This window comes from Sus scrofa, chromosome 15, assembly GCF_054392235.1.
Source record: "Sus scrofa isolate SSC_HxYL_T2T_F1_AM1 chromosome 15, Sscrofa_HxYL_maternal_Yorkshire_Landrace_v2.0, whole genome shotgun sequence".
Taxonomy (NCBI): domain Eukaryota; kingdom Metazoa; phylum Chordata; class Mammalia; order Artiodactyla; family Suidae; genus Sus; species Sus scrofa.
The window spans coordinates 120335196-120559342 of NC_139397.1; the positions used below are offsets into that span (position 1 = coordinate 120335196).

The window sequence follows — 224147 nt, forward strand, 5'->3', positions numbered from 1 at the left end:
AGTTTACCTGGGTTCCAGCTACAAGCCTAGTCTCACCTTTTCCTGTGATCACAGACAAGAAGGGATTCTGCAGTGATAGTTCCGGGGCTTAGCGTTTTAACATTTGGGTTAAAATTCACTCCAGTTTCAGGTTTCCGTCTCTTTCTGCAAGGATAGCAGCCTGACTTGTGTCCTGTTTCATCCCTATTTTATTCCTTGTACCTGAGTTCCTATTTTAACTGGTAATTTTGAGATTTGGTACCTTTGAGATTGATGCAAAGAACTAGTCTAAAGTCGAGCCGAAGTATCTCTGAAAATGTTGCTAGTTATGAATAATTAGCTATGGCCATGAGCTATGGGTTCTGTTATTCTGGTTACCTAGCTCTTTTGGTGTAAGGATTTTTTGAGCCCTAGCAGTGACAACACTGGATCCTTAACCAGCTGTGGCACAAGGGAACTTCTGGTATAAGGGATTCTTAACAATAAAAGGCCTTCTCTCTTGCTGAGCTAGACAGCCTCTCAATTGATATCTTTTTTTTTTTTTTTTTTTCCGTTGTTGTTGTTGTTGTTGTTGTTGCTATTTCTTGGGCCGCTCCCACGGCATATGGAGGTTCCCAGGCTAGGGGTTGAATCGGAGCTGTAGCCACCGGCCTACGGCAGAGCCACAGCAACGCGGGATCCGAGCCGCATCTGCAACCTACACTACAGCTCACGGCAACGCCTGATCGTTAACCCACTGAGCAAGGGCAGGGACCAAACCCGCAACGTCATGGTTCCTAGTCGGATTTGTTAACCACTGCGCCATGACGGGAACTCCCCTCAACTGATATCTTGATCCACTCACTCGAAACCCATCTCGTCTAGCATCTGAATTTTTTGTTCAAAATGCATCTGAGGGAGTTCCCGTTGTGGCGCAGCAGAAAAGAATCCCACTAGGAACTATAAAGTTGTGGGTTCGATCCCTGGCTTTGCTCAGTGGGTTAAGGATCCAGCCTTGCCATGAGCTGTGGTATAGGTTGCAGATGCAGCTCAGATCTGATGTGGCTGTGGTGTAGGCCGGCAGCTCCGATTCGATCCCTAGCCTGGGAACCTCCATATGCCACAGGTTGGGCCCTAAAAAAACAAACAAAAAAGCATCTGAATAATGTTTCAAAATGCAAAATTATTTGAACATGCCACACCTCTGCTCAAAACCCTTCAATGGCTCCCCAGAGCTGTTAGGATAAAGACCAAATACTTAACGCAGTCCACCACCTATCTTTTTTGCCAGTGTCCTCTAAGCTCTCAAGAACTGGTCACACAGGTTTTTTAGATCTTCAAAAAACAAAAACAAAAAACAGTTTCTACTCATCTTTGCTCACATTTACTGTCTCAACAAATCTTATCATATTTTATACTATTACGTAATTGACCTCTTACCCCAGATTCAATTACTCAATTACTCTTGTCTTCCTTTTCTTTTTCCACAGTACTTGGCACCTTTTGCATACTACATACTTTATTTTTGATGTCTTTTATTTACTGTCTGACTCCCTCTGCTAGAATGAAGCGTCAAGAGGACAGAGATCTTTATGTTTTATTCACTGATGGGCACATAATAGGTGCTTAATAAATATAGTTAAATAAACGTGTAGAGAACGCTTTCAGTACAGATTTGAAACTAACAGATTGTAATTTCGACAATCAAGAGTTGATTAATAGGAGTTCCCATTGTGGCATAGCAGAAACGAATCCGACTAGTATCCATGAGAGTGCAGGTTTGACCCCTGGCTTCATTCAGTGGGTCAGGGATCCCGCATTGCTGTGGCTGTGGCTGTGGCATAGGCCAGCAGCTGTAAGCTCCTATTCAACCCCTAGACTGGTAACCTCCATATGCCTCAGTGCGGCCCTAAAAAGCAAACAAACAAACAAACAAAAAAGAGTTAATAATAAAGTTGAATAAAAAGAGATAACAAGAGTAAGCGTATACACCCTTTAGAGTTCCCATTGTGGCTCAGTAGTAACAAACCGAATTAGTATATCCATGAGGATGGGGTTCGATCCCTGGCTCTGCTCACTGGGTTAAGGACCTGGCATTGCCATGAGCTGTGGTGTAGGCCGACAGCTGCAGCTCTGATTCGACCCCTAGCCTGGGAACTTCCATATGCTGCATGTGCTGGCTTTAAAAAAAAAAAAAGAGTACAAACTCTGGACTGAATTGGGAGATGTGGGTTCAGTGTTTGACTCTGCTCCTCTTTTGGTATATATACTTTAGTAATTGCGTTTTTGGAACTGTGTGTGTGTTTCATTTTTCAAAATAAAATAGGGATCCTCTATAATGCCTTAGCCACAGATCTGGCATAGTACTGTCTGACTGAGGTATATGTTGTATGGTGAGTAAAAATTAATAAGACAAGGGCATTCTTGGTAGATACAAGGTAAGTATAAAGGCACAAAGGTTTGTGTGTTTAAGGAACTGTAAATTGCTTGATAAGCTTAGAGCTTGTAAGAGAGCAGAGGCTTTGACTCTTTTCCTCATTGTATCTAAAATTATGGTAGTATAGAGCCTGGAACACGTGACAATAAATACTTGCTGAACAAAGGAATGAATGAGAGGAGCTTGGACTTAATCTTTTATTTTTTTCCCCCACATCATACGAAAGTTCCTGGGCCAGGGATTGAACCTGCACCACGGCACTAACCAGAGAGCCACAGCAGTGACAGTGCTGGATCCTCAACCTGCTAAGCCACCCAAGAAACTCCTTACTCTTGTTCCTGCCATTGGCTGAACCTAACTGGAAGCCAGTGGCAAGGGAGTCTTGGAAATTTAATTTGTAGGAGTTAGTCTCTGAACAAAGAAGAAAAGGGAAGGGAGGAGTTCCCTCATAGCACAGCGGGTTAAGGATCTGTCATCATTACTGCAGTGGTTTGGGAGGGGAATGGAACTGCGAACAAATAGGCAAATTATCTACATCTTTAATATGGCCTATTAGCCTTATATGATGTGTAACATGCCTGTCTCTCTAACTTCATCTCCTATGGTACAACAAACTGGCCTCCTTTTCGTTCCTCAGACATATCAAGATCATCCTAACTAGTTCAGGTCTTTTGCTTGTTTCCTAAATGGAAAAGGCTCTTCTACCAGATCTCTGCTTAGCAGAGATCATTCTCATCTTTCGAATCTCAGGTCTAGGAGTTCCTGTTGTGGCAAAGCAGGTTAAGAACCCGACATAATGTCTGTGAGGATGTGGGTTCAATCCCTGGCCTCGATCAGTGGGTTAAGGATCTGGTGTTGCCACAGGCTATGATTGTAGGTTGCAGCTGCAGCTCCGATTTGACCCCTAACCGGAACTTCCATATGCTACAGGTGTGGCCCTAAAATGGAAAAAAAAAAAAAGCACGCCTGTGATACTTCCTCAGACATGCCATCCTTGATCAGTCCCTTTAAGGTAGGAGAGTTTTCCCTCTCATATTTTTTTCTCTTCGCTAAAATGTAGTGTGATGAGCATAACCTAAAGTGACCCTGAATCATCTACATCCTTGGAAAATCCCTTCCCTTTGGGTGAGGGGAACCTGTGACTTGGTTCTAACTAACAGAATATGGCCAAGGTGATGGGATGCCATGATCAGGTTTTGTTATATAAGACTCGGTCTTAGCCTGGAGAAAGAGACTCTCCCTGTTGGCTTTGAACAAATAAGCTCCTATATTGTGGGAATGCCTATGGAGGAGGCCATGTAGCAAGGAACTGTAGGGGCCCCTAGGAGCTGACAGCAGCCCTTGACAGTCAACATCTGAATAAGATTAAAAGGAGATTCTGGAAGTTGCCATTGTGGCACAGTGGTATCCATGAGGTTGTGGGTTCAGCCCTGGTCTCGCTTTTGAGACCCTGAACAGAGGACCCAGCTAAACTGTACCTGGACTCTTTATTTTTTTTTAATTTTTTTTATTACTCAAATGGGTTTATCACATCTGTAGTTGTATAATGATCATAACAATCCAATTTCACAGGATTTCCATCCCACACCCCAAGCACATCCTCCCACCCCCCAAACTGTCTCCTTTGGAGACCATAAGTTTTTCAATGTCTGTGAGTCAGCATTTGTTCAGCAAAGAAGTTCAGTCTGTCCTTTTTTCAGATTCCATCTGTCAGTGAACGCATTTGATGTTAGTGTCTCATTGTATGGCTGACTTCACTTAGCATGATAATTTCTAGGTCCATCCATGTTGCTAAAAATGCCGGTATTTCATTCCTTTTAATGGCTGAGTAATATTCCATTGTGTATATGTACCACTTCTTCTTGATCCACTCCTCTGTCAATGGACGTTTAGGTTGTTCCATGTCTTGGCTATTGTAAATAGTGCCGCAATGAACATTGGAGTACATGTGTCTTTGCGAGTTGTGGTTTTCTCTGGGTAGATGCCCAGGAGAGGGATTGCTGGATCAAATGGTAGTTCTATGTTTAGTTTTCTGAGGAATCTCCATACTGCTTTCCACAGTGGTAGCACCAATGTACAATCCCACCAACAGTGTACTAGTGTTCCTTTTTTTCCACACCCTCTCTAGCACTTATTGTTTGTAGACTTTTTGATGGTGGCCATTCTGGCTGGTGTGAGGGGGTACCTCATAGTGGTTTTGATTTGCGTTTCTCTGATAATGAGTGATGTTGAACATCTTTTCATGTGTTTTTTGGTCATCTGTATGTCTTCTTTGGAGGACTGTCTGTTTAGATCTTCTGCCCATTTTTTGATGGGGTTGTTTGTTTTTTTGGTATGGAGCTGCAGAAGGTGTTTATAAATTTTGGAGATTAATCCCTTGTCAGTTGATTCACTTACAAAGATTTTCTCCCATTCTGTGGGTTGTCTTTTCGTTTTGTTTAGGGTTTCCTTTGCTGTGCAGAAACCTTGAAGTTTGATTAGGTCCCATTTGTTTATTTTTGTTTTTACGGACATTACTCTAAGAGGTGGATCTGAGAAGACGTTGCTGTGGTTTATGTCAGAGAGTGTTTGGCCTATGTTTTGCTCTAGGAGTTTGATAGTGTCTGGTCTTATATCTAGGTCTTTAATCCATTTTGAGTTTATTTTTGTGTATGGTGTGCCTGGACTCTTGACTCAAGGAAACTGTGAGATAATAAATATGAGTGGTTTTGAGCGGCTAAGTTTGCGGTAATTTTTAAAACAATAGAAAATAAACGCAGGTGAGTGCCATGAGAGGATCACAGGAAGGAACTTGCCACCTTGTTCCTTTCTGTATCATTATACCTAGAATAGTGACTGGGACATAGTTCAATAAACAACAAATATTTGTTGATTATATAAATGAGTTAAAGGAAGGCTGGGTGGATAAATGGATGAATTTCACCTGGATGTGGGGAGAGGACAAGATTGGATCCTAGAAACAAGGCTGGTGGTGGCTATAGGCCAAGGAATACTACTTTCAAGGGGTGAGGGGGACCCACTGGACAGGTATAGCTGTGGTTTAAGGACTTCAGGGAGCTGTGATATCTGATATCCTGTTTTAAGTTTTCCTTTACTATGTTAAACTTCTTTTTTTTTTTTTTTTTTAATTCTAAGCCTTGGAGTTCCCATAGTGGCTCAGTGGAAACACATCTGACTAGTATCTGTGAGGACACAGGTTCAATCCCTAGCTTCGCTCAGTGCGTTAAGGATCTGGCATTTCTGTGAACCATGCTGTAGATCACGACGCAGCTCAGATCTGGTGTTGCTGTGGCTGTGGTGTAGGCTGGCGCGGCTGCAGATTCAACCCCTAGCCTGGGAACCTCCATATGCCTTGGGTGCGGCCCTTAAAAAAACCAGTTCTAAGCCTTAGTAAAAATTTTAACCATATTTTAGAGTAGCTTAGAGAATAAATGAAGAGTCCTGTTGCTACTCTTTGGAGAAAAGCAGGTGTGAGTAGAGAAGTCCAGAGCAAATCAGGTAAACCTGTGGAAGTCCATTTCGGAATCTTTCAAATTCTTAGGGAGAGGCTGCGTTCTGCTGTGAGTTACTCAGGATGGGAGATTTGGATGATTTTGTTCTTAAAGGGAAACATTATTGCAGAAGCTACTAAAATTTCAAAAGTTACGCAAAAAGAGAAGGAATGAAATGGGACAAGAGATCTAGGTTCCAAAAACAATATTTTTTGTTTTTAACCTTTTGCTTGTTTCAGAAAGAAAGACTTAAGACTGCTTTTAGTCCAGAGGATATAAAGCTGGGGAGGGGGGTGTCAGTCTTCAATTTCATTTTGCTTGTACTTCACATCTGGGTTTTCTGGGTTTTCCCCTCTCCCCACAACAACTTTTTTTTTTTTTTTTTTTTTTTTTGGCTGCACTCATGGCATGAGAAGTTCCTGCGCCAGAGATTACAATTTCTACCTATATCAGGAGGGATCCTTAACCCACTGTGCTGCATGGAAACTTCCTACAACTTAGTCTTCCAAAAGGAGTCAATGCGATGTCTCATTCCTCAGTTTAATCCTAAAGATGATGAATTCCTGCTGTGGCTCAGCAGGTTAAGACCCAGAATAGCATCCATGAGAGTGCAGGTTGGATCCCTGGCCTCCCTCAGTGGGTGAAGGATCCAGTGTTGATCTAGTGTTGCTGTGGCTGTGGAGTAGGCTGGTGGCTGAGGCTCCAATTTGACCCCTAGCTTGGGAACTTCCGAATGCCAAAGGTGCAATTTAGAAAAAAAAAATCCTAAAGATTAAATCTTAAAGTTTCTTTTCTTTCTTTATTTCTCTTCTTTCATTCTTTTTTTTTTTTTTTTTTTTTTTTTTTGTCTTTTTGCTGTTTCTTTGGGCCACTCCCGCAGCATATGGAGGTTCCCAGGCTAGGGGTGGAATCGGAGCTGGAGCTGCCGGCCTATGCCAGAGCCACAGCAACGCTGGATCCGAGCCGCGTCTGCAACCTACACCACAGCTCACGGCAACGTCGGATCGTTAACCCACTGAGCAAGGGCAGGGACCGAACCCGAAACCTCTTGGTTCCTGGTTGGATTAGTTAACCACTGCGCCACGACGGGAACTCCCTTTCATTTTCTTTCTTTCTTTCCTTCTTTCTAGGGCCACACCTATGGCATATGGAGTTCCTAGGCTAGGGGTCAAAACAGAGCTGCAGCCACAGATAGGTAACTTCTATGCCAGCCTATACCACAAATAGGTAACTTCTGTTTGTCCTTATTCATGTAATAGGGATTCTGCCTTGGTCCTTATTCCAATCTTTGTTCTAATAATCTGTTTAATCTTCTCATTCCTTCCTAAAACCAGGGCTTTGCTTTGCTTTTGCAAGTCTCCCACCTCAAAGGAAAGATATAATCCATGAGGAGCCATACCACATAGTAAAGATCCATCGCTCTGGCAGATGCTATTGGTCTGCCCACCTGGATTTGTGCTGCGCCCCTCATTTCCCAGTTTTTTATCCCAGAGTTTTTCCTCTGTGTTAGAGACCCCTCTTACACTACTTGTTGGGCTTTTGGTGATTGAAGTACTGGGGATTAACTTCCTCTTGGACACCATGGTAGTTATTAGGGTTGTTCACAAACTTTCATATTCTCCTCCTCCTAGTAAGATGGGATAGAACTACATTTCCCTTTTCTCTTGAGGTTAGGTTTCACCATGTGACTTCTTTGGCCAATAAATGTGAGTGGAAGTGAAGCATATTGCTCCTGGGTGGAGGCATTTTAATGGCTAGAGCAAGACCCTGCAGCACTAGCAATTAAATTTTATGATCTCTAAATCATAAAATTTGTGGCAATCATGGACGCATGTACCCAGTGAAGCCTCCATCATTCTGGGGACCTCGGTGACTACAATGAGCAGAGTCCACACAGTGGATATGGTACTGATTTCTCCGGATCCACCCTGTAGGACTGAAACACAACCTCTCCCAACTGCTGGATTTTGTTTTGTTTTGTTTTGTTTACGGCTGCACCCGTGGCACATAGAGGTTCCCAGGTTAGGGGTCCAATCGGAGCTATAGCCACTGGGCTTCACCACAGCCACAGCAACGCGGGATCTGAGCCGTGTCTTTTACTTACACCACAGCTCATGGCAACGCTAGATCCTTAACCCTCTGAGCAAGGCCAGGGACTGAACCTGAAACTTCACGGTTCCTAGTTGGGTTCATTGCTACTGCACCACCATGGGAACTCCTGTTTAGTTTTTTCTTTTATCTTTTTTTTTCCAACTGCTGGAAATATAAGCGGCTGATAGCTTTCAGCTGGGTCCCTCTCTCGGCTAAAGAGTGTCCTCTTACCCAAGGGGTACCCCCCTTCCCTGGGTGCAGCCCATGTCTAATGACCAGTTAATGTGAGTGTATAAAGACTTAGCACCCTGCCTCAATTTGGACAATGTTGCAGGGTCATCCTGACTCCAGAACTCCCTGCAGAATTGGCTGAAGCCTCTATTGCAACTGCGCTACAAGCCATTCAAATTCTCCTTCTGCTGGATTTTATGACCCACAGTCTCTAGAGATTATTCTTTTTTTTTTGTCTTTTAGGTCCGAAGCTGCAGCATAAGGAGGTTCCCAGGCTAGGGGTCCAATCAGAACTGTAGCCACTGACCTATGCCAGAGCCACAGCAACGCAGGATTGGAGCCGCATCTGTGACCCACAGCCCACAGCTCATAGCAATGCAGGATCCTTAACCTGGTGAGCAAGGCCAGGGATGAAATCTGAGTCTTCATGGATTCTAGTTGGGTTCGTTAACTGCTGAGCCACGACAGCAACTCCTCTAGAGATTATTCTTGAGAACACTATCTAATAACCTTCTACATGCAAATCTGAGCATCAGAATCTATTTTCCACTGAGTCACATTTGCTATGGGTTTCCTAAGGACTTGTATCAAACTTGTTGCAATAAGCTGTTCGATGTTTGTAACAACTAGTTTATCCTCACTAGCTCAGATAACAAACTTTGCTTGTATGGCCAGTCCTTTATTCTCCCCAGAGTTTGACTTGTACTGTCTGTCTTGTCTTATTGGACAGATTCATTGCCTAGTTCTCTGATGTTCTTGTAGTGAGTGAACAGCCATGTCTCAACTGAGATATTACAAGGAACAACAGAAAAGGGAGGAGAGTTGTCTATCTGGTTATCTACTAATTATTCTAACCAAGTTGGTAGCGTAATTTTTTTCATGTGAAATTCCTAGGAGCCTGTTTTCTTTTCTTTTCTTTTTTTGGTCTTTTTAGGGCCGCACCTGCCCTCTGTGGTGGTTCCCAGGCTAGGGGTTGAACAGAAGCTACAGCTGCCAGCCTAGACCACAGCCACAGCAAAGCCAGATCCGAGCCACGTCTGAGACCTACACCACAGTTTATGGCAACACTGGATCCTTAATCCACTGATGGAGGCCAAGATTGAACACTTGTCCTCATGGATATATATAGTTGGGTTTGTTACCATGGAGCCACGATGGGAACTCCCTGTCTTCTTTTCTATATAATTTATCATATATTTATAATACATATAAGGGTTCTTACTATTTCTTAGGAAAATTTTTATGCAAATAAAAATAAAGTATTTAACCTAAAATTGAGGAGAAAAAACTAGTATGCTACCAATTAATATGCTGCAGTTGCGACCTGCATCACAGCTGCAGCAAGCTGGATCTTTAACCCAGCTTCACCACAATACGAGTTTATTTTAGGCCTCTTGGGTTAAAAAAAAAAAAAGTATATATAATATATATGATACACACTCATAGTAATAAAACTAGTGAATCAAAGCATATGCTCCTTTTAAGTTTTTTTTTTTTTTGCTTTTTAGGTCCACACCTGTGGCATATGGAGGTTCCCAGGTTAGGGGTCCAATCCGAGCTGCAGCCACTGGCCTTCACCACAGCCACAGCAACGCCAGATCCGAGTTGCGTCTGCAACCTATAGCACAGTTCAAGGCAAGGCCAGGATCCTTAACCCATTGAGCAAGGCCAGGGATCGAACCCGCAACCTCGTGGTTCCTAGTCCAATTCATTAACCACTGAGCCACCACGGGAACTCCTGTTTTTTCTTTTTAAGATATTTTACAATATGGAAAATTTTCTCTTTGCCTGAAGGGTAAACAGTACAAAAACATTTCCACTAAAAAAAGTCTGAGAATTCTGAGCTGGTGTTACCACAACCCCCTAATTATAGAAGATATTTAGTATGATAACAGCAACTAGTGTAAGGAATGTGAAGATTTATTTACATCAAGTTCAGATAAAAGGGGACTTGAATAAGCAAGCAAAGAGTATGACTTCAGGAGTGTATCTTTGAACGTTATCTTTGGAATGGCTCTTAGCCACAATGAAAGACCAGCAAAACCGGCCTTCAGAATAACCCTTCTGCTTAGTAAAAGGGAAGGCTAGACTTCACCTCTAAGATCGCCCTCCCACGCAGATTTTCCACCTCGCAGCTAAGAATTAAACCCAGACTTCCGATCATGGCGCCACGCACGTCACCCTCTCCCTCTTGCCCCAGCAAAATCCCACCCAAGTCGACCAAGATCCCCCAGGAGTACGAGCTGCAGGGCGGGGGAGGAATCTTGGTTGCTTGGGCTTTTGCAATTCAAAAAACCTCCGCAAGAGATCCTCTCCAGTTGAAAGAGCAGCAATACCTGCCCTTTTCCTCGAAGCGTAGACCCGACCCCACTCTTTACCTTGAGGCGGCACCCCACACCGCGATTTTCCTTTCAAATGCCCTAAAAAACCCCCTAAGGCCCCCAGCTTTTGTGAATAAAAGCCCACCCTCGAAGTGGAAACTCCACTGCAAAGACAGATATGCAGACAGCAGGATAGCGAATAGAATTTTAAAAGAAGGAGTTCTTTCTGGCTTCGCAGCCTTTCAAACATTCCATATTCCTGTTAGCTAGGGAAGGTTAAGGTAATGGGTGCTTGAGGGTTGCAGGGCACCAATTAGAGCAAAAACATCAATTTAGGGGTGGTCTTTCCACCCCTAAATTCTGGGCTTTTGTTTTGAGTCGGTGAGGGGAACCGAGGAGGCCGAGGTCTCCGGTTCGGGTAAAGGCGGGTCCATCCAGATTCTTTGGGCTACGGAGAGGCAGGCTCCGGCCCCAAGAAACAAAGGGGGGTATATTTGCCCCTCAAGGCTTTACTCCAAGAGTCCCAGAGGAGTCAGAGGCTAAACCACCGAGCTCGAAGAGTTTGGCAAACGCTGGACTACAGATGCGGCCGCCTTCTCTTAAGCACACAAATCCCAAGCGTGCCCGTATGGAAGGTGCGTGCGTGTGTGTGAATGTGTGTGTTTGAAGGAGAAAGGCCACCGTTTTGTGTGTGTGTGAATGAGTGTGTATGAAGGAGAAAGGCCACCGTTGTGTGCGTGTGCGCGTATGTGCGTGAAGGAGAAAGGCCACCGTTGCCCATTGTGGGACGCCGGCCCCGCCCTGCCCTCGGTGGCTCGGGGGAGACACGCAGCATTAGGGCCTCGGAGTCCGCCTCTGCTAGCCCGGGAGCGAGGGGCGGGGCCGGGCGGGGTCGCGGGCGCGCAGGCGCAGTGCGGGCCTCGTCTCGCCGCCGCCGCAGCCGCCGCCGCTGCTGCCGCCGCCGCCCGCGCTGCACCACAGGCCCGAGACAGACAGGGCCGGGAAGAGCCGGAGACTGAGGAGGAGGCGGAGGCGGAGGAGGCGGAGGCGGGGCGACTCCGGTGACCGGGAGCGCCGCAGACTGGCAGCTGCGGCGACTCCCCCCTTTGTGTCTGGTCTGCTCGGAGCCACTGGAAGTGCTTCCCGGAGGGGCGCGGGGTGTCTCGCCGCCTTGCTGCCCACCCCCCTTTCCAGCCACCTACATCCGCCCTCCCGCCGCCCCCCGCCCTCGGCCCGCGACGCCTGAGCTCCGCCCGGAGCCTAGAGCTGCGGGAAAACGAGGCGGCGGCGGCGGCGGCGGCGGCGGCTTCCTCCGGAGGGTTGTGATTCGCTCACGGGAGCCATAGAAGACGAGGCTTTCACGGCAGAATTTACCCCAGGCAAGATGGAGCGGCAGCAGTAAAAAAGAGAGGAAGAAGTACACCGGAGAGGGCTAGAAAGGGCAGCCTCCCCGCACCTCCCCTCCGCCCGCTGTCTTGGGGAGCTCGGGGCCCGGCCTGCAGACCCCTCCCCTCCCCCGCTTCCCACCGCCCCTCAGCCCTCCGGCTGGGACCTGCCAGACCCTCGCAGGATTGTTCCGCGAAGACGTGAAGGCGGTGGGTTTGTCCATGGAGGCAGGCACCTTTTTCGATCCAGTCGAGGAAGAGGATTTGCTGTGCTCGAAATCGGAGTAAAGGAAGCACCGAAGCGAAACTTAAAAGGAATCTTGCCCTCCCGGAGCCACGGGCGATGCGCCTCCGGCTATCGGGCGCCGCCGCCCGCCCGGCTTTGCCCTTCCCGGCAGTCGGGAACTTGTTCTGATCCTTGGCGTCCCCATCGAATCCCGGCTCCCCACCCCTCGCCACTCTGGATATGTTTTCTCCCAGACCTGGATATTTTTTTGATATCGTGAAACTACGAGGGAAATAACTGCGGGGCTTTCTTCTTGTCTCCCTGCTTCTCCCCACGGACATGCCTTCAGTTTGGGGGGCCGAGGCACCCCCTCCTAGGCGAGCGAACTCCCCGAGCCGCGAGGGAGAGAAATGAAGGGAATTTCTGCTGCGGAATGAAAGCTCTGCAGCTCGGTCCTCTCATCTGCCATTTGTCCTTTCAAACTGCATTGTTTTTCGGGCTGGATAAGTCCGACGAGAGCGAGGACTAGCTTCTCGGCCGTCTTTCTCCGCCCGTGTTCACTTTCCATATTTATTTTCTCTGCTCTTCTGCTTCTCGACTGGCCCAGGGATGACTTCGTCGCTGCGGTGGCCCCGGCGGGTGCCCTCGCTGCTGTGGACCGTCCTGCTGGTCAGCGCTGCGGCCGGTGAGTAGCCCCGGGTGGCACGACCCGGCCACTTCCCCTGCGGGTGGCGAGGGAGGGAGCCTGCAGAGGCCGAGGCCTGCACCGGCCCTTCGCCACGCTTCCCCCGATCGCCTGGTACCTGCGCGCCTTTCCAGTCCTTCCAGGGAACTACCCTTCCATGTTGTCGTGTAGTTTCGAATCCCCACTCCTCGTATTCCCCACCCCCACACCTCCCACCCGCGGGGGGGAAAAAAGACACATTGGGTGTGGTATCTTGACATTTTTAGCTGTGAGGTAATGCCAGGATTAAAAATAATATTTTAATCACCAGTGGACAGTGTCTATTATGAGATCTTTGGAAACAGAACTGTAGGGTTTTTTTTTTTTTAATATAAAGAAGAGGATTTGGCTTACAGTAAAAACATTAAACTATGGAGCATACACTTGAACCTTATTTTTAGATTTAGATCGCTCTCTGGGAATCCATGTTACTTTCATTATTCCAAAACGTTCCCGAATAAATTGAATAAATGTTGAGGAACCCAGAACTGTGAAATTCTTAATACATTGTACAGTACTGTTAGTTGTTATTATCATTGGTATTATTTTATTTTGAAGGGTATAAGTAATTATGTTTTCATCTTTTCAATCTTGGACTCTTGTATTTTATCTGCTTTTAGAATTACTGTTGGGTTTAGAAGTATTTTCAGTAACTTTTCTTTTAGTCATCTGGCATCTGTTGGTTTTCCTGTCATTGACCTCACGTCAGACTTCTAGGAGATCTGAGTCCTGAAAGAAAGTTCTTTTGACATTTTGCTGAAGCTTAAAGGGAAATGGTAGTCATCCTTTCCTTAGGATATTTTGTCTTTAATTCTCAAACGCCTTAGTGCAAATCTCATGTTACGTTTGCAGTTAATTTTTCAAGCAGTCTTTTGGTGATTTGCTTTCAGAAATTTTGGGGAGTGATACATATAATTTTTAAATTTGGTTTAGTATGGCCAAATAGATTATATATTTTAAAATGAATGAAGAAAAAAATGGATGAGGGACAACATAACACCTTTCCAATTACTTTTTCTTAAGTGTAATTTTCACATTAATTTCTCACTGCTATGTTAGATGTGGAGATTGCTTGCTTATTTCCATTTAAAAAGTCTGCATTGGGAAAACACTGAAAGATAAATTGAACACTCCTTTTGTGTTTTTAATATTGTTGATTAGTGGCTATTATGTTTGTTATAGTTGTGTTAAAATAATTAGAACTTCTGAATTGAATGTATTTTGATGCTGATGTTTTAATATTTTTAACTGCCACAATTCCTTTTGGGGTAAAAAAGAATGATTTTTCTCTAGATTATTTTGCGTTAGTTATTTAAATTCTCTAGTTGTAAGCCATGTGGTTCCTGTGAAATATGAAGAGAGTAAAAGGCCTTAAGCTTAAGCAGTCATTCTAAGACCAGAAGTCTCAGAGCATAGATTTTTTAGTGTTCTTTGTTATTAACCTTTGTAGAACATAGATTCTTATTTTTAGTTGACAAGCTTATCTGAACTGATAAAAGTGGGAGAAAGTACAATCGACTTAAAAATAAACTTCATTTTATTTGGTAAATTAAGTATTAGAATGATGGCCCCTAAAAGGGATGGATTAAAGTAATCACTGCTTAAAAGTGATTTTAGTTGTCTTCTTTCTTTAGTAGCACCAAATGCCAAAATTTGTGAAGCTGGATTTCAGAGCTATAACAACAATAATAGTAGTAATAATAGTATTTGTTTAACGTTTGCTATGGGCCAGCAACTGTTCTAACAGGCTTACGTGTGTTTTCTCATTTGATCCTCATGACGATTCTTTAGGTTCAGTTATGCTACTTTTATAGAGAGATCAAAGTACAGAAAATTTAAATAACTCAGCACTCTGTCAGTAAACTGTGGAGCCAGAATTGCAGTCTGCACCCTTTCCTAGGACGTTAATGATGGCAACAACTTCTTACTCTAACTGGGAACATGAAGTAAGAGTTAGATAAGCCTTTGAAAAGAAGCATAAACATTTAACTGGATCTTGGTACAGCACTGGTTATGCAGATATCGTGGTTCTAAAACATGCAAAACTTTGCCTAATGTTGAAGTGTTTAGTACGTTTTCATTAAGTGTAAGGTGGCTAGAGAGGGCCTGTGTGGATTTGGGATATATAGATGCAGTGATATAACTAGACAGGTGCAAATGGTGCAGCTGAACAGGAAAATAATACTAGAAGACTGACTGTTATTAAATCTCTTTATAGGGTCATGGTTAAATCCTCTATTTCTTTTGAGTCACTTTCCCCCACTTACTCATTCTAGTTCTTAGATTCCTTAATTCTAAGAACAGTTGGTATGCAAAAATTAGAATTTATATAAAAAATACATGCTTCTTTGATTTATAAGTGAATTCTTAATTTTACTAAAAGTGTACAATACAATGTAATACTTATTTCAAGGTCAGCTTCTGTTTAAACATTTTTTTTAAAAAAAGTTGCCAAGCTTTTTATTTAGGTTGTAGTGGTTACAGATAAAATAGCTAACCCTATATCCTGCCCCACCATGTGCAGCCCACTGAGCAGACTCAGCTACTCTTTTCCTCCTCTTAAGTTCTTGTTTTCATCCTTCTTGTCCTTCTTGCATCCTTGGTGGCCTGTGAGGTTAGGGAGCCTATGGAATTTCTTTCGTTCTTTTTTAAAATTAAAGTATAGTTGATTTACAGTATTGTGTCTCATTATTGGTATTTCAAATGGCCTCATTATTGGGATCTATTACTGGAAAGTTCTCTAGGATACTGAAGGAATTCAGGGTCTTAACATCGTATCATTGTCATTTCTCCTTGGCTGTTGGAACTGGCACTGATGTCAGCTGATTCTGCCTAGTCAGTATCGGCTGATTCTTTCTACATTTGACTAGATTTCAGTTTTACATACATCTGTTCAGGAACACATAAATTATCTAAGGCAAGATTTACCTAGTTAGTGTTCTTGAGCAGTTGAATATTGTTGAAGAACTAGAAATTTAGGATTTTTTTTTTTAAAGTGTATCTGAAGATGTGGGCACTGTGGGATCACCTATCGTTCTTTTTTAAAAAATTGATTCTTTTTAATTTATTTTTATCTTTTTTGGCCGCCCCTCGGCATATGGAGTTCCCAGGGCAGGGATCAAATCCAAGTAGCAGTTGCAACCTAAGCCCCAACTGTGGCAATGCAGGATGGGATCCTTAACCCACTGTGCCTGACTGGGGATTGAACCTGCATCCACGTGCTCCCAAGATGCTGCTGATCCTGTTTCACTATAGGGGGAACTCCTATGGTTCTTGATTAAATGCATACTGCTGGCCCAACAGTCTGCATGTACTGAATGGATTTCTTTGGGACCTATCTATATATTTTTTTAAAAAACTTGAAACCCAAAAGATTCTCACTCAAGTTTGAGAACACCTGCTTTGTATAATCAGTCTCGGTTGTTTGGATTTTTTTTTTTTTCCTTTTTAGGGCCACACCTGTGGCATATGAAGGTTCCCAGACTAAGGGTTGAATTGGAGCTACCACCGCTGCAACACAGGATCCAAGCTGTGTCTGCGAGGTACACCACAGCTTGTGGAAACCCCTGATCTTTAACCCACTGAGTGAGGTCATGGATCAAACCCTCAACCTCATGGTTACTAGTCGGATTTGTTTCTGCTGAGCTACAATGGATTCCTTTTATCTTTTTTTTTTTTTTTTTAATTTTATTGAAGTGTAATTTTTTTTTTTTTTGCTTTTTTTTTTTTTTTTTTTTTTTTTAAATGGCCACAACCATGGCATGTGGAAATTCCCAGGCTAGGGGTCTAATTGGAAAATTGGAGCTGCAGCTGGCAGCCTATGCTGAAGTCACAGCAAAACTGGATCCTTTAATCCACTGAGTGAGCCAAGGGATTGAACCCATATCCTCATGGATATGTCAGGTTCTTAACCCACTGAACCATGATGGGAACTCCTGGATTTTTAAAATATTGTGATTCAGTCAGTTTTTGCTGCATAACTGTCAACTACAAGAGTCATAGTGGCATACAGCAGTAAGCATTTATTCTGCTTTACTTGTCTTATTTGGGTGCCCAGTCTGGAGGGAAGGTTAACATCTCTTGGGGGGAAGTTTATCTCATGGCATTGGCAAAAGTTCAAGAGGACAAGCCCAGTCCCACCAATTTCCAGACTCTGCTCATTTATCTGACATCCCGTTGGCCTAACCTAAAGATAAGGGGTAGCAAAGTATACTTTGCTTGTATTGAAGCTTTAGTTAATATATGGATGTATAATACTATTATCAGGGAATGTATTAGGACCTTCAATCTACCACATATGATCAGGAAGATATAGTCTAGGAGAGAAGCTTCCCTCTCCTTTTGAACAAGAGCAAACTCTTAATTAGTCCTTTGCCTAACAATTATACCAACTTAAGTCTCCACAAAAGCTATCCTAGCATGTGGGTTGCTGTGATGGTGATATTGATCTTCGTGTGTGTGTGTGTGTGTGTGTGTGTGTGTGTGTGTGTGTGTGAAATGGGGGGGGATGTTTATTCCAGCTTTCCTTCATTAAAGGCCAACTTTTTTTTTTTTTTTGGCCTTTTTGTCTTTTTAGGGCTGTACCCACAGCATATGGAGGTTTCCAGTCTAGGGGTCAGATTGGAGCTATAGCTGCCACCCTACACCATAGCCACAGCAATCTGGGATCTAAGCCTTGTCTGCGACCTATACCACAGCTCATGGCAACGCTGGATCCTTAACCCACTGAGCGGGGCAGGGATTGAACTTGCATATGAGTCGGATTTGTTAACCACTGAGCCACTGACAGGGACTCCAAAGGCCAACTTTTTTTAACAGTGAAAGAATAAATTGAATATTTATCTGTGATGGATAAATTCTAAATATAAAAGGTACAGAGGAGAGTTCCCGTCATGGCTCAGTGGTAACGAACCCAACTAGTATCTATGAGGATGAAAGTTCTATCCCTGGCTTCAATCAGTGGGTTAAGGATCTGGCGTTGTGGAGAGCGATGGTGTAGGTTGCAGATGCAGCTGGGATCTCAAGTTGTTGTGGCTGTGGTATGGGTTGGCTGTTGTAGGTCAGCAGCTGAAGCTCTGATTCAGCCCCAACCCCTAGCCTGGGAACTTCCATATGCCTTGGGTGCAACCCTAAAAAGACAAAAAAAAAAAAAAAGGTACAGAGTGAAGTCAGTCTAAATCAGTTAATTTCTTAACTGGCTATACTTTTTTTTTTTTTTTTCCTTTTTGCTGTTTCTTGGGCCACTCCTGTGGCATATGGATGTTCCCAGGCTAGGGGTCTAATTGGAGCTGTGGCCACCGGCCTTCACCACAGCCACAGCAACTCGGGATTCGAGCTGTCTTCGACCTACACCACAGCTCACAGCAACACCAGATCCTTAACCCGCTGAGCTAGGCCAGGGATCAAACCCGAAACCTCATGGTTCCTAGTTGGATTCATTAACCACTGAGCCACGATGGGAACTCGTATACCATTTTTTTTTAAACTGAAGTATAGTTGATTTACAATGCTGTTTTAGTTTTTGGTATTCTTTTTCATATTGTTTTTCATTATGGTTTATTACAAAATATTGTATATAGTTTCCTGTGCTATACAGTAGAAGCTTGTTGTTTATTTTACATACAGTAGTAAATATTTGCTGATTCCTAATTTATCCCTCTCCCACCTCCTTTCCCCTTTGGTCTCTGAGTCTGTTTCTGTTCTGTAAATAAGTTCATTTGTTTTCTAATTTTTTTTACCCCTGGCCATGTTGTGTTGAAATTCCCAAGCCAAGTATTGAACTTGTGCCACAGCAGTGACCAAGCCAGATCCTTAACCTGTTGATCCACATGGAAACTCCTGTATTCTATTTTAAATTCTGCATACAAGTGATATCATGTGATATTTGTCTTTCTCTGACTTATTTCACTTAGTATGATAATCTCTGGGTCCATTCACATTGCTCAGATGGCATTATTTCATTCTTTTTTATGCCTGAGTAATATTCCATTGTATATATACTACATTTTCTTTATCCATACATCTTTTGATGGACATTTAGGTTGCTTCTTATCTTAGCTACTGTAAATAGTGTTGCTGTGAACATTGGGGTATATGTATCTTTTTGAATTAGAGTTTTCTCCATGTATATGTCCAGGAGTAGGATTGCTGGGTCATATGGCAACTCTCTTCTTAGTTTTTTTAATGAATCTCCATGCTGTTTTCTATAGTGGTTGTACCAATTTACATTCCCACCAAAAGGAGGGTTCCCTTTTCTCCACACCTTCTCCAGCATTTATTATTTCTAGACTTTTAAAAATTGTTTAATTTTTTAATTTTTTGCTTTTTTTTAGGGTCACACCCATGGCATATGGAGATTCCCAGGCTAGGGGTCCAATCAGAGCTATAGCTGCTAGCCAGTGCACAGCCACAGCAACACCAGATCCGAGCCGTGTCTGCGACCTACACCCACAGCTCATGGTAACGCCAGATCCTTAACCCACTGAGTGAGGCCAGGGATTGAACCTGAAACCTCATGTTCCTAGTTGGATTCGTTTCTGCTGCGCCACGACAAGAACTCCAATTTGTATATATATATTTTTTAAGCTTAAATTTTGTATACATTTATTCAATATAATAATTTAATATATGAGAACTAATAATAAATAGATTGAATGATGCGATGGAGTTTATGATGTACAGGAACAGAATTTGTCTCCCTAAAATATGTCTCTCTGGCTTATTGTTTTAAGTTTGCTGTTGTTTCTTCTCTTCTCTTCTGAGAAACAGCAGACCAGGGAATGACTCCATTTCTAAGAGTGTCTCTCTTTTGGTATGTGGATGAGGAAGATGACAAAATCTCTAGAAACACTCATCAGTGGAGAAGGCAAAGCCTTAAATCTGTATCACAATCATCTTCAGTTACTGTGGTTTTCTTGGTAACCCCCCATAACTGATTCTCCACATCCTCAACATCCTCTTTTGTCTTTAGCTGAGGATGGTATTTAATGTGAGGGCTTTGGCCATTTTAGATAGTTACTCATTTTTTTGGGGGGGGGGTCTCATGATTATGTGTTATCAAACTTTTGTTTGATTTTCTTTTTTTTTTCTTTTTTTTTTTTTTTTGTCTTTTTGCCATTTCTTGGGCCGCTCCAGCGGCATATGGAGGTTCCCAGGCTAGAGGTCCAATCGGAGCTGTAGCCGCCAGCCTACACCACAGCCACAGCAACTCGGGATCTGAGCCGCCGATCCCGAATCTGCGACCTACACCACAGCTCACGGCAATGCTGGATCGTTAACCCACTGAGCAAGGGCAGGGATCGAACCCGCAACCTCATGGTTCCCAGTTGGATTCATTAACCACTGCGCCACAACGGGAACTCCTGATTTTCTCCTGTTAACCTGCCTCATGTCAATTTAATTCTTAAACCAGCCGGAAGAACCAAGAAGGTTAGGGGAAAATTTTTTCCTCCCTGTGATAAACAGTTCATTCAAGATGGCTGTCAATTTGGAGACTTTTTTTTGGTCTTTTTGCCTTTTCTAGGGCTGAACTCATGGCATATGGAGTTCCCAGGCTAGGGGTCTAATTGGAGATAAAGCTGCCAAGCCTACCCCAGAGCCACAGCAATGCCATATCCCGAGCCCTGTCTGCAACCTACACCACAGCTCACGGCAATGCTGGATCCTTAACCCACTGAGCAAGGCCAGGGATCAAACCCGCAACCTCATGGTTCCCAGTTGGATTCATTAACCACCTGAGCCACAACGGGAACTCCAATTTGTAGACTTTTTGATGATGGCCATTTTGACTGGTATGAGGTGATACTTCATTGTGGTTTTGATTTACATTTCTTTAATGATTTTTCTTTAGCAAAATTGATTCATCTTTTCATGTGCCAATTGGCCATCTTTGGAGAAATGTCTGTTTAGGTCTTCTGTCCATTTTTTAGTAGTTTTTTTTGTTACTGAGTTGTGTGAGCTGTTTTATGTATATCTGGTTTTTTTTTTCCCATGCCCTTGGCATGAAGAGGTTCCCATGCCAGAGATCAGACTTGCACCGCAGCAGTAACAATGCTGAATCCTTAACCCACTGAATCACCAGAGAATTTATGTGTGCACATACACATGAATATGAATTCATATATATATGAATATATATTACATATATATGTATATTATTTATTTATTTTGCTTTTTTTTGGGGGGGGCACACACATGGCATATGGAAGTTCCCAGGTTAGGAGTCGAATCCGAGCTGCAGCTGCTGGCCTACACCAAAGCCACAGCAACACCAGATCTGAGCTGAGTCTGCAATCTACACGACAGCTCATGGCAATGCCTAATCCTTAACCCACTGAGCAAGGCCAGGAAGTGCACCTGCATCCTTGAGGATCCTAGTCAGGTTCTTTACCACTGAGCCATGACAGGCACTCTTATATATTTAAAATTTTTTTTTATTGAATATAGTTGATTTACAATGTTGTGTTCGTTTCTACTGTGCAGCAAAGTGACTCGGTTATACACATATGTACATTCTTTTTTATATTCTTTTCCATTATGGTGTATCCTATGATATTGACTATAGTTGACTATGTTGTACAGTAGGACTTCATTGCTTATTTATGCTGTGCAGTAGAAAGTGAACAGAACACTGTAAACCAGCTATAATGGAAAAAAATAAAAATCATTAAAAAAAGTAAAGAGCACAGAAAAAAAAAAGTGAAAAAAAAGTTCTATATGTGATAGTTTGCATCTACTAACCCGAAACTCCCCTCCATCCCTCCTGTATCCTCCTCCCTTGCAGCAACCACAAGTTTGTTATCTATGTCTGTGAGTCTGTTTCTTTTTCATAGATAGATTCATTTGTGCCATATTTTACATTCCACTTATAAGTGATATATGGTATTTGTCTTTTTCTTTCTGATTTACTTCACTTAGTATCATAATCTCTAGTTGCATCCATGTTGCTGCATATGGCATTATTTCATTCTGTTTAATAGCTGAGTAGTATTCCATTGTATCTACAAACCACATCTTTATCTGTTCATTTGTTGATAGACATTGAAGTTGTTTCCATGTCTTGCTATTGCAAATAGTGCTGCTGTGAACATGGGGGTACATGCATCTTTTTGAGTTATAGTTTTGTCTGGATATATTCCCAGGAGTGGGATTGTTTGTATAATTTGGAAATTAAGCCCTTATCTGTTACATCATTTGCAAATGTTTTTTCCATTCTGTCAGTTGTCTCTTTGTTTTGTATATGGTTTCTTTTGCTGCTCAAAAGCTTGTTAAGTTTGATTAGGTTCCATTTGTTTATTTTTAAATTTTATTTTATTTTATTTTTTTTTGCCTTTTCTAGGGCCACTCCTGTGGCATATGGAGGTTCCCAGGCTAGGGGTCTAATTGGAGCTGTAGCCACTGGCCTACACCACAGCCACAGCAATGCGGGATCCGAGCTGCATCTGCAGCCTACACCACAGCTCACAGTAACACCAGATCCTTAATCCACTGAGCAAGACCAGGGATCAAACCCACAACCTCATCGTTCCTAGTCGGATTCATTAACCACTGAGCCACAACGGGAACTCCCCATTTGCTTATTTTTGCTTGTATTTGTATTGCCTTGGGAGACTGACCTAAGAAAATATTGGTGCAATTTATGTCAGAGAATGTTTTGCTTGTGTTCTCTTTTAGGAGTTTTATAGTGTCATGTCTTATTATATAAGGCATTTTGGGTTTTGTTTTTTTTTTTTTTTTTTTTGTACCTTGTGAGAGAGTGTATGGTGCAGTCCAGCTTTCCCAATACCACTTGGTGAAGAGACTGTCTTTTCTCCATAATATATTCTTGGCTCCTTTGTCGAAGATTAATTGATAGTATGTGTGTGGGGTTTTTTTCCTGGGCTCTCTCTTCTGTTCCCTTGATTCATATGTCTGTTTTTGTGCCAATACCATGCTGTTTTGATTACTGTAGCTTTGTAGTATTATCTGAGGTCTGAGACGGTTATTCCTCCAGCTTTGTTCTCTTTCCTCAGGATGCTTTGGCAGTTCTGGGTCTTTTATGGTTTCATATAAATTTTAGAATAATTTGTTCTAGTTCTATGAAAAATTTCACAGGTAATTTGATAGGGATTGCATTTTGGTTGTGCCCATAGCACTTATTTTGGCACTTACTAATATATTGCCTTGCCATTGGTTATCACTTTTGTGTATTTGCCTTGTCTTCCTAACTGGTAATTGCTTCTAGAGGACAAGGTTTATATCTTAATTTTTTTTTTTTTTTTTTTTTTTTTCGCTTTTTAGGACCATACCTGGGGCATATGGAGGTTCCCAGGCTAGGGGTCAAATCACAGCTACAGCTGCTGGCCTACACCACAGCCAGAATCCAGGCCGAGTCTGCAGCCTACACCATGGCTCATGGCAACACTAGATCCTTAACTCAGTGAGGCCAGGGATTGAACCTGCAACCTCATGGTTACTAGTCGGATTCGTTTCCGCTGTGCCACAGTGGGAACTCCTATCTTAAATTGTTTTGTAATCTACCATATTGCTATGCATATAGAAGAGTTTAAGAGTTACGAAATGAATGAATAAGGAAAAGGAATTGGAGCTGGGAAATATTCTAAGATTACTCAATACATCAAATAATGAATTAGTAATTTATGCTTTCTTTGTCCCAGTTCTTTCAACTGTAAAGTTGTTTAAGTGGTGTAGTGGGAAGACTGCTAGAGTTAATGAGACCTGTGAGATTCTGGGCAGATAGATTAATTTAGCATAGTTTTCTCAGTTGTAGTATGTAGATTATGTTTGGAATGCAGATTCCTGGACACCACCCCAGACTCACTTAATGTGAATAGCTGGACATTGAGTTTGGAAACCTGAATTTTAAACAAATATTTCCTCAGGTAAATTTTACGTACCTTAAAGTTTGAGAACTGCTGGATCTAAGATTCCTTCTAATTCTCAGATTTTATTCTATTTAAAAAATTTTTTTTAAACATTTTGTGCCAATTATAATCTATTCTGGATTTTCTGTTCAGTCAACATTGATACCATCTTACGCTACTTATTTTATGCTGTAAGTAACTACCCAAAACCTTTTTCTTAAACTTTGCATCATTTTTTTCCCTTGCCTATTCTTGGCTTTAATGATAATAGGTTATTTAATGACAAGGGTTTTGCTCACCCTGTATTGTTTATTTAGCTTGTAGTTTTATTTTGGCCACTGTATTTTCCTTCTCCTTCTGCCAAAAAGAAAAATTACTTGTTCACAGAAAGAAGTGGCTTTCTTTTAGTAAATTTGAATGAGAACTGTTGATAAAGTATAGGGAAAAGAGTTACTGCTAAACTAAATTAGACTATATAACATTGATTTGGTTCAGTTACAAATTAATATTCCACGGAGACTTCCAGATGGATTAATTGCATTTAATTGCATTTCTTTCTACCCAAGAAGAATTGTGTTTTTTTTTTTAGAACCACACCTGTGGTATATGGAAGTTCCCAGGCAAGGGGTTGAATAGGAGCTGTAGCTGGGGCCTAAACCATAGCCATGGCAGCACTTGGATCCACGCTGCACTGTGACCTCTGTCACAGTTTACAGCAGTGCCGTATCTGTAACCCACTGAACAAGGCCAGGGATTGAACCTGTGTCCTTATAGAGACACTGTTGGGTCCTTAATCTGCTGGAAAAAAATTAAATATGAGTGCTATGATATCTAGGAATCCGTGAATATTGACCAACTTGCATAGCACTCACACATGTTTGAGAGACTTTTATATTACCAAACTACTTCCCCCTTCTAGTTAAATGATCTAGTCTTTGAATTCTTTCCAGAAACATTGAAGATAATTTTGGTAGAATTTTGAATGCAGTAGATTTAATTTGTTATTGTGATTTTAAACTTTTTTTTTTTTTGGGTCTGTGAGATGGATATGACAGCTCAGATTACAATAATACATATATATATTTATGTATAGTCTATGTGAGGTTAGAAATAAGCCTGTAAATAAATGACATGAACATTTTGGAATACATTGCCTTATCAGAAATATTAAACATATTATTGCTTGCTCTTAATTACACTTAAAACAATAATTGTTTGACTGGAAGTGTTTTGTTTTAGATCCAGTTTCTATTGCAATATGCACCCAGGGGAGCTGCTAGATGGGTATAAAGGCATTAACAGGACAGATAACTTATGTCCTGTTAACAAACATTTATTAGTGTGCTTCCTTTGTGCAAGGTTCTTTTCTAAATGTTGGTGGATTTGCAGAAAAATAAGAAAGGCTGCCTCTCCTCCCGCAACAGTCTCATGTCTTGTGATATCTTAGCCTATATCACTTTATGAAAGGGAATTACATCTCGTGCAGTTTAAAGCAAAGGTAAGTATTTTGCAAACCCTTAGTAATGTTTTAGTTCTTCTCTCTGCTTGTCTTTGAGGATGAGAAATTCCTGTAGGTATTTTACAGCACAGGAAAAGATCCTTTCTTCCTGTGTATCTTCCACCTGATCTCCACACTCCTTTTATATGTATCTTCTCTGCCAGCCTTCTTGAGAGAGTAGTGAATACTTCTTGATTTCCATATCCTTTTTTTTTTTTTTTTTTTTTTTTTTAATTTTGTCTTTTTGTTGTTGTTGCTATTTCTTGGGCCGCTCCCGCGGCATATGGAGGTTCCCAGGCTAGGGGTTGAATCGGAGCTGTAGCCACCGGCCTACGCCAGAGCCACAGCAACGCGGGATCCGAGCCGCGTCTGCAACCTACACCACAGCTCATGGCAACGCCAGATCATTAACCCACTGAGCAAGGGCAGGGACCGAACCCGCAACCTCATGGTTCCTAGTCGGATTCGTTAACCACTGCGCCATGACAGGAACTCCTCCATATCTTCTTAATTGACCCCTTCTCCCACAGTGCATGTTAGGTTAGCAGTGACTTACTAGTTGTCACATCCAGTTACTTTTCAATCTTGTTCTCTTTTCTACTGAAAATGGCAGTTTTGATTACTCTTTGCTTACACCTCTCCTTGTCTGACTTTAGTGACTTTGCATTTCCTTGGTCTGTATCTTCCTTATCTTCACTTTTCTGAATGTGTGTGTTGTTTTTAAACTCCCTTAGATTTTCTTGAGTACACTTTTTTCCGTCTTATTACTACTATTCCTTTCTCTTATGGATTATTTTTCTCTTATTACTACTCTTCTTCTAGGCTTTAATTATCCCTGAAAGCAGAATTGGAAACTGGAAAGATTTGAATTCCTTCTTAGTGGTACTGTTGACCATTTACTTTGGGCATATTACTTCTTTTGCTCTCAGTGGGATTACTTGTAAAGAAGTTCCTTGTGCTATACAGCAGGATCTCATTGCTTAATATAGCCCAAATGTAATAGTTTGCATCTACTAACCCTAAAGAATAAACTTTAAATAATAGGTTTAAGTAAGAAGGTTAGACTTCTCTACAATCTTGTCTTTCATTTTAATTTTAAAATAATGCCAAGGTCAGCTTCAGCTGGGCTTTCAACCCAGTTATCATACATGCTAAATCAGTGATAGCTAGTTAATGCCATTTTAACTTTAGGTAAGTAAATTGTTTTGTTTTGTGTTTTGGCTGTGCCCTTGGCATGCGGACGTTCCCAGGCCAGGGATTGGACCCTTGCCACAGTAGTGACATTGCCAGATCCTAACCTTCTGAGCCACCAGGAAACTCCAGTAAATTGTTTTTAATAGCTTTATTGGATATAATTCCCCATACCGTACAGTTCACCCCCTTTTTTTCTCTTTTTTTGGTCTTTTTAGGGCTGCACCCTTGACATATGGAAATTCCCAGGCTAGGGCTCAAATTGGAGCTGGGTTCCATAGGAACCCAGGATCCGAGCCTCATCTGTGACCTATACCACAGCTCACAGCAATGCTGGATCTTTAACCAGCCCTGAGGGAGGTCAGGGATTGAACCCGAGTCCTCATGGATACTAGTTCGGTTTGTTACTGCTGAGCCACGATGGGAACTCCAGTTCACCCATTTAAAGTGTACAGTTCAGGGAGTTCCTGTCATGTTGCAGCGGAAACGAATCCAACTAGGGACCATGAGGTTGCAGGTTCGATTCCCGGCCTCGCTCAGTGGGTTAAGGATCTGACGTTGCTGTGAGCTGTAGGGTAGGTCACAGATGTGGCTCAGATCTGATGTGGCTATGGCTCACGCTGGCAGCTGTAGGTAGTTCCAATTGGACTCCAGCCTGGGAACCTCCATATGCTGCCAGTGCAGCCCTAAAAAGCAAAAAAGAAAAGATATTGTGGTAAAACATACATAGTAAAGTTTGACACTTCTTCCATTTTCAGGAGTACAATTTAGTGGTAGTAATTACATTCACAGTGTGGTACAACCATCACTAAAATATTTTTATTACCCCAAACAGAAACTCTGTAACCATTGGGCAGTAACTCCCAATTCACTCCTCCCAGCCCCTGATAAGTAACCTCTCGAATCTACCTTCTGTCTCTGTGATTTTTGCCTACTCTGGATATTTCACATAAGTGGAATCATACAGTATTTGTCCTTTTGTTACTGGCTCATTTTGCTTAGCATAATGTTTTCATGGTTTATGCATGTTTTTGCATGCGTCAGAATTTCATTGCTTTTTAAGACTGAGTAATATTCCATTGAATCTGAGCCTTAGCTGTTGCAATGCCAGATCCTTTAAGCCACTGTGCCAGGCTGGGGATTGATCCTACACCTCACAGTGACCTGAACCACTACAGTTGGATTCTTTTTTTTTTTTTTTTTTTTGTCTTTTTGCTATTTCTTGGGCCATTCCCACGGCATATGGAGGTTCCCAGGCTAGGGGTCGAATCGGAGCTGTAGCCACCGGCCTACGCCAGAGCCACAGCAACGCGGGATCCGAGCCGCGTCTGCAACCTACACCACAGCTCACGGCAGCAAGGCCGGATCGTTAACCCACTGAGCAAGGGCAGGGACCGAACCTGCAACCTCATGGTTCCTAGTCGGATTCGTTAACCACTGTGCCACAACGGGAACTCCTACAGTTGGATTCTTAACCCACTGAGCCACAGCAGGAACTCCCCTTAGTCCTTTTTTAAAGAAAAAACTTATTTTTATTGAGGTTTAGTTGATATATGATATTGTGTAAGCTTAAGGTGTACAACATGTTGATTTGATACATTTATATATTGCAGTGTGATTACCACTGTAGCATTAGCTAACATCTCTTATAACATCACATAATTATCTTTTTGTGTGTATGGTAGGAACAATTAAGACCTAGTCTCTTATCAACTTTGAAGTTTGTGATGCAGTATTGTCTAAAATCACTATGCTGGGCAAAAAGACAAAAAATAAAATAAAATAAAATCACTATGCTGTGCATTGTATTTCTAGGACTTCTTTGTTTACTTGTTGCAAGTTTGTACCCTTAAATATTAACTCCCTATCAGATAAGTGACTTCTAAGTGCTGTGGACTGAATGTGTCCCCCTCAAATTCACATGTTGTAATCAACCCCCAAGGTGATAGTATTAAATGATGGGGCCTTTGGAAGGTCATTAGGTCATGAGAATAGACAAATCATGAATGGGTTTAGCATCCTTATATAAGAGAACCCAGAGGGAAACTTCCCTCCTTATGCCATGTGAGGTTACCATAGAAAGATGGCCATATAGGAAGTGGGTTCACACCAGTTATTGGATCTGCCACCACCATGATCTTGGACTTCTCAGCCTCCAGAACTGTGAGAAATAAATGTTTGTTATTTGTAACCTACCCAGTGTCTTATATTTTATTATAGTAGCCTGAAGGGACTAAGACACCAGATGTTTTTTTTCTTTTTTTTTGTCTTTTTAGGGCTGCACCCCGGGCATACATAGGTTCCCAGGCTAGGGATCTAATCGGAGCTGTAGCTGCTGGCCTACGCCAGAGCCACAGCAATGCCAGATCCAAGCTGTGTCTGCGACCTATACCACAGCTCATGGCAACGCAGGATTCTTAACTCACTGAGCGAGGCCATGGATTGAACGCGAAACCTCAGGGTTCCTAGTCACATTCATTTTTCCCCTGTGCCAAGACAGGAACTCCCAAATGTTTTCTCTTATTCCCTAGATTGGGTTTTTTTTTCCATTCTGTTCTTTGATGTGTAAAATTTTTTAATTTTGATGAAATCTAGTTTATGCATTTATTGTTGTGCATGCTTTTGGTGTCATCTAAGAATCCACTGCTAATGTAAGAGTTTTATGGTTTCAGATCTTATACTTAGATCATGGATCCATTTTGAGTTAAATTTTTTTTTTTGGCTGTGCCTGTGGCATGTGGATGTTCCTGGGCCCGGGATGGGACCCACGCCATAGCAGCAACCCAGGCTGATGCAGTGGCAATGCTGGGTCCTTAATCCGTTATGCCACAGTAGAACTCTCTGTTAATTTTTATATGTAATATGAGGTACGGATCCAACTTCATTCTTCTGTATGTGGAAATCTGCTTGTGGCAACTCCATTGCCCCACTAAATGGACTTGATACTGTTGTCAGAAATCATTTGGTATATCTGAAACCTAATATACAGCACAAATGACCCTTTCCACAGAAATGAAAATCATGGACTTGGAGAATAGACTTGTGGTTGCCGAGGGGGACGGGGAGGGAGTGGGATGTATTGGGAACTTGGGGTTAATAGATGCAGACTATTGCCTTTGGAATGGATAGGCAGTGAGATCCTGCTGTATAGCACTGGGAACTATGTCTAGTCACTTGTGATGGAGCATGATAATATGAGAAAAAAGAATCTATGCATGTATGTATAACCGGGTCACCATGCTGTACAGTAGAAAATTGACAGAATACTTTAAATCAGCTATAATGAAAAAAATAAAAATCATTAAACAACAACAACAAAAAAAATACAATTTTCTGAAAAAAAAATCATTTGGCCACAAATATATAGATCTGTTTTTGGACTCTCAGTTCTGTTCCATTCTATATGTTTGTCTTTATGCCAATATCATGCTGTTTTGATTACTGTAACTTTGTAGTGGTTTTAGAATTGGGAAGTGTGGGTTGTCCAACCTTATTCTTTTTTTTTTGCTATTTCTTGGGCTGCTCCCACAGCATATGGAAGTTCCCAGGCTAGGGGTCGAATCGGAGCTGTAACCACTGGCCTACGCCAGAGCCACAGCAACGTGGGATCCGAGCTGCGTCTGCAACCTACACCACAGCTCACGGCAATGCCGGATCGTTAACCCACTGAGCAAGGGCAGGGATCAAACCCCAACCTCATGGTTCCTAGTTGGATTCGTTAACCACTGTGCCATGACGGGAACTCCCTTATTCTTTTTTAAAACCAAAATTGTTTTGGCTATTTAGGGCCCTTTGCAGTTCCACATGAATTTAAGAATTTGATTTTCCATTTCTGCCAAAAAAAAAAAAGCTATCAAGTTCTCTTGTGCAGCAGGTTAAGAATCCAGCATTGTCACTGTAGTGGCTTGGTTCTCGCTGTGGCACAGGTTTGATCCCTGGCCCAGGAACTTCCACATGCCTTGGGTGTGGCCAAAAATTAAAAAAAAAAATAGAAAAAGACTTGGAATTTTGATAGTGATTATTTGAATCTACACATTGCTTTGGATAGTATTGACATCTTAATATTAAATTTTTCTATCTATGAACAAAGTCTTTTTAAAAAATTTAGGTCCTCATGAATTTCTTTCGGCAGTGTTTTGTAATTTTTAGTGTACAGGTGTTTCACTTCCTTGGTCAGATTTGTTCCCAGATATATTATTCTCTGGCTGGTACAGTATTTTTCATAATATAGTAGACTCTGTTCTTTGTGTTTATTGTTAAGGAAAATGATGGGACAACTTCCTTTTTTTTTCTTTTTTTTTTGTCTTTTTAGGGCTGCACCTGAGGTATATGAAGGTTCCCAGACTAAGGGTGGAGCTTCAATTGCTGGCCTACAACACAGCCACAGCCAGATCCGAGCTGCATATCACAGCTCACAGCAATGCTGGCTCCTTAACTCACTGAGCAAGGCCAGGGATTGAATCTGTGTCCTCATGGATACTAGTCAGATTCATTTCTGCTGAGCCACAGTGGGAACTGCATATAGTGCTACTTTTTAAGCCCCATGCCCCCCCCCCCCATTTCTTCCTTCATTCCTTTCAAGGTATCTGCATAAGTGAGTTTTCTGATTTATTTTCTGTATCTGTTTTGCCATAGCACTTTTCTGCAGTAGTAAGCATTTTCTTTGGTTATGATACGATAAGGATTGTCTTTGACACAATCTTCCACATTTTTTTACCATCATACATTTTAGTTATAGTTAATTATATTTTATAGTTAATTATATTTTTATATTTAGTTATTTAGTTATATCTGGGATGTTGGATATTTGGTAAATGGGAAGGGTAATAGCCATGAAAAATGAGTGGAATATTTCTTTTTCTTTCAGTTAACTTAGGATTGTATGTGAAAACATAGCAAATGAAAGCTATGGATATGTACAAAAAAGATACAGTAGATATAGAAAATACAGCAAGTGAAAGATATAGTAACTTGATATACTTTTATATTTTTATAGCTGGTCAAGCAAGGAAAAGTCCTGTGCATTTAAAAATGTTTGTTGCAAAGAGGTAAATGATAGCAAAAGAAGCTTTATTAATATTTATTTATTTGGCTACCCTGTGGCATATGGAGTTCCAGGTCAGGCCAGGGACCAGATCCAAGTCGCAGTGGCCACCTAAGCTGCAGCTGTGGCCAGATCCTTAACTCACTGAGCAAGGCCAGGGATTGAATCTGTGTCCTCATGGATACTAGTCAGATTCATTTCTGCTGAGCCACAGTGGGAACTGCATATAGTGCTACTTTTTAAGCCCCATGGATACTAGTCAGATTCATTTCTGACTAGTGCTGGGGCCGGGGATCAAACCCGTGCTGGGCCGGGGATCAAACCCGTGTCCCAGCACTTCCAAGGCGCCAAAGATCCCGTTGTATTTAAATCTGTTTTAGGAAATTTTTTAGCTTAGGTACCTCAAATAGGTTACAACCCTTTTTTACATTCTTGATTGAATTTTCCTTTCAAAATATGGTTCTTTCATTGAATTTTGGGGAATTTTAAGGCCGTACTGTTCATTTAGTACTTGATATATCCCTGGAAGTGTAGTCTTTCTTAATCTAGTCATTTTATTTCTCCAGTCATATGTATAAACTTTTTCAAGGAGGGTAGTTTTTATATACCCTCTTCTAAGCAGAGATCAAGGTGGTGGGCCATATTATAGTCGTTCTCAAACTTTAAGATGCTTTAGAAATTATCTGAAGGATTTTTTGAAACAGATTGCTGGGCCCTACTCCATGAATTAGGTCTAGAGTGAAGCTTAAAAATTTGCATTTGTAACAAGTTCCAGGAATTGCTAATAGTGCTGGTTTGAATTCCACCGTTTGAGACCACAGCTGAAATAAGTATCTGTTGAATGATGGCGGTGAGCCAACAAATCCTGGTTATAGATGTTCTTGGAAACATCTCCCATAACGCTGAGAATTTCACAAAGGTCTTTGAAAAGTACTGCTTTGTTTACACCTGAAACTAACACAACATTGTAAATTAACTATACTTCAATTAAAACAAATCAGAAAACTTAAAAAAGTACTGTTTTCTTTTTCTCTTGGCCAGCAGTTCACAAAGGGTGGTACCTGAATTTGCAGCATCAGAATCACTGTGGAGTTTGTTAGAAATGCACATTTTTTTGGGGGATTCCAACTTTTTAGTTTTTCTCCTTTTACACAAAACAAAGTAGAAGAAATAATATAGGATTAAAACTACAAAATAGTTAACTGGTTAGAACCCCCCTCACACAAATCCATATAGGAAGACAAGCTTATTTAAGTGAGGAAACACATGCAAATTAATTAAGATGGTTTGTAGTTTTCATATGAAAAACACTAAAAGAGAAAAGTCAAACATGCTATATGCTACATACTCAGACCTTTGAATTGAAACCTCTGGGAGTGGGACCCAGCAATGTGTTTTAACAAATCCGCCAAGTGATTCTGATGTACCCTAAAGTTTGAGAACCACTGATTGATACAGTTAATTTAGAGCCTCCATTTGTAAACAGAGGTTTGTATCAGAATCAGCTGGGGAGCCTTTTTCAACATAGATGTACCTGGCTCCCAGCCCAAAGTAATTGAAATGATTCATTAGGTCGAATCAGAACTGCAACTGCCAGCCTAGACCACTGCCATAGTAACTCCGGATTCCAGCTGCATCTGTGACCTATACCATAGCTCGTGGCAACACCAGATCCTTAGCCCACTGAGCGAGGCCAGGGATTGAGATTGAACCTGTGTCCTCATGGATACTCGTCAGATTCATTTCTGCTGAGCCATGATGGGAAACCCCATGCACAGATTTTAAAATGATACTATATTCTGTAGATACACACACTTATATACATGTATATGTGTGTAATTTGAAACCTACCTTTTTTCTAAAACCTGTTGAATATATTCTTATTGATTCTTTCTATGTATTTTTCTCAGGATGTATTCAAAGGTAAATTTTATACAAGGGGCAATCCTATCTCCTTCAAATTAGGGGACCAATATCCTTTTTCTTGGGACTACTATGCCATCTACCCAAAATTCTTTCTTTTTTTTTTTTTTTTTGTCTTTTTGTCCTTTGTTGTTGTTGTTGTTGTTGTTGTTGCTATTTCTTGGGCCGCTCCCGCGGCATATGGAGGTTCCCAGGCTAGGGGTTGAATCGGAGCTGTAGCCACCGGCCTACACCAGAGCCACAGCAACGCGGGATCCGAGCCGCGTCTGCAACCTACACCACAGCGCACGGCAACGCCGGATCGTTAACCCACTGAGCAAGGGCAGGGACTGAACCCGCAACCTCATGGTTCCTAGTCGGATTCGTTAACTACTGCGCCACGACGGGAACTCCCCAAAATTCTTTTTAATCAAACTATGTGTAAGGAATTTTCTACTATGGCATGCCTTTAAGAGTCTATATAATATGTCAAGTTACATAGCAGTAAGATGTAAGGGGAATTATTACCAAAAGAACTAATGTACACATTTATATACATATGCCTAGAGTCCCAGTGTCCAACAGTATCCATTAACCTTGCCTTGGGCATATTAAGTAACACTTAACCTGCATTACACAAATTTTACCAAGCTATAATAACAGAATTTGGAGAATGATTCTCACCTTAAATGTATTGACTGTGGACTTCGTGGAAGAATTATGAAACGTAATAAAGTATTGTGCCAGAGGTATTGGCCTTAATAGTTATAGTTGACTTGGATGTTTGGAGGAATAGAACGGTCATATACACATATCTATTTCTGGCAATTCCTTATTTATATCTGGAAGATTAGTTGCAGATGGAGGTTGAGAAACTTCCTTTTGTTAAAGCCAGAAGATCTTTATCTTTCAAGAAAGTAGTTTTCCCTTAAAAATCTCAGTGTCAGACATATACTTAATAGGAGTTTCCATTGTGGCTCAGTGGTTTAAGGACCCAGCCTTGCTCAGTGGGTTAAAGGTCCCACATTGCCACAAGCTGTGCTATAGGCTTCAGCTGCAGCTGCAGCTCTGATTTAACCCCTAGCCTGGGAGCTTCCGTATGCTGCAGGTATCGCCCTAAAAAAGAAACACACACACACACACACACACACACACACACAACTTGATAATGTACATTCTTTCCCAGCAATTTAAGTGTAAAATAGAATGATTTAGAGCAAAATGTGACCTAATGATACAGTGTGTCATTTAAATATGCTTATATGTATTCAATAATGCAAACTTTTTCGTTTTCTTTCAGTTAAATGAGGAGATAGTTGACTTTTCCCATCATTATTGATCTGTCTTCTGTCTTTGCTTTTGTAGACAAGAATAGTCTAATGAACCAACCTATATAATTGTAATAGACACTCTAGGCCAATGTTTTAGGGAAAGCTTTGTTTTTATATTTTTGTTTTTCTTTGAAAAAGGTTAAGACTAATATCCTCATAATTCCAGCACAATGTTTTTGTTTTTTTTTTCGTCTTTTTTTGCTATTTCTTTGGGCTGCTCCCACAGCATATGGAGGTTTCCAGGCTAGGGGTCGAATCGGATCTGTAGCCTCCGGCCTACACCAGAGCCACAGCAATGCCGGATCGTTAACCCACTGAGCAAGGGCAGGGATGAAACCCGCAACCTCATGTTTCCTAGTCGGATTCGTTAACCACTGCGCCACGATGGGAACTCCCAGCACAATGTTTTATTTTGGCATCTTCCTTCCTTCCTTCCTTTCTTCCTTTCTTTATTCCTTCCTTCCTTTCTTCCCTTTCTTCCTTTCTTCCTTCCTTCCTTCCTTTCTTTCTTCCTTCCTTCCTTCCTTTCTCCCTTCCTTCCTTCCTTTCTTTCTTTCCTTCCTTTCTTTTCTTTCTTTCTTTCTTTCTTTCTTTCTTTCTTTCTTTCTTTCTTTCTTTCTTTCTTCCTTTCTTCCTTTCTTTCTTTCTTCCTTTTTTTCTTCCTCTCTTTCTTTCTTTCTTTCTTCCTTCCTTCCTTCCTTTCTTTCTTTCTTCTTTTGAGGGCTGCACCCATAGCATGAGGAGATTCCCAGGCTAGGGTCAATTTGGAGCTGCAGCTGCCTGCCTGCACCACAGCCATAGCAACACCAGATCCGAGCCGTGTCTCCAAACTACACCACAGCTCACGGCAAGGCCGGACGGATCCTTAACCTACTGAATGAGGCCAGGGATTGAACCTGAGTCCTCATGGATGCTGGTCAGATTTGCTTCCGCCAGGCTGCAACGGGAACTCCTACTTCTGATTTTTAAATTAAGGTGTATATATTTTTGTGTGGATGTTAACTATATGATTTCAGACTTTTAAACATGGAATGATGCATCACAAGTAGTAGCTATATAACATTCTATTGAATATATTTGTTATTATTTACTTAATTTCTGTTAGGTGATGTTCAACTTGTCTTGATTTTCATCTCTTCTTAAAGAGTACTGTATAGGAGTTCCTGTCGTGGCTCAGTGGAAACGAATCTGACTCCTAACCATGAGGACGAAGGTTCTATCCCTGGCCTCACTCAGTGGGTTAAGGATCGGTGTTGCTGTGAGCTGTGGCATAGGTCACAGACGAGGCTTAGATCCCGTGTTACTGTGGCTGTGTTGTAGGCCAGCAGCTACAGCTCTGATTCAACCTCTAGCCTGGGAACTTCCATATGCCGTGGGTGCAGCCCTAAAAAAAAAAGACAAAAAAGCAAAACAAAACAAAAAACCCATTCCTTAATAAATAAAGAGTACTGTATCGAATACTTTTGCGCATATGTCCTTCCTGTGCTTTGGTTTATTTCTGCATCCTTATCTTGACTTATCAGTAGTATGACTTAATTTGATCATATTTTTTTCCTCTTTGAAACACTTTCTTCATTTGTGTTCTAAGATACCATGCTCTTGGTTTTCCTCTTACCTATTTCCATTGATAGTTCTTCACCTATAAATGGTATGTTGCCCCAGGGTCCTTTTCTCTGTCTGTTTATTTCATTGGTGATCTTATACAGTTTTATGGCTTTAAAAATAGCATCTAGAGGTTGAAAATTTTCAAGTTTATTTCCATCTCAAACTTCTTTTCTTGAAATACAGTTGTATGTAGCCAACTGAGTATTCAGCATCTCTACCTAGATGTCTGATAGTCATTGCAAACTTAACATGTCCAAAACTCTACTCTTGAGCTTCTTCTATTGACCTGCTCCTCCCATAGTGTTACCCAACTTTGCAAATAGCAGTTCTCTTATTCTAGTTGTGCAGGCCAAAAACTGAAGATATCCTGTATTTTCTCTTCACACTGACATCCAGTTGGATACGAAAAACTCTTGGCTCTACCGTCACAATACATCTAATTTGACTACTTCTTACTGCCTCCACTGCTACCATGTTAATCTGAAAGCTACCATCTTCTTTCGTAGTTTTTCAGTAGCTTTTGTTTTTTCTAATACCTTTGCTTCATTACGTTCACTTTTCAATATAGTATCCTCAGTCACCCTTTTCGAATTTGTCAGATCATGATTTTTTCTGCTTAAAACTCTGATGCCTCCCCATTTCACTCAGAATTAAAGTCGTAATCATTTAACATATTCTATACAATATGACCCCTATTACTAATGATTGTATCTGCTGACCTCTGTCTTGTTTAATTAAAAAAATATATATTTTTAGATTTATGGGATTTCCCTTTGTGGTTCAGTGGTTAACGAACCTGACGTATCCATGAAGATGTGGGTTCAATCCCTGGCCTCGCTCAGTGGGTTAAGGATCTGGCATTGCCGTGAGCTGTAGTGTAGGTTGCAGACGTGGCTCAAATCCCGCATTGCTATGGCTGTGATGTAGGCCAATTCGACCCCTAACCTGGGAACTTACGTGTGCCATGGATGTGGCCCTAAAAAGCAAAAAATAAATAAATAAATTTTATTTATTTTTATGGCCACACCGATGGCATTTGGAAGTTTCTGCACTAGGGATGAGCTGCAGCTGTGGCAATGCTGGATCCTTTAACCCATTGCCCTGGGCTGGGGATTAAACATTAACCTCTGCAGCAATCCTAGCCGGTGTAGCTGGATTCTTAACCCACTGTGCCACAGCGGGAACTCCTGCCTTGTTCAATTATTGTGCTTTTAACTTTACAAAGAAGTAAAAATTCAGAAAATAATTTTTTTTTTTTTTTTTTTTTTTGGTCTGAGCCTATGGCATGTGGATGTTCCCAGACCTGGTATCAAACTCACCATAGCAGTGGCCTGGGCTGCTGCAGTGACAATATCAGATGCTTAACTTGATGTGCCACAAGGGAATTCTGAAAATCAAATGTGTTAAAAGAGGTTAGATTTAAGCTACTTGATATAAATTAACAGTGGCTGCATTTAGTGAATAAATCTTTATATTTGGGGAGTAACAAAGGAGATACATGAATATTTCTTGAACCTTTAATATAATCACTAAGTTCCTTACATATTTACTATGTTATCTCATTATCTTCTAAATAGACTGATCACTATTTTTATTTTTCCTTACTTTACAGATGAGTAAACAAAGTCCTTTTTAACTCCAAAACAAGGCATTAATATATTATATAATTCAGTGTTAGCCTGAATATATAAATTACATGAAGTATTTTACACATCTGAAAATCTTATTGGCATTTTAATCATTCATGAATAATTGCCCAGACTGAACTATTTCTTAGTTATGATCTCTTATTTTGCTGTAAGTGACTGCAGATATTTTAGGTTTTGGTTTTGTGTGTAGCATTCAAGCCTTGGTGGATAATAAAAATTTTCATTTCAGAGCTGAAATTTTGGAAAGTACACCAGTTAGATCAGAGGAGTGATGATGACATATTTAGTTGAGGATAAGTTTTCAATATTTTCATCTGGTGTTAGTGATTAGAACCCCTAGGGGCTAGTCTAGTGTGAAGAGTAACTTTTTATGTTTAGTTACTATACAAAGGACCATATTGTGGTGACAAGAAAGACAAGATTGAGAACAGTCAAATGATGTCAAGAAATGAACTTATTCATTTTACTTATCAAAACAAAGTTTTGGTTTTTTTGTGGGAGATAACTTTCCTGGGATATTTAATTTTTTTTTTTTTTTTTGGCAAAACCAGTGTGTTAGCTTGATGAAATGTTATCAAGAATGTTAAGCTTAAAAAAAAAGTTAAACTATAAATCCACTGTAGTCTTTAGCACCAATTTTTTCCATTTATTCAGCACTTCTCTAGGAATCATAGTTTTGTCCATTTGCTTAGGTTTATGAAAAATTCAGTTTTACTGATTTTTATATTTATTTTGCCCGTGCCACAGCATGTCAAATTTCCTAGGCCAGGGATTGACCCAGGCCCCTACAGTGACAATGCCAGATTCTTAATCGTCACAAGAGCACTCCTGGTTTTACTGATTCTTGCTAAGTCCTTTTAAGAGCAAGGTAGTACTCTTAGGTTTGTACAAAGTTGGCTTTGATTTGTACGCTTTGCAGCTCACAGGCTTTATATTTCATGTCATCCTGTTCCAGGGTCATGGATTGAACCTGAGCTGTTGTAGAGACAATGTGGTATAGTTATGTTGTAGGCCACAAGGGAAGTCCTTGATATCATCCTGTTAATGAAAATTGATAAAATTTAGTAACTTAAAAAGATTAAATTCTACTTGTAGAAGTTTATCAGTTGGATAAGCTAGGTTATTCTGATACAGCAATGGTAGAGTTCTCACTGTCGTGCAGTGGGATTGGCAGCATCCCTGGAGCACTGGGATGCAGGTTTCATCCCTGACCTGGCACAACAGGTTAAGGATCCCGTGTTGCTGCATCTGTGGTGTGGGTCATAACTGCGGCTTGAATCTTCTCCCTGGCCAAGGAACTCTGTATGCCGTGTGGTGGCCAAATATGAGAAAAATAAAATAAAACAGCCATAGTTTATTTCTTGCTCATACTGTATATCTATCCATTGAAGACCTGCAGGGATACTCTGCTCATCATTCAGGGATCTGGGTTGAGAGAGTGCCATCATCCTGAAAGTTGCTGGTTGCCAGAGGTATAAGAAAATATAAGAAGGTACTTTTGGCATTTATATGTTCTGCCTAGAAGAGATTCACATCATTTTCTATTTACAACTCACTGTTTAGTCTCGTGGTCTCTCCCAACCTCTAGGAAATGTGATCTTTCTAAGTATCTACAAAAGGAATTTGGGAAATAGCATCAATAGTGGTTGTAGGAAGTAGTAAGATAAACTTGTGTTGACTTGGCTTTGTATTTTAAGACATGTTTTTACTTCTTTGATTTTATTTATTTAAAAAAATCTTTGTTTTTTGGAATCCTAAAGTTGTAATATGAGATCATTAAAATTTTGGGGGGAGGAGTTCCTGCTATGATGCAGTAGGTTAAGAATCTGACTGCAGTGGATCACCGTGGAGGCATAGGTTCAATCCCCACCCCTGGGCAGTGGGTTAAAGGATCTGCTCTTGTTGCAGCTGCTGCTTGGATTCAGTCCCTGGCTTGGAAACTTCCATATGCTGTGGGTGCAACCTTTAAAAAAAATTTTTTTTTTTTGGTGATAATAAAGTATATATATAAAAAAGACCCATTTCCTCTTTACTTTTTCTCTGATTGCATTCCCTAGATGTAACCATGTTAATATTTATAGTTTGGCATATAACCTTTCATACTTTTTTTTGGTATGCACTATAAATAAACATCTGTGTATAATTAGAGTTTATTTTTAAACAGAGGTAGAATCATGTATTATAGTACGCAGATTTTTGTGACTATTCATGCAGGGTAGTTTAGAAGTAAATTATTTGTTTAAAGTTTTCACATTTAAAATTTTGTTATGAACTTTCATATTTATCTCCAAAAAATTATACCACCAGTATCAGAATTTCTGTTTTCTTATGCTTTTCCAAATACTGTATAATACCAGTGTTTTCCTTTTTTTGCCAGAGCAAAGCATTGTATTTTGTTTCAGTTTGCAGTGCTTTAATCATTAGTGAAGCCAAGTTTCTTTTTGTATGCTTACTGGCCAGTTGTATTTCTCTGAATTACTTGTTCAAATATCAGATTAATTTTTCTAATGACCTTCCTTCCTTCCTTTCTTCCTTCTTTGCTTACTTGCTTTCTTTTTCTTTCTTTTTTTACGGGCGCACTTGTCACACATAGAAGTTCCCAGGCTAGGGGTCAAATTGGAGCTGCAACTGCAGCTGCACCTCACTGCAGCTCATAGCAACACTGGATCCTTAACCTACATCTTCATGGATACTAGTCGGTTCATTACCACTGAGCCAGGACAGGAACTCCCAAAACAGTAGCTTTGATATTGGAATGTTTTGGAGCTATTACTTAAAGGAAAGAATTATATTTGAAATGACAGTTTCAGAAGGACGCTAATACAGTCAGAACTACTAAAATTACTGTGGGTTGCATTTATCATTCTGTTACTTAGGTGAGCTGATTCCTGAAATCTTTCCAGCCCATTTTACTTATTTAGGTCACTAATTATAGAATTTGTTGTTTAGAAGCTAGCATCTAGTTAAGGTGTTTGGAGAGAGATTTCTGTGAGATTCAACTGAGTCATGTCCTCAGTAGTTATTTTGAGAATTATGTGGAGAAGCCGTGAATTTCTGCAGCTAATGAATATTTCATTGTTGCTTAAAGGAACCTGTTGTATAAAAGATTTACCAAATAAATGATAATAAAGTAATACTTGGGAATTCCTGTGTGCCTCAGCAGGTTAGCTGTCTGACATTGTCACTGCAGTGGCTCAGGTTGCTGCTGTGACATGGGTTTGATTCAGGCTTTGGGAACTTCTGCATGCTGTAAGTACAGCCAAAAAAATAAAATAAATATTTGGATACAAAGAATTATATTAGATGCTACTAGGAGTAACAAAGTTTGGAGTTCCCATTGTGGCTCAGCAGAAATTAATCCAACTAGGAACGTGAGGTTGCAGGTTCAATCCCTGGCCTCACTCAGTGGGTTAAGGACCCAGCGTTGCTGTGAGCTGTGGTGTAGGTTGCAGACGATGCTCGGATCCTGCATTGCTGTGGCTGTGGTGTAGGCCAGCAGCTGAAGCTCCAGTTCGACCCCTAGCCTGGGAACCTCCATATGCTGGAGGTGAGGCCCTAAAAAGCAAAAAACAAAAACAAAAACAAAAACCCCAAAAAACAAAAAAACCAACCATATACTTTTCTGTAACCAAAACAGCTGAAAGGTAGATATTTTTCCTATTTTAGGATTAGGGAAACAGTGTAACAGAGATTAAGTACTTTGTTTAATGGTATGTATTTCTTTTTTTTTTTTTTTTTTTTTTTTTGTCTTTTTGCCATTTCTTGGGCCGCTCCCGCGGCATATGGAGGTACCCAGGCTAGGGGTCTAATTGGAGCTGTAGCTGCCAGCCTACGCCAGAGCCATAGCAACGCAGGATCCGAGCCGCATCTGCAACCTACACCACAGCTCACGGCAATGCCGGGTCGTTAACCCGCTGAGCAAGGGCAGGGATCGAACCCACAACTTCATGGTTCCTAGTCGGATTCGTTAATCACTGCGCCAGGATGGGAACTCCCTAATGGTATATATTTCTAATAATACTAATTACTTTATTTATTGACTACATCCTTGTGACAGGCATTATGCCAAGTTTTAAACTTTATTTCATAGAATCCTTATTATCAACTTTACTGAAATAGATATTATTTTTTTCATAGATATGGAACCGAGTTGCAGAAAGATTAAACATATCACCAAAGCCATATGATTAGAAAGTGGCAAAACTGGAATTCAAGCCAAGGTTTTTGTGATTTTTGAAAGTCTCTGCTCTTAAATATATTTCCTTTTAAGACTTTTTCTTAAAAATTTTAAGGTATAGTTGATTTACAGTATTATGCCAATTTCTGCAGTATGCAAAGTGACTTAGTCATATATACATACACATTCCTTTTTTTTTTTTTTTTTGTCTTTTGTCTTTTTAGGGCTGTACATCACAGCATGTGAAAGCTCCCAGGCTAGGAGTTGAATCAGAGCTACAGCTGCTGGCCTATGCCACAGTCACAGCATTGTGGGATCTGAGCCATGTCTGTGATCTACACTACAGCTCATGGCAGTGCTAGATCCTTAACCCACTAATCGCGGCCAAGGATTGAACCTGCATTCTGATGGTCAGTAGTTGATTTGTTACTGTTAAGCCATAATGGGAACTCCTAATTTTTTAAAAATTCTTTTTTGGCCACCTCTTGGCATATAGAATTTCCAGGCCAGGGATCAAATCCAAGCCATACCTGCAGCCTGTGCAGAGGCTGCCACAATGCTACTGTGCCAGGCTGGGGATCGAACCTGTGTCCCAATGTTCCTAAGATACTGCCAATCCCATTGTGCCACAAGGGAATCTCTACTAAAAGTATTAATTTAAATTAAAGTAAAAATTCTTCATATTGCATTAGAGATTTTCTTTTCTTGTTTTTTTTTGGGGGGGGGGGCTGTGCTTGTGGCATATGGAAGTTTTCTGGTCAGGGATCGAATCCAAGTTGCAGTTGTGATCTACCCCACAGCTCCAGCAATGCTGGAGTCCTTTTAACCCACTGCACCAGACCAGGGATTGAACCCTCATCCTAGCAATCCTAGCAGTAGCATCTGGAGCCACTGCAGAGGCAGTTCTGGATCCTTAACCCACTGTGCCACAGTAGGAACTCCTAGAGATTTTCTTTTGCAGTTTTTTTTGGAGAAATGTTTCATTCAGCTCTTTTCTAATTACATGTGAAAAAATTGACTACTAAAATAAAAGGGCTGTATGTGAAGCAAATTATATACTGTAATGTACCTAATGTTGCCAAGTACACTTAGTGAATGAGGTGGAGGGAGCCATTTAGCCATCCAGAGAAGCAGCTCAGCCTAGTGCTTTTTTTTATGGGGAAACTGTTAAAAATAAGAAAAAGTTTGGGAGTTCCTGTCATGACGCAGTGGAAATGAATCCATCTAGGCACCATGAGGTTTCAAGTTCAATCCCTGGCCTTGCTCAGTGGGTTAAGGACCCGGCATTGCTTTGAGCTGTGGTGTAGGTCACAAACGCGGCTCGGATCCTGTGTTGCTGTGGCTGTGGTATAGGCCCGCAGCTGCAGTTCAGATTCAGCCCCTAGCCTGGGAACTTCCATATGCTGTAGGTTCGGCCTTAAAAAAAAAGACATAAAAAAACAGAAAGACAAACAAACAAACAAAAAGAGTAAGTTTGAAGACACCAACAGTTTAAAGAGAAGGCAAGTTTGTAACACTCTTGAGCTGTGGTGTAGGTGGCAGATGAGGCTCAGATCTGGTGTTGCTGTGACTCTGGCATAGGCCGGAGGCTACAGCTCCAATTAGACCCCTAGCCTGGGAACCTCCATATGCCACGAGTGCAGCCCTAAAAAGACCAAAAAAAAAAAAAAAAAAAAAAAAGAGATATTGAGCAAAATATATAGGAGAACTTACATTCTGTAATCTTGCTTTTACATGTTTGTGTTTATGAAGATTATATTAAGAGAACTTTGTTTTGTGCAGGTTTGCTTAAAATCTTTTCTCTATAAATTAGCTCCTTAGGTTTTCTGTTTGGGTAATAAGCGCATTGCACTTCCTTCTTGTCAAAATAATCCTACAAAGATGGTGTTCACTGGTCTATCTCAGCACTAGTGGGAGATAGCAAACAGCTTTTCAGGTCATCTGTCTGCTTTGATTTAGCACATTCGTTTAGCACAGTGTTTGTTGGAATATTGTTGACCAGAAAACATGTATGTCACAACTCTAGGAAGAAAAACCATAGTATTTCAATTTCTAATGTGTACTTTATTTTTTGTTTTGTTTTTATTTTTCAAGCAGAAATAAGACTCTATACTTGGCCGTTCTGGTTTTAAAGGATTAGCTTATATTGGCTGTATGTTTTTCTATACTGACACAGTGCCGATTAAACATTTTGTACCATGAATAAAAAAACAAGAGAGAATCTTATAGTATCTTGTAACCATGATCAAGGCATCTGGATATCTGCCTAAATGGCACTTACTTGTTGAGAAGACAGTTCATGAATAAGTAGTAAATACATAAATGTTCAAGATATTATGATAAATGTCACAGAGCTATTTTAGAGGTGGTCAATGAAGCCTTCCTTACAAAGTGACATCTGAAGAATTAAAATGAGCCAGGTTGGGAGTTCCCATTGTGGCTTAGTGGTAACGAACCTGACTGGGATCCATGAGGATGTGGGTTCAATCCCTGGCCTTGCCCAGTGGGTTAAGGATCCACCGTTGTCGTGACCTGTGGTGTGGGCCGCAGACTCGGCTCAGAGCTGGTGTTGCTATATTTGTATTGGTATTATCTCTACTTTTCATTTAAAAAATGTAAACATGGAAAGTATTTTGCCTCAAGTATTAATTCAAAGAGTAGGGGTAGAGTCCATCTCCCTGGATTCCCTTTATGAATTAGAGAATACATACTAATAGCCCTTTGTAGATCAGGACTTTCCTGTTTGTCCTGTTCTTAAAACACATATTGTTGCAGTGTTTGAAGACTTGTGTCATGTCTCATTTGTATTCTCATTTTAAGCACATGTAATCTCTCTTCCCATGTAGACACACATTCAGAGTGTCACATTGAGATTTTTGTTGTTTTTGATGACATTTTTCCCCATTATCAATAGGAAGTGCTCATTCATATATCGCTAGTAGTTTTCTTGGCCATGGTAACCTTTTCTCATTCTTGGTTACTTCTAAATAATGTTAGAGGCTGCCAGTTTTCATATTTGATTCTAGAATAAAGTCGGCATTATTGCAGTCTCAAATGTCTCATCAAAAATTTTTTCTAACTAGACTTTAACAGAGTTTGACCAGTGATGGTCTTTTTTTTGGTCTTTTCAGGGCCGCGCCTGCGGCAAATGGAGGTTCCCAGGCTAGGGGTCTAGGGTTCCTAGTAGGATTCGTTTCCGCTGTGCCACAACAGGAACTCCGATCAGTGATGGTCTTTTATAGTGGAGTGAAAGCTCCATAATGCAACAGAATAACTGGGGGCAGAATTAGGATAGATTTATTTTTGCCTTTTCTAGGACCCATCCCGCAGCATATGGAGATTTCCAGGCTAGGGGTCGAATCAGAGCCGTAGCCACCGGCCTACACCAGAGCTACAGCAACTTGGGATCTGAGCCGCAGCTGTAACCTACACCACAACTCATGGCAATGCCAGATCCATAACCCACTGAGCAAGGCCAGGGATCGAACCCGCAACCTCATGGTTTCTAGTCAGAATCGTTAACCACTGCGCCAGGACTGGAACTCCTAGGATAGATTTAAATGGAGTGAAGATTTACAGCTAACTGCCAGAAGACTTGACACAGCTGGCAGTGTTGATTTTCCTAATCTGATACCTCAGCAGCAGAAGTTTACAGTTAACTGTTTTCATTTGTAGACATCTAAAAATTCACCAGAGATGTAGCTTCAGTTGCTTTGCCTTTTATTATTTGAAAGCTGGTAGATATACAGAGTATAATTTTTTTTTTTTTTTGGTCTTTTTAGGGAAGCACTTGGGGCAAATGGAGGTTCCCAGACTAGGGGTAAAATCTGAGTTGTAGCTGCTGGCCTACATCACCGCCATAGCAGCACTAGATCTGAGCTGCGTCTTTGAACTACACCACAGCTTACGGCAACACCGAATCCTTAACCCACTGAGTGAGGCCAGGGATTGAACCTGCCTCCTCATGGATACTAGTCAGATTAGTTTCTGCTGAGCCACAACGGCAATTCCATAGAGAGTATGAATTTAAAGAAAGATTTTCAATCAGGGTTTTTTGTTTGTTTTTTAATGTCCTCAGAAGTAGCTTTTCTAGCCTACAGTATCCCAATATATTAAATTTTTTTTTCTCTACAGGAAATTTTCATATTCCTTTAAAAACTATCTTGGATTAAGAGACTTGTCAATGAATTAGTACCTTTTTCAGGGGAGGGAAGCACCATTACTATCATTTCTCAGGCCTTTGATTTTGAAAAATAAGAGTTATTTTACATATTAAGGATTATAGAGTCATAAAGAAAAGGAAGACCAACAAATTGCAGATTAGCTTTTAAGAGCCAAATTCTGTCCATACTTGATTTTTTTAAGGTACATGCATAGATTCTAAATGCATAGCATGATGAAGTTTCAGAAATAAATTTTCACTGATTAAAAATATGCATATAACCAGTACCCTGTATATTAACAGAATTCCAAAAGCCCTATTGTGCCTTTTTTGTCACCATCCTGACTTGTGATCCTGTAAATTAGTGTTTAATGTAGGCTGAATGGTAATTCTTAAGCTTGATATTCATTACACTGAATTTACTGATACTACTGTTTAGGTTTTCTACTAATTTTGTCTAATATTAAAATTCTACATGAATTTGTCTTTTTTTTTTTTTTTTTTTTTGTCTTTCCTAGGGCCGCTCCTGTGGCATATGGAGGTTCCCAGGCTAGGGGTCTAATCAGAGCTGTAACCACTGACCTATGCCAGAGCCGCAGCAATGCCAGATCCGAGCTGTGTCTGCGACCTATACCACACACAGCTCACGGCAATGCCAGATCCTTAACCCACTGAGCGAGGCCAAGGATCGAACCCCAACCTCATGGTTCCTGGTCGGATTCGTTAACCACTGCGCCACGACGGGAACTCCCTGATAACTTTTCTAAATAATTTTCTAAATGAAACAGTAATCACTTCTGGAGTTAGGCTGTTAGCATTACAATAATTTTAAAAAGTATTCAGAAAAAAGTACTTCGAAGAAAAACTATTTAAAAGTTTTTTTAAAGTATATTTGATTTACAGTGTTTCTAATTTCTGCTCTTTAGCACAGTGACCCAGTCATAATGTATACATTCTTTCTCTCATATTATCTTTGATCATGGTCTATCTCAGGAGACTCAAGATAGTTCCCTGTGCTGTAAAGTAGGACCTCGTTATTTATCCATATTAATGTAGTAGTTTGTATCTACTAACCCTAAACTCCCCATCCATCCTACTCCCTTATGTATCCCCTTTGATAGAGCCACGAGTCTGTTCTTTATGTCTGTGAGTCCGAAAACCTATTTCTTTCTTTCTTTTTTTTGTCTTTTTGTCTTTTTAGGGCTGCATTCGAGGCATAGGGAGGTTCCCAGGTTAGGGGTCCAATCAGAGCTGTAGCCACCAGTCTATTCCAGAGCCATAGCAACCCAGGATCCGAGCCACATCTGCATCCTACACCACAGCTCATGGCGATGCCAGATCCTTAACCCACTGAGTGAGGCCAGGGATCAAACCTACAACCTTATGGTTCCTAGTCAGATTTGTTTCCACTGCTCCAGGCCAGGAACTCCCGAATACCTATTTCTTGATTTGATTATTTCTGACAGGTGTGAAATTATAAATTATTGAGTTAAATAACTTCTTTCAATGGCTAGAATAGCTGTACCTAAGAGTTACCACGTAAGGACAAACATTGGTGTAGAAGGGAAAGAATTCAATTAAGGTAGCAGCTATGTTGCTTTCTTTTGTAAGTAAAGTTTTTATTAAATATGCTTTATTGTATGGTTTTTGAAGTATAATATAAACATGAAAAAGCACACAAATCCTAAAAATAGAGGTTAATGAATTTCCATAAACACATCAGTTAATCATGATTTTCAAAATAATCTTTAGAAAGGATTTAAGTGGTTTTTTTCCCCCCAATTGATTCATTCATTGCTTTTAAAAAAAATTTAGATATAATTCACTATTATTCAGTTCTTTTTATTGTGGTAAAATACACATAACCAAACTTACCATCTTAATCATTTTTAAGTGTACAGTTCAGATGCATTAAATATATGCAGAATGTTGTGCAACCATCACCACCATCCATCTCCATAACTCTTTTTATCTGGTAAAACTGAAACCAACTGAAACTGCACTCTATACCCATTAAACAGTAACTCCCCATTCCCTAGTCCCTGGAAACCACCATTTTACTTTCTGTCTTTAATTTTGACTACTCTGAATATCTCATGTAAGTGTAATTACACAATATTTGTCTTTTTGTGACCGGATTATTTCACTTACTATAATATCCTCCAGGTTCATTCATGTTTTAGCATATATCAGAATTTCCTTTCTTTTTAATGTGCTAAGTAATTTTTTTTGATCCTGAAAATAATGTATTTGCCATCTGCCTTCTGTATATTCCAGAAGAGTAGTAATTTTTGTCTTCTTTCAGATGAGCACAAAAGCTGCATTTAGAAATTTGACCTGATGACATAAAAGTGCTTATCTATTTAGTTCAATACTTGCTAGTGAAGAGATAACCCCCACAGATTGGTAAGTTTGGCTTTTGATTTAACATCAAGTTTGACGAGGATATCTTACACCGTGCTCAGTATCCAGATGAAGAGAGCTACTACTAATAAGTCCAATAGAAGATACCATACTCCTTCCAAGTTCTGAACAAAAAGGATTTCAGCCATAATCACTTGCCATATCCTTGCTATTTTGAGCTCTTTTTTGCAACTTGCTGTTTTTCCAGCTAACCTTTTGTGTTCAGTGAAAGTTATTGCATTTTCATTTGCCACCAAACCAGTCCTTTTTATTTTACTCATAGTTCTTTATAATCCATAACTACTGCAATTTGAAATGTTGCCTGAAAGTATCCATAAGTATCTTGCTCTTTAACAGTCATACTCTCTCATGTGCCTTTATTCTTTTTACCCTCCTATGAACTGGTTCTTTGGATACTTTGCTGACATAGAGTATTTTTGGACTAAAGAGCCTCACTGCACTGGCGGAAGGGATTGCTCTTTTAGGTCTAGCTGTTAGTGATGTTGTTAGCAATGTTTTTTTTTTTTTGGCAGGTGTTTTGGGAATTATTTTTATTTATTTTTTGTTAAAGTATAGTTGATTTACAAAGTTGCATTAATTTCTGCTGTACAGCAGAGTGATCCAGTCATATACATATATACATTCTCCTCCTTATACTATCCATCATGTTCTATCCCTAGAGATTGGATATAGTTCTCCATGATATACAGTAGGACCTCATTGCTTATCCATTTTATTTTATTTTTTATTATTTTTTATTTTATTTTATTTTTTTTGTCTTTTTTGCCATTTCTTGGGCCGCTCCCGCGGCATATGGAGGTTCCCAGGCCAGGGGTCTAATCGGAGTTGTAGCCACCAGCCTACACCAGCGCCACAGCAACGCAGGATCCCAGCCGCATCTGCGACCTACACCACAGCTCACGGCAACGCCGGAACGTTAACCCACTGAGCAAGGGCAGGGACCGAACCCGCAACCTCATGGTTCCTAGTCGGATTCGTTAACCACTGCGCCACGATGGGAACTCCTGCTTATCCATTTTAAATGTAATATTTTGCATCTACTAATCCCAAATTCCCAGTCCATCCCACTCCCTCTCCCCTCCCCCTTGGCAGCCACAAGTCTGTTTTCTGTATTTGTGAGTCTGTTTTGTAGATAGGTTCATTTGTGCCATATTTTAGATTACACATATCAGTGATATCATATAGTATTTGGCTTTCCCTTTCTCACTTCACTTAGTCTGATCATCTCTAGTTGCATCCATGGTGCCGTAGATGGCATTATTTTGTTCTTTTTTTAAAACCGAATAATATTCCATTGTCTATGTACCATGTCTTTTTAATGCATTCATCTGTCGATGGATATTTAGGTTGTTTCCATGTCTTGGCTGGCTATTGTGAATAGTGCTGCTGTGAACATGTGGGTGCATTCATCCTTTTTGAATTACACTTTTGTCCAGATATATACCTAGGAGTGTGATAGTTCTATATTAATTTTCTGAGGAACCTCCATACTGTTTTCCATAGTGGCCATACCCAATGGCTGGGAAAATTTACATTCCCACCAACAGTGTAGGAGGGTTCCCTTTTCTCCACACCCTCTCAGCATTTGTTAGTTGTTGACATTCTAATGCCGTTGTGACTGGTATGAGGTGGTACCTCATTGTAGTTTTGATTTATGTTTCTCTAGCAAGCATCTTTTTATGTGCCTACGGTCATCCATATGTCTCCTTGGAGAAATGTTTATTCAGACCTTCTGCCTAATTTTTTTTTTTTTTGTCTTTTTTTTAGGGCCACACTTGTGGCACATGGAGGTTCCCAGGCTAGGGGTCTGATTGGAGCTGTAGCTGCCGGCCTAGCCAGAGCCACAGCAACTCCAGATCCAAGCCACATCTGCAACCCATACCACAGCTCACAGCAATGCCGGATCCTTAACCCACTGAGTGAGGCCAGGGATCAAACCCACAACCTTATGGTTCCTTGTCGGATTCGTTTCTGCTGCGCCACAGTGGGAATTCCTCTTCTGCTTATTTTTCGATTGGGTTTTGTTGTTGTTGTTGAGTTTTATGGGTTATGTGTATATTTTGGAGATTAAGCTTTTGTTGGTTGCATTGTTTGCAACTGTTTTCTCCTCTTCCATAGGTTGTCTTTTCATTTTTGTTAAGGTTTCTTTTGCTGTGCTAAAACTTAAAGTTAGGTCCCATTTGTTAATTTTTGGTTTTATTTCTATTGCCTTGGGAGGCTGACCTAATAAAACATTTGTATGGTTTATGTCAGAGAATGGGTAATGACAATTTTTTAAAGCTTTTTATTTTGAAATTATTTTAGACTTAAAAAACAATTATGGGAATAACACAAAAAATTTCTCTATGTATGGGGAAGAATTCCTAGCTTCCCCAAATGTTAATATTTTACTACATTTGTTTTATAATTTTCTCTATTTATATTTTATTTTTCTGAAATATTTGAGAGTAAATTATAGACAGCTTGCTCATTTACTCCAAAGTATGTCAGTGTATTTCCAAAAAAAGACATTTTCTTATATAACCACAATGCAATTATCAAAATCAGGAAATTAATATTGGTATAATACCACTTTCTGGAGTTCCCGTTGTGGCGCAGTGGTTAACAAATCCGACTAGGAACCATGAGGTTGCGGGTTCAGTTCCTGCCCTTGCTCAGTGGGTTGACGATCCAGCATTGCCATGAGCTGTGGTGTAGGTTGCAGACGTGGCTCGGATCCCGCGTTGCTGTGGCTCTGGCGGAGGCCAGTGGCTACAGCTCCGATTCAACCCCTAGCCTGGGAACCTCCATATGCCGAGGGAGTGGCCCAAAGAAATAGCAAAAAAAAAAAAAAGGCAAAAAGGCAAAAAAAAAAAAAACACTTTCTAATCTAGAGAACTTCAAATATCATTAATTGTTCTAAGAGGAGTTCCCATCATGGCTCAGTGGAAGCAAGCCTGACTACTATCCATGAGGACACAGGTTTGAACTGTAGTTTGCAGCCACGGCTCAGAGCTGGCATGGCTGTGACCGTGGTGTAGGCTGGCAGCTACAGTTTGGATTCGACTCCTAGCCTGGGAACCTCCATATGCCACAGATGCAGCCCTGAAAAGACAAAAAAAAAATTTGTTATGAGAGTCAAATCCAGGATCATGCATTACATTTAGTTTTGTCTATTTATACTCCTTTAATCTGTGTTAGTTCCTTCAGTCTTTCTTTGTCTTTTATGATCTGACATTTTTGAAGAGTAAAGGTCTGTTATTTTGTAAAATGTCTCTCATTTTGAATTTATCTTGTGGGGAGTTCCCCTTGTGGCTCAGTTGTAACAAACCTGACTAGTATCCATGAGGATGCAGATTCAATCCCTGGCCTTGCTCAGGGGGGTTAAGGATCTGGTGTTGCCATGAGCTGAGGTGTAGGTTGAAGTTGTGGCTCAGGTCTAGAGTTGCTGTGGTTGTGGTATGGGTCAGCAACTGCAGCTCTCATTTGACCCCTAGCCTGGGAACTTCTGTATGCTGCAGGTGTGGCTCTAAAAAAAAAAAAAAAAAAAAAAAGAAAGAAAAAAGAATTTATCTTGTTTTTTCTGATTATCAGAGCCAGATAATGCATTTTGGCAGAAATGCCACAGAAGTAATACTGGGTTCTGCTGTCCTGTCCCATTCTATCAGGGGCACATAATGTCAAATTGCCTCTTTACTGTTGATGTTTTTTTTTTTTTTTTTTTTTTTTTTTGTCTTTTGTCTTTTTTTGTTGTTGTTGTTTTGTTGTTGTTGTTGCTATTTCTTGGGCCGATCCCGCGGCATATGGAGGTTCCCAGGCTAGGGGTTGAATCGGAGCTGTAGCCACCGGCCTACGCCAGAGGCACAGCAACGCGGGATCCGAGCCGCGTCTGCAACCTACACCACAGCTCACGGCAACGCCGGATCGTTAACCCACTGAGCAAGGGCAGGGATCGAACCCGCAACCTCATGGTTCCTAGTCGGATTCGTTAACCACTGCGCCACGACGGGAACTCCTGATGTTAACTTTTATCACTTCATTAAGGTAATGTCTGTCAAATAAAGTTACTATTTTCCCCTTTGTAATTTAAAAGCAACTTGCGGAGTTCCCATCCTGGCGCAGTGGTTAACAAACCCGACTAGTATCCATGAGGACACGGGTTTGATCCCTGGCCTTGTGCTCAGTGGGTTAAGGATCCTGGTGTTGCTGTGAACTGTGTGGTGTAGGTTGCAGATGTGGCTGGGATCTCATGTTGCTGTGGCTGTGGCTATGGCTATAGCCGGTGGCTACAGCTCCAATTTGACCCTTAGCCTGGGAACCTCCATATGCTGTGGGTGTGGCTCTAAAATGACAAAAGGCAAAATAAAATAAAAGCAACTTGTGAAGAGACTTTTGAGACTCTGAATATTCTTTTTTCAATAGACTAGTTTCAGCATTCATTGATCATTCTTGACAAATAGTGATTTTTTTTCTTAAACCTAGAAATAAAATACCTTCTTGCACATTTATTGTTATTCTACTATAAGGAAGAACTTTCTTTTCTCTTTATTTAGTTTATTCCTTTGTTTATGTCAGTGGATAGGTGGGTTTTTATTTTATTCAGTGAATTCAGTTACACATTTTTTTTTTCTTTTTTTTAGGGCCTCACCTGTGGCACATGGAGGTTCCCAGGCTAGGGGTTGATTTGGAGCTGTAGCCTGCTTTTTATTTTATTTATTTATTTTTGGTCTTTTTACCATTTCTAGGGCCGCTCCCACAGCATATGGAGGTTCCCAGGCTACTGGTCTAATCGGAGCTGTAGCCGCCGGCCTATACCACAGCCACAGCAATGCAGGATCCGAGCCGCGTCTGCAACCTACACCACATCTCACAGCAGTGCTGGATCCTTAACCCACTGAACGAGGCCAGGGATGGAACCCACAACTTTATGGTTCCTAGTTGGATTCATTAACCACTGAGCTACGACAGGAACTTCCAGACCTGCTTTTTAGGTTCTTATTAAATGTGTGTGATGTTTGCTTAACTCTGTTAAGCTTCAGTACCTAAGGTATTATGTATAATTCATTTCAATTAAAGATGTGAAAATGCTAGCCAAATGTTAGTTCTTACAGGTTTGCAATCTCTTAGGCAATTTTGAAATTTAAAACTGAGTATCAAAACTGTTTTGTTAGAGTTCCCACTGTGGTGCAAAACAAAAACCAAACAAAAAATCCCAAACTATTTCGTGAGCTTGCAGCATACTCGTTTGATGGTTGAACAAATTTGAATAGCTATAAAGATATTTACAGTTTTTACATAAGTGTGAATATTTATGCTTTTTGTTGAAGAAATACTGATAGATTTAATTACTGGGAGCTTCCCAAATATGCTGAGAATGTTGTGCAAAACATGGCATATGCACACTATGCTTTCTAAAATCTGGAAAAATTGGGTATTCAAAACACATTTGGTTATAAAGGTTTCATATAATGGCTTGGGGATCTACTAAAGTACTATAGAAGTTCTATTTATTTGGGAATACTTCAAAATTACCAACTAATCTAGGTGCAAAAAATGATGCTAATAGTTACAGTGTAAGTAAACATGACTATCACACAATTAAGTTAGTTCTGTTGGAGTTCCTGTCGTGACTCAGTAGTTAACGAACCCAACTAGTATCCTTGAGGATGTGAGTTCAGTCCCTGGCCCTGCTCAGTGGGTTAAGGAATAGGTGTTGCTGTGAGCTGTGGTACAGGTCGCAGGTGTGGCTCTGATCTGGCGTTGCTGTTGTGTAGGCCTCAGCTGCAGCTCTGATTTGACCCCTAGCCTGGGAACTTCCATATGCTGCAGACACAACTGTGGGATAAAAAAAAAAAAAGACTTACATGAAATGGGGTGCACCCATATGCTGGAATAGTACACAGGTTATCAACAGAAATGAACTAAATTTACCCATAGTGCAGTTCCTGTCGTGGCACAGCGGAAACGAATCCGACTAGGAACCATGAGGTTGCTGGTTTGATCCCTGGCCTTTCTCAGTGGGTTAGGGATCTGGTGTTGCCGTGAGCTGTTGTGTAGATTGCGGATGTGGCTCACATCTGGCATTGCTGTGGCTCTGGCTTAGGTGGGCAGCAACAGCTGTGATTGGAGCCCTAGCCTGGGAGCCTCCATATGCGGCGGGTGCAGCCCTAAAAGGACAAAAGACAAATAAATAAATCAATAAATAAATTTATCCATGGCACCACTGATACATCTTTAAAACAGTGATGGGTGAAAAAAAAAATACAGTTATGGAGATCAAATTCCCTTGTGGTTTTTTCACTCTTAATGCTAAGCTTGCTGCTCTTCCTGATGTATTCCTAATGATTTTTCTATTCTGCCTACTTAGGCAGGTTGAAAGGATGCTTAAATGAAGGTATAGAATATAAAATATCCTGCTGGAGTTCCCTCGTGGCTCAGTGGGTTAAGGAGCCAGTGTTGTCACTGCTGTGGCTTGGGTTACACCTGTGGCTGGAGTTTGACGCTTGTCCAGGGAACTTCCACATGCCGCAGGTGTGCCCAAAGTATATATATCCTGCCATTTCTCAGCTGCCTGGTGGCTCTAGTTAACATTTAATGCGGTATCTTTCACTGCAGAATTAATTTCATGTTAAATTATATAAAGATAGCTTTAAGCTACAGCTTGACTGAAAAGTAAGTTCTTTTTAGAGTGCTAACAGGAAATGGTCTTACATTTTTGTAGGATATAATAATAGCATACTTCACTGTCTTTCCATGGTTAAAGAGTATAATGGTTGTACTATAAAAGTGATACTTAATGGAGTTCCTGTTGTGACTCAGTGGGTTATGAACCTGACTGGTATTTAGGAGGATGTGGGTTCGATCCCTGGCCTTGCTTAGTGGGTTGAGGATCTGGAGTTGCCGTGAGCTGTGATGCAGCTCAGATCCCTTGTTGCTGTGACTGTGGGCTGGCAACTGCAGCTCTGATTCAACCTCTAGCTTGGGAACCTCCATATGCCCTGGTACACCCTAGAAAGCAAAAAAAGCAAAGAAAAAAAAAATGATACTTAGGATCAGGTCTCAAGATAAATTAGCTGAATAGTATAGTTTTAAAATCTTAAGCTTTATCACTAGAAATTCTCTCAATTTTTAATTTAGTTACTAATTGTGAAAATTTTTTGATTAGTGTTTTGTTCTTTTATTTATGTAAATTCAGAATTTTTCTTACTTAAATTAGTTAATTCTACTTCTACAATCTCTAATTCTTTTTTTTACAATCTCTAATTCTAATACTGAATTTTGAATCCTCCTAAATTATGCTTGATTTCAATTAAGTAGTTTTAAACTAGTATCTTAAAAAGATACAAGTAGTTCAAAATAATACATGCCACAATCAAAAACTTTGAAATTTTTTGAAAGGGCATACAATGAAATGAACATTTTATAACATTCTTATTGTCTAAGCCAAGCAAGGGTTGGCAGCTTTCTTTCAGTTAGATGTCACACAACCTGTTGAGTATGCAAATGTCTTTTGTTTGCTTGTCACCCATCACAGTGGAGGGGAACTGGTGAAGATTGCCAGTAGTACCTCATATCTCATCTTTCCCGTTACATAAGCATAAAATTGGATGGCATCTGGTTGCAATACCTGAAAGGAATATGATTCTAAAAGTGAATTAGAGAGTTTTGTTTTTATCAGCTATAGTTTTTTTTTTAAACGATAAGAGGGTACAAATTTTTCTGGTACCTGATAAAGTTACAGTTTACTAAGAATTTTGAAGAAGCCTTTTAAGGGAAAGGTATTGTGAAATGAGAGTAGTTAGAAATGATTTTGTTTTGTTAATGGATTTTGGAGCTATCTTTCAGTAAGGCCACATTGATTTCAAGTTTCACATGCCAGTGAAAATGGCTTTGTCTTCTGTATAGGTTGCTAATCATTAAAATATATTGTATATATTAAGTATATATGTATTTTCTCAGTGTTCTCATTGGTATAAGTCAATAGTATATCTTCATTACATAACATTTTAAGTTAATATAAATGGGTAGTGTCTTTTGAGTTTTATTTTTAAAGCAAAAAGGTGAACCAAATGTTAATCTTTAATATGTATAGTATTCAAAAATTTTTTGAAGTGCCAGAATAAGGGATCATGTAGCAGCAACCAAGAAGTCTCAACATAGTAATTAACCCAGCTTCTTAAATTAATTTTCGTTGCTGAATGCTTTCAAGACTATCTACATTTTCCTTTTAGGATTGCTCTGTAATTAAATGCAGCAAAATGTTGGAAATAGAGAGGTTGCTTAAAATGAACATGCAGCCAAAGGATTTAAGAGTACTTTTTTAGTAAAGAGCTCTATTGTTAACACAATTTTGCCTGTGGTTCCTCTCTTTTAGGAATAAGGCTGTAATGCCTAAAAGTTGCCAGGACTTGATTAAGCTAATGTTGGACCATAGCCAGACTATAATGTAGTTGGTTGAGACTCCAGTCCTCTCTGATGCTCAAGAGGAGCAGGTGGGGAAGTGTGGGAGGTGGAAGAGACTTTTTTTACACAGTAACTTATGTATTTATTATGTCACATGGGTTTCACAGACTTTTAAAATTAATTTAAGTCTTTAAAGCCTTAAATAAGGACCCTGGGAGAGTCCCTAAGACAACCCTTGTAAAAGATCTTTGAGGTCAAACACATTTTTTTTTTTTTTTGCTATTTCTTCGGCCGCTCCCACGGCATATGGAGGTTCCCAGGCTAGGGGTCGAATCAGAGCTGTAGCCACTGGCCTACGCCAGAGCCACAGCAATGCGGGATCCGAGCCGCGTCTGCAACCTACACCACAGCTCACGGCAACGCCGGATTGTTAACCCACTGAGCAAGGGCAGGGACCGAACCCGCGACCTCATGGTTCCTAGTCAGATTCGCTAACCACTGCGCCACGACGGGAACTCCCAAACACATTTTCATCATAGCTCTAGGATGTTGTTTTGCTTTTTTTTGTTTGTTTTTGTTATTTTGATATTTGCATTGATTGTGCAAAAGCAGTAGTGCGTAAAACTGCTTATTCTTTAGCACAAATCAAGGTGGTGGCACCAAACTGTACTAGTTTCATTGTGATCACTAAGAATAAGCAATTAAAAAAAAAACCCCAAACAAAAAAGCCACCAAGTTTACCCTAAAAATATCTCTGAAACAACAAAAATTAATTTTATTAAATCTAGTCCTGTGAATAGTTGACTTTTTAATATTGTATGTGGCAAAATGGGAAGTACAGGTATTTCTGCTGCATACCAAAGTATGATGCTGTATATGTCCTGGGATCTGGTTCTTTGCAGTGATCTTAGCTCGTCATTTATTGATGATGGGAATCCTGGAACATTATAAACGTTAAATCTAAAGATCTTTCACTTAGGCTGGTGATTCTCTCCTTTTCAATAACAGTCATGTATTCCTGTAAGAATCTGATGAAATCTGTGTATCCTCTCTCAACACAACATGATCCACATGCGTCTACTCACAGGGTGACATAAACACACGATCACTCAAAGTTGTAAACGAGTCGAGTTCATGATTGGTCTCCTGGAGCATATTCATAGATCTCTAGTTAAAACTCTGTTGTGGGTTAAATTCTGTCCCACAGAAATTTATATGGTGAGGTCCTAACCCCTTTTTACCTAAGAATATGACCTTATTTTGAAATAGGTTTAATGCAGGTGTAATTTTAGATGAGGTCATACTAGAGTAAGGTGAACCTAATCCATTATGACTGGTGTCCTTATAAAAAGGGGAAATTTGGACATAGACATGCACATAGGGGAGAACCATGTGAAGGTCTATAAGCCAAGGAACACTAAAGATTGTCAGGAAAGTATCAGAAGCCAGGAGAGTGTGGAACAGATTTTTCTTCATAATCCTCAGGAGGAACCAACCCTGCTGACACCTTCATCTCAGATTGCTAGCTTCCAGAATTGAGAGTCAGTTTTTGTTGTTTAAGCCACCCAGTTTATGGTAGTTTTGTTTCAGTAACCCAAGCAAACCAATACGGACTTCCTGTTGTAGATTGTAGTCTCACACCACCTTTTGAACACTCGCCAGAGTAGTTTCCATAGGCAACTATGCTCAAGCTTTTGGATATCTTATATTGCACTTTGTTGATACTTTTTTGATTTCAGAAAATTGAGAACTTCTTTCTGGAGTTTCCATTGTGGCTCAGCAGCTTAAGAACCTGACATAGTGTCTTTTAGGATGTGGTTCAATCCCTGGCCTCACTCAGCAGGTTAAGGATCCGGTGTTGCCACAAGCTGCGGTGTAGGTTGCAGATGTAGTTCAGATCCAGTGTTGGTGTGGCTGTGCCATAGACTGGCAGCTGCACCTCCAGTTTGTCCCCTAGCCTGGGAACTTCCATGTGCTACAGGTGTGGCCATAAAAACCAACAAACCCAAAAAACTTCTTTCTGCTTATGGAGAATTAACAGTGGAGTATAAAATAGTGGTTTAATTTGTTTTAGCAAACTGTTTTCAATTAATTTACCTTGGTATATTGGGCAGAAAAGGATGTTGGAACCAAAAGGTTTAGATTTACATTCTTACTATGTGAACTTGGTGAGTCATTCAACTTTTCTAGACTTTGTTTTATTCTTTATTCTTTTTTTTTTTTTTTTTTTCTTTTTAGAGCTACACTTGCAGCATATGGAGGTTCCCAGGCTAGGGGGTCTAATCTGAGCTGTGGCTGCTGGCCTATGCCACAGCCACAGCAACTCGGAATCTGAGCCTCATCTGCAACCTACACCACAGCTCACGGGAATGCCAGATCCTTAACCCACTGAGTGAGGTCAGGGATTGAACCTGCAACCTCATGGTTCCTAGTCAGATTTGTTTCCACTGGGCCACGACGGGAACTCCAAGACCTTGTTTTATTCTTTTAAAATGAGAAGTTGATGATGTTCTCTTGTGACACAGTGGGTTAAGGATCTGGCATTGTCACTATAGTTGCTTGGTTGGCTTCTGTGGTGCAGGTTCGATTCCTGGTCTGGGAACTTCCACATGACACTGATGTAGCCAGAAATGAAATAAAATGAGAAGCTGAACTTGAAGGGATCCTTTCTAACTCCAAAAGATAGACCCTTGGATTTCCCCTCGTGGCTCAGCGGGTTATGAACCCAACTAGTAGCCATGAGGATGCGTGTTCGATCCCTGGCCTCACTCAGTAGGTTAAGGATCCAGCATTGCTGTGAGCTGTGTTGTAGATCACAGATGCAGACCTGATCCCAAGTTGCTGTGGCTGTGATATAGGCCGGTAGCTGCAGCTCTGGTTCAACCACTAGCCTGGGAACTTCTGCATGCTGCAAGTGTGGCTCTAAAATGCAAAAATTAAAAAAAAAAAACAAAGAAGGTAGACTCCTATCTGACTTGATAAATTATTTGAATAGTAATTTAGGAATTTACCTAATGTGTTTTCATGGTTTATGTTATTATACAGTTAGATATATATTTCATAGAGTTGCTTGTAGGAATATATTTCATAGAACTTGACTTTTGATCAAAATGTTTACTGTAGATAGTACTAACAGAATAGAAAAAGACTGTTATGGTACCAGCTGTGTCAAAGGCTGTCGCCTTCCTCCTTTGCTGCTTTTTATCATGTCAGGCTATGTCTGGATACCTACTGAATTCCATTTAGAGCATTGGTTCCCAGCTTTTTTCTTGTTATACTATGAATTGGACAGTAATGAAGTTCTGTGTTCCTGAAGCCTGAAGAGAAGATCAGTTACAGTAGTTAGTACTATTTAACTATTCTGTCATTTCCTCTGCTATCATGTTTTTATTCATTCATTGGAAGTCCACACATGAGGGAGTTCCTGGTGGCTCAGCAGGTTAAGGATCCAGCCATGGTCATTGCCATGGCCCTGGGTCAGTGCTTGGCACAGGTTCTATCCCTGGCCTGGGAACTTTTGCATGCTGTGGGTGTGGCTAAGAAAAAAAGAAGTCCAGACATGGAAAGGTTGAATGTTGGCAGGGCACTACATTATTTCTGGGACCTAGGGCAAAATGAAAATGTGGCCTCCCCCCTGTTTTTGTCTTTTGGCTTTTTAGGGCCACGCCTGAGACCTATGGAGGTTCTCAGGCTAGGGGTCTAATCAGAGCTACAGCTGCTAGCCTACCCCACAGCCACAGCAACGTGGGATCTGAGCCGAGGCTGAAACTTACACCACAGCTCACAGTAACGCCAGACCCTTAACCCACTGAGCGAGGCCAGGAATCAAACCCGCAACCTCATGGTTCCTAGTCAGATTTGTTTCCGCTGTGCCAAGACGGGAACTCCTAGGGCCCCCCTTCTTTTAAAAAGCAGGAAAAAAGTGCTGTTGAAGGTAGCAAAATATTACAGCAGAACTTATCACAACATTGTATGTCAACTATACTTCAATAAACTTTAAAAAATGAAAAAAGATAGCAAAATATATAGCTTTTTCTTCTCTTCCATAATTCTCCTTTGACTTGCCTTAGGGTTTTTTTAATCATTTAATGTCACTTTAAGTAAATAAAAATTAACAATTTAAATCATTATCATGAATTTTACCATTCATTTTTTTTTCCTCTGAAAATTGTTTTATTTTTCTCCACAATCTTTGGCAGCAAGATTTTTTTTTTTTTTTTTTTTTCCCACTGTACAGCAAGGGGGTCAGGTTATCCTTACATGTATACATTACAATTACATTTTTCCCCCAGCCTTTCTTCTGTTGCAACATGAGTATCTAGACAAAGTTCTCAATGCTATTCAGCAGGATCTCCTTGTAAATCTATTCTAGGTTGTGTCTGATAAGCCCAAGCTCCCGATCCCTCCCACTCCCTCCCCCTCCCATCAGGCAGCCACAAGTCTCTTCTCCAAGTCCATGATTTTCTTTTCTGAGGAGATGTTCATTTGTGCTGGATATTAGATTCCAGTTATAAGTGATATCATATGGTATTTGTCTTTGTCTTTCTGGCTCATTTCACTCAGTATGAGATTCTCTAGCTCCATCCATGTTGCTGCAAATGGCATTATGTCATTCCTTTTTATGGCTGAGTAGTATTCCATTGTGTATATATACCACCTCTTCCGAATCCAATCATCTGTTGATGGACATTTGGGTTGTTTCCATGTCCTGGCTATTGTGAATAGTGCTGCAATGAACATGCGGGTGCATGTGTCTTTTTTAAGTAGAGTTTTGTCCGGATAGATGCCCAAGAGTGGGATTGCGGGGTCATATGGAAGTTCTATGTATAGATTTCTAAGGTATCTCCAAACTGTTCTCCATAGTGGCTGTACCAGTTTCCATTCCCACCAACAGTGCAGGAGGGTTCCCTTTTCTCCACAACCCCTCCAGCACTTGTTATTTGTGGACTTATTAATGATGGCCATTCTGACTGGTGTGAGGTGATATCTCATGGTTGTTTTGATTTGCATTTCTCTTATAACCAGCGATATTGAGCATTTTTTCATGTGTTTGTTGGCCATCTGTATATCTTCTTTGGAGAAATGTCTATTCAGGTCTTTTGCCCATTTTTCCATTGATTGATTGGCTTTTTTGCTGTCCATTCATTTTTAATACTGTGTGATACCCATTTAAAATGCAAACATGAGAATATTTAACTCAGAGTTCCCAGTGGGGCACAGTGGGTTAAGAATCTGACTGCAGTGGGTTAGGAATCCAGTTGCAGCAGCTCAGGTCACTGTAGAGGTGCAAATTTGATCCCTGGAGGTTAAAGGATCTGGCATTGCCACAGCTGTGGTGTGGGTCACAGCTGTGTCTCAGATTCAGTCCCTGGCCCAGGAACTTCCATATGCCACAGGTATGGCCATTAAAAAAGAAGAAAAAAAGAGGAGTTCCCATTGTGGCACAGCAGAAACGAATCTGACTAGGAACCATGAGGTTGCTGGTTTGATCCCTGGCCTCGCTTAGTGGGTTAAGGATCTGGTGTTGCTGTGAGCTGTGGTGTAGGTGGCAAATACAACTCAGATCTTGCGTGGCTGGCGCTCTCTCTCTCTCTCTCTCTCTCTCTCTTTCGTCTTTTTAGGGCTGCACCCAGGGCATATGGAAGTTCCCAGGCTGAGGGTTGGATTGGAGATGTAGCTGCCAGCCTATGGCCACAGCCACAGCAACACCAGATTCTTAACTGCCTAAGCTAGGCCAGGGGAACCCATGTCCTCATGGATACTAGTCGGATTCATTACCACTGAGCCACAGTGGGAGCTCTTACAGCAAGTACTTTTAAAATAAATACAAATTTAGATTCTTATAAGCATTAGTATTAATTAATGTTAGGAATTTGCAGGCACTCTAATCAGTCTTGTATCTTTGAGATTTGAAAGAAGCAGGAAATAGGGCGTAGGACTTACAAGGAAACGGGAAGTCTACTCATGTTTTTATTTCACATTCCAGTTGAACTATCTTGGAAACCCAGGGTAAAGCAACAAACAATGGTTGTATATGAGTTTTCTTCTTTTTATCTATCTCTTTATCTACTTTGTATAATGGTTTTATTTTAGGATATTTGGGATGGAGTGTCTTGTGTCTAGACATGTCTGGAATGTCTTGAATTGATTCATTACTATCAGGGACATTGTGTTTCTCTGTCAAGGAGATAATGAGCTTTCTTTCCATTCTTATTTGTTAGTCAAAGAAACAGTACTCTTTAAAGGTTCATTAAAACGGGTATGTGATTCAAAAAATAAATAAATTATTCAGGAAGTTCCCCTTGTGGTGCAGCGGAAATGATTCCGACTAGTATACAGGAGAATTCGGGCTGATCTCTGGCCTTGCCCAGTGGGTCAGGGATCCGGCATTGCCATGAGCTGTGGTGTGGGTCGAAGATGTGGCTCAGATCCCGCATTGCTATGGCTGTGGCATAGGCTGGCAGCTGTAGCTCTGACCCGACCCCTAGTCTGGGAACCTCCATATGCCATGAATGCAGCCCTAAAAAAGAAAAAAAAAAAAAAAAAACAACAAAAAAAACCTTTTAGATCAAACAGATTGTGGAAAGAACTAAAAAAGATCTCCACATAATAACCTAACTATGTAATAAATGAATAATATATAATTAACACTGAGGGGAGTGGAAAGGAAAAGAACTAGCCTAAGTTACTTTGAAAAACCATAAAGCTAGAGACAAAAAATATTATACACAAATATTGTACTCTGGTTAATAAGTTTCTTTCTCACAGCGGTAACGCCATATCTTTTAACCCACTATGCCAGTTTGAGAATTGACTCGCACCTCCATAGTGACTGGTGCCGTTGCAATTGGATTCTTTTTTTTTAGGGCCGAATCCGAGGTATGGGTTAGGGTTAGGGTTATGGATCAAATCAGGGCTACAGCTGCCAGCCTGTGCCACAGCCATAGCAACCCGGGATCCAAGCTGCGTATGCAGCCTACACCACAGCTCACTTCAACGTCGGATCCCCAACCCACTGAGCCAGGCCAGGGATCGAACCTGCATCCTCATGGATACCAGCCGAATTTGTTTCTGCCACAACAGGAACTCCCTGCAATCGGATTCTTAACCTCCTGTGTCACAGCAGGAACTTTTGGAACATTTAATGGTACTAGAAAGTAAGACTGTCCTCAAAAAATGATGAGTATGTTGGAAGGATACAGCTAGTTTGAAGTCACTTCCATCGACAAAAGCTGGGAGAAAATACATAATGATAGTACTGGGTTACAATTCATAGACTAAAATGTCTATGAGTCTAGTAACATAAGCAGTAGAGAAGGGACAGCTTTTTTTTTTTTTTTTTTTAATTAATAAACTTTGTGAGTTCTTTTGTGGTATAGCAGCTTAAGGATCCGTCATTGTCACTGCAGCGGCTTGATTGCTGCTGTGGAATGGGTTTGATCCCTGACTCAGGAACCACATGCAGCAGACAAAGCCGAAAAAAAGAAAAGAAAAAATATATGTTTTAGGAGTTCCCATTGTGGTTCAGTGGTAACAAACTTGACTAGTATCCATAGGACACAAGTTTGATCCCTGGCCTTGCTTAGTGGGTTAAGGATACGGCATTGCCATGAGCTGTGGTGTAGATTGCAGACGTGCTTGGATCTTTCCTTTCTGTGGCCGTGGCCTAGGCTGGCAGCTACACCTTCGATTCAATTCCTAGCCTGGCAACTTCTACATGCCGAGTGGGTGTGCCCCCCCCCCCCCAAAAAAAACAAACCCTGAAAAAAATATGTTCTAAATAAAATGTTGAAAAGGCAGATAAGTGTTTTATATTTCTAAAAATACGGTGGTAAAGAAAAAAAAATACGGTGGTAGAAGTTCCTGAAGTAATAAAATGATGAAGTCACCAAAATTTATGACTAAATTTCCATTAATCCTTTTTTTTTCTTTGTCTTTTTTAGGCCTACGCCCATGGCCTATGGAAGTTTCCAGGGTAGGGGTCATATTGGAGCTGTAGCTGCTGACCTATACCGTAGTCATGGCAACTCCAGATCCAAGCCGCATCCATGACCTACTGTGCAGCTTGCCACAGTGAGCAAGGCCAGGGATTGAACTCACACCTTCATGGATACTAGTCGGGTTTCTTAACCCACTGAGCCACAACAGGAACTCACTCAGTTAGTTCTTTAGGCAGATTCATTTATCCTTGGCAGTTTTTACTTTAAAATTGTCATGAAATGGCTTCCCTGGTGGCCTAGCGGTTAAGGATTCAGCTTTGTCACTGCTCTGGTACAGGACCCTGTGTTGCTGTGGCTGTGGTACAGGCTGGTAGCTGCAGCTCTGATTTGACCCCTAGCCTGGGAATTTCCATAATCCCCAGGTGCGGCCCTAAAAAGACAAAAATAAATAAATGAATAAATAAATATAGACTGGGTATCAGGATATTTAAAGTCTTTCCAGGTGTTTCTAATGGGCAGCTAAGGCTGAGCTTTATAGCAAGATTTCTGTTTGTTTTTTTAGATATATATGTATTTTAAATTAAAGTATAATTGATTTACAGTATTGTGCCAATTTCTTCTGTACAGCATAAGTAACCCAGTCATACATATACGTAAATTTTGTTTCTAATGCTAACCTCCATCATGTTCTATCCCAAGAGATTGGATATAGTTCCATGTGCTATACCGTAGGATCTCATTGCTTACCCATTTTTTAAATTAATTAATTAATTAATTTATTTATTTATTTATTTATGCCATTTCTTGGGCTGCTCCCGTGGCATATGGAGGTTCCCAGGCTAGGGGTTGAATCGGAGCTGTAGCCACCGGCCTACGCCAGAGCCACAGCAACGCGGGATCCGAGCCGCGTCTGCAACCTACACCACAGCTCACGGCAACACCGGATCGTTAACCCACTGAGCAAGGGCAGGGATCGAACCTGCAACCTCACGGTTCCTAGTCAGATTCGCTAACCACTGAGCCACGATGGGAACTCCTGCTTACCCATTTTAAATACAACAGTTTGCATCTATTAATCCCAAACTACCAGTCCCTGCCACTCCCACCCTCCTCCCCTTTTGCACCCGCAAGTATGTTCTATATGTCTGTGGGTCTGTTTCTATTTTGTAGATAAGTTTATTTGTGCCATATTTTAGATTCCACATATAAGTGATATCATAGGGTATTTGGCTCTCTCTTTCTGACCTTCTTCATTTAGTATGATAATCCCTAGTTGCATCTGTGTTGCCACAGATGGCATTATTTCATTCTTTTTTTATGGCCAAATGGTATTCCTGTGCTGCAGCTCATGACAGCCCAGATCCTTAACCCAGTGAGAGAGACCAGAGATCAAACCCACATCCTTATGGATACTAGTTGGGTGCTTAATCCACTGAGCCATGACAAGAACTCTGTACCACATCTTCTTAATGCATTCATCTGCCAGTGGACATTTAGGGTTTTTTCCTTGTCTTGGATGTTTTGAATAGTGCTGCCATGAACAAGTGGGTGCATGTATGTTTTTGAATTACAGTTTTGTTCAGATACATGCCCAGGAGTGGGATTGCTGGATCATATGTTAGTTCTATATTTAGTTTTCTGAGTTACTTTCATATTTTTTTCCATAGTGGTTGTACCAATCTACATTCCCACCAACAGTGTAGGACAGTTTCCTTTTCTCCACACCCTCTCCAGCATTTGTTATTTGTAGACTTACTAATGATGGCCATTCTGACTGGTGTAAGGTGGTACCTCACTGTAGTTTTGATTTGCATTTCTCTGATAATTAGTGATGTTGAGCATTTTCTCATGTGGTTGTTGGCCATCCATGTGTCTTCTTTGGAGAAGAATGAGAGAAAATAGTTTCAAATGATGCAACCCACAAGGGCCTTATCTCCAAAATATACAGACAGCTCATACAACTCAACAGAAAACAAACAAAAAAAAAACCCAAAGCCAATTGAAAAATGGGCAGAAGACCTGAATAGACATTTTTCCAAAGAAGACATGGATGGCCAACAGCCACATGAAAAAATGCTCAATATCACTAATTATCAGAGAAATGCAAATCAGAACTACAATGAGGTACCACCTCATACCAGTCAGAATGGCCATCCATCATTACTAAGTCTACAAATAACAAGTGCTGGAGAGGGTGTGGAGAAAAGGGAACCCTCCTACACTGTTGGTGGGAATGTAAATTGGTACATTTGTGGTTGTCTTTTTGTTTGTTTGTTTGTTTTTTAATTTCCTTTACTGTGCAAAAGCTTTCAAGTTTGATTAGGTCCCATTGGTTTATTTCCATTTTTATTTCTGTTACTCTGGGAGACTGATCTAAGAAAATATTTGTACAGTTGATGTCAGAGAATGTTTTGCCTATGTTCTCTTCTGGGAGTTTTATGGTATCTTGTCTTATGTTTAAGTCTTTAAGCCATTTTGAGTTTATTTTTGTGCATCATGTGAGGGTGTGTTCTAGTTTCATTGACTTACATGCAGCTGTCCAGTTTTCCCAGTACCACTTGCTGAAGAGACTTTTTCCCATTTTATATTCTTGCCTCCTTTTTTGGAGATTAATTGACCATAGGTATCTGGGTTTATATCTGAGTTCTCTAGTCTGTTCCATTGGTCTGTATGTCTGTTTTGGTACCAGTACCACAGTCTTGATTACTGTAGCATTGTAATATTGTTTGAAGCCTGAGAGTCATACCTCCTTCTTGGTTTTGTTCCTCAGGATTGCTGTGGCAGTTCTGGGTCTTTTATGGCCCCATGTAAGTTTTTGGATTGTTTGTTCTAGTACAGTGTCTTTCTTTTTTTTTTTTTTTTTAACATGTGCCAAGAACTGTAGTAACTTCCTATTTGTAGTTTACAGTGTAGAGTATAATATTCTACCTTACTAACCGTACCCTTTTCTGTAACTCCTTCCTTAAAACACACACACACACACACACACACAGAGTCTCCTGCTCTCTCTCTCTCTCTCTCATACATACACTTGCTCTCTGTAGTTCATAGTTCATCAGAACTTAATGTTTCATAGTTCCTATTTCCGTGGTTCTGTTCATATTATTCTTGAATGCATTGTACCTCTTGATACCATTGCAAATCTTTCATCTTTCTTCATGTCTCTAGCTTGATGTTTTTACATTCACGCATAGGATTGTTTACTTCTGTCATGGCACTTTTCCTTTTCCAAAACTGTTCTTCATTTACTTCCTGGCTAAGTTATTGACACCACTATTTACCCTATTGTCTAGCCACAAATACAGGAGTTATCTTTGGTTCATGATTATTCTCACATTTTCCATGACTCTTTCCACCAGAGCATCCAACTAGACACCAAGGTAATCCTATCATTTCTAGAAAATTAGGATTTTCTATTTTCTAGGAAATTAACATCATCTAGAAACAACTAATAGCATCTACACCATGCAGAAATTATTTTCTTAACTTTTAAAATAACCTTTGAGGGGTTTTTCTTATTTCCATGGTACAGGTGAGGGAACTAAGTTCAAAGTGGCTTAAGGTTAAATATTAAAATTTTGTGTGACTTCAAGGCCTATGTTAGTTTTGTTTGGCCTTATAAATATTTCTCCAGTCCATTTCCTTCTCTTTATTTCTCTCTGTTCCTGCCTTTATCATTTTTTCTCTCTGGATTATTGCAACAGCTTTCTAACTTACAATGCCGCTCTTCTCTCCCTCCCCCAATCTCTTTTTCATACTCTGCCAGAGTGCTTCTCTGAAATACAAATCTACTCATTTCATTCCCCTGCTTAAAATTCTTCAGTGGTTCCCCATGGCCTACAGAATGAAGTTCAAACTCCTTATCATGGCACATCCATCATCTGGTTCCTGCTTACATTTTCAGCATCATTTTCTATTACTCTCTCCCTTCCCTACTCTGAATTCCGGCAAAACTATTTATGGTTACTGGAACTTAACATGTTCTTGTCAAGCTTTTGCTTTTGGAATTTTCCCCTTGCTTGGAATTTCCTTCTCTCCTGGTCTGCATTGTGAATCCTTACTTTTCTATCTCAGTTCACTTCAAGCTACAGTTCTGTGATGTGCACATTTAAAAATATTTCTTGGCTTTCCCTTAGGGGTGAGGCAGTGTTAGGCTAGTCTGCTTCCTTTTTTTTTTTTTTCCTTCTTCCAGTAGAACATTTACCACATTGTACTTTGTTTCTCTTACTGTTACATGGTAGCATCCTTGAGAGCAGAACTTTTTTTTTTTTTTTTTAATTGAAGATGATTATCTTTTTTAACACTAATCCCTAGTATAGAGTCTGGCACTGTAGATATTAATCTAATCTGCTTGGGCTGCCATAATAATACTATAGATTGGGTGGTTTAAACAACAGAAATTAATTTTCCTGTATTTCTAGAGGATAGAAGTCAGGGTGCTGGCATGGTTGGAGTCAGGGTTCTCTCCCTGACTTACAGATGGCAACCTCTCCCTGTGTGTCCCCCTGGCCTTTCCTTGGTATGTGTGTGTCTGGGTAAAGGGAAAACTTTTTCTCTAGGAACTCACACTTACAACCTCATTAATTATCTCCTAAACACCCTATTTTCAAATAGAGTCATATTGGGGGTGACACTGAATTTGGAGGATGCATTGAATTTGGGGGGATACACTAAATCTATAGCAATATTCAATATTTGGTGAAAGAATTCTTAAGCTATTTTATCATTTGCTGTTTATATAATTGTCTTTGCCATTAGATTATACATTTCTTGAGAGTTGGGGTGTTTTCTGTTTTTGAATTTCTTGGACTGTGAGTGTGTGGATTTTCAAAAATTGTTGAATGAACTAATTTGATTGTATTATAGAATGAGATTGTTGATGATGTGTTTAAGTCAGTTGCCTATGTAGGGCTTTTGGACTACTAATTTTGACTGACTTTCTGCTCCAGATCTCTTATTCTTTATCTTCATTTTTCAAGGCAACAATTATTACTAGTTTCTTAAATCCTTTCAGAAGTATTCTATTTGTACCTACTTATTATATATATTTATTACTACAGTGTTTTATTTGTTTTGTTTTGTTTTTTTGTCTTTTTGCTATTTCTTGGGCTGCTCCCGCTGCATATGGAGGTTCCCAGGCTAGGGGTCAAATCGGAGCTGTAGCCGCTGGCCTACACCAGAGCCACAGCAACGAGGGATCCGAGCCGCGTCTGCAACCTACACCACAGCTCACGGCAACGCCGGATTGTTAACCCACTGAGCAAGGGCAGGGACCGAACCCACAACCTCGTGGTTCCTAGTCGGATTCATTAACCACTGCGCCACGACGGGAACTCCTACAGTGTATTTTTAATTAGAGGTAATGAAATAAAACCAGCATAATGTAATAAATACAGTACTTTTTAAACCACAGATGTTTGTTTCCTTCCCTTGTCTTTCAGGAAGGGACGGCTTCTAAAGAGCTCATGCAGTCAGAAAATTCCCTTAGGATTTGTTTTGTTTTATAGTTTAATTATCAGACCACAAAGGTTCCTCATGTTCATTTAGAAGTAGAAAAGTAATATCTGGAGTTCCTGTCATGGCACATTGGAAACAAATCCGACTAGGAACCATGAGGTTGTGGGTTCGATCCCTGGCCTTGCTCAGTGGGTTAAGGATCTCTCGCTGCCATGAGCTGTGGTGTAGGTCACAGACAAGGCTCAGATCTGGTGTTGCTGTGGCTGTGGCGTAGGCCAACAGCTACAGCTCCACTTGGACCCCTTGCCTGGGAATCTCCATATGCTGCGGGTGTGGCCCTAGAAAGACAAAAAGACCAAAAAAAAAAAGTAATATCAGGTAATGAATTATTTCTTACTTGTTATTTGAGGTTATTCTGTGTCCTGATGTTTCATTCCATTAGCACAGTGGTACTAAACCAGAGGGGATTCTGCATCCAGGATATTTGGTAATGTCTAGAGACATTTTTGGTTGTAATGACTAGGGGATGCTACTAGCATTTACTAGATAGAGGCCAGGGATGCTGCCAAATAGCCTATTGCACAGGCAGCTCCCATAACAGTCATATGGGCCAAAATACCAGGAGTGTTGAGATTGAAAACCTCTGTACTGACATAAAGAATAATAATGAATTGAGTATAGCCTCTCTCATTCTTTCTGTAATTTTAGACTATGTTGACTGTTCTTTTAATGATTTTATAATTTTAAACCTAACGTTATCCCAGATTAGGAGTTCTCCTATGGCACAGTAGGTTAAAGGTCTGCTGTTTTCACTGCAGCAGCTTGGGTGGCTGCCGTGGCTTGGGTTTAATGCCTGGCTCAGGAACTTATGCATTGCACAGTTTGGCCAAAAAATTAATAATAATTAAAATCATTTTTAAAAATAAAGTGATCCTAGATTAGATGTTATCTAACATGCAACGAATGTGTACATTTGTTTCTCATTCTTTTTTTAATAATTTATTTATTTATTTATTTTTTTGTCTTTTGTTGTTGTTGCTATTTCTTGGGCCGCTCCCGCGGCATATGGAGGTTCCCAGGCTAGGGGTCCAATCGGAGCTGTAGCCACCGGCCTACGCTAGAGCCACAGCAACTTGGGATCCGAGCCGCGTCTGCAACCTACACCACAGCTCACGGCAACGCCGGATCGTTAACCCACTGAGCAAGGGCAGGGACCGAACCCGCAACCTCATGGTTCCTAGTCGGATTCGTTAACCACTGCGCCACGACGGGAACTCCCTGTTTCTCAGATTCTGATCTTAAAGTATTTAAACTCATTTTTTTATATAGTTGTTGACATTTGTGTTTACACGTTTTCACTTTAATTAAAAACATACCAAGGTGTTCATGTGTGGCTCAACGGGTTAAGAACCTGACACTCTATGAGGCTGGGGTTTTGATCCCTGGCCTCACTCAGTGGGTTAAGGATCTGTCACTGCCATAAGCTGTGATGTAGGTCACAGATACGGCTGGGATCCCATGTTGCTGTGGCTGTGACATAGGCCTTAGCTGCAGCACTAATTCGACTGCTACCCTGAGAATGTCCATATACTGTAGGCACAGCCACAAAAAGGAAAAAAAAAAAAAAAGAAAGAAATACGTATATCAAAGGCAGGACATCTGTTTTTCTTAAAACTAAGATGATAAAGTGGTTCTTAACTGTTCAGCGTACTTTGCTGCCCCCTCCCCCATTTTAAAATAAATTTTATTTGAGTATAGGTAACTTACCATGTTGTGTTAGTTTTAGGTGTACAGCCAAGTGAATCAGCCATACATACACATATATATTCATTTTTTTTTTTTTTTTCAGATTCTTTCCCCATATAGGCTATCACAGAATGTGTGTGTTTAGGGCTGCACCCACAGTATATGCAGTTTCCCAGGCTAGGGGTCAAATCGGAGCTGCAGCTGCTGGCCTATGCCACAGCCACAGCAAGGTGAGATCTGAACAGAATCTGCGACCTACACTACAGCTCATAGCAATGCGGGATCCTTAATGTGTGTACTTGGTCATGACTCAGAAAAAGCATTTTTTACAGTTTTAATTATGAAATGGCACATCGGAGTTCCCGTCGTGGCTCAGTGGTTAATGAATCCGACTAGGAACCATGAGGTTGTGGGTTCAATCCCTGGCCTTGCTCAGTGGGTTAAGGATCCAGCAATTTGCAATAGTGCATGGTCTGTCTTTTGAATTAGCAAATTCTGAAGACATCTATGTTACATAGATGAGATGTTACATGTAGGATGAAATCCTGCCTTTTTATTGAAGATTTGATTTCTTTGCTTCTTTTCAAGTACTATTTTATAATTCTAACTTATTTATGGTCCTATTCCTAGAAAATGATGTATTCTTTTTGTACAGTTTTTCCAGTTGTACTGAAAATAACGTCAGTCCAAATTGGTTTTGTCAAACTTGGCAGTTTTGCAAGAAACATGACTATAGAATTCTTTACTAAGTCTTTGCACAGTATTTTGTCTTGCAGTAGGAATTATATTTTACTCAGCTTGCTTTTTCTTATTTTTGCGCTTTATGTATTATACAAATGGAATGTTCTTTTTAGTAAATTAGTATCTCTTTGTGACCATCCCTCAAAAACCTTAAATTTATCTTTCTCTGGAATTTCAACTGATTGTTTATATCTTTGCTTCTTCTATTTTCAGTTGTTGCAAATAAACTTTAATTTGTTGTATACCATTTTGTGGAAATGGTTTTTATTCACATGTCTGTATGTCTATCTTTATGTCAGTACCACACTGTCTTGATTACTGTCACTTTGTAGTGAGTTTCGAAGTCAGGAAGTGTGACCCTTCCAATTCCATTCTTCTTTTTCAAGATTGTTTTGGCTATTCTGAGTCTTTTTTGCATTTCCATATGAATTTTTTTTTTTTTCTTTTTCTTGGGCCGTTCCTGTGACTATGGAGGTTCCCAGGCCAGGGGTCTAATTGGATCTGTAGCTGCCAGCCTACGCCAGAGCCACAGCAACGCGGGATCCGAGCCACATCTGCGACCTACACCACAGCTCACGGCAATGCCAGATCATCAACCCACTGAGCAAGGGCAGGGACCGAACCCGCAACCTCATGGTTCCTAGTCAGATTCGTTAACCACTGCACCACGACGGGAGCTCCCTCCATATGAATATTAGTAATAGCTTGTAAATTCTGCAAAAAGGAACCTGGTATTTGATAGGGAATGCATTCAGTATGTAGATCAATTTGGAGAATTTTGCCATTTTAAAAATATTAAGCCTTATTACCCATGCACATGGGATGTGCTTCTTTTATTCAGTCTTCTTCAGTGTCTTTCAGTGACTTTTTACTTTTCAGTGTACAGACCATGCATTCTTTTTTTTTTTTTTTTGGCTGCCCCACAGCACATGGAATTACCAGGCCAAGGATCAGACCCAAGGTGCAGATGCGACCTACTTATCCCACTGTGCTGGGCCAGGGATTGAACCTGCAACCTCACGGCTTGGATCTGGCGTTGCTGTTGCTTGGCGTAGGCCGGCAGCTGCAGCTCTGATTCCACCCCTAGCCTGGGAACCTCCATATGCTGTGGGTGTGGCCCTAAAAAGACAAAAAAAATTACAAAATATACTGAAAGTAGGGTAATGGAAATGTTTTCTTGAGGAAGTCACATAACTTACCTGGATTAGCAGGAGGTTACTTTAACATTATTATCCTCTTCAAATTTCAATGATTCTGTGATTTTGTTTTTTCAGCTCAGAGGTATTGTATTGTCCCCCTCAACCTGAAACCCTGTACCCTCTTGCACTTAATCTCTCTTACCTTCTATACACACTTACCTACCCCAGCCATTGGCAACTTTCTTTTTTTTTTTTCTTTCTTTTTGGTCTTTTTTTTTGCCTTTTCTAGGGCTGCACCCACAGCACATGGAAGTTCCCAGGCTAGGGGGTCTAATCGGAGCTGTAGCCACCAGCCCACAGCAACACCGGATCCTTATCCCACTGAGTGAGGTGAAGGATTGAACCTGCAACCTCATGGTTCCTAGTCGGATTCGTTAACCACTGAGCCACGACGGGAACTTCCATAGGCAACTTTCAGTTTACTTTCTATCTTCATTTCATCTGGATATTTTATGTAAATGGAATTGTATAATTTGTGTTGTTTTTTTTTTTTTATGGTTGACTTCGTGGTTCATTCTTCCTACATTATGTATCAATATCTTCTTTCCTTCTCTTTCTTCCTTCCCTCCATCTCTTCCTTCGTTACATTTTCTTTATTGGCAAAAATCATAACATAAAATTCACCCTTCCAACAATTTGCAAGTGTGCAACTAAACGCACATTGTTTTGTAGCACATCTCTAGATACTTCTATCCTGCATGACTGAAACCCTAAACTCGCTCCTCTCCCTCCCTCCTTCTAGCCCTTTCAACCACTATTCTGCTTTCCATTTCTATGAGTTTGACTGTTTTAGATACCTCATTTGTGGAGTTCCCACTCTGGTAAAGTGGGTTAATAATCGGGCTTGTCTCTGTCGAGGCCCTGATCCCCAGTCTATTGCAGTGGGTTAAGGATTCAATGTTGCTCCAGCTGTGGTGTAGGTTACAGCTGTGGCTTAGATTCAGTCCCTGACCTGGGAACTTCCATATGCTGCAAGTGCGGCCCAAAAAGAAAAAACAAAAATAGAAAACTAAATACCTCATTTGAGTGCAATCATACAGTATTTGTCTTTTAGTGTCAGCTCTATTTCTCTAAGTATAATGTCCTCAAGTCTTATCCATGTCTTAGTATATGACAGTATTTTCTCCTTTTTTAAAGAATGAATAATATGCCATTGTATATATATACCACATTTTCCTTATCCATTCATCAGTCAACATTTAGGTTGCTTCTGCCTCTTGACAGTTATGATTAAGGCTACAATGAATATCATGTTACAGACTGAATTATGTGGTCCCCTCCCAAATTCATATATTGGAGCTGTAACTCTGAATGTGACTGTATTTAGAAATAGGGCTGAAAACTGTGAGAAATAAGTTTCTGTTGTTTAGTTACCCACTCTGTAGTATTGTTATAGCAGCTATAGCTGATTAATATCATGGGTGTGCAAATACCTTTTTGAGATTCTGTTTTCAATTCTTTTGGATATATATCCAGAAGTGGAATTGGTGGATCATATTTGGTAATTCTATTTTTAATATTTTGAGGAACCTTCATACTGGTTTCCATAGTGGCGGCACCATTTTACATTCCCATTAGTGGTACCGAAGAGTTCCAGTTTTCCCAAATACTTAGTAGCGATGATTATTCTCTGCTTTTTTGATCATGGCCATTCTAATGGGTGTGAGGTGATACCTTGTGGTTTTGATTTCCGTGATGATTAGTGATGTTGAGCATCTTTTCAGGTGCTTCTAACCATTTATATATCTTCTCTGGAGAAATAATTCAGATTTTCTAGTTTTCAGATTGGGCTCTTGGTTTGTGGTCATTGAGTTGTAGAAGTTCTTCATGTATTCTGGAAAATAATCTCCTATCAGATATATGATTTGCAAGTATTTTCTCCTATTCCATAGGTTGCCTTTTCACTCTTGATGGTTTCCTCTGCTGGGCAGTTTTAAAGTTGGACGGGGAGTTCCCGTCGTGGCGCAGTGGTTAACGAATCCGACTAGGAACCATGAGGTTGCGGGTTCGGTCCCTGCCCTTGCTCAGTGGGTTAACGATCCGGCGTTGCCGTGAGCTGTGGTGTAGGTTGCAGACGCCGCTCGGATCCCGCGTTGCTGTGGCTCTGGCGTAGGCTGGCGGCTACAGCTCCGATTATACCCCTAGCCTGGGAACCTCCATATGCCGCGGGAGCGGCCCAAGAAATAGCAAAAAGACAAAAAAAAAAAAAAAGTTGGACGGAGTCCCATTAGTCTCTATTTGCTTTTGTTGCCTATTCTTTTGTGTCATATCCATTTGTCTCTATTTGCTTTTTTTCTTTTTGCTTTTCAGGGCCTCGCCTGCCCCACATGGAGGTTCTCAGGCTAGGGGTCCAATTAGAGCTACAGCTACTGGCCTACGCCACAACCATGCCAGATCCGAGCCGTGTCTGTGACCGACACCACAGCCCACAGCAACACCAGATCCTTTACCTACTGAGTGAGGCCAGGGATCAAACCTGCAACCTCATGGTTCCTAGTTGGATTCATTTCTGCTGTGCCACGATGGGAACTCCTCAGTTTTCTTTTGTTGCCTATTGTTTTTGTGTCATATCCATAAAATCATTGACAAATCAAATGTCCTAAAATTTTTCTCCTATATTGTCTACTAGGGGTTTTATAGTTTCAGGTATTATGGTTAGGACAGTGAACCAATGGCTTTTTTTCCTTATGGCTAATGAAGCTATGAATATTTGCGTACATGTATTTATGTGGATATATGTTTTCAGTTCTCTCAGGTGCATATCTTGGAGAGCAGTTCCTCCATCATATGGCAACTCTTTTGAGCTTCTATTGAAGCTCTACCAGACTGTTTCTTAAAATGGCTGCAATATTTTATATTCCCATCAGCAATATATGAGTATTCCAACTTATCTGTATCCTTGTCAGCACTTATTATGTTTGTTATTTTCATTGTAGCCATCCTAGTGGGTGCTGTTATGATTTCCTGGATGTATCACATAACAAATTTTAAGACTAGTGCAAGAAAGAATATGCCTCTGTGTTTACTTGTATTTCCAAATAAGGGGTAATTTTACTGTTGATATCTCTGCCCACTATCTCAGAAGATGTTTTGCATTGTAATACCCTCAGAGGAAGGTGTTTTTACCTTGGCACTAATGACATCATGTGCTAAATGTTTTTTTTGTGCGTGTGTAGGGAAATATATGTGCATTCTAAAATTTTTTAGCAGCACTTCTGTCCTCTCCTGCAGAAGCCAGTGGTACCATCATCTGCAGTTGTGAGGGATAAAATTACCCCTGGTTGAGGACTTTATTGCCCTAGAGAAAGAAATAAAATATTATTCTTTTGTTTATATCCTTTTTTTGGTCAGCTAGATTTTGATGTTTTTGTCATTCACAATAGTCTTTAACTTTGCTCAACAGAATTTTCCACAGTTTTTATCTTTCAAATAGGAAAAATGGATTATTGCCTGAAAGCTTGCTAAATAATTCTCAGGGGCGTTTTTCTCTGGTGAGTTTTGATTTCGATTCAGAAGTTAGAGATAAAGTGTCTTCATTTTTTTTTTTTCCTTAGAAAGTTTATTTTTGAAATAAAGATTTTGGGCACATATGCTTGTGAAGAAACTTTTAGAATTATATACTAGATACTGAGCTAGATGAGACCTTAAAGAAGGTTTAATTTTTATTTATTTATTTAGTCTTTTGTCTTTTTAGGGCTGCACCCATGGCATATGGAGGTTCCTAGACTAGGGGTCGAATCAGGGCTGTAGCTGATGGCCTATGGCCACAGCCACAGCAACTAGGAGATCTCAGCCATGTCTGCAACCTACACCACAGCTTGTGGCAATGCCAGATCCTTAACCCACTGAGTGAGGCCAGGGATTGCACCTGTGTCTTCGTGGATACTAGTCAGATTGGTTTCCACTGAGCCATGTAGGGAACTCCTAATTTACTGTTTTTAGATTTTTTAGAATGCAACCTAGAGAAATTATGTAATTAGTTTCAAATAACATTGTAACCTCATTGGTGATGGTAAGAAGACCAAAAGATCTAGGGTGTTGATTTAGGACTGGTGTGTGTGTGTGTGTGTGTGTGTGTGAGAGAGAGTGTGAGTGTGAAGAATTGCTTCTTTGTTTTTTTGTTTGTTTGTTTTGCTTTGTAGGGCCACACCCAAGGCATATAGAGGCTCCCAGGCTAGGGGTTGAATCAGAGCTACAGCTGCCAGCCTACATCACAGCCACAGCAATGCCAGATCTGAGCCGTGTCTGTGACCTACACCACAGCTCATGGTAACACCAGATCCTTAACCTACTGAGCGAGGCCAGGGATTGAACCCACATCTTCATGGTTTGTAGTCAGTTTCATTTCTGCTGCACGACAATGGGAACTCTATTTGTTTATTTTTGGTTTTTTGGATTTTTTGTTTGTTTTCTGCTTTTGTAGTGGTGAAGGTAAGTTTATTTAATATATGGGCAAGAAAAAATTAGTTCAGGAGTTCCCGTCGTGGCGAGTGGTTAACAAATCCGACTAGGAACCATTAGGCTGTGGATTCGATCCCTGCCCTTGTTCAGTGGGTTAATGATCCGGCATTGCCATGAGCTGTGGTGTAGGTCGCAGATGTGGCTCGGATCCTGCGTTGCTATGGTTCTGGCGTAGGCTGGCAGCTACCCCTCCGATTGGACCCCTAGCCTGGGAATCTCCATATGCCACAGGAGCGGCCCAAGAAATTGCAAAAAGACCAAAAAAAAGAAAGAAAGAAAAAATTAGATCGCTTTTTAGTAAAAGTTAATTTGTAGCCTCACTTCATATCATACATACAAATAGTGACAGGTGGATTATAGTGATAAATAGTACAAAAATAATTTTTTAAAAAAGCTAGGCAATGGGAAAATAGAAGTCAACATTTTAGGGCAGTGAGTGGAACACTCTGTATGATACTCTAATGATGAATTCATGTCATCATACATCTGTCCAAACCTATGGAATGTGCAACTCCAAGATTGAACCCTGAGTTTCTGCTGTGGCAGAGTAGATTAATGATCTGGCTTGTCTCTGTGGAGGTGCTGGTTGGTTCCCTGTCTTGGCACAGTGGGTTAAGTATCTGCCTTTGCTGCAGCTGTGATGTAGGTTGTAGCTCTGTCTCAGATTTGATCCTTGGCCTAAGAACTTCCATGTGCTGAATATGTGGCCAAAAAGGAAAAAGAAAAAAAAGAGTGAATCCTAAGGTAACTGTAGGCTTTGGGTGATTTATAATATGTCATTGTAGGTTGATCAGTTGTTAAAAAAAAAAAAATGCACCACTTGAGGATGTTGGTAATAGGGGAGGCTATTCAGCTATGAGGGCAGAGGGCATATAGGAAATCTCAATATCTTCCTCTCAATTTTGCTGGCCCTCTAAACCTGCTCTAAAAAATTGTCTTTATTTAAAAAAAGGAACCAATAAATTTTTTTAAAAAATAGAAGTTGAACACTTATCAACTCTCTGGAGGAAAAAAGATTTTCTTTATTTAGTGTGATGGCAAAATAAACTAAAAAGAAAATGTTGATAAATTGACAATGTAAGAGTTGGACTATTTGCTTTTTTTGGTTGTTGTTGGCCACACCAGTGACATATGCAAGTTCCCAGGCCACAGACTGAATCTGAGCTGGAGCTGCAAACTACCCCACGGCTGCAGTGCACAGTTTGCAACACTGGATCCCTAACCTACTGTATTGGGCTGGAGATGGAACTGGCACTTCCACAGAGACTAGCCGGATCATTAACCCACTGTGCTACAGTGGGAGCTCTGTTGCTTTTTGACAAAACAAAACTCCTGTGTTCCATTGTTTCATTAGGAAGATGTGTTCTTTTGATTCCCACTTCATTGCTTTCTCTGTAGCACCATGTTTTATTGAGATAATAAGCTCTCTCCACCCAATTTAATTTTTTTTTGGAATAGATCATATTATGAAAAATATAGTTCTATAAATAAGTGGTTAGCTAGGAATTTATATATGAATGAAAAGCTGGTTATAATAAAAGCTTAGGGCTTACTTATTTTTTTATGGCTGCATGTGAGGCATATGGAAGTTCATGGGCCAGGTATTGAATCTGAGCCTCAGCTGCAACCTACACTGCAGCTGCAACAACACTGGATATTTTAACCCACTGCACAGAGGCTGGGAATCAACCTGCCCTGTGTCCTCAGAGTGACCTGAGCCACTGCAGTTGGATTCCTAGCCCACTGTACCATAATGGGAACTCCACAAACATAATTTTTATAGATAATTTTAAACTTGAAAATTAATATACTGGTGAGAAAATTTCTTTATAATTAAATATGTACAATAATTTTTAGTTTCTGGAATTTTACATCTGCTTATGGTTTTTTTTTTGTTTTTTTTTTGTCTTTTTGTCTTTTGTTGTTGTTGCTATTTCTTGGGCCGCTCCTGCGGCATATGGAGGTTCCCAGGCTAGGGGTTGAATCGGAGCTGTAGCCACCAGCCTACGCCAGAGCCACAGCAACACGGGATCCGAGCCGTGTCTGCAACCTACATCACAGCTCATGGCAACACCGGATCGTTAACCCACTGAGCAAGGGCAGGGACCGAACCCGCAACCTCATGGTTCCTAGTCGGATTCGTTAACCACTGCGCCACGACGGGAACTCCTGCTTATGGTTTTGTTAGTTGATTTCCTCTCTATAAATCATCATAATGGGCCTTTTAGACCTTCAGTTTTGATATCCTGTTAGTTTAATGTAATAAAGAATATGTTAACGATACCAGTCATAATACCACCAGATTTTGGAATATCCTTTGAGACCTTTTATATATTCTCTCTTTCTCCCTCTCTCTCCCCTTCTCCCCCTCCACACAAATTTACAAAAATGGAATTATGTTATGTCAATGTTTAATATGGTCTTTCTCATTTAAAAATGAATCAGTCCCCCCCATCAGCAAATCAAATCTGAATGATTTTTTATGGCTACATAGTATTTTATTTTTAAATATGCAATGATTTTGATAACCTAAATATTTATCAGTAGAGAGCTGATTGTTTCCGGTTTTTACTGTTATAAACATTCCTCCAGTAAGTTCGTTGATGCATATTTATGTGTTGGCTCTTTATTTCTTTAGCATAAAAATGTGAAATTTGGGGTCTTAAGAGCATCCATATTTACAATTTTTATGTAAAATACCAAGTTGCTCTTGAGGAAAGCTGTGGTGAATTATGTAGATAGAGAATATTTTTAGGATATTCTAAAATTTAGTCTTGAAAGAGTCACTACTGAGAATGACTATGGATTACAACATGGGAGGAAAAGCTGGGTCATTCAGAGCCTCCTAGGAGATTTATATATATTTATTTGTTTACCATTTTGTGACTTTTTAAATTTTCATCATTAGAGTATAAGTATGTGGAGAGTGGAGTCAGTGTCTACTAGGCCGCAGGATATATAGGTCTCTTGGAGGCTTGGGCCTGGTTTGTATGCTTTTCTATGGTTTACTTTTCCTGTGAATTAGGGGCGAGTAACACCTCATTGCTGTTTGAGAGTTCAGATTACTGGAGGCATTTTTCTCAGTCTAGGATTATTGTTGTTATAGAGTATGTGGGGACGTGGGGGCATTTTATGTCCCCCCCCCCCTTCCCCTCAGTCAGTTGGATACCCTTTGTGGATGGAGAAACTACTTGGTTTTTGTTTTTGTTTTTCTCCTTTGGCCACTACTGCTGCTACAGCATTGAAACATCAATAAGTAATTGTGATAAAACTGGTAATCATTACAGTACTGATAAAGCTGTGATTTATTTGCATGCTTTTTGATTTTGATAGAGACAGAAAATCTGAGATATTATATGATTTACCTTTAAAGTTACATAGTATATCGCCTCAGTCATGTTTAACCAAGAAATCATTTCAACTAGTGATCTGGTGCCTCAGGCTCAAGTCCAGTCAGATAGCTGGTGGACCTGGCAGCACAGTGCCCAAGGCCCATGTCCATTCAGAGAGCTGATCAGCCTGGCAACCAGTACTCAAAGTGTGTGGGTTTTTGTGGGGTTTTTTTGTCTTTTTAGGGCCACACACATGGCATATGGAAGTTACCAGGTTAGGGGTCGAATTGGAGCTGTAGCTGCTGGCCTACATGACAGTTCATGGCAACACCGGATCCTTAACCCACTGAGTGAGGCCAGGGATTGAACCCACATCCTCATGGACACTAGTTGGGTTCATTAACCGCTGAGCCACGATGAGAACTCCAGAGTGTGTGTGTTTTAATCAGCCTTCAATTTCCTTTCTCTTTAAGTATCTATGCAGATAAAGAGTTAACATAGCAGACTTGCTGTCCTTAGAAAGATCTGCTTACAAGATTGGTCCTTGCCAGCATCTGAGAAAAATTGCATTCTGGGAATGTTCCCACCATTTCTCAACTGATAAAGTGGTTTACTATGCTTAATCTATTTGTACAAACAATACGGTTTATGTTGTGCACCTCCTTTTCTGATAGGAGTATGAAATTTTGGTGTGTGCTAGGCAGAGGGTTCTTCTGTGACCTTAGAAACAACTTCGGACACTGAGTCTCTAATGAGTTTCCTTGGGTAGGCATTTAATCTGTGTTGTCACAATTCAGTACTGGAGGAATTTAGTGCATTCTTTCTGACTCCATGAGGAGAAGACTCTTGGAAGCATGTATCTGGTTTCCTCTGGACATCACCTCACAATAGCTTTTCCCTTTGTTGGTTTTGGTTCTATATTATTTTGCTGTAGTAAATTATAGCCGTAAGTATGATGATGTGCTGAGTCTTGTGAGTCCTCCCAGTGAATCACAGAACTGCAGGGTAGTTTCAGGGATTCCCAACATGGTATTAAATTCAGTAACATTGTAAGGAGGCACCTTATGAAGATTGTTGTCTTCCAACTCTTCTCTCTCTTTGACATTTTGGGAATGCTCAGCAGGATGACAGTTTAATCTGTTGTAATTTGGATATGTAAATATGTAAATTAAGAAGTAATTATTTAATTCTTAAAAGGATTGGAAAAATAAGTAACTTTCTTACTTGATTTTGGGGGGGCGGGGTGTAGGCATGAAGAAGTTCCCAGGCCAGAAATCAGACCTGAGCCACAGTAGTGACATCACTGAATCCTTAACCACTAGGCCAACAGAGAAGTCTCAGTTACTTGAGTTATTATAATTGAATTTAGAAATTTGAGTTTACACCAGATTTTATAGGAACATTTCTGTTAGGTAGGTTAAGATACTCTCTTTTTGCAGTAGTACCCTGAAATCCAGTTATGTTTGTCCTGAGAAATTTGTGTTCTAGGAATGGGATACTGTTGCTTCAGTTTTTCAGTTTTTTGCCCCATTACTGCAAGGTTCCTGTGTTGTTTATTTTAGATAGTTCATTTTGACACTTAGATAAACAGAAGCCAAACACACAAGCATACCCAGAACTAGTCCCTGAACTTTGTTCCAGGGTAAAGATAAGGCATTTAGACTTTTCCAGTATAGATAAATATATTACAGCTACTGAAAAATGGATGTTATGTGACTTGGATTGTTTAGATAGGCAGTGTAGGTCTTAAAAAAATTCCTGCTAACAGAGCTGAGGAAAAATTTATATTCATTCATAGAACCAGCTTGTAAGAGGATTATAAATTAGGCATAAGATTCTGTGACTCGGGAAAACATTTGTATGTATCATTTCACAACATGTATGAACAATTCCTCTGAACTGTGTTGTCCTGTTTCTGTTCAGTTTTATACTGTATTCCTGCCTTTTTGAAAATGTACTTAGTTGCGGTATAAATTGCAGGTGCTTGCCTAAACTGTGTAACTTAATGAATTTTTATAATTGTATATGCTGTGAAACTCCTCCACCACAATGAGTATACAAAACATTTTCATCATTCACCATAGATTCCTTATGCTCCTTTTTTGTTTGTTTTTTTGTTTTCTTTGTCTTTTTAGGACCTCACCCTCGGCATGTGGAGGTTCCCACGTTGGGGGTCTAATTGGACCTGTAGCCACCAGCCTACGCCACAGCCACAGCAACGCTGGATCCTTTACCCACTGAGCAATGCCAGGGATGAAATCTGCAACCTCATGGTTCCTAGTCAGATTCGTTTCTGTTGCGCCATGACAGGAACTCCCCTTGTGCTCCTTTGTAGTCTGGTTTTCCCTCTGTCCCTAGCACCAGGCAATCACTGATTTACTTTAGATTACTTTTATTTTCTAGGATTTCACATAAATGGAATCATATGATATGTTCTCATGTGTAGTGTCTGTCACTCAACACAGTAATATTGAGATTTAACCGTATTATTGCATGTGTCAGTAGTTTATTCCTTTTACTGCTCAGTAATGTTTATATGGATATATTACATTTTGTTGATCTGCCTACAAATTTATGGACACTTGGATAGTTTCCATTTGGGGGGCATTTGTAAATAAAGCTGCTCTAATTTCTGCATGGACATACAGTTTCATTTTGCTGGAGCACCCCACTTTTTTCATTTTTGTAATATTTTTTCTTCTTGGCAAAAAATAAGGGAACATCATGTAATCAGTAAACATATTGAATGCTAGATATAATGCCATGCTGAAGACACAGTGGTGAACAAGAACTCAACCTCTGCTCTTATTTAGAGCTTACAATTTGATGAATAAGGCACATATAGCTAATAATAAGTTGTGGAGATTATGTGAAGTTTAGAATGCTTTGGAGTATGATAGGGGTTCCCTTTCTCCCTGGTCTGGGGGTGATTAGGGAGAGTTTCTTTGAAGAAGAAATGTTAAGGAGCTCCCATCTTGGCTCAGCAGTTAACCAACCTGACTAGCATCCATGAGGATTCGGGTTTGATCCCTGGCCTCGTTCAGTGGGATTAAGGATTCAGCGTTGCCGTGAGCTGTGGTGTAGGTCGCAGATGTGGCTTGGATCCCATGTTGCTCTGGCTCTGGTGTGGGCCAGCAGCTACAGCTCTGATTCAACCCCCAGCCTGGGAACCTCCATGTGCTGTGGGTGCGGCCCTAAAAAGACCCCCCCCAAAAAAAAAAGAAATGTTAAGATGAACAGAGGTTAAGTAAATGAGGCATTCCATGTAAAGGGAATAGAATGCATGAGTGCTCTCAGGTGAAGAGAATGATACTGTATGGTTGCTGTCTGGATGAAGCTGGAAGGATTTGTATTTCTAGATCATACAGGTCCTTATACATGATCTTAAAGATTTTGGAAAATGATATGGGTCAGAATGTGGATCTCAGTGCGTTTTATACTATAGTCAGGTTTTTTGAATAAGTGCATTAATAGTCTCCTCATTTTCAGAAATTCTGCTTGCCATCTTTAATTCTATTGATTACTTTTAACCATAAGTTTTAGTAAGGGATGAAAATCGAAAGGTGAGCAGAATTTTGGAGTAAGACTGAGCTGACTACTCATTTAATTTTCTTATTTATTTCTGAATAAGTTAAATTTATCAAGATACTGCTGGAATACTAATGTTGAAAACTTTTATTTATGTAAGAAAAGTTTATTTGTAGGAAATCAGTTTGGCAGGAGGTCTGATATGTAATACTGATGACCTTTTGTAACCCAGTAGCTTGCTTGGAGGCTAGGAAAGGAAAGTCACTTTTGGAGGAGCAGGGTTGTTATTAAGTTTACAGTCGTGTTTTAGAGAATAAAACAAGAAAGTGAGCGTAATCTCAACTATTTTTGTTTAGACATAGTGTCTCTTACACAAAGTACTTAAGCTGCCATATAAAATACCATAGATTGAATAGCTTATATTACAGGAATTTTTTCTCACAGTTCTGAAGGCTACAAAGTCGGAGTTCAAGGTCTTGGCTCATTCCTTTCCCCAGTAAGGGCTCTCTTCTGGTTTGCAGACAGCCACCTTCTGGTTGTGTCCTATATGGCAGAGATGGGGGTGGTGAGTGGGGGAAGAGAGGAAACAAACTCTCTGGTTTCTTTTCTTATAAAGGCACTAATCCTATCATCAGGTATCCCACCCTCATGACCTCATGACCTCATGACCTCATGACCCCAGCCAAACCAGATTACTTCCCAAAGTCCCCCTTTGTACACACAACTTTGTGGGTTAGGGCTTCAGCATATGAATTTTGAGGGGACACAATTCAAGTCCATAGCAGTGCCTATTTATTTATTTATTTTTTATTTTGTCTTTTTTTTTTTTTTGCTATTTCTTTGGCCGCTCCTATGGCATATAGAGGTTCCCAGGCTAGGGGTCGAATCAGAGCTGTAGCCACTGGCCTACGCCAGAGCCACAGCAATGCGGGATCTGAGCCATGTCTGCAACCTACACCACAGTTCATGGCAACGCCGGATCCTTAACCCACTGAGCAAGGATAGGGACTGAACCCACAACCTCATGGTTCCTAGTCAGATTCGTTAACCACTGCGCCACAACAGGAACTCCAGCAGTGCCTATTTAAATTTAAATGGGAGCTCCCTTCTTGTGGGTAGTGGGTTAGGGATCCAGTGTTGTCACTGCAGTGGCTTGGGTCGCTACTGTGGTGTGGGTTTGATCCCTGCCCAGGAGTTTTTGCATTCTGCAAGTGCAGCCAAAAAAATTTACATTTAAATGAATTAAAATAAAATAAAAAAATACTCTGTCATATTAGCCATATTTTAAGTACTTAATAGTTGTGTATAGGTAGTGGCTGCTGTGTTGGACAGTATAGATTATAAAATATTTCAGAAAATTATATTGGATAGTACAGATATAAAGAGTGTTTAGAGGCCTTTCAAGGCCTTAATGGATCACATGATAGAGATTAGTCTTATTTTGATTAAGAAGCAAGGCTGTGATTGTTTCTCATTTGGAGTCAGCTTTCTTCTGTAAAAATCCATTTTAATGAATTCTTAAGAAGTGGTGAGTTTGGAGTTCCTGTCATGGTACAGCGGAAATGAATCAGACTCGTAACCTTAAGGTTGCAGGTTCGATCCCTAGCCTTGCTCAGTGGGTTAAGACCTGGGGTGTGGGTCGAAGACTCGGCTTTGATCCCGAGTTGCTGTGGCTGTGGCTTAAGCCAGCTGCTGTGGCTCTGGTTTGAGCCCTAGCCTGAGAACCTCCATATGCTTAGGAGAGGCCCTAAAAAAAAAAAAAAAAAGAGTTTTTGTTGGATGCAGTGGTTAGTTTCATTTTAAAATTGATTTAACCACTACTTGCTATATTATTGTCATGGTGTGTTCTTCCGTATAATTTTTACTTTAAAATAGTATTGCTAATTATTTGTTTCAGATCTTATCAGAAAGGTCATTTCTATATGTATAATACCTTTCAAAGCCCTTTCATATATCTCTCCAAACTGCTGTGAACCCGAGTTTGGAGCTTGCATGTAACCATATGATATATGTAACTTCCCATGTGGGTGTTTCTTAGAAGATTCAGAGTAGTATAAACTACCCTTTATAATAGCAATAAATGTATACATTGACCTGTATTCTTCCCTCCCTCCATTCCTACTTTCTTCTCTCCCCTCCTCTCCTCTCACCTCCCCATCCCTTCTCTTCTTTTTTTACCAGTTTGAATTTTTAGAGGGGTGAATATACCATTCCAATACCCTTTACGCCAGTGTCTTTCAGATTGCTTTTGTTTTTGAAATAGATTTATCATCTGTCTGTATATGGACACTAATATTATTACCATCTTATCCAAAATAATGAATGTAGTTAAACTTTATGTTGTGGGATTTTGAACTAGAATAATACTCTTAATATGTTTAATCTGTTTGGCTTTTGTATATCATGATAGACACATCCTTTTTCAGTTATTTATTATTTCATATGATGTTTTTTGTTCATTGTTTGAAATGTTCATATCTGACACATTTTTGTGACAAAAGAGGTGCTTTATAATTATTTGTTAAACAAACTTTCAGGTTATGACAGTTGCCTTATAAATACTTTAAAATCTCATATGGTAATTAGGCTAGTACTGTGTACATATTGGACCCTCCAGTCAGTACTTGTTTATTAATGTGTGTTCCCTATATGTACTATGCTAAGTACATATTTAAAAATTTTTTTAATTTAATTATTTTGCCTTTTTAGGGCTGCACCCTAAAAAGCATATGGAAGTTCCCAGCCACAGCAACTCAGGATCCAAGCCACGTCTTCAACCTATACCACAGCTCAGGGCTATGCAGGATCCTTAACCACTGAGTGAAGCCAGGGATCAAATCCGCATCCTCAAGGATACTAGTCAGGTTTGTTATCCATGCACCACCAAGGGAACTCCAAATCATCCATTTCAAGATGTGTCATAAGGGAAACCTGATTTTATAATAACAGAGAATATGTGAAAATTTTGAACTATTTTTAAAATATAAAGCTGCCAATAAAGTTCTATAATAAAATACCACTTAATAGATCTTGATATTAGCCCTATTACTGAATCTGTATTAGCGTAACTCATTTACATGGATATGAGATAATAGTTTCTCAAGACAGTCATGTTTCTGGTGATTTATTCAGCAATATATATCTTTAATGTTTTTTAGAATAAAAGAAAATAATGCAAATAAAAAGATAGACTTATTTTTAGCGGCTTCGGTCTTATATTTTTAAGTATTTTAGATAAGCCATTGAGATATTTGCAAACGTGCATTCTATGTCAAATTTTCTTTTTAAACTTTTTCTTTCTCGTATTAAACAGTAGAATGATGGGATATTTCAAATCCAAGGACAAACATAGATTATAAAATTTCACTTTTTTCCCCACTTTTTTGAAGGTGTCCAAGTAAGCAATTAGACACCTTCTGCTTAAGTGGTATGATAACGCATGTCCATTTCTGTGTAATGGTACTTTTTGCAGGAAGCATTCCTTTACCACAACTATAAAATTGATTTTTTTAAAAAATCTGGATGCTTAATACACTTGTTTCCTGTCTTTGTTAATGCTGTTAGAATTTGACCTCTGCTCTATTCTTTCAAACTTTTCTCTTTATTTTCTATATCTCTGAGTTTAACAGATAGTCACAGTTGATGCTGTCCAAGTGGCAAACATTTCTTTTGTGTCAAATTTTCCTTCATCTTATTTTAGAAAGTTGCTTTTCTTTTTATTTGATATGTGAATTTTTTACATTCTTTAAACTGATTTTATTTATTTTGTTCTTCAATATGTATCTGCCTTTAAGTAAACTGTTATTTATAACTATAATTTTCATGTCTGTCAAATCTCCTCAGGGATTTATATTGGTTATCACAGGTTCTAAAGAGCTATTGTGGAGTTAATTTGAAAAAACTGTTCTCTGTGTTGGTGTGCAGTTTCTAGAATTTTACATTTATAGACCTAGTTTGTATGCTTTATCTTAAAGATAGAAAAGTGTAGGCTGTTCCCAAAATGTTAGACTGAGAAAGTAAGATGTCCTGCTGCCAAATATATTGTTGTTTTCATGTCTCTGCTAGAATCTTTGCCTTTTTTCTTTAAGCATTCTCCTTTGTTTTTTTGCCATTTCTTGGGCTGCTCCCTCGGTACATGGAGTTTTCCAGGCTAGGGGTCCAACCGGAGCTGTAGCTGCCAGCCTACGCCAGAGCCACAGCAACCCGGGATCCGAGCCGCGTCTGCAACCTACACCACAGCTCACGGCAACGCCGGATCGTCAACCCACCGAGCAAGGGCAGGGATGGTACCCGCAACCTCATGGTTCCCAGTCGGATTCGTTAACCACTGCGCCACGACGGAAACTCCCATTCCCCTTTGTTGAAGTGAACTCTCTTCCTTTGCTTTCCTAAGGTTCTAGTTTTTTGGATACTTATTTATCAAGCGTTTGTCAGTTCCCACCTGGCTACTCACTTCCAGAATCCTCATACTCCTTCTTTTACCTACTTTTAGTTATTGGGAATACCTGATTTATCAGTAGAGCTCTACTTGGTTCTGTTGAGTAAAATAATAAAAATTCATACTATGGAAAGTAGAACATTATTTAGAATTCTTAGAGGTTGGTTCTGTATCTGAAAATTAGATGGAGAGTTCCCGTCGTGGCACAGCAGAAACAAATCCAACTAGGAACCATGAGGTTGTGGTTTCGATCCCTGGCCTTGCTCAGTGGGTTAAGGATCTGGTGTTGCTGTGAGCTGTGTGTGGTATATAGGTCTCAGATGAGGCTTGGATCCTTTGTTTCTGTGAATGTGGCACAGGCTGGCAGCTGTAGCTCCAATTGGACCCCTAGCCTGGGAACCTCCATATGCTGCAGTAGTGGCCCTAAAAAGCAAAAAAAAAAAAAAAAAAAAAAAAAAAAAGGTGGAATTAAACAAACAAAACAATAGTGTTAAATTGTTCAGCATTTGGCATTAGAATAACTATGTTATTAAGAAAAAGAAAACCATAAGAGTACTTTAAATCAAGGAGGAAGAACATCTGCTTATATCCTGAGGGATATAACTAAAAATTCAATAAATTTTGATGAATCTCAAAATCTAATGATTTAAGTTTTAAAAAGCATGTTTTGGGGTTCTATGTACTGCCTTCTTTACAAATTTAAAAACACCCTCAAACACTGACAGATATTGTTTATGTATCCACATATACATATATTAGTAAAAATACAAAAAGATTAAGGGTTAAACACAAATTTCATGAGTGTGGTTACTTCTCAGAAAATAAGATCAGGAAAGGGCCCAGGTAAGTTTCCAAGTGGAGATGAAACATTTAGAATAGATTCAAAGCTAGTATGGGAAAACATTAACATTTGTTAAATATGAATGGTTGGTACAGTGGTTGGTATTATACTTTTCTGTGGTTTGAAATTTTTTTCAAATAAAACAATTCAATAGGAAAAATAAAATTAGTATTAAAGAAAGTAAAGAATAGGAGTTCCCGTTGTGGCTCAGTGGAAACAAATCCGACTAGGAACCATGAGGTTGTGGGTTTGATCCCTGGTCTTGCTTAGTGGGTTAAAGATCCAGCAATGCCGTGAGCTGTGGTGTAGGTCGCAAACGTGGCTTGGATCTGGTGTTGCTGTGGCTCTAGTGTAGGCCGGCAGCTGTAGTTCCGATTAGACGCCTAGCCTGAACCTCCATATGCTGCAGGTGCAGCCCTAAAAGGACAAAAAAAAAAAGAAAGAAAGTAACGAACAGATATGGTATTATAAAACTGAGTAAGAGGCCTGGAAAGATATCTTAAGAAACTCTCACAAAAACATGAAGAGATGAAAATGGTGAAATAGAATGTAGTGATTTTGAAGACCATGGATTCATAATATAATTGTCATTTTCAAAATAAGAGAAAAGAATACCCAAACATAATTGGTATTATTTTCTGACCTACAAAAAGACCACACTTCTTAAGTGTATATATATATGTGTATAACTGAATCACTTTGCTGTACAGCAGAAATTAGCACGACATTGTAAATCAGCGATACTTGAATTAAAAAAATAATTACTGACAAAAAAGACCAAACTTTTTATGTTGAAAGGATTATCTAAGTATCAATAAATGTATAATAAGAGTATGGCACTTGAGAAATGCTAATACATTTACTGAATTAAAAAGAAAAAAGTGAAGTTCCTGTTGTGGCTCAGTGGGGTAAGAACTCACCATAGTGTTTGTGAGGATGTGGGTTCTATCCCTGGCCTAGTTCAGTGGGTTAAGGATATGGTGTTGCTGTGGTGGGGGGTGGGGGGTGGGGGGGTGGTTGGAGGACAGCAGCTACAGGTCAGATGCAACCCTTAGGCCAGGAACTTCTAAGTGCCGAAGGTGTGTCCTTAAAAAGAGAAAAGAAAAAGCACTTATAGTTTATCCACCAACTTCCCAAGCTGGTGAAACGGAACTAAAATCAAGCTTCACCTGTGAAAATCTAATGTTCATGATGAGCTGCGCTAACTTTGACATAAAAGTGGTAATTCCAGGGTACAGTGGAAGCAAGAAAATTCGAGAGTTTTAAATCAGAAGCAACAGTTCATTTGAGAATAAGAATTGACTGCAATTGACTCCCTAATTGTAATGGAAAAAACCAGACTCCTTTTACATCCTTTCAGTTATTTGGCAAACATATTCATATAATTTGGATTAATTAGGTGTATTATATATTTTTAATATATTTTCTTACCACATTTTAATGATTTTTAAAAAACTCTTAATACTTAAAAATATTTATGTATTTAATATTTAACTAGAATTTATTTACAATGTCATTTTAGTTTCAGGTGTACAACTTCAAATTTTTTTCCATTATAGTTTATTATAAGATACTGATATAATTCCGTAAGCTATATGGTGAATCCTTGTTGTTTATCTATTAATCTCATACTCCTAACTTATCCCTTCCATTCTCTTGACTCTTTGGTAACATAAGTTTGCTTTCCAAGTCTGTGAGTTGTTTCTGTCCTGTAAATAAGTTAATTTGTATTAGTTTTTTAGATTCAACATGTAAGTGTTATCATATAAAATTTGTCTCACTTCACTTAGTATGATAATTTTTAGGTCCATCCATGTTGCTGAAAATGGCATTGTTTCATTATTTTCTATGGCTGAGTAATACTACATTATAGATATACAGCTCATCTTTTTTTTAATATTTTAAAAATTAAGGTATAATTGACTTACAGTATTGTATCTATTACTGCTGATTAGCAATGAGATCCTGCTTTGTAGCACTGGGAGCTATGTCTAGTTTTTACGGTGGATCGTGATAATGTGAGAAAAAAGAATGTATATATAGATGTGTGTGTGTGTGTAACTGGGTCACTATGCTGTACTGTAGAAAAAAAAATAATGTATTGGGGAAATAAAAAAAAGAAAATTGGCAGAACCAACTATAATGGAAAAAATAGAAATCAGTAAGAAAAAAAATTACTACTGTATGGGCAGTTACCTAGTCATACATATATATACACATTTTTTTCTCTTATAATCATCCATCATGTTCTATCCCAAGAGATTGAATATAGTTCCCTGTGCTATACACTAGGAGCTCATTGCTTATCCATTCTTTTTTTTTTTAAATGATTTTTATTTTTTCCATTATGGTTGGTTTACAGTGTTCTGTCAGTTTTTCTACTGTATAGCAAAGTATTATATTTTTATCTTCCTAAAGGTCAGGAATCATACCATAAATTTCTTTTGTGCCTTCCTAGTATGGGGTGTGGTAGCAGTTTAGAAGGGATAGGTTTTTTTAATCTGCAAAGCTGTTTTTCATATTGCAGAATATTTAGCACCCCTGGCCACTAGAGTTAAAGACACTGAAAAACCCTCAGTCATTTTGATATCCAAACCAAAACAAACAAAAAAACAACCTCTTTTATGCATTTCTTGATTGCTGCCCACTCACTACAGGTCGATCTGCCTGAATTAGGAACTGTTGTTCATCTATTGATTTGTATTTGGAGTGTTAACTAACATCTACCACTTAAAATAGTTTAGTGGATCTCCAAATCTTTTTTTTTTTTTTTTTTGTCTTTTTGTCTTTGTTGTTGTTGTTGTTGTTGTTGCTATTTCTTGGGCCGCTCCCGCGGCATATGGAGGTTCCCAGGCTAGGGGTTGAATCGGAGCTGTAGCCACCGGCCTACGCCAGAGCCACAGCAACACGGGATCCGAGCCGCATCTGCAACCTACACCACAGCTCACGGCAACGCCGGATCGTTAACCCACTGAGCAAGGGCAGGGACCGAACCCGCAACCTCATGGTTCCTAGTCGGATTCGTTAACCACTGCGCCACGACGGGAACTCCCCAAATCTTTTTTTTAAAAAAGTAATTATTACAGTAATTCTATCTTTACCCAGGTTTTCAAAATGCCAGTCCATCCCTTTACCAGTACTTTTTTTTTTTTTTAAAGAGATTTTGCTTTTTAGAGTACTTTTAGGTTTGCAGCCAAATTGCCTGAAAGTAGTTTCCATATAGTCTCAACCTAGACTCCTCCACTGTTAAAATAAGGAAGTTTGCCTGTGTTTCTAGTTTATATCATGAATAGTTGTTGATTTTGTCAAGCACATTTCCTTCATCTATTGATTTCTTTAGTCTATGCAATAGATTATATTAATTTATATTAACTCTAATTATTATTATTATTAAATTAATTTATTTATATTAATTATATTAATTTTTTGGAATTTTAAGCCAGGCTTGCACACCTGGGATACATGCCCCCATTCCATTAAAAAATGTTTTTCGCCAGTGATCAACTATAGACAGGGCTTGTGATTTTTTTTTTTTAGTCTTTGCCATTCTGTGTTCAATACTCCTTCAAGGTATTCTATTTTTGTGAATAGTTTTAGCTTATCCTGATTTCTTCATTTATAAATGAAGAGATTGAACTAACACTGAAGTTTTTCTCAGTGTTCTAGTTCTCCGAATTATGTATAGAATATTTAAGCTGTCATTGCCAAAAAGCCCAGCATTTAAATAAAAAAAAATTTATTGTGAAATATTTCAAACACTCATAGATACCCAGAGACCATGATTTAACATGTTACATTTTGTTGTATTTGCACTATATTTGTATTAAAAAATGTGTGCAGGCATAGATCAGATTGTTAAAACTCCACCCTCTAATTTCATTCCCTTTCCTCCTCCCCCAAACTAATACTTCCTGGGTTATATTGAATCCTTTTTTAATATACCTATAGTTTTAGTTTATAGTGTGTGCATCCATAACAACCAAGAGTATTACTTTGGGTTATTTAACTTTATATATAGGCATACCTTGGAGGTACTGTGAGTTTGATTCCAGACCACTGCAATAAACCAAATATCACCAAAAAAGTGAGCCATGAATTTTTTTGGTTTCCCAGGCATGTAAAAAGTTATGTCTAAAAAATAAGGTACATACCTTAATTTAAAAATACTTGGGGACTTCCCATTATGGCGCAGCAGAAACGTATCTGACTAGGAACCATGAGGTTGTGGTTTCAATCCCTGGCCTCTATCAGTGGGTTAAGGGTCTGGCATTGCTGTGACCTGTGGTGTAGGTTGCAGCTATAGCTCTGATCAGTCGCCTAGCCTGGGAACCTCCATATGCTGTGGGTGTGGCCCTAAAAAGACAAAAGACCAAAAAAAAAAGCTTGGAGTTCCCGCTGTGGCGGGACTAGGAACCATAAGGTTGCTGGTTCAACCCCTGACCCCGATGAGTGCCTTAAGGCGTTGCTGTGAGCTGTGGTGTAGGTCACAGACTCTGCTTGTGTGCTGCGTTGTTGTGGCTGTGGTGTAGGCCAGCAGCTGTAGCTCCAATTCAACCCCTAGCCTGGGAACTTCCATTTGCCACGAGTTAAACCCTACAAAGCAATAAATAAATAAATAAACAAAAAAACCCTTTATTTTGTTGGACCTCCCAGGTGGCTAGTGGTTAAGGACTTGGTATTGTCACATGGGGGCTTGGGTTATTGCTATGGCTCGGGTTTGATCCCTGGCCTAGGAATTTTTGCATGCTTTGGGCATGGTCTCCCCAAAAAAACTTTATTGCTAAAAATGCTAACCATAATCTGAGCTTTTAGCAAGTCATAATCTTTTTGCTATTACAGTTTTTCCTTCTTGTTGATGGCTGCTGATTGATTTGGATGGTGGGTGCTGAAGTCATGTCTGTGGTAATTTCTATAAGATAACAGTGAACAATTGATTTGCCGATCATTCTCTATAGCATATGGTGCTTTTTGATAGCATTTTACCGCAATAGAACTTATTTCAGGAGTTTCTGTTGTTGTGCTGTGGAAACAAATCTGTCTAATATCCATGTGGATGCGGGTTCAATCCCTGGCCTTGCTCAGTGGGTCAGGGGTCCAGCGTTGCTGGGAGCTGTGGTGTAGGTCGCAAACATGGATTGGATCCCTAGTTGCTGTGGCTGTGGCGTAGACCTGCATCTGCAGCTTCAGTTTGACCCCTAGTTTAGGAAGTTACATATGCCGCAGGTGTTGCCCGTTAAAAAAAAAAAGAACTTCTTTCAAATATGGATCCAGTCCTCTGAAACCCTGATACTGGTTTATCGACTAAGTTTATGTAATATTCTAAATCCTTTATTCCAAACTCCTACTAATGTTGATATTTTTATCTCTTTCCATGAATCACAGATGTTCTTAATGGCATCCACCATGGTGCATCTTTTCCAGAAGGTTTTCAATTGATTTTGCCCAGATCCATCAGAAGAATCAGTATATATTATATGGCAGCTATAGCCTTACAAAATATATTTCTTAAAAAAAGACTTGGAAGTCGTAATGACTCTTTGATCTTTGGGCTTCAGCCTGGATGTTGAGTTAGCAGGCATGAAAATATTAATCTCTTCATACATCCCCACCAGAGCTTCTGGGTGACCAGGTGCACTGTCGCTGAGCAGTAATATTTTGAAAGGAATCTTTTTTTCTGCTCGGTAGGCTTAAGATATTTAGTAAACCATGTTGTAAACAGATGTACTGTGATCCAAGCTTTGTTGCTCTGTTTATAGAGTAGATTTAGCATAAATCTTAAGAGCTCTAAGATTTTTGGAATTGTAAGTGAACACTAGCCTCAACTTCAAGTCATCAGCTGCATTAGTCCCGAACAAGAGAGTCAGCCTGTCCTTTGAAGCTAGGCATTGACTTCTCTCTAGCTCTGAATGTCCTAGATGGCATCTTGTTTCAACACAAGACTGTTGCATCTACACTGAAAATCTCTTGTTTAGTATAGCCACTTTCATTAATTATTTTAGCTAGATCTGGATAACTTGCTGCAGCTTCTACATCAGCACTTGCTGCTTCACTTTGCACTCTTGTTATGGAGACTGCTTCTTTCCTTAAACCGCATGCACCAGCCTCTGCTAGTTTCAACCTCTCCCTCACTTCTCTCAGCTTTCAAAATATTGAAAAGGGCCTTGCCCTGGATTAGGCTTTGGTTTAAAGAATTGTTGTGGCTGGTTTGATCTATCCAGACCACTCAAACTTTCTCCATATTGGCAATTAGACTATTTCACTTTTTTTTTTTTTTTATCATTTGTGGGCTCACAGGAGTAGCACTTTTCATTTCCTTGGAGAACCTTTCCTTTGCATTTAGAACTTGGCTAAACCATTTGGCGTAACAGGCCTAGCTTTTCAGCTTCTCTCAGCTTTCAACAGGCCTTCCTTACTAAGCTTGATTGTTTCTAGCTGTTGATTTAAAGTGGAAGACATGAGACTCTTCCTTACAGTTAAAACACTTATCAGCTGTTGTGGGCTTATTAATTGGGCTTGCTTTCTTTCTCTCTCTCTCTTTCTTTCTTTCTTTCTCTCTCTCTCTCTCTCTCTCTCTCTCCCCCCCTCTCTTTCTCTCTCTCTCCCCCCCTCTCTTTCTTTCTTTCTTTCTTTCTTTCTCTCTCTCTCTCTCTCCCTCCCTCCCTCCCTCTCTCTCTCTCTCTCTCTCTCTCTCTCTCTCTCTCTCTCTTTCTTTCTTTCCTTCTTTCTCTCTTTCTTCTGTTTAGGGCTGTACCCATGGCATATAGAAGTTCCCAGGTTAGGGGTCACATCGGAGCTGCAGCTCCTGGTCTACACCACAGCCACAGCGACGCCAGATCCAAGCCACATCTGTGATCTACACCACAGTTCACGGCAACGCTGAATTCTTTTTTTTTTTTTTTTTTTTTTTTTTGTCTTTTTACTATTTCTTGAATTCTTAACCCACTGAGCGCGGCCACGCCTGAATGGGCATCTTCATGGAACTTTCTAGTCAGGTTTGTTACCGCTGAGCCACAACAGGAACTCCCTAATTGACTTAATTTTAATATTGTCGAGTCTCAGGAATTATAGAAACTGGAGAGGGAGAAAGATGGGGAACAGCTGTTCAGTGGAGCGGTCAACACACACATTTTTGGATTGAGTTTGTGGTTTTATATGGGTGTGGTTCATGGTGCCAGAAAACAGTTACAGTAGCAACAGCAAAGATCACTGATTACAGATCACCATAACAAATATAATAATGAAAAAATTTGAAATATAATGATAATTAATGAAATGTGACACAGACACAAGTGAGCAGATGCTCTTGGAAAAATGATGCTAATAGAGTTGCTTGACAAAGGGTTGCCTCTGACCATCAATTTGTGAAAAAAACGCAATATGTGCAAAATGCAATGAGTATATTGTAAATGATACTATGTTGCATAGTATTTTTGAAAACTGTTTTTAAAAAGTATTAAGTGGAGAGTAAGATTAATAATTATTCTCCTGTTTTGAGCTAATCAAATTGAATTAAATGTCACCTCATTTAATTATCCCAACCATTCATCAAGATAGGAATTTTAATTTTTTTTTCTTGTACAAATTAAGAAACTGAAGCAAGTAGGAAACTTGGGATTTGAATTATGGTTCACCCAACTCTGAAGCCCATGATTTATTATATACCAGGCTGCTTGCATTATTTTTCTTTTATAGTGCCAGAATTGAATGACTACATGCAGCCTCTTAAAAATGTATTTGTCCTAACTTGGTGGGGGAGGGTTCAAAGCAATAAATATTAATAGTCTCCTTTTTAGCATGAGAAAATTTTGTAAAATCCACCTTTCAGAATCTATTGATTTAGAAAATATGTAATGATAAACTTTGGAAGGATACCTAAGTAACTTAATTAAGAACAGTGATTTCCTGGAGTGAGAAGAGGGGACTATTTGAATAGGCGGATTGAAACAAGAGTATGAGTAAGGTTTTCACTGTATATCTTCTTATTTCTGTTTTTTAAAACATGTAAACATTACCTAACCAAAAAAATACAGGACAAAAAATAAATATGTAATTGCTGAATTTAACACTACGTTAAAGAGGCATTTAATATTCACAGTGGCATCTATATTTGCAAAGCAGTAGTAGATTTATCTTTGGATAGCATATTCAGTCAGTTTATAGATGGTGCTTGTAAAAGCAGGTTCACCTGTAGATACCTTGCAACAACGTATGTTTGAAGTCTACCAGATTGGGAACTGTAATTCTAGGCCTGTCTAGAGTCAAATGTATTTTGTGATTCTTACAACTCATTAAAGATTACTTTTCATGATTTGATCATAGGCAATTTATAGAAAAGTGAGTTATTCGTGGTTGTCATTTTATCAAAATAAAAAAATGAACACCAATTTTTCTAGTTATAATTTTATAGTGCCAGTCATTTTTTTTTTTTTTTTGGGTCTTTTGTCTTTTGTTGTTGTTGTTGCTATTTCCTGGGCCGCTCCCGTGGCATATGGAGGTTCCCAGGCTAGGGGTTGAATCGGAGCTGTAGCCACCGGCCTACGCCAGAGCCACAGCAACGCGGGATCCGAGCCGCGTCTGCAACCTACACCACAGCTCACGGCAACGCCGGATCGTTAACCCACTGAGCAAGGGCAGGGATCGAACCCGCAACCTCATGGTTCCTAGTCGGATTCGTTAACCACTGCGCCACGACGGGAACTCCAAGTGCCAGTCATTTTTGCAAACTTGTGTGTGTATTTAGGCATTTTACCTTTTTTATCCTTACAGATTTTGCTAGAATTGTAAACTGATACTTGAAAATATTTTTTAACCAAATATCTATGAAAACATTGCTGTTGGAGTTTCTGCCCTGGTGCAGTGGGATCAGGGGCATCTCTGCAGTGCCAGGATGCAGGTTTGATCCTTGGCCTGACACAGTGTTGCATAAGGATTGAGCGTCGCCACAGCTGCAGTGTAAGTCACAGCTGCAGCTCTGATTTGATCCCTGGCCCTGGAACTTCCATATGCTACTGTTGTGGCCAAAAAACCCCAAAAAACTGCTATGAAGTAGAATATGGTAATTAAAATTTAAGAAGGGAAAGTGCCTTTTAAAAATTTTAGATCCGTTTACGTTTTGATTAAATTGGTGTAAAAATTGTTATTGTAGAAATAATCCATTCTTCAAAAAGAATTCAGAGGACAGCAAAAGAAAAAAGAATATTCAGTCTTGTCCACCCAGAAATGATCATTGTTTATACATTGGTTTTTTGTTTTTTTGCCATTGTAACAATTTCAAATATAAAAAGCTGATTGAAAATAATTAGAAATTCAGAAGAAAAAGTTAAAATTTTCTGTTAAATTGACCAGATGCCTAATTGATAGGCATTCTGGAATCAGGCAAACATGGCTTTGAATTTTTACCCTGATCCTTAGTAGCTGGATGATTTGGGATAACTTCCTTATCCCTCTGTATAACTTAATATCCTTCTTTGTAAAATTAAAAAGATAAGGCCCATGTCATAGATTTTGGGGGAGGATCACCAATATAATAGCAATTTCCAATTAATAGTTAAATGTATATAATTTTCTTTTTCTCAAGATAACACATATTTGGGGCAAGATAAATTAGAAGTTTGAGATTAACATATACACACTGCTATGTATAAAATAGATAAACAACAAAGACCTACTATATAGCAGAGAACTATTCTTGATATCTTGGGTTTTTTTATGTTTGTTTTTTGTCTTTTTTAGGGCCACACCTGCAGCAAATGGAGGTTCCCAGGCTAGGGGTCGAATCAGAACTATAGCTGCCAGTCTGGGCCACAGCCACAGCAACATTGGATCCGAGCCGAGTCTGCAACCTACACTACAGCTCACCACAACACCAAATCCTTAACCCATTGAGAAAGGCCAGGGATCAAACCCACATTCTGGTGGATACTAATCAGATTAACTGCTGAGCCACAAAGGGAACTCCTATTCTTGATATCTTGTTATCAAGATATGCAGACGGGAGTTCCCGTCGTGGCTCAGTGGAAGTGAATCCCACTAGGAGCTATGAGGTTGTATGTTTGATCCCAGGCCTCACTCAGTGGGTTGAGGATCCAGCATCACTGTGAGCTGTGGTGTAGATTGCAGATGCGGCTCAGATCTAGCGTTATTGTGGCTGTGGTGAAAGCCAGCAGGCATAGCACCAATTGGAACCCTAGCCTGGGAGCCTCCATATGCCTTGAGTGAGGCCTGAGAAAGCAAAAACAAAAAAAAAGATATGCAGATGTTTCTGGACCAGGAATTGAACCCACACCATAGCATTTACCTGAGCCACAGAAGTGACAATGCCTTATCCTTAACCCACCAGGGAACTCCAAGAAGGATCAGTTTTTTTTCTTTTTTTGGACATACTCCTGTGGCATATGGAAATTCCTGGGATGGGGACTAATTGTGGCTGCAGCCGGGCCCTTTGCCACAGCCACCACAACACTTGATCCAAGATACATCTGTGACCTGCACAGCAGCAGTTTATGGCTAAGTGAGGCCAGGGAATGAACCTGAATCCTCAGGTTGACAGTGTTGGGTCCTTAACCCACTGAGCCACAATGGGATGGAACTTCAGTATCAAATTTTTTACCTAAGTTGCAAGTGGATTTCTACTTACCAAGTTATGTATTTTTAAATGCAGCAATAGAAGTACTCTTAATTTAGAATTGATTTCGACATTCTAGGATTGTCATTGGGTAGATTTTTGTCTTTTTGCCAATTCTTGGGCTGCTCCCACCGCGTATGGAGGTTTCCAGGATAGGGGTCCAATTGGAGCCATAGCCGCCGGCGTACGCCAGAGCCACAGCAACGTGGGATCTGAGCCGCACCTGCAACCCACACCACAGCTCATGGCAACGCCAGATCCTTAACCCACTGAGCAAGGCCAGGGATCGAACCCATAACCTCATGGTTCCTAGTCGGATTCCTTAACCACTGTGCCACTATGGGAACTCCATTGCTGGGTAGATTTTTTAAAAAAAGCATTACCTTGGAGTTCCCGTCGTGGCTCAGTGCTTAAGGAATCTGAGTAGGAACCATGAGGTTGTAGGTTCGATCCCTGGCCTCTCTCAGCAGGTTAAGGATCCGGTGTTGCCATGAGCTATGGTGTAGGTTGCAGACGTGGCTTGGATCCCGAGTGGCTGTGGTGTAGGCCAGCAGCTACATCTCTGATTAGACCCCTAGCCTGGGAACCTCCATATGCTGTGGGCACGGCCTTAGAAAAGATTAAAAAAAAAAAAAAAAAAAAAAAGGCGTTACCTTGCCAATTTTGAGGCAGCAGTTGAAGGTGGTGGTCATGTCTTCAGTATTTCATTATAACTATTCCTTTTGATCTTGGCTAGAGAGGCAAATGTGGGAAAATGGTAGTTCTTCTGATATTGGAAATAAACAGTTGTACATTTTCATGTCTAATGAGAGCAGAATTGGTTGACCATAAGCTAAAAACTGGCATTCTTGGTTTTCTGGTTCTTAACTTCTGATACATTCATAGAAATTTTCAGGATGGAGAATAATGCTTAATATGACTTGGACTTCAATTATAGCTACTCTCTCAGAAATATGTTTGGTATTACTGTCTTAGAAGTATTGGATATGAACCAGCTATATTGACTTGAAGGGAACACACAAAAAGAGTTCTCCTCAATTTGATATAAATAAAAAGTTTATATAAAGATAATCACAAAGTGTTATCAAGTAAGGACTCATGTGCCTATGGTGCAAAAAGCCAAACACTGACAGCAGATATTTTTGGCAAAGTAAAGGTTCATTTTGCAGGGTGCTAAGCAAGAGAGTGGGAGACAAGTCTCAAGTCCACTCCAACCTGAGTTGGCCTTTTTAAAGAGGAAGAAATAAGAAGCTGGGATTAATCATTTTGTGAAATTTCTGAGACTTTTTTTTTTTCATTTTGGCTCTCCTAGGCATTTGTAATTAGCATGTTTGTTGATTCTTTTACGTTATTTTCTATGCTTCCATGTGATATAGCAGTTGTATAATAGCTGAAGGCAACATGTTTTCAGCTTTTTGGTTTTTTTTTTTTTTTTTTTTGGCCACCCTCCAACATAGGAGTTCCCAGGCCAGGGATCGATCAGATCTGAACCACTGCTGTGGCAACATCAAATCCTTAACCCACTTTGTGATGCAGAGATGACGCCCACACTTTTGCTCCACAGCAGGAACTCCTCTGTGACATTTCTTAATTGTGGTTTCAAGGCGTCAAGATATCTCTGGTTTTTGATCCTTTGGCCAGATGATCCATGACTCAGGGCCCTATTAACTCATTTTACCCAAGAGAAACAACCTGCGTTTGTATGTTAATGGTATCCACAACAGCAATTTTAGTACATCAGTGGTGTAAAGATAATAGCAATTTTAGTCCTTAACAGTGTTATCAAGAACAGCAGTTTTGATCATCTTACCTAGGTGATTAGTGTCCATTTAGTACAGGATTGCAGTCAGAGTGGATAAGAAAGAGAATAAAGTTTTTTTTGGTTTTGTTTTGTTTTTTTTTTGCTTTTTAGGGCCATACCCGCGGCATATGGAGGTTCCCAGGGTGAGTAGTGGTGGAATCAGAGCTACAGCTGCTGGCCTACACCACCGCTCACAGCAACGCCAGATCCTTAACCCACTGAGCGAAGCCATGGATTGAACCCACAACCTCATGGTTCCTAGTCAGATTAGTTCTGCTGTGCCACAGTGGAAACTCCAGAAAGAGAATAAAATTTTGAATAGAGAGATTAATCATAAACTCGGTATGGGACTTAGTTTTAGGGGAACTCAGTTTCAGAAGTGCCTAAACAGAATCAGGTGTTCTGTCTGTTAGATTTACTTTTTGAATGTGACTTCTGAAGAGTGAATCTGGTTTATGTTAAGAAGAAGAGTGTTTTATAGGGGATTTTTTTCATATATGCTTCAGGTTTTAATTTTGTGATGGGCCTTGTATAGTGGAATTAAGTATTTGTATGGCTGCGTCTCTTTGAGGAAATTGGCATGCTGAATATTTGTGGTTTGATATGAAGAACAGATAAAGGAGATAAATGGGGTACAAGAAGGATAAAGTATATGTTGGATGTTTTGGTATCTTATCTACCACTAATCACCATATAGTTCAAGATGTTCTAAAATGCGTGTAATTTTGAAGCCAATGGATGAAACAAGCACTCAGTTTTGATGGTGTTTGTTCTTTTCTTATTCATAAATTATGGGAGAACTTAAAGATTATCCAAAGTATAGAGTCTTTTTTTGTTGTTGTTGTTGTTGTCTTTTTGCCATTTCTTGGGCTGCTCCCGCGGCATATGGGATGTTCCCAGGCTAGGGGTCTAATTGGAGCTGTAGCTGCCAGCCTACGCCAGAGCCACAGCAACGTGGGATCCAAGCCGCGTCTGTGACCTACACCACAGCTCACGGCAACGCCGGATCGTTAACCTGCTGAGCAAGGGCAGGGATTGAACCCGCAACCTCATGGTTCCCAGTCGGATTCGTTAACCACTGCGCCACGACGAGAACTCCTAGATATGATTTAAATGATGTGGCCACAAGAACTCTCACTCTCCTTCCTTGTTCTTGAAAATCATCCCTCCAGTTACTTTGTACTGAATTTTCTTCACCAGAGATTTTTTTGTTTGTTTGTTTGTTTTGGTCTTTTTAGGGCCATACTAGCAGCATATGGAGGTTCCTAGGCTAGGAGTCGAATTGGAGCTGTAGCCGCCGGCCTACACCACAGCCAGATTCAAGCAGAGTCTTCGACCTAACACCACAGCTCACAGCAACCCCAGATCCTTAACCCACTGAGTGAGGCCAGGGATTGAACCTGTAACCTCATGTTTCTTAGTCGGATTTGTTTCTGCTGCACCACAATAGGAACTCCCAGAGATTTTTTTTGAAATAAAGAATTGTTTTCTCAGAAGTCCTCTTTTTAGAACATTCATAAACTTATTCTGTAGAGCAGTCTGCCCCCCACTGTTATCATCCTGCTCCACCTTGGTTCATTTATTAGAACTGATAAACTTATATCAACTACTCATCAGTCACCTGAAGTCCACAGTTTGTTGTTTATTTATGGTGTTGTAAATTGTATGGACAAATGTATAAATGACTTGTAACCACCATCATAGTATCATATAAAATAGTTTCACTCCCAAAATCCTTTGGAAAGGATTTTTCAAAGTCCATTGAAATTTGAAGGGCTCTGCCCATTCAGTCCCTCCACCCCTGCAAACACTGATCTTTTTACTGTTACCATAGTTTTGCTTTTCCAGAATGTCATATAGTTAGAATCATATAATGTGTATGTGGCCTTTTCATATTGACTTCTTTCACTTATTAATATACACTCAAGTTTCTTCTATGTCTTCTCATGGCCTGGTAGCTCATTTCTTTTAGGCACTAATGTTCTAAACAGAGACAGTTTTATGCCTTCCGTCTCAATCCATATACTTTTTATTTCACCTTTTTTTCCTTATTGTATTAGCTAGAACTTCCAGGGGATTACATTACTTCAGTTTCCAGTTTTGAACTAGAGGAGATCCCATCATGGTGCAGTGGAAACAATCCAACTAGGAACTATGAGGTTTCAGGTTTGATCCCTGGCCTCACTCAGTGTGTTAAGGATCCCACGATGCCATGAGCTGTGGTGTAGGTCACAGACGTGGCTTGCATCCCATGTTGCTGTGGTTGTGGTGTAGGCTGGCTGCTGTAAATCCGTTTAGACCCCTAGCCTGGGAACCTCCATATGCTGTGGGGGGGACCTTTAAAAATTATATATGTGTATATTAATATATATATTCCATATATATATGAAGTTGATATATTAATCCATTAATATGTATTCAGAAATTATGCCTAATTATTTTTAAGTTTTAGTTTTAAATTTACATAAGTGAAATTTTTTCTTTTTGTAATATGGTTCTATGAGATTTGACAATACATCGTCATGTATTCCTCCCACCTCCCACCATTAAGATACTGAACATTTCCAACCCTCAGATATTCTTTCTGGATACTACTTTATAATCAACTACTCCTTCCTACTCAAGTCTATGGCAACTAGTGATCTATTCTCCATTCCTGTAGTTTTACCTTTGCAGAATATACTGAATCATACAGTATATAGTTTTTTTTGTTTGTTTCTTTTTTGTTTGGTTTTGTGGCTGCGCCTGCAGCATACAGATGTTTCCTGGGCCAAGGATAAAATCTGTACCACAGTAGGGACCCAAGCCACTTTAGTGACAATGCTGGATCTTTAACCTGCTGTGCCACCAGGGAACTCCAGTATATAGCTTTTTAAGTCTGGCTTCGTTCATTTAGCTTAATGTAATTGAGATTCATTCATGTTGTTTCTATGTTAATAGTTCATTCATTTTTATTGCTGAATAACATTTGTTTACTCATTGCTCATTTGAAGGACCTTGGGTTATAAATGGTTTTGTGCATCTACAAATAAAGCCACTGTGCAGTCACATAAAAGGTTTTGTGTGAAACACAGGTTTTCATTACATTTAGGTCAATACCTGTATTAGGAAATGAGATTACTTAAAATGGTAAATATATGTTTAACTTAAAAGAAACCACTAGGAGTTCCCGTCGTGGCGCAGTGGTTAACGAATCCGACTAGGAACCATGAGGTTGCGGGTTTGGTCCCTGCCCTTGCTCAGTGGGTTAAGGATCCGGCGTTGCCGTGAGCTGTGGTGTAGGTTGCAGACGCGGCTCGGATCCCGCGTTGCTGTGGCTCTGGCGTAGGCCAGTGGCTACAGCTCCGATTCAACCCCTAGCCTGGGAACCTCCATATGCCGAGGGAGCGGCCCAAGAACCAAGAGATAGCAACAATAACAACAACAAAAAAAAGACAAAAAGACAAAAAAAAAAAAAAAGAAAAAAAAAAGAAACTACTACATTTCTCACAGTAGGTTTACCATTTTGCATTTTCTTTTTATTTTTTTGTCTTTTTGCCATTTTCTTGGGCCGATCCCTTGGCATATGGAGGTTCCCAGGCTAGGGGTCGATTTGGAGCTGTAGCCGGCCTACGCCAGAGCCACAGCAACTCGGGATCCAAGCCGCGTCTGCAACCTACACCACAGCTCACAGCAACTCGGATCGTAACCCACTGAGCAAGGCCAGTAATCGAACCCGCAACCTCATGGTTCCTAGTCGGATTCGTTAACCACTGAGCCGCAAGGGGAACTCCACTGTTTTGCATTTTCATCAGCAATTTTATTCCCTTCTGTGTCAGCATCCTCATCTCTACTTGATATTGCCAAGAGTTTTTGTTTTGTTTTTAAATTTTATTCATTGGGTGGAGTAGTATTTTTGTATTCATTGCTTTTAAAAATTGAATTATAATTGACATGCAATATCATATTAGTTTCAGGTATACAACATAGTGATTCAGTATTTTTATACATTATGAAATGATCAACATGATGTCGTTACCATCTGTCACCATACAAAGTTACTACAGCATTATTAGTTATAATCCCTATACTGTATATGATAGCCTTATGGCTTCTTTATTTTAAAATTGGAAGTTTGAACCTCTTAATTGCCTTTAGCTATTTTGCCCATCCCCTAACTCTCCTTCTTTCTGGAAACCAATAATCCGTTTCTGTTTTGTTCATTTGTTAATCTTTTTTGCTGTTTGGATTGTAAATGTGAAAAGTAGAGTCACTGTCTTTTTCTGTTTGACTTATCTCAGCCTATTACACTCTAAATCCATCCATGTTGTTGCAAACAGATTTCTTTTTTTTTTTTTAATGTCCGAGTAATATTCCATGCTCCAGTTTGTGTGTTTGTACATGCTATTTATCCATTTATCTGTTGATAGACACTTGAGTAGCTTTCTTAGCTATTGTAAATAATGCCACGGTGAACATAGGGGTACATATATCTCTTCAAATTAGTGTTTTTGTTTCCTTCGGATAAATAGAAGTGGAATTGCTGGATCATATAGTAGCGAAACCCAGAAGGACCCAGTGGGGCTCCTAGGCACAAGCCTTTTTGTGTCCTAATTTTTTGCCTATAGAAAATGGGCTCATTTAGCCTCTGTGAACTTTACTTAGTTTCAAAGGACAAGTTCAAGTGGTGGCTAATCAGGAAAGGGAAGGGATTCAGAGATAAGAGAGGAGCTTTCAAGAAACAATAGTGTAGCCTTGGGGCAGGATCCCGGTTTCTTATCAAGGAATATACATATCTTTGAGTTCTTCTGCAAAATAAAACCCCCAACAAATGAAAGAGGTTCTGAAGCATTTTCATTCTAGAAAGAAGGAGGACCACCAGAGCCAGTTTCCAGGACACTAAACACCGATTTTGAAGAAGAATGAAAGCTTGCATTTACCCTCATCTTTATCTGTGGCCCAATTTTCCACTCACAAAACCATAAGACCACCACCTAATCTCTCTAAAAGGACAGTCTTTAGGATATTAGCCTGCTGTGACCTCCTTTGCCTGGCAACACAATAAAGCTATATTTTTCTCCTTTGCCCAAAACTCTGTCTCCATGCTTCTCTTTGGCTCTGGTGGATGATAGCTGAGTTTTGGCAATGGTAGTCTTATTTTTTTAAAGTTTTTTTTTTTTTTTTTTTTTTTTTTCCTTCCGGAGTTCCCGTTGTGGCGAAGTGGTTAACGAATCCGACTAGGAACCATGAGGTTGCGGGTTCGATTACTGGCCTTGCTCAGTGGATTAACGATCCGGAGTTGCTGTGAGCTGTGGTATAGGTCGAAGATGTGGCTTGGATCCCGCGTTGCTGTGGCTCTGGTGTAGGCTGGCGGCTACAGCTCCAATTGGACCCCAAACCTGGGAATCTCCATACGCCAAGGGAGCGGCCCTAGAAAAGGCAAAAAGTACAAACTCTCCCCCCCCCCCCCCCCCCCCCCCCGCCCCACCTGTGGCATATGGAAGTTCCTGGGCTTGGGGTTGACTTGGCGCTGCAGCTAAGGCATACACCACAGCCAAGGCAATACTGGATCCAAGCCGCATCCCTGACCTATGCTGCAGCTTGTGGCAGTACAGGATCTTCAACCCACTGAGCAAGACTAGTTATCAAACCCATATCATCACAGAGACAAGGTCAGGTACTTAACCCAATGAGCCACAATGGGAACGCCTATTTTTAATTTTTTGCAGAACCTCCATAATGTTTTCTATAGTGGCTGCACCAATTCGTAGTCCCAACGTTAAGTGTGCAAAGTTTCCCTTTTCTCCACATCTTCAGCCTCACTTGTTTGTAGTTTTTCTTAGAATAGCCATTCTGGTAGTTGTGAGGTGGTATCTCATTATGGTTTTTTTTTTTTTTTTTGTCTTTTTTGCTATTTCTTTGGCATATGGAGGTTCCCAGGCTAGGGGTCGAATCGGAGCTGTAGCAGCCGGCCTATGCCAGAGCCACAGCAACGCGGGATCCGAGCCACGTCTGCAACCTACACCACAGCTCACGGCAACGCCGGATCCTTAACCCACTGAGCAAGGGCAGGGAACGAACCCACAACCTCATGGTTCCTAGTCGGATTCGTTAACCACTGCGCCACGACGGGAACTCCTCATTATGGTTTTGATTTTCCTGTTGATTAGTGATGTTGAGCCTCTTTTCGTGTGCCTATTTGCCATCTGTATGTCTTTGAAAAAATATCTATTCAGTTCTACTGTCCATTATTTGATTAGGCTTTTTGGTTTTTTTTTGATAATGAGTTGTATGAGTTCACTGTATATATATTGGACATCAACTCTTTAATGGTGTTGCTGATATCTTCTCCCATTAAGTAGGTTGGTTTTGCATTTTGTTGATGATTTCCTTTGCTGTGCAAAAGCTTTTTAGTTTGATACTATCTCATTTGATCATTTCTTTGTTTCCCTTGCCTGAGGAGACATATCCAAAAAAGTATTGTTAAAATTAATGTCAAAGACCTTACTGGCTATGATTTTTTCTGGGATTTTATGCTTTCATTCTTTTTTTTTTTTTTTTTTGGTCTTTTTGCCATTTCTTGGCCCGCTCCCTTGCCATATGGAAGTTCCCAGGCTAGGGGTCTAATCGGAGCTGAAGCCACTGGCCTACACCAGGGCCACAGCAACGGTGGATCCGAGCTGCGTCTGCAACCTACACCACAACTCACGGCCACTGAGCAAGGGTAGGGATCGAACCCACAACCCCATGGTTCCTAGTCTGATTCATTAACCACTGCGCCACGATGGGAACTCCTGTGCTTTCATTCTTACATTTAAGGCCTGTAATCCATTTTGAGTTTATTTTTTTAATTTTTAAAAAAATTTTTTTTAGAATAGTCTTTTTTTTTTTTTTTTTTTTTTTTGGGTCTTTTTGCTATTTCTTGGGCCGCTCCCGTGGCATATGGAGGTTCCCAGGCTAGGGGTCTAATCTTAGCCGTAGCCACCAGCCTACACCAGAGCCACAGCAATGCGGGATCCGAGCCGCGTCTGCAACCTATACTGCAGCTCACGGCAACGCCGGATCGTTAACCCACTGAGCAAGGGCAGGGACCGAACCCGCAACCTCATGGTTCCTAGTCGGATTTGTTAACCACTGCGCCATGACGGGAACTCCTATTTTTTTTAATTTTTTTGTCTTTTTGCCTTTTCTAGGGCCACTTCCCACGGCATATGGAGGTTCCCAGGCTAGGGGTCTAATCTGAGCTGTAGCTGCTGGCCTACACCACAGCCATAGCAACGCGGGATTCAAGCCACGTCTTCGACCTGCACCACAGTTCACAGCAACGCCGGATCCTTAACCCATTGAGCAAGGGCAGGGATTGAACCCGCAACCTCATGGTTCCTAGTTGGATTCGTTAACCACTGAGCCACCCTGGGAACTCCTGTAATGAGCTTTTAATGAACAAATGTGTATGATGGGACACAGTGTATTTTTTGGTGGTGCACATGGTCTTAGTAACAAGTTGCTTTTTGCTGATGTACTTATTTTTCTAGGATAGTATTCTTATTTTACTTTGAGTAAAAACAAAATTCTTTTCTTTCTTTCTTTCTTCTTCTTTTTTTTTTTTTTTTTTTGGCTTTTTAGGGCCACACCTGCAGCAGATGGAAGTTTTTAGGCTAGGGATCTAATCAGTGGTACAGCTGCTGGCCTACGCCACAGCCACAGCCATATCAGACCCGTGCTCTGTATGCAACCTACACCACAGCTCACAGCAACTCCAGATCCTTAACCCAGCGAGCAAGGCCAGGGATCGAACCCAAAACCTCATGGTTCCTAGTTGGATTTGTTTCATGACGGGCACTCCAAAAACGAAATTCTTAATAAAATTGAACATAGAGGAGTTTCCATTGTGGCTCAGTGGAGGGAACCTGATTAGTATCCTTGAGGATGTGGTTTTGATGCCTGGCCTCTCTCAGTGGGTTAATGATCCCGTGTAGGTTGCAGGTGCAGCTCAGATCTTGCATTGCTGCGGCTTTGGCATAGGTTGGCAGCCAAAGGTCCAATTTGACCTCTAGCCTGTGAATTTCCGTATACCGCAGGTGCGGTCCTAAAAAGGAAAAAAAAAATTGAACATATAAACAGTTGTTTATAGTAGTTTTATTTATGATAACCAAAAATTGAAAACTACACACATGAGCTTCATAAAGTGAAAAGTTAAACATATTGTGTATTTCATCCACACCATGGAACACTCTAATAGAAGTAATGAAATATTGATAGAAACAACAAATTGGGTGGGTGAACCTCAAGGTTTAGTGAAAATTTTTGTTCAGTGAAAAAAGTCATTCTCTAAAGGATATGTACTGCATGGTTCCATTCATATAGTAGTCATGAAATATCATGATTACTGAGTTGGGGAACAGATTAGTGGTTGCTATTGTTTAGAAATGGGGACAAAGGGATTGTAATTATAAAGGGTTAACATGAGGGTGTCTGGTGATAGTATAGTTGAATATTTTGATTGTGATAGTCTGTGACAGAATTGGGTGATTTATACTCACAGATGAGTGCACGTATAACTGGCAAAATCTGATTAAGGTCTGTGGATTGTGCTGTGTCGATTTCTTGGTTTTGATACTGTGCAGTGGTTATGTGGGATGTTTGCATTGAGGAGAGAGGTACTGGATTTCCCTCTATATTTCTTTCCAACTACCAATGAGTCTATAATCATTTCAAAATAAAAAAATGAATGTGAAGATAATTCATGTATTAAAAACTCTTGCTTTTGAAATATATAATACATTAATGTATTTATATGCAAATTAAAATAATGTAATAGGTATTTGGTAAACAGAAAAGGGCAAATAGTGAATATTTTCAGTGTAATCATATTTTTCCTTTCTTTCCTCATTTCATAAAAGAAATAGGTAGTATTTTTCATTGTATGCATAATGATGCTGATTTATGGACGTAATGACAGTTAACTGATGCAGACATGATAAAACTATGCCGTATCTTTATACCCTACGTTCCTGATAGTGTTATAGCATGGTGTGGGAAAAGTAAGACAGCTGAGTATTCCAGACATGCTGCATCTGTTCCTGGGAATTAAATGCTGCATGTGATTAGCAAATGCTGATCCAGAAAGCATATGTGAACAGAAAATGATTGCTTTATTCTCAGTAGGTTGGCTGTATATATGGGGGAATATCATGTAATTTTTGCCTCTGCACATACTATTTTTACAGCTTCATTTATTATAGAGCTGTCAAAGGATTAGATGATTATTGACTAGATTTTGTAACCTTTAAAAGTGAATATGATGTCTTTCTCTTTCTGACTGACTTCACTTAGTATGATGTTAAGTACATGTAGATATGAAAACTGTCTGCCCATAACACTGTTGTGGATTTGTGCTATACAGTGTTAAGTTATACAAACCTAGTCTTCCTCTAGGAACAAGTGAAGTGAGCCTCTCGCATGGTCAGGGAGATAGGCATATGAGCAAATAAAATACAGTGCTATATAATGCTGAAATAGATAATGAGTTAAGAGATTTGGGAGTGCAGAACATCATTTAACCATCTCCAGAGTTAACTGAAGAGCATGAAAAATGGCATTTTGGATATTGGGTACATCATGTTTAAAGTTCAGGAAAGGCCTTCACATATTAGTGTGGTGGAAACTAGAGAATGGAGAAGTGGGATGAATGGTAAGAGGTCCTTTGGGTCCCAGGGCTGAATTACCCATTGGGCACAGTAGGCACAGAGCCCAGGGCCCAAAGTACTTCTAGAGGCCCATGAATATGTTTTAATTTGTTATAAAATCAGAAGTAGAAAAATAAACTTTGAAGTTGAAGAAAGTGTTTTAACATCTAGTATTAATGTATTATTATTATCCCCATGGTGTTATAAAGTATAATTTTTAGTATTTTTTTAATGGAGGAAGGGGCCCATGAAAACAGAAGTTCCTAGGGCTGACAAAAGGGATCATGGCCCTGTTGGGTCTTGATTATGAAGGATCTTGTATGCTAACTGAAGAGTTTGAATTTAATTCTAGGAACATGAGAGAACTAACAAATTTTAAGCGTTATCAGCTCTGTCTTTTATGAAGATGCCTCTGTCAGCAGTTTGGGTGAGACTATTTGCAGTTCAACGTAGTTATGTTAATCAGAATTGTTTTAGTGCTTATTATAACAAAATATCATGTGTTTAAAATGATGAGAGCTAACTTTAATCCCTTAAAAGAGCTAATTGACCATACTTGACTGATCAAAATTCTTATATCTGTTGACAAATATAGAAAACTATGTAAATGATCAGGTCTCTATATGTGACAGTATAATGCTATGCTGTACCGTTTGTCATGGTACTCTGTTTCACCCCTACTTTTCCTACATTGTTTTTGAAGAATCCAAAACTTTACACAGAGATTTTGCTGAGACATTCCAACAAATAGCATTTAAAAAACTACAAGCACTGTTTTAAGAAATGGCATTTTTTTTTTATTTGACCCAAGGGCAGGTTAGTTACAAATCTTGCAAGAACACCTTTACATTGTAAAGGAATTTGCTGCATCTTAATTTGAAAGAGTTACGTTTAAAATAGCTAAGTATAATAGCTTATCTTGATGACACTGTCACAAAATAATTCCTAAAAAGTAGGCTGAACTTTTTTTTTCTTTTCTTTTTTTTTTTTTTTTTCTTTTTAGGGCCACACCCATAGCATATGGAAGTTCCCCGGCTAGGAGTCGAATCTGAGCTACAGCTGCTGGCCTACACCACAGCCACAGCAATGTCAGATCCCCAGCCCACTGAGCAAGGCCAGGGATCAAACCTTCATCCTCACGGATACTAGTCAGATTTGTTTCCCCTGTGCCACAATGGAAACTCCTGAACTAATTTTTTTTTTTTTTTTTTTGTATTTTCGTCTTTGCTAGGGCCACATCCGCAGCATATGGAGGTTCCCAGGCCAGGGGTTGAATCGGAATTGTAGCCGCCTGCCCGCGCCACAGCCACAGCAATGTGGGATTCGAGCCACATCTGCTATCTACACCACAGCTCACAGCAACGCCAGACCTTTAACCCCCTGAGCAAGTCCAGGGCTCGAACCGGAACGTCACGGTTCCTAGTCGGATTCATTAACCACTTAGTCATGACGGGAACTCCAATTTTAATCTTTATAATGATTTGGTGAAGTTTGCAAATTAAGATCCGAGGAAATACTAGTATTAAATGTGCAAGATAATACAAACAAGTTTGTTATTAAAGGAATTTGAATATGTGACTACCTGTGGTAAAATGTGATGGAATCATCATTAGGCTGAATTAGATTTGTTTTTATAAATACTATATTTTCTGGCTGTTTAGCTAATATTAGTAAACATCTTCTAGAAGACTGCCTGAAATAGTTTAAATTTTGGAAATGTGAAAGTTCCATTTGTCTTTTTAATAATTACTGTTTGTATCCAAACAGACTATAAGATGCTTGAGGAGTAGAACTTTGTATTAACTCCTTGTGAATCCCCTATTTACTTATCTCAATACTTTGAAGATGCTTTCTATTATAATAAATACGGCAGTTCTGTGTGTCTAAACAGATTTGGACACACAGTTTTTGGCTCTTCCATTTCTTCTCTGGAGTTTGGTCCTTAGTTTTGTAGGTTCAGAAACATTATTTTAATAAATCATCTCGTGCTAAGGTGCTAATGAATTGAAGCCATGAATAAGAGATACTAAAATGAAGAAATAAATCAAAAGCCCATGAGGAAAATACTGGCAAAGTATAGATTGCTTTTCTGCCTAGTCAAATGCATCAGGAAAGTACTAAAGAAACTACTTGAAGAAACCAAATAAAGATCAGCTTTTGCTTTTGGTAACCATTCACTGCTTTGGTATTCTCAGCAGTGTTGGTTAATATTTGTAAACTGATAAATTATGTGACAAATGTTCTAACTGAGATTAATTGAGTCAGACTATGTATATAGAGAAAGATTGACTGGCGTTGAAAATATATTGGGTTGACCTTCAGTATAAGGGATTGTTGAACATTTCTTCTTCCGGCTATTGATACTTTTAATAATGGAAAGTCATTTTCTTTTTGACTATTAATTACCTTAGTTTTAAAAAAAGATTTATTAAGGTATAATTTATATAGCATGAAATTCACTCCTTTTAAGTGAAGAGTTATTTTTTTGGTAAATTTACAAAGCTGTGCAACCATTACCACAATCTAATTTTAGAATATTTCCATCTCCATAGATAAAATCCATGTACTTATTTGTAGTCACTGTCCTCATCCTTAGATTAACATTCCTAATGGTATATGTTTATGGTAGAAGTGAACACTGTAGCATTTCCAAAAATTATTTAGCACTGTAGGTTGGTTAATTTGCTTTCTTGAAATTTTAATAATTTAGAGAATGGATGTTTTTCTGATGATTTTTTTTTTATTCAGACACCAAAATTGTAATAGGAGAAAGAGTGTTGAGAATAATTTGTGTAAGAGAGTATTGCTTTTGAGAAATGATTTTTCAAGTTTGCTTTTTGTTTGGAAGTTAAAAATTAATTAATGAACAAATAGAAGTTATTGAATAAATACAAAATTGCACACTTGTTCAAGCCTTGTTAGGGATTTAGTAGGGAAATTTACAAAGCCTTTCAAAAAGAATAAGATCTTATAACATTTTGCAAAGATTATCAGAAAATGAATTTGTCATTCTTTTATTTCCTGTGTTTTAGCTTCTCAGAATCAAGAACGTCTGTGTGCATTTAAAGATCCATATCAGCAAGACCTTGGAATAGGTGAGAGTCGAATCTCTCATGAAAATGGAACAATATTATGCTCAAAAGGTAGCACCTGCTATGGCCTTTGGGAGAAATCAAAAGGGGACATAAATCTGGTAAAACAAGGCAAGTAATACCTTTTTCATCTGAAATAAATGTTTTTCATACAATTGAAGTTTTTGTTTGTTTGTTTTTGGTCTCTTTTAGGGCCACACTGCAGCATACAGAATTTCCCAGGCTAGGGGTCAAATCCAAGCTGTAGCCCCCGGCCAACACCACAGCCACAGCAACGCAGGATCCGACCTGTGTCTGCAACCTATACCACAGCTCACGGCAACATTGGATCCTTAACCTACTGAGCGAGGCCTGGGATTGAACCTGTGTTTTCATAGATACTAGTCAGTTTGTTATCACTGTGCCTCCAGGGGAATTCCCATACAATTAAAGTTTATCTCAGTAGGGGGGCATGGAGGTAGATTAAAGCCCTATCCAGGAGGAGAGTAAATTAAAAAGTATGTGTTCATGTATGTATTCACAAACCAGCTCCAAATTTGTAAAGCGTAACTGGTCTTTTAGTTTATTTTTATAACATCTTATTAAAATGTTAGCAGCATAAAGTCATTGTATGAAGTTTAGAAAATATAGAAAACTCATGCCTACATTTCCATACTTTTTTTTTTTTTTTTTTTTTTGAGTATTTTAGTAGAGTCCCTTCAGGTGTGTTTTCTTTGTACTTCTATGTTTATATGTGCGTGCTTTTTTACCCTCAAATTATGATAATACTGTATAAACAATTTCATACACAATTTTTTCTATTTTATATTATAAATATTTTCTCCTGTCTTTAAATATTCCTTGAAAACATATTCAACTTCTCTACAGTAGTTCATTGTATACCTGTATCTTAGTTTACAGACACGTTACTCTGTTACTGGACACTATGTTGTTTTCTGGTGTTCATTGTAATACGTAATAGGTCAGTGAAAATCTTTGAACATAATTCTTTAGTTGTATCTGGTAATTTTCTTGGAATAGATTTCTCAAAGTAGAATTTTTAGATAATAAAACACGAATATTATAAAGGTTCACCATAAAAATTGCCATATGACTTTCTAAAAAAGTTGTGTACATTTATATTCCCTCCATCACTGTACAAGAGTGTTCTTGAATCTTTGTTATTATTATATATAAATTTTTTTGATCTTTTTTTGGGGGGGTGCCTTACCTGTAGCATATCGAGGTTCCCAGGCTAGGGATTGAATTGGAGCTGTAGCCGTTGGCCTGTGCCACAGCCACAGCAAGGCCGATCTGAGTCTTGTCTGCAACCTACACCACAGCTCACGGCAATGCTGGATCCTTAACCCACTGAGCAGGGCCAGGGATCGAACCTGCAACCTCGTGGTTACTAGTTGGATTTTTTTTCTGCTGTGCCACAATGGGAACTCCTCCAGATTGGATTGATTTTTTAGTTTGTTATTTTGCTTTTAGTTCTTTTTAATTGTATTGACTCCTAACTTATTTACATTAATATCCAATTTGTAGGATGTTGGTCTCACATTGGAGATCCCCAGGAGTGTCACTATGAAGAATGTGTAGTAACTACCACCCCACCCTCCATTCAGAATGGAACATATCGTTTCTGCTGCTGTAGCACAGATTTGTGTAATGTCAACTTTACTGAGAATTTTCCACCTCCAGACACAACACCACTCAGTAAGTACTAAAAGTGACTTACTTTTCCTTATAATATCTTTCTCCAAAGTTCTTCAACATAAAAATGTACTAAAAATATTCAGGTTTGGCAAAAGTGAGAGGGGGAGTTCCAGCATCCTAAGACTACCTCTAGTAAATAGCTAAAATCCAAAAGAGGTATATCAAGATTTCCAGGGTACTGCTATATTATCAAATAAGTTTGAATCAAAAAATAGTACTTTCCAACCCCACGAAGGGGCATTTGGCACTTTTAAGAAAAGTACACATACTCTTATTCTTTCACCCAGCACTCCCATTGGTAGGAATTTATCTTTGAAGGCACACCTCCAATGGAAGGTATATTATACATATATATATAAAATTACACCTCCAATAGTAAGTGTAAAAATATGTATGTATAACATTATCCATTAAGGTATTATTTTGTAACTACATGATTGGAAACTACCTAAATGCCTAAGAATAGGAGATTGATTGAAATGCATTATGGTATGCAAGTGTAATGGAGTACTAATTAGACAGATATAAGAAAAAAAATGAGTGAGATCTCTATGAAGTGGTTTGGTGTTATATCTAGAGATAATGTTTGGTGAATAAAAAGCATTACCATTGTGGCTCAGCGGTAATGAACCCGACTAGTATCCATGAGGACATGGGTTCAGTCCCTGGCCTTACTCAGTGGGTTAAGGATCCGGTGTTGCTGTGAGCTGTGGTGTAGTTGCAGATGTGGCTTGGATTTGGCTTGCTGTGGCTGTACTATAGGCTGGCAGCTATGGCTCTGATTCATCCCCTAGTCTGGAACTTCCATATGCCACAGGTGTGGCCGTTAAAAGGAAAAAAAGAGAAAGGATAAACCAGAAAATAATGACGTTATCTACTTACAAGGGCTGGAGGTAATGGAATTGAAAGGATATATATATAGGAAAGAATGATAATCCTCTGAATATGCTTTTTGGAAGTAGTTTTGGCTTTGGGAATCATGTTACTGTCTTGTGTGTGTAAAAAATAAAATTAAATCATTAAGGATGGAAAGGAAGAGGGGACAAATTCCAAACTGAAAGCATACTAAAGCAAATGAGCCCAGTTGTATTTCACATAAATATCACACTTAAGGGAAATAGAACTAAACTAAGCATTTTGTAAAAATAGTATTTGGCTATATATACACTTTTTGCAATTTGTGATATAAGAAATGGGGGAGGATTGCAAACAAATCCTGAATTTTTTTTAGAAGGTTGCTTTTTAGTTGTGTGGACAAAACAATTCTGAAACAACTGCAGATGTATTTGTATTATAGAATTAATAAAATAAGTATAAGTGTTGATATTTTTTGAGAGCCACTGTTCTCACTGAAGGAGTAGGGGCACAGTATACATGAGGGAAGATAAGAGAATCTTATGTGAATAGATTGCAGTTGAATGTATTATTATGGGCTTGTGACTAAAAGAAAATTCATATGTGTGTGTGTTACAGGCAGATGTAGTAGCCATGTATATGTCTGTGCATGTGTATATGTTTATATGTGTGTGTGTATAAACACACATACCTACATAGATTTCTTAGCTCTGTTTGTTGAAAAGAATCAGAGACAAAAGCACTCCCGTAGCAATGAGTGTACATAATGTCCAGATTTAGTTTCTACTACTGCTCTCCAGTCAGTGGAATTTGGGCTTCTTGGAAAAATGACTTATTCTAGGACTGAGCAGGATAGGTGGAAAATAATCCTGAAAATTTTTGCTAACACTAGAAATTAAGGAAAGAAGTACCCTCAAATAGGATTGATACTTGTCACATTAGCCACTTGTAGGAACCTCCCACTGTCTACATTTGGGATAATTTTAGTACTAAAAAATACAGTAATAAATTATAAGCCATTGGAGAGAAAATGAATTGACTTTATGCTGAGAGCAGAAAAGGGACAAGGGAGGGCAGTTGTTTATAACAGAATGCCAAGCGCCAGCTGGTGAATGAAGGAGGTCTGGATTTGGAAAATTATCATTCTGCAGGTATCATGGCAAGGATTGGATCAGGTAAGAATCATCAAAACTCCTAAGTCTAGAGTCAGGTTCAATGAGGACTGAGAATATGGCCATCATTTTAGAGTTTTTCCAACATATTACAAGGGAGAAATTAGTAATTATAAAGTGAGGAAATTGGACAATGCCATAACCAGGTAATTTTATTAATAACATCATTAATAAAGGATAGATGGACATCCATGATATCCTGAGGACGCAGTATCACTAATATAGTACTGTATTTCAACCAGGAGTACATAACCTCAATCTAATCACAAATGAACATCAGACAATTCTTAAATTAAGAATGTTCTGTGACAAAAAGGGAATTTGTTTTCTTCAGAAATGTCATTGTAATATGAGAAGAATTGAGACTGTGAGAAGGATCTAGATTAAAGGAGGCTAAAAAACTTGACAGCTAGGTATCCAACTCTTCTATAGTGGATGTGAAAAATGTGATAAAAGATGGTTGTTAGGCCATTTGACAAAATAGATCACTGAAGAATTTTTTCGACATTAGATTTACCGACGCCGATAACAGTAGTGTGGTTATTTAAGAGAATATCCATATTCTTAGGAAATATTCTAAGAAGTGTTTAAAAATAAAGGACATCCATATACATATAGTCTTCCTTGTATGATGAAGCAAATGGGGTAAAATGGTAACAAAAGTGAATTTAGATAAAAGTGTAAAAATGGTAACAAAAGTGAATTTAGACAAAAGTATTTAGATAAAATATGAAAGTTTATTCTTTATACTATTCTTATTCTTGAAATTGTTAATGTGTCTTAAATTATGTCCAAATAAAAAGTTCAAAATTTTTTAAAATATTTTTTAATTGAAATGTAGGATTTCTCAAGAATTCTTTCTCTGTCAGCAGATTTTATCAACCTTTACTCCACAATCTTCAGATTTGGATTATTTCCTTTGATTTTTTTTTTTTTTTTTTAATGGCCACAACCATAGCATATAGAAGTTTCTGGGCCAGGGATTGAATCCAAGCCACAGCTGTGACCTGCGCCACAGTTGAGGCAACACCAGATTCTTTAACCCAGTGTACTAGCCCTGGGATTGAATTTACACCTCTGGGGTTACCCAAGCCGATGCAGTCAGAGTCTTAATCCACTGAGGCACAGGGGGAACTCCTTTAAGTGTTGAAATTTAAAGGGATTAATTAAAATATAAGATTAAGAAGCAGAACTTTTTTTTTTTTTGGTCTTTTTGCCATTTCTTGGGCCACTCCTGCAGCATATGGAGGTTCCCATGCTAGGGATTGAATCGGAGCTGTAGCTGCTGGCCCACGCCAGAGCCAGAGCAACACGGGATCCGAGCCGCATCTATGACCTACACCACAGCTCACGGCAACGCCAGATCCCCAACCCACAGAGCGAGGCCAGGGATCGAACCTGCAACCTCATGGTTCTTAGTCGAATTCGTTACCCACTGAGCCACGGTGGGAACTCCACCAGAACTTTTTTTTAATGGTCGGATAATACATAACTCGAAAGTATGGTTAGTCATTTTGCCTCGTTTATAATTCTCATTATAAAATACCATTTATTCAATATAAATACAAACATTTGTCAAATAAAAACATTTACGTACGTTTAAAAATTACTAGATATATGGTGCAAATTCATCAAGGAGAAGGGAGAACAGTGTGTGGTGACTCTTTATGGGAGGTTACATGTTATACTTTTGTATTTTTGAATCTTTAACATAAGAATGTATTTATATGTTACTTATGTAAGAAAATGTTAAAGGCACACCTGCTTCTTAATTCAGAAAAATAGAAAAAATGATGGAGTTCTCTTTGTGGCTCATTGGTCACAAACCCAACTGGTATCCAGGAGGATGTGGGTTCAATCCCTGGCCCCACTCAGTGGGTTAAGGATCCAGAGTTGCCATGAACTGTGGTATAGGTTGCAGATGCTCTGGCGTTACTGTGGTTGTGTAGGCTGGCAGCTACAGTTCTGATTTGACCCCTAACCTGGGAACTTCAGTATGCTATGGGTGTGGCCCTAAAAAGAAAAGAAAAAGAAAAACAGAAAAATGAGATAGGAGGTCCCATCGTGGATCAGTGGTAATGAACCTCACTAGCGTCCTTGAGGACACATGTTCCATCCCTGGTCTTGCTGAGTGGGTTAAAGATCCAGCGTTGTCATGAACTGTTGTGTAGGTGGCAGACAAAGCTTGATCTGGTGTTGCTGTGGCTGTGGTGTAGGCTGGCAGCTGCAGCTCTGATTTGATCCCTCATGTGGGAACCTCCATATGCCTTGGGTGTGGCCCCAAAAAGACAGGGAAAAAAAAAGAAAAATGTAATAAATGGACAGGAAAAAAAATAATCTTTAATAATCTCTATACCTATAAACAACCATTGTTAATATTTTGAATGTTTCAGATATTTTCTCTTTACTTTCTGTATAGATGTATTAGTGATATAAAGGCATTTTAGAGCCTGCTTTAAGAAGTAATATAATAAGTATTTTCCATATTATTGTATATGCTTCATAATAATTAATTTTTAATAGTTGTAGAATATTTTATGAACTAGATATTTTTCTTATCTGTTCCCCTGGTTGTGGACATTTATGCTATTTCTAGTTTTTTACTATAGTGCACTCTTTGTATATAAAGCATTATATTAAATTACAATTGTTAGAGTTATAATTTCTCTATCTGTTATTAGCAATATTTAAGTTCCTTGTCAAATCGCTTTTCCAGTAGTTGAAACAGTTCCTTTTCCTATCAGTGATATATGAGAGTGCTCATAGCTCATCCTGTGTTATTCAACATTAATAAAATTTTGCTGAGGTCATTTTGAAAAATGTTTTCAATTCACTTTATCAGGATTATAGAAGTTCATAGAGCAGTCTCTTCAGTAAACATCTAAAGGGACTTCAGACATTTAGTATACAGGGACATTGAAACTAGCTAGCATTTTTGAGTAGTCAGTATGTGCCAAACACTGTTCCAAGTCACGTAGCTAATAAACGGTAGAGCCAAGATTCAAACCTAGGCATTTTGGCTCCAGAGTATGTGTTATTAACCATTACTTTCTGTTAGTTTTAAACATTACTATCTATACTCAATTGTCATTAACCATTACTCTCTACACTCAAAAAGGGGGATTGTTAATATTTGTTTGTTAATTCATTTGGGAGAAGGATTGAGCAGATTTTTTTGAAAATGCTTATCACATTTTCTAAAGTTAAAGAACTGCTTCTGTTTTTCTTCACATCATCTTATTTAAGAAAAAAAAAAGAAACCCGCTTATATATAGTTTAAAGGGACATTTCCCATCACTGCTATAAATGAAAAACCAGTATAGTAAGTGGACGGTAGCGTTAAAAATTCTTTCTTTCTTTCTTTCTTTCTTTTGCTTTTTAGGGCTGTACTTGTGGCATATGGAAAGTCCCAGGCTAGGGGTTAAATCAGAGTTATAGCTGCTGGCCTATGCCACAGCCAAAGAAATGTGGGATCTGAGACATGTCTGCCACCTGCACCACAGCTCCTGGCAGTGCCAGATCCCCGAGCCAGTTAGTGAGGCCATGGATTGAACCCACATCATGGATATTATTAGGATTTGTTTCCACTGAGCCAGTGGGAACTGTTACAAATGATTTGTTTCAAAATAAGGTGAAGGCAAAATCCTGTTATTAATTATCTAGATGTTGTTGTTTATCAAATGGTCTGGATTTTTAAGCTTGCTTTCTCTGTGTTTAAAGAGGATAATAGCAAGTGTTTGTGTAGTAATACAATCAGTCACTGTCACCAAGCTGAGATTTTATTCTTTAGTAATCAGACGAGAAAAAAAATAAAATGATACATTGTTTTTATGAATTCACGGTATCATTAACATATAACGTTGTATTTAGTTTTAGATATTCAACATAATCTGGGTAATAATGTCAACTATTCGCTGAATCTATGACCTCAGTTGTTTTTGTATTCTACATAGTGAGATTGTAAGGTATTTGTCTTTCTCTGATTTATTTTACTTAACATAATGCCCATGGCTGCAGCTACATTGTAATAGGGAGAAAGATTTTCTTCTTTTTTTTATGGCTGAATGGTATTCCCATGCTTGTGCGCATGTGTATATATGCATACACACACATATTTTCTTGATGCATTTGTTCATCATTATACACTTAGGTTGTTTGTACACTTTGACTTTTGTAAATATTGGTGCAGTGAACATGGGGTGCATATATCTTTTTGAGTTGATATCTTCATTTCTTCATGTAGGTACCCAGACATCAATTTGCTGAATCATTTGTTAGTTCTGTTTTTAATTTTTTGAAGAAATTCCACACTGTTTTCCACAGTGGCTGTACCAGTTTTCATTCCCACCAGTGGTGCACGAGGCTTTTTTTTCTCCACATCTTCACCAACACTTATTTCTTGTCTTTTTGATAAATCATGTTTAATAGCAGTTGAGCAGATACATCTTTGGGAATATAGTGATGATATCAAAATATTGTAATAAGCGCTCAAAGTGTCTCTTTTTTCCCCACTTTTAAAGTTTTATTGAAGTATTGTTGACTTACAGTGTTGTGATATTTTCTGCTGTACCACAAAGTGATTCTGTTATGCATGTATACACATCCATTATTTTTCAGATTCTCTTTCCATATAGATTATCACAGAATATTGGGTTGAGTTTATAGCTATATATAGCAGGTCTCCATTGGCCAGTCATTCCCTCTACCATAGTGTGCATAATATGCCAATTCCAAACCCCCAGTCCATCCCTTTACCCACAAAGTATCTTTAAAAAAAAAAAAGTAAATTTTATTCAAGCCACATAGGAAATTAGCCTAAACAACTGCTTAAAAAAAAAAAAAGGATCATATGAGAGAGGGAAGTACTAGATTTCAAAAATATTCCCTTGATTGTTTGGGAGGTTATATAGGATAATGATTTAAGAAAGAGTATTGGAGGCCCCACTGTGGGTCAGCAGGTTGGGAACCCAACTACTATCCATGAGGATCCCTGGCCTTCCTCAATGGATTAAGGATATAGCATCACTGCAAGCTGCAGCCTAGTTCACTGATGTGGCTTGGATCTGGGGTTGCTGTTGCTGTGGCTAAGCCTCAGATTCTACCTCTAGCCTGGGAACCTCCATATGCCATGGGTGTGGCCCTAAAAAGACAAAAAATGGGGGGGGGGTTCCCTTTGTGGCTGAGCGGTAACAAACCTGACTGGTATTCATGAGGAGATGGGTTCAGGCCCTGGTCTTGCTCAGTGGGTTAAGGATCTGGCATTGCTCTGGCTGTGGTGTGTTCCATTTCAACCCCTAGCTTGGAAACTTGCAGATGTCTCATGTGCAGCCCCATAAAAACAGTTTTGACTCTCAATCTCAGTGTCTGAGTTAAACCTTGCTTTTTTGCTTGCTAAAAATAGCTTTATGCAGGTTACTTAGCCTCTCCATGTGTCAATTACCTCATAGACAATATATTAGTATCTAATTTATATGGTTATCTTATAGTTTAAACAAGATAATGCCTGTAAAGTGCTTACCATGTAGTAAACATTCAATAAATAATGGCTGTGTTTGGGAGGGAACTGTCTTTATATCCTTTAGAAACCAGCTATTACAAGCATATACAAGCATACTCCTTTATATATAATCTTTTTTTTTTTTTTTTTTTTTTTTTTTACTTAGGGCACTTTTTTGCTAATTTTTATTTATTCTATGAGGCTTATATTCTGGTGTCTTTATTTATTTGAGAGAAGAATTATTATTGAATTTCCCTTGAAATATATTCAGGTTCCTGTGTCCTTCTAGGTGAAAAATAGAAGGTCATATTTCTTGTATTTTTCATCTTCCCCCCAAAGCAAAAGAACTATAAGAAGTCATTCCTAAACCAGTGGATATTCTGCTTAATTTTCCCCAAGTATATACCTCTCAAGGTTTTAAATAATGAATAAAATGCAATTGATCTTCATTGTTCCAGGATTCCGTATTTGTGACCCCTTACTTGCTAAAATGAATTTGTACCCCCCAAATCAGTACTCATGTTGCTTTCTCAGTCATTCAAAGACATGAGCTGAATAATAAAAATTTGCATTACCTCATGTGCATGTTTACAGCTAAGGTCAGTCAAGGCGATGCTTTGCCTTTCTTCTTTAAGCTGTCATACTATAAAGATGTGTCCTTTTTGTTGTCTATTTTGTGCCATGGTTTTTGCCTTTTTTTTTTTTTTTTTTTTTTTTTGTGATTTTTCAGTTTAAAATGACCCTCAGTTACAGTGCTGAAGTGTTGCCTAGTATTCCTAATAAGAGTGCGGAAAGTCTGTGATGTTCCTTACAGAGACAACATGTGTGTTAGGTGTGCTTCTTTCAGACATGAGTGGTGCTATTGTTGGCCATGAGTTCATTTCTAATGAGTCAACAATACACTGTATATTAAATCAGATAACTTTAAACAGAAACATATATAAAAGAAGGTTATGTATTGATGGCATGACAAAGAGGTTTTGCCTAGAGGCTCACAGGAACCTGACCCTGTATTTCCAGTAAGAACAGTGGTCAGTATTTGCTAATTAAGTGTTTACAATAACTTTATAGAACATGACTACCACAGTTAATGAGAATCAGATGTACAGATCTTCCTCAGCATATGGTGGGGTTATGTCCTGATAAATCCACTGTAACTTGAATATATTTTAAGTAGAAAATGTATATATTTCTAACCTACAAACCATCATAACTTAGCCTAGTCTACCATATACATTCTCAAAACACACTAGCCCACAGTTGGGGAAATCATCTAACACAAAGCCTACTTTATAATAAAATATTTAATAACTCATATAATATATTGAATACTAAAAGTTAAAAACAGTGGTTATTTATGGGTACAGAATGGTTGTAAGTGTATCTGTTAAACTCTTGTGATCGTGTGGCTTACTAGAAGTTGCAGCTCACTGCTGCTGCCAAGCTTCACAAGAGAGTATCATACCTCATCTTGCTAGCCCAGAAAGACCTCAAAATTCAAAATTTGAAGTACGGTTTCTATTGAATGCTTATCATATCCGTACTGTCATAAAGATAAAAAAAATCCTAAATCAAATCATCATATAGCAGGGACCATCTGTATGTAAACTCTGATAGGCAGCTTCTGACATGGCTCTCTGTCTCCTAGTATTTGCACCTCTGGCTAATCTGGCTCTCTGAATGTGGGCAGGACCTGGTGGCTTGATTCTAACAAATAGAATATGGCAAAAATGATAGGATATGACTTTTAAAATTGTTTTAAAAAGACTGTTAGTTCTGTCTTGCTGGTATATTCTCTCTGGCTCTTCTGTGCTTGCTCTAATGAAGAGGGCTGCCTGACAAAAATGAGATTATCCTCCTGCCAATAGCCAGCAACGAATTGCCAATAGCCAGCAAGGAATTGCCAACAGCTCACAAAGAACTGAATCCTACAAACAACCACTGTGTGAGCTTAGAAGCAGTTAACTCCCCCATTTAAACCTTGAGATAACTATGGCACAAGTCTAAACCTTAATTGCATGCAGTCTTGTGAAAGATACTAAGCTATGTTTAAGGAGTGCCTGGATTTTTAAACTGAAAAAATAAGTGTGTATTATTTTAAGTCATTAAGTTTTAGGGTAATTTGTTATGTAACAGTAGATAATTAGTACATATATAGTTAAATATTTATTTATTTATTTAATGCCTTTTAGGGACGTACCTTCAGCATATGGAAGTTCTCAGGCTAGGGGTTGAAGTGGAGCTGTAGCCCCCGGCCTACACCATAGCCACAGCAACTCAAGATCCAAGGCACATCTGCAACCTACACCATAGTTCATGACAATGCCAGATCCTTAACCCACTGAACAAGGCCAGGGATCGAACCCATGTCCTCTTGTATTCATTTCTGCTGAGCCACAGTGGGAACTCCTGAAATGATTTCTAGAGAGTTAGGCCAGTTGTCCCAACATGCAGGGTTTGTTAAATTATTTTCATATTGTTATTTTTAATCATTTGACGTTTCTAAATTGGAGGTTAGTTCTAGAAGGTTTACATTTTGGCGTGAATACTTTATGGGTGATGTTGTATATTTCTTACTGTATCATATCAAGCATGGTATCATTTAAGGTGGTGACTCTATTGGAAAGGTACGTTTTTGCTTTTGCAGTTAGTAATGTGTCAGTAGTTATTTTGGCACTATGCAAATAATTTTGTTATTCAACAACCTTTTCATTTAGTGGTTTTATCATGCATTGATAATCCTTTCCCAGACCAATTATTGTGTTAGGAATTATAAAATGGTGATTTTAGGGAGTTTCCTGGTGGCTCAGTGGGTTAAGGATCTGGCATTGTCACTGCTGTGCTGCAGGTTTGATCCCTGGCCTGGGAACTTCCACATGCTGTGGGTACAGCCAAAAAGTTAAATTAAATGGTGATTTTCTGAATCTGTCATTTCTTCTAATTTAATGATAGCTCTCATTCTTGTGCTGAAAAAGAAGTTAAGAAAAAAAAGTTGTTTTTGTTTTGTTTTGTTTTGCTTTTTAGGGCCACACTTGCAGCATACGGAGGTTCCTAGGCTAGGGGTCCAATCAGAGCTACAGCTTCCAGCCTACATCACAACCACAGCAACGTCAGACCCGATCCATGTCTGTGACCTACACCACAGCTCATAGCAACCCTGGAGATCCTTAACCCACTTAGCAAGGCTAGGGGTCAAACCCGCAACCTCATGGTTCCTAGACAAATTTGTTTCTGCTGCACCACGATGGGAACTCCCTTGTTTTTGTTTTGCGACTGTGCCCATGGCATGTAGAAGTTCCTGGGCCAGGGGTGGAGCTCTTGCCACAGCAATGACCCAAGCTACCTCAGTGACAATGCCAGATCCTTAACCCACTGAGCTACCCAGGAATTTCTGTTTTTAAGTATTAGTATGGACTTGTAGATTTTTCTTTTAATGCTAAATAAAGTAATTCTGAGTTTGGCTACACGAGCCCTTTTAAGCTGGTTCTCTGTCTTTTTTTAAAAAAAACAGCTTTATTGAGATATAGTTCACATGTCATAATATTCTTCCTTTTAATGTTTTATTATTGTTATTATTTTGCTTTTTAGGCCCACACGTGCAGAATATGGAAGTTCCCAGGCTAAGAGTTGAATTGGAATTGCAGCTGCAATTCCACCACAGCCACAGCAATGCAGGATTTGAGCTACATCTGCAGTCCATACCACAGCTAATGGCAACACCTGATCCTTAATTCACTCAGAGGAGCCAGGGATCTAACCCTCATCTGAAATGTATACTAGTCGGGTTTGTTACCTCTGAGCCACAACAGGAATGTGCAAAATATGTTTTATTTAAAGTGCAAAAAAAATCATTGTTAATATAATCTCAGTATCATGCAGCCACCACCGTCTAATTCCGGAACATTTTCATTACCTCAAAGCCCATTGGTGGTCACACTCTCTTACCCCCGCCGCCCCCAGGACCTAGCAAACACTAACCACTGAGCCACGATGGGAACTCCTATAAATGGTATAATATTTTTGTTTCTCTGACTTCACTTAGTATGATAATGTCTAGGTCCATCCATGTTGCTGGAAATGGCAGTAAGAAATGGTGTTTTTTTTTTTTTTCTTGTTTGTTTTTGTTTTTTTTCTGGTTGCACCCCCAGGATGTGGAAGTTCCTGGGTCAGGGATCGAACCCATGCCACAGTTATGTCCTGCACCACAGCTGTGGCAATGCAGGATCCTTTACCCACTGGGCCACAGAGTAATGTCCAGAAAAGGCACTCTTTCGTTTTATTTTCTATTAATATTGGCACAGAGAGTAAAAGTGTGCTAAAGATCAAACTTCACAATTCAGGCTTTCTGTTTTAGAATTTATGAGTATTTTTTTCTGCCTTTGATGGTTTTTGTTTTTGCTACCATGAAAAAGAATTTTCCCTACTCATTTTTTAATATGTTATTTAAGAAGAGGTTTTTATAGATTTTTTCAATAGAAATTTATACGTATATTTAAAACACCTAGTTTGCAATTATTTCACTACAAAAACTTCCTTTTCTGTATCTGTCATGTGTTTCTCCATGCCATTTTGGATTAGATTTTGTCTACCACAGTGTGTTTTATCTAGTAAAAGATTTCTACTCTTCCCTTTAAAAAAAAATCAGGAATTTAATCTACAGCGCAAACAAACTTTTCCACAGAAAAGAAAATCATGGACTTGGAGAAGAGACTTGTGGTTGCCAAGGGGAAGGGGGATGGAGTGGGATGGATGGGGTGCTTGGGGTTAATAGATGCAAACTATTGCCTTTGGAATGGATTAGCAATGAGATCCTATTGTGTAGCACTGGGAACTATGTCTGGTCACTTATGATGGAGCATAATGATGTGAGAAAAAAGAACATAAACATGTATGTGTAACTGGGTCACCATGCTATACAGTAGAAAATTGACAGAATATTGTAAACCAGCTATAACTGAAAAATAAAAATCATTCTATCTAAAAAAAAAAAAAAAAAATCAGGAGTTCCCATGATGGTGCAGCAGAATCCATCTAGGAACCATGAGGTTGTGGATTTGATCTCTGGCCTTGCTTAGTGGGTTAAGGATCCAGCGTTGCCATGAGCTGTGGTGTAGGTCTAAGACTTGGCTTGGATCTGGCATTGCTGTAGCTCTGGTGTAGACCAGCAGCTGTAGTTCCAATTAGATCTCTAGCCTGGGAACCTCCATATGCAGCGGGTGAGGCCCTAAAAAGCAAAAAAAAAAAAAATCAGCCAGACGTAACTCAGTGCCAGACCACCTACCATGTCACATGGTATTTCTAGCTGCCAGAGCTGCTGACCAGAGGTCCATGGTTTGAAGCAAAGGAAAAGGAAATTGACATTTTTCTTTTCTTTATCATAGACTAAAAATACATAGAAATATGAGCTAATAGTATTTAAAAAGCATTTCATAAACACTTGAAATTATGGTAACTGGTTTATATATATGTGTATATCCTTGATATTTTAAAAATAAAGAGTTATCTTCTGTAAAGGTAAGAACCATTCTCTGAGACGTTTTATAGTTTATACAGGGTTATAGGCATTACTTTTAGACACTTTTGTTTGGATGTTAATTTATCTACAATTACAATTGTGAAAAAAAACATGGATAGAACTAGAGAAAAATGTACTCTAAACTGTTCTAAAATGTCTAGTTTTTAGATAACTGAAAGCTGTATATATTTGCACACATCTCTCTAAGATGGTATGTGAGCAGTAAGAGGCATGTTCATGTGTTTCTCAGCTGTTGCCAATAATCAGTAAACCAATTCTAAGTTCAGTGGCTTTAACAACAAGCTTTTATTCTTATGACCGCTGGTCTTGTAGATCAGCTGCAGTTTGCCTCATGCAGGCTGTACTCAGCTCCAGGCTGCAAGGTCAGTTCGGGTCTTCTCTGGGGCTCAGGATAAAGGGGTAGCATCTACTCGGAATAATTTTTCTAATAGTGGATTAGTTGATCACAAGGAGTGCAAAGTTTATTTTATACTTGCCAACTTTGTGTTGGCCTGTGTTAGTCACATGGCCAGATCCAAAGTCAAGGGGTAGGAAAGTAAACTCCATCTACCGTGAGACTATAGCAAGAATGTGGATATATTACTATTAGAGGAAAGTAAGAATTTTAGGAAGCAAAAAGATCTTTTAGCACCTCTTTATTTAGTACCAACTCCTTTTTGTATGTTATAAATTCCTCACTCCTTTTAAAATAAAATCTGTTGTATACAAGGATGGATATCAAAATGTACACACAAATGATATAAATCAAAATTATTTTCCCTTTGTTAACTTTTTTGTGTGTGTGTCTTCACCTGTGGCATGTGGAAATTCCTGGGATGGGGATTTAGCTCGCACCATGGATAGACCTCAGCTACTGCATTGGCTTTTAGTACAGATATTTTAATTAAGTAATTTTCTACCTCCTTTAAAATAATGTGCCAGTTATTGTAAAGATCAATATTTTTTCTTTTTATTAGTTTTTTTTTAAAAGGATACACATAGAAATTTAATGAAAGATAAAAATCAGCATTTCACATCACCAAAAAATATGTATAGTGAGTTCTGTAGTAGAAAATACATGTTCCTAAAAAACTATTTTGGTGTTTTTATTTGATGAATTTAGAACTGTTGGCTCTATCAAAGTATTGAAGCTACTGAAGTTCTTGCTGTGGCACAGTGGGTTGAGAACCTAACGGCAGTGGCTCAGGTCACTGAGGAGGCATGGGTTTGATATCTGGCCCGGCACAGTAGGTTAAAGGATCCTGCATTACTGCAGCTGCAGTGTAAATCTCTCCTGTGGCTTGGATTCAATCCCTGGTCTAGGAACGTCCATAAGCCACAGTGTAGCCATTAAAAAAAAAAAAAAAAAGTATTGAAACTACTAAACAATCACTCATTAAAGAAGATTAATGTGGTTTGTTTTGCAGTTTGACATAATACTAAGATTTTTTTTAAAACAATATTTCTATCTCACAGAGATTATATAGTTAATTTTTGTTTTTGTTTTTGTTTAAAAACTATACAGGAATTGGACTAAAAATAGAACTTCTAACATTGTCCATAATGTCATCAGTGCTTTTAAGTGGTACATGTGGGTACCTCGAAGACAAGATTGTAGGCCAAAATATGTACTGGGAGAAAGAAAGGAACATAAAAGAGAAGGAGGGGTAAAAAGAGAGGAAGTGGCAAAAAGAAGAGCTGAGGAGATGGGGAAAAAGAAGTATCTGTGTTGGAGCACCAGAAAAAGTTATTATAAACTCATATTGGTGCCATCAGTGCCCTAGGTATTATGTCACTTTACCACCCTACCCTCAGTATCTGAGTAGTGGGGTTTGTAGGAACTGAGCAAATATTTATGAACAGTTTGAGTGAAAGTAATAAATAGATCCTATGATCTTTTCATGGAAGGCCAGATGTGTATGTTTGGAAGGTCCTTTTAATGAATTGTCAGATACTGCATGGCTGTACTTCGAGGGTAGGATATAAGGAAATAATCTGGGAGCTATGAATAGTTAAATTGAGTCAGTGGTTTTAGGTTGTGTGTTAAGGTTGGTTTTCTGAACATTGCCAGTTACATAAAGCCATGTCTAGTAAGGCATATTTCCCTCTTTTCTATATCTCTCAATCTCCAAGCTTTTCTTTCTGCTCTGTTCTGCTCTAGTGCATAGTTTATTAACTCTGGCCTTCTTGGTTGCTACTACTACCTCTGCTGCCAAAACATTAGAAACAGTCAGAGAATGTGCAGCCTTTTCATTTTTCTGCTTTAATAAATTTTTCTCTTGCCATCAAATTGGATACTTTAAAAGTACTAATTATAGCTGGAAAACCAAATGTATATATTTCTGTAATTCTTTTCTATAATGCTTAATAGGGATTACCTACAGTGATCTTGTAATTATAAGTCCCAGACTCATTACTGGGAAAAATAACTTGTTATATAGAAAGCAACCTGAATGAATTTTATCTTCACTTATAGTTGCAGGCTTAAATCTTGAAAACGTACAAATGCAAAGCACAGAAATTCTATTTATATAAGATTCAGAAATGGGTAAAACTAAGCAGGTAGAAAATATTATACTATTAAGACAAACAAGGAAGTAATTAAACAAAAGTTAGGATGGTGGCCTTTTTAGGGAGAAGAAAGGCTATTATGACCCAGAAGAAGCAGGTAGGGTTTTGGGAAACATTAACATTCTCTTTCTTGGCCCAGGTGGTGGCCACATGAGTATTTACTTCATAATAATTTACCAAGCAGTACATTTGTATTATAAATGCATTTGTGTATGTAGGTTATGCTTTGTAATGAAAAATGGTTCAAAAAGAGAAAGACAATGGAAAAACCAGGAGACAGATGAAAGTAAATTTAGTAAAAAAGTTAAATTATTTTTCTCTACATCTCTATCTTGCTGTCCTTATAAGAGTGAGCCCACCATCAGATGATTACTGTCAAAAATGAAAAGAACATCAGAGGAGGCAGGAGTTACCTATACAATGCAATTTATATTTTGTTGTCTAGTCCTCAAATGACTGGAAAATATAACTAACTTCTACTTTTATAACCATATTGTTTCATTGTCATTTTCTGAGGGTCTTTAGTATAAATTCTGGATTTAGAAGTATCATTTATATACCAGTGAGGAAAATTTACCAGGGATCTCTGAGTGATTTGACTTTTTGGTTTGATTCTGTATTGTGAGAATTTTTGTTTTGTTTTACGTAAGGAATATGCAGTGATTAGATTTCCATTTTCCTAATGTTAATTCAGGGTCAGATTGACTTTTATTTAGTTAGGTTATAAGAAGTATGAAATAATTATTTTCAAAGGTGTTTGTATGGAGTTAACAACACTTTTGTTTTATCATTTATGTTCATAAAATATGAACAGAATAGAGACATTTAAGGCCTGGTAGAATTATACCAAAAATATTTTGAGGACATATCTAATGATTTTTTTTTCTTTGTACTTCAATGTTTTTTTAAAGGCAGCATAGTCTATAGTTTAATCTTTAATTTTCTTATATTTACTAAAGTTCTTAAGCTATTAAATGTTATTTTATGCTTATTTAATCCCTTTACTTCAATGAAATATAATTAACTGTTTTAATTCATTCTTTAATAAAAGAAACAAAATGCTGAAATACAGTCTTTAGAAATCACAAAGCAGCTAGTTTAAAGACATTAAAATTATAAATTCAACGTGATGATCATTGTACAGCTATGAATGTAATACATTGAGCAATATAAAAAATAATAAAAGGTAAAAAACAAAAAATTTTTAAAAATTATAAATTCATAGTTAGAAGTTAAGACTGATAGGTAAGCTTTCCTTTCTGGAGGGGAGGGGGTTTAAGATAGATTGTTTCTCTTTCTCCCTTTAGTTTCCTGCTGTTGCTTTTATAATACAATCATAAAATTCCCGGACTTAGAAGAATATGAAATTTTTTGCGTATTGTTATTTGTTGTGTTTGTTTCTTATAAACTAGATCTGGTTATAGTAATTAACAAGGCAAGTTACATTTAAAATAATCTTAAATATTCAGTATTTAATACTATCTTGAAGAAGCCCCACGAACTCTGCCTCTTCTCAGTTTGTTTTAGGACATTAAACATAAACATTAATCTGATTATGGTCATTGTATAGTTGCCATTACAAACTTAATAATTAAAATAAGTCAAGATTGTTTATTCCTTATAAAAATATTTGTTCAAAACACTGAGCTGCACAATATATCATCGTTACTGAAACGCTATTTAACAATCTGAATTATTTTGCTAAGGAATTCATTTAACTCCGATCTTTATTTTGATTTTAAATGTTTTTCTCTGCTTTTATGAAAAGCACATGCTTTAAAATTTTTTCTTTTAAAACTTAATCCCTAATTTGCCTTTCCACACAGAGTTGTAAAAGATTAAGGAGCCAGCATAACCACTGTGTGTTATATTTAAGATTTCCTTTGTTGCTTGCTGCACATGCAACAGTGTTGTTCTTTCTTTGACACCGACCCCAGACAAAGGCTGAGTGTAGCAAGGAAGCAGACAGCACGCCTCCAGTAGTGGCCCCTGCCTGGCTCCAGGATTTGTAAACAGAAACATCCCAGGCTCCAGTGAGGCAGACAGCAGTTCCCTGTCTGCTCTGCATTCAGGAAGCACTTGCTTGTACAAGCCCAGCCATTACACACAGGCATACATAGCAGTGTTTACATTTGACTGAATATTTAACTGAGAAAGCTAATAGAGAGGAAGAAGAGGGTTTATTAGAGCTAAGGGAATACAACAATTTCAGGGGTAGCATAAGTATATGTTTTTTAGAAAGGATTTTTTAAAAAATAAAAGACAAAAGGTTGGAGTTTTTTGGTTAAAGACCTCTTTTATTGCATATACCCATATTGAAATATTTTTCCTGGCAGTTTTTCAGGGATCTCATATTTTTAGACCATGTGAAATATCCTAGAAAGTTTTTCATTTAAAATATTTAACCATTAGCATGATTTTTAACATGTTTAAAAACAAGTTTGGGAGTTCCCATCATGGAGCAGTGGTTCACGAATCCGACTAGGAACCATGAGGTTGCGGGTTCAATCCCTGGCCTTGCCCATTGGGTTAAGGATCCAGCGTTGCTGAGGGCTGTGGTGTAGGTCGCAGATGTGGCTCAGATCCCGTGTGGCTGTGGCTGTGGCGCAGGCCAGTGGCTACAGCTCCGATTAGACCCCTAGCCTGGGAACCTCCATATGCTGTGGGAGCAGACCTAGAAAAGGCAAAAGTCCAAAAAAAAGAAAAAAAAAAAAAAGTATGAGCACTTTTTTCCTCCCTATTATATGACTTGATAATTTCTATTTCAGATTTTGGGTTAATGTATATTAGTATGCAAAAGTTATGTGGCATTTTCTTTTCTGAGTTTGAGAATAAAAGTAAAGAGAATGCTGAGACTTCAAGAAACACTAGGGAACTTACACAGATTTTTGGAATTAATAGAAACTTTAAATTAAACTTTAAAAGTAATCTAATATAACCACTTTTTAAAAATAGTTTAATTAAATTATTTATTTACTTATTGTCTTTTGTCTTTTTAGGGCTGCACCCGCAGCATATGGAGGTTCCCAGGCTAGGGGTCCAATCGGAGCTACAGCTGCCGGCCTATGCCAGAGCCACAGCAATGTCAGATCTGAGCCGCATCTGCCACTACACCACAGCTCACGGCAATGCCGGATCGTTAACCCACTGAGCAAGGCCACAGATCAGACCTGCAACCTCATGGTTCCTAATCGGATTTATTTCCACTGCGCATACGAAGGGAACTCCTAATAGTTTAATTTTAGTAGCGCACTTACAGTAACAGCACAGAAAACAGACAGACAACATTAGAAACATGTTCTTGCATGTAGGAAAACTCCACAAAATACAATGAATGGGTAAGATCTACTGTATGACAAAAATTGTACATACATCACTTAGTTCCTGTCAATAAAAATTTACTTGTTTTTAAAAAGTCCAAATACTCATATTGTCCAGAAACATTTAACAGGATTATTCACAGTTGTAATGAAATTGAACTTCTGAAAGTTGTTCACTGAAACATTTTAACTTGCATTTATGCTTTCTGTCTGCTCATTAAAAATTGACATATTGGAGTTCCCTGGTGGCCTAGCAGATTGGGGATCTGGCATTGTCACTGCTGTGACACAGATTCAGTCCCTCACCAGGGAACTTCTTCATGCCATGGGCATGGCCAAAAAAAATTACTTATAAATGAAAATGGAAAAACTGCCAATACCTGATTTCTGTCACCTATCTTTACACTCAAACTTGAATACTTTGGTATATACCTTTTGACCACATGGAGAAGAAATTGTCTGACATTCAGAACTATCAATGACAGAAAGGAGAGATAAAAATTATTTTTTGAGAATGAAATGTTTTCCTTATAGTAGATTCTTATGCACGTTCTTCACACATGTACCATGCTAGTTGAGTGTCTTTTGGCATACTTGTTGTTTTTTTTTAAGTTTATTAATATTTTCTTGTGCAATCCAATCTACCTTTAATTGTGTCCAGTATATTTTTCACACCATGCATTGTAGGTTTCATCTTTAGATCTTCATTTAGGGTCTTTCAAATATATAGACAGATTAGATAGATAGATACCCAGATGACAGTTAGATGATGCATATATACATACGGATAGAGATATATTCCGAATCTCTACTTAACCTTTTATACATATGGAAAACAGGTATAAAAACTGCTTAGTGCATTATCTGGTCATTGTAACATCTCTGTCAATTCTGAATCAGTTTTGATTAATTGACTTATGTTCTTACTATGGGTCATATTTTTCTACTTTTTTGCATGCCTGGTAGTTTTATTATTGGTTGGCATTCACTGTTAGTTTTACTTGACTTTTGGCCTACTTGTTACACGTTTTCATGGACCGCATACAGGTTGGTATCTTCAAAAAAGGCAAACCAGAAAGGCTTAATTTGCCTCCTTTACTAACAAGTACAGATTTGTTTTGACATCCTGAGCAATATCTCACACCAAATGCTGAAAGGGAAGTTTCGGAATCAGAATTTCATTGGACTCCTAATAATGTCTAATTTCATGGACCACTGCAGTACAGGCCTGTAATGATAAGGTTTCTGCATTAGAAGCAACCAAGGTGGATACTACAACATTTTTCTAATAAAACACACAAATTTTTGGAAAAGTCCCTTAGTGTTTTTTCTTTAATTCTCTTTTCTTACAGTTTACTAAATTTATATCAAGTTGGGCTATTTGTTTTTTAAGGAACTCCTGGGCTGCCAGTTTTAAAAAGCCAAACTAGATTATAAAAACCTTAACACGGGAATTCCCTATTGGCTCAGCAGGTTAAGGAGGCCATGTTGTCACTGCTTTGGCATGGGTTTGGTCCCTGACCCAGCAACCTCCTCAAGCTGTGGGCATGGCCAAAAAAAAAACCCATGGCACATTGACATCAAAAAGAGATAGCAAATGATGAGATGGAAAAATGGAAATCAGTTGCAATAATGTAGAAAAACTCAATGGTCCTTGAGAGTATCATCATAGACTAATTGAGATCTAAAACTATGGCACCAGTCATGTAGAAATTCACTCCAATATATTTAGTTTAAGAAGTCTGAAAAAACATACATCGTGGAGCTACTGCTTTGGCACAACAAGATCGGCAGCATCAGTGCACTGTGACACAGGTCCTACCCCTAGCCCAGCACAGCAGGTTAAAGGTCCAGTGTTGCTGCAGCTGTGGCTTAGGTCGAGACTGTGGCTCAGACCTGATCCCTGGCAGGGGAGCTCCATATTCTCTGGAGCAGCCAAAATTGAAAAAAGAAAATGTATGTGTATATATATATGTGTGTGTGTCATGCACACACATTGTATTTTTAAGAGCATTTTATACAAAACTGTTTAAAAGAAAACCTTTAATTGTAGATACTTACTGGCTTCTTTTCCAACTTTTTTTGATTACACATGATAATCATTTGTCAGTAGCACTGATAGGCAAGGGAAATTGCCTTTCTTTTGGAATAGGTGGAAATAAGAAGCTTGGTTTTGAGTTGTTTACATATCTGTTAAATATTTATTTGGGAATATAAAATATATTTGTCAAAAGAAGCTACATGTACGTGAATTGATTAATGGAGTATCTAATCTACATATTTCAGAATTCAACTGCTGTATCTCCGAATCAAAGAAATTTTCCTGGTACACATGATTCTTCCTACAACGCTAAACAATTATATCTGGTCAAGGGCAGGGATCGCTTTCCCTATGTTCCGTCTTAAAGGTTATTCAAAGCTTCTATGTTTTATTTTATTTTTATTTTTTCATCTTTTTAGGGTCACACCTGTGGCATATGGAGGTTCTCAGACTAGGGGTTGAATTGGAGCTATAGCCACTGGCCTGGCCTACGCCACAGCCACAGCAACGCCAGATCCAAGTTGAGTCTGCAGCCTACCCTGCAGCTCGTGGCAACGCTGGTAACCCACTGAGTAAGGGCAGGGATTGAACCTGCATCGTCATGGATACTAGTTGGGTTTGTTACTGCTGAGCCACAATGAGAACCCCAAAGCCTCTAAGTTTTATATCCTCAACACTGGTTTAGAGAATCTAAATTTGTTTCTGCCTGCCACAGATTCCATATTTAAGAATGTCTTCATTTAGACCAAATATAAAACATAGTACCTCACATTTCTATCCCTGCAGTTTTTCTCATGGATTTTCTACATCTGAAATGTACAGGAGAAGATATCACTTGTCTTTTATTCCAGGTAAAACCAAGACCTATCTTCTTATGAGGCACATTTGAATCACATCCCTTACAGCTACTGTCGATGGCTTAGTTACCGTTTTTCAGACTAGGCATAGCTCTTCTCATTTCAGCTCTTTTAAGTTTTCTTTTGATAGTAAAAGAGCATATAATAACTACAAAATCTATTGAATTCCACTGCAGAATAAGATGACCGTTGTGATTTTATGGATGCCCTCTATAAAAGATTTTGATCCCATTATTTAAAGATAGTAACATGTTTATTAATTTTGCTGAATAAAATAGAGATCTTTTGCAGAAAAAAAATCTACCTGATTGTATATTTCTGATGCTAGTCATTGCTTTGTAATCTGTAAATGTCATTAACAAAACTATCTACATATTAGATAATGCTGAACAGGCCATTGTTTGAACAGATACACACATGTGAGAACCATTCTTTGATTTACAACTGTGTTTATTCCTTACAGAATCTAATTTTTGCAGTATTTATGATCACTGCCAAACTTCTCATAAGTATCATCCCAGAAGTTTTGGTTTCATATCAAGCTGATTTATCTGCCTCACTGATTTTTCAGCAGCTCACAGCTATGTTGAACAGTTTAACTGTACTTAAGAACATCTTTTTTATGGTTTTGTCTCCTTCCCCTTATTCTCTAGTTCATTCTAAAAAAATCCTTTGATTATTTTTTGTTGAGGATTCTTCTAAGATGTAGAACATTCCTGTACATATGTCTTTGCACACTTTTGCATGTTTCTACAAAGTCTACAACTAGGAGTAGAATTACTTAGTCATAGGAGTAGAATTACAACTAGGAGTTGAATTACTTAGTCACTGGAGTAGAATTTACTACGCATGTTTCTACAGAGTCTACAGCTACGAGTAGAATTACTTAGTCATAGGAGTAGAATTAGTAAGTAATATCAATTTTAGTAGATAGAGCTAAACTATTTCCAAAGAAATTGTACCAGTTTGGATTATAAGCCAAAAAAGTATATGAGCATTCTCATTGTAGTGCTTTACTCATAATAATTATTCATGGAGTTTTTTTTAAAGGAGATTAAAATATGGTATCAATAATTAATAATTGAGAGAGTGTGGTAATAAAGGTCTTCGCTGCTTAGAAAGCTAGTGGGCATGGTCAAATAGTCTAAAATAAGGTAATAGATAAGAATACAAAGGTGTTGCTAATTATTTTAAATGTAAATGGACTAAGTATTCCAGTTAAAAGACAAAGATAGTTTGAATTGAATTAAAAGTTCATTGTTTTGTCTTTTTGCCATTTCTAGGGCTGCTAGAGGTTCCCAGTCTAGGGATGCAATCAGGGCTGTAGCCGCTGGCCTACACCAGAGCCACAGCAATGCGGGATCCAAGCTGCTTCTGCGACCTACACCACAGCTCATGGCAACGCTGGATCCCCAACCCACTAAGCAAGGCCAGAGATAGAACCCACAACCTCATGGTTCCTAGTCGGATTTGTTAACCACTGAGCCACGACGAGAACGCCTTGAATTAAAATTTTAAAACAGGAGTTCCCGTCATGGCGCAGTGGTTAACGAATCCGACTAGGAACCATAAGGTTGCGGGTTTGGTCCCTGCCCTTGCTCAGTGGCTTAATGATCCGGCGTTGCCATGAGCTGTGGTGTAGGTCGCAGATGCGGTTTGGATCCCATGTTGCTCTGGCTCTGGTGTAGGCCGGTGGCTACAGCTCCGATTGGACCCCTAGCCTGGGAATCTCCATATGCCACAGGAGCGGCCCAAGAAATAGCAAAAAGACAAAAAAAAAAAAAAAAAAAAAAAATTAAAACACAGTAGCATCAACATGCAAAAGAATGAAGTTGACCCCTACCTGTCACCATACACAAAATATTAATTCAGAATTGTTCTGCCACCTTAACATAAAAGCTAAAACCGTAGAACTTTTAGGGGAAGACATAGGGTTACATCCTCATGACTTTGACCTTAGAAATGTTCTTACACATGACAACAAAGCGTAGACAACAAAGGAAAAAAATAGATAAATTAGACTTCCTCAAAATTAAAAATATTTCTGCTCTAATAGACATATCAAGAAAAAGATAACCTATATGCTACAGCATGAATGAACTTTGAAAACATTATTCTGAATGAAATAAGCCAGACATAAAGGAACAAACTTTGCAGAGTTCCTGTCATGGCCCAGTGGTTAACGAATCTGACTAGAAACCATGAGGTTGCGGGTTCAATCCCTGGCCTTGCTCAGTGGGTTGAGGATCCGGCGTTGCTGTGCGCTGTGGTGTAGGTCGCAGACACGGCTCAGATCCCGAGTTGCTGTAGCTGTGGTGTAGGCCGGCGGCTACAGCTCCGATTAGACCCCTAGCCTAGGAAACAGTGGCTTCTCACTGTTTCCTACCATGGCAGAAAGAGAAAGTAATAAGCTCTCTCTTGTCTCATAAGGACACTAATCCCATTGCAAGCTCACTCTTATGGCCTCATTTAAACCTAATTATCTCCAAAAGGACCCATAAGTCATCACATTGTCAGTTAAAGACTTCAACATATGAGTTTTTTTCAGCATATGAGTTTTAAGGGATTGCAGTTCAGTCCATAGTACACACTACTGGAACCTATTAATAGCAGGAGAAACAGTGTGCTGGGGGTTGGTATATGAGAACTTTCAGAACTTTGCGTAGTTTTTCCATAAAACCTAAACAGCTCGAAATAAAGTCTATTTAAAATACTAAGAACAAGGCTGAGGACTGCACATTTAAACTTCAGAATGATTTTAAAATGGGTGACATATTCTTTGATATTCACTGCAATAGAATGCTAAAATTTTACAGGAACAGCCATGTCAAATCAGCATTCACCATGGAACACCTTTTGGTCTTTCTTCTGCCTTCTTTGAAATTCTCTTCTTTACGTGTCTCTGTTTTCCACTATATAGCTTTGTTTTTCCTTCTGCCCTCCGCTTTTCATTTGCTACCATTTCTCTTTTTGACCTTAACAGATCATAAGAATAAAATGTGAGCGTCCATATTAATGAGTCTATAATCTGATTGTCTTATACCATAATTTAAAGCTTCAGAGTTACCTTAAAAAAAAATACAAAGTATCTGTCAGTCAGTGATAATTCGTAGTCAATAAAGGTAAGATCAATAAGCACATAAATATTTGTGTTTATCTCACTATAGTAAAGAATCTATCAGAGTCCCCATTGTGGTGCAGTGATAACAAACCCAACTAGTATCTATAAGGATTTGGGTTTGATCCCTGTCCTCACTCAGTGGGTTAAAGATGTGGCATTGCCATGAGCTGTGGTGTAGGTCGCAGACACGGTTTGGATTTGGCATTGCTGTGGCTGTGGTGTAGGCCAGCAGCTGCAGCTCTGATTCCACCCCTAGCCTGGGAGCTTTCATATGCTGTGATTGAGGCCCTAAAAACCAACCAAACAAAGAATCTATCAATTACTATTTAGTTTGTGTGTGTATATATCTGTGTTTTCCGTGTGTTGAAAATACAGTTTTTCTTTTGAGTAGTCAAATAACTAAAATCGGTTATTTTTTCAAAGGTAAAACTCATATGACATAGAAATAACCGTGTTAAAGTGTGCCATTCGGTATATCCACAGTGTGGTGCAACAACCATCACCTCTATCTAGTTCCAGAATATTGTCATCAATACAAAAAGAAATTCTGTACCTGTTAAGCAGTCACTACAGATTTCCCGTACACCCTAACCCCTGGAAACTGCTAATCTGCTTCCTGTCTCTGTGGATTTCCTTGTTCTGGGTATTTCATCTAAATGGAATCATAGAATATGTGACCTTTTGTATATCCACTGTATGGATAACCAGCTTTTGTTTATTCATCAATTGATGAACATTTTTGTTGTTCCCACTTTTGGCTGTTGTGGTTAGTGATACCATGTACATTTCTGTAGAAATTTTTGCTGGAACACTTGTTTTCAGTTCTTTTCTGGTATATGACTAGGAGTGGAATTGCTGGGTCTTATAATGCTGACTTTAACCTTTTGAGGAACTTCCAAAATGTTTTCTACAGTACCCGCACCATTTACATTTCAACAATAATATACAAGTGTTCTAATTTGTCTTCACATTCTTGCCAACACTTTTTTCTCTTTTTAGATTGTAGTCATTGTAGAATGTGTATGAAATGTCTCACATTAAAATGAGGTTTTTTATATAGTTTCCTTATAATTTATTCTGTATGTTAAAATAGTAATATACAATTATTAATATGTTAAAGTCTATTAAAATCCAGTTAATGTCCAGCAGATTAAAAGAATATTATAGTGAGTCAACAGATCCTTCTATAAAAATAGTTTCACATTTTAATATTTAATTGTGCTTAATTTGACTGAAAAATACATTCATTTAGAACAGGAACGCCCATCAGAGAAACTCTTTGCCATGCTTGCTTTTGCCTTTGCCAAAGAAGCTTCTAGTTTGATACAAAATAATGTCCCAAGTGAGAAAGATTTAAAATACCATGTGCTTGATTTTGATAGAGTACAAATAATGATTCAGTAAAGATATTAGCAATCATCAGGCCTAGGTTGTGGTCATTATCAAGTATTGCATGAATACCTCCAGTTAAATGAATATGAACAGCTATTTCCTAGGATAATTCATTCCATTTTAGACAGCTGTTTATATTTATTTATTTATTTTTTTTGTCTTTTTGCTATTTCTTTGGACCGCTCCCATGGCATATGGAGGTTCCCAGGCTAGGGGTCGAATCGGAGCTGTAGCCACCGGCCTACGCCAGAGGCACAGCAACACGGGATCCGAGCCGCGTCTGCAACCTACACCACAGCTCACGGCAATGCCAGATCGTTAACCCACTGAGCAAGGGCAGGGACCGAACCCGCAACCTCATGGTTCCTAGTCGGATTTGTTAACCACTGCGCCACGACGGGAACTCCTAGACAGCTGTTTATAAACCATGAGTTTGTCTTCACGAAGAACAACTAATAACTGCTGTCCTTGAACACACACTGACTGCATCTTGTTATTATTTCTAGCCACAGGTGCATATTTTGTCATGAAGACAGTTATCATATCCCCTCAAGTTTTCTCTTTTTCCATGTTGGACTCTTAACTGTTCTTTCTACCCATCACATTTCACAGTTCTTAAACCTTCACTATTCTACTTGCTCTCTTCTAGATGTGCTTCAGTTTGTAGACAACCATTCTAAAGGGTGTTTCTCTAGATATGATCCAATCCACAGAATGTAACTAACACATAAAATGTTCTAACCGGCCTGTGATTTAGACATGTGCATTCTCTTTCTGCAAGTGAATAAGCTTAGGCTTAGACAAAGAAATATTCTGAAGGTCATAGACTGTGTGGAGGAACTGAATTTTAAATCCAGTTGAGGTTTAACTGTCTGCAAAGCTATATACTCTTTTCATTAGTAATCATAGTATCAATATGGATAAACAACTGTCGTTTATTTCATAGGTGGACTCCTGCCTACGCCCTAACAGAAGACTTGTGAGATAGAGAGTACTGTTTTTCAAATGAGAGAATTGAATATCAGAAAAGTCAGTTATCTAAAGGCTACTGAGAGAGTAGTAATAGAGTGAAGATTTAAAACCAAACGTGAGGAGTTCCCATCATGGCCCAGTGGTAACGAACCCAGCTAGTATCCATGAGGATGTGGGTTTGATCCTTGGCCTCTCTCAGTGGGTTAAGGATCCAGCATTGCCGTGAGCTGTGGTGTAGATTGCAGACGCAGCTCGAATCTGGCGTTGCTGTGGCTGTGGTATAGGCTGGCAGCTGCAGCTCTGATTGGACCCCTAGCCTGGGAACTTCCATATGCCGTGGGTATACTCTCCCCACCCCACCCCCATCCAAAATGTGATTCCGAGGACTGTTCTCTTAAATATTATACTGTTCTGTTTGTGCTGGTCCATGATGTAGTAGATTTCAGTAATTAGGAACACAACTACCAGGAGTTTCAGTGTTCTAGGTCTATACAAAATAATCCGTATGATTAAATATATATATATATATAAATTGCAACTATTACAAATTTATTAATTTTTTCATTTCCTTTGATGTAAAAACATTGTTGATTTGACTGCATATGGAATCATTCTGTCGGTATTTAACAAAATAATCCACAAATGAGGGATGATTTTATTTAAAATTTGTTCTCTTTTAGGTCCACCTCATTCATTTAACCAAGATGAGACAATAATCATTGCTCTGGCATCAGTTTCTGTATTAGCTGTTTTGATAGTTGCCTTATGCTTTGGATACAGGATGCTGACAGGTAAAAATATAACTTTTTGTTATTTATTAAACATGGCATTTAATCAGAGTTCATTTTCTTAAAAAAAAAAAAAAAATTGTTGTGCTAAAAGACATCTCTGTGCTGTTGTAGCCCCAGAGCCATCCTTCTCTCTTAACAAACTTTCTTCCCCTTAGTTTCTGTGAAAGATTTCAAACATATGCCAAAATACCTCTCACTCAGCTTCCATGATGATCACATCTGTGTATCATCATTATTCCCATTCAGTACACCCTTCCATGCCACTGGATTATTTTGAAATAAGTCACAGGTATCACTTACTTGTAAATATTTTAGTATCATCTCTGAAATATAAGGACTTAAAATAACCACAATACCATTTTCACATCTAAAAGTAATTCCTCAGTATCATCTGAAGTCCAATTGGTTCTAATAATCCTTAGGTTTGATGAGCTTTTTAGAAAATTAGCACCTATTCATTCATTTGAATGACTTTAATAAAAACTTTTTTAATGTTTCTGTAGTATTTCTTAGGGTTTTATATTGGGTCTGCTGCTGGAACCATCATCTGAAATTCAGCTTTCATCTTAATTTATGGATGATTCCAATTTATATATATATATATATATATATTTTTTTTTTTTTTGTCTTTTCTAGGGTCATACCCGTGGCATATGGAGGTTCCCAGGCTAGGGGTCCAATCGGAGATATATCTGCCAGCCTACGCCAGAGCCACAGCAACGCAGGATCTGAGCCTCATCTGCAACCTATACCACAGCTCACGGCAATGCCGGATCCTTAACCCACTGAGTGAGGCCAGGGATCGTATCTGCATCCTCATGGTTCCAAGTCGGATTTGTTAACCACTGAGCCACAGTGGGAACTCCAGTTTATGGATGATTCCTAGTTTAGTAAATAGTTTTATTCCCATTCACATTAGGCATAAGCCTTGCTGTCTGTCCTTCTGTAGATCTTCTTTTTAACTCTAATAGATTGTAATAAAGATTTTCATTTTAAGGAGCCACACTTTAGCAGCTTCTTTTTGCAATTCCGATAGGAGATCGTAAACAAGGTCTTCACAGTATGAACATGATGGAGGCAGCGGCATCAGAGCCCTCTCTCGACCTGGATAATCTGAAACTGTTGGAGGTAAGATTGTTCTTAGATTATGGGCTGCTTTTTCTTCTCTCATAGTATATATGACACAGTGATTTCCTTAGTTCACTAAATCATTCCTTTATTCAATGAACATTTATTATCAATTTTAGGCCAAGGCCTATTCTAGGCACTGAGAATACTGGTGAACAATACAGATGTCCCTCAGGAGGCTTATATTCTAGTGGGAGAGAGTCTACAAGTGGGTAAATAAATGAAAGTACAGTTGACCCTTGAACAACATGGGTTTGAACTGTATGGGTCCACTCATACATGGATCTTTTCAATAGCAGATACTATAGTACTATACTACCCACTGTTGCTTGAATCTAAGGATGCAGAACTGTGGTATGATACATAGGATTCACATATATATGGAGTTTCAACTCTAAGTTATATATGGATTTGGGGCTGTATGGAGGGTGGGTTCAAAGGTCAAATGTACATTATTTCAAGTAGTAGTAAGTGCTGTGGAGCAAAATAAAACAAATGAGATTTTTAAAAGTTAGGGAAAAGGGTTTATTAAAATATATTAGAGGAGTTCCCATCGTGGCTCAGTGGAAATGAATCTGACTAGCATCCCTGAGGACGCAGATTTGATCCCTGGCCTTGCTCAGTGGATTAAGGATCCAGCTTTGCCATTAGCTGTGGTGTAGGTCACAGACACAGCTCGGATCCCACCTTGCTGTGGCTGTGGCATTGGCTGTCAGCTTCAGGTCCTATTTGACCCCTAACCTGGGAACCTCTGTATGCTGCAGGTGTGGCCCTAAAAAAAGAAAAAAAAGGAAAAAGAAGAAAAAAAGGTCTTACTGTGATATATGTTTTTATGGTCTTTATTAGGATCAATGAACTATATGGTCCACAAACAGAAACTATTAAATAATAGAATGATATAATAGACTATCTAAAATGTTTTAAATTTAAGAATCTTCTGTTTAGAAGAAAAGCTTAATAAAAGTTAAAAAAATTCAGTGAAGGTATTTCAATACACAAAAAAATTGATAAACAGCTGTTATAAATCAACATGAAATAGTCCATTAAAAATAGACACGAGATGAACTGTCAATTCACAGAAATGAGTATGCCTAATAAATGTATAATAAGATGTCTAATTTACTAAATCAGAAAAAATAGTAATTAAAACTATTAGATTTCATCCTGGACAGAGTAAAAGAAATATTCCCAAACATTGCTGATTTAACTTATATTGATACAACCTTTCTAAAGGGCAATCTATCTGTTAAATTTTAAACTAGAAATAGTGAATGAAATATAACAAATATCTTTAAATCAACTATTGTAAATTCCCTAGACCATTTTCAATAAAACTTTAGACAAATTCTAGAAGCCAAAAATGAAGAGAACAGTTGCATCTTGTTGGGGTTTTTGGGGTAACTTTTTATTGTATTGTATTTTACTAGATATTGTGAATGTTTATATTGTGGAGACCCTGTGTTCTGTTAGGTTCTTCTAAAGTATGTTCATTTTATTGTTTTATTAGGCGATTAACTTGATTGGACATGTTCCAAATCATCTCTCTTTTTTTTTTTTTTTTTTTGCTTTTTAGGGCCGCTTCTGAGGCATATGGATGTTCCCAGGCTGGGGGTCTCAGATTGGAGCTATAGCCACTGGCCTACACCACAGCAACGCTAGATCCAAGCCAAGTCTGACTTACACCAAACTCATGGTAACACCGGATCCTTAACCCACTGAGCGAGGCCAGGGATCGAGCCCACAATCTCATGGTTCCTAGTCGGATTCATTTCCGCTGTGCCACAGCGGGAACTCTGTAAATTCATCTCTTGAGTGGAAGTTTATTTGCTTTGTCTTTAGCTGAAGTCTATCCCATGCATTCTTTGGGGTCCCACTCTCTTGATTCTCCTTTCTGGGTTCTCCCTTCATTTTTCAGCAGCTATGGTTGCCCAGATTCTGTACCGTGGTTCCTTGGGCCAGAAAGAGTATAGATTTTCCATTGTAGTTTTAGTAAATTTGTTTGTTCATTTGTGGTATGGAATAATATCTTTCTTCAAAACAAATTTACAGCTGATTTGCCGGGGTCAATGTAAAAGTTCTTTAGGTGAATGACCAATGTAGGTTTCAGCCTGCCCATAGGATAAAAGCAGTAAAAATGGATAGCTCATCTTATGCCATTCCTTTCTTCTAAGTGTTGACTCCTCTCAGCATCTACCTACTTTTTTTCATTCTCTAGCATTTTTAGTTTTCTTTTTAAAATTTTGTTCTGTGTTTATAGTTGTCGTCCATGGGAGGGCTAGGTCTGGTCGGAGTTCCTGAGGCATGTCATGTAAGATGCTGACTTTATTAGTTTCTTGATAATACAGTAATTTAAACCAAGCAATATAGAGGTGGTGTATACCTATGGATTTATACATTATAATGTAATATATTTGATTGTTCAGTTGTGATATGAAATAATACATTGCTTTCTTCAAAACAAATTTACAGCTGATTGGCCGTGGTCGATATGGATCTGTATATAAAGGTTCCTTAGATGAACGTCCAGTTGCTGTAAAGGTGTTTTCCTTTGCAAACCGCCAGAATTTTATCAATGAGAAGAGTATTTACAGAGTGCCTTTGATGGAACATGACAACATTGCTCGCTTTATAGTTGGAGATGAGAGAGTTACTGCTGATGGACGCATGGAGTATTTGCTTGTGATGGAGTATTATCCCAATGTAAGTTTTTCACAAATGCTAAATGACATTTATATGTAGTCAGATTTGCAGGAGGACCCCTGTTATAAAGAATATTGCTAGTTTGCAAAGTGATTATTAATGGTCTACAGTGAGATAAGGATCTTAGACCAGAATGTGATGGAAACTGTTTAATTCCTCCCTCTCTTTTTTTGTCTCTCTCTTAGTAAGACTTTCTTAATGAAGGAAGCAATACTTTGGAAGGCAGCTATGCTAACCACTATGCCATCAACACCTCAAGGAAGCAATACTTTGATTGACATTGATTCTTATGCACATTCCTTATCCCAGACTGGCAAAAATAGTTTGTGGAGTAGCATTGACACATATATATTTTTATAGGCCTTTTGTTTTCTATTTGTAAAACAAAATAGTGTAATTTGTATTTGTACTGGTAAGAAATACAGCATAAAGTGTAGGGAAGACTTTTTTTTTATCCTCTATTAGTTGATAAATCAAAAAAGTATTTATTTATTTATTTATTGGTCATGCCTGTGGCATATGGATGTTCCGTAGCAAGGGATCAAACCCACCCCCTAGCTGCTGCAATGAGAACACCAGATCCTCAACCCACAAGAGTGTGCCATAAGAGAACTCCTAAAAGAAGCCTTTAAAATTAAGTAACTTTGTAATTTTTAATATTGGAGAAATAAGAATCAATAATATTTAAGTTTTCCTTTCCATCCTCTCTTTCTCTCTCTACCCACAGAAATATATTTCTTTAAGATTCTGAAATGTCATAATTCATTAGATCTCCATGAAATCCTAACATATGCAGATCCTTTTTATACAGCTGCTAATTTGTCTCATGTTCTAGTTAATTAATTCCCACCCCCCTTTTTTTGTACAGGGATCTCTATGCAAGTATTTAAGCCTCCATACAAGTGACTGGGTAAGCTCTTGCCGCCTGGCTCATTCTGTGACTAGAGGACTGGCTTATCTTCATACAGAATTACCTCGAGGAGGTAAGACACTGAATAGAGGATCATGACAACCATGTGGGGCCAAAATTCATATTTTCATATCTTCAAGTAAAGGTGTTTTTTATATCCTAACAGATTTATTATCAGCCAGTTGTTCAAAAGATCTAGTATGAGAAAACATTTGAAATTTAATAAGGAAAATAAGAAAAAGAACTTAAGCACTCCAGATGGGGTCATAGATTCCACTGCGATTTTAATTAAAACTCTGAACATTTTCCTTCCTATAAAGATACATGTATGGGGTTATTTTTCAAAATGTTCTTTTGGTGTTCTTGCTGCACAGAAGTGAGTTAAGAATCTGACTTCAGCATCTTGGGTCGCCCAGTGCAGTGGGTTTAAGGATCTAGTGGCAAAGGTTACAGTTGTGGCTCAGATTCAGTCCCTGGCTGGGAAAATTCCATATGCCGTGGGTGCAGCCATTAAAAAAAAATGTTCTTTTGATTGTAAGAGTTCTCAGACCCTTTGAAGTCCATCTGTGGACCTAGGTTACAAACCTCTTAGGGTGTATTCTATTTTTCTTGCATTTATTTTGCTCATTTAAATAAACTACAATGGATTATCAGTTCTTTAGTTTTACATTACATGAATTCCATTGATCTTTAGAATAAAACCAAAAATTTTTCTTTTTTTCGTTTTTGGTGTGCTTATAGCATGCGGAATTTCCTAGGCCGGGCATCCGTAACTGGAGCCACAGGAACCTCAAGCAGTAACAATGCCAGATCCTTAACTGCTGGGCCACCAGGGAACTCCCAGGTGTATCTTTGAATAAATCAGTGCTTCTCTTACTTATATTAGGTTTGTCTGAATCTTATGATGGGGGTAGAAAGTAACAAGTTTCAATGAGAATGAAATCTTTTTTTTTTTTTCAAGTAAGAATGTAGGGAGAGGTAGTAAGAATCTAGAGAGAGTTAGTCTCTTTATATATAGTTTATGTTTTTAAGGTCCCCTTATTGTCTGTCAAGCTATATTCGATCCTCAGAGAAAAGGAAAAGGAAGAAATTGCCCCCTTTTGCCTCCAGCAGTTCCACTCCTGTGCTTATGTTTTGTTTCCCAGAACATAGTCCATGCTTTCCTACCATTTTTAACTGTAAGGAATGCTTGAATATAATTTGTTTTTGATTTTTTAGTGGGGTGCATCACTGCCTCATAACACTAAGTTCTATAACTAAATAGGAAGAAGAGAATGAAGGTATGGTGAGGGTCAGTATTTGCCAGTGTGTCAGAACTGTGTGATTGTGTTCTTTGCCATAACTACAGTTTTATTCAGCCTTTATGCACATTTTTACTAGTATTTCGAAGGGTATTTTTGTATATTTGCCTTTTCACATTGTTTCAAAATATACCTCACATTGCGGGCACCTCTAAATTAGCTTTGCTGTGTTTGTGCTTTCATCCTTACAGCATTTTCTTGTCATCCATTTTTTTTTTCAGTTTCTCTATGTAATGAGAATTTTCAGTGTATCACTTTTTTAAGATCTTTGTTCCATTTTATAATAGCATGGATCGTCTTTTCTTTTCTAGCTGCTGCTTCATATATAAATAACTTTTCCTGAATAATTTATCAGTTCATTTATCTTGAGATCTTACTTTTGCTGAATACAGAATTGACCAATATTATTGCCTATGCCAGCAACTTAATGCACTTACTTTAGTGCTTTGGCACTAAATTTAGATTGTGTTTTCTTACACTTAAATATTATAACTTCTTTAAAGAGCTGGCATAGCACAGAACTTAAAATACCATCCTAATCCCCCTTTTCAAGGCTTGCATGATTCAGCAAGGTTTCCAGTCAAATATTGGCTGAAAAGAATGATTGTCATCAAATATGAGTTTTATTTATGCACTGGTATTATTCTAAAACATGACTTGATATTAATCACTAAATAAGTTAACCTTTTTAAAAATCAACTATTTGTATGCTATTTATAAAACAATAGTATAATAACTATATGGATTTTTGGTTTTACCTAATTATTAAAAAGTATTCCATCTGCACTGTCCTATTTCAAAACATTTAAAGTATTCCCCCTTTTTTCAGAGAACTCTGTTCTTCCTGGTATCTTCAGATAGAACTTTGTGTTTTAGCATAGAAATTTTTTAGTAAGGAGTAATATTATTATTACTTATTCAGCTATTTTTTACATCAGGAAAAAGAGCAGTTGAAGCTGTTTGTTTGGTTCTCCCTATGAACGTTTTTCCTAATGATAATGTCAGTATAACATTATCATGAAAAAAATCTAGGAAAGAAAGAAGATAGGTAGATTACTCAAGTCTTACCAGAAATTACTATTAACTACCTTAGGTACATCTTTTCAGGTCTTCCGCTCTACATGTATGTCTGTGTGTATAAATATTCACAGAGAGACTATTTTTTGTTCAGGTTTTATTTTTTAACATAATATTGTGTCCCACTTTCCTGTGGGTAATTGCCAATTGCTAAATGTAGCACTATTGCCCAGGGCAAAATTATTACATGTTCTGCCCCTTTTCCTGAAAACCATAACCCCCTCCCTCAATTAAAAAAATTAAAATGAATATTGAGGGGAACTTTGAGGTGAAAAGAAGTCTCAAAAGGACAGTATATAGTTCTCCCCTTTGCAGTGGTGATGAATCCTATCTTGTCTCTTCTTTTCTCTTCTTTTTCCTTAATTCCTCTCTCACTACTTCCACCTTTGCTTCCTCCCTGTCCTCTTTTCATTTTTTTTCTTTTTCTTTTTTATTATTTTATTTGTCTTTTTAGGGTTGTACTCGTGATACATGGAGGTTTCCAGGCTAGGGGTTGAATCAGATCTGTAGCCGCCCACCTATGCCATAGCCACAGCAATGCCAGATCCGAGCTGTGTCTGCCACCTACACCACAGCTCACAGCAGTGCCAGAGCCTTAATCCACCGAGTGAGGCTGGGGACCGAACCTCTGTCCTTACAGATACTAGTCAGATTCATTTTCGCTGAGTCACAATGGGAACTCCTCTTTTTCTTTTTTTAAAGTAGCAGAAAGTATTACCCTGTTTTCCCTCTAGCCAGCTGTCTCGCTAACTCATTACACATTCTTTGCCTTATTAACCTGGTTTTCCTAATCTGTGAAATAGTTTAAGTATGATTTGGTGTTACTATACAAACATTTTCCAACGTCTCTGTAAATTTTCTTATATAAATATCAGCTTGAGATTATACCACATATGCTTATGTTGTGATTTTATCCAGAGTAAGAAATGCAGCTCTTTTAGGGGTTGAATGAGCCATGTTAGTACAGTCTTTGGATGGCTGAACCAGGAAGTGGGAAGAGGAGAAAATAAGAAAGAAATCAACTCTTAGAAGACAAAACTTGATAACTGCTTTTTTTCCTTCCAACTGTGGTATTGCTCTTTTTTTTCTCCGCATTTCAAATGAATCATTATCGTCTATCTTTGGTTTCATTTTTGGCGAAATTGCCGTCCTATACATGTTAATGACAGAAATAAATACAATCTTTTTTTGTGCCTTAATATAAATTCTCAGTGAACTTATCATTGACTTTGTTCTAATACCCCTAGTCCTTTCTATACCCAGGGAGTTATTTTAAATGTCAGGAATTGTACTATAGAATTTTCTTTCATTTTAAGAGTTTTGGTTTTGGAGTTCCCTGGTGGCTCAGCAGGTTGAGGATCCAGTGTTGTCACTGCTGTGGTGTAGGTTTGCTTCCTGGCCCCAAAAGTTCTGAATGCCACCAGTACAGCCTCCAAAATAAAAAGAGCTATGGTTTTATTTCAATGTAAGATTTATATAAGGTTTTCTTATAAAGATAAAGAAGTTATGGTTTTGGTTAGGGGCTTAGATTAGATTTATTCTTCCAGCCAATAATCATTTACTGTGTTCCAAGCATTTTGAATTCAGGTAAAATGTGTTCTCTCTCTGCCTTCATGGACATATGGTCTACTGATAAACAAGTAATAGAATGAGTGTAATACTGTTTAGCTTCTCTGTAAAATCAGGAAACAGTTCCTTCATGTATCTCCTAGTCCATTGCAAAATTATTTCTAGTTTGATTTTAAGAACTGTGGTGGGCTTTAGGGATGCCCTAATCATCAGGGCAAAACTTGAATGTTCTCTCATAGGTTTGATCTGTTAAGCTCTAGAAGAATAGTATAAGATACATATACCAATTTTGGAGCCAAGTCAGTTTTTTTTAGTAATAGTTGTTTTAGACAAGTTGTCTTTTTGTTGTTGTCTATAACAAATATTCCTTTCTCTGTTGCCTCCTTTTGCTATCCTAAAAATGAAGGGGGGGGGAGTAGATGTTAAAATTAGAAACAACAGCATGTTGGCTGTCAATTGCAGATGAATGTTTAAAGCTTAATTAATTATAAATGCAGTAGAACTTAGATTGTGAAATATAGTAAAAATAGTGAGAATTGTAATTCGAAATTTTGATTTGTTATGTCCTTTTTTGTTATTAGAAAATTGATGGGCAGAAAAATAATACTATCTTCTGTATTTATATAGCCCTTATTACCTGTATGCTCATTTCATGTCTAATTGTTCTATTTAAGCGTTAATAAATACTTGAAAATTATCCAAACAGATCACTATAAACCTGCAATTTCCCATCGCGATTTAAATAGCAGAAATGTTCTGGTGAAAAATGATGGGACCTGTGTTATTAGTGACTTTGGGCTGTCCATGAGACTGACTGGAAATAGATTGGTGCGCCCAGGGGAGGAAGATAATGCAGCCATAAGTGAGGTGAGTGTATACAGAAGTATCACAATGACATACTTTGAGAACATAATGAATTGCATTTATAAATTCAGGACAATTATCCTGTATACTACCAATTATAGCATATTAGGAGTTACAAAATAAAGAAGGCATAACATGAAGATTATCAGTTCATTGTAGAAATCATTGCCATTCCAACTCATTTTTTTTTTTTTTTTTCTGGCCACGGATCCAGCACTCAAAGTTCCTGCGTAAGCGATTGAACTCATGCCATAGCAGTGACCTGAGCTGCTGTAGTGACACTACCAGATCGTCAGCCCACTGTGCCACAGTGGAAATCCTCAACTCATTTTTCACGTGCATTTGGAGGAAGTTTGTAGGAACTGATTTTTTTTTTTTTTTTTTTTTTGGTCTTTTTAGCAGCTGTGGCATATGGAGGTTCCCAAGCTAGGGATCTAATTGGAGCTGTAGCTGCTGGTCTACGCCACAGCTACAGCAACACAGGATCCGAGCCACATCTGTGACCTACACCACAGCTCATGGCAACACCGGATTCTTAACCCACTGAGTGAGGCCAGGGATCAAACCCATGTCCTCATGGATGCTAGTGAAATTTGTTTCCACTGAGCCATGATGGGAACTTCAGAACTGATTTCTGATACGTTAAATGACCAGGTTTGAGATATGACAGTCACCTTCTGGATAATCACTGTTACAATGTGGAATATATCCTTCCTAACTTTTTTCTAATTACATACATGTCTATACATACATATATATTTTTTGTTGTGAATTTTTAAAAATATTAAATGGTGTACATATTGTTTTACAGCTTTAAAAGGTTTTTTAAAGAAAAAATTGCTTAGATGAATTTATTAAAATTAAAAACTTCTGTTTTGTGAAAGATACTGTTAAGAGAATAAAGAAATAAGCCACAGACGGAGGCAAATATTTGGAAAACATATACCTGATAAAGAACTTTTATCCAAAAATATAAAAGAACTCTTAAAACTCAACAGTAAGAAGACAAGCCAATTAAAAAATAGATAAAATGTCTAAACAGACAGCTCATTAAAGACGATATAGATGGCAAATAAACGTAAAAGTTACTCAACATCATCATTAGAGAACAAGATACCTTCATATACCTATTTGCATAGTGAAAAATTTGTTGGAATTCCCGTCGTGGCGCAGTGGTTAATGACTCCCACTAGGAACCATGAGGTTGTGGGTTCGATCCCTGCCCTTGCTCAGTGGGTTAACGATCCGGCGTTGCCGTGAGCTGTGGTGTAGGTCACAGACGTGGCTCGGATCCTGTGTTGCTGTGGCTCTGGCATAGGCTGGCAGCTACGGCTCCGATTCGACCCCTAGCCTGGGAACCTCCATATGCTGCAGGAGTGGCCCAAGAAACGGCAAAAAGACAAAAAAATTAAAAAATTTTTTTTTTAAATGAAAAATTTGTTACATGATAACAAATGCTGTTGAAGATGTGAAGCAACAGCAACTCATTCATTTTTGGTGGGAATGCAAAATGAAATAGCAAACTTTGGATGACAGTTTGATAGTTTCTCAAAAAGCTTAACATAGTCTTACCATTAGATTCAACAATTTACTGAATTGTTGGCATCCTATATCCAGACAAAAACCTGCACCTAAATGTTTGTAACAGCTTTGTTCATATGCCAAATACTGGAAGCAACTAAGATGTCCTAAAAAGTATATTTTATAGATTTTTTAAAAAATCAGCTATAGAAAGGTTCAATGACATGCTTAGGTTTGGATAACATATTGACATATTGTTCACTTGAAATTTATGTATAATTTCTGGTCTAATCCATGCCTTTCAGAATATGCTACATTGTTTTCCTGAAAAATATCACTCTAATTTATTAGGTTGGCACAATCAGATACATGGCACCAGAAGTTCTAGAAGGAGCTGTGAACCTGAGGGACTGTGAATCAGCTTTGAAACAAGTAGACATGTATGCACTTGGACTAATCTATTGGGAGATATTTATGAGATGTACAGATCTCTTCCCAGGTAAAGGAACTGCTGTCGAAAATTGAAATATGTTTTGAAGTGAAGCAGTTATCTTTTTTTTTCTACCTATATAAAATAAGTCAACTTTAATCATTTTACTTTCATTTAAACCTTTTGTTCATTGCCATCTAGTGTTCAGAAATATTACTACCAGAAGGACGTGAACCAGGAAAAGTTTTTAGAAAGGACTCCATAGTTGCATCTGTAATTAATTGCTCATAATCGCTTGTCTGTCTTCAGTTTGGTCTCTGATTGTTTTAGCAGTCATTGTTTTCCTTATGCACCTTTTCAGCATTTGAGAAGCTGCACTTAACAGTGTTTTCTGAATTGACGCAATAAGAAATTAGAAGCAGTAAGTTATCTATCGGAATACTTTATCTTCCTTTCTTTTTGTTTCATTCTCCTCTCTTCCTTTTTTTTTTCCCCTAATTCTCCCTTTCTGTCTTTCTCCCTGCCTACCTGCCATTCATGAAGGAATACTCATTTAATGTGAATGATTCTTTGAGGCTTACTTGAAATAGCCAGACAAGTATATGCTTTTCCTCCTTTTGTTAATATTATATCACTGCCATTATTGTCATATAAAACCTTAATAATAACAACCAATATGTTGTTGCATTATATTCTTCTAGGTGGTGTACAAAACGGTTTGACATGTATGGTCTGTATCTTATAGGAATAACACCATTAAAAGCATAGGAAAAGGAAAAACAATCAGCTGAACCAGCTTTGGACTAATTTATGAAATGGAACTACTAAAAACAGATTAGTAGTGGGGTTGAATTTTTTTGCTTTAAAAAGAGTAAGGATTTAATAGTAGTTCATAATTTTAAAACATAATGAAATAAATTAATAATTATTTAGATTGCCTACAAGTCAGTCATTCGTTGTTTAGAATATTTCTCAGTTTGGAATTCCCGTCATGGCTTAGTGGAAACGAATCTGACTAGCATCCTTGAGGATGTAAGTTCGATCTCCAGCCTCGCTCAGTGGGTTAAGGATCCAGTGTTGCTGTGAGCTGTGGTGTAGCTTGCAGATGCAGCTCAGATCTCACATTGCTGTGGCTGTGGTGTAGGCGGGCAACTGCAGCTCTGATCCGACCCCTAGTCTGGGAACCTCCATATGCCGTGGGTGCAGTTCTTAAAAAAGACAAAAAAAAAAAAAAAAAAGAAGAAGAAGAAGAAGTGTATTTCCCAGTTAATTGGAGGTGCAGAGTACTTATAAAGTTTTTTTCTGAAAATAGCAGTGGTCGAAGTACTATCATATATTATCGGAGCTTTTGAACTTTGGGGAACTTTTAATTTCTGTTATTAGAACTTTGACCACAGATTTTTAAAAAATTCTAATCCTGAATTTTTTGGTTTTTAGAAGAATTTCTGACTAAAAGGATTCTTATGTCAGCATTAGTCAGGACATTGTTATCAGCAACTTTTTTTTTTTTTTTTTTTGAAGATTTTCCATATCTGTAGCATCTGGAAGTTCCCAGGCTAAGAGTCGAATTGGAGCTGCAACTGCCTGCCTATGCCACAGCCATAGTAACACTGGATCCTTAACCCACTGAGTGAGGCCAGGGATCAAACCTGCATCCTCACGGACACCATGTCAAGTCCTTAACCTGCTGAGCCACAATGGGAACTCCTCTGAAACATCTTTTGAACAACTGTTGCATTCAAAGTATAAGTATTGCTTTTGGTCTGATAAATAATAAAGAGCAGTATTAGATGTTTGAAATGGAAAAGGCAATTAAATCTTATTTGCAGCAGATTGTTTTAGAAGATATGTGGGATGGATTGAAATAGTACTAGAAAGAGTTTTAAAAAAGGAAAAAGAAATTGAGGATTTTTAATGGATACAGTTTGAATTTGGAAAGATGGAAAAAGTTCTGGAGATGGTCATGATGGATGCACAACATTGTGAAATGCACTTAGTGTCACAGAACTGTACACAAAAATGGTTAAAATGGTGATGTTTATATTTAACCACAATTTAAAATAAAAATAAAAAAAGAGCTGCATTAAGATACCTTATAATCTTGGGTATGGAAATGAGGAAGAAGAGGCATATGTGAGAGAAAGTAGAAGGAACGAATCTGGTTCTGTTTAGCTATTGAAAGAAAGTCTACAGGGAGTTCCCGTCGTGGCGCAGTGGTTAACGAATCCGACTAGGAACCATGAGGTTGCGGGTTCGGTCCCTGCCCTTGCTCAGTGGGTTAACGATCCGGCGTTGCCGTGAGCTGTGGTGTAGGTTGCAGACGTGGCTCAGATCCCGCGTTGCTGTGGCTCTGGCGTAGGCCGGTGGCTACAGCTCCGATTGGACGCCTAGCCTGGGAACCTCCATATGCCGCGGGAGCGGCCCAAGAAATAGCAAAAAGACAAAAAAAAAAAAAAAAAAAAAAGAAAGAAAGAAAGAAAGAAAGTCTACAGAATTGAGAAATATTCAGAGGTCTGAGTAACAGTGAGGGTGACAGCTAGCTTAGGAAAAAAATACTGATTTACATGGTAAAGATGAGAACTTTGGATGGGGTATTGATGGACAGCTGAAAGAAATGGTTTTTTTGAGAATTTAATTGATCTGAGCCGCTTCTGTGACCTATAACACAGCTCACGGCAATGTTGGATCCTAACCCACTGAGCACGGCCAGGGATTGAACCTGCATCCTTATGGATACTAGTCAGATTCGTTTCCCCTGAGCCACGGTGGGAACTCCAACGAATAAAGATTTTTAACTAAGATCAACATGATTATTTGGGAATAGTCTACACAGAAGTGGTCACTGAGAATTTCTGAGTGGATGTACTTCTCTAGGAGAACAAATGAAGTGTGAGAAACATTGGTAAAGACTATTAGGGGTCCCTTCCCCCCCACTATAGATTAATGAAGAAGACAAAAGAACAGAAAAAAAGTGAGAAAGCTGAGAAATAATGGAAGTCAGTGTTAGAAACTATTAAGAACCAAAATTGATAGCATTAGAGTTAATTGAAAGGTCAAAGGAAGTAGAACAGAGGAATGATATTGAAATTTGAATAGGAGGATGTCATTGGTATTCTTAGAGTAGTTTGTAAGGAATGGAGAAGATAGAAATATTACAGAGTGTAGGAGGAAAATAGTGTTAAGAAAACACAGGCCTAGGACACAGAGTACTCTTAAAATTTTTAACAGTGTAACGAGGTATATGAAGTAAAAAGGGTTCCGTAAAATATTAATAAGCCTAAAGAATAACATATAATGATAATAATAAATTTTTATAAAATATTTTAAATCTATAACTCACATGCAGCACATGCTTTATTATTAAATGGAAACAGTTTATAATGAAGGCTCTTTCTGTAAATTTTTTTTTTTTTTTTTTTTTTTTGTCTTTTTGCTATTTCTTGGGCCGCTCCTGAGGCATATGGAGGTTCCCAGGCTAGGGGTTGAATCGGAGCTGTAGCCACCGACCTACGCCAGGGCCACAGCAACGCGGGATCCGAGCCGCGTCTGCAACCTACACCACAGCTCACGGCAACGCCGGATCGTTAACCCACTGAGCAAGGGCAGGGACCGAACCCGCAACCTCATGGTTCCTAGTCGGATTCGTTAACCACTGCGCCACGAAGGGAACTACATCTTTCTGTAAAATATTAATGATATAAATTAATTAGGTTCTATATTTCCAAGGAAGAGAAGGAAGAAAGAAAAAAAAAAGGCAAGAGAAAGAAAAAAAAAGAAAGAGAACAAGTGTAATTTTAAAAAGGGACTATATATATATACAATTCCTGACTGTTTAAGACATAATTAACAAGTAACAAATAAAATGAGAAACAGGTAATAATATCTGGTATTCCTTTATATTTCATCTGTTGTGGACAGTTTGAAAGAAAATGGGATTGTAAAACTTCTTTGAGCAATCCAGTGAGCGTAAAGTTTTAAGGAAATCCAACAGGACCAACATCTTCCGTCATGATGATGTCATTAACGTTCATCTCTGTGTCCCCAGTGCCTTATACTGTTAGCTCTAAACAAGTATTCCCTGAACAGTTAGATTTAGAACCATGAAGATCGAGTAGAAATTTGATAATTCTTAATGTCATTCCATTTGCAAAAAAAAGATCGTGCATCAGATTTATTTTAGCAGGTTTTCTAATTATAATTTAGACCTGATTAAAACAATTAAGATTATAATATTTAATTATTCTATTGAACCAGCATTTGAAGGGAAAGTAGTACTAGGAAGGTGTGTATGTGTGTTATGTGTATGTGTTAGATAGAAAAGATAATAGTATCTTAAAGTTCACAGGTAACATGGGTTAAGGCTTTAGCATATGAGTTTCATGAAAGAAAGTGATACACCACTAATTGTCAGGATTAAATACTTTAGTTTTGTCTTTCAAGTTCAATGTCGATGGTTATTGATCTGAAATAAGTATCTGCTTAAATATTCTTTGAGGATGTGAACATATCATTTGTATTTATACATAGTGCAATATTCCAAACAATTTGGTCTGTGCCACATAAATTACAGAATTAATCTTTGTAAACCTTTTTTAATATTGGTAGAGGGCAAGTATATAGTTTTTTTAAATTCAAATTGAAATATAAAAGTTCAATTACATACTTTCTTATCTCGGTCATTTTAACTTTTGTATTATCTCCATGTGAGTGAGGTAAAGAAGCCAGACATTGCCATTTTGCTGACGGGAAAACTGAAACACAGAATAGTTAAATAACTTTTCCAAGGTGGAGATGAAGCCAAGATTAAAACCTAAAATGTCTTTCCTCCATCCTGGTATTCTCTCTGATTTATCCTTTCATTTTAATAGAGTAGGGAAAGGGCAAGGAGACAGGAAGAGTGTTTCCCTTGTGTTCTTTGCCAAGATTTTGATTAAACTATTGGTTTTCTTTCTTTTTTTTTTTGCGTTTTAGGGCTGCACCAGTGGCAAATGGAGGTTCCCAGGCTAGAGGGCTAATCGTAGCTACAGCTGCTGGCCTACACCACAGCCACAGCAACGCCAGATCCCGAGCCTCGTCTTCAACCTATACCACAGCTTACAGCAACGCTGGTTCCTTAACCCACTGAGCAAGGCCAGGGATCGAACCTGCAATCTCATGGTTCCTAGCTGGATTTATTTCCACTGTGCCACGACGGGAATTCCTGATTAAATTATTGGTTTTCTAAATGTTGGTCCCAGAGGTATTCTGTGTGGTTCAATATGTTTATTAAGTTTAATTTGTTCACATTTTATAAAAATCATAAAGCTCTTATTACAGGCAGCTGATGGTGCATATTGGTAATGAATAGGATTTTTAAACAGAGGTAGAGTAGTTAATGATATTTAAAGATCCTTGATCTAAATAATGCTTATTAAGAGAAATTTTGAAAAAAAAATCAGTATATTGATTTTTCTGTCAAATGGTCAGAAAAATTTTTGTGATATTTGACAAATCTGGCTAGACTGTTATAGATTCAATGATGTAATGAGACACAGCTGTACCAACCATCCACTTATATTAAGTTCTATAGAAATGTTTGTTTTGGTCTATGTTAGACTTTCTCTATGGGATATGAATTCAAACATATTTTTTAGTGTTTACATCATGCATGTAATAATGTCCCCTCAATTCAGTAATTCAGGAACCATTTAAAAATTACTGTCCTTCATTGAAACTGTTTTTTAATGTATCGAAGACTATTCTACGTAAGGCTTTTATTAATTATGCATTAAATCCCACAAGTTCTTTTTATGATAATTAGAAATTTTACTCTATCCTTTTACAAAAAATTCACAGGTGAATCTGTACCAGAATACCAGATGGCTTTTCAGACAGAGGTTGGAAATCATCCCACTTTTGAAGATATGCAGGTTCTGGTGTCTAGAGAAAAACAGAGACCCAAGTTCCCAGAAGCTTGGAAAGAAAATAGCCTGGTAAGGAAAACTAAATTATTCAACAAAAGTCTTGTGACTGAATATTTTTAAATGTTGTTTGAAGCAAAACTAGACTTAATAATGATAGTTTTTAAAGTTGTCTAATGCTAGAAATCCAGCTTATTTTGACTTGCATTGATGTTACATATTTTCAAATTCTGTAGGGTTCAGTTTATTTTCTTCAAGTATGAAGTACTGTTTAAAGAGACTAACTGGGAGTTCCTGTCATGGCGCAGTGGTTAACGAATCCGACTAGGAACCATGAGGTTTCGGGTTCGGTCCCTGCCCTTGCTCAGTGGGTTAACGATCCGGTGTTGCCGTGAGCTGTGGTGTAGGTTGCAGACGCGGCTCGGATCCCGCGTTGCTGTGGCTCTGGCGTGGGCCGGTGGCTACAGCTCCGATTCAACCCCTAGCCTGGGAACCTCCATATGCCGCGGGAGCGGCCCAAGAAATAGCAACAACAACAACAACAAAAGACAAAAAGACAAAAGACAAAAGACAAAAAAAAAAAGAGAGAGACTGTTGTAGCTGAAGTTTGCCATATTGAGTAATAGCTGGAATAATTAACATGATAGTATTTTAAACATTATTGAAATTCCGTTTTATTTGCTTGAGAGCAGCACCAAAAATGTTAATTAGTGCAGACGTAACATATTCAGTGGCTAATAGAAATTTAAGCCACACCAAAAAGAAACCAAGCTGTAGCCTATAAGTTCTGCTTATTAAAAATGCAGTTCACAATGCTGAAATATTTTCAGAGGGTCCTACCATTTCAGTAAATTGTTACTACAACACTAAAAACATCTTTCAAACATTTCCATGTAACACACATATCCATACAGTCTCGTATTTTTTCTTTAACATAATTAGGATCATCTCATTATCCATCATCATTTCTGAGGCTTATTTTTTTTTTTACTTAGTTTTTCATGCAGTACCTATAGATGTACCTCTTTGTTGCCATTTGGTCAGTATCCATTATATATCATAATTTTTGAATTATCCCTTATTGATGACAGTACTCTGTATTTCCAATTTTTTTTTTTAGGGCTCTCCCGAGGCATATGGAAGTTCCCAGGCTAGGGGTCAAATTGGAGCTGTAGCTGCTGGCCTACACCACAACCACAGCAACTTGGGATCTGAGCTGCATCTGTGACCTATACTCCAGCTCATGCCAATGACAGATCCTTAACCCAATGGAGGAGGCCAGGGGTCGAACTTGCGTCCTCATGGATGCTAGTCAAATTTGTTAACCGCTGATCCGCAATGGGAACTCCTTTATTTCTGATTTTAAACAACTTATTTCTTTTTAAAAAAAAAAAAAACTACTGCCCATGGCATGCAGAAGTTCCTGGGCCAGGGATTGAACCTGAGCCTCAGCAGTGACAATGCCAGATCTTTAACCGCTAGGCCACTAAGAAACTCTAAACAACTTTCTTTTGGGGGGGGGGCCACATACCTGGTATATGGAAGTTCCCAGGCTAGGGGTCAAATTGGAATTATAGCTGCTGGCCCACACCTCAGCCACAGCAGGATCCAAGCCACATCTGCAACCTGTACTACAGCTCATGGCAACACCAAATCCGTAACCCACTGAGTGAGGCCAGGGATCAAAGCCACATTCTCATGGATACTAGTCGGGTTCATTACTGCTGCACCACAATGGGAACTCCCAAACAACTTTTAAAAGAATTAATTATGCTTGTGTATGGTAAACAAAATCAAATCAAATGAAACGGCTAAAAAAGGAAATGGGAAGGGAAAAGACTACCTACTCCTTTCACCCCTGTTCAAAAGTATTCCTGTTGGATTTCTCTTGTGTAGTGGGTTAATGATCTGGTATTGTCATGGCAGTGGCCTGGGTTAATTCTGTGGCTCAGGCTCAGTCCCTGGTCTGGGAATGTCTGCATGCCACAGGTGCGGCCAAATTACTGTTAACAATGTTCTGAGGTTTTTGTTTCTGTTTCTAAGTTTTCTCTTCTGGAAGTTACCGTTATAACTTTAAATACTATGTTTATTCCTTTTTTCTTTTTAGGGCTGCACTTGTGGTAAATGGAAGTTCCCAGGCTAGGGATGGAATTGGAACCACAGCTGCCGGCCTACGCCACAACTACAGCAATGCTGGAACTGAGTAGTGCCTGCGACCTACACCACATACAGAATGATCGAAAATTTTTAATGAAGTAAAAATAAGAGTTTTGCAGAATTATAATCATGTAAATATCTACTGCACAATATATATTGTGCTTTGTACTCATAGAGAAGGGAGTAAGAATCTTGTGTTAGATACTGTAAGCCCCTGCTGCTTGAAGAATAATGTTTCAAAAGTCACCACCCATAGGTTTCTCTTTGATTATTTTTGTCATCTCCCTCCATCCCTCCCTCTCTTCTCTTCCTGATTCCCTGTCTTCCTCCATTCCTTTTTTCCTTCCTTCCTCACTCCTTTCCTTTCCTTCCTTCCTGTTTACAGGCTCTACTAAGAAAGCAACATTTTTTTTTTAATTCAAGTATAGTTCACTTACAATATTATATTAGTTTCAAGTGTACAGTGTAGTGATTTCAGTATTTTTAAAGATTATACTCCTTTGAACTTTAGAGTTCCTGTTGTGGCTCAGAGGTAATGAACCTGACTAGTTAGTAATCATGAGGATGAGGCTTCGATCCCTGACCTGGCTCAGTGGGTTAAGGATCCAGCGTTGCCATGAGCTGTGATGTAGGTCACAGACGCTGCTCTGATCTGGTGTTGCTATGGCTGTGGTGTAGGCCAGCAGCAGCAGCTCTGATTAGACCCCTGGCCTGGGAACCTCCATATGCCACGAGTGTGGCCCTAAAAGGACGAAAGACAAAAAGGAAAGAAAGAAAATAGTTTGAGGAAAATACAGTTGCCTATATATTGATGTGTACTTTATTACAGGCAGTGAGGTCACTCAAGGAGACAATCGAAGACTGTTGGGACCAGGATGCAGAGGCTCGGCTTACTGCACAGTGTGCTGAGGAGAGGATGGCTGAACTTATGATGATATGGGAAAGAAACAAATCTGTGAGCCCAACAGTCAATCCCATGTCTACTGCTATGCAGAATGAGCGGTAAGACCCTGAAGGTTTGGAATCCCTCTGTCAGTGTTTAAAACAGGGACCAAGCAGAGAGCACCATCTAATAGTGCAGTGATTAACGCATACAGTCTAATGACATGATTTCTTTCGTATTCCTGTTCTGATTTTTGTTTGGTATAAGTGCAAGATGGAATCTGTAGTTTTTAATATCTTAAGATATAGTAAAGATAAAAAAGATAAAGGTCTTAATGCTCCAAGTTCCCTACAATAATAAAGGTAAAGCATTTTCGTAGGTCCAGAAGTGTCTAAGCACTTCTGTAGACTATATTGTCTTGATTATCCTTTGTTGTTGATACTTCTCCATCCCTTGTTTGTTTGTTCATTTATTTGTTTTAAAGGAAATAAAACTATGGACTTGCCTAATGTATCTAATCATTGCTTCACTGGAAACTAAGATTTCCAGGCTTTCTATCCAGTGCTCTTTTTTTTATAGTATAACCACTACTACTTTTAAATGAAAGTAATTCATAAGTTTTTTTTTTTTTTTTTAATCCCATCACGAGCATTATTTTGTGAGACATTTCTTTATTAGAACTATGATTTTTGGTTCTAAATAAAGGGGCTTTTAAGAAAACATTCCTAAAACATGGAACATTCAAACTGTGTAATCTGTGTTTCTGTGTTCCATGTTTAGGGGATAAAGTCTTCCCATAACTAAAACATGTTAAAAGCTTTCAGGAAGGCATCCAAGAAAGGAGTAACCAGAAAAAATTAAGATTAAAAGAAACAAAAAAACAGGAGTTCCCCGGTGGCCTAGAGGTTAAGAATCTGGTGTCGTCACTGCCATGGCACACGTTCAGTCCCTGGCCCAGGAACTTCCACATACCACTGGCAAGGCCAAAAAGAAAAATACATTAATTAAATAAGAGGTACCATTTATTTTGTAAAAAAAGAAAAACAAAAACTTGATTCTTGAATCATTTTCCTTACTATCTTCTATTGTTTTAATTTCTAAGAGCAATTTGTATTATGAACTATAGGCCCAAAATTGGGTTTACACTGATGTTTAGATTAAATTACATTTAGCATGTAAACCTTTATTCCTATCAAATCAGCAAGGCAAGGAAGGTAGAGATTAGCAATTCTAAGTATAAATTTTCTCACCTTACACATACTGAGATAGTCTTCCGTTTCCATCTCCCCTTATCTCTGTTTTTTTCTATATCCTCTCATATCCTGTTTGTACCTCTCTTCAGAGTCAGCTGCTTTTACTTTTAAGTGATTTTGAACTTTTCTCAACTGGTAAAGAAGAAACTTACTCCCCCTTGCTTTGGCCATTTTGCTTCCTGTGTCATTCAGCTCTACCCCTTACATGCTTCTTTTCACGTCCAATCACTTCTAAGTAGTTTCTCCTAAATCATGGTTCATCCCATACTTGTTCAACTCTAGCTTTCATACTATTTAATCATACCCTCCACCTCTCCTTAACTTCCTTTTCTTGTATAATACAGACTTTTTCTTCTTTCTCTTCCTGTCATTCCCCTCCTAACCTCATCAGATGCTGCTTCTCCTACAACGCTCATATCTATTAATGTTCCCAATGTTTATACTTAGGTTTTAGTTAAAACCATCCCTCACTTTTATTTTTTCTTCCAGTTATTGAGATATTTGTCATACAGCACTGTGTAAGTTAAATGTGTACAGCAAAATGATTTGACTTACATACATCATGAAATGATTATCATAGGAAGTTTAGTGAATATTCATTATCTCATATATCTACAAAATTTAGGTAATAGGAAAAAGTAATTTTTTCACTTGTGATGAGAACTCCTAGGATTTACTCTGTTAACTTTCATATATAACATACAGCAGTGTTAATTAAATTTGTCATGTACATTACATCCCTAGTACTCATTTATTTTGTAACTGGAGGTTTGTACCTTTTGACTGCATTCATCCAGTTCTCCTTATCCCCACTCTCTGCTGCTAGTAACCTTATCCCCACTGTCTGCTGCTAGTAACCACAAATCTGATCTCTTTTTCTATGAGTTTGTTTGTTTGGTTTTGAAGTACAGTTGACCTGTAACTCTGTGTTAGTTCCTGTTACACAACATAGTGATTTGGTATTTCTATACATTTCAAAAATTATCACCAGTATGAGTCTAGTTACGGTATATCATCCTACAAAGATATTACATAGTTATTTACTCTGTTCCTTAGAGTGTGTATGTCATCATGACTCATGTATTCTGCAACTGGAATTTTATACCTCTTAACATTTCTCACTTATTTCCTCCCTTCCCTGACCCCCTCTTCTCTGGCAAATACCTGTTTGTTCTCTGTATCTGTAATTCTGTTTGTTTAGTTTTATTTGGTTTGGTTTTCAGATTCCACATACAAGTGAAATCATATGGTATTTGTCTTTCTCTGTCTGACTTATTTCACTTAGCATAATACATTCTAGATCCATCCATGTCACAGATGGAAAGATTTCATTCTTTTTTATGGCTGATATTCTGTTGGGCATATACCACATTTTTGTCTATTTATCTATCAGTGGGTACTTGGGTTTTTTCCATATCTTGGCCTGGCTTTTTTTTTTTAAAGCAAATATGTTATAGTGTGATGTTTAAGAACCACCATTCTCAAGATGTGACAATAACAGGGAAGAACCTTTGATAACTGGAGAGCAGTTCTATATCTTTGATTTATTTATTTATTTATTTTTTTATTTTGAGTGTCACATTCTGCCTTATACCCTAAGGCTCTAAGACTTTCATTGATAATGGTTCGGTCTACCTTAGGAAGATAAGTTCCTTTGCTAGACTATGCGTCTTAATGTAGCACTTTGAAACAACCTAAAAGATTATGTTCTTTTTACTATTTGGAACTTAGTTGGTAACATATTTGTTGAGTAGCAGTTGTATATTTAGAATTATGGAAATGTAAAAGACACACGCCTTGTTTCCTTCTCTCATGGAACTTTTTTTTTTTTTTTTTTTGCCTCTTCAGGGCCGCAACCTACGGCATATGGAGGTTCCCAGGCTAGGGGCCTAATGGGAGCTGTAGCTGCCAGCCACAGCCATAGCCACAACAACGCAGGATCTGAGCCGCATCTGCGATCTGCACCACAGCTCACAGCAACGCCGGGTCCTTAACCCACTGAGCGAGGCCAGGGATCGAACCCGCAACCTCATGGTTCCTAGTTGAATTCGTCAACCATTGAACCACAATGGGAACTCCTCTCATGGAACTTTTATGTCTGTTGTGCAAGTATTCAATTCATAAAGGTATATTTGCTAATGTTACAAAACTATAGGGGAGTTTTTTTAAATAACTTTTATAAGCCTAAAGAATAAGTATATATATAAATCATGTCTAGATCCATATAGGCTTTTTGGTAGGCTTAAATCATACAAAACTAGCCTTTAGCAAGGTATTAAATGACATTTGATTGTTTGATTAGAATTATTAAATAACCTTTAGAATAATGTGGGTTAGGAATAAAATTAAAAGCAAATTATTCTTTAAAATCAGAGGTGTTAAACTCTGAGAGTCAGTTTGTCATAAATGTACATTCTCAACATGGCACTTTTTTCTTTCTTTAAGCAACCTATCCCACAACAGGCGTGTGCCAAAGATTGGCCCTTATCCAGATTATTCTTCTTCCTCATACATTGAAGACTCGATCCATCACACTGACAGCATTGTGAAGAATATCTCCTCTGAGCATTCAATGTCCAGCACACCTTTGACTTTAGGGGAAAAGAACCGAAATTCAATTAACTATGAACGGCAGCAAGCACAAGCTCGAATCCCCAGCCCTGAAACAAGTGTCACCAGCTTGTCTACCAACACTACAACCACAAACACCACTGGCCTCACTCCAAGCACCGGCATGACCACTATATCTGAGATGCCATACTCAGATGAAGCAAATCTGCATGCCACAAATGTCTCACAGCCAATCGGGCCAACCCCCGTCTGCTTACAACTGACAGAAGAAGACTTGGAGACCAACAAGCTGGACCCAAAAGAAGTTGATAAAAACCTCAAAGAAAGTTCTGATGAGAATCTCATGGAACATTCTCTTAAACAGTTTAGTGGGCCAGATCCCCTGAGCAGTACCAGTTCTAGCTTGCTTTACCCACTCATAAAGCTTGCAGTAGAAGTGACAGGACAGCAGGACTTCGCACAGGCTGCAAATGGCCAAGCATGTTTAATTCCTGATGTCCCACCCGCTCAGATCTATCCTCTCCCCAAGCAACAGAACCTTCCTAAGAGACCTACTAGTTTGCCTTTGAACACCAAAAATTCAACAAAGGAGCCCCGGCTGAAATTTGGCAGCAAGCACAAATCAAACTTGAAACAAGTAGAAACTGGAGTTGCCAAGATGAATACAATCAATGCTGCAGAACCTCATGTGGTGACGGTCACCATGAATGGTGTGGCAGGTAGAAACCACAGCATTAACTCTCATGCTGCCACTACCCAGTATGTCAATGGGGTAGTTCCGTCTGGCCAGACAGCCAACACAGTGGCACATAGAACCCAAGAAATGCTGCAGAATCAATTCATTGGTGAGGACACCCGGCTGAATATTAATTCCAGTCCTGATGAGCATGAACCATTACTGAGACGAGAGCAACAGGCTGGCCATGATGAAGGTGTTCTGGATCGTCTGGTGGACAGGAGGGAACGACCACTGGAAGGCGGCCGAACTAATTCCAATAACAACAACAGCAATCCATGTTCAGAGCAAGAAGGTCTTACACAGGGTGTTCCAAGCACAGTAGCAGACCCTGCACCGTCAAAGCCCAGAAGAGCACAGAGGCCTAATTCTCTGGATCTTTCAGCCACAAATGTCCTTGATGGCAGCAGTTTGCAGTGTAAGTGGAGGGATTGTGTAATCTTTTGGGACCATTTAAGTAACTACTTAGTTAGAAACAGATTATGTTTCAACTAGCAATTATTTTATATTACTTTTCAAAATAAAATAAGCCATTTGGGAGTTCTCATTGTGGCCCAGCAGGTTTCAATCCTGACTAGTATGCAGGGATGCAGGTTTGATCCTTGGCCTTGCTCAGTGGGTTATGGATCCGGCCTTGCCATGAGCTATAGTGTAGGTTGCCGGTATGGCTCAGATCTGGTGTTGCTGTGGCTGCGGCATAGGCCAGTAGCTGCAGCTCTGATTTGACTCTTAGCCTAGGAACTTCCATATACTGCAGTGCAGCCCTGAAAGAAGCAAAAAATAAAATAAGCCATTTGGTTGGACTTCAGAAGTAATTAAAATGTTGTATAAAACAAATAATTTTGTTGTTTATAATTTAAAAGATAATGTCACAATAATTGGAATAGTTAGCAATTTGTCTTATGTAACTGCTGGTTTGTAATGCAACTCACATACTTACTATGAATAGTTGAGATAAAGTACTGACCAGTTTAAACAATCCAAGTAAGATGATGCCAGTATCACTTTTGAAACTTTGTTGAGCATATTAGTATTTATTAAAAAGTCCATAGAAAATTCAGAAAAGTCAATATAAAGAAACCATAGGAGTTCCAGTTTGTGGCACAGCAGAAATGAATCTGACTAGTATCCTATGAGGACACAGGTTTGATCCCTGACCTGGCTCAGTGGGTTAAGGATCTGGCGTTGTCCTGAGCTGTGGTGTAGGTCTCAGATGCAGCTCAGATTCTGCGTTGGTGTGGCTATGGTATAGGCCAGCAGCAGTAGCTCCAATTGGACCCCTGGCCTGGGGACTCCATATGCCTTAGGTGCAGCTCTAAAAAAAAATAAATAAAACAAGAAACTATAAAGTTCTTCATGGTTTTTAATGTCATTTTTTTTTTTTAGGAGTTATATGCTGAGTCTCCCATGTGCCTATAGCATTGTGCTGTGGGGCCTCTAGCAACTTGATACTTGGTTTATGGCCCTAGAAGGATTATAATGCAATATAGAAGAGCTCACCAAAATCTTTAACAGTCATCATTATACAAAATGACTTCTCCGAGTTCCCGTCGTGGCTCAGTGGAAACAAACCCGACTACTATCCATGAGGATATGGGTTCAATCCCTGGCCTTACTCGGTGGGTTAAAGGATCTGGAGTTGCTGTGAGCTGTGGTATAGGCTGGCAGCTGCAGCTCCAATTCAGCCCCTAGTCTGGGAACTTCCATATTTTGTGAGTGCGGCCCTAAAAAAAAAAAAGATTGTTTAGACTGATAGCACTTATAAAAAAAAAAAAAAGAAAGAAAAAACAAAGACTACGAAATGGGCTGAAGGGATTCGGCTGTCATAAATCAGTAGCCCCTTGCTTGAATGGCTTGTATTATAGAAATGTTGACATACCTTATGGCAAGGTTCCATATTAGTAAAAATGTCTTGTGACACATGGGAAGGGTAAGTTACTAGAAAATTTGTACCCCATTGTTTATGTCATTATTCTGAAAAATATTAATGCCTTGAGCCTTTAAAATATGATCCACTTTGAGCATGGAATAGAACGATTAAATGCATTTTGTAGCATTGCTGCTCATAACCAAAGGATTTTTGAGAATACAGTTGAGAACTTGGAATTTTCTCTTCTGTTTTTAACCTTTTGTGGCTTTTCAATATTTTCTTCCTTGCCCTATAGAATAATTCAACAAGTTATAAAAACATTGGGTTTAAAAGAGTCTCAAAAGTAAGTTGGTGGAGTTCCCATCATGACGCAGCAGAAATGAATCTGACTAGGAACCATGAGGTTGCAGGTTCTATCCCTGGCCTCATTCAGTGGGTTAAGGATCTGGTGTTGCCTTGATCCGTGGTGTAGGTCACAGCTAGGATCCTGAGTTGCTGTGGCTGTGGTGTAGGCTGGCAGCTGTAGCTCTGATTTGACCCCTAGCCTGGAAACCTCCATATGCCACGGGTGCAGCCCTAACATGCAAAAAGAAAAGAAAAAGGTTGGTTAAGTTTGGCCCAGAAAAATACTGCCTGGCATCATGAATTTGAAGAAATGTCCATTGGCTCCTCCTTCAGTCATTAGTTTGATCTCTTTCCCAGTTACAACCCTTTTAACTTTTTAATAGTTTATTTACATATGGTTCATTTTTCTGCACTTTTATTTTCAGTAGGTGAATCAACACAAGATGGCAAATCAGGGTCGGGTGAAAAGATCAAGAAACGTGTGAAAACTCCCTATTCTCTTAAGCGGTGGCGCCCGTCCACCTGGGTCATCTCCACTGAACCAATGGACTGTGAGGTCAACAACAATGGCAAAGACAGGGCAGTTCATTCCAAATCCAGCACTGCGGTTTACCTTGCAGAAGGAGGCACTGCCACAACAATGGTGTCTAAAGATATAGGAATGAACTGTCTGTGAAATGTTTTCAAACCTATGGAGTGAAATTATTTTTTGCATCATTTAAATGTGCAGAAGACATTTAAGAAACAAAACAAAACAAAAACTGCTTTATCCTCCTGTCACTACCCCCTCCTACCCCTGCACCAAGGACTTGCTTTAAATAGATTTCAGCTATGCAGAAAAATTTAGCTTATGCTTCCATATTTTTTAATTTTGTTTTTTTTTAAGTTTTGCACTTTTGTTTAGTCTCGCTAAAGTTGTATTTGTCTGTTTATGACCACAGAATTATATGTGTGTGTATCAAAAGTGGTCTCAAAATATTTTTTTAAGAAAAAAAGCAAAAACAATGTATTGCTGATAATCAGTTTGGACCAGTTTCTAAAGGTCATTAAATCAGAAGCAAATTAAGACAGGTTTGATTGCAGTGGTGTCTGGTATCCATGTTTTATTTCTGGGCACAAGCTAGTTTATATGTTGATATGTTCCTGAACACATTGTCTGTTGGACATTCTTTTCTCTTGTGTTTTGTTTGAATGTGCAATAGTCTATAGGCCACAAATAAAAGCTTTCTTGTAAGCTCTCTGCCATTAACAGAGCACACATTCTTCCATGATATGAGCATTTTCCTCCCTCATTCTCCATACTTTTGGCAGGTTAGTTTTATGACAGTGAGTTTTTGCACAAGAGAAAGCAGCTACCTGATTTCTTGCTTTCACCCTCCTTATGGAGAATGCAGAAACATTGTCGCAAAGGGCTCTAGCGAGGGAACTACCAAAACCTAATTTGAAATGCCATTTCTTTTGTCCTTCCAAATCCTGAATTTTTCCTTCCAGGCATTTTAATAAACATATTTGGTTCTGGTTTTGCAAGTTCATAAGAGCATAGAACAAAGAGCAAGTCAAATACTGTTTTCCATTTTATTTTTTATATATACGTTCATGTTCCATATTCATTTATTTAAGAAGCACATTTTTATCAGAAAGCTTATAGAGCTATACTTTATGGAATTTTTGAGTAGGTAGATGGTTAAGACAATATAGTATTATAGCCTTCATTCTCTTGAATAGGCCATGTTTGACTCAAAATTATTTAAGTTTAAAATAACTTCAGACGTAATTCATAGCTCTGAAGCTATAGTATCTTTTTTATTCTTTTCCCAAACAAAGCCTGGTAACTTTATCTGAAAACAATTCTTTTTCCCATGACCTAAAACATTGTGGAAAAAATCATTCAACTGGCATGCCAAATCCCTGTAGTTGGAAGGATTGCTGCCAAACCTATCATTTTAAGCAGACTGAGACTTACCTTTCTCTTTTCAAAACTGTGTTTTGTCATTAATCCCATTTTCATAATTTTTCTTTTTGCCACTTTTCCACATCATCTTTGATATGTGAGCAGCATTTATTATTTACATTATATTAGAATGTACCTTTTAGTGATAACATGCTATGTATATTCAAATCATGTTTTTTTAAAGCTTCTTTTGCTTCGTTCATTACTGATAATCATCTCTAAAACAACCTCTGCATGTTTTTTAAATAAAGCACTTTATGTCAAATAAGGGACTTTCTTTTATAAGCACAAATTATTTTCTATCAATTTTCAAACAGTGATCTCTTTTTTTTTTTTTTCGGATTCTCAGAATACTTATTAGATGTTATCAAATTATGTTCTCTAGGAGATAAAAAGCTAAGAAGAAAACACAGATCCTTAAATGCCTGATTTAGGTTTTTATCTCCTGAACAATATGTTTTCACTCATGTTCCTCTCTCTGCATCGTTTAGCTAAGAAGAGCCTAAATTCCCAATTTGCTATCCCAAATACTTATGACTTACTTGTATATAAGCCTTTTGTTTGTCATCTACTGTGGTCTTATGAAGTGGTTAAGAATTTATTCAGTTGGTTTGCTAAACAGTTTTTTTTTCTTAGTCCTTTTAGTGCTTGCATCCATGGCATATGGAGGTTCCCAGGCTAGGGTTGAATTGGAGCTGTAGCTGCTGGCCTATGCCACAGCCACAGCAACACCAGATCTGAGCCATGTCTGCGACCTACACCACAGCACATGGCAATGCCAGATCCTTAACCCACTGATTGAGGCCAGAGATCAAACCTGCGTCCTCATGGATGCTAGTCAGGTTTATTTCCACTGAGCCACAACGGGAACTCCAAAACACAGTTTTGAATTCTTTGAATTAAGATTATGTTGCTAGTGCTCAGGATGCTACCTTTTATATTTTATCGGCCATTCTCTTGATTTAGACCCTTAACATATTTTTTAGTCATCTGGCATAAAGTTTTTTCATTTTGTTATTTTAAAAATCTAGGTAATGAATTATTTGTATTTTTCCATTAAATTTTTACTTGGTTCTCTTGCTTTTAAATGCCTTTCAACTGCATTTTAGGATATTTTTGAATATTTATTGAGCATCTTTGAGTCAAAATAAATTATATTCCTTCTCCAGTTGGAAGCTTTGAGGATAAATGACCGTTTGAGGTCTAACTGATCTTTTCATGACAGAAGAGTTGTCTTGCATTCTACTACACACTATTTGGGCCAGTTAATTGTAAGTTTTCCAGCATTTTTTGATGTATAATAATAAAAATGCTTTCAAAAATTAATATACCAAATTTAAAACACTTATAGTTTTATGCAAGCCTATTTAAAAATAACTTATTCTCCAGTTTTTTATTAGTAGACTCTTGAAAAAGGAGAGATAGAGTGTAGATCATTTTAATAAATTTAAACTAGATTGTACAACAGACTGCTTTAGAATCTGTTTTCTAATATACAAGCAAGTAAAATTACTTAAAATGCTCATTACTTAAATGCGAACTTTATTCATCTAATAATAAATGTATCTTAAACCTAATATTTAATTGCTATCACAAAATTTTGCATGTTGAAAAGCATTTGGGCCCCTATGAATAAAAGGCCATTCATTTAATGAAAATATATTGAAATTCAACATTAACAGTATTATAACCTTAAAAGCATCATAATAGCTAATCAGAGCCGAATATTTCTTTTAACTATCCTAATTATATACAAGAACTAAGGCACTGAAAGAACTTAATATGAATTGAGTTTAGAAGAAATGATTTAATTATAATTCCTATAAATGTTCCCTCTTTTTAAATGCACAATTGGAAAAAAAAATCTGTGTAAAAACGTAATGGAAGGCAAAGGAGTGGATACTAATAAAACTTGACTGTTTATTATATACTGAATACTGGAATATACATAGTCTTTTTTATCCTCAAAGCAACCATATGAGGACTATAATTAGTATTTGTGTTTTACAGATGCAAAGCTAAGTAATTTGCCTGAGGTCCATATGTAGTAAGTGACAAAACTGGGATTTTAACCTAGGTTTGCTGTCTTTCCATCTCTTTCAACTACACCATACCACCTACACACTGCATGATAGGATGTGTAATGTACTGAAATTTGGTAAGGGATCCAGTCATACTCCAGCACAATTGGGTTTGTATATAAACCAAACCAGATACCTTATGACTTCAGAAGTTAAACATACATAAGGAGACATACAGACATGTCTGTACTAATTGTTGCTCGAGAAATAATTACTAATTCAAGACAAAATTTAATCCCACATCTGCTATCATGAGTCTTAAAATCATTTCGCTTCTCTTTACTCCTGACATTCTTGTATTGCAGAACTAAAGGTAAAGTAAATTTTAAGGGAAAAGTGAAGGTGGCTTGTGGGAAGAGATCATTTCTTAAATTGATTCCATACTTGATTTAGTGGAATTAACATGGACTTTCAGTCTTCATCAATTCTTTCACTTCATTTTGAAAATTTCTGCTTTTATTGGCTTTAGAAGATTTTACTAATCAGAGAACTAACTGAGGAGGATGTAGGAAGAATAGAAGGACAGTGTCCTTTTTGTAAAGCATTTTGTGTAGCTTCCTTACATGTATCCACTTGCTCTTGAAAATGTATATTGGTTCTGAATGTGAAAATAAAGGGAGGGACATTCGAGTAAGTATATTTTTCAGTGGGGATTATCACAAGATTTGGTGAGTACTTTTAAAATATTTTCTAATTTGGCTTCTAAAGCCAAATGAAATACCTGGTAGTCTGTAGCTATTTACTGAATTTTCCATTCTCTATAAACTTCTCTCTTCAAAGTTATTTAAAATGGGAACAAATTTCAAAACAAACTCTTTCTTTTTTTCCTTATTTATAGAAATGAATGTTTCATTGGCGTCAGCTCCTAGAAGTGAGATATATTACTCCATCTTCTAAGCTAACATCTTAGAATCTGTACCCACATGTTAGTAGATTATCTAGACCAGTTATCCTAGAAATTGTATAACACTCCCACAGACACCCCAGAAGTATTTGTAGACGAGGATGTTTCAAAATATCTTTTACTGTCAGTTTGCTCTTCAGATAAAAGTACATTTTAACTTTTAGATTTTAAACTATGCAGACTTTAGCCAAAAACTCGTTTGTGTGATCCAGTCCTAAATATACTGTTTGATTAAGTACATCTGGCAACTCACTCACTGAACTTTACGCAAATGTTATTATCAAAAAAAGATTTTCCTATAGGTTCCCAGATTAAACTAGCATATAAGAAAAGAGGAAATCCCAGGAGCCTCTGAGGGACCTACTCATCATTACTTTCCTTCATTCACCTCTTAGTTTCTGTCTTACTCAGTCCCTTGGTTATCTGACTTGCAATCTTCTGTGTCAGGAAAGTTTTCTTCATACACACCTATTCTGCTTCCCTCCTGTTTTGTTTTATATCCATTTGTCTTATCCACTAATAAAGAGAGCAGTTGGTCATCCTCTCCAACATTGTTATTCTTCAATATGTATCAGGCCTCTCAGCAGCTAAGTCTCAGTTCTTTCAGCAAAATTGCTTTGTTTCCTTTTTAGTGTTTTCTCTCCTCAGTCCTGTTTTTAATAACTTAATATTTAAGAACACCTAAAATTGTATTTTGTTATATCCAAATTCATTACTCCAGTTAAGTAATAGTTCAGTAGGATAGAATTAAGAATTAAGGTGTTACCATTTGACAGTGGATTCAACCATCAGATTGTCAACAAGTCACTTAATTTAAGCTTATATTAGCTACCATTTTCTATTAAATTGAGTTTTATGATTTTATATTCGTTAGTTATAACTAAAAAGCCATGCATACAGAATTATGTACAATTTTGCTATTAATTTTTTAACCTATATTGCAGCAAGCTTTAGCATTATGATTGAGCCACAACATTTAACATATTTCTTTGTATCAAATATTAAACACAAAATGCAAGATTAACTTTCAAAGGCAAACCCAACAATAATCAGGTATTATCTGTGAACATTTTTGCAGACCACTTTTGAAATACTCATCATTGTTTTGCAACATAGACTGGACTATAACAACTTTCATTTAAGTTTTAAGTAGTTAAAATTGAGTGTGCATATAAGGAAAAATTTAGGGTTTTATCTCATGGCTGATAACATTTGAAAAGTAAATACTTCAGATGAATTTATGCTATGTATTTAAATTATGCCTCAAATCTATCTTATCGTGAAAATTCTAATTCCGTTATTACTGTGATGTTCATAGTGTTACTATTAAATGTTGTAACATTCATTTTTTTAAAACTTAATTTGAAACTCAGATTAGTGGATAAGAGAAAAGGAATCTTTAGAAAAAAAATCACATCATTAGGGCATCCAGTTTATGATTGGATCTTTAAGCAAATTACTGTGGCAACACGTGGGGTTTTTCCATTTTTTTGCAATTTAAATTTCAGAAACATCTTCATGATTTAGACTCACTTTATAGACATAATACTTAAAAACTCAGGGCCCCTTTTAGCTCTTTGCACATTGAAAAACTTCAATTGGTAGCAAAAAAGCAATTAGATACAGTTGAATACTTACAGTGTTTGTTGCACACACAGTTCATTTATTGTTTCATCTTCTGATTTGATTTCATTTATGTAGATATAATATCATTTCATTAATCATAAAGACTTTCCCAGTTCTATAATTATTGACTAGAGGGAAATGACTCAACAAATTGGCTACATGTTGCAGCATATTTAGGCCTAGAGTTGAAGCACAGTCTTCAAACCATTTCTGTTCTTTGGTTAAATGGTTATACAGGATGGGACAAATCATTTCATTTTGTTTTGCTTTTAATAGGAGAACTTGGTAAAGTAGTTCCTCTGAGTTAAAATGTTCTCAACATAATTTATCATTTTTAAACTGTCTTCTCAAAGTGAACTAGTGAGTTTATAGCTTTAGTAATAGTTTGGATGGTTTTGAGAAGGTAACCTATGGTAATCTATTTAGCACACTGTCAGATCCAAATAGAATTTTTCCTTCAGACAATTTCAAGCTCCAAATTGGTAAACTGTATACTTAAAATCCTTGCAGTGAAGTCATTTGTAACCAGTCTCTCGTCTCGGGCTCTCTGTCTTATTACCAGTCCTTTTAAGTTTGATAGGGAAACATTAAGTAAAAAACTTAATTACTAAAAAATAAAATTCAAAGTTTAACATTGAATTGCTTAGCTTCTGTGGCTTTTCCTTTTCTGGTCACACTTATTTATTTAAACAGTTTTTGTATGCTTTGTCATGTTTCCATGGAGATTATATTGTGTAAGTGTTTGTATAAGCTGGAATCATCCTTAATTTTCTGTTGATAATTTTTCAAATGACGATAAGTGGATAATTGTAAAATACACTAACTCTTAGGGTGTTGTAGTAGCTGAAACATGGAAATGTGTAGCTGCCATGCTTTTTCTGAATGGACAGGAGAAACATAAGCTACATACGGAGTATTCATTTCTGAGGATGCTTTTCTATAATACGAAAGGCTGAAAAATATTGGCAATTCCTCAGAACCCTCTTTCTTGTTAACGGGTATCTTTTGTTGGTGTGTTTTGCTCTTACATTACCAATAGAATATCATATATGAATTTATGAATAATTACTTTCAGTTATTTTGCTTTTGTATAAGCTGTCTGAGACCTTGCTATGCTGTACAAGTTGTGTTTGATGGATCGGTGTGAGTATGAAATAAAGCAGCTCACTTTTCTTTTGTATTATCTATGGATGCCACTATGAAAGCTGACATTAAGCCACTAAAGAGTTTTCTATGAATAATTGTAAGTAAATGCTTTGATATATATAAACTTAAAAAAAGATTGTATTGATACAGAGACATTGGAGAAGGAGATTTTAAGACAGTTCTTTAGGTTTAAAAAAGGCTTGCTGTAAAATGGTGCATTATTCCATTTATTAAAGATCATATTAATGACAACAGTGATTGTATCTTTTGATTTTATGAGGTCACCAAAAATTGTGGTGGTTAGTGTGGTATTTTAGTTTCCTTTGCACCAGAATAGTAAATGTTCCATATAATATGACTAATTACTCACTGTTGTACATCATAAAAAGTCAACTAACATTAGAACAATAGTTGCACACTCGCTATATGCCAGGCACTGTGTTAGTTATTTTACATATTTTGATAGCTCTGATAGCACATGCATATTATTATTTCTATTTTGTAAATTAAAAACTAGGCTCAGAGAGGTTAAAACTTTGCCAAAATCCACAGAACTGCAAAGATGAGATTCTAATTATTTTCTATTTTGCTTTGAACTACAGTTTTCAATTTCTGATTATAGGAAGAGAAATTCAAAAATAAAAATGGAAATGATCCAGCAGCTAAATAAAATAGCCAGAAATATATGCGAAGTAATTTGAGATTACTGAAAAGATAGCAGGTACCAAAACAACTATCTCTCTTGACCTGATACTGCATTTATGCTTCACATTGTCAAATGATTATTTCAATTAGACATTTGTATTTTTAGAAGGCCTTATTAAAATGGAATATGAGTTTGTGAAGGCAACACATTGTTTTTCATTCTAGATCACACAATATATTTGTTGTGTCCTAGAGCAGAATCCACAGGACAACCGTGTTTTAAGAGTGCTGAATCACTCTTATCTAGAATCCAAGAGAATTTTTGTTTGAGGAAAAGCATGGTCTACTCCTATAAACTCTGTTTTCACCTTAAATAATGTTGTAGGGGTAATAGATTTGGGGTACCTTTTCATTTGACTCACATGCCCATTCTTTCAATATAATGTTACACGTACATTATATTGTAGGAACCCATTGGCTAATAATATTCAAGAGGATAAATAAATGTCTTTAGAGAAAATAAAGTGACCTGGAAGGAATATGTAATAATGACCTGCTAAACCTTTCAACAACAACTTACTACAAGTAAAATTACTCTCATTTACACCAATGCCTATCTGATCTGTCTTCCTTCTTCGTTTTGTTTTTGGTGTCTTTTTGTTTGTTTTTGTTTTTTAGGGCTCCACCCACGGCATATGAAGTTCCCAGGCCAGGGGTAGGATCAGAGCAACAGCTCCCAGCCTATACCACAGCCATAGCAACACCAGATCCTAGCTGCGTCTGCGACCTACACCACAGCTCACAGCAACACTGGATCCTTAACCCCTAAGCAAGGCTAGAGATCAAACACGCATCCTCATGGATACTCGTCAGATTCATTTCTGCTGGGATGGGAAGAAATGGGAACTCCCTATCTTCCTGGTTTATATACTTCCCTGCAAAGGACAAGCTTAGCTAGTAACTAATCTCCCTCTTTATTTGCTAGTGTTTCTCAAATTACAAGCCAAATTCTAGATTTGGGCAGCTTTCATTTTATTGATATAATGTATTATTACTCACTTTTTTGAAATTGAATCATTATGCTGTGCTGAGAAATACCAAAGATTCCTTCCTCCAGGAACTTAAGCCATCTTGGAAGGAGAGACGGCCCACCCAGGATGTAACCCAGGTTACATCCAAACGAGATGATATGTGAGTGCCCAAATAAGTGGTAAATGGTATGTTTTGAAGAGCCAAGGAAGACTTAAATGAGGAAGTGATTACTGAGCAGGGTCTTGAAGGGCCAGGTGGGATTTCAGTAGGAAAAATGAAGGCAGAATATATCAAGTTACTAGAAATATAGAAGAATAGGGACTTGAAATACAGCAGAACTTGAAATAAAGCAGAACATGTAGAACCAAACAGATTTTGAAAGCCAGACCCACCCAGCTTCTAGACTAGCTGTAATGGGCAATAGGGAGGCCAAAGTTTCTTGGGAAGGAAAGACCTTGATTAGAAGTAATTTGAAGAAGTTTGGGCTGAACAGATACGCAGGACGGTTTAGAAAGCAGTGATTGGATGGGGGACCTGAGAGCAACCGCAAGCAAAAAACAATTGCAGTTGTGATCAGTAAATTCCTTTTTTAAAGGGGCATCAAAAAAATTTTCTTTTTTTTTTTTTTCCTTTTTAGGGCTGCACCTGCCACATATAGAAGTTCCAGGGCTTGGGGTCAAATCGGAGCTACAGCTACTGGCCTATGCCACGGCCACAGCACTGCTGGATCCAAGCCACGTCTGTGACCTACACCACAGTTCACAGTAACGCCAGATCCTTAACCCAGTGAGCGAGGCCAGGGATCCAACCCACATCCTCATGGATACCAGTCGTATTTATTTCGGCTGCACCACAACGGGAACTCCTCAGAAAACTTTTCTGAACACCTATTCTGTAGCAAGCACTTTAATAGGAGATAAAACATACAGGCCCTCCTCAAGTTGCTCACAGTAGATTTGGAGAAAATTATAGAACAGATTATAAATTTTGTGACATTGAAAACCAGGTGTATTATAGATGCAGATGGCAAGGATACCTAATCCAGTCTCAATGAGTCAGAGGCAATTTCTCCTTTTGAGATAACTTTCCTGACTGTCTTAAAATATAAGTAGGAATTAGGAGGTGAACAATGGACTGCTAAGCAGAAATTGCAGCACCCACAAAGCCCTGGAATCTGGACAAGGTAGAGCTTTTTCTAGGGGGTAGGAGGATGTTATTTGGGAGTAGAGTTTGGAATGCTAAGTGAACGTATGGAGAGAGAAGACCCGGAGGAACCCAGGGGACCCAGACAGGACTCTTATCACAGAAGGGCTAGCATACTAGGCTGGGAGTTTGGAAGTCACGGAAGGATTCAAGCAGGGAGGTCTCAAATTAGATAACTCAGCTGGTAGTGTAAAGAATGAGTTGAGAGGAATGGAGACTGGTATGGCACTGGTGAGAGATAATGAGAGGCTGAACCAAGGTTGAGTCAGTGATAGTAAGAAAGAGGAAGCAGACTGGGAGCAGACTGGGTCAGGGTTAAAGAGGAACCTCAAGGAAATGTGCAGCTAACAGAGGGAACTGCTTTTATAGGTTTTAATATAGAACAGTTTTGATACCGTGTGTTCAAGTTTTGGTTCCAAAAATACATGCAGACACCTTTCACCTACTGTCTGGAGAAATGCTTCAAGAACAGAACCTTCCTAGGTAAGTTACACACAAGTTAAATTTGATCTTTCTGACTGAGTGTGTTCTTAGACCAGCTTGTTGCACATAGTATTGTACTGGGATATTTTGGGGGTTACCCTGACCCTGCCTTTTAAAAATGAGTGTCAAAAGCAGCCTTAAGAAGATATCCTGGGGAGCTCTCTTTTTGCTCAGCAGGTTAAGGAGCTGGTGTTGTCTCTGCAGCAGCTCGAGTTACTGACGTGGCACAGGTTTGATCCCTGGCCCAGGAACTTCTGCTTGCCTCGGGTGCAGCCAAAAACAGACAAACAAACGAAAAGATATCCTAAAGTGGTGAATGGTGGAAAGAGAGTGAGGAGGTTGTACTGATTGTAGATAAATGATCTTCCAAGAAATGCCACCCTTCTCTAGCCTGGTATTTCCCTCTCATCAAGTCCTTAACCAGCTTAACTTCCCAACACTGGAGCTCTTCCCTTCTCCTCTACTTAATTAGAAAGGAAGGTAGAAAAACCCAGAAAATATTTCCTATTCAAGGAAACAACATCCCAAGTGTGTGTTTAATCTTTTTGGTAATTGTAATAGATGGGACGGATAAGAAGTAAGTTTTCCTTTGCTTAGCAAATTTTTCACAGATTGAACCAATCAATTTATTGAAGATACCAGGGAAAATATGACATTTAAGGAAATATAAGAAAACAGCTTTTTTTTTCTTTAGATGTCATACAGAACTTCAGAATAACCTAGGTTTTTTTACGGCAAAAAATTTTTAATTTCTTTTTTTTGTCTTTTCTAGGCCCACTCCCGAGGCATATGGAGGTTCCCAGGCAGGGGTCTAATCGGAGCTGAGGCTGCTGGCCTACACCAGAGCCACAGCAACTCAGGATCCGAGCCGCATCTGCGACCTACACCTCATGGCAACGCCAGATCCTTAACCTACTGAACGAGTCCAGGGATCTAACCTGAAACTTCATGGTTCCTAGTCGGGTTCATTAACCACTGAGCCACAATGGGAACTCACTTTAATTTTTATAAAATTCACTTTCCATGACACCAGTGATGCCTTCTGGAAGTCACATCTTGTCACATTTAGAAAAGTAAAACTATAACTCAGTAAAATTTTGAAGTAAAACCTCTTATATCTATCTCCTTCTCCTACTGCATCTTCTTAGCTGAGTTTTTCAAAACCTTTCTGTGAGCAGTTTCCCTAGGCGTCTAGCCTGTCTAGCCTTTTTTTCGCTTTCTCCCCCCTCCAATCAGTTTTATACTCTGCTGCCAATCATCTTGTCAATACACTTCCTTGGCTTGCGAAGGAAGAGTATTGACCTTCTACTCTCTCTCACCCCAGCCCTGCCGCCCCACATGTGGAAGTTCCTGGGCCAGAGAGTGAACCCTCACACAGCAGCGATCTGAGCTGCTACAATGAAAGTGCCAGATCCTTAAACTCGCTGCAGGGAGCTCCCGTCTTGTCAGTACTCTCATCAGGTTGCCAATGGTTCATGCTCCTCGACCTAGAATTACAAGTTGTCTACCATATGTCAGCTACTTAACCTTTCCAGCCTTGCCTTCCACCACTTGACTCTGTAGTTTGTAGCTACTTGTTACATGTCTCCTTAATAGATTGTCAGCCTTTTGTTTCAGGGAGTCTTATCAATTTTTTTCTGTCTCTGAAGTTCTAATTTTGATTGATATGTTGATACCAAAATAGTCTTTAAAATAAATTGTGGTGCAATTGGTTAGGGATCTGGTGTTGTCACTGCAGTGCCTTGGGTCGCTGCTGTGGCACCGGTTTCATCCTTGGCTGTGGAACTTCCACATGCCGGGGGATGGCCAAAAAAAAAGTTTTTAAAGTATATTCTCAGAATTCCCTTTGTGGCGAAGCAGAAACGAGTCTGACTAGGAACCATGAGATTGCGGGTTTGAGCCCTGGCCTCGCTCAGTGGGTTAAGTATCTGGCATTGCCCTGAACTGTAGTGTAGGTTGAAGACTCTGCTGGGATCTGGCGTTGCCGTGGCTTTGGCGTAGGCCGGCAGCGACAGCTCCGATTAGACCCCTGGCCTGGGAACCTCCATGTCCCGCAGGTGCAGCCCTGAAAAGACAAAAAGACAAAAAGACAAAAAAAAAAAAGTTTATTCTCACCTAATTTCTATTAACCAGGCTTCTTAATTCATCTGACTTCTCTACATACATGAAAGTAATTTAACTGCAGGTCATTAAGTTTTTTTGTGAAATTTGTGGCACATCTTTAGGGTTAAAACTGAACAAAATGATAAGCTTAAAGAATGTGTGGATGGGGTTCCCATCATGGCACAGCAGAAACGAATCCGACTAGTATCCATGAGGATGCAGGTTCAGTCCCTGGCTTTGCTCAGTGGGTGGGGGGATCCAGCGTTGTCAGTGAGCTGTGAGGTAGGTCCCAGCCACGCCACTTGGATCCCATATTGCTGTGGCTGTGGCATAGGCCGGCAGCTGTAGCTCCAGTTCGACCCCCTGGCCTGGGAACTTTCAAATGCCACAGGTGTGGCCCTAAAAAGCAAAAACAACAACAACAACAACAAAAAAACTGTAGATGTGTATATACATATATAAACACATATATATAGACAGAGAGTTTTAAATAAATGAGTATGGGTATTACCTATAAGCTACACTCATTGGGCATAGTTTTTTAAAAAGTGAGTTATAATAAGTAGGTTAGGAACAGGTCAATGCTTTTATCTTTTTCTTTTTTTTTTTTTTTTTTTTTGTCTTTTGTTTTTTGTTGTTGTTGTTGTTGTTGCTATTTCTTGGGCCGCTCCCGGGGCATATGGAGGTTCCCAGGCTAGGGGTTGAATCGGAGCTGTAGCCACCGGCCTACGCCAGAGCCACAGCAACGCAGGATCCGAGCTGCGTCTGCAACCTACACCACAGCTCACGGCAACACCGGACCGTTAACCCACTGAGCAAGGGCAGGGACTGAACCCGCAACCTCATGGTTCCTAGTCGGATTCGTTAACCACTGCGCCACGACGGGAACTCCGCTTTTATCTTTTTCTTTTTTAATTTTCTTTTTTTATTTATTTAGCTTTTTAGGGCTGCACCCATGGCATATGGAAGTTCCCAGGCTAGGTAGGGGTGGAATTGGAGCTACAGCTGCCAGCCTACACCACAGCAACAGGCGATCCGAGCCACCTCTGCAACCTACACCACAGCTCATGGCAACGCCAGATCTCTGACCCACTGAGCAAAGCCAGGAATGGAACCCCCATCCTCATGGATACCTAGTCGGATTTGTTTCTGCTGCGCCACAATGGCAACTCCCTCTTTTTCTTTTTACTTTTTCATTCATGTTAATAAAAGTAAAATCACTGTTCCTTGAGTACCCAGCAGCCAGTCTATGCACAACTTTGACCACCAGGCGTCTCTCTTATCTCATGTTCTAAGAACTGGAGGCCTCTCCATTCTTTTCAATGTCCAGATGTCTCAAATGTGGTTCATATAGTGTTTTCATATTGATTGTGAATAACAAGCAGAACAGGCTCAGTGAACACTATTTACATGGGAAGAGTCGAGTGCTCTTTGTTGACAGAAGGTTTAGGCTACTACGCAGAAAGTTTACAGGTTATCCTTTATCTCCAGAAGAAACACAAATACCAAAGCCAGGACTTAACAACATGACCTTCATATGACTTTCTTCTAGTCCTTCAATGATTCACCACTTACCATTCCTGAGACATCGGAACTGAGCCACAACGGGAACTGCAGGTTTTAGATTTTTTAAAACCATTTTTACTTTGGCTTTCTTGATATTTAATCTTTTGAGGAAATAATTTCTGAGTATATTCCCTCCTTATATCTTCCTTCTCTTGTTATATTCTACCTGAAAATTTTATACTTATCATTATTCAGAATTGTCGAGCAGCCTTCAGTATTACTCTGTATGTTACCATAAGAAGGGAACAAATTTTTTTTCTATTATTATAAAGTGTTTGTGTCTTAAGTTTCCATCAAGATGCCTTCAGATGTATAAACTGACAGGAAGTTCCCCAATTATATGTACTAATTTGGAACCTTTAGGTGATAAATGAAGTTAGTGATGTCTCCTTTACTAAAGGTGGAAACGAAATAGGGAAGAATGAGGCATCAGTACCTCTGCCCTAATAAACCAAAATATAACAAATGATCAGGGGAGTGTTGAGTTAGAATAGACCGTATCTGACTCAAATGTGACTTTAGGTTTCCTATTTCAGAAATGTTGGATAATTTTGAATATTATTTTGTCTTTTACCTAAATTTGAGTCACTATTTTCTCATGTTCTCAAAAGAGAAATGACTTCCCCCATCTTCCAGATCTTTTTGGATTTGAGGGCTACTTCTACAGTAACGCATTTCAAGACTTGTGTGTTTTCGAATATGACCAGTTTTCAACATGAAAATTCTCATCAATATCAAGAATGATATCCTCGTACTTCCTGCTGTGGCACAACGGGATGGGCAGTGTCTCTGCAGTGCCAGCCTGCAGGTTCGATCCCCTGCCTGGCACAGTGGGTTAAAAGATCTGGTGTTGCCACAAGCAGCTGTATCGGTCACAGCTGTGGCTCAGATCTGATTCTTGGCCCAGGAACTCCATGTGCCATGGGGTAGACCAAAAAAAAAAAAAAAAAAAAAAAAAAAGATGTCCTCACCTAGAATGTGTGAGCAAGAACCAAAAAGGTCAGTATTTGACTTTTGAACTATTGCTGGGGTGGAGGGAAGCTCCACTCTTCCAAAGAGACTTACACAAAAATGTTTTATATTGTCCAGCCCAAAGCTGATTTGAAGAATTAAAATAAGAAACCAGAACCAGGATTGCTTTCAATGCACAAAGTGACTAAAATTCTGGAAATAACCTCTCATAAGTTATGCAGAAGTTCAGTAAAGAATGTGTTGTCTAGAACTTCCTCTTCTTTAATTTTTATTTTTTAAAGAATATTTGATATACAATGTTGTGCCAACTTCTGATGTACAGAAAAATAACTCAGTCATACATATATACACATTCCCTTTTTAAATGTTATTTTCCACCATGGTCTATCCCAGGAGATTAGATATAGTTCCCTGTGCTATATAGCAGAGAACGTCCTCTTAATTAGTTTTGATTTTCTCTATCATTTCCATATCTGACATGCAGGAGGAAAATACTTTAGTCCCCATTCTACAGGAAAGGAGTAAAAACAGGATGAGCCAAGAACTGAACTCAGCCATCCAGCTGTGTTTGTTTGGCCTGCATAACATTTAAAATGTGTTCTCAGAAGTTACCGTCTTGGCACAGCAGAAACGAATCAGACTAGGAACCATGAGGTTGCGGGTTTGATCTCTAGCCTCGCTCAGTGGGTTAAGGATCTGGCTTTGCCTTGAGCTGTGGTGTAGGTCGCAGACGCAGCTTGGATCTGGTGTTGCTGTGGCTGTGGCGTAGGTCGGCAGCCTAGCTCCAATTTGACCCCTAGCCTGGGAATCTCCATAAGCTGTGGGTGCAGTCCTAAAAAGCAAAAAAAAAAAAAAAAAAGCAATAAAATGTGTTTTAATTTAAATGCCTTTTAAGTGGGACCTGGACTCTCCCCAAATCCAGCAATTCCTAATTGTTTTCTTTTTCTTTCTTTCTTTCTTTTTTTTTTTTTTTTTTTTTTGTCTTTTTTTGCCATTTCTTGGGCCATTCCTTGGGCATATGGAAGTTCCCAGGCTAGGGGTCTCATCGGAGCTGTAGCCACCGGCCTATGCCAGAGCCACAGCAACGCGGGATCCGAGCCTTCTGACCTACACCACAGCTCAGAGGCAACGCCAGATCCTTAACCCACTGAGCGAGGCCAGTGATGGAACCCGCAACCTCATGGTTCCTAGTCGGATTCGTTAACCACTGAGCCACAACGGGAACTCCCCTAATTGTCTTCTAACCAAGATTTACCCATTTATTTTCTCTTCCTAATCTTTGTTAGCTTGGTTTGTGCTTCCTCTTCCAGGAATTTCCATTCCAGCATAACACAGAAATAATTGCCTAGAGGAAATGCTTAGCATATTGGAATAACCCTGGGAGGAGAGACAGCCCCGCTAAAACTGTGAAGCAAGGCGATTTGTGTGCTCTTCCACTGGTTAACCCTCTTCTTCCAGAGGAAGTCCACTGTTATCTTTTTTCTCCATTCTTCCTTCATCTCCCATTGAAACCCGAACATGAATAAGGGTTCCATTCTCATTCATGGGATAGAGGACTACTTAAAAAAGATGTTCTTGGAGTTCCCGCTGTGGTGCAGAGGTTAAGGATCCAGCATTGCTGCAGCTGAGGCTCTGATTTGATCCCCGGCCCAGAACTTCCATGAGCTATGGTGAAAAAAATTTTTTTTTAATTAAAAAAAATTAAAAATATATTCTTGGAGTTCCCATCGTGGCTCAGTGGTTAACGAATCTGACTAGGAACTGTGAGGTTGTGGGTTTCATCCCTGGGCTCGCTCAGTGGGTTAAGGATCTGGCGTTGCCGTGAGCTGTGGTGTAGGTCACAGATGGGGCTTGGGTCTGGCATTGCTGTGGCTGTGGCACAGGCCAGTGGCTACAGCTCCAATTAGACCCCTAGCCTGGGAACCTCCATATGCTGCAGGTGCGGCCCTAGGGGGGGGAAAGAAAAAAAATATATATATATGTATATTCTTTAAAGCTGTGTTATCCTGTCCCAATATAACATCTTTTAAACCCAAAACAAACTTTCATCAGCAAGCGAAATGGGGTAATCTGAAATCACCCCATATTTGAACCCTACTTGGTTGTTTTTATAAAGGTTACTCTTTCTTAATGACTTATTGTTTTTTTTAAATCTTAGTAGGAGACATGACCAGGAAAAGTAGAAAAGGAAGACCACTTTTGAGAAAGGGAAGGTGAGACAAAAGTTTCACTTCTGCCTTTTAAAATGGGAGAACCAGAGAGAAAAGGAGTTCAGAAATCATTTTCTCCAAGTCAAGCCCCTGGTACACAGCCAGCTGAACCAGAGGAGTGTGGAGTGGGACCTATAGACCTCAGAAATTTACCTCTGAGTCCTTCACCTTCGTAGTCAAGACCTATTGGTACTGTTTCTTACCTAAATTCTTCTGGTTCTAACTCTAGGATATTTATTCTTTTAGTAGCTCATGTCAAAGAAAACAATTGGTGGAGTTCCCGTCGTGGCGCAGTGGTTAACGAATCCGACTAGGAACCATGAGGTTGCGGGTTCGGTCCCTGCCCTTGCTCAATGGGTTAACGATCCGGCGTTGCCGTGAGCTGTGGTGTAGGTTGCAGACACAGCTTGGATCCCGCCTTGCTGTGGCTCTGGCGTAGGCCGGTGGCTACAGCTCCGATTCAACCCCTAGCCTGGGAACCTCCATATGCCGCGGGAGCAGCCCAAGAAATAGCAACAACAACAACAAAAGACAAAAAGACACAAAAAAAAAAAAAAAAAAACCAATTGGTGATGTGCTTTTAAACAAAGTTCAAAGTTAACATAAAAAGTTTGTTCTCTCAAAACTCTAAAATCCCTTTCCACTTTCCTGTAGCCTCGTTCTCCTGTGTCTTATTTTGAAATGCTCTCCTTATTTATTGGTAACCTTACTCTGATTTGTTTTCACCAAAATTGTGGAGCCCAAATCAGACCTCTAATACCTTCAACTTTAATATCCAGTGGATAACTTAAAACTTCCCCTTGGGGAATTGATGCTACCAGTCCTCCTAAACCAGGTTTCCTAGGCCAAAACGTGAGTGAAATTTAGGCTAGGATTCAAAAGGCATATGTTTTATTATACAGCATACATGTGTACCTCTCTTTAAAAGCAAATCTGCAACTTGAAAACCTGGCTTTATAGAATAGAAAGTGATTCTTCAATTAAAAGTATTCAAGATTCACCAATACCTTTTTTTTTTTTTTACCACTCTACCTAATGGTACATGGAAGTTCCCAGGCCAGGGGTCCAACTGGAGCTGCATCTGTGACCTATGCTGAAGCATGCATCAATGCAAGATCCTTAACCCACCAAGCAAAAACTAGCATCCTCACAGAGGCAATGTTGTGTCCTTAACCTGCTAAGTTATCGTGAGAACTATTTAGCAATACTTTGCTTAAAATAGGCTTTCCTCATAAGTGACTAGATATGATAATGTGAGAAAAACTAATGTATACATGTATGTGTAACTGGGTCACCTTGCTGTACAGTAGAAAACAGACAGAACACTGTAAACCAGCTATAATGGAAAAAATAAAAATCATTATAAAAAAATAGGCTTTCCTTGGAATTCCCTGGTGGCTCAGCAGGTTCGGAATCTGACATTGTCAATGGTATGTCTTTTTTTTTTTATTACTTAATGAATTTTATTACATTTATAGGTGTACAACAATCATCACAAACTTTAAGGCATTTCCATCCCAAACCCTCACTACATCCCCCACCCCATAAGCTGTCTCATTTGGAAACCATAAGTTTTTCAAAATCTGTGAGTCAGTATCTGTTCTGCAAAGAAGTTCATTGTGTCCTTTTTTAAGATTCCATATGTAACTGATAGCATTTGATGTTGCTATCTCATTGTCTGACTTCACTTACCATGATAATTTCTAGGTCCATTCATGTTACTAAAAATGCTCGTATTTCGTTCCTTTTAATGGCTGAGTAATATTCCATTGTGTATATGTAGCAGTTCTTCTTTATCCACTCCTCTGTCGATGGACATTTAGGTTGTTTCTATGTCTTAGCTATTGCATATAGCGCTGCAGTGAACACTGGAGTATATGTGTCTTTTCAAGTCATGGTTTTTCTGGCTAGATGCCCAGGAGTGGGATTGCTGGATCAATTCAATTGAATTGAATCTGTAGATTGCCTTGGGTAGCATATTCATTTTGATAATATTGACTCTTCTAATCCAAGAGTATGGTATGTCTTTCCATCTATTTGTGTCATCTTTGATTTCTTTCATCAGTGGCTTATAGTTTTCAGAGTACAGGTCTTTTGTCTCTTTAGGTAGGTTTACTCCTAGGTATTTTATTCTTTCGGATGTGATGGTAAACGGGATTGTTTCCCTAATTTCTCTTTCTGCTCTTTCATTGTTAGTGTATAGAAATGCTGTTGATTTCTGTGTATTAATTTTGTATCCTTCGACTTTGCCAAATTCGTGGATGAGCTCTAACAGTTTTCTGGTAGAGTCTTTAGGATTCTCTAGGTATAGTATCATGTCGTCTGCAAATAGGGATAGTTTTACTTCGTCCTTTCCAATTTGGATTCTTTTTATCTCTTTTAAAAGTCCAATTTGGATTCTTTTTATCTCTTTTAAAAGCCGTGGCTAGGACTTCCAAAACTATGTTGAAGAGTAGTGGCAAGAGTGGACATCATTGTCTTGTTCCTGGTCTCAGTGGGAATTCTTTCAGCTCTTCACCATTGAGAATGATGATAGCACTGGGTTTGTCATATGTGGCCTTTATCATGTTGAGGTAGTTTCCCTTTATGCCCACTTTCTGAAGGGTTTTTATCAGAAATGGGTGTTGAATTTTGTCAAAGGCTTTTTCTGTGTCTGTTGAGAGGATTGTATGGTTTTCATTCTTCATTTTGTTAATGTGGTGTATTACACTGATGGATTTGGGGATATTGAAGAACCCTTGCATCCCTGGGATAAATCCCACTTGATCATGATGTACAATCCTTTGAATGTATTGTTGGATGTGGTTTGCTAGTATTTTGTTGAGGATTTTTGCCTCAATGTTCATCAGTGAAATTGGCCTGTAGTTTTCTTTTTCTGTGGAATCTTTGTCTGCTTTTGGTATCAGGGTGATGGTGGCCTCATAGAATGAGTTTGGGAGTGTCCCTTCCTCTGTGGTTTTCTGGAATAGTTTCAGAAGGATAGGTGTTAGCTCTTCTCTAAATGTTTGATAGAATTCACCTGTGATGCCATCTGGAAGTTTTTTAATATCACAGTTTCAATTTCAGTTCTTGTGATGGGTCCATTCATCTTTTCTATTTCATCTTGGTTTAGTCTTGGAAGATTGTACTTTTCTAAGAATTTGTGCATTTCTTCTAGGTTTTCCATTTTATTGGTGTATAGTTGTACATTGTATTCTCTTATTGTCCTTTGTATTTCTGTGATGTCTGTTGTTACCTCTCCTTTTTCATTTCTAATTTTATTGATTTGAGTCCTCTCTCTTTTTTTTCCTGATAAGTCTGGCTATGGGTTTATCAATTTTGTTGATCTTTTCAAAGAGCCAGCATTTCATTTCATTGATCTTTTCTATGGTTTTCTTTGTTTCTATTTCATTGATTTCTGCTCTGATATGATTTCTTTCCTTTTACTAACTTTAGGTCTTGTCTGTTCTTCTCTCTTGAGCTGATTTAGATATAAAGTTAGCTTGTTTATTTGGGCTTTTTCTTGTTTCCTGAGGTGGGCTTGTATTGCTATAAACTTTTCTCTTATAACTACTTTTGCTGTATGCCATAGGTTTTGGAGTGTCCTACCTGTGTTATCATTTGCTTCTAGGTATTTTTAAATTTCTTCTTTGATTTCTTCAGTGATCCATTGGTTGTTTAGTGGCATGTTGTTTAGTCTCCACGTATTTGTTTGTTTGTTTGTTTGTTTTTGCAGTTTTTTTCTTGTTGTTGCTTTCCAGTCATGTAGCATTGCGGTCAGAAAAGATGCTTGAGGAGTTCCCATTGCCATTGCAGCGCAGTGGTTAATGAATCCAACTAGGAACCATGAGGCTGTGGGTTCGATCTCTGCCCTTGCACAGTGGGTTAAGGATCTGGTGTTGCCGTGAGCTGTGGTGTAGGTCACAGACACGGCTCAGATCCCACATTGCTGTGGCTCTGGCGTAGGCTGGTGGCTACAGCTCCAATTCGACCCCTAGCCTGGGAACCTCCATATGCCGTGGGAGCGGCCCAAGAAATGGCAAAAAGACAAAAAAAAGAAAAGAAAAGAAAAGATGCTTGATATGATTTCAACTTTCTTAAAGTTACTGAGGCTTGCTTTATAGCTTAGGATGTGATCAATCTTAGAGAATGTTCCATGTGCACTTGAGAAGAATGTGTATTCTGTTGCTTTTGGATGGAATGTCCTATAAATATCTATTAAGTCCATCTGGTTTAATGTGTCATTCAGGGCCTGTGTTTCCCTATTGATTTCTGTCTGGATGATCTGTCCATTGCTGTAAGTGGGGCGTTAAAGTCCCCCAGTATTATTGTGTTATTATTGGTTTGTCCTTTAAGGTTGTTAGCAGTTGCCTTATATATTGTGGTGAACCTGTGTTGGGTAAGTAGATATTTAAAATTGTTATATCTTCTTCTTGGATTGATCTTTTGATCATAATATAGTGTCCTTCCTTGTCTCTTAAAATATTCTTCATTTTAAGGTCTATTTTGTATGATATGAGTATTGCTACTCCACTTTCTTTTGATTTCCATTTGCAGGGACATCCTCTCACTTTCAATTTGTATGTGTCCCTAGAAGTGAAGTGGGTCTCTTGAAGACTGCATATATATGGGTCTTGTTTTTGTATCCATTCAGCTGGTCTATGTCTTTTGGTTGGGACGTTTAGTCCATTAACATTTAAGGTAATTATTGATATGTATGTTCTTATTGCCATTTTATTAATTGTTTTGGATTTGTTTTTGTTGCTATTTTTTCTTCCTTTCTTCTCTTGTTCTCTCCTCTTGTGGTTTGATGACTTTAGTGTTGTATTTGAGTTAATTTTTCTTTCTTTTTTTTTTTTTGTCTTTTTGCTATCTCTTGGGCCGTTCCTGCGGCATATGGAGGTTCCCAGGCTAGGGGTCGAATTGGAGCTGTAGCCACCAGCCTACACCAGAGCCACAGCAATGCGGGATCCGAGCTGTGTCTGTGACCTACACCACAGCTCACAGCAACAGTGGATCTGTTAACCCACTGAGCAAGGCCAGGGATTGAACTCGCAGCCTCATGGTTTCTAGTCGGATTCGTTAACCTCTGCGCCACGACAGGAACTCCGATTTTTCTTATTTGTTTGTGTATCAATTGTAGATCTTTGGTTTACAGTTACTCTGAAGTTTTGATATGAGTCTATATATATAAGAGATTGTTTTAAGTTGTTGGTCTCTTAATTGCAAGTGCATCTCCAGTGTCCTGCATTTGTATCCTGCTCTTCTCACAATTCCTTATTTTGGTAGCATAATTGTGCATGGATGATTTCGTATCTTTACTGTATATATGCTTTTACTGGTGAGCCTTGTGATTTGTGGTATTTATTTTTTCTGGTTGTGGCCTTTTCTTTTCTGTCTAGAGAAGTTCCTTTAGTATTTGTTGTAAAGCTTGTTTAGTTTTGCTGAATTCTCTTAGCTTTTGCTTATCTGTAAAGTTTTTTGTTTTTTTCTTTTGCCTTTTTTAGGGCTGCTCACATGGCATATGGAGGTTCCCAGGCTAGGGGTCTAATTGGAGCTGTAGCTGCTGGCCTACGCCAGAGCCACAGCAACACAGGATCCAAGTCGTGTCTGTGACCTACACCACACCTTACAGCAATGCTGGATCTTTAACCCACTGAGCAAGGCCAGGGATTGAACCCACAACCTCATGGTTCCTAGTTGGATTTGTTAACCACTGAGCCACGATGGGAACTCTAGTAAAGCTATTGATTTCTCCTTCAAATCTGAATGAGAGCCTTGCTGGGTAAAGTAATCTTAGTTGGAATTTTTTTCCTTTCATCACGTTAAGTAAATCATGCCACTCCCTTCTGGCCTGCAGAGTTTCTGCTGAAAACTCTGCTGATAGCTTTATCAGGGTTCCCTTGTATGCTATTTATTTCTTTTCCCTAGCTGCTATCAATATTTTCTCTTTGTCTTTGATTTTGGTCAGTTTGATTAAAATGAGTCTCGGGGTGTTCCTCCTTGGGTTTATTTTATATGGTACTTGTTGCACTTCCTGGATTTGAGTGAGTGCTTCCTTTCCCATGTTAGGGAAGTTTTCAGCTGTTATCTCTTTTTTCTGTCCCCTTCTCTTTCTGTTCTCCTTCTGGTACCCCTATAATACGGATGTTGGTACGTTTAACATTGTCCCAGATTTCTCTGAGACTCTCTTCATTTCTTTTCAATCTTTTCTCTCTTTTCTGTTCCGCATCTGTCCTCCACCTTGCTTATTTGTTCTTCTGTCTCCTGTATTCTGCTGTTGGCTGCTTCTAATGAATTTTTTATTTCAGTTATTGTATTTTGCATCTTTTCTTGCTTAAGTTTTATATCTTGTATCTCTTTGGTCAGTGTTTCCTGTAGGTTATTCATTTTTGCCTCCAGTTTATCTTCAATGTCTTGCATCATCTTCGGCATCAACAGGCTAAGGTCTTTTTCCTGGAGGCTGAGAATCTCCTTGTCACTTAGCTGATTTTCTGGGGTTTTTCCTTTCTCCCTCATCTGAGTTATAGTTCTCTGTCTTTTCATTTTTATAGGTTTTTGGTGTGGTGACCTTTTTACAGATAGGGGAGTTGCAGCCTCTCTTCCTTCTGGTGTCTGCCCCCCTTGTGGCTAAAGTTGGTATGGGGGGGTTTGTTGTAGGTTTCCTGATGGGAGGGACTGATGCCTGCCCACTGGTAGGTGGAGCTGATTCTTCTCCCTCTGGTGGGTGGGGCTTTGTCTCTGGGTGAGGTTAGAGGTGGCTGTGTGCTTGGGGGGTCTTTAGGTAGCCTGTTTCCTAATGGGTGGGGCTGTGATCCCACCTGGATTTTTGTTTGGCCTGGGGCTTCTCAGCGCTGATGGGTGGGGCCAGATTTTCCCAAAATGGCCACCTCCAGAGAAATGCATGCTAATGAATATTCCCAAGAGCTCTGGTTCCAATGCCCTTCCCCCACAAGCCACATTTACCCCTGTTTTCCCAGTAGATACACCAAGAACTGCAGTCAGGTCCAATCCAGATTCCTATGGAGCCTTTGTTTTGTCCTGGGACCCAGTGCACGTGAAATTCTGTGTGTGCCTTTTAAGAATGGAGTCTCTGTCTCCCCCAGTCCTGTGGAGCTCCTGCACACAGGCCCCACTGGCCTTCAATGCCAGATGCTCCAGGGGCTTTTTCTCCCAGTGTCAGATCCCCTCCTGTGGGGGTTTGACATGGGGCTCAGAACTCTCACTCCTGTAGCAGAGTCTCTGTGATACAGTTACTTTTCAGTCTGTGGGGCTTCCCACCCAGGAGGTACGGGGTTGCTTATATCATGTAATCACCCCTTCTACCTCTTGATGTGGCCTCCTCTTTGTCTTCTGAAGTAGGATATCTTTTTGAAAGTTTCCAGTCCATTTGGTTGAAGGTTGTTCAGCATTTGGTTGTAATTGTGTTGTTTTTAGGAAAGAAGTTGAGCTCCAATCTTTCCATTCTTCCATCTTAATCCCTTCTGTCACTGGTGTGTCTTGGGTCACTGCTGTGGCAGGTGTTTGATCTCTGGCCCCCAGAATTTCTGCAAGTCAAAGGTGTAGCTAAAAGTATAAATAAATAAATAACTCTCCTCTGATACAAATAGTTTTTTTAGTAACACATTTATTGTGTAAATTAACATGCACTTGTATAATCTGTGAGGCTAAGAACAAAACTATGTACCAACTGAAGCAATATAAGAGCTGCCAATTTTATAGAAAGTAACAATGTCTTTGTGTCACATTATTTTACACTGCTCTTTCCTGCACCTTTTCTTATTAAGTCTCTACCCGAAAGCAAAATTTAAAGGGCTTCATTTCTAATGTTCTAGCTTAAATAAACGAGCTCCTCCTCAAACAGTGTGTAAATAATGGCTTTATTTATTTTTCTATTATTTGTTTGTCTTTTCTAAGGCCGTACCTGTGGCATATGGAGGTTCCTAGGCTAGGGGTCTAATCAGAGCTATAGCAATGCAGGGTCTGAGCCAAATCTGCAACCTATGCTACAGCTCATGTCAGTGCCAGATCCTTAACCCACTGAGCAAGGCCAGAGATCGAACCTGCAACCTCATGGTTCCTAGTCAGATTCATTAACCACTGAGCCATGATGGGAACTCCAAACAGTGTGTAAATAGAAAGGAAATCAACTCTTCAATTTAAAAAAGGAAGAAGTAAATATTCTTATTAATCTTTCTTCCTTTTTTTTTTTGGCCATGCCTGTGGCATGTGGATGTTCCTAGCCAGGGATTGAAACTGCAGAGCAGCAACCTGAGCCATGGCAGTGACAACACTGGATCCTTAACCACTACACCACAAGGGAACTCCTCTCTTCCTTTTTAAGTATCAAAATAATTAAAATGATTTGGACTCTTACTATTTTTTAAGGTTATGTTTTAACTAAAAGAGATAAAGCAAGTACTTACCTTTCATTCAAACAATTCCTTAAATTTTTCAGATAAGCTCCACCCTTGGCAACACTGACATCTCACGGGTATGAGCCAACACCCAAAGCGCCTTTGTAGCTGTGAGTAGGGAATGATATTTCCTTGCTTCTATGTATGTACGAGAGAGAGAGACAAAGACAGAGAGACAGACAAATCAAAACTGAGAAAACAGGATCAGTGACTGGAATTCATGAAGCTCAATGCCCAGAGCCTCTTTGATCCCTAGAGCAGTGGAAAATCCATTTCACTGACCCCGAAGTTAGAAGTGGCAAAACATAGCGAACTTACTGTTCTAGAAACATGGCAGGGTACAGTCACAAGGGTAAAGGAAGTGGTAGTTTGAGTTGGCTGCCTACTCTTTTCTCCTGGGTAGCTGAGGGGAACCCTCTTCCTTCCTTTTCCCAAGGGACTAACTGCAGGAGGTTCAGTGCTCCTCTCTGTACTCACCAATGGTACACCTTTGCTAAACTCAGGCGGCTGCATTTCCCAAATGGGTGGCTTACTTCACAGAATTTATGGGTCATTTAAGATTGTTGACCTGTGGCTAGGTCAGCCTTGACCTCATTGTCATAATCTGGGTGGGTATGTTTTGATTTGTCTGGTCTTGTATCTTCTGTAAGTCAATAGTTTTTACCAGGTGGAGATAAAATTGTCAGTGTCTTTGGTTAGTATGTAGACTGGTTATTTTAGAAAGACATTAAAGCTTTGTATATTAAGAGTTCCCGTTGTGGCTCAGTGGAAACAAACCCAGTTAGAATCCATAAGGATGCAGGTTCAATCCTTTGCCTCAATCTGTGGGCTAACCACTGAGCCACGAGGGGAACTCCAGTTTCCTTTGTTTTCAAACACATCCTCTTATTGCCTGAACCAGAGGGTCCTGCTCCCACTGCCCCATCCTTGGTGCACCACTGCGTACTAAGCTCAAGGCTCTGGGTCACGCTGGCATGACAATTAGGTGAGTAGTTAAACTTTAGTTCTCATGGAGCTTCCAGGTTAGTGGGGGAGATCCATAGAGAATAAATAAGCAAACAAGAATTTATAAAATTCAAAGACTCTGGAGGAAATAAACCAGATCTAGAGTGAAACAGCAGCAAGAAGTCTGTTAGGCAACATGATGAAGGAAGGCTTATGTTCTTGGCGCTTGATGAGCAAGGAGGGGAAGGGAGTGAGTTGAGCTTGGAAGATAGGCAGATATCTGACCAACTTTGAAGAGCTGGACTTTTATTCAAAATGCAGGGGAAAAAAATCCATTCAAGTGTTAAGCAGTGAAATGGTTTAAGTATCCAGTGTTGCCATGAGCTGTGGTGTAGGTCTCAGACTCGGCTTGGATCCTGCATTGCTGTGGTGTAGGCCGGCAGCTACAGATCCAATTCAACTCCTAGCCTGGGAACGTCCATACGCCAAGTAATGTGCCTTTACGCTTCCTCTATGTCTTTTCATGATTGATGGCTCATTTGTTTTTTTTTTTTTTTTTTTTTTTTGCTATTTCTTGGGCCGCTCCCACGGCATATGGAGGTTCCCAGGCTAGGGGCCGAATCGGAGCTGTAGCCACTGGCCTACACCAGAGCCACAGCAACGCAGGATCCGAGCCACGTCTGCGACCTTCACCACAGCTCACGGCAACGCCGGATCGTTAACCCACTGAGCAAGGGCAGGGACCGAACCCGCAACCTCATGGTTCCTAGTCGGATTCGTTAACCACTGCGCCACGACGGGAACTCCCTCATTTGTTTTTAACACTGAATAATATTCTTTTTTTTGGTTTTTAGGGCCACACTTGAGGTGTGTGGAGGTTCCCAGGCTAGGGGTCTAATCGGAGCTATAGCTGCCAGTCTATACCATAGCCATTGTAACACTAGATCCAATCCACATCTGTGACCTACACCACAGCTCATGGCAATGCCGGATCCTTAACCCACTGAGCAAGGCCAGGGAGTGAACCTGCAACCTCATGGTTCCTAATTGGATTCACTTCTGCTGCACCATGACTGGAACTCCATCACTGAATAATATTCTACTGTATGGATGTATCCCAGTTTATTTATCTTTGGTTGACTTCTTGGTTGCTTCCAAGCCTTTTGAATTATGAACACATCTGCTATAAATATCCAAGGTTTTTAGGCAGACGTGTTTCCAACTCTTCGTGTAAACACAAAGGAGCACAATTGCTGGATCAAATGGTAAGTGTACATTTAACTTGTAAGAAACTGACAAACTGTTTTCCAAAATGGCTGCACCATTTTGCATTCCCATCAGCAATGAGTGTTTTTCCACATCTTTGCCAGCATTTGGTATTGTTGGTGTTTTGGATTTTCATTGTTCTTACAGGCGTCATGTCTCATTGCTGTTTTAATTTACACTTCCCTAATGACATATGATGTTAAGCATCATTCCTATGCTTACTTATCTGTATATCTTCTCTAGTGAGGTGTCTGTTAAGATCTTTGCACTTTTTTTTTTTTTTTTTTTGCTTTTTTGGGCTGCACCCACGGTATACGGAAGTTCCCAGGCTAGGGGTCTAGGGGTCTAATCAGAGCTACAGCTGCCGGCCTACACCACAGCCACAGCAATGCCGGATCCTTAAGCTACTGAGCAAGGCCAGGGATTGAATCTGCCACCTCATGGTTCTTAGTTGAATTCATTTCCACTGCACCACAACAGGAACTCCCTTTTGCACATTTTTAAATTAGGTTGTTCATTTTATTACTGTTGAGTTTTATGAGTTCTTTGTATATTTTTGATAAGTTATCAAATATATCTTTTGCAAATATTCCTTCCCAGTCTATGGCTTGTCTTCTCTTTCTGTTCCTTAGCTTTCAGTTTTGTCTCTTTAAATCATTTTTATTGCAGTTCAGTTAAATGTTGAAATCTTTTGTATTGTGTAATGCTCTTTTCTCTTTTTAGAAACACATATATATTATTACAAAAGCAATGTGTATTCCTAATGGAAATTTTGAAAAACGCATAATTAGAAAAAAAGAGGGAAACCTATGAAGAACTCTGGCACCTTGACCAATGTCCATAGCAGTACCTGGAAACCCCAGACTTGGCCTGGGCAATTTGACAACCCATGTTGGAAGCCCAAGGAAAATACTTGCCCTCTGATCCTACAATTCTTGTTTAGAAATATATTCCAAGAAAATAACTGGGCATGTGCCCAGAGAGTTAAATACAAGGATATTCCTTTTTTTTTTTTTTTTTTTTGAGGGCCACACCCGAGGCATATGGAAGTTCCCAGGCTAGGGGTCAAATCAGAGCTGTAGCTACTGGCCTATGCCACAGCCACAGCAATGCAGAATCTGAGCCACATCTGCGACCTATACCACAGCTCACGGCAATGCTGGATCCTTAACCCACTGAGAGAGGCCAAGGATCGAACCTGCATCCTCAGGGATACTAGTCAGATTCATTTCCACTGAGACACGATGGGATCTCCACAAGGATATTCCTAACTGGAAGCTACGTGCATTAGTTTGCTAGAGCTGCCACAACACAGCTGAAAATCCAAGATCAACGCATCAGAAGGATTGATTTATTCTGAGGCTTCTCTCTCTGGCTTTAGATGGCTGTCCTCTCCCTATGTCTTTGTATAGTCTTCCCTCTGCTTATGTCTATGTCCAAATTTCTTCCCCTTGTAAGACACCAGTCTTGGTGATTAAGGCTCATGCGAATGTCCTCATTTTAACTTAATTACATCTTTAAAATACAATCTCTAAATATAGTCACATTCTGAGATACTGAGGGTTAGGACTTCAACATATAAATTTTAGGGGAACACAATTCAGCCCATGACACAACCTAATCCAAGAAGTGGGAGTTAGTTAACTAAATTATGATGCATTCTCATAATGACATATACATTCTAGTTCATGTACAAATTTTTAACTCTGCCATTAAAAATAGCCCAAGGGAATTCTTGTTGTAGCTCAGCGGCAACCCTTAATGGAGTTCCCATTGTGGTGCAGTGGAAACAAATCCAACTAATATCCATGAGGATGTGGGGTTGAATCCTGGCCTCTTTCAGTGGGTTAAGGTTATGGCATTATCATGAGCTGTGATGTAGGTCACAGATCGGATCTCGCATTGCTGTGGCTGTGGCATAGACTGGCAGCTATAGCTCCAATTTCACCCCTAGCCTGGAAAATTCCATATGCTGCAGGTGGGGCCCCAAAAAGCAGGAAAAAAAAAGCCCTAGAAATATATATGACATAGAAAGAAGTTCATGTTATATGTTGATCATTGAAAAGAATAGTATACAAAATAATATATGTAGCATGATACTTGTTCTATATGTGAAGTACATACATAAATGCACACCCAGAAAAATGGCTAGAAAATTAATGGCAATTATATTGGCAGGATGATATGGGTGATTTTCATTTGTTTTACTTCTTTTCACTTATTTATTGCTTAGTTATATGTTTTAATTTTTTTCTACAATGTTTCAGCAGTATTTTATTTTATATTTTTCTTTCTTTTTCTTGTTTTAGTTTGTTTTTATTACTCAATGAATTTATCACATCTGTAGTTGTATAATGATCATCACAATCCAATTTCACAGGATTTCCACCCCACAACCAAAGCACATGCCCCCACCCCCCAAACTGTCTCCTCTGGAAACCATAAGTTTTTCAATGTCTGTGAGTCAGCATCCATTCTACAAAGAAGTTCAGTCTGTCCTTTTTTCAGATTCCACCTGTCAGTGAAAGCATTTGATGTTGGTGTCTCATTGTATGGCTGACTTCACTTAGAGCATGATAATTTCTAGGTCCATCCATGTTGCTAAAAATGTCGTTATTTCTTTCCTTTTAATAGCTGAGTAATAGTCCATTGTGTATATGTACCACATCTTCTTGATCCACTCCTCTGTCAATGAACATTTAGGTTGTTTCCATATCTTGGCTATTGTATATAGTGCTGTAATGGACATCGGAGTACATGTGTCTTTGTGAGTCATGGTTTCCTCTGAATAGATGCCCAGGAGTGGGATTTCAGCAGTATTTTAGAAGACCTTCCCCAACCCCACCATGACATGAACACTCAAAATAAACAAATAAATAAATAGAGAAAGAAAGGAAGGGAAGAGGAGGAAATCTACCCTGTACCTAAAGCACATTTTAGAGAACAGTTCTCTACTTATGTAATTTTCCTCTAGTGATTTCTGCTTTCCTGCTCTGAGGTGAGTTTCAATGGTATATGAATGGCCTGCTCATTTAAAAGGCAATGAAGGAGTTCCTGTCACAGCTCAGCAGTGACAAACCCAACTATATCCATGAGGACTCAGGTTGGATCCCTGGCCTTGCTCAGTGGGTTAAGGATCTGGTGTTGCTGTGAGCTGTGGTGTAGGTTGCAAACGTGGCTTGGATCCTGTGTTGCTGTGGCTGCGGCATAGGCCAGTGGCTATAGCTCCAATTTGACCCCTAGCCTGGGAACTTTCATATGCTGCAGGTACAGCCCTAAAAAGCAAAAAAGAAAAAAAAGAAAAAAGAAAAAAAGGGCAATGAATACACTTATTCTTTTTTTGGAAGCTATTTGGAAAGGTTTTTGCTTAATCATAAGACATTGCTAAAACCTGAGACATTATGACTGAATGTTGCATCTTGGGTTAGGGCTTATGATCAGATAGACTCTGAACTCTGTTTTCAAACTGGTAGAGAAAAAAAGAGGTTTTTTTGTTTGTTTGTTTGTTTGTTTGTTTGTTTTTTTGTTTGTCTTTTTTGGGCTGCATCTGGGGCATATGGAAGTTCCCAGGCTAGGGGTCAAATTGGAGCTGCAGCTGCCAGCCTACGCCACAGCCACAGCAACTCCAGATCTGAGCCGTGTCTGTGACGTACACATCCGCTCATGGCAATGCAGGATCCTTAACCCACTGAGCAAGGCCAGGAATCCAACCCACATCCTCATGGATACTAGTCAGGTTCATTACCACTGAGCCACAGCAGAACTCTGAGAAAAAAAGTTTTAATGGGTTGGGTTCCCAAGAAGAGTGCAGGGTAGATAGGTTTAGAATCTTGATCTTTATGGTTTCTAGCTTAGGAAGCAGAAAGTGTGTATTCATATCTAATTCTCAAGATAATTGACTACAGACATTCGTCTTCTAAAGCCTATTATTTCTTAGAGGTTGAAACTACCACTCCAATTATTTGCTTCCAGGCCTGTCACTCTTCCCCTCTCCCCCATTTGTGTAGCTTGGGTACTTTATGCACAAAATAGGTACTATGTGAATAAAAGACCAACACCTAAGTTAAGATGTAATAAAGTAAGGTTACGTGTGATGAGACTCCACATGTTAAGCTTTCACTTTGCATAATGTCCCTACATGGCCATCGAAATGCAGCTGATTCATGGAGTGTCAAGGGATTTAGCATCACTATACCTGTATAAGTAGGCAATGTACAACAGTAGCAGAATCGGAAAACTTAGTTTTACAATAAGAGGGTGTTCTTGTATCAAGCACCTTGCTTCACTTCTGACCAATTCTGAGAGTGCCTCTAGAACTGAGAATCTTCTGCAGAGGCACATATTTCACAGCCCCTTCTTGCCCTCAATTTCTCAAACAGAGATGCTTATGCTAATTTGTCCATTTTCAGAGCAGAGACATGGGCATGCATTTGGATCCCTAGCATTTTGCTTTAATCCTTGAGTTAATGACTATTTATATCTATTTATTTACAATACTCCAAGTGAAGAACTTTGATATTACATAGTCTGACCTACCATGTTCTTGGCTAGCAAGCACGAATGAGGAATACTCTTCAGGTGGGTTCTTGCAGTGACCAGTCAGCCCTTACGACTCATAATTCCTGGGAGTTGGTAAAGATGAAAGTAGGGAAATGAAACCAGGGAGTTGCCTACCAAGATGCCTCTGGCAAAACCTTCCTGAGCAGGCTGGATTTTGTTTGATCTTTGGTCAGAACTGGGTAGTGCTTAGATAAGAGATTATCTGTGAATACAGAGTCTTATAGGCATTTCCTCTAGGCTGACAGCTCATTAAGAGCGTGGGCCATGTCTTTTTTTGTTCTGAGAGTGTACGCCTGGCATAGAGCAGGCAGGCACATAATAAATAGCTCTTTGGTTCAATTCACAATCAATCTCCTACTTGCTCACCACCTTCGTTACATGTATATATATATTTTTTTTCTATTACTAATCTGAGATATGATAAAATTCTATTAGTGTCATGAGGCTTGAATACTGTCCTAATATTATTTTAAAATATTAGAGATGAAGGGAGTTCCCGTCGTGGCACAGTGGTTAACGAATCTGACTAGGAACCATGAGGTTGCGGGTTCGATCCCTGGCCTTGCTCAGTGAGTTAAGGATCTGGCATTGCCGTGAGCTGTGGTGTAGGTCACAGACATGGCTCGGATCCTGTGTTGCTGCGGCTCTGGTGTAGGCCAGCGGCTACAGCTCCAATTGGACCCCTAACCTGGGAACCTCCATATGCCGTGGGAGCGACCCTAGAAAAGGCAAAAAAAAAAAAAAAAAAAAGACAAAGAATAATAAATTAAAAAATTAAAATATTAGACATGAATGAGATCTTAGAAATAATTTACTCTAGAGTAACTTCATTTTACAGACAGGAAGCTGAGAGGTTAAATGACTTTTCAAAGCTAGTCAGTGGCAGAGGTGGAGGCAGGAGCTTTTAGGTCCTCCTGGCTCTCAGTTTTCTTCTAAGAAGATTGCTTCTACTTTAGGTTATACTGTTTTGTTCTGTTTTTGTTTTTTTTTTTTTTCTCTTTTTCTTCTTTCTTTCTTTTGGCTTTTTAGGGTCTCACCTGTGGCATATGGAAGTTCCCAGGCTGGGGTCAAATCGGAGCTATAGCTGTTGGCCTACACCACAGCCACAGCAATGCCAGAGCCAAGCTGCATCTTTGACCTACACCACAGCTCCCAGCAACACTGGAGCCTTAACCCACTAGGCAGGGCCAGGGATCAAACCCACATCCTCAAGGATACTAGTCAGTTTTATAGACCACTGAGTCACAACTGGAACTCCATTTTTCTCTTTTTCTTCTTTCTCTCTGTTCATTTGCTTCACCCCCCTTCCACGCCCGCCCCCCCAACTCACTGCCAGATAAGACAGCAGATCAACATTCAAATCAGAGAACTTAAAACTTAAAAAAATAAAAACAAAAAAAGGGCTGTGGTGTTGTGGCCCGGGATGAGGGTGGACATTTATCTTTCTGGAAACTTTTTATTTTTACTCATGTTCTCCAGGGCTTAGCTGAATGTGACAGCCTTGCCCAAGTGCAGGCCTCTTTACAGCTCAGTGGCCATAGCTTGCCCTGGGACGATAGATCTGAGCCATCATCTTGGCTGTCACACTCCTGTGGTCTTGGAAAAGCTAATTTTCCTCTCTTAGCCTTAATTCCTTCTTTATAAGATATTAAACTTGGACTATATAAGCTCTAAAAATCTATGATTCTACCTGTTTTCACTTTTGAATTATGAAGAATTAAAGCTTAAAAAAAAGGATCTGGCATTGGATCTGGATTTTTCTCTTAAAGTAAAAGTCACACCTGGGAGTTCCTGTCGTGGCTCAGCAGTAATGAACCCGGCTAGTAACCATGAGGGTTTGGGTTCAATCCCTGGACTTGCTCAGGGGTTAAGGCTCCTGTGTTGCTGTGAGCTGTGGTTCAGGTCACAGACGCAGCTTGGATCCTGTGTTGCTGTTGCTGTGGTGTAGGCCAGCAGCTGTAGCTCCGATTTGACCCCTAGTCTGGAAACTTTTGTATGCCTCAGGTGCACCAACTCCCCAAAAAAAGACCAAAAGAAAAAAAAAAGAGGCCTGAGCCCCATGGAACTTGATCACCTTACATTTTTGTGTGAGTGTTGACAGGTCTTTTCTGCTCTATTTGGTCTAATTGGAATGATTTAGTTTTCATTTCAATGTTTTCAATTATTATCTTCCATTCGTCAGTCTACCAAAGAAGTAATTGGCCCAATGGTTAAAGGTGAGCCATGACTCAGTTCTTTTGGGTCTTATTTCAAGTGTTACTTTGAAACTCTCTAGACCTCCTCCCCTCTGTCTCTCACTCATCCAGAGTTGGATGGTATCCACGGGTCCTATCTTCTTTTGCTTTTTGTGGAATCGGGCGTAGGGTCTCCTCGGGATTATGGATTCAGGGAGGTGCCTGGAAGGGGGAACATTTTCTCTAAGTAGAGGGAGGGAAAGTTGCCAGGTTGCTGACTCTGCTATAGCAGGAGATAAGGAGTTAGTTGCAACCTGACTCCCCTCCCCACTGTGGGGTTACTGGCTTTGTGTTGTCTTAGCAAAGTCCCCTAGACATGTCATGGCAGCCTATCCCTCGCCTTCTTCTGCTTACATGCCTACACGCCCACGAATGGAGAATCAAGAGATCAGCTTTCTGGCTGCTGTTGAAAGGATGCCCTGTTTTTCAGAGGAAGTGGCTTGTCTTACGCTGAAAATCGCCCTGGTGTGCAGAGCTGCAGAACACCGAGTTATGGTACCTGCACTTAAAGGAACATGAGGCCCAGTGTTGCATCACTTTGTTTGCTTCTAACAGACCTTTCTCTTTTGCACCAACTGTTTCACACAATCAATCACTCAACAGCATTTATGAAGCACATGCCTTAAGCCTGAAGGAAAGTTGAAGAACCACGATCTCTGGCCTCGAGGACGAAAAACTTGCTGAGAAAAGACTTGAGAATGCATAGAAACACGAAGTACTACACAAACAAGTACAAATTAACATAAAGCACAGTAGTTCCAGACATGTTTGGGAGTTGAATGGCATGATCAAGCTTGGGTGGAGTTAATCAGGAAAGGCTTCTTAGAAGAATAGTCACTGCAAATTTAGTTGATGATATTAACATGCTTACCTAGAGAACCCAGCCACAGTTTTACAAAGGGTTTGAATGATTAGAGAAAACCCCATCAAGTCATATTCCAGAGAACACAAAAGATGCAAACTAAAAAGTGACATGGCAAGCTGGGTGAAAATGAGTAGTGAGAGAATGAGGAATCGAAACAAGGGAATTTGTAGAAGTATACCTAAAGGCCGAGCTGACGCATTTGGATCTGATAAAATTTGTGAGAGGGAGCCACTGGAGGTTCTTGAGCATGGAAATGATATATGAAATTGTCAGAGCAAGATTAATCTCCCTGCTATACCTAAACTAATATGGAAGTTGGCTCACTCAGGTTAGAGCTGCACCTGTGGAAATGAAGTGGAGAAACTGGGGGGATAAGATGGAACCAATGAGCAGGCCTTGACCAATGCTTGGACGGCAGTCATGACCAGGCTTCACTGAGTGTTTTTTGTGTTCCCATCACAGGGCTAAGACTTGTCATGTGATTTAAGCATTCCAACCTCAATAGAACTGTATGAGAAGACATTAAACAACTTGCTCCAGGTCCTGCAACTATAAGTGAAGAACTGGAGTTTGTACCCAGGGACTCTGGCTCTAAAGCCACTTAACTACTGTGCTAGACGGCATCTCTGAAATCAAAAGGTAAGACAAAAATAACCTTAGTGCGGTGGTTGAGAGTATGACCTTGAGATGCAGACTCCATGGGACTGCTGCCTATGGAAATAGCTATACACTCCTAAACAATCCAGTTAAAATTCTACCCCTCCTTTTCCTTGTCTGTAAAAATAGGGATAATAGTACCTGTGTATAGGGTGGCTATAAAGTATAAATATGTTATAGTGTATACTGTACTCAGCCCAGAGCCTGACACATATTGAGGGTTCAATAAATGTTAACTATCAATAAAATTGTGATTATCATTTAGTGTTTCAGAACCTGGCAGGATAGCCCAGTAATTGCCAGAATAAGAAAAGGGGGATATTTGGTTTAAGGCTATTTATCACTCACAAGTCCTTTGCTCTTGAATTACAGAAGGTTTAGGCATCAGTAGAAATCATATTGAAGGAAGTGAAGAGAAACTGTGCGATGTTTCAAAGCGAAGAAATAACTGAAAATGCCAGACATTCCGAGCATTGGAGAAAAATCATGCTGGAAGTGAGGGCAAGGGAGGGAAGCTAAGACTTTGGTTAGTGTGGAGCCTCTGATTTGTGGGCAGGGAGTGGGACTGCCACTTTTATAACTTACATATTGAGCGTGAATCTAACTTCCCTTTTGTTTTCCTCTTTTTCATCCTCACTATTAATAGACTCTGCACATTCCAAGAAGTAATCTGTGCTTCACCTCTCCCTCAGAACTGTATGTACTTAAAGTGGGGTTGGGAGGGATTTTTAAAGCACATTGCTTATAAAATATGTATATATAGAGAGAGAGATAAAACAATGATGAGAACATGATAGGTGATTGTCATTGTTCAAAGGTCAGAGCTGCTGGTTCTCTGAAGTCTTTTTATCCCTACAGAGATCTCCAAGAAGAGGTCTTTGTGCCCCATCTGTAATGACTGCTTAGGAGCTGAGTCAAACAAGCAGTCTTAGTTTTCTAAAGACCAAGTCTGGGCAGGCCTATGCTTTCACTACATGGGAGGGGTAAGTGGTTAAGTTTTTTCACATGTTAACTGCCTAAGTCATCTCACAGGGTACCATGGCTCAGATAGTTCTCTCAAATATCTTGAGACACATACATGGGGGTGGGAGGCATTGGCTAAGCTACTTCCACTGTATGTAACGGGAAGTAGTGATTTGGCACTCTGCCATTTGGATTCACTCTGTGTTCTGGCATGGCTAAGGGATACTGAGAAAAAATGGCAGTAATCACCGGTGAAATTATTGCCCTTAAAACCATTCATCCACAAATATTTATTGGCAATGGTGTGTACCTGTATAGAACACAATATCTGGTACCTAGTAAAAGCTCAAATTTTGTTGACTTTGAACCAGTGCATACTTGCCAATAAAGAGCATTTAACTGCATTTCTTTAGGGAACATTCAAACATATCTATAGAGTAAAAGAATAGGTAAGAAGGAATGCTTAGGTACAATGTAGATTGAATGTATTTTCTCTCTTCTGTTTCCCTCTGTTAAGAAATTCAGCTCTGGAGTTCCCACTGTGGGACAGTGGGTTAAGGATCCAGGGTTGCTGCAGCTGTGGTGTACGTTGCAGTTGTGGTTTAGATTTGATCCCTGGCCTACCGGTATGGCCGAAGAAGAAAAAAAAATTCAGCTCCCGTTCAGCCGTGGTACAGTGACAGCTATTATACAGCAATGATTGGTGTCTATGAGCTCATGTTGAGTGCTTGTTGCAGAATTTGAAAGCGCAGGGCATATCTTACATATCAGTCCTCAACTATCTCGAACAAGCTGTCACCATAGAGACCAAAAACTTAGACTTCCTTACAATCATTTTGGAAGGGGAATGTCTATTTCTGGCTGAGACTTGGGCTCTCTGGAGTAAAGTTTATGAAGAATTTCTTACTGCCTGCTATGTAGTAAGGAATTTAGGACAAAATATGGAGCAAGCTTATGGGATAAGACGATCAGCAATTTTTAAAGAGGAAAACCCTACTTTGATTAGCATAGAGTTAGATCCTACAGGTTGGTTGTGACCTGAATATGATTTAGCTACTTTGGAAGTAACTTATCTTGTTCTGTTGCCTGCCTCTCTCCAGAGTATGATTGAACAGGTTCTTGCCCTAATTATTCTCATAACTTACAGAGCTATCACCACCCTGAGATCAGATCTCCCACAAACAATTAAGTCAAAAAACTCAAATATCAGTTACCAAAGATCACCTGATTTAAACAATTCTTAGCTGCTACTTCTTTAGGTCCTTAGAGATAAATAAGACTATGTACGTCTTTATAAGTTTCCAGTTTTGCCTCTACCGCCATACCAATCAAATGGCCTTTTTGGAGAATCTCATTCCATTTCCTGGAAAGATGAAAAATTTAATCTTTCAAATAGCCTATGTTAGCTCTAATTCTGTAGCCAAGCAGGACCCATGGAAAACTACAATCTATTTTGGTCCATTTAACCTCTTAGAACATTAATTCCATAAGGAAAGCACTGTATTAAATTCTGCTGATATTCAAAGCCTATAAAATGAATTTGCTTATTTTTTTTTACCACGCCCACAGCATACATGCTTGGTTCTTTAAAACCATATTAAACTTTTTTCTTTGGATTCTTCCAAAATTGTATTCGAATCTGTCAAATTTTATTCTTTAAATTTAAAAAGTTTATTGGAGTATATTTGACTGACAATGTTGTATTAGTTTCAGGTGCATGGCAAAGTGAATCAGCTATACATATGCATTATATGTATCAGCTATATATATGCATACATACATATGCATAGATCCATTCTTTTTTCCCATGTAGGTTATTATAGACTATTGAGTAGATTTCCCTGTGCTATACAGGAGGTCCTTACTACTTATCTATTTTATATACAGTCATGTGTATATGTTAATGTCATCCTCCTCATTTATCCCTTCCCACCATGGCTTCCCCTCTGGTAACCCTAAGTTTGATTTCCAAGTCCATGAGTTTGTTTCTGTTTTATAAGTAAGATCTTTTGTATCATATTTATTAGATTCCACATATAAGTGATAGCATACAATATTTGTCTTTCTCTGACTTACTTCACTTGGTATGATAATCTCTAGGCCCATCCATGTTGCTGCAAATGACATTATTTTGTTATTATTTTTATGGCAGAGTAATATTCCATTGCATATATGTATCAAATCACCTTTTTTTTTTTTGCTTTTTAGTGCCACACTTGAGACATATGGAGGCAAATCAGAGCTGTAGCTGCTGGCCTACACTACAGCCACAGCATCGCGGGATCCTTAACCTACTGAGTGAGGCCAGGGATCAAACTTGCATCCTCATGGATTCTAGTCAGATTTGTTAACTGCTGAGCCACGAAGGGAACTCCTTTTCTTTGCTTTTTTTTTTTTTTAGAGCTGCACCTATGGCACGTGGAGGTTCCCAGGCTAGGGATCAAATTGGAGCTGTAGCCGTCAGTCTATGCCATAGCCACAGTAACACGGAATCTGAACCGCACGTGCAGACTACATCACAGCTCACAGCAACGTAGGATCCTTAACCCACTGAGTGAGGCCAGGGATCGAACCTGTGTCCTCATGGATGCTAGTCAGATTCCTTAACTGCTGAGCCACGACAGGAACTCCCCGTACCATATCCTCTTTAACCAGTCCTGACGATGGACATCTAGGTTGCTTCCATGTCTTGTCTATTATAAATAGTGCTGTGATGAACACTGTACCCTTTTTTAAATGACGGGTTTCTCCAGATATATGCCCAGGAGTGGGATCGCTGGATCATATAGTAGTTCTATATTTAGTCTTCTGAGGAATCCATACTATTCTCCAGAGTGGTTGTGCAATTTACATTCCTGCTAACCATGTGAGAGGGTTCCCTTTTCTCCACACCCTCTTCAGCATTTATTATTTGTAGACTTTTTGATGAAGGCCATTCATCAAATTTTAGGCCATACTTTTGTGGAATTCATCAAATTTTTAAAACATATACCCTTGAATACCACAATTTCACCTCAAGAAATTTCTTCCAGAAGAAAACACTTTTGAAAAATGAAAGTCTAAGCTTAACTTGAAGCTACTCAGCGTAATTCCTGCACTTGGCTACAGGAATGCCAGACAAGTGATTGGTGGGTTCTCTTCTGGAAAAATGTAACAGCGCAATGGGGGCGTTACAATGAAGCAGGTGGTTTCCTATTGGATGACCCCAAAGTAAAGCCCACCAAAGGACAAGCACCATTTGAGTAAACAGAGCTCACAATCAGCTATTATGCGAAAGTCATTTGACATTCGAGGAGTGTTTCCATCAGGAAAGGCAAGTGCTGAAGCGAAGGAATTTGAGGGGAAAAAAGAGACAACGCAGAAAGATAAATAGACTATATCCACTAAACACAAATAAACAGAAATGGAATGCTAAAATAAAGGGAATGAGAGAATTCCCTGATGGCTTAATGGTTAAGGATTCAGTGTTGTCACTGCGATGGTGCAGTTTTCATCCCTGGTCTGGGAACTTCTGTGTGCCACAGGTGCTACCAAAAATAAAATAAAAGAATGATCAGAGAGTAAAGAGAGATTTTGGAAATAAAAAATATGATTGCTTGACAAGAAATTCACAGAAGGGTTGGGCCATTTCCTAGAAGGTAGATCCAAGAAATGATACAGAAACAGAAGATAGAAGAGAATGTTAGATTAGTCCAGGAAGGTCAATATTTCTTAGAAAATGGACAGAGGGAGCAGACTGTATCAGAATCCTAATGGTAAACCCACTTCACCCCACATGGTTCTGTAAAGCCATTTTTATGACGGAACTACTGATGGAAGTGTGAGCAGGAAGAATTATGGGAACAAATAAAGGTGGTATGGTTTCAGAGACCTGCTAGCACAGTGACATGCTGCTTCACTCCCAGGCTGTATGGGCAAGGTTGGAGGAGGTCATACAAACAGAGTGAGAACTGTAGCCACCGAGGAAGGGCCTCTCAGCAGGAAATGCAGCTCTACATCAGGGATACAGCAGGAAAGAAATGCTCTGACTTCTCTTCCTTGTGATCTGACCTCGCACTGGTTAAACCTAACCAGAAACCAGGTGATATAAGCTTATAGTCTACAGGGGTCGTTCTCTCAGAGCAAGGCAGGGCTAACTTTGTGAAGGAAAATTAATTACTGAAGAATAATACAGTAATATTTTCACATCTGCAAACCATCTGGTGGCCATCCTAGAGAACTGAAAAAAAAGAAAAAAGAAAAAAAAAAAAAAAAAAAAGGAAGCCCTACATAAGCACAGTATAATGAAATTTTGGAACACCATTAACAAAGAGATGATCTTAAAAGATTCCAGAGAGGAAAAAACAGCTCATATAGAAAGGATCAGAAATCAGGAGTTCCCTGGTAGTCTAGTGGTCAAGGTGTCACTTCTGTGGTGCAAGTTCAATCCTGGCCCAGGAACTTCTACATGCCATGGGCATGGCCAAAAAAAAAAAAAAAAAAAAAAAAGATAAATCATAATGACATTGAGTTGATCAGCAACAACACTGAATGCTGTATAGCAATGGAGCAGTGTCTTCAAATTTCTGAGGAAATATTCTTTTTTTTAATTTATTTATTCTCCGAGGAAATATTCTTTCCAAGCTAAATCATCAGTTCATTGTAAGGATGGAATAAAAGCATTTGCAAACATGCAATAATCTCAAAAAATTTACCCTGTATACACCCTTTTTTTTTTTTTTTTTAGGGCTGCATCTGTGGTATATGGAAGTTCCCAGGCTAGAGGTCGAATCGGAGCTGCAGCTGCCGGCATACACCACAGCCATAGCAACCCAGATCCCAGCAGCATTTGCAACCTATACCTCAGCTCATGGCAATGCTGGATCCTTAATCCACTGAGTGAGGCCAGGGATCCTCATGGATACTAGTCAGTTTTGTTACAGCTGCGCCACAATGAGAACTCCCTAGAATAAAGTTTAATACATTGGGACCACTGCTAGTTAATTTCTACAGTCAGGTAAACTATTATATTTCTTGTGTGGCTATTAGCATTAAATTTTTCTTAATGCTGTATTTGAATTTATTGTACACATGTCATTACTTAGAAAGTTGTAGCTTTACACTTGTCTTTAAAAAAATCTAGTTTGCATATGTCTGCTTATAGAATAATCCGCATATGACTATGCAGCCATAGCATATATGTGCTGAACACAATTAAATACACGGCAAAGTTCATGTTCATCTTACTTCAATAACAGATAAATGTATTTATAACAGGTAGGGCAGATAGGATTTTGTAGATCTTTATTCATCAATTAGCAGAAGAGTCTCAGACAGAGTGTGGAGTTATTCAAGGGGAGTATGCGCTGGCTACAGCAATGGTAATTCTTTGCTGTGTAAAGTTTTTACGTTTAACCGATAAAACTAAAGCTTTATAAGTTTTCATTATTTGTCTGATTTTGTTTGGTATTTTTGTGAACCTATTGTTAAAAAATTTTATTAGGAGCACTTTGAAACAGATACAAAATAAACAATATAAAAATGAACAACTCTATACTTATCACCCATATTCAACAATTATCAATATTCTACCATTCTTGTGTCATCCCAGTCTCCATATATTCCCACTTGATTATTATTTTTTCCAATAAACATTTTCCATTACTCCTGTTTCAAGTTTCTGAATCTATCTAGTTGAAGAGCAATTACAAGAATGCTGTTACAGGCTCCCTGGTGGCGCAGCAGGTTTGGGATCCAGCATTGTCACTGCTGCGGCTCAGTCACTACTGTGCCGCGGGCTTGATCCCCGGCCCAGGAACTTCTGCATGCTTCAGGCACAGTCAAAAATATTAAATAAATAATAAAAATAAATAAAAGAACACTGTTATCATTTGTAATTACCTATCTTTGTTGATCAGGACTTTCTCAATATTATTCGATCTAAAGAAAATACAGAAATATTTTGGATACTGAAGCTCATATAAGGCTGCAATGATCATTTGTAAATCCTAATTTCAAACTTCAGTGTTCACCTCAATAATCTGGTTTCTGAGATTAATTTTGTACATTAAAATTTTTTTTGCGGAGTTCCCATCGTGGCTCAGTGGTTAACGAACCCGACTAAGAACCATGAGGTTGTGGGTTCGATCCCTGCCCCTGCTCAGTGGGTTAAGGATCTGGCATTGCCGTGAGCTGTGGTGTAGGTTGCAGACCCGGCTTGGATCCCACATTGCTGTGGCCCTGACGTAGGCCGGCAGCTACAGCTCTGATTAGACCCCTAGCCTGGGAATCTCCATGTGCCGCAGGTGTGGCCCTAGAAAAAGACAAAAAAAAAGGTTTTTTTTTTTTGCTAAAAGTAATACATGAACATGCTTCAAAAAACATAAAAAATAATACAAAGCATGCATAAAAAAGAACATCTTCTTCCTACCCCTACCCCTCCCAGTTCCTCTTTTCAGAGGCCAGTTTCTTGGGAGAATTTGCAGAAATACCCTTTGCATGCACAAGCAAGCATGTACATAACTATGATCCTTAAAGAGAAGAGAAAAGCCTTACTGGCATGTACACTGTTCTATACCATGCCTTTGTTCATTAATGTTTCTTTTAATACAGATCAAAGAGTTTCTGAAAAGATACAAAACTGCTGGTATAATGGGAACCATATCCATGACAGCACAACATCAATGAACAAAGAGAGGAGGGAGCTAATACCTTGCTTTCGGAAAAATGGAAAAGGCCGCATGATATTTTAGCTGAATCTTGATGGAAAAGCTTGCGTGGCTTAAAAGTAGAAGATTGTTTTAAGTGGTAATACCAATACATAACCTAATTTCCTGTTTTTTCTTTTTGTATTTCTTCACATCATAAGTTAATTGATAGGTACAAAATATTCAGGGTCCCAGCAATAATGGAAAAAATAAAAATCATTATTAAAAAAAAATAAATCCAGAGTAGCTGCTAGTCTGTTAAAAGCCATCTCTGCTATGATGAAAGAATGTTGGAATTTGTGTCAAAAGACATGGGTTCTAGTTTTAGGCAAGCCACATAACCGTTTTTCTATAATGGGGATAGCCTAACGTCTTTCTCATCTCGTTTTGAGCCATCTACTGAACTAGGAAACTATCCCGTGGTGAAGGCAAATTGTCTTCGGAGATTAAGACACTGAAATCACTGGTTTTTTTAAATTCTTTTTTTTTTTTTTTTGCTCTTTAGGGCTGTACCCGAGGCATATGGCGGTTTCCAGGCTAAGGATCCAATCGGAGCTATAGCTGCTGGCCTATACCAGAGCCATAGCAACGCAGGATCCGAGCCTCCTCTGTGATCTATACCACAGCTCATGGCAACACCGGATCCTTAACCCACTGAACGGGGCCAGAGATCGAACCCGAAACCTCATGGTTCCTAGTCAGATTCGTTTCCGCTGCACCGTGATGGGAACTCCTGTTTTTTAAAATTCTTAATTAATTAATTAAGAATTTCTTAAAATTAATTAAAATTCTTAATTAATTAATTAAAAAATTTTTTTTCCTTTCTTCCTTCCTTCCTTCTTTTGTTTTTGCTTTTTAGGGCCATGCCTGCATCATATGGAAGTTCCCAGGCTAGGGGTCAAATTGGAGCTGCAGCCACTGGCCTACACCACAGCCACAGCAACACAGGATCCGAGCCACATCTGTGACTTACATCACAGCTCACAGCAGCACTGGATCCTTAACCCACTGAGAGAGGCCAGGGATTGAACCGTATCCTCATGGACGCTATATCATGTTCTTAACTTGCTGTGCCACAATGGGAACCCCTGAAATCACTGTTTTGAAGCTGTGAATGTTTATGAAATCATTCATCCCATCCACAGGAAATTATAGAGTTCCTTCTATATGCCAGGCACTGTCTTAAGCATGAGGATACAAGACAGACAGGAGCTTAAACTGTTTTTGAGTGTTTAGTGTGTGCCAACCTCTGTGATAAGACAGAGAAGTAGTGGTTAATCCTCATTTGCACATATACCTACAAATAACATCTGTATGTGGAAACTCCCATTTTATACTTCCCGCACTGAGCTTTCTGAACTTGACTCTTCTACACACAATGCCTTTTTGATGACTTTTAAATAAAATTCATAAGAAACTCCAACATACTATATCCAAAGCTAGACTGACTTTGAAAAGCAGTTTCAGGAGTTCCCGTCGTGGCACAGTGGTTAACGAATCTGACTAGGAACCATGAGGTTGTGGGTTCGATCCCTGCCCTTGCTCAGTGGGTTAAGGATCTGGCATTGCCGTGAGCTGTAGTGTAGGTTGCAGACGCGGCTCCGATCCTGCGTTGCTGTGGCTCTGGCATAGGCTGGGAGCTACAGCTCCTATTCGACCCCTAGCCTGGGAAACTCCATATGCCACGGGAGCGGCCCAAAAAAAAAGCAGTTTCAAAGCAGTTTCTCCTTCCTCTCTTCTCCATCTCTATAAACAGACCACTGTCCACAAAAGTGTTCAAGCCAGAGACCTGGGGGACTTCCCTGACAGCTCCTCTCCCTCACCTCCTGTCACCTGCAAGACAAATTAGTTCCTCAAAGGTAGATCCTGAATCCATCCACTCTTTTCCTCTCTGCAGTCCACCTTGCTCAGACTTCTTTGCAACAGGTGCCTTACTATTTCCTTTGCTTCCTCTCCCTCTCTCACAGGCCATTGTCCACAGAGTGGCCCGAGTGGATTTCCAGTGTGATGGCAACAGCAGCAGTAGTGGTAAGAAACGCAAAAAAAAAAAAAAAAACAAAAAAACCAAGTAAACAAAACTGAAAATATAAGTATTCTTTCATTCCCACTCCTTTTGGGGAAGATTCCAACCCTGGGTTCTGGGGCTTCTGTTGTGCTGGGAAGACAAATTGGTAGAGATACAGAAATGGTGAGGTCAGATTGATTTACATGAGCAAACACAGGAAGCAAGTGCAGGAAGCAAGAATGGACTCTCGGCCTTCCTGTTGTGGCTCAGTGGGTTAAGAACCTGATATAGTGTCCATGAGGATGCAGGTTCAATCCCTGGCTTTGTTCAGTAGGTTAAGGATCTGGCATTGCCACAAGGTGTGGTGTAGGTCACAGATGTAGCTCTGATCTGGGTGGCTGTGGTGCAGGAGTCTGATTTGACCCCTAGCCTGGGAACCTCCATATGCTACAGGTGTGGCCGTCAAAAAAAAAAAAAAAAAAAAAAAAAAGGAAAGAAAGAAGAAAAAAAGAATGAAAAAGAATGGATTTATAAAGTTGAAAGAATGAGACAAGAAAAGCCAGGTCTGGCCTAGTTTTGGGGAAATAATATTTAGAGAGAAGAGCGATTGTAGACTGTAGCTGTACCATAGTGAGTAGAAATTGGAGAGAGAAAGATTTTTTAAAAAGCATATTTACTGAGACTCATGCACAGAAATTTACATTTTGCCCTTATTTCATAAATTTCTGTAAATGTTAGGTTACTTTTCATGTGTATTTCTTACATCTGTTGTTTCTTTTGAATGAGACAGGCAAATGATGATACAGGCAATGAATGGGCTCAGTTTTACTCAGAATCCCTTACTAGGACCTAATGCATGGCATATCCTTATCTTCTAGATCGCATCTTAAATGTCACCTTTTCAAAAAGTCCTTTGCTTCTATCTTAGCTAGATCTCCATTGTTGCTCTCTTTCACGACATTCTGTGGTTTCTTTTACAGAACTCTGCCACTGGTAGTTTATTCTGTGTGCGCTCACATACCTGTGTTGCTCATTGTCTGTTTCTTGTCCCATTGAGGACAAGGAGCTTGTGGCTTGATGCATGGCTGTAGAGCTGATGCCCCTCACAGTGCGCTGCTCATAGAAGGCTGCCAACGAACACTTGTTTTTTTGTTTTTTGTTTTTGTTTTTGCTTTTTTAGGGCCCCACTCCAATATATGGAGGTCCCAGGCTAGGGGTCGAATTGGAGCTAACAGCTGTCGGCCAATGCCACAGCCACAGCCACGTTGGATCTGAGCCACGTCTGAGACCTACACCACAGCTCACGGCAACACCGGATCCTTAACCCACTGAGCAAGGCCAGGGATCGAACCCAAAACCTCATGGTTCCCAGTTGGATTCGTTTCCACTGCACCACGATGGGAACTCCAATGAACACTTCTTAAGCGAACAAACTCTTGTAGAGCTTAATATTGAGAAGGAGACTCAGATACTGAGCAGATAATCATGGTATGATGACCACAGCAGGGAAGTGTGGCATTACTGTAAACTTGAAGATGCTAATTTAAGTGGGAAGCAAGTCCATCCAGGCTCCCTGACCTAAAAATAAGTCGGGAGTTGGCCAAGTGACAGAAGTGAGTCTTGTTCCCGGAAGAGGGAATAATAAGCATGAAAGCCTCAGGATGAGAGTATGGAGAATTTAGGGGAAATCAAAGAAGAACAGTATGGCTAAAGCCCAAAGAGGAGCAGGTAGGTCCCTGGAAATATTGGGTAGTCCTCAGGATGGGAGCTTCTTCCTAAGGAAGTAGAAACCTTCAGGCAGTCAGTGAGGTGATTAAGTCTGTGTTTTAAAAAGACCACTATAGACGTGTGGGGAATGGATTACAGGGGAGGAATGAAGAGGATGGAGAAGTAGGGAGCTCGGAGAGGTAGACCAGGGCCGAGGTAACCTGGGGAGACTGATAGGTATGTGGTGACCACAGGCCAGAGAAGATAGAGGCTTGGCTAGAGGAGGTGGTGAGTTTGGAGAACTGGTGGATTCACACGAGATTTAGAAGCTGGGGTAATTAAGATATGGTGAGTCATTTGACTTATAAGGGAGCGGGGGAGCCAAGATGACGTCCAGGCATTTTGAGTTAGACCACTGAGTGACATCATTTCTTGTATTGCCATTAAAATCTTAAAAATGGGAGTACCATTGTGGCGCAGTGGAAACAAATCCGACTAGTATCCAAGAGGATGAGGGTTTGATCCCTGACCTTGCTCAGTGGGTTGGGAAACTGAAATCTGGAGTTTCCATGAGCTGTGGTGTTGGTTGCAGAGGCAGTTCAGATCCCACCTTGCTTTGGCTGTGGCATAGGTCAGCAGCTGCAGCTCCAGTTCGACCCCTAGCCTGGGAATTTCCATATGCCAAGGGTGTGGCCCTAAAATGCAAAACAAAACAAAAAACCAAAAAAAACCAAAAATAGACCATAGTTCTAAAATACCCAAGTATTTTTTTTTTTAGCATTCTTTGATGATTTCTTAAGACATCATAAATATCCTCTAGTGCAAAGAGGGCTGAAATGGTTAATACCTACTTCAGCTGAAGTGCTTTCATTTGTTTGAAGATAAGCCCTAAACTGATGAGTAAGTTAAGCTGTCAAATAAGATGAAAAAGGCATTTTCTGGAGCCATGGTGTTTTGAGTTTCTACAAGAAGTATGACTAGAACCAAAAGATGAACTTGTGATTAAACTAAGGACATTTCAATTTTTTGATCCAATGAACTTCTGTGTTGATATCAGTACTTACCTCAGAAAAGCTAACAGTCTCTTGCCACTAACAAATAGGTCTCCAGTTTGGTGACAACAAATGTAATTGATCAGGAAGCCTAAGACACTGGGGCTGCTGAACTCCCTTGGTTTAACTCAGTAGTATGCATTGGGGTCCTACTTTGTGAAGGACCAAGTGCCAGATACAGCTTCCAGGACCTCCTTATTTAAAGGCTTATCTTCTCTCTTACCCATTGTTTTAAGACTGGACTTAGCTCTCTGCATGGATCTTGTTGGCAGTTTCCATTGTGTCCTGTCTAGAGAGAAGCTGTTTTTCTCTTCATTCCAGGTTGTGGGGCAGGCTGGGTAATGATGTCGGGTCTATTGAGAGCACCAGATAACCTGGGAAAAGGGCTTGGGGCTTCTCTTTGTGGTGGGGAAGAGAAGAGGAATGGGTGTTAAGGAGAGATGTGGGCCTCTGAATCACAAGGAGATTCAGTACTGAGTGCCTTCTAGGCACCACATTCTCATTTAGCCCTTGGTTAATAAGAACAAGTGTATAAAGGGGATGGTACTGTTTAACTGCATTTTACAGCTAAGAATGCTGGCTAGTGACTTATCCAAGGCCATAGAGTCTGTGGTGGATCTGGGATACAAATCTTTTCTCTAGGTCTTCAAAGGCTTTCCTGCCACAGTGCACAGCACCCAGGAGAATTTCAGGTCTGGAGTGGAACACACTGGGCTCTCCACTCCCATATTTTCACAAGATGAAATCTGTGTAGAATGTATAAAGAATAAAGTATTAGGGAGTTCCTGTTGTGGCTCAGTGGTTAACGAATCCGACTAGGAACCATGAGGTTGCGGGTTCAATCCCTGGCCTCGGTCAGTGGGTTAAGGATCCTGCATTGCTGTGAGCTGTGGTGTAGTTCGCAGACGCGGCTTGGATTTGGTGGTGTTGTGGCTGTGGTGTAGGCTGGTGGCTGCAGCTCCAATTATACCCCTAGCCTGGGAACCTCCATATGCCTCGGGTGTGGCCCTGAAAAGACAAAAAAAAAAAAAAAAAAAAAAAAAAAAAAGGAATAAATTATTAAAGGGAAAAGAGGTCATGGACAGGCAATTTTTAGCCTGAGAGGTGAGTATGTGGAGTATGGGACTACCATTTTTTTTTTGTCTTGATGAGGAGCCTCTAAGGTTATTTTAAAACTGGTCTTACTGAGTTCTTGCCCATACTACAAAGACCTATTTCCTCCACTACACATCAATATGAATGGCTCATCCAGTTGTGTCTCAAATAATGACTGTGAGGATAGAAACAAAACCCTTTGAAAACTCTGACACTTAACAGACTTGTAAGGCAGCAGACATCTTTCCAAGGTTATCAGGGAAGTGTGAGGTAGCTGATTAAAATCAATTCTTGATTACTCGCGATGCCAGAAATGTAGCAACAGTATTTGGAAACTGGACTTCATATATACAATCTAAAACCGCTTTTTAACCAGCAATTTTAACCTTTCTGAGATTTGGTTCTTTCTAGAGACTGGGGGAAAAAAAAAAAAAAAAAAAAAGGAGATGTGTAAAAATGCCAGTAAGACTTATTAAATTTCTTTTCCTTTGAGTCCTGTCCAAACATAGGCGGAATTAGGACAGAACAAAAAGATCAAGAAAAAAAAAGCCAGAAAGAGACGCACGCACAAGGACTGTGCCAGTTAATACTGAGGTAAGGAAATGAGTTTTGGGGGAAAGACTTCAGATATCCCTGGGGATCGCTCTGGTTCAGGGCATTCCCTTTGGCAATATTCCAGAATCTGAGTCCCCAGGGTTCCACACAGTATAAAGTGAAAGACGCGCGTGGCCAGGCGCGCGCGTACGCGTGTACACTCACGTGTACACACACACACACACGCACACGCGCGCGCGCACTCTACACATACACACAGCCTG

At 39.1% G+C, this 224147-nt stretch overlaps 1 protein-coding gene and 5 long non-coding RNA genes across 7 annotated transcripts; 3 read left to right on the plus strand and 3 right to left on the minus strand.

Moving 5' to 3' along the window:
- Nucleotides 1-12733: 12733 nt before the first annotated feature.
- On the plus strand, nucleotides 12734-180936 carry BMPR2 (bone morphogenetic protein receptor type 2). Of its 2 annotated transcripts, NM_001204900.1 has the most exons (13): nucleotides 12734-12825; nucleotides 115900-116070; nucleotides 117487-117657; nucleotides 145651-145761; nucleotides 146798-146889; nucleotides 149359-149589; nucleotides 150458-150572; nucleotides 155153-155313; nucleotides 157183-157330; nucleotides 163097-163233; nucleotides 166148-166320; nucleotides 169900-171179; nucleotides 173402-173653. In NM_001204900.1, the coding sequence occupies exons 1-13, from the start codon at nucleotides 12750-12752 to the stop codon at nucleotides 173650-173652; spliced, it is 3117 nt and encodes a 1038-aa protein (NP_001191829.1). In that variant the 5' UTR covers nucleotides 12734-12749; the 3' UTR covers nucleotide 173653. The 2 variants fall into 2 exon arrangements, with proteins under 2 accessions (NP_001191829.1, XP_084854057.1); XM_084997931.1 differs by lacking the exons at nucleotides 12734-12825; nucleotides 115900-116070; nucleotides 117487-117657; ... (2 more) ...; nucleotides 149359-149589; nucleotides 150458-150572 and having other exon boundaries at nucleotides 155287-155714; nucleotides 156637-157330; nucleotides 173402-180936.
- On the minus strand, nucleotides 23167-30412 carry LOC146396093 (uncharacterized). The gene is made up of 2 exons (XR_014828949.1): nucleotides 26973-30412; nucleotides 23167-26718 (listed from the first exon to the last, which is right to left on the minus strand). It is a non-coding gene; the product is annotated as an uncharacterized LOC146396093 (long non-coding RNA).
- LOC146396094 (uncharacterized) lies at nucleotides 46828-52246 on the minus strand. The gene is made up of 2 exons (XR_014828951.1): nucleotides 51494-52246; nucleotides 46828-49404 (listed from the first exon to the last, which is right to left on the minus strand). It is a non-coding gene; the product is annotated as an uncharacterized LOC146396094 (long non-coding RNA).
- On the plus strand, nucleotides 85363-90939 carry LOC146396095 (uncharacterized). Its single transcript, XR_014828948.1, has 2 exons — nucleotides 85363-89626; nucleotides 90325-90939. It is a non-coding gene; the product is annotated as an uncharacterized LOC146396095 (long non-coding RNA).
- On the plus strand, nucleotides 118365-122944 carry LOC146396096 (uncharacterized). The gene is made up of 2 exons (XR_014828950.1): nucleotides 118365-120920; nucleotides 121909-122944. It is a non-coding gene; the product is annotated as an uncharacterized LOC146396096 (long non-coding RNA).
- A 14778-nt stretch (nucleotides 180937-195714) lies between the features above and the next one.
- LOC146396097 (uncharacterized) lies at nucleotides 195715-201998 on the minus strand. Its single transcript, XR_014828952.1, has 2 exons — nucleotides 199304-201998; nucleotides 195715-198424 (listed from the first exon to the last, which is right to left on the minus strand). It is a non-coding gene; the product is annotated as an uncharacterized LOC146396097 (long non-coding RNA).
- Between the last annotated feature and the right edge of the window lie 22149 nt (nucleotides 201999-224147).

Coding starts and splice junctions, on each gene's coding strand:
- BMPR2 (NM_001204900.1), top strand. CDS start 12,750: ATGACTTCGTCGCTGCGGTGGCCCCGGCGGGTGCCCTCGCTGCTGTGG. Junction 149,590..150,457: donor TGATGGAGTATTATCCCAAT/GTAAGTTTTTCA, acceptor TTTTTTGTACAG/GGATCTCTATGCAAGTATTT. Junction 171,180..173,401: donor TGATGGCAGCAGTTTGCAGT/GTAAGTGGAGGG, acceptor TTTTATTTTCAG/TAGGTGAATCAACACAAGAT.